At 42.5% G+C, this 288,358-nt stretch overlaps 7 protein-coding genes across 15 annotated transcripts; 5 read left to right on the forward strand and 2 right to left on the reverse strand.

Annotated features, from left to right (window-relative positions):
* The first annotated feature begins 59,810 nt into the window (after nt 1-59,810).
* Nucleotides 59,811-65,150, forward strand: CUNH20orf85 (chromosome unknown C20orf85 homolog). The gene is made up of 4 exons (XM_041417823.1): nt 59,811-60,115; nt 60,674-60,755; nt 61,476-61,574; nt 63,374-65,150. The coding sequence occupies exons 1-4, from the start codon at nt 60,078-60,080 to the stop codon at nt 63,503-63,505; spliced, it is 351 nt and encodes a 116-aa protein (XP_041273757.1). The 5' UTR covers nt 59,811-60,077; the 3' UTR covers nt 63,506-65,150.
* Nucleotides 65,151-75,588: 10,438 nt separating this feature from the next.
* On the reverse strand, nt 75,589-97,184 carry LOC121343074 (serine/threonine-protein phosphatase 4 regulatory subunit 1-like). Of its 3 annotated transcripts, none has more exons than XM_041417908.1 (20): nt 97,101-97,184; nt 96,961-97,005; nt 92,343-92,475; nt 91,906-92,012; nt 91,183-91,325; nt 90,480-90,626; nt 88,782-88,889; nt 87,575-87,640; nt 86,817-86,975; nt 86,178-86,371; nt 85,413-85,846; nt 84,478-84,710; nt 83,825-83,917; nt 83,145-83,330; nt 82,703-82,864; nt 82,021-82,121; nt 80,783-80,903; nt 80,197-80,331; nt 79,374-79,515; nt 75,589-78,688 (listed from the first exon to the last, which is right to left on the reverse strand). In XM_041417908.1, exons 1-20 carry the CDS (start codon nt 97,105-97,107, stop codon nt 78,534-78,536), a joined length of 2,871 nt encoding a protein of 956 aa, XP_041273842.1. In that variant the 5' UTR covers nt 97,108-97,184; the 3' UTR covers nt 75,589-78,533. The 3 variants fall into 3 exon arrangements, with proteins under 3 accessions (XP_041273842.1, XP_041273843.1, XP_041273844.1); XM_041417909.1 differs by lacking the exon at nt 97,101-97,184 and adding an exon at nt 93,137-93,180 and having other exon boundaries at nt 96,961-97,006; XM_041417910.1 differs by lacking the exon at nt 80,197-80,331.
* Nucleotides 97,185-97,341: 157 nt separating this feature from the next.
* RAB22A (RAB22A, member RAS oncogene family) lies at nt 97,342-115,897 on the forward strand. Its single transcript, XM_041417911.1, has 7 exons — nt 97,342-97,478; nt 99,308-99,387; nt 102,140-102,221; nt 106,158-106,229; nt 106,358-106,464; nt 108,269-108,378; nt 109,712-115,897. The coding sequence occupies exons 1-7, from the start codon at nt 97,443-97,445 to the stop codon at nt 109,807-109,809; spliced, it is 585 nt and encodes a 194-aa protein (XP_041273845.1). The 5' UTR covers nt 97,342-97,442; the 3' UTR covers nt 109,810-115,897.
* A 3,804-nt stretch (nt 115,898-119,701) lies between these two features.
* VAPB (VAMP associated protein B and C) lies at nt 119,702-152,415 on the forward strand. 3 transcript variants are annotated; one of them, XM_041417757.1, is made up of 7 exons: nt 119,702-119,830; nt 135,265-135,417; nt 142,761-142,864; nt 145,062-145,142; nt 146,201-146,254; nt 146,515-146,553; nt 148,601-152,415. In XM_041417757.1, the coding sequence occupies exons 1-7, from the start codon at nt 119,773-119,775 to the stop codon at nt 148,757-148,759; spliced, it is 648 nt and encodes a 215-aa protein (XP_041273691.1). In that variant the 5' UTR covers nt 119,702-119,772; the 3' UTR covers nt 148,760-152,415. The 3 variants fall into 3 exon arrangements, with proteins under 3 accessions (XP_041273691.1, XP_041273690.1, XP_041273692.1); XM_041417756.1 differs by lacking the exons at nt 146,201-146,254; nt 146,515-146,553 and adding an exon at nt 146,310-146,486; XM_041417758.1 differs by lacking the exon at nt 146,201-146,254.
* A 5,972-nt stretch (nt 152,416-158,387) lies between these two features.
* On the reverse strand, nt 158,388-175,783 carry APCDD1L (APC down-regulated 1 like). Its single transcript, XM_041417896.1, has 4 exons — nt 175,555-175,783; nt 164,059-164,170; nt 162,809-163,367; nt 158,388-160,483 (listed from the first exon to the last, which is right to left on the reverse strand). Exons 1-4 carry the CDS (start codon nt 175,589-175,591, stop codon nt 159,719-159,721), a joined length of 1,473 nt encoding a protein of 490 aa, XP_041273830.1. The 5' UTR covers nt 175,592-175,783; the 3' UTR covers nt 158,388-159,718.
* A 75,982-nt stretch (nt 175,784-251,765) lies between these two features.
* STX16 (syntaxin 16) lies at nt 251,766-262,337 on the forward strand. 5 transcript variants are annotated; one of them, XR_005953629.1, is made up of 10 exons: nt 251,789-252,147; nt 254,480-254,491; nt 255,536-255,643; nt 256,555-256,695; nt 257,230-257,392; nt 258,310-258,401; nt 258,555-258,698; nt 259,207-259,287; nt 260,337-261,594; nt 261,717-262,337. XR_005953629.1 is itself a non-coding variant. In XM_041417812.1 (9 exons), exons 1-9 carry the CDS (start codon nt 252,013-252,015, stop codon nt 260,439-260,441), a joined length of 960 nt encoding a protein of 319 aa, XP_041273746.1. In that variant the 5' UTR covers nt 251,788-252,012; the 3' UTR covers nt 260,442-262,337. The 5 variants fall into 5 exon arrangements, 4 of the variants coding, with proteins under 4 accessions (XP_041273748.1, XP_041273746.1, XP_041273744.1 ...); XM_041417812.1 differs by having other exon boundaries at nt 251,788-252,093; nt 254,447-254,491; nt 260,337-262,337; XM_041417810.1 differs by having other exon boundaries at nt 260,337-262,337.
* A 2,409-nt stretch (nt 262,338-264,746) lies between these two features.
* On the forward strand, nt 264,747-278,248 carry NPEPL1 (aminopeptidase like 1). Its single transcript, XM_041417883.1, has 12 exons — nt 264,747-264,938; nt 265,757-265,942; nt 267,077-267,247; nt 269,774-269,863; nt 270,522-270,603; nt 270,781-270,923; nt 271,475-271,552; nt 274,050-274,150; nt 274,749-274,872; nt 275,220-275,396; nt 276,033-276,143; nt 277,333-278,248. Exons 1-12 carry the CDS (start codon nt 264,789-264,791, stop codon nt 277,489-277,491), a joined length of 1,572 nt encoding a protein of 523 aa, XP_041273817.1. The 5' UTR covers nt 264,747-264,788; the 3' UTR covers nt 277,492-278,248.
* The last annotated feature ends 10,110 nt before the right edge of the window (nt 278,249-288,358 follow it).

Consider the following 288,358-nt stretch of genomic DNA (forward strand, 5'->3'; position numbering starts at 1 on the left):
TTTTAAAAAGGGTGTGCTCCCTTCACAGAAATGTTTTGGCACATGGATTCGGGCCAGAATCAACACAGATGAGTCTCCTGAGTTTTCTGCCTTAAGAATTGTCACACACATGGCAAATGCTGTCAGTCTGTTCATGAACATCACTCCCTGCTCTCCCCTTCGATGCCATGGTTATACCAGCACATAAATATAGAGCACAGTGTCTCAAGTAGGAAAGGACCCATAAAGATCACTGTGTTCAACTCCCTGCTCCTCACAGAACCACCTACAACTAAACCAGAGAGCAACCACCTGCCCAGTGAAGAACCTTTTCCTAATGCCCAACCTGAACTTTCCTGATGTAGTTTCAATCCATTTTCATGTGCCCATGATTTAGATTTCCGCATTGAGCCTTGCTCTAGGTTTGCCCAAAGTTTGAGGGAAAGGATTTTGTTTCATCACTGAATACTGCATCATCAAAGAAAGCAGAAAATGAACAAAGGGCAGAAAATGAAAGTCTATTTGGAACTATTTGGAAGCTACAGGAAGCTTTTTGGAAAACAGCATTTTCCCCTTTAGTTTCTTTGGGCCTGGATTAAGATTAGCATTCCCAGAGCAGCAGCTCCGTTTCAGTGGCTAGAGAGAGATTTCCCCACATCACAAGTGGGCACACAAAGTTACACACACAGCAGTAGCTGGATGGGAAAAATCAGAAATGTGAGAAGCAAATCAGGATAACAAAGAACACTTTCCCAGAAGATTGGTCCTGGCCTGGTGACCATGTCTGTCTGCCAAAATACAAGCTCTTCTCATTAACAACTCATTTTCTAGCTGGACCAGTCCAGAGTAAAGCTGCTGACAGCTCAGCTCTTTGTTCCTTTTGGGAGCAAAAGGTGCTTTGCATCTTCACCAAATGAAGACAGTGGATCCTGCAAGCAGTAAGATCTATTGTGAATTGTAGCCTGTAAAAATTTCTCCCTCAGGATAATGTCAGGTGCCAGTACAGCTCCATGACAGTAATTCTGCAGATAGTGTGGCTCTTGCAGCCATGATGAATAAACAGTGGCAGCCCAAGAGCTCATGGTATTGATTTTTGTGATAAATCTGCCTTTGTGCTCTGTGCTTCACCCTGACAAAGATGTCTGCCAGCTTTTGCCAAGTCTGGATAGTGATTTTTCTGGAAGCAGCCACCTCAGATGAACATCACTGCCAAACCACAATTAGCCAGAGGCATGTCAGATTCTCAGCAGCTTTCTCTTAAAAGGGAGCATGTCGAAAGGAAACTGGCCAAAGAGGTAATCTCTACAACAATGGAAAAACACACCCAGGAAGAGAAGTTCCCTGGCTTCTCCTACAAGCACACTGCTGAAGTAGCACCATGATCTTATTTCCAGTCACAATCAGCCCCTGCAGGCCTTTCTCCCGATGAGGTGATACCTTATCCTGCTTTGCTTCCATCCTCAGTGATGGCTGTCATGCCCAAGGAAACCAGAGGGGAGGATGCTGCTTTCAAACAACTTTCCCAGAGCTGCAGTCTCTGCCCAGAACTGTGTCATGGAGCTCCTGGGATAGAGCACAAGCCCTGCATTTATACACATCTTGGTGATTCAAAGCGTTCCACACCTGCACAGTGAAAATGAACTTTGCTTGTTATATCAACTTCTGTGGGCTTGTGGATGTCTATTCCCATTTCCTGATCTTGGGTTCCACTGATCAACATTAGGGACTGTGGAGGGCAGAAGGAAAAGCAAATGCAAATAAAGGAAGAGTTTTGTATACATCCCCAAAAGAGCAGACAGAAAAGGTCAGATAACACATATTAAAAACAAATAGCTGGGAAAATAAACAGGATGCCTTGAAAACGAAACAGATGAGTCAAAAGGGACAGGAGGAATCTTAAAAACAAAACAAAAAAAAGGTAATGAAAGGGAATGTAGGAGAACATGGTTAAGCAAGATTGTTCCAACAGGAAACTCAGCTCCAGCAAAAAGCAGTAACACACCTCTACAGAGGAAAAAACAGCTGCACAGAAATAATATAGGGAAAACAAATAAGGCTATAAATTCATTCAGAGGTCCAAGATTTCTTAGAGGAGTGGTGAAGAAACATTCTATAAACCAAAGATGCTGTCTTCACAAATCCTAATCCAGGGCTGGGGAACTTGGGGATTTCTGTTTCTCACCATTTCTGGTTGTCTCCTCCATGTCCCAAGCCATCTGCATTGCCATATTTGTTTGACAAGGTGTGTACACACAGCAACTCTCTGGGTCACTGAATACAAGGCAGAGCTGGTTTCCCATGAAACCTTTTACAAGAACTAGAAGATTTTGAGGAAATATGACAGCTTGAACAAAAATGTTGCTTTGTGTCAGATATGGAGATAACTGAAGAAGCTGCAATCCCAAAGCTGAAATAACACTCCATGGGACTAAATCTCCCATTGTCCTGGCCCTGGCAAAACACACAGCCTGCTCTCTGCTCTGGGGCCTGTATCCATCGACCTGTCTCAGGGAATTTTAAAAGGCCTTGCTGTCTTTTCCTATCGGAAAATAAATACACTTCAAGACCTCAGAATCTTTTGCTAAACAGAATGGTTGTTTTCCCAGTCCAAGAGCAATACTCTCCTCGCTGCTAAATTCTGTCCTGCTTTGGAACCCCACGGCTTGTTCTCTGGATGTTGATTTTAAACCAGCTTTCATGGGCAGCTGCAGTAAATAAAGCCCTCAGCTGGTTTTCCATTGCACAGGGGGTGGGAGGGCCAGGTCAGGTCCCACGCTGCAGAGATCCTGCTCCAGCAGAGCCAGGCACTCGGAGCTGCCTGTGAACCCCTCAGATCTCAGCTGAGCTGCACGCTGCCACACCAGGGCCTGAAAACTTCCATATGCCTGAGCTGGATTCTTGCCCTAAATTCATGACACACGTTAGCCAGGGCAGCTGATGAGAGTGTGATGAGGTGAAGAGGCACTGGGACAGGAGCAAGACATCTCCAACGCTGCTGTAACCAAAAGTGAGTGGTAGGTACTGCAGTAAAGTCAAAGAGAAGGGAGTCTCTATTATCAACAGAAAGCTGGAGTTTAATAAGTTAAACCTGTCAGAGCCCAACCAGTATAGGGCCATGCTGGTAGTCATCCTGAAGTGTATTTTAATGTTAACATCTGTATTGTTTGCACGTCTTTAACATAAAACTATAGTTCAGCTAGGGATTTATGGCAGAATTGTTACTTTCTGATTGTTTTACTTAGTTTATTTGCAGGCTGCAAAACAGTAAACTCTTCCAAGAAAAAAATGTTACGACATTATGAAAAATCTCCATGCCTTTAAAAATGTATTTTATAAATAAGTAAAAGGCAGAAATGTAATATACCCAACTAAAAGTAAAAGGTTAATGCTGGATGAAAGGCAGTAATTTTGCTCCATGTTGCACAAAGACTCACACAGTTTGGAACATCCCAGACATGAAGTTACTGGGCTCACCCTTTTCTGCCAAAACCTGTTTTGTGGGGCAGTACCCAACAGGAAGGTTCAGTTGTAAGAACTCCTGAGCTAACAATCTAACAAGAGTCTGAGCAGAAGGGTTTAAGCATTTAATATGAAGAAATATCCATGATAAAGCTGAGATAATAATTTTAAGTGATCTAAACTAAATATTGCCCATATTTGATACATGGTGAAGTGACACATAACCAAAATAAAAATATATGAATCCCAAAAATCTAATCAAAATTATATATTGCTTTTCATGGGAAGTGGATTTAAAGGTTCACAATGACCAGGAAAATGGAACAACAAAAATACACTGCTCTTTTCCTTTCCTATAAATCTACATGGAGCAAATTGAAAAACAGAACAGCCATAGCACACCAGGTCTGAATCAGGCTCTGAAACAATTCTGGAAAATGCCCCAGTCCACACCAGTTAGCCTAAAAGGAGAAAATCTCTAGTGACTTCAAGTAGTTCTCAAACAAGTTATTTGAATTAACTGAGATACCATTTATAAAGTGTCTGTCTTCATGCTATAAAAGCATCACCATTTCAAAATTCAGACAAGAGTTGGAGATGTGAGCTCCACAACTTTCTTTTCAAGCTGCTTTGCTTGTGGTCTTGGGGACTAACCCACATAAATATGAATATAATTATATATTTAGAAATAGCAAAGAGTTCATTTGTTACAGAAATCTACAAAGAACAAGAAAGAGTTTTATAATCTAGTTTTGGATTTTAAATTGGATTCTTCATTGTCTGAAGTCTGTTAGTCATTATTCCCTGGGTGCAGTGCTTGAATTGACGTCTGCAAGGGTTTGTGTATGTATATGCCTCTAAGAAAACATTCTGAATTGTGAGATTCCCCAGGGAGTGCTGACACAAATAAAGGACACAACATATTTTATCTATTAGAAACACTTCAAGCTTTTAAGTAGTGCCAAAACCCACAATTAAATCAATATTAGACCCATAAGAAGAGATGATTCAGAAAAGTTCTTCCCAGTAATGCACAGGTGGGTATTTGCATTGTGGGAACAAGCCAAATGGAAATGGTTTTAACTCTGAACATGCAGAATGTTTCCTGGGACTGACAATGATCCAAAGCTATCTTATTCCAAAAATACAGCCCAGTTCCAGAAACTCTTAGGTGAAAGTAACTCTTTCCCAAAATAAAGATTTATAATAGAAAAAAATGCAGCGAAATAATGTTCTGATCATGTGTGTTCTAGGTGTTATTTAGAAGATAGATGTACAAGCATCTTAGCTCCAGAGAAATCAGGAATCTTCAAAAAGTGTAGATGTAGTATGTTGAGAAATCCACTTTTCTTTTAACAGAAGGAATTATTTTCTAAAGAATTTTCCTTTTTTGTCTAATTTCCACATTTCACCTTTCAGCTTTTCACTTTGACTTGAGTTCTGATAACTTTTGCAACAATTTTCTTCTTCATTTTGGCCACGAAGGTGTCCAGAAGATGGGATTTAGTATTGTAGGAAAAGCACCTGAGTTCTCTCTGTGCCCATGGTAATTCACCTTTGGGACAGCATTTGGCATTCTATGGAAAAATTATGCAATCTCAGTGATTTCTGAGAAAGGGAAAATGAAGAAATTATCTGGTCATTATTATCTAAATGTAGCACCTACTACATCAGTCAACACTGTCCCAACTCCCCTTCCCAGCTTGAGCTGTTGTAAATGTTATTCTGCAGCTCTCTGCAGCCAGGCTTGTCACTGCTAAAAGGCAACTGTGCTCATTCTTTTGTTCAAAGAACAACAGATGCCACCAATAATCTCACATCTCCGCAGCAGTTCCTGAAAGCAGGTGCATTCATTTTTTCCTGCACTTGCAATGATACATGCAAGCATGCAGGGACTGGAAAAAAATAATTTTGCAAATTTTACCAGTTTAGACAAACCCTGCTCCTTGCAAATTCCTGTCTCTAACCAGGACAAGGCACAGATGAGTCTTGGCTTTGTTCTGAGAACAATTTTGATCATTACTTGCCCTGAAATCGCATGTGTCCCTTGGTCTGCACGGTCCCTTATCTGTAACTTGTTCTTCCACTCATTTGACACAGAAATTTCCAACATGCCTGAAAACTTCTGCAGTGCCAAGGAGCCTCGCTTCTGATCCACATTTTCCCATCTGCCTAGCTGCAATTTTGGCTTATCCATTTTCTCCCACTCATGGAAAAAACACCCAATTGTTTGCTTGTTTTGCTGTGGGAGTGCAGAGTCCCAGGTATGACCTGCTGCTATACAAGCACAGCCAGCAGAGACCACACCAGGCAGGGGAGAGCAGCTGATGTGAGCACAGATCTCACTGTGGGCCTTGATCCTTCCCCTTCCACGGAACAAAAGAGACACACCAATATTAAACAAGCCTTGTTTTGACCTCCACAATGGTATTTAATGTGCCTGTTCACTAAAACTGTTTGTGTTTGGTCCTCAAACTGTTTTTAATCAGTATTTAGTTTGGAAATGTTTGCACAGAGACATCTGTAAGAAGAAGGGCCAGTCCAGGGTCTGTGCATGTCACGGCACTTGTCTATGGATTAGTCTATCAAATAAAGTTGTGAAATGGTAGTTTATGTTCCATTAAAAAGAGGGGGGGATAATTAAAAGCAAAGCAACAGAAGAACAAACAGTGGAGACAGATGTTTTCCAGATTTCCTGGACAAATTAATGAAATATTTAAAGCCCTATAGTCTCCTTCACATCACTGGATATTTGCAAATATTTCACAAAGGCCAAGTTTCCCAGCATCCTGAGCAAACCAGGGTCTGTAAATATGAAAGCACTATTAGAGAAGGTGAAATATCTACAGCCAACTCACAGGCAGTCCCAAGGAGACTCAGAGAAGGCAAAAACACCTACCAGAAACCCCATCTTTACTTTTACATTTACTTTTCATCTTGTCCCAGCATTCCTTATGCACCAAACTCCAAAATTAAATGGATATTATGGGCACACAAATATTTTACCAACTTAAAAATAAATTTGAAAGCAATCCTTTCATTTCTGTATCCTTCAAATGTAAAACAGCTTCTTGTTTCTGTGCATCTGAATTATTAATAAGATTAGGGGTTAGACTCCATGGGTTTCATTCATTAAATCAACTTTAAATATACATATACAAATAATAACATTCTTGTCATCAGTTTGGCATCCTCAAAAGAGAGACAGACAAGATTGCCTTGGAAAATTTACCTTCTCCCTTGCTTTAATTGAAAGTATTTCTTTGTATAGCAAATGGAGATTACAGTGGAAGAGAGGTTTGGAGGCTGCAGGTAGAAGTCTAAATTGCCAGATTTAGCTGAACAAGTTTATTTTAACATTCCTCTTCCTGTTCTGTATTTTCAGCTGGGCATGCTGGAAAATCTGGTGCTCAGATTCCACTGGCATCTGGATCTCACCTTGACTCAGTTGTGATCTTTACAATTCCTTCCTGTCTTGCTACAAATATTTCTGAATGGTAATAAAAATACAGACAGATTGAAGGACAAGAGAACTGCAAAGGGTACATGCACAGAAGAGAGAAAAGTTCAGAGGGAAAGAGATGTCACCATATTCTAAAATACCTCAGAATACAGAAGTATGTAAAGGAATTTTGCCATCAGTCTCTATAACATTTTCCCATTGATTCCAATGGAGATGCAAAAGTGTGCCATGAAAAAAAAAGCTTTGGGAATCATTCCCAGCCTTGGAACACAATACACAGCACAAAGCAGTTTCAAATTAAGGCATCAAATTAGGAAAATGTTCTTAATAAAAAAAAGAGAGAGAGAAAGACAGCAAAATTCCCCAAGGGAAAAGGCATCATCACTGCACAAACCAGAGAAGGGGCACACACAGGAATGATGTCAATAATCCACCAGTACAGGGTTCCAGACCAGTCCAGGGTCCAGATCTACCAGCTGCCTTTCACTCTTGGGTATTAAATTCTAATATATAGGTACATACATGAACCACAGCAAACAACCCATCCAAAATAGTTCTTGGGGATTTGTGTTAAGATGACAGAAATCTTTGAGAACAAAATGGAATCACATGGATGTGCAAGGCCAAGCAGCAGTAAAGGCAAGCTGGGTGCCTCAAAAGAATCAGTGGTGTGGGACATGTGAAGAGTTGATGAAAGGCAGGATGAACAATTAAGGCTGATTTATAACATGTGACAACCATAAATGGCTCTGCATTGGAGCTAATCTAAAGCAGCAATGAAAAGATGACACAGAAGACAGACAGGAATGTGAGCAGTGCATGAAAAGCCATGGATCACATGGAGTCTGGCCTGTGCTGGGATGAGGACTCATTTGAAATGCAGGGAAATAGGATACATAAACTAGAAATGCAGTTGTGTTTTCTTTGGGGGTCTTGTTTATTTGTTTATTTGTTTTGCATTTGAGAACAAATTGGGCTGCAAAAAGAGATTATGTGACTGTGGTTTGGACCTCATTCCAAATACAAATCAGCCACAAAATGAGAATAAACAAAACCTGCAGGTCCATGGATCAGATTCCAGGATGCTTCTTTGCCAACAGCAGGAGGAGCTTTTATTTCATTGACCTTCTCCTTCTCAGCATCTCCTTCTCTTTCTCAGCATCTTGGGGCACCTTTTCTCTCCAACACTGGCAAAAAGCAGGGAAGCCAGTATCACCAGACACAGGGAATCCTGGAGTCCTTCTAGGGAACCTTGCAGTGTGATTTTTCATTTGCAGGGCTTGCTGCCTCACAGTCCCTACAAGATTTGCCAGGTCAAGTTCATTCACCATTCTGTCACGTGAAAATCCAAACCACCTCATCAATGTACCACACAGGTAATGCTTTAGGAATGTGCTGCCACAAGGGCACTGTGAGTATCAAGGTACTGCATACATCATTTCCCATAAGTACTAATTTTGGAGTGTGAAACAGCCTCTAAATATCCCTGTACTGCAGGAGCACGTGTGCACGTACAGGTAGATGAGATGTTTAATAGCAAGGAGATTTCTGCACAAAGCCAGTGTATTTTCCCTACATGTCATCCATGCCTGGCACTGCCAGCAGTGTCACTAGAAATTCTAGACAAAGACCAGACTCTGGCCTACTGTTTATAGGCACTAGAAAAGAAGGATTAATCTTCTGATTGTGACTGGCAGAGAAATTTTGCTTCATTCTTTGTTAGGCTTCTTTTCCACTTGGAAATGATCTGGAAAAGTGCAGTGGATATAGCCAAGGGAGTGCCTGTGTTTACATTTGTAGCTGTTCTTGGGCACATACAGCAATAAATTACTCTAATTTAAAGAGCGGCCTTCTGACAACTTCAGAATTATGATTTAGCTCTACAAAGGAAACATATGAACATGATGCTTCCCATGGTAAATCAGCCAAAACTTCATCTCTTTTTGCATGAGGATCCTGCCTGACATAGCTATGCACAGATCCTTATATGGCTTGAGAATGAAGAGGAATTTCAGTCTCTATTTTTAGCTGTGCCATAGTTATACCTTTTAGCCTTTTATTTTAATTTTGAAGTCATGTCACCAGAGCTCAGCTCCTTGCTGAGCAAGGACCTTTCCTCAAGGATCTCAAACATCATCTGACTAAACCTTCCAAGGAAGCATTTTTCTGGGAGAGAAGAGAAATATTAGACAAGGTCTACAGAAGAATAAAGGAAGGTCATAGAGAACCAGTGCTCATGGACACACACAGGCTTTAGGTTTGTTTGGAGCCAGGGAGCATTTGTTCTAAACCCAGCATTAGTATAGGCTGAAACCCAGGACCTTACATGTTCCCAAAAGACACACAACTCATTTGCTAATACAAATAATTTTATAACTCTTCCTCATACTATTTTGAATTTACACTAAATACACAGATGAGGGCAAAATTATCCAAGGAAAGGTGAAGAAGCAGCAGAATATGCAGAGGAAAGAGGCATTTCTCTACTGTCCTGTTTCCTTTTTTCCATTTAGTAGTTTTAAAAATAACCCCAAACAGGCCACAAGCTATTGCAGCACCTTATCATACCACCTTAGAAACCAACATTAGAAACACATTTCCAGAACAAAATCTACCTTGCAATTAATTTAGCATTTTGGCATTAAGAGAAGGAAAAGATCTGTTAAATATTAAACCTCCAGGCATGGAATCATTCAAGAGGAAACAGAGAACCCTGTATTCCACCTCAACATAGATGCTTAATTCTTACTGGTGAATAGTCTCCCTTGGATGCTTTCTCACAGCTTTCTCACTACAATGAAAAACAGACGCTCATGAATTTACAGTGAGACCCAAGATGTCTCTATACTAATCAGTGAGAAATACTTCCAAATACACATTTGGTATAAGTTTAATAATACAAATATTGTTAGATTTTTTAAAAAAGCCTCCTATAAAAATACTGAATTACATTTTTAAGTGAGTCACAGTTTATATCTGAGTACACAGTCTGGGGTGACTCGAGGGTCCCTTCTTTTCACAAATGCTCAGCTTTGATTTTCTGAAAACCAGGCCTGGATGTGCTGTGGGAAAATGAGCATTCACAAATGGAGGCATCCCAAAGCAACAGAAACTTCTGAACATGCTGGGTACTGCACAGTCCATACAGTGACCTGAGCAGACTGATTGCTGGAACATGGCTCCCAGAAGTTAAAGGAAAAACTAATGCTGCCCTTCAGCACAAGGTGGGGCACTGAGAGTTCACAAGCAGAAGTTTTGTGTGCAAAGTAGTCCCTGGCCAAGCCATTTTGTTCCTTTTTCTACACTCTCTGCTCACAGGCATAGAATGTCTCAGTGGAAGTGATGGAGAATCCCATCTGGGTGTCTCATTCTGATATGAAGATCTCTGGCAGAAGACAGGGCTTAACAGTCACCCTCTCCTTTGTTCTTCTCTGGGATAACTTCGGGAATGTCTGAGCAGTCAGGATACAAACAGGTCTCCATCAACACCCTCTAAACCAGTGGTGCATTAGTGCACAATTCTACCAGGTGTCTAAATGTGTAACTACAATGAGCTCTTAGATATTATTCAATTCCATTGATCATCCTGCTTCAGTTTCTCAGGATGCCTGGACAGCCTGTGTCTGGATCCAGCCCTTAGTAAGACACCACTTCTAATTCTGAGCTCCATTTCCCAAACAAGACCTTTCTGTGTCCCAGTCTTGGCCTTGTTTTCTTCAATTCTTGCCTGACCCAGTGTCTCAGACCACCACTGAAACACACCCACCACTTGAAATCTGGTGTTCCATCAGACTAAGTGGAAGTTATCCAGCAAATAACAGCAGCCTCTGTTAACCACAGCAAAAGTGTGGCTTTCTGCACTATTCCTCCTTATTCCTGTTTCTCCTAATGTGGGATTGGTGGCTTATTCAGCCTTTTATGTAATCCAGCATTCAGTTTCTGTATAGCCTCAGTTTTGTCTGCATTCAGCACAGCTCATTTTTCATCATTTCCTCACTGGAGATTAGGATGCTGAAGAATACATGTCAATCAAATGACCTACTTTTTTTTTAAGATAGAAACTCCTAAGGGTGAAGTGCAAAACTGCAGTTTAATTAGCAGGCTTGCATAGCTCTGTGATGAGGCTTCAAGGGGATGAGGGGAAAGGGAGCCCTTGTTTCTTGCCTCTGTCTAGACAGTGGCATTGAATCTTTTCCAAAAGCCTGATCCTCAGCAGCCTCTTCACCAACACTTAGTTGAATGAGCAGTTTGCCATGGCCCTGTCAGTGTTTCTCCTGAGATATAAGAATTATAAAAAAAAGGTGTTTGCTCAACATGCTGCACAAGGCATATGGCTGAGATACAGTTAAAGCTGCAACAAACATAGAAAGCTGCTCCACAGATCAGAACTCCCTGTTTTTACAGTTCTACCTGCACATTTACTGCACCTAGACACACACACAGAGCCCCAAAACATGGAAGTAAACACCAGGTAACTTTAGCAAGATGTTCTTTCACCTTTAAATATTCCTAAGGCCATTGGGAAATGCCAATTTCTTTCATATGCTTGTCTGAAAGACTCAGGCATTGCCAGTGCTTGTGTGAGATGCAGACAGCCACGGGACATCCAAGCACAGTCCCAGTGTGGAGCTAGGCTGAAGAATGCACTGCTGTTCTCTGCCATAATTAGCACAGCTGCAGCTCCTGTCACCCACATAGGTGTACTTTCAGCTAATATGAAGCTAAAAAAACCTTACTGAATAATAGAAGCAGCCAAGGACAGAAGACCCAAAGCTGTTCTTGCTGATAGCAGTGAGTTTAGAATCCCAGATTCAAACTCCTCAGGTCTGTGTCAGGTTTTAATTTGTATAACACAGTCTCTCTTTGATTTGAAACTCTCCTCATCTTTAAAGTCTTCATTCTTATAACTCATGCAGGCAAAATACTTATCAATACTAGCTGAAGCTTCATTTGCATACAAAGAATGAGCTGGAGTTTGAAATACATGATGCCTCTAGCAGTAGTGTCAGTGAATGGGTTAATTTAATTCAATCACATCACTTTATATGTTTATGAGTTCGTGTTACCTCCTGGCTGTTGCTGGGTAGTGGACAGGATCAAACAGAGATGCTGAGCTAGGATTTAAGATTTCTTCATGTTGCATTTATATGAACTTCCCTCATGTCAGCTGAGGGTTTTAGCAGACTTCAGAGCCATACTCAAAATATGCCCCAAAGACTATAAATTAGGTAAAGAAAAATTGTAATGTTATTGTTATCTTTGTATTACAGTGATATCCAGGGATGTAGACCTCACTTTAGGCACACAGCCCTAGAATACTTGGGGAGATTTACTACATGAAATATAATCAAGATGCTACATGAAAGAAATTTGACAGAGTTTTTCATTGATACAAGCATGCAACATTTAAATTGTGTAATTCAGTGGTTATTGTATCTCCCAGGGTGGGCACCAGGTCTGACACTCCAGTGACAAAATTAGTCTTTTGTAAGTCTCTACAGGCCTGACCTTTGAGAGAAAACATTTATAAGCCAAATCAGCTATTGCAGCGGCATTAGAAAATAGTTTTCCATCTTACTAATTACAAAAAGTATTGTATCCACACCAGAGCAAACAAAAACCTCATCTGAACAGGCTGAGAATACTTATGTTGGTGCCTGTTCAGTTCCAGTGCTCTCAGCAGATGTAAAGCAGCTGTGCTTTTCTGCTTGTGTGCCAGGAACGTGACTGGAATGGTTTAACCAGAGAAACCCTGCTTCCCTCCTCCATATTTTCTCTTCCTCTTGGCACCGCCTTCTCATTCTTCTGTTCAATTGTTCCTTTAATCCATGAAAGCAGTGCAATGATGAGGCTCTTTCATGTAGATCTCATTCACATTGGCAATGCCCTTCATCTCCTCACTCCCTTCCTGAGGCACATCAGAGTTTGTGGCTTTTGCTCTTTCACTATTGATCTTCAGTGGTGCAGGCTGGTGGGCAGGGGTTTGTGGCCTGTGGTGTGGTACACACAGAAAAGGCAGCCTGAGGACTTTTCCAGGCTCATTGAGACTGAGAGAACCAAAGGGATGTACCCAGACTGCTGCCTTTCTGTAACCACAGCTGCAGGAAATCTGCTTGGGGGTGTTTATTGAGTAGAGCCTGAAGCTGCAAAGACTTTAACACAACCATGAATCTGTGACTGTGCTCCCTTATCACTCTGATGTACACCTGGCCTGTTCCTTGTAGAATAATTCACAGAAGCATGGAATGATTTGGGTTGCAAAGGACCTTAAATCTCATCTCATCTCACCCCCTCCCATGGGCAGGGACACCTCCCACTATCCCAGGTTGCTTCAAGCCCCATCCAACCTGGCCTTGGACACCTCCAGGGATGGGGCAGGCACAGCTTCTCTGGGCAATCTGTGCCAATGTCTCACCATCCTCTGAGTAAAGAATTTCATCTTAACATCTAATCTAAATCTCCCCTATTTTAGTTTAAAACTGTCCCCCCCTGTCCTACCATCATCTGCCCATGTAAATTCAAGTTGAACTGCCCAGAGAGCAGCACACTCAAGATCCTCTCAGAGCCTAGTGCTGTGTTCCACATGAATTTCCCTCCACAATTCTGCTCTCTGGAACAGCCTTCCTCTCCAGGTCATCAGAGCAGGGAAAGGGGGAAGCAAGCAGGGGCGTTTGTTCTAACCCTCTAAGAGGTAAAAGAAGATCCTGACCTGCAATACTTCTAAATGGAAAGACATATGGAGCTCAGCTTTTCATTTTGGTCATTTAGGCATATCTGGGTTCTCCCTAGTTTTTCTGCCCTGAGAGTCCATTTCCTATCATCTGTCTCTAATGTCTCACATCTTGTGCTTCCACTGTCTCCTAAAACACAGCAAACAGGTCATGTTCATTCAACAGATCAAAGCTTCCTTCACAAAGACATTCCATGCACAGTCTGTACACTGCTAAGAGAGCTTGAGGGAGCAGTCCCTGTGGTGTGGGGTAGCCAATATCAGTGCTGATATCCACTGGTCCTACTATCCTCTACTTTCCTCTTTCCTGTTCTCATTAATGCCATAACTTGCTTTGATTTCAGCAAATGTAAAATAATTAATTCTTTGAATCAGCATAATCAGCAGGGCTTTTGTACAGCACTTTGATGCTCAGCCAGGCCATCAGTTCAGTGTCAGTTCTCTCCTCTCCCAGACAAAATTGTGAGGGATGGACTGGGTCCCATGGAACGGCAGATGAGGATTTTATGACTGACCCCACTGAAAGCAGATATTTGAAATAATGTTCTTGCTTCTGTCAGAGTATTTGCACATTTGCCATAATTATCCTGCCATTCTTCTCTTCACCAGCTACCAGTTTGATTCTATGTGTTTGTTCTTTAGACCACTGTGGGTATTGTACCTTCTATACTGTTTTCAAAGCACAAGACACTCTAATGCACTATTTGCATATGCAAATGTTATGTTTCCATGTGCAAATGACAACAAATCCAAGAACTATGAGCATAAATGATAGTGCAAGTAAAGTGATTCTCCTGTTAATCAGAGGCTAGATTTGTTTCTTCATTGAAAACAAAGCTCTGTGATGTTTGCCAGAAATTTGCCATTTAATCTCCAGCACCACATTTGAAGAGTTTTGGCAGCTTGAAGAAGAAAGTAACATGAGAATCAGAGGCAAATATAAATACAATTTGAAATGGGGGGAAGGAAAAAAGAGGATAAAAAAGTAAAAAAGACCAAGCATAATCACTTCTCTGCACTTTGAAGTTTTCCCTATGTTATGCTATAAGCAGTTGTAAAAAATCCGCTATTTGCTTCCTTTTCTTGGTAGGGGCATTGGTAAAGGAAACTGAGAAATAAAAAATATTTTGAAGACAAAGTCAAGATGTCAGCTATAAATCCATGAGATCCTTCTGTGAAAGATTAAGTTGATCACAAAGGATCTTGACAAGTTCTGAATTTCAGAATTGTTGAAATCAAACCCACACTGAGGAAATAACTGTGAATATAGCTCATCTATCTGTAGTGAACTGAAGCAACAGTCAAGCCACTGTTTTGGTAAATCTGAAATCACGAGAAATCTTGATTCTGTTATGAGTCAAAGTCAGTTTTGTTACTGTTTTGTTATTATGTGGGAATTGTTGAACAGAAGAGGCCAAAACAAAGTCAGTTCTACTGTCGTTCACCAGAGGAACAGCACTAAAGAATCTTGGCCACTGTATTTAGAATAAACCTCTCTGCACAGAAACCTCCAAATACCATTTATTCTTCTTAATTCTTCTTAATTAATTTTCATATAATTGTAATGAATGCTCTGATGTTACCTCATTTTTCCATCTTTAGGTACTTTTTCCTTATAGGTCAAAGTAACAATAATCCTGGTATTTGGATGCTGTGAAACACCTTATAAAAGCAGAGAGGTATTAAAAACAAATCTGTGCAGACTATGAAGTCTTTTTCCCAGGGTATTTTACCCAGTTATGGTGTAGAACCATCTATCTGCAACAAAAACATGCAAGTGTTTTGAATATTGACAATTTCACTTTAAACTCTGCACCTGCAGAAGTCAAGCATGATTAGGCTCTTCATAGTATAAACCAGCACCAGCTTTCCTTCAAAATGAACTTTTGTGCCTGAGTTTGTTTCTATCTGCTTAGAAGTGGCTCCATGGAAACACATAGAGCCTCTAAGCTTTAAAGGAAAGTAGGGGGAGTTTAAAAAGTAAAGCTGTTTGAGACTATTGATTTTACAAGTAAGTACTGTGAAAAAGAAGGTGGAAAATGTACTGGGAAAAATGTGGAATTTAAATGAATCCTATAAATAACTTTTACAGCATACACATCTGTACAAAGGCAGAAGGAACAGGGAGAAGTAGGTCTTTCAAATTCACTCCAGTTATGGCATTAGTAAGTACAGTCCTCATTCAAGTGCAGTGTAAAGGCTTAGATTTCTCTATTCTCATTTCCACATTATTATAGATTTTCTAGAAAACACAGAAGACCAGTGCAACCAAGTCCCTGCAAATTTAAATGAAACTTAAACCTTTGTAAGTGCATTCTTCTCAGCCCTGTATTTCATGTAGTTCAGAAACCCTGAAGAAATATCATTCAAGATCCCTGTAGCAAAGGTATACATAGCCAAAAAACTTCTTTACAGCCAGATGAAAAGGATGACAAAACAAGCACTGCTGAGTGAAGACCACACATATGAGAAAAGCAACTGGAAAAAAACATCCTAAAGAGGAAATAAACTGTAACAGACTAATCCATAACATCAAACCCCAACCCACGGCTCCTGTCCCTGGATCAGATTCCTCCTTTTTTTGCATATTCGTTTTGTTGCCATCGCTTTTCATCTTCTCCCCTCTTTCACTGTGACACAAAGGCAGAGCCCAAGCACCCCTGCACACAAACAGAGCCCACATGGGTGCAGTTGTTTACAAAAGGGATGGCAAGCTCCAGACTTACCAGTGGAGTTTCTCATCAGCAAATCTGCCTTTTGCTCCAGGATTTGATTTTTCCGCACTCATTTGTTGTCATGTTGATGACAACAGTTTCAGAAGTACAGTATGTTTATCAGAAAGATGCATATTCAATTAATATTGCTTTAGGCAATCTTCACTAAAAATCAAGGCTTACAAATCTCTCCACAATTCTCACAGATCAGCCCCCTCCAGAAGGATGTTTCAGCAGGATTCCCAAGATAATGCTACCCTACCCTGTAAGACCCTGCCTTGCTCATTTGGAACTTGACTAGAACTTTATTTACAGTCAATCTAAACTAGATACACCAGGAATGGAAACCTAAAATGCTGATCCTTTGATCTGTCATCACAGTTTCCCAGACATTCATTATCAAGCAGTTTGGTACCAATAACTGTTTGAGCCACCTTAAAATAGTCTGTCACTGCAAAAGCAGATATATATTTATAATTGATACATACACACAAGAGCAACACACAGCTCCTGCAACAGAAATATAAACCCAAAGCATTTACAAGTTCAGCTTCCCTCCATTATGTCTCTCTACATTTTCAATTAGGAGAAGAGATGAGGATTTGGGTTTTATTTTTTCATTAAAATCTTCCATTCTCTACATTTTTAATTTTAGTCCTAAAGAGCAACCTGATGGGTCATGCCAGGAAAGCAAATACAAGCAGATGTGTACTCATCTCTTCCCAGACCTTCACTAATATCTCATTTTTCTTGTCATTGTGTAGCAGAATGGCTTTGCAGGAACCAAATGCCATTGGGTTAATTATGTGAAAACAAATGTCTTTATGGGGAGCCCTTTTTTTGGAGGCATCCTATCTGTGGCTGGTAGTGTATCCAACTCACCATGTATCCAACAATTACCCTTTCAGAGGGGTGAACATTTCCAAATATTTATGTTGCACTGCAGAAGAATTCAAACACACCAAAATTATTTTCATTGGTATTTCAAAAAAGTATAAATTTCTACCTAAATAATTTGGAGAAGAACCTCACCACAGACTTACAGTCATCATTAAATACACATGGGGGAAATTAAATTTTATTTCATGTTTTATGAGTTTATTTTCAAGGTATTAGACTGGAATTCTGCCATTTGTTCAATTCAGAATTGTTTCATCTCTCTCTTTTCCTTCTGATTTTAAGAGAACATGCCAGCACTCACACATCAGACTGGATCAGTCTAAAACTACACCTGCCCTTACCACAACAGAAACACCTTAAAACAAATTTTCCCTTCACCTGTTCTAAGTCATGCATTTTGCTATAGCCCTATGTCTTAATCTTTAAAATGGAGAATATGTAAAAGCTACTATAAAGACTGATCTTGTACTATTGCTTAAATGTCAGTTTTGAACTAATGATCCTTGGGTTTGCCAAGGACACGATTAAAATCCAGGACCCTGAGGTGTCAGGTAGGGAACCAATCCCTCAAGGCAAACAGCAGAACTGGTTTCATCAGTGCAGACATAGCCTGATAAGCATTCTTAATTTAATGGAGCTCCTGCAAATAAACAAGCTTAATGAAGATTACTCGCTTCCTGGAATTCATTGTGCTGCTCCAATTTAATGCTATCACTTCCATAAGAGGCTGTGACAAAGTCTCTGGAAAAAAATAAAATATGCAAATTCAGACACTTCAAAGGCTTTTATTTTAATTGTGCAGAAGGCAGAACAGAACAAGAGCAACTCCACTAAAAATGGAAAAAGCGTAAGAGAGGAAACTGATACATTTCCATCATTGCTTTCAGCTCTTTAAGAACTACTCTCAAGCACACAAGTTCTCTGAACTACCAGTTCCCCTGAACCAGTGCAGTTCTCAGGATGGGTTTGCTGAGCTGCAAGAAATGTCCACAAAAAGAAATTGAGACCTCACAATACTCTCTCAATTTTGGTTTTCTTGCAACCACTGAGTTCTGCCTCAGTTTGCTGAAGTTTCTAAATACTATGATTCAATTTTGGATCATGTTCAACAGAATCTGTGACCACTTTTTAGTCATTTTCAAACAAACCTGGGCTGAACTGTGGCTTGGCACTCTGACCAGGGGAGTTTAGTGGTTTTGATAGAATTTTGCCCAGAATTTGGGGGTTCTTTTGAATCAGAAATGAACTCAACATGAATAATTCAGATCTGGGCCAGGATTTGTGGGTATTTGGATCCACAGCTGTGGTTCTGGCCCAGTTCTAAAAAGAGTCAAAACCACAACTCAAATCAAAACTGAAAAAAGTACATGTGAAGCCAGCCAAATACAACAACCAAATTTTACACAATTCCCTTAGTTTAACAGTTTTACAGTGGATGTTTTAGGCCATTTTGCATGTACTCATTTCTCTCAGTCTGCCACAGGACTGTGCAATGATTTTGTATCAAACGAAAATCCTTTAATGAGTGCAAAATAAGTTTTTAGAACTTCACTTTATTTTTTCTGCACTACACTTGAATTGGGTGGGGATAGGAACACTTTTGAATTTGCTTTATTTAGCAAGTCATTTTATCTCTGCAAACAAGTTTAGTTTCAGGAACAGGACTAGGAATAAGTTCCTCAATAATGCTGAAATAGCCAGGTGAGGAACTGTAATGTTCGATTTAGGGGGTTGATAAAATCGAGTACAACAGCATTAAAGCCAAATAAATTATTCCCTAGTTTCTAGCCTCAGTTTCTTTTATCATTTTGGACAAGTTATCTTGTCCAAAAGTGATATTGAAAATACCAGTTTGCTGTGGAATCCACTCCAGTTTCAGCAGGAGGCATAACTTGTTCTGACTTTTGAAACTACCCCTCTTTGTCCTGAAGTATCTGGCCCCTGCACCCAACATAATAAATGCTTGTAAAAGCAGGTTCTGAAGGCATGTGGGTTGTTTGGGAAAATGTAGATTGGAATATAGCAGCATTTGTCACTGGACTATGAATTGGTCTCTTAATGGAGTCCCATCATTAAAAAGATATAAAACCAAACCAGACACAGTGATTTCTTCCTGACACAGGAAAGTTTCTAGGACAGCAGAGTTCCCACCTCATCTTCAGATCTATTCCTTGATTTCTAAAGAGTACTTAAAAATTTAAGGGGGTGTGGAGAAGGTATGTTTTCCTAAAAGTAAGATTTTTCTGGCAGCCAATTTTAAAGCAGAATTTTTCTAATATCCTTTTAGCACCAGGGCACCAGAAACTTCTGAGACACCTGAAGGGAGTCCAGGGGTGAGACTTTCCTTGCCTACAACATCTCAGAAATGCAGCTGTTCTGCAGTGAATTTCTCAATGCACACTTTGTTTTTACTTAAGGCTACAGTTTGCACTGAGTAACATCATGTCTAGGGAAGGGAAACTGATCTCCTTCCAGTATTCAAAAATATTTTCTTTTTAGGTTCTTAACTCCCTCAGTGGTTAATACTTATAAAACAGCTCAAGAAAAAAAAAATCATCACAGAAAATGAGAGATTCTTTGCTGAAGGGCCACAGACCCTGGGCTTTCTTGGTTTATAGTGCATGCTTGTATAAATATTTATCTAAAAGAAATGAAGTGCTGGTATTATTGAGGACCAAAAAATTAATTCTGAAACACATGTTTTCCCCAAACATTAGTTTGTAAGATGATGACACAGTTTTGTTCAGTGTGTAAATTCAGCCATTGGATGTAAGATAATGAAAAGCAGCTCAAACTCCTTTGCTTTTAATTTATAGGTGCATTCATGAGGAAGAGCCCCCAGTTCTTCAAGCTATCCTGCACAGCTTGTCAGGCTGAATTAGAAACAAGCAGATGAAAGGCAATATCAGGATTCCTTAATTTTGTATAGTTAGTTCCTATATAGCATTTTTAAAACTCATTTTAAGAGAATCATTACGAAGTAGAAGAAATTTCAAGAAAAAAAAATAAGAGCAGGTATGAAAAGGATTCAGGAGAATCTATAATTAAAGCCACATGCAGAACTAGAGCACAGTGTTCTTGTGCTTCCTTTCAATAATACTTCATAACCCTAAGGATATTATCCCAGTCAGGGGTCTGCTGAGCAGGACAAAAGAACATCCATATCCCAAACCTCTTTAAAGTTTGTATTTGGCAGGATAAGACAAGGGAGTGATCTTCAACATGGGTTTTCTTGGTTTATAGTGCATGCTTGTATAAATATTTATCTAAAAGAAATGAAGTGCTGGTATTATTGAGGACCAAAAAATTAATTCTGAAACACATGTTTTCCCCAAACATTAGTTTGTAAGATGATGAGTTCAGTGTGCAAATTCAGCCATTGGATGTAAGATAATGAAAAGCAGCTCAAACTCCTTTGCTTTTAATTTATAGGTGCATTCATGAGGAAGAGCCCCCAGTTCTTCAAGCTATCCTGCACAGCTTGTCAGGCTGAATTAGAAACAAGCAGATGAAAGGCAATATCAGGATTCCTTAATTTTGTATAGTTAGTTCCTATATAGCATTTTTAAAACTCATTTTAAGAGAATCATTACGAAGTAGAAGAAATTTCAAGAAAAAAAAAATAAGAGCAGGTATGAAAAGGATTCAGGAGAATCTATAATTAAAGCCACATGCAGAACTAGAGCACAGTGTTCTTGTGCTTCCTTTCAATAATACTTCATAACCCTAAGGATATTATCCCAGTCAGGGGTCTGCTGAGCAGGACAAAAGAACATCCATATCCCAAACCTCTTTAAAGTTTGTATTTGGCAGGATAAGACAAGGGAGTGATCTTCAACACTGTTTTGTGTTCAGGGTGTGGGCTTATACAGGCATATGGAACTAAGAGCCAAGCCTTGTGCTTTTATGAAGGGAGAATTAAGATCTGAAAAGAAGGACCCTGGGAAAAAAAAATGAAAACCCAACAGCCTACATCATAACATGAAAAATTTGGAGCACTTTTTAACCAATATAAAGTTCTGGGAAGATTGGCTGTATTTATGGTTTGTGGATTTGCCTGAGCAATACACCTGCAATCCATATAAGATCCAGCTAATACCCATCAGCTATTGCTGTCCCTGCCCTGTTCTTTAAACTTCATGTGAAATACTTTGATAAATTCTGTGGCACTACCTGTACCTCCACTGACATCAGCAAAACAAAGGGATACTCTCCCCAGAGAGGATGGAAACTACATATAGGAAGAAGGATGGGAGAGAGGAAGCTTTCTGGATACGAGTTTCTGAGTGCAGATAGGAGTTTCTGAGTGCAAAACAGGTTCAAACACTGTGATTCTGCTGAAAGATGTTTGGTGAGCCAAAAGAGATGCAAAAAGGGGAAGAAAAGCATCCTACAACTAGCAAATATGAGAAGACATAATAAAGAGACACAGGGTTGAAAAATAGATGAGGATTCAGGCTGCTTAGATATCAAAGATGAATGTATCTTGGGAAAGATTCGATATTTACAAAGCCTTTTTTAAACTGCCAGTTCACAGAGACAGTTAAAGACCTCAAAATGCTGATGCAGCCACAGCAGCTCTGACAGGGTAAGGGAGCTGCCATCAGCCCAATGTCCCTGCTCCAGGGACCCTCACACACTGTGGAGCTCCTTCCTGAGCTGGGATTTTGGGAACAGCGGTGTGCGGAGCTCGGCGCCCCGGCGTGGGCAGCAAGGTGTGGAGGGAGCAGATCCCTTCTTGAGGCTTCAAACAAAAAACAAACCTTGGTGTTAGTATGTATTTGATCAGTCACGTGTGCCAAAGGCTTTTCCCAAGGAATGTCTGTGTACACATCTTTCAATAGGGATCAGTTCCCTTTCAGAGACCTGTGGGAGAGGCAAATTTCCAAAAACGCTTCATGTTAGCTGATAAAGCCAGCATTTACTGGCATGTACTCTACGAAAAATCTGGACATTTGAGTGGGTTCCTAAATGGAACACAAGCTCCTTATCTGAATTTTGGCCCTGGAAATCCCATATTTCCATGATTCAGATACAGTGGGAGCAGCACAGCTACTCACTTCTGCATTCTAATCCTTGCCTACAAGCAGTGTATGACTGATATCTCAGATATGTATTAAAATCGATGGAATGTGACTGTCTTGAATTTCCTTTTGGAAGAGGATCATGTCACTGGAACTCCTAACACCATGTGTTTGTGTTAGCCCAGCCCTGCTTCTGTTATCAGCAGAGGGACATGTGAACATGGAGCTGCATTAGCTTTCTATGCCTGCTCTTTCTACATCTTATCAAGAGATTTACTGGACAAGGACAAAAGATTCACTAATCTGGCAAGCTCGAGGGTGAACTACAAACAAAGAGAAATACAGATCTGTACAACTGGAAAACTTCCCTGGCTTTCATTCCATTTCTGAAACTCCTTTTGTCTCCTTATCTCTGCACTTTTAGTGTCGGAAGTTGATGACCTATCAATCAATGAAGTATTAAGAGTAACTATTAAGGACATATTTATGTGAGAACCATGTGTAGCTCTTGGCATCGTGCATGGCCTCAGCCTCCCTTTGAGCCCACTCATTTTTCTGGGAGCATTTTACTCTTGGAAGAATGTCCTACTGTCAAATTAGTCATTTAACCATTGACAGAATGCCTGCTTCTCCCATTTTCCATTTGTGATCTGTGTAGGAATAACTGTTTGATCCAGGCATTTCTGTGGGCAGACAGCTTTATCAAATGAATCATTAATGGAGAATGAAATTTAAGCACAAAAATCAGCAGAGACATACCAGAATTTGGTCTGGTATTTCTTCCTAAAATGAGGGATAGACCCTTGGGTTCTACAGCTGGTCCTGTCCATAGGATGAGGGGATCTTGCAGCTCATGCCTTCATTCAGTAATATTTTTCTCCTAACCAAATTCTGAGATTACTGCTCTTCCCATAAAAGAAAAAAAAAAAAAAAAAGCAGATTTAATTCCTGGAGTTAATGCAAGTGTGGCCATAAATTTCAAGGAGAATAAATTCTCAAGACTGTCATCGGATTATTTGATTCTTCAGCTCAGAAGAGAGCAGAAGTAGAGAAATTTGATACAAAATCTCAGATGTAAATAGGAGAGAAAAAAGTGATACTAGATTGAGATTCAAAAGATGTCGTTTCGGATTTCCTAGCTGATCTAAAGATTTAGTCATTATTATCTTCATAATCTCCAATCTCCCCATTTTACCTATTTTGCCTGTTTTACTTCTGAAGGTTGATTAAATCTGAAAGGTTTAAACTGGTTTTACTCCACAGGAGCACAGCACACCCACAGGCACTTCTTGCTGTACTACTAACAAAATAACAAAGATATAAAATCAGCTCACACTGTCCTCACATGTTTGAATATTCTGAACTTTAGCATGTTTTAATTTTGTATTTACATTTCAGAATTCCAACACTGATTTTAAATACTGAACGTCTGGGGACAACTTCAGGGTTACAAAATTTTCTGAGAAGAGCAGACAAGAAATGCAATACTGACTGAAACAAATTATGCCAATCACAATGTAAGCAATTAATATTTAACTTTGATTTCTTAGTCTTTTCTCCCTGTGTTTTACCTCCATAACATCCCTCCTATCTCATACTCTGCAATAAGCTCAGGCTGGAACAATCTGTTTAAAGGGCCTGAAGAGAGACAGGAGAGGAGGATATGAGGAACATGAAAGCAGCAACAAAGCCACATCTCCTCCTGTGATTACAAGAGACAGAAGATCAAATATGAACTTTAATAGTAGCAAACTCAGGACTAGGCTTAATAGTTGCAAATTGTTCCAAGTGCTCAGCACACCAATGTGCAGCAACATGCAGAAATGAATCTAAGGAAAAGCTCGTAAAGGTGGGGGAACCCACCAGAGTGATAATGCATCATGGAGAGCTGTCACAAGAAATGAAAGTACAGCAGCAATTAGCAGACACAGTACTAAGCACTGTGCTGCTTTCCCCATTTTAATTGCACTTCATCTTAGTCAGAAGCTAAACTCAACCTGAACTCTGTTGGAGATGGCAGAATTGACTCGTTTTGAAGAACACAATGGCCTAACAGTTAACTTCTACTTTTCTAACAAAATTAAGAGTAGGAGTTGGAAGAAAGAAATGCAGGAAGAACTGGGAGTAGCAATGGCTCAGAATGATTTGCTCAGAACAGTGTTCATGTTCTAATGGAAGTCCTCACAAAACTCCAATATACCTCCTATTGCTCTCTATTAAATTTTGTTTACATTTCTACCTTAAACACTGTTGAGAACTCAGCTGTTCCTGAGGATCAGGTACTTTTTACTGGGATCCTTTCCTTGTTGGCTGGAGAGCCTCCATCCTCTTGTCCCTCCTGCAGAGTCAGGCACAGACCCTATGGCAACATCCCTGGGGCCAGACTAGCAAGTTCCTGAGTGCAAAGGGCACTTTGGGAAGGCAGCAGCACAAATAAATCCACTGGAGCTCGATGGACAAAGCACTGGAGCCCTACCCCTCCCCTAAAGCAGAGGTGAGACTCAGTCCTCCCCCATTTTCACCCTCACTGTACTTGGCCTAACTTCATAACTCACAAGGGCTTATTTTTGGTGGTGAAACACACAGTTCTCTCTTCCCAGCCTGTTTTTCTCCTTGTTTTTGAGGTTGCAAATGCTGGGAGACAAAGCTGCTTCCTGCATGGTACCTACCACTGGGCATCCCAGCATTTTGTTCTGCCTGTGGGTTTCTTTGGATGAGTGGATGTGAAATGGAAACTATGGGACAGCTCTGAGGAGTAAGATTCAATTCCATATATTTACAGGAGTTCCTCTGCAAAGTGTTCTTCACAACAGATATCATTTTGATGAAGAGATAGCTTTTCCTTTTGCAACGTGACACTGATCTGCTGAAGTTTTTAAATCCAAGATTAACAATCATTCTTCTTGACACGACATTCTACTTTTTTTAGCTTTCAACGAGCTTTAATAACAGAGAAGAAAAGAGAAGAGAAAGAATTTTTGGCACACTAAGATTTCTCACACAAAACAATAACTGTTTTGGCATCCAGAGATGTCGGCTCCATACTGAAATATAATTTCGCTTATTTTTACACATTGCTGGAGGAATTACCATTAGCTCTAACAAGCTCAATAAAAAATAGTGCCAATATGAGACCTCCTACTGAATAGAGAGAAGGTATGTAAATGATGTTCAGTGTTCACATACACATCACCACATTGCTCAGGAACACCTCAAATGAGTGACCAAGAATGACGAGCCAGACCCTGGCATGTCTGCTGTGACAATAAGCCTACATCTTCTACATATTAAACCCTCCTTGCTATCTTTTTCTTCTTATTGTCATTAACAGACCTTAGGGTCTCCACATATTCTCTAGCAGAAGCACTAACAGTATGTAGCTTCTAAACCAAACCTGTTTTAATGTAGTGATGTACTCCCAGGATTTATATACCTGAACAGTTTGATCAAAGAGCCATCTCTATGTGAAGTCCTGTGGATTTTAAATCTAACGCCTAAAAAAAACTAAACAACACACAATGTAAGTTCACAAATTCCTAAATACAAACAGTAAGCACACAAGCAAGAGAATTCATTATTGATGCCAACACCTATTTAAAACAAGTCTTGAAATTTGAATAATTTCTTCATTATGATTTCTGCTACCCAGAGAATGCAGAATAAGACAACACAGATCAGCCATCCAAAGTCCATCATTCTCTCAGTATTTAATTGCGCAGGACAGCACCACAAAAAAGTACTAATTATTCCTGTTAACTATTCAAAATCTAATTTGTCTGACACAATGTTTCAGCCCTTAATTGTATGATTTTTATCACCATTATTTTCATACGAGAACAAAATACCAGGTATCAATGAAGCAAAGAGGGAACATTTCCAATAACAGAATAAAGAGTGATTCAGAGTAGAAAGGGGTTTGAGACTGGCCCTGTTCAGAGCCTTGTGAGCAACCATTTAATGGCAATAACATGAAGAACCAGTAAAGGTCAGACTGACCGGCAAATGTCAGTCCCAGTCATTCCACTGGACCAGCTCCCAAGGCTCCCAAGGCTCCTGACTCATTTTTTTATTGAGGCAAAACCAAAGTCCTGTGAGGGGAGGAACTGTGTTTCCAGCATAAATATCAGACTGAGACTGAAGAACTGGTTTCAACTCACTCCTCCACAAAGAAAATTCCTTTTTTGTTTCAGCAGAATCACATGAGACCACAACTAGAATCAGTCCTAACGATTATGAATGAAAAAACCCATTTGACTTGTACCTGTACTGCCTTTAACTGAGGTCCATAAGCAACCTAAAGTGGAAAAAACCCCACAATACTTGGAGCTTTTTTGATTAATTCTTCAATCAAGACTTAAGTCTGGACAGATTAAGAAATGTACACCAAAATCTGAGACATCACTACCTGCAGAAGAAAAGCACCCACTGTACAGTTAAGTAAACCCAAAATAGTCCCATCATTACTAACTGCTAGACAGCCTCTTTCAGTGAAATTATTGCTATTGTGTTTCCCATGGAGAATTCAAAGTAAGAACCAGATGTCTCTTACTTTTCTGTAAATTCAAACCTAAGTGAAGTGACAGCTGAATAACAGTAAAGGAGCTATTCTGAGATTTCCCATACAGAGTATGGAAACCACTTCCTTTGCCTGCAGGTGCTTTCATTGATTTCTCACATGTACTATGACCAGTAATTATGCCACTGTGAAAAGAAAGAACAAAAGCACACAACCCTCAGCCACCTCAAAGTACAATATTAAAGCTAAGAGAAACTCTTATTACAGATTTCTCCAATGAAATCCCTGGAATTTTGTCACTGTCACACCAATGAAGTCAGCACAGAACTACCACCAATCCCTCCAGAACAGTAAATTTTTAGCAGGTGTCAACCATAAGTAAGAAGATTAAATGTGACCATGGTATGCTGCAGTAGCAAGTCTCCAAATTTCATCCAATTCAGCTTCTTTTTTTGTTTTTTGGGTTTTTTTTTCTTATATTTGAGATTTAACCATAAAGTGTAAACATGTTCCATGTCAGGCAGCAGGAACACTGATCATAGATATCAGGGAGAAGTTGCTGAGCCCAAAGTGAATTAGTCAGCCAAGGAAAAGATGGGTGGGGCTGGCCACCTTATCAAACTCGTTAAGAAAATTAGCAAGAGAAATAAGAACCAAGGAAGTAAAAAATTCCATTTCCTTTTAGAACTTTCTCCCTCATCAGAGTGGGGCTTTTGAAGAGAAATATGCAAGCAGAGGATCAAACACCATGGTGGTTTTGTAGACATAAATGCATACGATTAAGAGTTTGTTGTCCCAAAATCCTTGTTTATGTAGCAGATAAAAAGCATCCAGATGTCACCAAAAATAAATGCCCTGTTCCGTACGCTGCACTGTACGTCACTCTCACATGCTGCCGAGTTTGACATGGATTCAACAACCAGCAACAGATGGTTCAGTTCTCTGCTTCCAGGGTGTGAGCTTAATGCTTTTTTTAGGAGGTATTGGGGCAATTCTTCACTGCCTTTTATTTAGGCTAGAAATTAAATTAATTCACTGCAGAAATACTTAAACACAGAGGATATCAGAGATTGGTATGAGATTTTTTTAAATTTATTTTTTAATTCTGAGAATTTATTAGAGTTTTTCTTCTTTTAATTTAAACCTAGCAGCCAGAATTCATTGTGGCACTACCCTTCCAGGGACTAGAATTTATTTCTGGAGTGTAAAACAACCTGTAAATTTATGGGTTCTATATAAATAAATAATCCAGTATTATTTTTGTAACTCTAAAGCATGTTGGCTTTTTCAAGTTCACATGATGAATCTGGAGTTGGGCCCAGGATTTTTGGAACAACAACTTACATATTGTTACATTAGTGCAAGATAATTCTGTGGATGCAAAGATATTGAAAACTTTAAGAATCCTTGAGAATGCTGGTGACTGAGACATTTAGTATGGAAGGAAATACCTTTCCCTGAACATTGTGTTCTGGGGTTTAGACTTTAGGAGGGTTTTTCCCTTTGTTTGAGATTCCTTTTATTTAATTACAATTGGTAAAGGGTTTTAGGACATCATAAGGTCACTGTTTATGGCAAATCATCCCTCTCTGCATAAGAGGTATAACTTAGACATCTGGATTTAATTTTTTGGTTGTTGTTTATTTGTTCTTTTCTGGTTGGTTCATTTCTTTGGGGTTCTTTTTGTTGGGTTTTTTTTTTGTTTGTTTGTATTTTTATGCAGTTTCTTTGGGGTTCTTTTTGTTGGGTTCTTTTGTTTGTTTGTTTTTTTATGCAGAGATAAGAATTTAGATTGTATCCTTCATTAATTTCCACAAGAAAATGGCAAACCTTTCTCCACAGATATCATGGGGCTACATGAATTGATACCAGTGCCAAATTCCCCTAGCAAATCCTGAGAACTTGATTCTTTCATAATCCATAACAGTATAAAACAGATGAAGACAATAGTTTTAGTGATGTAAAAGTAATCTTGGTACATTTATAAAAACTATTACCTGTGCAATGAGATGTGAAAAAATAAATCTGAGAATTACCAGCACTGTAAGAGACTCCCGAGTCCCTTTTTCCTTTTGTTGTAAATACAAAATGCTGAGTTTATTTTATTTATTTGAATATTTCCCTTCCAGAATGCACAGCTGAGGGACCAAGAGTGCTTTCTGCTGAGCTATGAATATCTCAAATAAATATTCCCCTTAGCAACATGCACTGACCAAATTAGAAGACTTGCCAAGTTTTCTCTGGCAGGTGATGTTGTAAGTGCTCATATTTCTTTACAAGGTTACTATCATATCATGCTCTTCTAAAGTGTTTGTCAGTACCTTGCTACAACTATCCAGTATCTTTAAGGAAAAACACATATCAACATTTTTGTAAGAGTAAGAATTCAGACTCAACAGAAATTCAGGACTTAATCCTGGAGATTCTACTCACATTAATATTCTTACTGGCTTATTGGATTTTCTCTGTGACTGAAATACAGCTACACAAAGTACTGTGGTCTTTTGACAGGGAGTAAGGGAATTTCTCTTAACTAGTCCCATCTAAACGTCAGCACCCACTGTGCAGATTCCTTCTGCAGTCAACAGAAATAAGAACATCTGGAGAAAGTCAGCACAGATAAGGTATCTCTGACAGTAATCCCAGGATACTTTAAAATATCCCTCTACCCAGGTCTCTGTCCTTGACCTTAAGAAACCACTCTGAAAGAAAGGACACCACCTCATCCTCCCCCTTTCAGTGTCAGCTCCCAGGTCTGAGATTCCTCATTTATTATGTCAAGATATTATAAGGCCCATAAATCAAAGAGCAATTCTGAACTGGTTGACATTACAAGCAAAATAATTTTCTACCTCTTTATCACACAAGGTGGATCTAAAACATTTTAAGGAAGCCAAGAGAACACATCACCTGGAGACCTGTAGGCAAACCACTGTTTCTAAATAATTTCACTTTCCAGACAATGCATTTCACTACCTACAGTAACTCTTGGGCTGCATTCATCTCTTTCAGAAATTCTTTCACTCACTTTAAATTTAAAGCTGAAACACCATTTTTTTTCTGTAGTCATTGTTGCCTCTGGCTCCATGTCACACTGTCTTACTCAAAAGCCAAATCAGATGTGAAAAACAACTCGGTAATTAACCAGCAATTTGTATACAAGATAAAATATCTCCCTAGTAGGGGTATAATGGAATCATTATTGAAAGCTGTCTAAAAGCACTATGTGAAAATAGAGAGAAAGATGTTTGACCTCAGCTATACCAATTTCACAAATAAAGCCTTAATAATAGGCTGCAATCACACTTGGCTGGGCATTATTTCCCAGACACGCAAGGTCTGCATTACAGGGCCAGAAGCAATGACTCACTGCCAGCTGCCGTGATGGCACAGGGCAGCTTGCTATTCTGTCATAAGTTGTTTTGTGCATGTTGTGAAAGCTTCTAGACATCTGATCCCTCAAGAAAACAGTCCCTGTCTATAAGCAAGAAGGTAGGGAGTTTTCTCCATTTCTAAGGCTTCATTTAAAGTTAATTTTTTGAAGGTGAGCAAGAGAATCAAATTATCCTTTACTCAAAGATGCCTCAAAAGGTACCTTTTTTAAGACACAACTAATAAAGGAGGGTTGAATGCTTTCCACCCAGAGGCCACACAAACACATGTGTTTGATGTTATGTGGCCATTCACATCCCTGAGCACCTCAGGCTACGATCACCAGGCAGTGCTGCACTGCAAAACAAACCCACAATGCTAAAAGGCTGCACAGCTTTTCTGCCCCAGTCCCTGTCTAGATCCTCAGCTGTCCAAATTCCCACCAGCTGCAAGGAAGAACTGGAAAGCCAGCCGAGTCTAGCAGTTCTAAGACAGCTGATGATCTGTGTGAGTAAAAGCCCTCATGATCACTGCCGTGCTTTAGAGACTGTCTTGTGTTTATGCCTTTTTGCCCACAGAGTATCTGCTATTTCCTCTTGTCTTACAGACAGGACAGTGGTCACACCTTTAGCCAAAGGCACAGGTTTATGTGTCTCTCCAAAAGTTTGGAAATGAATAATCAGAATTCAGCAACTGACTGAAAGCTTACACAACTTGTCTGAATGTCTTCATTTTTGCCAGTGTATCTGAGGTTCTTAGAGATTGGCTTACCTCATGAGATTTCTAGGATTCCTCATTTCTAAACTTCCTGGAGATAATCCTGTCTCTTACCATGCTGACACTGCTGAGTCTGCTCCTGGAGAGTGCCCAGACTTTTAGAGGCGCAGCCAGTGTTGGACATATTTTGCAATAGCTTCTTAAACATTCAGAGGGAAATCGGCAATATTTCTTGTTGTAAAGTGATGAGGGTCTTAGTTTTTCTGACACATATCATCTGGTTCTCCAGTCTGCTCTCTGCAATAAGCAAGTAAGACAGGAGTCAAACTTCAAACACACACTGCTGTTTTCAGTAGTTTTTACCATTTCTCATTTCCCACTGACACTCTCTGCAGATCACATACGGTGTTCACACCTCTTCAATACCTTAGAAAAACCGAGGGAGTGAGATCAAGTTGAAAAGCTTGTACATAAATTTTTCTACAGAGGGAAAAAGCACAGACAAAAATTTCCTGCTTGAGGGTATAAGGTAGCCTCTACATGCCTGAGGTTAGGACAGATGGGCCCTTTTGAGCATATAACAATTCCAGGATTGTCTGCTGTAGGGCATCCTTGCAACTTTTTCATGTGGGACTGGCCACTGCCAGAGGTATGGACTGGACTGGATGGCCACAGCCATGACAATATAGTGGTACATTTCCTGCCTTAGCATTATAATCAATTGTTAGTTTTATCTGACATGCTGTCCCCTTACATTATAATAAACTTCAAACTTTTAACTGCTACAACAGAAGTTTTTCTCTTCAGTCAGCAACAGTATTTGTCCAGTAACTAAAGTTGGGCATCATCTAACATCAGTTTCTCTACTACCCCAGAAAATTACACAATGGCTGAGTCATATCTGGGGTTTGAAGATTGAATTTCTGCTTAAATTCTTCAGAACTAGGGAACCTGAAGCAATAGTTTTGCAGATTTCTGGAAAAGTACTATGAATGTTCCAGCCTGAAATTCTAGCTACATAAAGGAATCCTGCTTTACTTTTAAGTTCATCTTTCATAGTGTTCAGATTGAAGTTGCAGAGGAAGTAAGTTGAGGAGGAATGGTTCTCACAAGAAAGGACAATTGTATCACTGCAAAACTGCGTGTGACCCAATTCAGAGCACAAAGCACCAGGAAAGGCAAAGACAGCTGAGACAGCAAATTCTCAATCCAAACACTTCTGAGATTTTCCTGTAGGTAAAAGAAAGAATAAGACACAATGAAGGAGAAAAAGATACTGAATGAAATTACATAAATTGTTTGTTTAAATCCTAATAATGAAGGACTGAGACAGATCTTCACTTAAACAAGGAACTCACGCTGGAGAATCCCATGTTAGCTGTTCACAGAAGCTGAATACCCCAAACTGCAAGTACAACCCAGTTTATGTAATAACATTTATCACACATTATTTAGTCAGTCAGATATCCCAGTCTCGTTCTGGGATGATACAGAATAGTACAAATCACATTTCATCACAAACACTGCTAGAATATGGAAATCCAGTTACAACTATTTCAGTATAAATAAATATTTTGAATGGAACAATTAGAAGAGCAACAATCCCTAAGCTTCTCCACATCAAAAATACAGTCAGCATCTGTTTGTATTTGAACAAACACTGAAAGCAGCTCCTTAAATCCACAGATTTCACAAGTATCTGCATTCATAGCTCTATAAACTTTCAGACTGTGATGTTTGCTGTGTTTAAACCTGGTACTGATGCACCTAGAAACAATAATGAGAACACGGAGGCACATACTGACAGCTCACCTGCTTCTGACCTCAGGGGGAGCTTGGCTGGAGTAAGGTGAAGCATTTCAAGGTACGAGCCAGTTTGAGTCTGAAGGTGCCTTCATGTCACATAGGCACTCAGATAAGGTTCTCAAAGATTGTTACAGAATTTTAAAAGGCTTTGTAGAGTGAATCCATTGCCTACATGATAGATATGACAGATGATTGCACACCATCTTAACATTTACTGTCTTTGAAGTGATGTGCAGAGCCTAAGATAATAAGATCTCCAATAATGCTCTAGAATCAGAACACAAAAGAGTCTGCCAGAGGCTCAGTTCCCCTGCAATGCAGGGAGACACAGTCCAAGCAACATCAAACAGGAGAACAAGTGAGAAATTATTCCTTGCTTCCTTTGGTTTCTTAAAAACCAAATCAGTGTTGGCCAAAAAGCATCAGTAGAAAACATTTAGAACTGATGATAACTTTTTGTTACAGTTGTGCTAATTCTTCAATGAATATGTTAAAAGAATGATCATGTTTTAATCTACCTTTAAAAAAAAACTTTCAGCCAACCATTGCAGTTATACATCTCTTATAGCTGGAAAAACACTGAAATGCAAAACATATTGATCAGTAACATTTTAGTTTTCAGAAACATTAACAGTAGTTTCAGCTTTAGAAGAAAGAGCTGTAGCCCACAGTGAATGTAAAATCCTCTAGTATACATGAGCTAGCAATGGCAAAGACGTGCTATGTTTACCATTAGATGAATTTTTCTTTTCATCCCTATGTCCCATTAAGCTGCTCTCCCTGTGGAATGCTGTTGGCTTACACCAAAAAGGATATCTTCACCCATAAGGCCAGAGCTGTGTTTGTTTCTCCAAACTGCCCCATGTATAAAGTATGTCTTAGGCAAGAGTACAAACTCATCAGAATTTTGTGTTCAGACAGCTGACAGCTCTTATTTCAGACTGGGGTAGCACCTCACTGCTAGAATTCACATTCTGATTCCTGATAAAACCCTTCTGTGGTTGCTTTGCTGCTTCCAGCACTGTCAGCCTTTTTCTTCTTTTATTTTGTCTCATAAATGTGCTGTCCTTTGCCACAGTCATCATTGTTTCGTAATTTTAAGATTAATTCATGAAACTTGAAGTGATTCATAAGATCCCCTCAAGGTCAGAGCTAAAAGTAATCATGAGCAGAGTATGATCCCTTATGACTGACATGGCAGTGAGTGTGTCAGTGCTGTGAAAGGCAGAGAGTAATGGGAATTTTTATACTTCACAACAATACTGAAGGTTACTTTACAAGCTCCTAATTCAGATTTTCCAGCAAAAAGACTGCCAAGCATAAAAGAAGTATTTCTGCTTAGGTATCTGGTGTGGTAAGGCAGTGTGAATGGTCCATTAGCCCCCAGGAAGTCCAGTGGAACGCGGTGGAACAAATCCCGAAGGCAGTGCACAGATGAGTAATGGTGCTACACTGGATCAGGGTTACACGAGGAGAGGTGAACAATGGCAACTGCGTTTCCCAAAGCCTGGAATTTCCCTCCATGATTTTTTCTCTTCTAGCAACAGGACTTTCTCACTTTCCACTTTTCTTTGGAAAAACATGCCAGTGACCAGACTGATCACAAGCCAGATAACCACATTAAATCAGTACAGATTTTACCATGACAAAGATGTATCCAAATTACCTTCTGCATGTTTATCTATTTTGAATAAAGCAAAAACAAACTAGGTAGCTCAAAATTAGGAAGATGTGGCGGTTTCAGTTTGAAAACTGAAAAACCAAACAAAACTGAAAACTGAAAAAACCAGACTGCAAAACCATGACATTAAACATTATGATGAACGGATTTTCTGCATCACTTATGTAACGAATAAGTAATAAATATTATTCTCTACTACTTTGAGAGGAAATAACAGTGGAAAGTAGAGGAGAAAAAAGGATTTTAAAACTCCAAAATAAAAATAAATTCTAATTCAATACACACTACAGCTAAATCTGATCAAGTGCTGAGGACTTCATAACAGAAGCAGCATCTTTATCCTGAAGATTATCCTCCTCCTCTTACACAGAGTTCTCTTTAAGGCACCTTTTTTTTCCACATAAAAATGCCTTGATTGATAATGAAATTCAGTGACAAACCTGTGGGTTCTCCAAAGACAGATTGCAACTTTTGGAGAATTATTGTGTCTCCTAAAATGTGAACACAGACTGTTTTGCTCAACAATTCCAAGAGATGTCAGGAACATGGGAGGTTATGCATACTGTTTGCTTTTGCATAACACAGACTTCTGTAACATGCAGGAGATCTCTCATCTTAAAATTAATTTTTTAATTTTTTCCACAATTCAGCACCATATTCCAAGTAATATAAAAGACACAAGGCACTGAAATCCCACAAGGAACTCCAATAACATACTATGATACCTTGTAATTTATGAGATTCATATGAGACTGTGCACTGTGGAAACAATTTTACCAAGGCTGCATACGAAGTGTGATCCTTCAGTATGACAGTGTTCTAGTGTTCTCTGTCAGAAAGCAATGTTTGTTTGGGGATTTTTCCTCAGCACTAAAATAAAATTGACAGAATACAGTGATGCAAAGAATCAAAAAATCATCCTTTTACCTTCAAAGAATCTTCAATCTAACGCCTAAGTCTAAACTTCTGACAAGGAAAGGAAAAAGGTAGAACATATCCTGGTGGTGACAATGAAAGGAAATGGATTTTTAATACAAAATAGGTCACCTTTATGACCAGGTGTCAGCTGTGAGTGAATGATGGATGCCTCAGAGAGATGTTTCAACCTACAGATGTATGAGTGACACATGAAAATTTTCAAGCAGAAGCTGCTTGCATAAAAGACAGAGAACATAATGAAGAAGTGGTATCTGACCTTTAGAGTGAAGAAAAATGGAGAGGGATTGTACAGGTGACTGATACTTCTGCAAAAACAAAAGTTAAAGTTCAAGCTGTACTACACTCATACTGGGCCTTGTTCTTTCTCCTGTACAAATTACTACTCTCCCCATGACCAGCAAGATAACATTACCTGAAGTAAGAGGTACAGAAAGAGATACAGTATTTCCCTGGGACTCTGCAAGTATAAACATTTAATTATTCTTCCTTTTCTCATGGGTGGGTTCATCAAATGTTGTTTGTCTAAGCAATAGACAAAGGTAAATCTGGCTCCTTCTTACACATTGCTTACCCTGCCTAATTACACCCCGTGCTTTTTCTGACATGGATTTCTCCCTAAATTTCCATACACAGTGCATTCACAACAGTTCTCTCCCACAGGGTGCTGAAGAGTGGTGGATTGTGTCCCTGAAACTGGGAGATGCTCAAGGAAGGAAAGGCAGGAAGCACTTAGGGCAAGTTCCTCTCGACCAGCCTCTCTACTGCCCTCAGATTTAAGGACGGTCCCTTCTCCCCAGAACTTAATTTATACAATTTGTCAAGAACAAAGAATGTACAGATTAGTAGCTCAGTATTAATCAGCTGAAATCAGCCCCTGTCATTCTACTCCCACAAAACTGAAAGCCCTTTCAAAGAATCAGTGCCTCAGAGCTCTGGATAATCATCATTTAATATTTGAAACCACCACTCAGGAGGTACCTATCTATCAACATGTCACTTCACACACTAACAAAACAATTCTTCTTCCATTGTACCTGAGCTTAATAATCTCAAGGTGTTTTGGAAGCAGTAAGCCTGAAAATTCTTATGGGATTCTTGTGATTCCCAATGAAAAGGTTGAGTTGAGACCTCAGTGGTTGCTGGATTTTGGGAAGAACTCAATACAGACCAATGAAAATTAAATCTCTTTAAAAGCATGTTTAGCTTAATGCTTAAAACTTGAAACATCAGAGGTGGTCATTCACCTTTCATTTAAGCCATAGTCTGGTCAGCAGTTACTAATGCTGCTGGATCCCCTATTAGATCAGAGCCATCATAGAACACAAAGTCTATCACATGCAAACAGAATTTGTAAAATGTTTTATGCCACTTGATCATAACCTCAGAAAAGTATTGATTACATTTAAGTTATAAAGAAAAAAATGCTAATGAGAGATAGCAAGGCTGCTGACACATCAACATTTAAAAGCACTTGGCTGAGTTGTTTCTTTTTATCTATCAAGAATTACTTTTGCATATTTTTATATTCTAAAAATACAGGATTAACTGCATCTGTTAGATCAATAGCATAAAGTATCAATGCTGTCATCCATAAACACCCAGTCAGTTTTATGAACCAGATTATTAGTAGTTAAATATTTAAAGCTGCTTGCCCTTTGGATCTCACTTTGATGCTTGTAGCCAGAACACACTATCTTCCAACACCACATCCAGGCTCCACAGTGTGGGAGGAAGATTTTGAACCAGACCAAGAGCAAAATTAATTTTCCATCCTTCCAGACATGAAAAGAAAACCAAGAATGGGTTCAAAACAATACTGTACACTTCGGCTCATTAGTGACTGTCTTCAAGGAATGATACAGAATGAGCCATATGAGAAAAGGCACAACAAATTTCAAGGGACAGAGTTAGGAATAAAGGTTTGGTTATTGCAGTGAGTCCTGCCACACACAAAGCAATAGCCCAGCAAAGAGTGAATCACCCAGCCACGCTTGCTTTGTCTCCTTTAGTTCCATGACCTTCTCTTTCCCCTGCAGTGTTTGTCACCCTCAGTCCTTTTCTGTTCAAGTCCATATCAGTCCCCATGATTTGTTTCCTCATCCCGTCCTGTTTGGTTTGAATGCTTAATATATGTGAGAGACCATCTATTACAAGTAACTCATTGAAACAATATTTAAATTAAATCAAAATGACTGGATGTCCAAAAACTAGGAGAGCACAGGCAGCAGCAGAATTGGAGCTGTTTTTATCAAGAGTATTCCAGGAGCTGATTCAACAATCCCTGGCAGTCTATGGGAGAGAGGCAGCGAGGGGTGGGCAGGGAAATGGCAATGCTGTGACATGGTCCTTTCATCCAAAATAGGGTCAAGGCAGCAGCAAGCACAGCACAACACATTTAACCTGGGAACACGATTGTCTCCCTGGAATTGTGCCCATTTCCCCAGGGTACTCGTCAGGCTGTGCACTGAAATATAACAGTTGGTTTCAAACAAACCCACAGTTATATGACACTGAAATTTTAAGACTGAATCCTGCCTGGTTTCCTTTCATGGTAACCAAGGAACAAACTTAGAGCTACAGAGTAAAAATCAAAGGAATACAACAAAAAAATATAGTATTTTGCTAATTCTTGGTGTTCAGTTGCATCTAAAATGACTCTGTTTTGTCTTTTTCAGTTCCTCCAATTGCTTATTCTCTTTGTGGGCTGACCAAGATGGTCTGAGCTGTCTGTGGCAGGTGGGACAAGACCCACATTCTGTGGACACAAACAGGGTTAAACTTCAAAGGAGCACTTCAGCATCCAAGGCAAGGAGAGTAGGCACTGAGGTGTGGAAAGGATGCTCACAGAAATAAGTTTACAATGAAATGTGGGACACCTCTGCTAGACAGCATCTGTGTACAAGCAACAAGAAAGTGTAAAGTGTGAGTAGTCCAGATGTGGGCTAATCTGGGCTCTGTAGGAGATGCTCTGTTGGGACCTGACAGAGATGGGACTGATGGAATTCAGAGAGTGAGAAAAGCACAAATATTAATTACAACCACATCAAGGCTGACTCCCAGAGTCACCAAGCACAGGCCTAATTTCCAAAAATAAGGGATATATTTATCTAGCACACTGTCCCCATGATTGCTACTTAGCTGCATCACACAGGAAGCAATCCAATGTGTTCATAAATTTGTATGAACTGTACTGGTAAATGAAATAATAATTATCTTCCCAATGGATTCCCATTGATTTAGAAAATGCACTGAATTATTTTAAATAAAAAGTGGATGTTTACAGATTTCACAGTCAAAGAGGTAGTGTGGCACAACCACTTTGCTCGCTACTGCTAATAAGTCTGTCATCATAACAAATTAGCATATCTGTGCAAAAATATACATGTATTTGCATATATTCATGTGCAGACATTTCCGTTCCTGTTTTAAAAGTACTTCACAATGTCATCTCAAACCCTGTAGTCAGTATTAGTATTTATATGAAGTCAGTTAAAGTTAAGATGCCAAAATAGTGCTTTTGTTTCCAGGAGACCTCTCTGTCAATTTATTTCAATTTAAATACAGCATATTAGTTTTCTCTAAAAAAGAGGAAAGAAACAGAACTGAGCTTTTTGTCACTTGGAATCACATTATCTCCTAAGTATAATTCACATAAAACAAATTATGAGGCTGATCAAATGCTCTGTTAACATAATCCTTTAATAATAATATCACTTAGATCTTAAACTGCTTAATTAGATTTCAGTCATTGCAATCAACAGCCTCATTGAAACTGTTCATCTATAATTTATACTCTTTGCATTTTACTGTTCATTTTAAAAACAGCATTAACAATAAGAGCCAATAGTAAGTAGGAAAAAATAGTAAATATTAAAACCCTCTAGGTTTTGGGGTGAACTTAATTCCTGATTCACTGAACATCAATGAAGATATTTCAACTGCTTTGAATGGAATAATGATTTCCCTTTAGGAAAAATACATTTGGACTTCAGCCACACATCTAGATACAGCTTTTGCATCTGACCACAAATCTGGACTGAATAAAATAAATTGTGCTTTTATTGGAAAGTTGATAAATTAAATAGAACTTTCAGACACTTGAAGCCTAAACACATTCAATTTAACTTCCAATCATTAATTAGATTTTGCTAGATAATAAAGGTATAAAGACCAGGCCTAGACAATGCAACATTTCCTGTTCTTTACTTTAAAGACATGTTTACTGAGAACAATGCAGAAGTGTTCTGTAAGGAAGTATTTGTGCATTTTTTCACATTAGAAAACAGCCATATCCAAAATAACTTTTTTTTGAGTGCAGATGGAAATAGGTCATCCAGGAGCAGATGACTTACTGTCTTGGAATAAATTACAATTATATCTTCAATGGTAAAGTACAACCTTTGGGTCTGGCCTGCAGGAAACAGAACTCCCCATCTGATACCAGCTCCCTGCACAGCACAGGTGGGATATTACAGCTCCAGGACTTTAGATAAGATTTGAGGATTGTGGTTCCTCTTTGAACAGAGATTATCTTCATGTGAACAAGTCAGGAGTTTTGCTTTTATTCCTATTATTTTAATAGTCAGATGTTTATCTGTTGTTATTGCAAGATGGTATATTTATATACTTCTAGATGTATAAATATATTCCCTTTAAACACACAGTGATTGGTTAACACCTTGGTGTTTCTTCAATAACTATTTTAGCTGCTTAAACTGAACACATTTCAGTAGCTCCTTCCTAGCAGTGCCCACAACAGACCCCAGCAGGATTTTAACACCCATCCCTCTAGAGCATTCTGCTGATATGCTCAAAATATAAGTGTAAACTAGCAGGCATCTGCTAAGCTACTAGGGAAGTATCCAGTAAGTAAATAAATGCATCTGGGTTGCAGCCACTGAGATTTATAGCACTTTTCCCCGATTTCCTTTTTCACACTACAGTAAATACAGTAATGGTGCTGGCTAATAAACAGCCATAAATCTGCCTTCCTGTGTTTATGATGTTTGCTGATTGAAAAGTAATGCTGTGAAACTGATGAAGTCAGGGACTATGAATGCAGGAAGGCTTTGGGTGCTGGGGGGAACATGTTTTTAGTGCATTTGAAACAGTCCATTTTGCAAGAGGTCTCCACTCCCACATCAATAAGTTGGGGTTTTCTCATAACCTTCACCCCCACTATTTTCCACATGTTGTAAACTAGATTTTTATTCCTAATAAATTCAACAGATCCAGTGCAGATGTAGAAGAGAAGAGGAGGTCTGGAGTTTTGTGAACATGGCTTCTCACCAACAACTTAATTCAGTTCCCATGAAGTCGTCGGAAAAATTCCTGTAGACTTCCATGAGAGTTGAATTGGGCTTCTGTTACTTCCTTCCTTCCACACTGTTTCTTTTATCCCCCTCTTCCATCCTTGAGGGCAGTTTGGGAGCAGTGGTATAGAACACACAGCTGTTCTTCCAACTCAGTTAATAGAGCCCTGCACCAAACTTCTAAAAGTGCAGCAAACGTTGGCTGCAGGATCTCTGCAGGCAGAGAGCACCCTCCCAGGAATATCCAGACTGATTCTGTCAGCATCTCACATTCTGCTGACCCTGACAGGGCTGTCCATAAAAGTCAGACATTTCTTTTCAAGTAATGACACTGATGAGAAAAGTGACAGTGGGGGGTTTTTCTCAGACATTTGGAGGTGTTAGTCTGAGAATTAAATCAGTAGCAAACAGAAAAGGTGACTTAATTAGACAACTTTAGAAACTCTGGAAACAACTTATTTTATCAACTAAAGGCTTGGCACTGCTGTACGTTGGAAGTGCTATACACTTGTGAAAGGTAGCTCAAATAGTAATTAAATCAGTTTGCAGATGTCAAATCTGTGGATGTCAAGTGATAGCTAGAGGGAATTAGCTGTGTTTATATTTAAAAAGAGAGGAAATATTTTCCTTTCTACCAATGAGAAAATAGACACTGTTGGCATCAGGCAACAGAAGTTCTTTGCAACTTCTTTGCAATCCATCTCCTCTTGTCTATGTATCCCCTTCCCTCCTGGCAGATGTGCTAATTTCAGCAAAGTTTAAAGTGAATTCCTTCAAAGAAAACAGTTAAGACAGGCCTTGCTATGCTGACCTGTAAAAGGTCTCTCAAGAGGAAGCATAATTTCATTTTAACAACCTTTATCCCCTGCAGCAGTTACAGCTACCAAGGCTGCAGACTGATATAAAATCCCCAGGGCTACAGGAACCTCAATACAAAAGAGGAGGTGAGACTTTATGACTGACTGAACAAGAAATCCCATTATTTTCCTTCCACAAGAGCCCATGTAAGAGTCTTCCTCATCTCTTCAGAGTGAAACCTGCACTAATGCTAAAGGGGGAAACTCTCAAGTCCAGCAGGTTGCTACACAGGGAGAATTCCTTCAGGAATTGCAGTGGACACTCTCCTTCCCTGCTATTATTGACCCATCAGAACTGCACAAACCAGGACAGGCGAACTGTCAGGAACTCTTCAAAGTTCACAGATTGGGGGTAACATCCATTTTTATTCCTGGTTTTGATACACAAAAAATGCACAGAGCTAGCACTTTTAGGACTGATGCAGCGCAGGTGGGAAAAAAAAACCTTTTTGAACAGGAGAATGTTTTACTCTCTGTAACCAAACTATATTTTGCTCAATAATATTTGAAATGGGAGTTAAACTGTACACCAGGACTAGCATCATTTTAATAGATATTTTGCAGTAGGAGAATTTAAAACTCTAAATTTCAAATGAAAAAGAGAAAAAGAAACCCAGTGCAGCTCTAACACTGAAAGGTCACTGCTTATCTTGCTTTATCCCTGCTATGCCCAGTTTATAATTTTTTGCCATATATGAATCTCCAGACCCATTTTTATTAGTGCTAAAATAGACTGTTCTCCCACTGTCACACCATCTGTCTTTTCCTCCTGCCTGCCAGTATACAGAACATCTAGGAGTTGTTCTGAAAGGAGAAAAATGGGAAAGAAAGAAAACTGTATTGTTTTGGTCACACACTCTGCTGGTGACAGCCTGTTTCCAGCAGCGACTGTCTCCACAGAGGGACACATTCAGCCTTCGCCAGCCCGTGACACACACTGAGTTTAAAAAAAACCCAACAAAAACGCAAAACAAAACCCTCACTGGTCTGAAATGAGGAGAAATGAGATTTGCTTTCTGCTCTCCCACTGTGTGATTCCAGAGAAGGGCAACTCCTCCCAGTATCAGCACTGCCCTGTCGACATTTCAGGTTCTGTCTCGGAAATTTGTCCTGACAAATTCCTGATTCAGACTGAGCCTGAATCAGCACCAGCAAGACCTGTTCACAGCACACACCAGGAATGGGATTTTCAGAAAGTGACAGCAAACACAATATGGGCTGTTGGTGCCTTTTTAGAATTGACTTTAAATGTAAAAGCTTTTGGGGGGACTTTTTGATACAGGTATCAAATTCCTTTTTTCCCCACATAAGAGCTCTTTGTATGACTGGCAATCCAGGAGACTGCAAGCTCCACTTATACTCAAGACAAGCCAGAAATGAAAAAGTCCTGAGTGGCACAAATGGGGCAACAGGCTGTTATTACAAGAGTGTCCTCACAGATAATTTTATACCTGCCTGATACAGCAGTCACATCTCACGAAACAAGCTGGCTCACTTCGTGTTATGTGTTAGAAACAGCTGCAGACATTTTTCTAAGAGGAGCACATGGAATCAATGGTCTGTCAGCAGAAAAAGGTAGAGTGAGAATGCATCATTCAGAACAGATTATGAGACTGACCATCACCCAAGTCCTGGGAGGTTGTACAGGAGAGTGAGAAGGACTGAGAAGCACAAGATTCCTGTCAGTGTTCAGTCTCTGTCTACTGCATTTAATACATTAAACTCGTACCTCAAGAGAACAGTCAGACTTGTTTAGTTCCTGGGATGTGGAATGAACAGTCACCTCCTTGTTTTGACCATAGGATATTTCAAAAGCAATAAAAGAGTGGGTCATGACAAAGAATGAGGGATGAAATAGATTCAGAAATCCAAAAACCCAGAAAGTTCTGGAAGCCATATTTTCCACTTGTTTGCATGCATGAGCACTTAATAACAAAACCTGGTTTCACAGAAATAAATCCCAGCACTGTATGAGCCTATTCCAGTAGGTGACAGCACTTCAGAGCTCAGATTGAGAGGCTGCTTGGACAAAATAAAGAGGGACAGTTTTGGAATTGGGGAGCTTCCATCTCCTTTCCATCCACTACCAGAGCAACACAGCCTCATAGTCTAACAGTCCTTGCAACATCCTGGCTTTTTCCTTCGGGCTAAAAATGAATTGGCATTGAAGCCATTTGATTTTTCAAACTTTTAAGATTTTTTATGGGAAAATAGCACCATCTGTAGGAAAAAATTGGACCAAATTTGATTAAAACACGCATCTGATGTTCAAGCCATTAAGAAAAGTTAGGACTTTCTAAGAATAAATACATTCTTCAACAAAATTTTATCACATTTTACCCTCAGAGGAAGCCAAATGGACTTCTGCTGGTCTTGTGAAGGAAGGTCAATGCCATTCCCATCCCATGATAAGAAAAAAGGTGCTATGACAAAACATTTTCTACTTTACTCCCCTCTAACATTGTTCAGAAGGACAATCATCGATAGCCTACAAACCCCAAGTTCTTCCCCAAATACCACCATGACAGCAAAGTTATATCAGGCTATTGTTAGAACTATCCTTTATTTATTGACAGGGAAAAAGAATCAGCCTTTTCAGTAAAGTTCCCTGACTGTTTTAATCCCCTCTAACATTGTTCAGGACAATCATCGATATCCTACAAACCCCAAGTTCTTCCCCAAATACCACCATGACAGCAAAGTTATATCAGGCTATTGTTAGAACCATCTTTTAGTTATTGACAGGGAAAAAGAATCAGCCTTTTCAGTAAAGTTCCCTGACTGCTGGCCAAGTCTCTTTCTAACATATGCATCTTTTATCCTAAAGCACACATATGTACTAGAGAATTTGGCTGCCTGGTGTGAATGAGTAAAACATTCAACAAGAGAAGGAGCTCCATAAAGACACAACAGACTTTTAGTTGCATGTTCTTATTTAATGAGAAGATGAACATTATCTCAATTGACACGACACTAATAGTGGTAAGGAACAATTCTGTGAGCCATTTCCTCTCTAAAGAGAACAAAAAAACTCCCATTGCTAAATACTCCCTAGAAAAAAAATCATTTATCTGGGACTGAGTCCTACTTCTACCCTCACCTTGCTGGAAAACACTGCAAAATCATTTAAAAACTCAGTTTAAAATACAAGGAAAGTCTACTGGCTTTGGAAACATTCATAGTTTATCTCACAGTGCTTGAAATGTTTATATAGACTGTACCTTATTTCCTAGCATGAATGCCATTTGATTCTTTGGAAGCCTTTAAGATGTATCATGACATTTATTGCTTTTAAAGGTAGCATTTCAATTAGCCTAATGATGGTTTCCTAGGAGAACTGAAGATCCACTTAAAAACACTGCACAGATCAGAAAAGCAAATGTGTGCATGTAGACATGCTTATGTCTGTCTTCATCAGATAGTCAGAACAGTGTTGTTACTTGCCTGTGGACCTCTCTCTTCTTAATTTAGCCTTCACATTTCACTCCAGTTTCTATAGTGACCTTTATTTCTTAGTGACAGTTGAACTATGCCTGAATGCAAAATTTAAGAGCCATCCTTTTCCACACTGCCTACGAAAATCCTTAGGGATCTTTCATAATAGCTGCACCACAGCTGCACAAACTGATAATTCAAGAGATATTCCACTTGGCATGGACCTGATAGTTGCATCAGATAACATTACTAATGCCATTTTATTTGTCCAGCCTTGAGGTGAGATGTGGAAGAGCAGAGTGTTAACAAACCCCAGCAGCAGCTTATTTCATTAGTACAGCTGTTCCACAGGATAACAGAAAAGCGTGGCCCTGCTGAACCCAGCCCAGCCCAGGATGGGCAAAGGGCTCACAGGAACAAAGCACAGTTCTTTCCAGAACTACTTCAACATCTCCCTGGGAAGTCTCAGGGGCATTTAAAATCAATCTCTCACCACTGCTGGTTTTGAAGCTACAGAAGAAGATGTGAGGGGTCAAAGAGAAACCTCTTAGTTCAGCTCCTCCCAAGAGCCAGCTGAGGGCTCATCACACATGAAATGCCATCCTATTCCTTTTGGAAGCATTGCTTTCTGCAGTTCATAAGGAAAGTTTATACAATCAGTTGAGGAGGGGACACTAAAAAAGCATCAGCAGCTGCAAAATCAGGTCTTGAATGAACTGAAGAAAAGCTTCAAGACAGCACTGATGCCAGGTGGCATTAGCCTGCAGTGAGATCTGGGCATAAAAATAAGATACATGCTGTTCTCATCAATGAAGCACACCGAGCCTGTATTTAGTAAAGATTGCAAATTTGTTTGAACAGCCCAGGAGAGATTAATCAAAGACTGATTTGTTGCAATCTGCCATTCCCTCACTTGTCTTACATATCTGGCTTTGAAGCTGGAGAGTGACTTTGAGCCTCTGAAGTTATTTTCCATTTTCTGACATAACACCACCAGCTGTTGCTGCCTTCTGGGATGAGACAGCCCAGGTAAATTCACCCATATGTAGAGGACTGGCTAAAGGGAGCCTCCACTGCAGTTACACACTCATTCAAGTGCACACAGACACATTCTGCAGGCTATTCTACTCCAGGCTAAATTTCATTTAAGCTCTTTCTGAATCTGTAAACCTTAAACAAAACAGTGAGATTTTCTTATGGTCTTCCATGTATGCAGAAGTCATGATGCTTAGGATGCCCAGGTTAAAATGTTTCAATAAAGCAACATTTGTTTATTTTACTCAATATGGTTTTAGGACCTGATTTGAATTTGCAAATTTAATTTGCTCCATCACCACAAAGCAAATTTCATAAAAGTGAGAAGTTTGTTCTCATTGTTTTCCATTCTTCTCATGCTTATTATTTGCAGCACCCTGAGATCTGAACAAATTGTGCTTCATCTGAAAATTTCCACTTTGCAGAGCAGATTTTCTGCCCCCCTCAAGGAAAACTAATGTGAAAATGTGTTTTCCTCCAACTTTTTCCTGTGCAGAAAAGTTAGATTTGAGCCTCCACACCAAAATGTGATGAGTAGGAATGGAATAAATGGGTCAGGTTTCAAGAGATGTCTAGCTGCAATGATATTTGAGGCTCAGGAATGTAACCTGGCAGACAAGCTGTCATGGGAAAAACGTAGAAGATCTCAGCATATTAAGTAAAAGTCTTACCACAACTCTTTCTGCAGCCTTCCCTTGCCTCACCTGCAGCTAACGAAACACAGTGAATTATAATAACCTCAGCAATTTCATGAGTGTAATTAAAGCTCCAAATCATGTGACAAACCCAGAGTAAAAAGACTTCTAAATTCTGCAGAGCTTTGTGCAGGTATGTGACATAATCAAATTTCAAGGCCTTATGGGTTTGTGCTGAGTCTGAAATTCATGCACACAAGCCTTTCGTGCAGAATCAGATGAAAACTTCACTTCTCCACTTGCACTTTACTCTGAGCCTGGGTCCACCAGAAGCTACAAATGATAGCAAAATTTGGGGGTGGGAATTGATACAAAAGGAATGAATTTACATAATACAGGAACTGAAGGCAACATTTGCACGAGCCCCTGCAAAGCCCAAATGCCAAAAGTCACAGAGCAACAGTCAGCACGTGCTGAGAAACACCAAATATTAACGACACTATGACAAAGCTCATACACTACAGCTCAGGAACAGGACTCCTACTGCTCGTGTTTATATTTGATTTTTAAAAAGTAAGAGCACACACCACAGATGTTGGGATTTCTGCAGCTCTGATTCGACTTGGAAAGCCATGATACAAACTGGTAAGTGAATTCCCCTAGAGTGACTGTCCCACAGAGACTTTTTCATCCTTTAAGACCTATCACACTTCATGGTATTACACAGTGCAATGTAACAACGGGATGTGTCTGAATACGAATCACTGTCTTCCTGCTGAACACGTACAGAAATAAAAAACAGACCTTGCCTTCCTTTTTCTTTGGTACATATTCTGAGAGAAAACTGTAAGACAGTGTCTGAAGTCAAAGGAGTGACAAAACTTCTCTGCCAGCATCCAAATCACCAAGGATACAAATGCTTCATTTGTCCCTCTGTTCAAACAAGGTGGGCTGTTTTCATTTATTAACGCCAGCATAGATCTCTTTCCCTGCAACACTCTCACATGGCTCGTCAGATGCCTCCTCTACTTTAAAAACTCTCTTCTAATGTTTAATACTGATGTCTCTGCAGACAGCTCTCATTGCATCAGTTAGGAAAGGAACAACAAAGCATCTCTCAAATTACAGTGTAAGGAGTCTTAATGTATATTAAAGGTAGTCTTGTGTAATGAGCCAGTGTAAATGTAAACTGAGTCCCTGGAACAGCAGAAAACAGCAGACCAAAAGGAGAGTGTATAGACCTGGAGACAATCACAGGAATTAGCAGCATGGTCCCATGCCATGTGCCCAGGGGAAGCAGAGCTGGAAGGCTGTGCAACCAACCTGCTCCCAGCACTACAACCCCCAGTACTTCCAGCTGCACAAAAAAAGAGATCAGCCATCTCTGAAAACTGAATGCCATCTTACCTCAGATCTGTTATCTTGAATACTTAACTTGTGATTTATATCTTGCCCTTGATTACCATCTTCTTGACAACACTGGACAACTCTGCTCTTCTATTTAAAAAAAGAACTGAAAACCAATCACGTTTCAGCTGAATAAACCTTCCTCCAACGTCTCTCTCTTTGAAAGGTCATCAGCCTAAAATTTATTATATGGCTTCATCCCAGCCTCTTATGAAAGCTTAATCTCTTAACTGAGCTGCTTGGCTTTTCCCCCTCTACTCAGTTTCCCTGTTTCAAACAAGGACAAGAAAGTAACTTGATTTATGCCCACAGAAAGTCACCCAAGAGGCTTCTTATTGTCATTATAGGGAAAAGCAACCTGTGTGTAGGGTCTAGATGTAACTGGACTGCAGTTCCTGACTGCTTCACAAAAAATACAAAAACAACTACATTTCAAAAAGCAATGTACAGTCAAACTGACTTTGTTTTCTCTGGCCCAGTTTCTAAAGGCCACAACCAGCCTTTAGGAACACCAGTAATTATGCCAGTGATTTATTTTACACAGTGGGAACAGGATTAAAGGCATTCAAACAAAATTACAAAAACAACTGCCACAGAGAAAGTCTTTAAATTCTGATTTTTTACACGAACCACTGCTTTAAAAAACCACCACTCTTCACCATCTGATACCACATAGAACATTAAGATTCTGTTACTATTACTGTGCTGAAGTATTTTCTTCCAAGGGAAAAGATACTGGTTGCAGAGACAATTTTTGGAAAAACCCCAAATCAGGAGGAGCAGAACATGCCACTTTCCCAGTCATCTATGATATTTTTCCAGCCCTATGATCTTCATTAAAAAATTTCCTACCCAGTCAAGTGATTAAAGTGATGAAAGGTCATTTAGCACTTTCTAGTCCTTAAAGGCATTCAGTCACACTTTGTGCTGCAGAGAGTGTTTGTCTTCTCTCAGTGTTTACCACCACGGAGATGGCAACCAGCAGTGTCATGATGGAAGAGTTGTTCATTTCTCTTACATCAGTTGCACTTTAGTACTAAAAGCTTCTATAGCCTGACTCTCTTCTTTTGCTGCATGATCACAGTGAAAGAGAAATCTCAATCAAACAACTCAGGAAAGACTTCACGGACTGGGTCAGTCTGACACTCTTATCTTCCACTTGGCACCATGTCTGAGCTGCCTTAGGGCATTTCCAGTTACAGTACCGGTGCTTTGATATATTTTTTACAAATATTGATGCAAAACTAAGTTTATCTTGCATTGGTGTTAATTGTCAAAGTTATTCCCAACAACAGTTTATTACTATAACTACCATGCTATTTAAAAGAAAAGCTCATTTCTTATCACAAAAAAATCACAAGTGTTTTCCAAATCACCTGGTTCACTCTGCCAAATTGGACAGCAAAACTATAAATAATTAATCTTAGAACCAGAGTGAGCAGCTGAGCTTACCTGGCTGCTGGAATAGGGAACTGCCAACATTGTGAGGGCTGGGAAATTGAAGGCCTAATTTATTTTGTTATTGATTATTATGATCATACATAAACACCCAAATGTGCCCTCTGTCCCCTCACAATTCCTCAAGTCTTAGATTTTACAAAACAGAGATCAACACAGAATTCCCCTCCTGAATACCTAAGAAGGTACCAGGTAAATGACAGAAGTAAGGAAATATTGCTACACCCTCTCTCTAGAACAGAAATGAAACCTTAAATAATTTAACCAGAATAACACAGCAATTATTCTAAGCTCCAAGGAGATCTCAGGTTCCCTGAGGTTGATCCATAGGATCCAGACCCATAATCTAGGTGCAAGACAACTCTTCCACTCAAAACACAAATTAGTCATTATTTCCAGGTAAGCTTAGATGGCAAACAGAGCACTCTTCTCTCTGGACATGTCCTTCCCAGGTTACAGAGAAGAACTGCAGTTTTAGACACCAAATGAAGCCCAATTCTATCATGAATTTGAAACTGGGAACAGGAAGAAAATTTATCTAGAACACTTTTTTTCTTGATCTTTCTTCTTTTAGGAATTGTATTACTTTTTATATTTGAATTGTTGAATCACAGATTACTTTAAAGCTGATGTAACTAATTTTTTTTAAATCCTGTCACTGTAGACTATATGTGGGGCATAAACTTATTCACTTTAAACTTGGCTTGGTCAAGCCATCATTCTAATTGGTTTGTGGAAAAAATAAAAAAATAAAAAAAAAAAAGAGGTTTATAAGATCATGGAAGCTGGTAGTTACATGTGCATACTGACTAACCTTTTCTTTTTCCTCACAAATTGTTCTATTCCTTGGGAAAAAAAAATTAATCAACAGATTACTGAGAAAAAAATTCTAAATCCATGCTTGAGTACAAACAGTTTCCTAACAACAACCGACATATGCACACATGCTCTGATACCAAATTGTGATCTCCCAAAAGTTTATTAAAACTGGCAACACTGCCTCTCCTTCTCCAGGACATGCGTATAAATTCCAAACCAGGTAACTTAAGGCTCAAAGGCAGCACCTGTGTTCTAAGCAATTTTTAATTTCATCTTTCTTAGACCAGACACTAAATTTATCTGATCTATACTCAGCTTGCATGATGTGTTCAATGCTTTTATATAAGAACAGCCTTCAGTAATGGAGAAATTCTTTTCTCTGAAAGATGGAATTCATCTCAGTTACACAGTAAAAAGCTACAGTTGAATGAATAAAGTACCCTACCTATCAGTGTCCAAAATAAAATGAGGAATTAAAAGCTAATAAAAATTCCTTAACTGGCAACAGCTTTGCAATTTGGTATTTGTTGGAGAGGCAAAATGTACATGACATTCCAAAGATTCCTAAAATAATCACCCATAATTAGCAGTGCTGTGACAAGCACACAGGAAGAAACAGTCAGTAGGACACAAACAGCACCATGTTCATTCATAACAGGGTTCAGTGTGTTCAGAGAAGGTTTGGGCTTGAAATGAAGGCTCAGAGTGGATGTATTCTCACACACAGCAAAGCATGCAGAAAAAAACTCTGGAATCATCCCATCTCTTAACTGGCTTGAATCCTGAAGAAGGCAAGTCATTTCCATTGCTCCATTTCAAGGCAATTTCCCTTAACACAGACTTCATCTTATAGTTTTCTCAAAGATTATCTTAAAATAAAATGCAGATTTTTTTTAAAAGAATAATAGCCACCAGAAAACTTGAAAAGAAGTAAAGAACTCATGCAGAGTAAGGCATTTTCATGTTTTCAGGTATTTCCATCCTTTTCTATTTGTTGGCTGATTTGGGCTGCAACATTAAGCACTTTGGCAGAAGCAAACAGAGAAAACAGCACCTCCCTCATTATTGCTGCCACCCTATGGACCTCACCTCACAAGCATGAAGAATCTCACCCAGATGAAGTTCTGTCACCATAGCCAATGACAAAGAAGCCACATCACTCTCAGAAATTAAATTTGGCTGGAAGAGTAGCAAAGAAGAACAGAGTGCCAAGCATATTTTTGTTTTGCTAAATGAAAGGACGTTCTATCATTTCAGCTAGAACCCATATGTCACTCATACCAAGGGATATCAGTAACATATTTCCTTCTGAAGAAAGAACACAATGAACCAATTAATCAAACCTTAAAACGAGGAAGAAAATTATTACAGCCATTTGTTAAAATACAAAAGGGCATTAAGAAAATAAACAGCAATATCTGCTATGGTTAATGCATTGATATTTTCAGTATCCCAGGCTTGCAGAAAATTGGCACTTCCTTTCTGGGACTTCAGTGCTTCTGAATGCAGGAGTTTCTTAGCACTCTCTCTAAATCACTAAAAATCAAGAGATAAATTCTGCCTCTACCTCACATGAATCAGGGATAAGACTATTGAAATAAATGTGTCTGATTCTGCACTGGCTCAAGTCTTTTTCTAGAACTTCATGATGGCATTTTAAAACCCTCCTATTCATGCACTTGGATGACAGGCAGCAGAAGAAGTGTTGAGCCCACCTAACTACAATCTGAAGCTATGAATTTATTTGAAGCTGGCAGCCTAAACTGTCATCAAGTGAAAGAGGTTGTGAATCCTATGATGATTGATAGCCCAGAGCAAGTGTCTCATTATTACACACATAAAACAAGCAAGGTAATCTATACAAAATGCCAGGAAATGGAGAAGCAGCCTCAAATAGTAAGTTTATGTAATGTGTTTCAACAATTTAAGAGTCTCAAAGAGGTCCATGACACCAAAACTGGAGTACAACAGAGGTGGAAGGAGATGAAAGAGAGAAGAAAACACAGCTGCAGAACCACAGCCTCCACTTCCTTCCCCATTTCACCAGGAATTGCAGGTGGGGCATCTGTGTGGACTTTCACAACAATAGATTTTTCTGAAAACCCATAATGTGATAACATTGGCCAAGCAAATTTCAGGGACAGAGATACCATCCCTCATTTGACCAGTGAGTAAATCCTAGTATGTGATGTGTGGAATCAAAGACAGATACACAGATAAGTGAAGCACATCACTGCAATCATTTCTGATGTACAGCTCTATCACTAGAGCTTTTCCTCCAGCAAAAAACAAAAGTGAAACTCTGGAGCATTTACAAAATTTTTCTGCCCTTTTCACTGTCATTTTATTTTTTCAATAACAGACTGAAAACTGCGCTAATTTCATTAACAGTGAAATGTGTCCCAGTTTTTTTCAGTAGCAGACTGAAAACTGCGCTAATTTCATTAACAGTGAAATGTGTCCCCCTTGAAATCTTTCTTCTCAGGAGCAGTAAAACTGAAGAGAACCACGAAGCATGGCGCTGTTCAAGCAAGTCCTGGACAGTTCACAGGCCAGAGCAGATAATTTCATTTTATCACAACACTTTTGTTGACAAATAGAATGAGGGACCCTGCCACAAGCAAGAGCACTTATCCCTAGTGTTAGTGCCAGCAGCTGGGCAGCTCACAGGGGCACTGGACAAGGCTTTCCTCAGAAGGGAGACTTTCTCACACAGACACCATTGAGTTCACTCCTGTGAGCTGGTGAGGCATTTCAGACTCACTGAATGGGTCGGGGTAGAAAGGAACACGCTGGGTCATCTGGTCCTGCCTCTGCAGTGTCATCCCAGAGCTCAGTGCAAATAACCAAGAGACTTCAGGATTTTAGCAGAGAAAGGTGTTCCATTGGTTTCAGCAGGAAATCCAGGTGAGTGCTAAGGATTCCAGTCCAAAAGAAATTCAAATTAAAGCCTTCCTTCCAAACAGTTAAGCATCTGCATTGCCTGCTTGAATGAACAGTACAAGTGACTAAATGAGATTGCTAAATCTAAAGTTATATGTGAGCAGAACCTTTGCAAGAACTAACCCCCAAAAAACTAAAATTATCAAATTGGAAAAGCAACACAATTTCAATTACACAAGACAAAGCACTGGTGGCTATTGGTCTCCTTATTTAAATGGTGTTTATTTAAAGCCATTAATTAATAAAACCCTGAGATCACACATAATGTTGCCTGGGTAGAATTTCTGTTTCCACACCATATACACATGAAATTCAAAGTGAAAGGCTTAAAAGCTTAATGCAGTAAAGACAGAAAATATGAAACTTTTCAAATCCTCATTTCTCTGGCCTTTTGCTCACCCCAGTCTCCTATCACTTTTTTTTTTTTTTTCCTTAAAAGACATTATGTGTTAGGAGAGCAAAGCAGCCTGGGGAGGTGATATTTTACCATTGTCTGTGCCATTAATGCAGTTAAAAAATCCTCAGACTGGAAAAATCAGACAGATGCATCTTCCAGGTTCACATGTGCCAACTCCATCTGTTAAATCATTAAAACACAGGCTTGGCAGATTCTGGAGAAAAACACATTTGTTTTCACTATAAAGAGGAAGAGTAAACTTTCTTTCTGTTCTTATCACTCCCCCCTCCCCCATAATTACTTTAATGTGAAAGTCTGCATGAGTGGGTACTATTTAAGATGCCACTGAAAGAGGTTTTGATTGAATTGGGATGTGTATGTGTCAAATTATATGTCATAAACCAGGTTAGTCAAAGCACTATTAAACCAAGGTCTATAGATACATTAGGGTGCTTAATCATTTACCATTTATTGCATATATCATGTTACATCACCTATTTAAACACTGATTTTCCTTACAGCAATGAATCTTTCAGGTTAGTTTTAACGGCACAGATTATATAAGGAGCAGAAAATCTGATCAAAAAAAACAAAAACTACCAAACCTTGAAAGAAGAAATGAATAACAATAAACCTTTTTTCCAAATCTTCTCCTCTTTTCCAAAAAAATATTTTCTACCTTCAGGATAAAGAAAAGCAACAAAATCCTAATCTAAATGTAATACTAACAGCCTATATTTTCCCAATATCAATACCACTGATACTGGGAAAACAGATTTACGCTGTTCCCTACTACAGCACTGTACAACCATTTTCACTATGGCAACATTACCTATAGTGCATACATCAAAAACTGAGCATTTTGAGTGCAACTAAGTATAAAATAAGATGAACCTAGACACGAGTATGACAGTGTGAACAATTTAAACCCCAAGACTTCCCATAGCTGCTATTAAAACAACAGATTGCTGCTGAATGCATTTCTTTCTCTTTGTATTCTACAACAGAATGGAATTTCATTCTCCAGGCTTGTTACTTTAAGTAAAATGTATCCTATTTAAAGCAAATGTTTGGAAATTTTGTCCTTTTTGTGTTTGTTTACAGTTTTGCAGCTATTTTCTACCATCATCTAAACAGAGATTTTCTCTGGACTGTTCTTAATGGCAGAGTACAAACATTAGAAGCTATTGGGGGTCAAGATATCTACCTTTGCAAAATAAATACATTTTCATAAAGGATATTCCAGTGCAGCACCCTGAAATTTTACCAGGTCATCATCCCTGCCATTCTGTGCAGCAGGGCTCATAAAACAGACTGGAAAGTGAGATCCCACTTTGTGTTATGCAACTGCAACCTTTCCTTCTGTCAAGTACCCACTAAGGGCTGTAGGAGCTGCTTCTTTCCCAAGAAGAGGTTGAAACATTTGACTGGAACTGGAAACAAACATTTCTTTGACTGGAAATTCTCCTGGTTTTGGTCACGGGTGGACTGCACCCTCATGTTTCACCCTCCTCCTCCTTCCAAACAAGTTCTGCAAAACCTGATGGGACTTACTCCAACCAGCTCTCTCTGCACAGAGCTGATGGTGCACTCTGTACTCCACTCCCAACGATGCTTCTTTTACTTATGCAGTCCTAGAAGTGTTCTTAGAACCTGGGAACATTGCAGAACCATTGCTTTGAGTCATCCAACACTTTCCCAAATGTCCCCTTTCACATTACCTACGCACCACTCCCATCTGGCTGGGGTCTCTCCAGGGAACTGGCTACAGCTTCTCCACTGGAGATCAGATTCAGTTCAGATTCAGTGGAACAGAAATGTTTTGCTCCAATATTGAGCAACATAATATTTACAATCTTCTCATTTTTGTAGTACCAGCATTATTTCAGAGCTGTTCTCAGGCAAGACCAAGCAAGCAGAGTACAACATGAGTGCACCAGAGAGAAGAAAGAAAACACAGGCATATCACAGAACACAAAACAGAAAGGGTACTGAAACCGTTTTCCAACAAAAAAACCTGTTATTCCAAGTATGTACTTTCTTTCTAGCAAGTATTTTAATTTATATGCTCAGAGAATGCAGAGGAAAATGTATCCAAAAGAGACAATAACTTCATCATGTGATGGCTACAAATAGAGAAATTTGAACTTATAACAAATCCACTCTTAAATTAGAATAAAATTAGATGCTGATATCCCATCACTGCCTGCAATCACCCTCAAGGGAAGCAAAATTGCATGAGACTAACAGAACATTCACTTGTTTTAAAATTTACAGGAGGCTCAAGAAAGTTTCACATGCATTTTGCCTCAGAAACAATGCGCTACTTATTCTTCCTAGCAATGATTTTTTACATAGCATTCTGGGATCAAAATGTAATCTCCAACAATAACATGTTTTCTGACATTCTCTAAGGAAAAATTACTGGTTTCTTCCCTCTAAAAGGATTTCGATGGAATAACATCTGTGTTGAGATTATTGTGAATATGTTAAACTGACAGCAAGTCTCTAAGGGGCACTGCTCATTAACGTTCTGTGCATAAAATTAAAACTTGAAATATATTTTCCAATCCTTTTTGAATCATTTAAGCAATTCTCATGCAAAGAAACTATTGTGCAGCAATAATATATTTGCAGAGTAGGCCATGAAAGCTGTTAAAATGTCCCAGACCCCCTGCCTTTCAGGCAAAAGGAAAAAAGGAGACGCTTTCTGATTTCAAACATGAGCTGTACTGAAACAAAAAAATACTTTCAAAGACCACAAAGAGTTTGATTTCAGTTTATACAATGCAACAAAATTTAAAATTGTGTCTTTCTCATTCATCTTTAATTCATATGGTGCCTAGGTAGTTCTCATACCAGCAGGAGAGTTTTGTTAAGTGTTGCACATTGGCATTTACAAGAAATTCCTGCAGTGGCTACAAGTGGTGGCTGTATCTTTGAAACTGCACCAGGGCAGCATTCTGCAAGATCTCTGCAACCACACCTGGGGAGCTGTGCTGAGACAATGCTGGGACACGGGGATTTTAATGCAAACACCTCCTCCCGTTTGAAAGTGACAAAGGTCTCCATGTCCATAGAACAAATAATTTTGTTTGGAGGGCATGTGTACTTCTTCCACCCAGTACAACAGAAGTATAAGTGTATCCATCAGGTTTACTGTAAAGCAGTCTCTCATGTAAATCTTTAGTCTGAATAAAAAGAAATTAATCTGCTCAAAACCAAATAAAATCCCAGGAATTACTGAATTTTTCAAGCACAGAAATCTGCATAAAGCTGTAGCTGTAAGTGCCATTTTATGGATTAAAAAAAAGGAACATATCATTGGGAAAACAAACATGCCCTCACTGTTTCAAAAGCCACTTGATAATTATAGCCACAATAAGATGAGAGTTCTAAATTTTGCCACAACATAAAATGATTCTAACCAGGCTGTTGGATTACGTTCATAAATGGAAATCAGGAACTCCAATTAACATGTTCTTGATGTGATAGACTTTAGCAGGGCTTTTTTAAATGAAACCAGTCTGTGTCAATGGGACTGCATTACTTAAATCACAGTAATCATAACACGGCAGTCTCGGGCTGCCTACATCTGAAATATTATGTAAAAACATTACAAAAAGACACCGAAATTATGCTCAAATATTCCCCTTTTAGACTTCCACACCTGACATTGCAAACCGTGGAGCAGCAAACACAAAACTGCCAGTACTAACTAATATTTTTGGCAGACATTTTTAACGCAAAAGCCTAAGCACAGATACACATGGATCTATAAATGGATCTATAAATGGATCTACAAATGGATCTACAAACACCTCAGCAGAGAGCATCACTTGCAGAGGTTCTGATGTGGAGCGAAGACACCAGATCAGTGCAGCTGAAAGAAAATAACAAAGCTGCTCTTCGAATTTTAGACATGAAGATGGCACTTCTGGGTGAGAGGTGCACTTGAGAAACACAGAGAGCACGGCCTGGTGCACCCCACGGGGGCTTTCCTCAGGGACATCTTCATTCCCCTCCCTCCGGGCTGTGATGTGCCATCAGTGGAGGGCTCTTGCTGCCTTTTCCAGCCCAAGAGCCCAGGCAGAGCAGTGCCAGCTGCCCCACAGAGCTGCCAGCCACCCAGCCAGAGCCAAGGCACCGCGGCAGTGCTTGGGACCTGCTGCTCACACGCTGAACTTGAGCGCGACAAAGTTCTATTTCCACAGTGCCACCCTAAGAGGTTTCACCTCTCCTTTCTGTTATGAATAAACAGTTATCTATTTTTGTTTAAGGTTACAGAGCTAAAACCGGTTGGACAGGTGGCTGTTAAATTAGCTTCATTGTTAAGAGTTCTTCTTTAATTGCCCGTCAATGGCTGGTGATTTAGCCATTGTCCTCCCTGGAGCTACACCTGGACACGCAGCCCAGGAGAACAGGAGTGGCCTGAGACCACGTATGCAGATGAGGAATGCACCGCTCCAAAATTTTCCCGTTTTCTAGGAAAACCCCTAAAAACAACGAGCCAATATAGAATTAGGGGACCCTAGGTGATGTCTAAGGATGGGCACAGAGTCCAGTGCCTGCTTGGATCCTTTTTGCTCCTCACCCTGACCTCAAAGGATGTTCACTAAGGAGGGCACCCGAAATGTTGGACCCAAAATTAGGAATCTGCGACTCTCCCGTGAGGACGCAGTCCCCAGCTCTGCCTGCAGACCAGCGGACAGAGCTGCATCCCCCTCCTCCTCCTCCGTGCCACTCTTGGGGCCAGCGGCGGCGTGAGCGCGACCCGCCGATTTCTCCCCACCTGAGCTGAATCTCTTTAATAAAGACATTAAAAAGGAGAAGGATCTCCTGCCCATTTATTTCACTTTCTTCTTGACAAATGCACTTTAAGCCCTGACGCAGTAAGCTACAGATTTGATTGTTTCGTTAACAAATTATCTTTTTTCGAGGAAAGCATCAAAGCAATAAGAAAACTCCTGAGATAAATGTGACAAAGCAGCAGGAGTTAATTAAGTAGGACAATGAGTAAGCATTTATGGGTGTGATAGGAGACCCAGCTGATTTAATTGCGAGCCTAATTATCAATTAGAGAATCAAGAAATGGCGTGCAAGTGAAATATTCCATTTGTTGATACTTTAATGATTTTCAGAGACCCAGAAGAGCAGTATTAATTGCTATTTTAGAACTACAGAAGGCATTTTTATTCTTGTCTTATACAAACAGACATTCTTAGTACTTCTAAAATAACTAAGAAATGCATATAGTCTTCTTGCACTCAAATGTTTAAATGCTTTAGGTACTTCAGATTTTTTTTAAGAAGTCTAATAATTAAACATTCAAACACACTGCCTCTAAACCACTCAGCTGAAGTCAAAACCAGTCTGCATTTATTTTCTAATAAGGATAATAAGTGCCCAGTAGTGTGAAAGTCCCATTACCTATTTTCAGGGTGTTTACACAAGTCAATTTCCAGACAACAAGAGGTCGAGGAACCATTTAAACCCATGAGGGCAAAGAGCCAGCTGGCTCCACTCATTGTTGAAATACTTTATCCAGCAAATGCAAGAAAATAAAATTACCAAAAAAATTAATATATTGGGACACAATTAACTATTTGTAAGCTGTGTATATATTCTGGGTTCTCACACAGAAACCATAAAGTATGCTGAGATCTTTCTCAGAATTTCTGTCATAGGCATGTAGCTTGTAAAGGACATTTAGCAGAAAAAGAGACCAGACAGACACTGTATCACAGGACTGGTGTTTCCCCATGAAATTACCAAAAAACAATTTTGATGTGTAGCAAGAGGACCCAGAACAGCATGTTAAAAAGAAGCTTTCCACAACCTTAACCCAAATGTGTTTTCCTTCATTTAAAGGCATACAAAAAAAAAATTACCGAGCACTGCTCCCAGCCTCCTGAGGGGCCTCAAGAAAGCTGGGAGTGGGAATTTTTTGCTTGTTTTTCCCCTGAGAAATGGCTGTGGTGCCACCTAAGAGCTTCCAAAAGACAAGAGAAGGCAATCCTGCCCCTCTAACACTACATAAGCACATCCCGACATTAATTTATTATATGCACGCCCCCTCATTACCTGGGGCCCGCCCCTCCGCCATCTTGTGCCGCCCACACGAGTTCCCGCCCTTTCCGTCCGCCTTGTGCCCGCCCACCGGGGCTCCCCCCGCCGCCATCTTGTGCCCGCCTGAGGGGCCTCGACAAAGCAGCGAGCGGGAATCATTTTGCTTTTTCCCCCTGAGACATGGCTGTGGTGCCACCGGAGAGCTCCCAAAGGACGAGAGAAGGGGATCCTTCCCCTCGGGGAGTGTGAGGGCACTTCCCAACATTCCATTGAAGACGTTCCCGCCCCTCCCGCCATCTTGTGCCCGCCCACACGAGTTCCCGCCCCTGCCGCCGCCGTTGCCCCGCAACGCCCGAGGGGCCGCGGCGGATCGCGGGTCCCTGAGGCGGGGCTGAGGCGGCGCGGCCCCGATGGAGCCCACCAACTTCATAGCGAAGGACAACAACTGGTAACAGCCCGCCCGGCCCCGGCAGTACCGCTGCTCTGCTGCTGCTGCCGTCCACCTTGCCCTCCCGGCCCGCAGCTCCGCGCTGGGAGAGTTCTCGTGTGTTTAAAGAGCTGTGCGCTGGGTGAAGCGTGCCTTGGAGTCAAAGTCAAAATCAAAAAGGGATTTAGGGCTGGCTCCAGTGCAGCCCTCCTGCCCCGCCGGCTGTGGGGTCGGGGCATCTCGTCAGTCAATGCAGTAAATGAGAAAGTATATTGAAAGCATCATTGGCGCTTATTTTTCAACCTCCTCTGCTTCTTAACATAATTTAAAGGCAGTGCAGTGTTCACGTGCGGTGTTCACTGCTTCACATGCAGTGTTTCCAACCTCTGAAGGTATTTTCCCATTAGCTCTGAGTCAAGACAATGATAATTTGTATATGAACGCGCTGCTTTGAGATGGAAGTTTAAAGATTCCAGCTAAAGTGCTGTGCTTTGTGACATCAGTAGTTGGCTTGGTGTGTTGTGGATTTTTTTTATTCAAGTTTCCAAAGTAATCTTAAATATTTTGTGTTGGTTGCAGGAAAAATCGTATTGAAAACGAAAGAGATGCTGCAAAAAGATGGGCTGAGAAATGGGGATTTTTGAAAACGCCTCTTGAAGAGGTAAAATTGAATGGCATGTAATATGGCTTATAAGATAAGCAACACATGAAATCTACTTGGGCACAAATTTATCTGGACACAAAATCGTGAGAGCACAGAAGAAGTGTACTGGGTATGCTTTACTATGCTGGCATCCAAGGTAGCAACTGCACTACTTTTGAAATGGTTCAAATATTCAGTTTTTCTTTTGAATAAAATACATCAAGTGGTAATTTATATGCTGTGCATATTCTGATATATTTCTCTTGAGAAGCATGACTCCTAATAGTGCTAACAAGTACTAGATGCACACTGACAGGAAAATATTTCCCCTTTGTCTCTCCATATGGTATTTTAAAAATCTAGGGGAAAAGGTTCCAGCTAATTAAATTGTCAGTGGGGGAATCTACAACAAATGAAAATATTTGGAGTGATGTCTCTTCTCAGTGATGTTTAGATACTAGAATACAGTAGCACATGATGTTACATTTGGAATCACAGCATTTCATTGCTAAAGAACAGGATTGATGCAGCCCTTACATATTTATAAATGTAGTTTGTGTGTGTTCTGAAACAAAAAAAAGTCCAGTAATTTCCAAAGCACTGAAATAAGTAATCCTGCTTGAGCTGGAAAGAACAGGAATTTCATATGCAACAATGAGGGGAATGGTGTGGATTTCACATATTATAGTGTATTTCCAAAAATAAAGGCTGCAGTTTTTAAATATGTTTTGTTTTTAGCTGCTTGGAGATGAAAAGAAAGAAGCTGCAAAGCCCAAGCTACAGCTTCCAGATCACCTGCAGGTTCGACCTGTGACACCTGTGGAAAAATACATTAAGGTTAGAAAATTAGATTTTAAAATTGCAATACAGCAACATCTGTTTTAAGAAACCACACAAGCTCTGAAAACCAGTGTTCTTATAGAGGGGGGTCTTTAACTAAAGGTCAAAGTAAACTGCATTTGCAAGCCAGACTATGCTTTAAAAGCATTTGTTTAAGACAAGGAATTGCCCTTTGGGTATGGTTGCAATTTTTCTACCTTTATTTAAGAGTCTGCTTTTTGTCAGAGGCAATACCACTGTCCTCTTCTGTACCACAAATTAATAAGAAGCCAGTTCTAATAAGCCAAGTCATAATTATTTTGTTTTCTGTGATTTATATGTATATTCAGAGTCTTAAAGCTGTCAAACAGCTGGAGAGTAGAATGTGACCTGGTGGTTTAATTTATAAATACAGTGTGCCAGGATCACCAATGAACAGGGTGAGTCCACAGGCAGCTAAAGCAGTGACATTGGGAGAGGAACTTACAAAAGGGGAAGCAGAATATGCTAATGAAAAGGAAGGTTAGTCCACTTAGAGAAGATTAGGGAAATAAAGGAGATTGGAAGTTCTTACTTGCTGAACTAGCTTTCTTTCAAAGGATTCCAAGGGTGGGGAGATAAGGTATGGAAGTAGTAAAAGCTTTTACTGAGATTAAATTCAAATAAAAATTAAGAGCTAGTGCTGAGTGTGGGAAAGCAATGAAATGGCACCATTTCTGCCATCACTGCTACTTGTTCTTCAGTTTTGTCCCAAGGCTCCAGTCTCAGCCCAGCTGCAGTTTCAGTGGAGTCCCAGCCCCGTGAGGGTGCATTAACAAATCCTGCAGTTATCAGCGCCTGGTGCACGTTGGAACAGAGTTTCCATTTCACCTCAGAGCAGGGAGGAAGAGAAGGCTTGGCTGTGATTTAGGTCACCCTTTACATATTCAGAGTGAAGTTTCATACATCCTTTTCAGAGCTGCCTTTCTGCACATTTACCTTGTGGTAACAGTCAAATCTGTTCTCTCTAGGTTGGACTAATAAAAGCTCCTGCACAGTCCCCTCCCCCAGACCGAAAGTGGGACATGATTTCCTTCATTATCCTGCTCAGTGGGTGGCACTTTTGGCCATAAAAATTATCTTTTCTGAGGAACTGCTCCACCTAAATATCATAAACATTTTCTAATCTTGGCCAAAGAACAAAGTGAAGCAACTCTGGCAAGAGAACTGAAACATTGTTCTCTTGCTGTGTATTTCTCTGCTAAGTCCCCAGATGCTGAAATGATAGAACGTGCCCAATTGAGATGATTCAGCCAAAGTAAGCACAGCAGTCACTGAACAGAGTCTGTTGGCTTTTGTTTTGTTTCCTTTTTGGCTACATTAGTTGCAGATTAACTTGGTAACCCATCTTTTAAAGTAGAAGGAAGGTAGAATGAATAAGTAGTTCTTGATATAAAAGCCATCTTGGTCAGTAACATCTTTGGCATTTGGATTTAAAATTATTATTCCATAGCTGCATTGTTACCAAATATATTACATCAAGGAGGAAACACTATTTCTCCTGTTTACAGAAGTTAATTAGTTTTAAAGATGATGATGATTATCTTCTGCTTGAGCTTTTTCCATACGTAATAATAATAATAAAAATTCTAATAATGTTAAGCAATCAAAGCCCTTAGTATTGAACCCAACTTGGAAAAAAAATAATTCCAACATACACTACTAAACAATGACTGTTGGTTTTAGAACACTACAGCACAAAAAACAATATCTGTGTGACAGAAACTTCAACCAAAAACCTTTTCATCATTCAGCTTTGCATGTTACTTTGATTTTAGGTGCTTCCATCTCCTCCAGTACCGAAAACGACCCAGGGATTTATTGGCTGGAGATCAGGTGTTCCAGCCCTGGCACTTGAACATGATTATCAAATCCAAAGCTGCAAAGGATCTGTCTGTAGCATGAAGTGACCATGTGAGCCCTCTGAGTGACATTATGAAATAAAGAGGCACAAAGATGCATCTGCATTCCTAAGGAAATATCCTGGATTGGACTGTTGAGAATTTCTGTCATTATGTAAAAATCCACAATCATTTTGGTCAAGTGTGAATATTTTCATTTTACTTCATTGAATCTATGACATCCAGGCTGCTAACTCTGCTTCAGAGCTTCTGCTTGTAACTTAGAAATAACAGTGAATAAAAATTTTTAACTTTTAAAATTTTTTAAAAATTTTTATTATCACTAATAAGTCTATAATTTAAAAATATTCATTGGAAATTGGAATGACAGTACAATATTTTATAATTGTTTCTCCATGAGAACCTATACTCATAAAATACTCATAAAATTGGGTTTGTGTTGGGTGTGCTTTGCAGATATTTTGTGCAGTTACACACAAAAGGAAGTGAGTAGTTCCTAGTAAAGAAATAAAGTACACAATGGCCACAGTGACCCAGAGTCACTTTGGAAAATCAGTTTTGGTATCAAAACAGAGCTTTTCCATGAGTTGATCAGTATGCAGATGGGTTACAAGGGATTTCTATTGCTTCAGTTTTGCAGCAGGCAGGGAAAGATGCTCAGAGCCAGCAGTGATTGCTCTGGGAGTTACTGGGGTGGCTCCCTCAGTGCCCTGAGTTCAGTCTTGCTCTTCATTGTCACCTGAAGGTTTGCCAGCATTCCTGGAAACCCAGGAGGAGACTCACTGAGCTGCAGCAACTGCTTGCATGATACAATTCAAACCAGCCAAGGTGTTCAGAGCAGGAGGTTGTTTAAGCAAAAAAGAGCCTCCAGGAAATCAACACAGGCAGCTCCCTCTAACTCCTTATCACTTAGGGGGGAAAGGTTTTCCCTTTAACCCTGCTGCAAGATCTCCTTTGTGTCCTGCAGCCATCAATATCTACTGCTTGAGTCAGCACCAAGTCCTTGGCTTCCACAGCAGTAAGGCAGCAGCCAGTGTTTGTTCTTCCCTTCTTCCCAAGAAATGATTCACAATGATCAACATCCCACCTTTTTTTTTTTTTAACATCCATTTCCAAATGCCCACAAAATAATAATATTTTACTTTTTTCCATACTCTTTACAAATAATGGAGAAATGAGTCATATCCTTTGGAAAGATTGCCCAAGAAGGAGAACGCAGAGCAGAAGTAACTTCAGACACTTTACTTAAAAACCAGAATAAAGAATAACTTGGAATCAGACTCTGGAAATTGAATTTAAATTGTAGTTTAGCTACTAACCATAACCTGTGTACACTGTTCTTTGGACAACCAAGATAATTGTAAGAACAACATTTAAATCCAGTGTGCTTTCTTGTCATTGCCAGGTTTGTATCTCTTGCTTATTTTAATCATGTGGTATGTGGTTCTTCAGTTTATTTTAAGGTCACAAGATCTTATTCTTGTCTGATTTATACAAACAGGTATAATAATGATTGATATGTCATTTTAGTAGCAATTAAATTACATTCATTTAGGCCAAATAAAAGGGGAATTCCACTGGCTTTTAAAGAGTTATATTAAAGAATCAAAGCACCAAATACTCAGTGGATGTTTGTATGAAGTGAAATCCAAATCCAGATGAGCCATGGTTTAATTTTGAAAACCAAAATAAATTCTTTGTCCGGCACCTACAGTTGGACATTCCTGACTCTTATTCCAATGTTTGAAATTAACTCTGTCCTGACATTAATGTTTTATATTGTACATTCTATCATTTAAGGTACCTTTACTTCAGGAGATACTTTGATAGAGACCAAGTTGGGATGTGCAAAGAATATAATCTAAAATTTCATGTAATTTATCATAAATCTGTCAGTTGTTATTTGTCCCATGTATTCAGGGTTTTGGTGTTATGTGAAATTATACATCTGTTTTTTTCCAACACTTCTAACATTTTACATGAAAAAAATTTTGTAGAAGTTGTGGATTTGCAGTTGACAAAGGACTGCCCAGTCGTCTGCCCCAGTTGTGAATCTATAGATCGTTACAGAATTACTGTATCACCTTGTTATGTTGGAAACCTGGCCTTTAATTAGTGGAAATTAACCTATTTATTGGAGCCAGGTTGGGTACAGAAATGCCGCTGCACACTGTAAAATATCACACATCTCCAAGGTCAGGAGTGCCAGTAAACTCTGCATACACCAGAAAATGCTTCAAAACAAAATTAAATCACTTCAAAAGTGCAACAAAAGCATAAGCAATTTTAATTCTGTGCAAAAGTGTTAGACCTGTGTTTCTGTGGAAGTCAGAGCAGAACCAAAATATGAGAACAAGATGTAAGTGTATTTAGATGTCTTTGATGCTCCAACCAAAATTTCACTTGGTCTTTTGCAAACGCTCTGGTGAGCACTGGGAGCTGCAGAGCAACTCCTTGGTTGACAAAAATTTCTCAGAAAGCTGAAGCCATCTGGCCTTTGGTGTTGTTTCCAGGTAAACTTCGGTAACAGAAGAGTTTACAGAAGAGCTGTGATGGCCTTTCAGAACTGCACACACAGAAATGTTACTGGATCTGATACCCAGGCACCAGAGGCAGAGGTGGAAACAGGTCACCCCACATCTGCCACCAAGGATGTGTCCCTGCAGGTGCTCTCCTGGCTGTGTGATGAAATAACAGCGAAGGCTTCAATGGCAGCTGTATTTAAGTTGAAGAACAATGAAATAAAAATTATCTTTTTTCACAAGCAGTCAACAAGCAACAAAATTGGGGCACAAAAACCTGGTGTTTGGCTTCACAATGTGTTCTTTTCTGTGCTGTCAGAACTGGCACAGAACTGGCACTTGCTATTTATAATTTCATTAATATAAGATACTTTACCAGGAGCTCAGAGTCAAAAGATTGGTATTTATTTAAAATGCATTTTACAGAGAATAAACATATTTATTATTAGATCATAGTTGCTGGTGATTCTAAGTAGCACTGCTGAGGTTGCAATCACCATAGAAGAGCTGCTGTACATTTGGAAAGAACCAAAGTGAGAAGCAGCCACAGCCTGTGCACAGACAAGTGATCCAGTGCCTGAAAGGGTGCTTGGAGAATAAACCTGAGTGCTCTGCAGGAGACATCTCTGCAGTGACATCTGTGACATCCCAATGACACCCACTGCAGTCCTGAGCCCGAGCAACAAACTCCTGTTTCCAGCTCATCCTGTTGGCTGCTCTGTCAGCCCGAGGTAACTTCAGTTCTGAGATTGTTTCCTTGCAAACCACAGGATGTAGGTTATATTGTTGTAGTTATCAGAGACAAAAGGCTCCCCATTCACACACGTAATTTTCCTCCTTTAGTGAAGGATTCTTTTTGGTTCCTTCCACACTGTGTAAGGTAGCAAAGTGACAAAGGTTGATCTAACAGTCACTGGCAACCAGACCAGCAACCTCTGCTTCCCTGTGAAGCCCAGCCCAGCCCCTCCTTGCTTTAGGTTCCTCAGTGTTGTGTTTTGTTCCCCTTGAAGCCAAGCTCTTGTAGCAAGACAGATAAAGCCTGCTCACAGACTATTACCTTCTTCCTGACTCCTGTGGTTTTCACATCCCATCAAATTGTCATTTAGCTGAAAGCATGTCAGACCATTTCACAGGACCATACTGGAATAAATGTAACTGTACTGGAAATTGATGCTGTTGTGCTGTGAAACTGATTGGGTTGGAAGTGAACAAAACATCGTTCCTCAATCATACATAGGAAAGACTAATGGTATTGAGAAATAATTTTAAAACATAACAATTCTGTTAACCTCATGTGTCCTGCTTTAGGTGAGCTGCACTCTGAAGTTCCATATGAGATCCAGCTGAAATTTAGAAGTGATGGGTCAATATTATGTGCTTTAATTAATGGAAATTACACCTTTACACCTTATGGTATGAGATCTAGCTGAAATTTGGAAGTGATGGGTCAATATAATGTGCTTTAATTAATGGAAATTACACCTTTACACCTTATGGTTACAGGTTGTGTATGTGGCCCAAGTGACTCTGAATTTAGCCCCTTTCCTCATATTTCCCCCTTCACTGCTTTATCTGCCTCACTAAAGAAGTGAAATAAACTTTAAATTCACTAAATATTGGGAAAAAACCCTGCAGACTTCAAAGCACAAAAACAGATGAAACCATGAAGAAATAAACAGAACAAAGAATCTTCACTCCCCATCAGCACCACACTTGCAGTTTGGTGGCTCCACTGACAGCAGCTTCCCTGGTGCAAAATCAGATTTGCAGGTACCAGACTGGGCTTAAATGTGGATACAACTCTTATTAATTTAAGTTTTTAACAGCTCTAATAACAGCATCATTTAGAGTTCCAACACAGGGCTGTAGAAGTGGCCATTTTCTCTGCTTCCTTGAAAAAGGGCTCTTTATTCAATCAATTTTCCTGACTGCTTTCCCCAAAGATCACAAATGTGGAGAGCAGCCCTGCACCCAAACGAGCCACGGCAGCCCTCGCCCCGCAGCCCCTGCACGCACATTTCTGTCTGCGGCTTCCCCAGCGATGCCTCCGGGCTGAGCCGCGGTGCTCCAGCCCGACCCCAGCCCGACGAAGCCTTCTCACTCCCCGCAGCCCCTCCTCCTCCTCCTCCCGAAGTGAGAGACGGGCAATGCTTTTATTCCTCACCGGGGAGCAAGACGAGCCCAGCTCTGCTCGTGAATCTCTGCTCGCTGACACGCGTCAGACACAACATTCTCATCCTTAAAAGCTGCAGCAAAACAAAAACAGAGCAAGAGCCCAAAAAACCCCAGTGAGCTCCAGTCCCTGTCTGGAAAAAATAAACAGCCGTTATGCTGCTCTTGCCAGAGCCCAGCCATGTCCTTTGTTTCACGAAAGCTGTGTGATTTCTCTGCTCCCATCACGTGCATCACAGCCTCCACCTCGGCGCTGCACTGGTTAATGAACAAACCCCACATATTTACAGTCTCTCAGGGGAAGCCGAGATCCAGCTGACCAGCATGTGAGGAAGGGACAAGGTTTATGGGTTCACTTGGACATGGAGATCTTCTCCCCCACCTCATTTCCTCCCTGGCTGTAGCCACAGGCCAAGTTGGGAGCTCTCTGTGGCAACAAACCAGCCCTTGCTGCTTAATGCCAAGGCCTGAGAAGTCAGGCTGGCTCTGCTGCTTCTGCACAGGACTGCAGGGTGCAGGGGCAGTGGTGCTGCTGGGTCAGAGAACTCTGCTCCAGGAGATGGGCCCTGAATATTTACAGGACAATTCACTTTAACCCACAATTTTCGGGAGTCTTGAGCCAGGTGCCAGGTAAAGGGAACACACTGCAGTGCAAACTGGACAATAATCTGGTTCCCAAAGAGCACTGCTGATGCTTTTGTTCTCCCAGAAGCTGTGTCCATAATAATTCCAATTACTTATGTGCAAAGGAGAAAAGCTCTTGCTATAGATTTCACCAAACCAGGCTTCTCACTACGTTTGTTTGCCCTTCTGCTTGTTTAAAGTAGGAGTGCTGAGCAAATCAGTATTTTACTGGGATAGCCACAAGCAATGGACAGCTTGAGCCTTACTCCTTCCCCTTGGGCCAGAGCTGTTTAACTTGAGAGGGAACCACCTTCTTCATACTCAAAAAATCTCAATTAAAATGCCCTGCATGCATAGACACAGAATTCTACACTTAAATGACTCACAAAGGAGAAAGAATTGCCTAAATCTGCTTTCCATTTCCCTTTAATTTGCACTGTTGGAGTCACTGCTAATCCACCCTTACCTGGCAGCAGGACCTGGCTGGCTCTGCTGGGCAGCCAGACCCTGGCACTCCCTGTGCCCCTCTCAGCTCACTGGTCCTGCTGGGGTTAACCAGCTGTTGAGGGTTTCTGGAACACACAAAACACCAAATTACATAAATACTGCAATTATTTGGAATGTATTTTACATTCATCTCATGTGTGTGTTTGGCAGTGTTGGTGGACTTGTTCTGAAGCTGAATAAAGCACATGCAGAGTGGTCATGGATGTGTAAAAGCATCCAAATATGAGAATGGCTCTTCAAACCTAGTGAGCCAAATCTTTCCCTTTTGAAGAAGGGCTCTATAATGATGATTTATACATTTTTACTGTGGAAAAGTAGATAAATACACAGCATTGTCTTGTAAGCCTCCTGAACAGTCCCCATAAGGGCAGATTGCAGTTTATCCCACACCTCAGGTTCCAAAATGTTGGTCTGTTCACCTGGTCTTGCCCAAACCCCAAGAGACATAAAAATACAAAGTCTTACAAGACTCTAGCCCCAGTTCAGGTCTCTCACAACAGTAACAAAACAAACAAGCTTCACTTTCTCTTCTGATGACTACAGCCTTCCCTGAAAAATTACAGCTTTATTATGCATAATTCAATTTCATCAACTGCTTTTCTTTATTGTCCCTCCTAATTATGCACACATATACTTGTTATTTATTGCAATACATAAATTATGCCCCAAGCATAGCACAGAAGTACACACAGACTTCTTATGCAAGAAGAATGGAAAAATCAGTTAGGCCAATCAGGGATTTATTTACTCCCCTGTCCCATTCTGGATTTGCAGGTGCTTGTGCAGATTCAGAAACCACATCTGAATTCTGTCTGAATTCCCCCTTTGGTCGTTGCAAGGGCATTAATTACCTGCATTCCATAATGTATCACACCAACTTTAAATGATTTTTATTTCTGAAAAACAAGGCCTGATGCACAGGAGTTTTTATGCTTTTGACAGCCTAATGATGACAACACAGTAACTCAATTTGTTGCCTGATTTTGGCTGAGAGGCTCAGGTCAGTGGTGTTTGATGTGCCACATGCATTACTTTTAAACTCTGGTCATCTTTCACAACTGCAGTCCAAATTCAGACTTGAAATGATCCACCACAGGATCCTTGTTCTCCACAAAGCTACAGAGGGAGCTTGGGCAATGAGAGCTTATCTTTAGACTTCAAAGATATTGTCTGAAATGAGTCCCTGTGGATAAACCCCTCCAGGGCAGGACTTGCTCCTCCTGAGCCCACTTTGACTGTGCTGACCACTCACCTTCCCTGCAAGAACATACAACAAAAGCAAGCCCAAAATGTCAGGGATTTTTCCAGCACATATTGAGCCACCTATGGAATAGAATTAATCTCAAGGGTACATTCCCTCTGCAAGGTGTCAGGATAACACAGAGTCCAGAGGCATTTGTGTCTAGTGAAGAATGTAATGCCTGCAGGTCTCCCTTCTCCCCCAGAGGAGAGAGATTTGAGAGCCCCCTGTAATGGATGCTTATTTGTTTGTGGTATTGATTTATTAATTTGTTACACACTAATCATTAATCAGCATCTGGTGCTCAGGCAGTACAAGGGGTCACACAATCAGCCATGCAGCATCACCCACTGCCCTGCCAGGCCTCTCCAGAACCCACAGATGCTAAAACACCAAACCTTCATAAATGCCAACACTGCTTTGCAATCCTTGGATGAGCCCAGCCATGGAAGCTCTCCTAACCACACCAGGGAGCACTCCTCTCATGTCCCTGAGGTCACAATTTGGCTAAACACATGCAGAACATGCCTGGCTCATTACACATGTGCATATCAAATCCACATTCAGCAGCAAGGGAACAGAAGACATTATATGGTAAAATACTGGAACTGCACTTCAAAGATCAGGATGCAATTCCACGGGCTCCCAGGGTGACTTTGGCCACAACAGTCACCTCCCCTGCTTCAGCTCCCATCTGTAAAAAGCAAAATAACCATCCCTCATTTTTACTTCATCCATCTTTGCAATTTAAACTCAGAGTTCTTTGTAGTGGTGTCTCTTTCTCAAAATATATCCAGCTCCCAGTACACAGTGTCCTCCTCAGAACAGCCTTATGAAAATGCATCCAAAAAATAAAATAAAAAAACCCCATATAAAACATCCACTGATGAGATAAGACCACCAGCATAACAATGCAGTGAACAGCTGTAATCTGTGGGAGGATTATTTCTCTTTGCCATAAATGCCATCTATTTTTCAAGACAAGCTCTTCTCTTTCATAGATCAGGGAACTCAGGATCTGCAGACAACTTCCCTTCTCACCAGTATGGTTTTTAAAGGCTCACAGTAATTTGTGACATTAATTAGAAGATGTCACATCTTAATGACAAATATTAGTACTAGTCTGCTTGATTAACATAATTTATTTCTTCATTGGACATTTTATTCCAGATGAGCTGCTTTTTCATCCATCCATATTTGCTGGGGGAAAAATGCATCCTGACATGCAATGTTAATGTGCCCTCTGAGCTGACCTCTTATCTCTTTAACTTTTCATTCTCACCCCCCCATTCTCTGCAGTGCCTGAAATGAGCTTTAGCAGCAGCTCTTGGTCAAGGCTCTCATACATTGGACCCCTGCCAAAGCTTTTGGGGTGTTTAGCACTGACTAAAGGTCTATTCCTGTGACATACACATTTAAATTTAGCACTAAACTGGTGGGGAAGAAAAGAGAAAAATATGTAAAATGCCACTTTCTGACAAGCAGAAAATTAGAATTCATTCCCCTGAGAATTAAATGGACTTTTCTGCTTCCAGTCACTAACTATGACAAGGTTAACATTTTTCAGTCTAATGACTAAGGACATTAAGTGTGCATGTGAATAAGAAATAAAATTACTGGAGGGTATTAGCTAAGTGTGTGACAACAGCCCAAGCTGACAACAGAACTGAGGCTGCAGATTGTAGCCAACAGATCCTTTGCTGTGGAGAACCAATGGATACCACAACATGGAGGGCATCCTTCTGTCCTTATTACTGCAACATCAAAATCACAGCAAGATCTGGGCAAGGGAGAGCTCATCCAGCACATTCCCAGTATCCCAGGCAAGGGCACCATGTCAATCAGAGGCCACAAACCCCTGAAGATACTCCAAAAAGAAAAAATCCCAAGTGCATCTCTTACTTCCCCAAGGATTCTTTCACCACTCCTGATTTAATTCTGATATGACACGAGGGTTAGGGTAGGAGATTAAGTTATTATTTGTGACTTGCCTTAGCTTCTGTTCTTCCCAGTTCAGTTTCCCCTGTAGCTCCTCACTGTCTTACTCAGCTGTGGCAAATTGAAACTGTGGCTTCCACACAATAAAGGATTTCATGGGATGAAATGCAGCAAGGAGAGCACAAAGGAAAAGAAAAGTCTCTGTTATTGATATGCCCTTAATGATAAACATTAAGATACTGGAAATTATGGACTATTGGGAATCTTTCAGGATATATGTAAAACTGGGGCACTAAAAGGTAAGACAGGAAAATTTTATTTTCAAATATCTAATTTCTTCAGTGAAAAATAAGTGTAAAAATGACATTTAGAGATATAGGTAAAGTTAGAGAAATCCCTTTTAAACAGGGACAATTAATATGGATTCTATCAGAACAATAAAAGCTGTGAGGACATTGACAGAATTCAACACAGAGCTCTCCTTTTATTGTTTCTGCCTTTGATTTGGTTTCAAAAGCTGCTTGGCCACAACTGAGAAAAATCCAAAGCTTACAATTTAGGGGATAAATGAAACATTTAAAAAAAAATTAAAATAGACATTAGGACTAAAAAGAAGGAAAGAAAACCAGAAGAAAACAAGTACTTTCAAAACCACAGAATCCACCTCTAGATTAGCCAGCTGGAAGGATTCACCAATTTCTCTTTGCTTTCCTGTGGCTGTCAGGGCACTCATCAGTCCAAAACAATGCATTTTTAATTTTTTTAGTCTGAAATCAGTGTGATGAACTATTAGGCAGCTCAGTTCATGTTTGCTGGAACATCAAAAGCTGGATTCTCCCCTCTTCATGTACAAACCACCAGACACATCTCAGCCTCTGAAAGGTTTGTGCTTTGCCAGAGCAGTGTCAGAGGATTCCTGCATGTTTCACACCAGTGACAAGTTCTGCACCTGCCCTCCCACAAGCTCTGATCCACATTCCACATCATTCTCACTCTGCTTTTGGTCCCTGGTCTCATTAACTCACACATTCCCTACAATGAACTGCTTGAGCCACTTACCTGCCTGCAATCCTGATAAATCCAAATCATTTTGAATGAGTTTGTTTTGTTCCTCTCCCTCCAACTTCCCCAGCCTTATTTTATGTCATCAGCATATTTCAGGCACTTTTGAAATTACATCCTGCTCGAGGTCACTGCACTCATTTTAATTCCAACCCCCCAGCACATCAGTGCTTTAACTCCCTTCTGATTTATTTACACTGTTTATTATCAGAGGCCAATTCAATCAATAAAAGCTGGAATTCAAACACATGCACACGTTTGAATTATGCATACAAACACTCATCAGGGGACAGAAGACAACTGCTATGGTCTAGATCATTCCTCTAACATATGGCAGCTCATAGGTAAGGGGGCTCAGAGCCATGAATTTTTATACCTTGACTTCTGCTTGACCCCAGTGGTTCTTTGGCTACTGTTTGGAAACCAAATGAATTGAAATAGCATCAGAAATTCCATGGAAGAGGCTTGGCCAAGGGATCTCTGCATTTCTTACCCCAAGCCACTAGAACTGTATTTATGGCTTTCTGAGCTGACAGTTCCTTTATTAGCTCCTGTACACACAGGAATTCCAGAAAAAACACCAGCAACCCACACCAGACAGTCATGTCAAGCAAGTGCTGCAAACAGAAGAGTGTACAGAGAACTGGAACCTGAAGGGAAACCAAAGCACAAACCTCAATTGCAGCCTGGCTTAGGCATCAAACCAACCTAAACAGGCTGCTGGAAGCAGAGTAGGAAATTAATAACTTTTGGCTCCCCTCTGCAAACCACCTCCCTCCCTAAACCTTACTGGTCAGCAGATCCTCAGGCACAGCTCACTGCTGGCTTCTGCTTGCCTTTGAACACAGTTGGTGGTTACAACCCAACAACACTGCAAATTCAGAAAATGAAGGCAGAGAATGTGTGGGCATGCTACAGACAGACTGCCTTTGGAATTGTGTGCCCCAGTTCATCTGCAGTTGCATTTCTCTCAGTCCTTTGCCACCTCCTCTCCCTACCATGGATCCCAGCAGCCAACCCTCATAAGCAATCATCCTCCCTGCTAATCACTCTTCTGAAAAAGCTGTTTCTATTTTTCCTTACTGCTCCAAGCTCTCGTGCCACAGCAGAGCAGCACATGGAGGCATGGCCTGAGTGCTGGGGACTAAATCACAGCCCCTCTGCCCCTCCTCATGAATTTGACAGTGACAAAATTCCCTCCTGAATCTTCTCTGGCCTAGAGTTATGTGAATGCCAGGAGTCTCTTTGAAATCCTCTTTTAATACCTCACAATTTATGCACAGGGTATTTCTGCTTTTCTATCAATACAATTCTGCTTGGTAACTCCCAGTTTGAATGCTGATTGTGTTTTGCATAAATTAACTAAATTGCAGCCCTTCTGTTTCATTGGTACTTTTTGTCTGCTTCCATCAGGAACAATGTCAGGGAGATTGCAAGCTGACTACAATTCTCTTCCCTAAGCAAGAGGAAAACATGCAAGAGCCCAATCAGCACCAGTTTCCTGATGGCTGTTGGGCTTTATAAGCTGTATTGTACTCTGGCATTTAACAATTTCTGTTCATTTGGTTCACTTTAAGAAGGGAATGTAACAATTGCCAAAGTGTTCTGAGCCTCTGGTGTCTATTGATAAATATGGAACAGGTGTAACAACAGCTTCTCTTTCTTTCTCCTTAAAAACTCCCTGAGCTAAAAAGTTGTTTGTGCAATGCCAAAGCAAGAACAGGTCTCTGTTCCCAAGTTCCAACACTCAGCTTCCACAGGGAGATGTGCAGCAGACTGGAGTTCACAGGTAAGACAAGACCAACCATGGTGTAAAGCTGCCAAAAACACAAAACTCTGCTCAGGTGCTCCTGAAAGGAGCTTCCCTGTAAGTTCCATATCCCCACAGGCAGGGGAAGTTCCAGCAATTGATGGCACATTTTAAAGATTCTTTTACTACACAGCACAAAGAACTCCCATTCAGCCCTGGTCTGACAGCCAACAGTGCTCACATCTGGGACAGGTTTCATTAACCAAGAAATGCACTCACGTCTCACCCACGACAAAAATGAGTTACCACAAGTTGGTTTATAAAACAGTCACAGGATTTATTGAGATAAATACAAAGTTACATAGATTCTTTAGTCTGACAAATGAATGACACTTCCAGAGTGTCCCCACTTAACTGGGCTCTAAACACCACACTGTAGTGACACAGCTGCCACGTGCTCATCCCACCAGGGCCACAAGTGAGGCTCAAACCTAAGCAACATGACCAACATGCTTTGGATCACAAGTGCTGGACCATTCCCTACAGCATCCCAGCAATATTGCACCAGCTACTGTTACTGTCATGTTCCTTAGCTAGAAATGCTGAAAAGTGATATCCCTACTGCTGCTGTGAAAGTGGATGGACTACTTAACTTTGCTCCACCTGGCTTTTTAAATACATATTTTTGCATAATTTAAACAACCCAGAGAACTGCACGTGAACACACTCATTGCATACATTTGTCTAGGACAAGACGTAAAGTGCAGCCTTTTAGTCATGCTGAAATCATTTCTAGTTTAAAACTAAACCAAAAGGACAAACTTGCAGAGGGTAAATCTGGGTAACAGACCTGCACATTGTCTACAGAAAACCCAGCCCAGAACCCTGCTGGCCCCCATGAGGACATGCAACTGTGGACTGTAACAGGAGGTTTTAAATGCTGGACTGAAATAACCTTGTTCAAAACCAACCTGAATTTGGGAGCCAGTGAGGTACCAAAATATTGTTAAAAAACAAAGAACTTGGTTCAGCCTTTTAGTGAACTTTTATAGCTGGTGGCTTACCCTTTACACACATCCTAGTTAAAAACTCCTGCTGAACACTACCCAAACATGCTGAACCCTATGGAAGCTTGTGTTTTCCAGTGGATTATTGCAAGTCAAGGTAATTATTGAAGGTGATCTGACAAACAGCAACCTGGGTTGGGTTAACCTTCAAGGTATTTAATTTATATACAGTATATTTCAAACATACTTACATATACACACAATTAAAAAAATCTGTTCAGTGCTGAGAAATTTAAAGAACTGATAATAAAAAACAGAAGTGAAACCTTGTCAGAAAGGCCTTAGAAAATCTGAACTGTTAGAAAATATCAGTATAATGCCAGCATTAGAAAAAGATATTAGAACTAGAAAAAATTAACTTGAGAGGTCTTTTTGTTAAGAAATTGCAATCATAAAAAGTCTGTACTGAAGAAGCATTTGTTTTAAATTATAAAAAAACTGTAAAAAATTAAATGCAGAATATTGCAAAGTTTACACTGTTTGCTGCAATAGCAGTGGTGTATTTCTGCCTGCAACTTCCAAAGAGCATTTTGTGATCTTACAGGAAAACAATTTGCTACAAATACTGTACATATTATAATACATGACTGGTTAACTCATACAAAAGTGAGCCCTCCCAAAATACAGAACCCAGCTGAGGAACCTACTCACTGTATTGCCACATTCCAACAGAACCAAAAAAGGTATTTCTGTGAAAACCTTCCCCCATGTGAATTACTTACTATGAACATGAAATAAGAGTGAGTATTTACACAGGTCAGCTGAGGAGAAAGGACTCTGCTCTCAGAAAGAAATTAACTGTTATCACATGAAACCATTTCTTTAGTATTTAAGCATTAGTTTTTAAGCAGGACAAAGTTTCAAACCACAGTAAAGACTGTTTTTCCAGGACCCATGTTATTGCAGATTTGGGATCCAAAAGAAGACAGGGTCCAGCAGAAGTATAAGCTTTATAATTTTTCTGAGGCTACTCAATTTGGCTAACACAATTCTGCTCTTTCTTCCAAGCCCCTGTTCCAACAGACAAGGGACATCCCACTTCACCTTCCATGTCTGACTTGGTGTTTGCCCCAGACCTGGCCCTACAACCCACAGAGGCTGCAGAGCAAACTGTGGCACCACCTTTCCCCAGAACATTTCTGCACTGGGGTTTTGCAGAATTTAGAGCTCCTTTGTTTCTCAGGAAAAGCTGTTTGGGGTTTAACCACCGGGCAGGTTAAAAGGTGTTTGTTAAATGAGGTGTGCATGTAGAACAAACAGACTCAAGCCTGTATCTCTCTGTAATACCCTTGTACAGCTCCAGCTCCTGCTGCAGAACTGAATCTCAACTCAAGTGACCTTTGCTGGGGCAGAAGGAGGAATTTTCCTCTTAGGAACTCTCCAGTCTGCCTGCTCCTGGGAGAGGCAGCAGCAACAAAACCTGACCTGTGAACACCTGTAAGGGCAGTCAGAAGTGTGAAATGTTGCTAATATGATCTGTTAACACTGTAAGGGTATTGCTCAGAAGGAACAAATTAATGGAAACCTCATAATATACAAAGAATCTTGAGCTCTCTGTGCTTTGAAAAATATCACACATAAAAATGACCAACCAATGCTTAATTATAGCAGTGTAACTACTTTAAAAAATGAAATTATTTTTGAGCTATTCCCACTGATACAGAATTAAGTTCTTCATAATTTTTTGTTACAATTCAAAACTATTCACATATATACAGTTTTTTTCAAATAAATGCAATAGGTGGAACATTACAAAGATTATAATAAAAGTGAGGAAAGAACAGTTTCAGGAAAGTTTGCTATAATCAGGCTTTAAGATTTACCAATCTTTTTAAGCTTACAGCAAACTTGTACTAATGGAAATGTTCTGTTAAAAAAATGAAATGTAAATTCCAATTATGCTTAAACACAGAACGTGGTGTAAGACTTTACAGACAATAGTGAAGTGCAGGTGAGGTCAGAGTTATCACCTCGATTTATAAAGGGAAAACCAAAAGGAAGGAATTACTCACAGGAATCAAACACACTGCTGTAGATGAAACAAGGTCATGAAATGAAGACTGCAACATTTCTCAACACCCTTTTCCTGCTCAAATAGGTAACAAAACCCACCTTATCTGTCCTCATTACTCACACTAACAGAAACAAGGTGAAAAACCATCCTGCTGTTCAGCCTTCACTGCACAACAACTCCTTAGTTTTGTTTTTCAATGATGATATTGTCCATGTTACCCTGTTTCAGTTTTATGGTGGCAAAGAAAGACACATCTTGATCTCTGTCAGACTGCAGGGCTAGAATGGTCTCTTCTGCAGCTTCTAGATGAGGATTGCCAACACTTTTAAAATAAGCTGGAATAAGGAGAGAAAAAAGACCATTTTAATCAAATCCAAAGGAATAAACCCTAGAGCATAAATAGTGCAGAAATACAGAGAATGCCAAAACCATCTGGGGCAGCTTATCCAGCTTAAAGTTTCCTTACAGAAACTACAGGAAACTAAGGAAGCTGACAGAAAAAGAGAAATATGCTGCTTCTGATTCATCTTATTAGGTACTTAAATACCTCTAAGATAAACCTTTTTGCTGAGCCCTAAATAGAAATGCATCAATGAGCAACATGACGCTGCTACTGTACAACACATTCCAAACCCTTCTCCATACTTTATTCTGAAAAGAAGTGAGGAGATTTCTGTTCTTCTTCCCCGGAACGACCAGAGGGCAGCACACAAACGCGTTTTGGGAGCAGCAGCCGGCGCTGAGGAGGAAGGCGGGCTCGCCGAGGCGGAGCAGCCCCGGGGCGGCTGGCGGGGCCGCAGCGCCGCCGTGCGGGGCCGCTCGGCACCTGCAGGACCGGCCGGGCAGCTCCGGCCCTCTCGGCATCAGCAAAGCCACTCGAGCACTCTCAAATCTGAATTTAAATGCTAAATTACAATGCGTAATTCTGTCTTACAGCCTTGCACCGACTGAGCTACAAGAGCTGTGCTGGCAGAGGAGAGCCCGAGGTGTTGATCTGTCCGAGGAAATGAAGGACTGCACCTTTCTCCAGCAATGTCTGCCTGAGAGCCTTGGCGAGCAGGACCCTGACGTTTGGCACAGGATCTGATGCAAGGCTGAGAAGGCTGGGGAGTAAGTGTTCAACAAACTGGTCCACAGGCATGCACTCCTCTTCTACTACAGCCTATGAGACAAACACACAACAGAAAAAGCAAGATTTACGTTAAAAATACACTATTTGCCATTCCTTTCATTTCTTTCCACCTTGCCCTTAATTTGGCCTGTTAAGAAAGCTCTGAACGAGAACACCCCACTCTGTGTCTCACCATTTTGAATTTCAGCCAAAGATGGGCCAGAAAGAGCAGATGAATTTCTTTCAAGAATGTTTTAAGAAATGCTGCTCTCTTGCCTGTCATCACCCTTTTCCCTTTTAATGTTCAACCCTTGCTCCTCACTGCTACCTGAGTAAGCATTTTTGGTTTGGAGGGGGTGAGTGGTGGCAATAAAGAGGGAAATAGTTCCTGGCATCCAGCACCCGTTGGTGGTGTGAAGAGCTCTTGTGATCCTTTAGCCTAACATTTGTTTAATCCTTGGCTGTGCATCTCTGTTTGGGACTTGACTCTTGGCTTTGCCACTGGGATACCAGACAGCCCAAGGATCAGCTGTGGCAGCTGGAAGCACAGACCCAGACAGGGATCCAGCTTGGGGTGGGACAGCCAGAAGCCAGCACCGAGACCACACTGACTCTGACCAAACCAAAAATAACAAAAAAAAAAAAACTGTGAGTCAAATTTCAGTTTTGCCCACATTGCTGCAAAACCCCAAATTCAATGTACACATAGAAACAGAGAGAGAACATTCCAACCTGACAAATGAAGGCAAAGGCTTGTCTCCCAACCCACTTGGAGCAGTGGCGAAACCGCACTACGAGCTCATTGATGAAATTTAATCCCAGGGCATTGGCACTGTTTGCATAGAACTTCTGTAGTATTGCTACTACCTGTGAGCCAAAGGAATGGGAAAAGGAGGGGAACAAAAAGAAGAAATGGAACTTCAGCTTCAGCCCTTAGACTTCAAAAGACATCATTTCATTTGAATTCTACAAGGGACACTGTATTCCTGCTTGTAGACTTCATAACAAATTAAAAGATCAGTAGTTGGTTGTTCTCTGTTTTATTGTGGGGTTTTTTTTTCCCCCCAGAATGAAGGTTTCCCAAATCACATATACTGGCTTTCATTCGCATACAACCACAGAGAAAAATTTCAGTATCTGTGGCAGTCTGACAACTCAAAATATTTTATAAACTTTCCACTTCACTTTTTTCCATATTCATTCCTGTGTTTATCAAAACATCCCTATTCACCCTACTGTCTGAAAAACCAGTGATTTCAGGTACCCTGTCCAGGACCACTTTGCTGCTCTCCTGCAGGAAGTGAACTAAATCCCCTACCAGTTTGAAGGAGATCCATCGAACTTCTGAAACTTTATCGGAGCACAGAGTAAGTGCAATGTGCCTTAGGTAGTCATAGACATCATTGGGATTGTAGAGCTCCAGGATCAGGATCAGCTGCCTGGAACACAAAGGAAACCATTACTGTACCAAGGGCAGCACCAGCCTGCTGCCATTCACCAGAGCTCTTACAGGTGGGGAAGGAGCACCAAAGCAGCAGGGTTACTACAGAGCCCTTGAGCAGTTTGTTCTTCTCTTCACTTGTTACAGGTACAGGCTTTAATCCATCAGGGAGGCTCAGAAACACTGTGATCCAAACTACATGTACCAGTGTACCAACATTATCCAACAGAATAACCAAAAGCTACAAACAGAAGCATGAGAAGCCTTTTTCAGCTTCAAACCAATACCCCTGTACATTCTTGCAAAGCAAACACTGAATATTTACCTCAGTGTAGAAATCTACATTTCAGAAAATAATTCCTATCACAGAACCACACAGAACTCACTCCAGCCACAGAACCAGCACAGAACCAGTACCCACACAGAACTGGGGCAGTGGCAGCTCCCCACCAGAGCTCAGGGAGCTGCTGTGTAACTTCTGTACCACTGTGAGTTTTTTGTGCCAAGCTGGAAAGGGAGAGCAAGTGCTCAACAACCCTAACACAGCAACAAAATAATCACAAAGGTCAGACTTTATCTGCAAACCGTGGCTACAATGGTGCTGCAAATATCAACAGGGCTTGTAGAAGAACTGTGGGATGATAATCTACTTCTGTTACATACCCAGTCTTATAGAAGTACCAAAAAAAATCCCAACTTATTTTTCAAGAACTGTTTTTTCTTTCCTACACATTAAAAACATTACTTTTTACATGCATTTCACTAACTTTTGCAAGAGTCTTGAACTAATAAATTCTCACTGAATAGTATCTACCAGATTGTCATGTTTCATCAGGTGCAAGTGAATCAGGTCTCCATTTTAGTAAATCACAGGCATTTAAGTTTTAGTCACATATTACAACAGAACTTGTGGGAAAAAAAACCCCAAACCAAAACAAAAAACCCAAACACCCTCAACTTCCCCCAAACAACCCTAACAGCCAGTGGCTTTTTCCTTCCTAAAGAAAGGTTGTAAACTTTTACCTTCTAATAAGATGTGCTAACTTCTAAATGTAATAACTTATTTCCAAGTTAGTAATACAGGTTAAAAATCAGAAGTTAACAAAATTACATACTCTGCCAGCTCGTAACGAAACCTCCAGTTCCTGCTGTTATCAGTCACCACAAATTCTTGCAGCTGGTAAAGATACTCTCGCCTTTTGTCTGCATGAAGTAGCTAAAGGAAAAACATTACTGGCATAAAACTGATAAAACTTCAGACTTGCAGTTCTCTGGTGTGTCACTATTCACACCTATGTGCATTTTCCTACATGAAAGCAAGTGACCAATCACAAGGTGCTTCCTAAAAAGTGCAGAGTCAGCTGAGTGCCTGGACACACACAAGTGACATCCAAAGTGCTAGAAGTCATCCTTTTAGCAACACCCAAAGCACCACCTCAGGGCATGACAGTGAGTAACCAAAAGCTGAGGATCTGTGTGTGTTCCACAGCAGCCCACCAGGATCTGCCCTCTTCTCTCCCAGCCCCAAACATAAATTGCTACTGGGCCAATTTTCCATTTACAACAGCCAGCAGCATTTACAACCACATTTACAAACGGTTTTCAGATTGGTATTTTGTTGGGATATGAGAGAAAAGAGAAGTAAGGCACATTAAAAGAAGGAAGAGAGGCACACACACAAAATGCTAAAAACTAAACATTGATTAGATACTGAGACATTCACAGCTTATTCAAAAACTCTTTATATAATGGAGTCAGAAAAAAAATTATGTTGAGAAATGTATTACATTTTCCTACCTTCAGAAAGTCATAGAGATGTTTGAGGACACCGATACGCACTTCATCCAGGTCTTTCAAGAAGCCATTGAAAATTGGCACCAGATCAGCAGCTGTTAACTGATCCCCCAGGATCACAGCCAGCTCGTGGATGGAGAAAGCCAGAGTGCGCCGCACCTTCCACTGCAAACGGGCCAGCAAGGGAACTACATGAGGCACCGTGACTACAATAAACAAGCTTTTGAACTACCCCTGTGTGAGGATTGAGAGAGCAGGACAAAGAGGGCTAGTAGAAAGTGCTAATCATATTTATGAAGTCTGATTTAAATCTGGGATTTTATATTTTTAGTGCACGTTTATTCCGTTATATGAAATTATGTGATCTTCTAACTACAGTACAGACTGATGAAAAAACCTCCTCCACAAAATTCTGGTTTTTTGCAACAAAACTCTCTTTTCTTACCTGTACATCTGAAGCCAGTGTCTCATAGGTGTCCTTGAGGCAGTGCCAGTTCTGCCTGCCCAGTGTCAGGGCCACCCCAGGCAGGCTGTAGGCACAGTGCTTGGCAATCTCAGTGTCAACAGTCTGGGCCCGAGCAGGGTCAGTCATGGACAGGTACTGGTCCAGTAAAGGCTGAGGGATGATGTCCTACAGACAGACACACTTCCATTTAACAGCAGAAAGAAAACACAGCTGCTGTGCTGCAGTTCTACCCATCAGCCAGCACCTAAACACAAGAGACAAGACACCCCTCGTGTGTGTTACCCTCACCAAGGGTACATGACTCCAGTGGTTATTTATCCTCTCATTAGGATAGAGCAGTCAGCAAGGAACAGTCATTACAGCTTTATCAACACCTTGCATCAACCAAGCTGAAAATTCCTTCTTTGCTGGCACCAAACAGTAAATCAGTGACAGAGCAGGGCAGTCAGTGCCTACCTTGGATGCACAGGTTACCCCTAAGGCACCAAAAAGGCAACAGAATGTTCCTAATTTTCTCGTCTAAAACAGGGTTCTCCTTGAATTCTGGAGCATTCCTGCACATTCTGCAACTGATCCATTGCAGAAGGTATCACTGCACTAAGGGGAAGATGAACTGTTCACAGTACTCCACTAAATCCATTAGATGCCATTTTCATCACCTGTAATTTTGACTTGTCATCTTCAAACGGTGGATTATTTTCTTGCTCTTTCCTCAAAAAGACACTGGTTCCTCTGTGTTGTTCTTCTGAGTCCTATAAAAGAAGGTACCAGGTAGTGAAATGAAGGAGACTTGGTGCTTTTTGGGCTATTTCAAAGCATCAGGGTGCAGAACAACAGAGCTCAGATTCAGAACAGCCCTGCACAGGCTGAGCCTTGTTCAGTGTGTTTATGCAAGTACAAAAAGACAACAGTTGCACACTGAGGCAAACAGACTGTGGCAGCAACAAGGGCAGCAGTAGTTAAGATTTACTTCTAAAGAAAGGAATCTAACATCACAAACCCAACATTCATACACATTTTGGATGGTTACTTTTAAAGAGGTTTTATTCTTGAAATTAAATTATGTCAACAGAATTTTATCATAAAATAAAAAAACCCAAAACCTGTACAAGACTACTGCAAAACGTTACCTCCTGGATTATTTGTGTGCAAACAGAAATGATAACCTTTAATGGCTTTTCTTTTGTTAATTAGAGTAAGTAGAATATGATAGCCTTGGTCTAGTAATGTTAAAAGGATCAAAAGTGGGTCAGTTTTGCCAGGGACTACATAACCCCACACAGCTCAGAGATGGAGCACAACATGTACTTACTGTGCTTTTCAGCACACTGCTGCTTGACTGGTCACTGATGTCACCCTGGGAGGCAGAGGATGAAAGAGTGTCACCCTGCACCTGGTGGCAGGCAGCACCTGAAACTGCTGTTTCATCCAAAATCATTTTGTTCTGAAGATTGTCACCACTTACTTCCATTTTTTTGGCTTCACAGTCACCAACAGAATCAAACTGGGCAGCTCTGAGAGCAGCAGACAACACTTGGACCTGAGCTGTATAAAGCAGAAGATGGTTATTTAGTCTCATTTCTGCATTTAAAGACATTAATAATAGCCTTGTGCCAATAGGCTCTTGTGATTAACTCATCTGAAAAGATAAAAGGTAGCCCAGTAGGAGCTGCACACAAATGCTGTATTAGCAAACATTTGCTCTTGGAAAGAGAAGGCATTTTACTGCAGAGCACTCAAGAGATTTGGTGAAACATGAAACTGAGCTGACTGTGGATGGCAAGAAGGATTTGGTCCATGAAGCACAGATCCCACTGTCAGGCCCATATCCTTCTAATGCTTTTGACAAAGGGCCTGTTTCAGGTGGGTAAGGACAAAGAGCTTGAAATTAGGGCCATTCTCAGTCAGCCAACATTAGATGAATTCAGCTTTTAACACTGTCACTAAACCCACAGGACCTACAATACTCAAAACCTGTTAAAACTGTCTTTAACAAGCTGGTTTCCCTTTTGTAGTTAGATCAATTTATTTTTCAAGCAAACAGAAGCCAGGAACATTTCCCCAGCTGCTCTAGAAATAACTTAGGTCTTAGGAAAAAGCTGTTGCATAGCCTTCTACATTAATTTATTACTCAAGATACGTTCATCACCCTATGAAGATCAAGCTAATTAAAATGCAGTCAAGCGTTTTGTAAAGGTCAGAAAACCTGCTCAGAGAAAACAGAATTTTACTGTCACAGAGTCTCACCTTGAACATCTGGATCATCTATGTGCTCCTGTAAGCTTTGTAGAACCTTTTTTATTTCACTGCTAGCAACACAGTTATTACATGGCACAGAGCAGGCATCGTTGTGCTTCTCAGCCTTGAACTGCAGCAACTCCAGGTCCTGACTTATGTCGGGCAGAGGAGGGCGCCAGTACAGGAACGTGTTAAACACGTCCTCTGCAGACGGCAGCGCCGAGCTCAGCCCCGGAAAGCTGCTCTCCTTCGTGCCTTCAGTGGCACCGGCAGCAGTTTTGTCACCCTGACACAAGGCAGACGCATCTTCTGCAGGGCTGGCACAACAATCTGAACTTTTTTCCCATGTATTTTTATTTAGGTCCGCAGAGAGCTTTGTATGAACTTCTGCTGAAGTCTCCTCAGTGGATGATTCTGGTTTGATTTCCATTGGTTGTTCTGAGCTGGAAACAAAGTTATTGAAAGTAAACTTTAAGTATTCTGTAACAAGAGGTTTTCAGTGAAATACTTCGTAAAAGACAGCAGCAACAACAGAAACTTTTCTCTAAAGGTAGAATTTGTTACCACTATGCTTTACTTCACCAGTTTTCCCTTGCCCTCCTGCGAAGCCAAAGTGAGTTTTTCAATAATGTGGTTACTCAAATGTGTGATCTCACTTTTCAGACCTTTTCTGGAACTGCATTCTCAACTTGAAAATTTTTAGTCTTGACAAGCAACAAAACCCCTTTTTTTTTTTAACCCCTTTCACCACATCACACCTTTCCCAGGATTTACCTGGGCAATGCAGCATTTGCACTGGAAGACACCACAGTGATATTGTTGCTTGGCTGACAGGAATTGGAATTCACATCTTGTACTGGTGGTCGGATACTCAGTGTCCCATCCTCTCGAATGTAAAGACCAGCACTTGAAGGGTTTGCAAAGGTAGAAATAAATGGGCCAAGAGACTGAAAAGCAGCCTGACGAACCTGTGGTGGTGTGAGAGCAACAGTCAGGCTTCATGCAACTCTCACAGAATGGAAAAATCTTAATTTGGTGCAATTTTCAGTAAGAACCAATTGGTTCTTAATATAACAGCTTCATTTAATACCAAATATAACCAATTACCAAATAAGTGACACCTAAGCAAAGGGTGATACACCTAAGCATATAACTACAATAATTGTACAGAAATCTTTTGGAAGTTATAAATTTGAAGAACATCTCTTTACTTCTACTCATCTATTTAACACAAGCAACCTTTTCTCAGAAGAGTATTTACACTTATAAGCTGCTGAGAGAGAGAAAACATAAGAAACTGTCTCATTAGAGATTAGTTTTTAGCACATTAAGCTCTGGTCTCAGAAAATGCACTTCAAAGCACTACTAAACATGATTTGTTTAGGATCTGCCATTCCAGAGGGAGCTACTCACCCATCTGCAGGTGTCACTGATCAGGCTGATGAACAGTGGGGACAGTTTGCTCCTGCGAACTTCCGGGGACGTGGTGTAAGACACTGCCATGAAGCATTCAGCACAAGCCTTCCTCATTCCCCACACACTATCAGAACACAGCTCAAAGAACTTGGGAATCTGCCAAAAACAAGCCAATCCAAAACTAATTCAAGACTAAACAAAGACTGAAGCGATATCAAAGTATTTGTTTGAAAACTGGAGACAATAAGTAAAGAACAGAAGAAACAGGGACAGGTTAAAGGCATACACTAATTAAAGGAATTGGAAAAAACCCATCTGTCTCTAACTCCATTAGGAATGTGTGTACAACTATTTGCAGAAACAAAGAATAGAAAGAACTATTAATGGCCTATTTTCCCTGAAATCATAATTGAATTGATGATCATCTAGTTCAGGGAAAAATAAAAGTGGCAATTCTACAATGTGTGTGCATACATAAACATATGTGTGTATATATACATACATACATATATATATATATATATATATATATCTCTACTGTCAATTACATTGTTAAACACGCTTTGCAAAGCAAGAACTTTGCATTTCTCTTAATTCCCAGTTTTGTTGTGTAATTGTAACCAAGGCCTTAGCCAAACCAATTAAAAAATGCATGCACACTGATTAATTTATAGAGAAGACAATAAAGGAACTCATTATTAAACTTTCTGAACTGAGAAATACAGGCCTTGCAAATTGATTTGGTTTTCACATACCAGCAGTCTTTCAGTGGCTTCTTGCCCAACAGCATTACAAATGTCACCAAAATTAGCTGCACAAATCTAAGAAATAAAAAGTCATTAATAACACTGTGTCTCTTTCAAGGGCATTAGCTTGATTATCAACTCCACCATGCATTATTTATCCCATCAAACAACTGCACATGTTTTGACTCTTCCAATTTCAGGCCTGTAATCCTGAAATCAGGCTCATGTAATATTAACTCATGTAATATTAACTCATCCAAACAAAGAGTCATTGGAGCAAGTGTCCATACACCACATGCCTCTGGGATCAATAGTAATAAAGGTTTCTGCACAAGGAGCATCATCTGCTCCAGTAACCACCAGAAGGGACAATAAGCCCACATGAAAGTTGAAATCACTTTGAGCAGCAGCTGTCAAACCCAAAGCAGGCCAGAACATGATACCAGGGTCAGGACTTAGGTGTACTGACAGCACTACCCTGGCTCAAGGTGGCTTAAGTGCTTTGCTGAAGCAAAGTTTAATCAAGGTCTCAAGTTCGTGCCATTTACAGGCCATTACAGAAGCTCTAATTAAGGCAGAAGGGACATCCCCTCAGACTGGAAAAAGATGTTGGCAAAATCTGAAATCATTTAAGATAGAGCTGTGTTCATACACGTTTTAGTCACTCTCTGTGCACAGCTCAAATTCCAGCAAGTGCAGCTTATGTTGCAGACCAAGCTGAAGCTTGGTGTGACCCTTAAGTCTACACAAGTATTTTAATGCTTCTTATGCTACAAGTTTCCTTTTGTACTCAAACATGAGTTAAAGTAAGCCTTACACTTTGGGGATTTCTCCTTTCAATAATAACAGATTTTTTTAAAGAAAGGATGTCTCAAATGTCTGTTATTTTTTAATTTTGAAATAAGATGCTAGAAATTATAAAAGTTGTTGCTATCCTATAACCAAGCACAGCAGCTTAGGAAAAAAAAAAACACATTGTGCAAAACTATTAAATGTACAAGAGCAGTTTAATTACTGAACCTAACCTACTGGCCAAAGTCTACTATCTGTTTCTTTACTGAACCACAGAAACTAGAACCATGTCAATAAATCAAAACTTCTCTTCCAGATGCTTTGAAAGCCCATCAGCTAGAGTTATGACTAAATTATGCAGGAAAGCATTTGGACAGCAGTACAAACTCATTTTCAGGTGGTTTAGGGCTGGACACACACCAACCTTTCGGACTTGAAACAATTTCCCATCACTGCACAGTTCACAGAAACGAGGAAGCAGCATGTGCTCAACTGTTGTTCTGCTCAACATAGAAGCCATTTTACAGATTATCTGAAAATCAGAAAAGGAATATGTGTAAGGAGAAGAAAATTATAAAGCTTTTAAGCACAGCTAAATATTCCTCCTAAAAATTACCTCAGAGAGCGAGACAGTGATTACAATCAAACAGATGAAACTGCTACACATTATTTGTATTTCCATACACCTGTTTTATGTAAAGCACAACCACAGCTTTACTTTAAATCATTCTATGCCAGAACATAACATTTCTGCATTTAATTCTTTGTCTTTTTTATCTGGTTAGACTTTTACTAATAGATTTGCTTTCAAGGTGTTTGCAATGTGGCAAACACTGGCATTTTTTATGGAGAAGACAAAAGTTCCATTGCACTAAGGATCTTACAAAAACCACACTCTCTAAGCATACTAGAAATATCCCAAGGTTCAGCATGCAAGTACAACATTGGTCTTTAACAGCTCAGATACTTAAACACATGCACAGACCCAGCTCTGTAGGCTCAGATACCACAGTAAAATACAAGTTTGCCATACAGCAGGAGAAAAAAAAAAGGAAGTGCAAGAAAAATGAGTTATTTAGGTGAGCCAATGCACACTTTACAGGAATGATGCCCAGGAATTTTAGGAGTTAACAGTGTATAAATAAAGGAAGTTAGCAATGTGCTTATTAATTCAGCTTTCTCTGAGGAACCACCAGTTTCCTCTACCAACACAAACCATGTTTCTGCTGTGAGAATCATGTGCTTTGGGTTGGGTGTTTCCTTTCAGCTCCCACTTTCTGGGAGAAGTTGTAAGTCTTATATTTGCAAGAGGAGAAAGCAAGGGGCTCTGATGCACCAGGGGTTTAATGCTTACACAAACATCATCAGATTACAGTCCTCATCTTTCTGGTTTTATTTTTCAAAAAATATTGAAGCTTTCTACCTTCACAAAAAATAAGCTTTATTCCTTTCTAGGAATAAGTGCTTGCCTTTGTAATGGAATGCTAAATAACAACTAAGGAAGAGACCATTCAAGGACTTTCCTACAAATTTTCAAACTCCTAAAAGGCATCTGGTGCTCAGATGTCATCCTGGAAAACTGCCTAAGCAATTCCCAACTCCCAAACAAGGAAGAGGAAAATCTAGCTGGTAAAATATTTTACAGGTCAAGTGTCAGATATCCATGCTGAAATGTAATTACACACCAGCACTTTTCTGTGGAGTCAACTGATTTCTTGAAAGTCACCAGGCAATGTTTTTTTCAAAACACTTCAGAACAGAGATCAGGTCACATTTCTACAACATTACTGTGAAACCTGGTAAAGCAAATGTAAAGAACACTCTGGGGAATGTAACAATCCTAACAAGGATTTTAAAAAAGGCTGCCAAGGACCAATTGTATTTTAAAACTATTCAGCTACTATTTTGACATCATTTAGCATCCTGAAGCATCAAGATGGTCTCTTCAAATCTGATATTTTCAAAAATGCAGAATAAAAATTAAAGACTTGTTTTGTTAAAGTAAAAATCCAAATATCTTCCTGCATAAACACAAAAAGTTTGATGGCTTACTTCATTTAGTGTCAGCACTATTCCTGGACCTCATCTTAATCACCACTATGAATTAATGTTATCAACTTACATTGACAGCTTCCACCTTGTACTCATCATCACTGTCAGGAGCAGAGAGGTCCAGCAGAATTGGACACACCTTATTTTCAATGTCACTCTGAGCCACAAGATCTTGTTCCAGCAGTATCAGCAGTGCTTCCTGGCCTGCCTTTCTGACCTATAAACAAACACACAAAACCAGTCTGTCACTAGAAAAAGAACATTTACAGATACAAGAACCACAAAACCCTCTATCCTTTGAATGGACACACAGGTACAAGCTAAAAAAACAAACCCAGTAAAAAAGTCTTAGCTTTATTATCAAAAGGAATTAGTAACAAATACTAAAGTTTAATATAATCATTAGATGACATTTCATCACATTCTGAAAATGAGACAAAAGATGAAGTAGAAGACAGGGTTTTCAAGTCATGACTCCTGTAACAGATCTGTCCACGTGCTGTCAGGCAGATCCTGAAGTCTCCCATTATCTGCTAAGGGAAGTATTAAAAACAACAAAAATAAGAAAAAAAAAAAAAAAAAAAAAAAAAAAAAAAAAAAAAAAAAACAGACCTCCCTAGAGGAACGTGCTGAAACCAATAAACACAGAGCACTACATAAAAGCCAGATATCAACCAACATGGAATTTCTTCTTATCTCTTTCTCATGCCTTAAATTCACTGAACTACACAGAATTTTCCAAGGATTCAACTCCTGTTGTCTGCTTTTCCTACCTGATTGTTAACATCTGTGAGGTACCTCACCACTATGGGCATAAGGTATTCAAAAAATGCTGTTGGGAATTTTGGTCGACTTTCTTGTAGAAAGATGGCAATAGGAGGAATCTGTTCCATCAGCTCTGTGCGAACAGTTGGCTCTGGAAATAAAAGTCAGATTACATTAGTAAGCATGAAATGAAGATCAGGTACCTTAAGAATAAAAGTGGCATTTTTCTTTGTTTTCACAACAGAGGAACATTAATATAACCAAAACATAGAAATAGCATCACTGAGATTGCCTGTTCTTAAAGGAAAGCTGAATAAAACAGAATAGCCTTAAATACATCATCACAGTTCAGAGACTTGGGATCAGTTCCCAAATCAATCCTATAAAATGAGATCACAATCCAGTCACCATGAATGTATGCACAACAACTACTAAAACACAACTGCTCTGTGCCACTTACACCAGATATAACAAAGTAAATGTACCAAATTTCTTTGAAAATGTTGCTTCAGGCCCTATACTAAGAATAGGCCTTTAACATTTACCACACAAAATATTTCAAAAACGAGATAAAAATGAATCTGTTTTCATTGACAGATCTTCCTGCTGGATGATTCAACTTCCTTAGTTCATTCATTGCCTTCTCAAAATCGGAAGTCAGCATTTCCTATGTTGCAATTTACGTAAAATAACTTACACAAATTAAAAAACAAACAAAAGCACTTTCAAACCTGCATCTTCAGAGAGCCTGACCACTATTTCCATTACAGTCAGAAAGTCTTCTTCGTTGTTACTGAAATCTCGAAAGACATCCAGAAGACCCCTGGCAATAATTTGCCTGTGGAGTGAACACAACATTTGCCTTAATGCCCAGCCAGTGACACGAAGATGGGAGGCAAGGGGAACTTCTCAAATGTAAATCGCACCAGAAAACAGATCAAGCTGTTCTCTGAATAGTCCACATACCAACAGAATAAAGATGGAATACAGAGATCTTATTTGATAACCAAGACTGCAAATCTCTTTCCGTGGATGTGTTTTACAAGTTATTCAAATAGAAATAACATCAGGCATGTATTTGGGAGAATAATGAAAGACACAACAACATCTTAACATGCACAGTGCACTCAGACTCAGGTACCACCAAGTGTGCCTGCTGTGCCCTTACCTGTTAAATACATTATCACTGAAGGCATATTTCTCTAGACGAGCCAGTGGAGTTAAGTTATCCTGTCCAGGAATATCCAAGAATGCTGTTATCCTCATGCTATCACAGTCTGGTCCATAATCTTCAAAGCCAACTTGAAGGACATGAAAAGTAACCCCAAAATAAAAAAAAAATTCAAGAGTCAGCAAGAGATGTTACATTGTAAAATGCAAGAAATCAGTAGCTATTTCTTTAAAGGAAAAGCAATTGCACATCACTGGAAACAGCTTACAAAATATCTTAAATTGTGTCTTGCATACAGACTTGTAAATTCAAGCTTTAAAATTTAACTCAACTCTCAAGATCCTTGGCTTTAAACACACTTTACTTTGCCCTTTCCATGGAGGATCCACATGCATTGAGTTAAGAGGGCTCAGCTGACACAATTGCACATCACAAACTGACCAACACATTCAAAAGAGAAGTAAGTCCCATTAGAAGAAAACTGGAATTTTAACAATCATAGTAAATTTCAAACTGTATTGCTTTAAACCAGCAAATTCTTATGTCTGTTTCAAAGTTTTGAGGTACGTTTTTCTCACAGTAGTTACCAGGCCCCACATACCTAAATCAAACAGACTTTGGGAAAAAACTTCAATTTCACAGTACATGTGAACAGCTGGGAGCTCCCTGCTGCACTTATCACCTATGGACTTTTTTCTGTGTGAACCCACTCTTCTCTGAATCCTTTTTGTATTTGCAGCCTCAGATTTTTACCCAAACATTACTACATCAACTGTTACAATTTGCCTTACCAAGTCTAAGAGTCACCATCACAGACCACAGGCAGGAGGTATGACTGTGAAAAGGAAAGGGAATGGGAGAACTTTGTGGCAAACTTATTTTAATCCTTCACTCCTATAACCAAGTGAAATAATGTGCCTGCAATGCAAATCTTTCACACAAATGCTCTTATTTAAGCACTGGATACAGGAACTCCACAGAAAGAGTTGCACTGGAGTAGTCAATATTGCTGCTGTGGGTTTACAATTGTCCCAAGCACTCCTAGAGCCAGACATTTCTTTCACACAAACAGAGAAATGGGATCACACTTAAGCAAATGCAAATTCTGCCAACACAGCTTCTCACATGCATGAAGTATCTCACAAACCAGCACATGTGCTGACAGTGACAACCACTGAAGACAAAAAGCTGCTTCTTTGGTCTAAACTCCATTAATACCCATTACAAATCACTTTATATGTTAAAAAACCCTCTGGTCCAAGCCTCAGGTTTTTTCCAACATTTCCTATGCAAAACTCTGCTTTCCAATTGTTCAGCAAAAGTCAAAACACCCTCAGAAATACAGCTCAGTAAAAGAGGAAGTCATCTGAATATACTTGGAGAGAAATGCTATATCTGGGTCTTCAGGGGAAAAAAAGCAGATTGGTTCAAGGTCTCCAAGGAACCTCAGTGAGTTAAAATACTACAGAAGTTCCAAATTCTGCTTTTCTCTCAGACAACGTGCTCAACAAATTCAACAGATTTCAAACAAACAGAACTGTGGGATTAGATTAAACATTGACATTTCAAATGTGCACACAGATACTACAAGTGAACCCACAGCCACACAATAGGAAACAGATGCTAATTATTCCCAGCTTTTTAGAATGATGACATATTGCACTGACACCCTTATTTCCCCTCCACTGGTCATTATTATTTCTCATGCCTGCCCTTTACAGAAGGGTCTGTCGGGTTCAAAACATTTTTCTGCACAAGTGTAAACAATTGACAGAGCCCAGGTCTGTCTGGGATAAATCTGCTCCAGGACTTTCCCCCAGTCAAAGCATCTGAAGAGGGAACATCCAGATTTGCTGCTTCAGAAGAAACTTGCTGTGTCCCTGACAGCTCAGGGGAAGTTACACAGTGTCTGTGGCATTGCAGATTTCCCTTCTCAAGTTGCCATCCTTAAATCTATGCAATTACAGTATATATATTTGAAATTCCACACAGACCAGACACTCAGCAGCTGATTTTTGAGGTTAGTCACCTGTTACACAATCTAAGACTGATTAGAATCAATATACTTGCCATTAGCTTTACCTAGTTCCCACCTGTCCCTAATTAGAAACACTTTAACAATTAAAGCTATTAGTTCACTTCAAATAGTTCAGAATTCCTACCAATCAAATGACAGTGAAATAAATCCCAGTTCTAACTTTTGACTACAATACCACACCTGGGACTAATTTTGTAAACATGATGTACATGTTTAATTTTACTGCATGGAGCAGCTCCATTATTCATTTAAAGTACTTAAGCCCACATCAGTGCTTCCAAGAGCAGAGAGAAAACAGAGCACCACTACTTATGCTCAGGACTGAGAGTTAAATACCTGAAATTTTTTCCACACACTCTCACTACACATAAGTAAGGAATAATCATAGCAGAATCTATTTTGCCTTCTCTCAAGAATTTCAGTTTTCTTTTCCATAAAATAGGACACCACGGATACTCACATCAAGTACTATAAAGCAAATTCCAAATACTGAACTAGTATTTCTTATCTAATGTTCCTTCACAGATACATCTATTATTCAGTATTTTTCCCTCTATCTAGATCAAATAAGTGAGCTATAAACAGAAATAAATGTGACAGTATTCACAGCTGAACTTGAGTTCACTGTGCTTAAAAGCTGCTCACAGGTGTGAGAAACTCAGGGTCACAGTACCTAGTGGAGCAATTCAATGTCATCACCCAGGGTCACCATTCAGATTTCACAGCACAAACCAGGAAATGTCAGCACCCAGCACAACAGTTTAATCAGCTCAAGAAGGTAATGTTCCCTCCTGGTGTTTGTAGAAGGAAAACCAAATTATTTAAATACTTTCTTATTAATTACACAAAGGGCATAAATAAGCTAATTCTTTCTTCCAGATGACCCATTATTTTATGAAAAACAAGTTTTAAGCTGCACTTGATATAGCTAGATTTTACTACAGCTTTTTCCCACATTCAGAATAAGTCCCTAGACTTCCTGTTTCAACACAATTGATCTTCCACTGCATGACACTATTTCACCAATTTACTTAAGCAAGTAAGAATGCAGTTCCAGTAATTTATTTCACTGAGGTTTTCCTAAAACATATCCTGACCTCTTTGCTAGCCTAATCTCTGGAAAACAATATCTTAGTCATGGGACACCTGAACTCTGCTACAACAGAGAGCTTTTGATTCCATAAATCTAAAGGTACTGTCAAATTAATTAACATAATCAAAGAATATCTTTAAATAATGAAATTAGATTTTCATAAAGCTCTAAAAGGTACATTTATTTACATGCTCATCCCGGAATGGATAAGTTCTTTTATGAATTATCATTTATGGCAAAACTGTCTTTATCTGGACATTTTCACTCACTCGAGTTTTGCCTTACAAGCATCAAGCTTCTTAATCAACTTAGCAAACAAATCTGTTACAGTCTAAACAGAACAGCCAAGGCGTGAACACTAACGGACAACAAACACTTCCAGGGAAGGTCCAAGGCCAAAACCCTTAAGAAAACAACTTTGAAGTTTGCATTTATTTCTGCTCCTCACACTTTACACACTGCTACCTACTAGGGAAAAGCAGAAACCTCAAACTGAGAGCAACAACCAACAGAATTCCACAGAACCAGCTCCTCCCACAGAGGCAACGTCCCTGCACATCTTCCAAACGAAAGGCTTTAGATCCCAGCTGTATTCCAACATTTCCCCTGGTGTTCCTGAAGACCACCTTTCTCCTAAATCAGCTTTTGCATACTCAGGTGGGAAGGTGGGTGGGATGGGTCCACCTGTTTCACATTTCCAAGCAGTATAAAACAATAAAAGTCTTGTGAGAAACAAATAAAGTTTCTCAAAAGAAACGAATACAACATCTTTCTGTTTTAATAGAAAAGTCAGTCCAGCATCCAGCGTGTCAAGGAAGCCAGCCCACAGAGAGAGCTGCTTTCTAAGGCAACAGAAGTTCACACCACTGTTAGTCAAAGCTTTATCTCCTGAAGTCACAGCGCTTACAGGCTGCTTCACGTCTGACAGGTGTGCAGCTCTTCTGGAACACAGCCCTGGACTGCACGGGCGTGTGATGGAGCCGTTCCCTGCTCTGGGACCGGGGCACGGAACTCAACCCAAAGCCACCGGTTTGTGCCATCCAACCGGGGCACGCACGGAGTGTGTTCTTCCCTTCATCCCGAGGTGCGCTCGCAGCACCTCCCTGGGATGCGGGAGCAGCGGACAACGCGTCCTCACAGCCTCTACAGCTTTGCAAAGTCTCACCGCAGCTCAGCAATCCCTGGGCTATTTATCCTAATTCCCACTGACAACGGGAGCGGGGCTGATCCCCTCGCTCCCCCGTGAGCCTTTCCCAGGCTCGGGCGCTGCTGGAGCTGCTGTTTACACCGAGCCCAGCGGCCACTGGAAGCAGCGGGGATGGTCCCAGCGCCCCGGGACCCTTCACCTGCCAGAACTGCCTCAAAATCCTCCCCTCGCCCTCACCGGGGTGAAAATGCGGAGAAGGAAAGAGGGCGACAGGAGGACCCCGGGGTGGGAGCGCGGGCCTGAACAGGGAGCGGAAAAATAAAAAACAGTTACTCACAATCATCTAAGTCATCCTGCAAATCCACAAAATACAAAGGGATCCCTACAAACAAAAAACAGAAGAGAGATACCAGGGGGTTGGTTTCGGAGGGACGGCGGCAGCCCCGGCTGAGCCGCCCGCCCGCCGGCCCCACTTACCGGCCATCTTGGAATGGACATGGGCGAGGAGGAGGAGCGGGAGGGCACAGGGAGGAGCCGCGGGTGCTTCCTGTCGCCGGGTCAGCCCCGAAACGCCACCGGGTGAAGGAGCAGCGGCTGCCGGGGGTCCAGCGGCCCCTCAGCACCCGAGGGGACAACAGCGAGCGGGGGGCGCGGGCGGGGACTCCGGCGGCCGCCCAAGATGGCGGCGCGTCCGCGCAGCCTGAGGAGGAGCGCGGTGTGCGGGTAACTGGGGCGGGCGGGGGGCGGCCGCCGCGGGGACGGCGATGATCGTGCTGGGCCGCGTCTCAGGCGCTCGCTGAAGGCGCTGCCTGCCCGGCCATGGCTCTGAGGGAGCTGAAAGTTTGCCTTCTGGGGGTAAGTGCTGGGCGGCGGGAGAGAGGGTGGGAGCGGAATGAGGGGCTGGCTGGAGAAGCTCTGTGGTGGCGGGGAGCCTCTTGTCAGAGCTCTGGGAAGCCTCTGGTGATGGCGGAGAGCCTCTGTCGGAAGCTGGAGAGGCTCTGTGGTGATGGTGGAAAGCTTCTCTCAGAACCTGGAGAGCCTCTGCCAGAGCCCGGAGAGGTGCCGAGTGTGGGGAGCTCTCCCCGGGCGCTGCCCGGCCCTCGCCCCGTCTCTCTGAGGGGACCGGGCGGAGGCGCCTTCCCCGCCGCGAGGGAGGCGTCTGCCAGGGGTCAATATCGCTCCTTTTCTGCCCTGTTCTCCTTTTTAAAAAATAACAGAGGAAGCATGAATATCCAGTGTACGCTTCCCTTTTCCTCCCAGGCCCTTTCAGGCTTGGAGTCCACAAAATAAATAGAAGCACCTGAAATCAAATTGGTGGGAGAGAGGGAGGGGCCTGAACTTATATTGTAAGAACAGATGCAGGAAAGTCTTGCAGGTGGTGGAAGGAGGAGACGTGGAGCAAAGTGAAGTAGAAGTTTAAAAATTGAAGGGAATGAAGCTGCTTGTTGGCTTGGTTTGGTCAGAGAGACCCACGTTGAACAGGTGGAGGTGTCCCCACCTGCACTGAAGCCCTCTGTTCAGAGTTGTTTTCTGCTTCTAAATGGCCACCTTGCCCTTCAGAGGGGAAGATTATGTGTTTGTGTGCCCTTCATCTTATGAAGGTATTTGGGATAACTACTGTTTGTGTTCACCTGGCCTGAGAAACCTTTTGTCGTGGAAGAAAAGGGGAATAAGCACCCAGGAAAATTTGTCCTTGAATTCCCTGAGCCAGGAACCACATCTGTGTTTCTCTTTTTTAAGATTTGCTCTGATTAATGAGACTGCAGTGTAAAATACAGAGCTGTGATAATGTGCTTTTTCTGAAGAGGAAAATAGCTTGGCAAGATGAACACAATCGTACATAGTGTACCCAAATTACTGCAATATTCAGGAGTTTTGGGGGAAAAAAAAGCATGAATGATGTCAAACTTCACTTTCAGTAAAGCAATTCTTCTGGGGTTTATTTCTTAAAGTTTTAATGACTCAGGAAATGTAAAGCAAAAAGTTTGTCTTCACATGTCTTAAATAAAATACAATTTCAAATGTCCAGCTTCTACTGAGAAGCATTTTACTACTAAGAGTTTAATTTCACTTCTAAATGTGACCTTTTGCTTTTTAACCATGGAGTCGATGGTGCAAACATACACAATGCAGAATTTTCATGGTTTGTTTCTTCTTTCACCATTTTTAGCACTGTAGAGTTGCATTAGTAACATGTTTCAGGTGTGTCACAGAAGAAATTTCAAGTCTTTCATTAAGCAGGGTGGGACAGCATTAGTCAGAGGTTGAATGCATGTGTCACACTTGTATAACTTCATGTACTCCACTGGTCCTCCATCCTGGTAAGCTGTACTCAGCTGCTGTATGTTTTACCAAAAGTGGGCTTTTCCCACTGCTGTTCCATTGGGAGGTGTGCATGGCTTTGTAAAAAAGCCCAAAGTTTGAGTACTAATAAGTGTGAATACAGATTTTTTTTGGTCCTTCAAAAAAAGAAAATCAACGATTTTGTTTAGAAAACTGTAGCTTGTTACAGACCTTTCATTTTCTACTAAATTAATGTAATACCTGAAGTATTCCACAACTTCTCTGAGATTCTCTGCAGGAATGTGTTACTCACTGCAGTGTACTGCAGGATTTGAGGACAAAAAGAATCATCTGTCTGTAGTAATTAATACTACTTTCAATTGTTTCTGTTCTTTCCTTAGGACACTGGTGTGGGCAAATCAAGTATTGTGTGGAGATTTGTTGAAGATAGCTTTGATCCCAACATCAACCCAACAATAGGGTAAGAAACTAAATGAAGTAAATGTGATTTGTGCAAGAATAAAATGAAATTACCTGAATAGATCACTTGGGAGTTCTTCGTGTGTGGCAGTTAAGTGTGGTAATAAACATAACAGCAGCCTTAATTAAGCTTGGGAGCTACCTCAGGACACGTAGGAGTGTTCTCAGCACTCCTGCAGCTTCCATTTTCCTCTGAAAGGTCTGGATCCATTTTTGTGTTGTTAATCTAAGCTAACAGTGAATAAATTACACTACAGATGCTGCTGCTAAAGGGGCAGCATGCTTTTCTCGTGCACAACCCTTAGATTTCAAATTCTAATTGTTGTGCAGCTCCACAGTTTCTAATTCATTTTTTTTAAGGCTCAAGTACTATAAGTCTTCTGGGTTTTTGAGGGTGGTTAACATACTAATTCAGGTAGGTCTCACCACTAATTAGTTAAAATGTTACACATCTGTATGCAATGCACACACAAATCTAACTGATTAAACTGGTTTTGCAGTTGGTCTCATAGGTAAGGGGGATATTTGAAATTTGAGCCTCAGAGTAGCAACATTATTGATTTCAAATCTTTGAATGGATAGAAGGAAGGGCAAGCATCAGGAATTCTTGGAGTGGTTGGATCTTTTTATTTCTTTTGCTGTCTTTTTTTTTCCTTAGTAAGTGTCTTTTGGGATGCTTTGATCAGAACCAATTTTTGGCCTATGGGAGGACAGCCTTTGCTTGATGCCAAGAGGTGTGTGGGGGTGTCAGTACAGCTTCCTGTCTCAGGTGTCTCACAGGCTCTGCTACAGCTTTGACCAAAAAAGATCCTGCTGATAAAGATCAGCTGTGTCTCATCCTGTCCTTCTGAAAAATTGGGGTTTCAGAGATCTCTCTCTTTTCCTTTACACCCCCCCCTCTTTTTTTGAGTACTGACATTGAACTGCAAAATGTTCTGTAGAAGTTTTGTTTAAATTTTTCTGTTAACAGAGGTTTATTAACAGTACTGAGATCATTATAGTTGCTTGAAGTGACAGACTGAAAATCTACCTCTTACCAACCTTAAGGAAATCATTCATGGTCTGAGGACTGGTTATTTTGGTAATTTTCTATATAAATGAATCAAAATTTGTCCAAATACAGGGATTGTGTGAAGTTCCAACAAGATTCACAGTCCAAAAACTTAAATTAATTTTTACTTTTTTTTTATACCTTGCTTTTAGTTCCTAATTGAGACTAGTAGGTGGAAAGGACAAAGTAAGGATTAGAAGGGCTTTGAGCATCTTGCAAAAGTAAAGCTGAGAATGTTTCAACTTTATTCCCTGGGTCTTTGAGTTCATGAGATATGATCTTGTTTCCTGTCCTGTTTTCATTCCTCTTAGAGTCAGCTGAGCAATCACACTTTGTTGTTGTCAATGTTCATTGCTCAATTTCTGATATGGGCAGCTGCAGGAGCCCTGTCAGAATTCTGCAACTTTTCTCCCCTCAGGATGCTGAGGGGCTTAAGGAATGGGGAGAAGATTAACAGCTGAAACATTGTGTAACTGCTTCCTTTCCTTTTCTTTCATGTATGTAGCTAATTGTCCTCTTATAGCATTGAAACAAGTCCAAAGCCTGCAGTTACATTTGCTACAAAAGTGTCAAGGACATCATTAAGTGGTTCTTAAGCCCCAAGATAAACTCAAGTTCAGAGTCCTGGGCTCAGGTATTCAAGGCTGATTGTGCTGAAATACTCTTGCTCTCTGAGTCTGACTGTACAGCAAGTTTGGGGTACTGTAAGAAGCTCCAGTGACTTCACAATCCTGTCAAAACTGGCAGAAGAACAAGTTTGGAAGTCTGTAGTATTTTCAAGTGGCAGGAATTAATCACACAAGAAGTGTTCAAGTTCACAGTGTGGGATCTCATGTGCTTAAAGCGGTTATGTCACTTATAGTTCCAGCTGTACAAGGATTTGAATTCAGTGTGTGGTTTTTCCAGTGAAAAATGTGCCTAGAGGTGAGAGATAGAGCAAAGGACTCCCTCTTGTAAAAGAGTAAGGTCACTGAATCCATGTTCTTATGGGTAATACACTCATTCAGCTAAAGCAGATCAAATAAGCCACAAAAGTACTTTGCAACTGTAAAACATCTAGAATTTGGGCAAGGGGAGAAGAACCTGGAGAGTAGGAGATATCTTTTTTTTGTCTTCTGGAAGTCCAAGAGCCTCTGCAAACTAAAATATGTAACTGGGGAGCTGTACAGGGTGCAGACAACAAGCAATTTACTCTATTGATTTCTGTGTCCTGTTAACGCCTACCAATACTGATATCCATCTCCTATGTTATTCCCAAGTATGGATTTACTAGCACTTATCTGAATGTTAGTACAGAGATAGGAAAAGAAATAAAGGGAAGAATTTGACCTCTTTCCCCCTGGAAGTTTCCAGTGTGCAATGAAGTGATTGCTGTGATGCTGTGAGGAAGGATGTTGTTAAAAGGCTGACCTTTCTGGCTGTTTTGGTCATACATCCTATATATTTTTATCCAAAGCTTGTAAACAAAACCTATAATATGTTGTGTTTTGGTAGTTGAATGCCAGTCTCTGAAAGGACATTTCATTCTCTCTTAATTTCAGCCTTTATATCTGAAATGATTCATCAATTGGCGTGTTTATGTGTAGGGAAAGCACTTTTATTGGAATGTGAACCTTCTTGAAAGCTCATGGTGGTAATGAATGTTCTGAGGATGAATTTATATTCTCAAAAAGCATGAACTGTGTCTTTTTTTTTTTTTCAGAGCCTCATTTATGACCAAGACTGTACAGTATCAAAATGAGCTGCATAAATTCCTGATTTGGGATACAGCTGGACAGGAGCGGGTAAGTAAAATCAATATCTGTGGAGAAAGTTTGGGCCAGAGCTTGGGTTACTTTCAACTCTGTCCCTGAAAGACACAGAGTAATGTGGTTTTACAAACATGTATTAGAACACTTGTTTCTATGCAGGTTCCTGTCAAGATGTGGCTGCTGTACATATGTTTTTATTTTTCATTGTTGTCATTATTTAAGTGTAAAGGTAAGGAAGATTACCTAAGAGGAGTTTATGAAACAATAGTCTGGGTTTAGATTCACTGGAAGGGAATGGTCCTTCCACAGAAAACAAGGCTGGTGTAGGGGGAAGCCAGCAGCTCTCTCTAGTACCATTTCTAGCTGAGCTTTAAACCTTCAACTGCAATGTTCACAGCCAGTGCAGCAACACAAGAATCAAAGTGAGATGAATTACCATGTTTCATAGTACAAGTAAGGCCTTGATTCTGGAAAAATGCACAACTGCTAACACATTCTGTTAGCTTCACTGTTAGGTTGTAAATGTGAGTAGGATGTAGATTTAGGCTTTCCAAAGAAGAGTTTCAAGCAATGTTACAGGTGATAACTGCTCTTTTATTCTTTTGTAAAGTTTTACTAATCAAATCTGATGGTGTTAGAAGCTATGTTGAGGAATCTCTTTTGAAATTTAAATTTTAATTTGATAGTTTGGGATTTTGATCTCTGCAGCATGCATAGTTCTGAGGGGAGGCAACAAAAGCTTTGAAGAAAATGACTAATCAGATGAAATCCCAGCTAATTAATTTGCATGATTTTGAAAAGGAAGACTTTGCTAGGGTACTTGCTTGCTTATGGATTACTAGTAAGAGTGGTAGAAATTACAGTAGCTGTATTAACAGTGCTTATTGTTGCTGTTTCTTGACTGCAAGTGAACTACTGGCAGCTGCCACTTACTCTAGATGAGTTTATTTAGAATGTGAGGTAACTGTGACAAAGGTTGGGTTATAACTTTAGGATAACAACTGGCAAATACAGCTGTACTGCTTTTCAGGATTGGCTTGAGAAACAGCCCAAACAAAAAAACAAACCAACAAAACAACCCTCCTAATAAAAACAAACAGAACAAACACTTTATAAAGCCTCAGTCATCCCTATCCACAGGCACTTGACCTTTAGGATTCCTGGTGGAACTGAGTTGCCAGGTTTTTGGCTTGATAATAGCTTTGATAGCTAGGAAGTAACTCAAGTGTATTTGTATTGTGATTTAGTGCTGTCAGTTTTGAATGACAATTTATTTCCTTCCAACAGCATCATATAAAGCAAACTGAAGTTGTCAGGGATGTTTCCCAGGAATATGTCCAACAGCATTTTGTGTTATCAAAAATATCCTGAGCCCTTCAATTCCCAGCAGTCAGTCAGCATTTGCTGTAAATAGTTTGTCTTAAGTGAACATCATAGCCCATTCTGGAATGTTATTGCTGCAAAGTGATATTCTGAGAGGTAGAGTATGAATTTTTAGAGGTTGGTACTCTTAAATGAAAAGCTTTATAAACATGCCTGCCACTATTTGGCAGGAAACATCCATTACATTTTAGCATTCCATCCTGTTCACTTTAACTGTGCAAGCAATGGGAGGATCCTGTAATTTGGCTTCACATCTAATCTGAGGAAGGATCTCTGTACATGACCAGCATGTTCCTGATCTATTTTTGGATTCTCTGTGATACCTCTTTAATTTTCTTCCATACAAGTTGCTTGATATCTTTATTGAAATCAAAAAAGGAAAGGTGTCTTACCAGGACTGTGACACCTGTGAAGTTTATATTCCATGTTTGAGAGAACTCACTGGAGACCCCAGTATAACCAAGGAAATCAGTGAAATGTGAGCAGGGGTGTTTACTTTGAAATGATTCAGGATCTTCAAAAAGGTTTCTTTCTCCAGAGCAGGACAGCACTGTCAGTGCTGTCACAAATGGGCTGTACACCTGCCTGGCCCTGAAATCTGTAGCACAGTTTTGTGGTCATGCAATGTATCTGCCAATGAATTATGGAAGGGATTCCCTCTGTGGAATAGATCTGGAATACTAAAAATGTCCACACCATTCTTGGAGCTGAAATGTCTCTGCTGAGCTATGATGTGGAATGCATGGAATTCACAGTCCTGGCTTCTTGAGGAGTGTGTGCTGTTTCCCATTTCAAAAGCCCAGCTGCAAATAGTGCTGTACTGCCCTGGGCACCCCCTTGCTCTCAGTGGCTTTGGGGTGGCTGGATAGCCTTGTTCCAGAGCTGGAAATGTGCACCAAGTCATTCACACACCTCATCTGCACACAGACCTTATTTCTTCTCTCATTTCTTTTACACTGAGCTCAGTTGATAGGAGGTCACTTGCAGTAATTAGAATTTTTGCTTTCTTACCTAATAGTTTTGAGTTTCTCTGCATAGTTACATTATGCATAATTACATGAATAATTCTGTGAAAACACAAATTGGAGACTGGAGGCAAGCTGAGGTCTTTGGAAAAATTGCAAAAGGAAAATCCAGTGTTTCTGGTAACATCTGTTTTGTTAATACATTTTATCTGCCGACTGCTCTTAGGTGGAAAAAACTATCTAAGTGTTAGCAGACAGGAAATGAGAGTAATACAAAATCAGCAAGTGAAAGTTGGTTTATTCCCAATGTAAATAGTGGAATAATCAAAAAGCCAGGTTGCAACCAGTCCAAGTGGTGGTTTACCAAATATGTTTCCCTTTATATTTTAGTACTTACAAGGAAGAGAGGGATTATGTCCCAATGTGAACTGAATGCCTGCCCATGTTTCCCTTTCCCACTATTAAATATTTTTATATTCTGAACTTTGCATTCAAAATCCTATTTTCAAAACAGAATTTGAGAGCCAAATGTAAATGGTCTGGAATTCTGCTTTATAGCAAGATTTTTATGATTTATTATATTACTCTCAGTTGAACTGTACTAAGCAAAAGGAAATTGGTATTTTATTAGAAATGAATAAGCCTTTATGAAAAACTGTATCCAATTCATTATTTTTTCCTTGAGTAATAAGATGCACAAAAGCTCTAAATCATAATGCTTACATGAAACCAATGCATGCAGTTTACTCTGCACTTTGAAGGAAAGTTCTGGTTGCTAGATTAGTTGTCTTGGCTTTTTTAAAGTTGGCAGAATATCCCACTGTTCTTAAGAATGCTTCATTGATATTTTTGATGCAATGTGATTGTGTACTTTATTGCTCTTTTTTAGCACTGGATTCATAAGGTTCTGTCCACTCAAAGGTACAGCCCTACAAAGCAAACAGACCTGCTGTAGATTTAATTCTGAAAATTGCAAGAAAGCAGCCTTTTATCTAGAGTGTTCCTTAAAGCTCTGCTTCCAACAGGGCACATAGTTGTGGGCTTTTGCAGTTTTTTGGTTTAAATGTGCTTCTAAATTTGAGGGAAAAACTGAAGCAAAATCCTTAAAGCCATAAGTTACATTCTGAAGAAATCAACATTTCTAGCATTTAAGTCTGATGACTGATCCACAGGGCTAGAAGCTGATAGTAGCTTCTGATCTGAACATTTCAGATCAAAATTAATATATGCTAGTTTTCTTAACATTTTTGTCTTAGTCAAAGTTGACCTTGCTTCTCCCTGCATTTCTGCCCTTGTTTGGTGTTTCAAGCTGAGCACATGCATGTTTGTGCAGACAGTCTGTTAAGGGAGAGGTTCTAATCTAGCCAAAATAAGATCAAGTTTGCTTTGCTGCTGTTTGCAGTAGGTGCTGCTGAGCCCCACACGATTTATTGCCTGGCCTTAGCAGAACAATGCCTTCCTGGGAGATTATGTGCTCTACTGCACAGACTAGTTGTGACTGTAAAGGAAAGTTTTTCACTGCTGTGATCTTGGTTTTCACTTTATCAATAGTAATACCAGTGATAGTGAGGTTCTGGAGGTCAGAGGAAGATCAGGTTTATGTTTGCTGTCTTTCTTCCAGTTTCGTGCTTTAGCCCCGATGTATTACCGAGGGTCAGCAGCAGCCATTATAGTGTATGACATCACAAAAGAGGTAAGAAACTTGATCTTGACCCAGCATTACAATTTCTGCGTTTTTTTCTCTGTGTCATGGGCCAGTTCTGACTCTTAATTTCTTAATTCCTTCCTTCTTCTTTCTTTTTTTTTTTTTTTCCACATTAGGAAACTTTCTCAACGTTAAAGAACTGGGTTAAAGAGCTTCGCCAGCATGGACCTCCCAACATTGTTGTAGCTATTGCAGGAAATAAGTGTGATCTTAATGATGTCAGGTAAATAACTGCTGTCAGTTTTGAGGGTTTTCCTTAAGCCCTAGCATTACATATTTTAAGATTTTAGAGCAGCTGAAAGGTATAGAACAATTTAAGCTGTTCTGCTCTAGTGTTGTAGTTTCACAAGGGATTTGAGCTATTTCTGCTGTCAGAGGACATGGGGTTTGAGCTGTTTCTGCTGTCAGAAGATGTGGTTAGTCTGCCCTTGGATGGTCTCACCCACTTCCTCTCCTGTGCTGGTGTGAGTACACGTGTGATTGGGCAGTAAATTGGGCTGTAAAATGGATCCAGATTAAAACTAACCCTTAAAAAAAAAAAAAAACCTGATCCAAGTATATTTATGTTTCTCACACCATGAACACTTGCTGGCATAACGGTGTGGGGATAGCAGAGTAAGGAATGAGCAGTTTACAAGGAGACAGGATTACCTTTTCAGGTGGCAGTGCCAAGTTACACAAACCTAAACTGCCTGTGAAACTATAGTGTAATAGAAGCTGTTTACCTCACTTTACAAGAAGTGCCCCTGTCAGTCTGTAGCACCTCATTTTGTTAGGAAAAACACCAAGCCTGTTGGAAAGCATTGTGTAGCTTTTTCTGACTTGCTTGTTCAGGTGCCTTCCTTCCCTGCTTAAATATTGGGGTGGAATTGGCAGTGGCCAAAATAGTTGCAGGGAGCGGGAAAAGCTCTTGAGAAACTTTATGAACAGCCAAACTTTCAGGAAGGCATGTACTAAAAACAAAAGAAGGCCTTTTTTATTGATGTCCTGGTTAAATAAGGCAAAATTCAGAAAGAAGGTGTGTGTAAACTTCTTGGGTTTAGGTTTTGCTGGGAAAGGCACCACAGCTGGTGTCTCAAAGGAGACAGCTAGTTATATCTTTAAAGAACTACTGCAAAGGTTGCTCTGAGTATGGTTTTACAAATTGTTAATACCTAGAAGTCATCTAGTGAGCTCTAATAACTTTGATTAGAAGTAGCATGTCTTTTGAAGGAAATAGAGTGTAAAATTATTTGGAACAGAATTCACATCTCACATGCTCAGCTGGCATCATAAGTGTAAACATTGCTCTTCAAGCTAATGAGGAAGATTCCTTGCACTTTAGTCAGAGGCAGTATTGGACTCACTGCTCAAAGTCTGTGCTCTTGATATCCTAAAGTCCTTCATTACTGAAAGTAGCCTGTGTGTTGTAGAAATTGTATGTGAAGTGATACAACATAAAGTCCAGACCTCCCTACAGTTACTGGGGTTTGTATTTTTCATTTTGTTTAAGGAAAGATACAAAATCATCAGCTTGCCTACTTTGGGGTGCAGAATAACTTGTACAATTCTGTGTGCTCAATATAAAAATACTTATTTTGTATAGCTACATATTCATGCAAAGTAAATGCTGTGCTGGTGATTTTGGGAGATTCTTTGGTTTTGTAAAGAGTCATAAAAAATTCCCAGGATGACTGGAAATAATGCTTTAGGCTTTTCTTAGGACATATAAAGCTGGTGGGGTGAATAACACACCAGCAGGATTGATTGCAGACCCAAGCTTAGAGCACTCCAGACAAAATCACTGCAGTGTTGTCAGATGGATTAAGGCCTTGGGTAGTTCATGATTGTGCTCGTGCCTCAAGGCAGGGAGACAGCACAGAGTAAAGAATGAGCATCAGCTTCAGCATGAGGGAGCACTGTGATGCTAAACAGGTAAAATATTCATTATAGGAGACACTTAAAAACTTAATCTGTCCCTTAAGGTTTTGTGTAATGGGGTTCTTTTGCATTCATGAATTTTTCTTTGTTTTCTTTTTTTTTCCCAGAGAAGTCATGGAAAAAGATGCTAAAGACTATGCAGATTCCATTCATGCAATATTTGTAGAGACAAGTGCGAAAAATGCAATAAACATTAATGAACTCTTTATAGAAATTAGTAAGTATTTAAACAGTTAATGCACTTCTGAAAAAAAAATGAGCAGAAATTTGATTTGTATATTACTTCTTGTGCTGTTTGGGTGAAAATTTACGGCCTTAATACTAAATTCATTACAGTCTGACGTGACTACAAACTGCAAAATGAGCTGCATGGATTTCTGGTCACCTAATGACCTCTAGATATTCCTTCTAGAGGTTTTCAGCCTACTGTGATGCTGCTGGATAAATAGCAGGCGAGGTACTCATGTCAGAAGTCAGTGTCATCTTACCATGTCTGTTATTGAATGTTCCAATTAGTACTTCCAAGGTTATGGAGGAGGAAGGAAATGGCATCAGGATGATCCAGACTTCATACATCTGAGAAAAGGAATTAAGTTCTCACTCTTAGTGCTTAGGCTAAAATAAGTGTATTTTTAAAAATACAAAAATTCATAAATGCCAGATTACTGCATGGGGAATAGCAACTACTGCATGTAGATTTTCCTCAACTATGTTTGTAGTACCTTGGGGTTTTTTTATATTAAATTGCAAATCTTTTCTGTCCTGTTTGTGGTGAGGATAACAATGATACTTTTTATATATGTGAATAAAAAGCAGACAGTATTCCAAAGTGAATTCTATGCAATATTATTTGGAGGATATGTGTCAAGTAGCAGCACCAATGTGTAGGTGTGTCAGCCTGTTTGTGAAAAGAGGACTAACTACAGAAACATCTGATTTAAGAAAAAAAATAGGGTCTATAGAAGCAGCTGAATATATTGAAGCTGATGTAAAAACTATATGCTGTAGATTAGCTTCCTGATTTATTGACTTAATAGTTGCTCTCTAAAATTGATCTTGAATAAATTATGGGGGAAAAAAAATCATAAATCTTCCTCAGAAGAGAATGCTCAACCAGGAACAGTCCATTTTAAAGACTGATGAGATGAGTAAAGCAGCTCTCTCTACAAGCACCCTTTTGTTAAGCCCAGTGCAGGTAATCTGTGGAAATCCAGGTCAAGATGGTTGTTCTCAAGCTATTCCAGATGGTATTGCATCCTGCAAAGTATTCTCCAAGTGCTTTTACAGCTTAGCTGTCCAGGTCTAGATGAATCTGAAGTGTAGCTGCTGCTAAATTGACTTCAAACTGCCTCCGCTGTCCTTTTGTGCAGCCGTCCCTCTTACAGACATAACACAGACTGCTGCTGCCATCCTGCTGGGCAGGAATGTCATCCCTAGTGACCTGTGGCTAACTGAAGGCACATTTTTATATACAGAGCATACACCGGATGCTTAGAATTAGTTTCAAGTATAACATTTCCTATATATTTCTTTTTCCTGCCTCCCTGTAGGTCGCAGAATTCCATCCACTGACACCAACCCCGCATCCAGTGGGAAGGGCTTCAAACTTCGACGACAGCCATCGGTGACAAAACGCAGCTGCTGTTGACTGACCCCTCAGAAAGTCAAACTTTATACAGTAGGTGGTCTTGGAAGTTAATGGTTCACGTTGGGTTTATATTATCAGTCTTAGATCTTTATCTGCTGGTGTTCATACACCCGGGGTCCCCCAAAAAGGGACCGGCTCATCTGACACGTGTGCGCGCGCAGAAAAGACTGCAGCGGTCAGGGCAGCCTGCCGGCTGCCGCAGCGTGCGGTGTCTCTTGCATTGCATTCAAAGGGAATCCATCATCACTTCTTTGGCCTTGCTTGATTGGAAGGTGACTGCGTGGATGGTAGAACTGAAATGTTTTCGTAGTTTTGTAATCAAGGTTTTGGGAGGTTTTTTTGTAAAAAGGGAAATGAGCACTTTCGTGGGAGATTGGGTTAGGAGGAGTCTGGAAGTTAGATGTCATTTCTTCCTTTACTTCAGTGAGCCTTATTTTAAATTTTGGTGTAGCTACTCCAAAGTATGATGGGACAGTTGATGTGAGATGGCTACAGAATAAGCAGCTGAAGACAAATAGTAGGCAAATCAGTCCATCCAGTCCCCAAATCCCATTTGCACTTTTTATTTAAGGATGATCTGCACTGGGGGTGGGGACACAAGCAACAGATCTTAAACCACAGACAATCTTCTTTTTCATGCTGACTGTAATCACTTTAAGGCAGACTGCTATGCTTATAGGCATCTTTTTGTTGTTACAAGTTTTTTAATGTTAAGATGTTGGTTGAAGAAAATTACTTGTAGATCTGACTAAATGAAGTGGTTGCTGACTAAAAAGAGATGCTGTAAACATGTGCTGCCAGTGGTTCTGATAAGACCTACAAGGTTTTGGGGAAAGCTTTTAATTGCTTGGCATGTGTAAAGTGTTCATATTATATTTATGAGACCAATGTTTAAAGTGTTATAAATTATGTAAAAACGGTAAAAAATAATACAATCTACACTCCTTCCATTCCACACCTAGGGATAAACTCTTGGGGAATCTCCATCAGGGGTTTTTTCCTGCATTTTAGGTATTGTCACTGTGAGTTCATCCAGAGGCAGATGAAATTCTTTCTCTTTCAATGACATTTGAAAGGGCAAACAGAACATCCTGTTGGGGCAGCACAAGGCCTGTCTGTTGAACAAGCTTTCATCTGGGGTGCACCCAGTCTTTCCTATTTCAGGCACAAAAATACACATAGGAAGTAACCTTAAGACGTGGTAATGTAGATCGTTACCTCTTGGTTCCTGGGGTTTTTCATCTGTGAGGGTTTTTAGCAAATCAGTGTTTAGCTTATTCTGTATGGATTTTAGTAGGCTTTCAATTAAACTATAGGTTGACCATACCTGTTTGTGCTATTTTATTTATTTTTACTTTTTGTTTCTTACCAGCACTAGTGAGAAACTTTTATACTTTTGAAGAAAAAGAGCTTGATAGACTTGAGTATGTACTAAAATATGCTGGTTAGCTTTAGTATCCAACTGAACTCATGATGATGCTTATTCTTTTTTTTAATCTGGTTTTCTATCATCTCAAGTATTTTCTCTGAAGGAAATGTAGGAAAATTTGTAAGAAATGAAAGGACTTGTACTTCAGATTCACTTGTGTTACTGAAAATTCTTGGAGAGCTGAGCAGAACAGGCAAACTGGTACATTGAGGTTTTTGGACATGTCAGTGAGTTTAATGATATTTGGTGACTACATTTTTGTCATGCCTTTTCCTTACCGTGCCTGCATTGCCAATTCTGCCTTCTTTGCCACAGTCCCACAGGCTCCATGCTTCTAGAGAGCCCAAGAAATCCAACTCCATGGGTATGCACCCTACTCTTCCTGCAGATCTGATCTTGAATTGCTGCAGGAAAAGTGTAACAGCCAGTGTTCCAGATTGTCCAAACTGCCAGCCCTGGAGTGAGGCTGCTTCTTAATATTTGCCTATTTAAAAAGACAGACAGTTGGTGTAAGTTCTTCTGAGTCCAGAGAAGTGTTTATTGATCAGTGGCCCTGCTGAACGCTGGAATGCAATCGTCCCTGCATGAGATGCACATGCTCATTGTTTCATTTTTGATGGAGAAAAGTGGTTTCTTTTGTATTAATAATTTGTTAGGTCAGCTGCTTTGATCTTGCACTAGGCTTGCTGGAATTGATTATATTTTGTCCTAACATAGCTTCTCTATTTGGAGATAGATGGGTATTGGAGTGTTTGGAGTACAGATTATCAACCATTCCAGCTACATTTTTAATAACTTTCTTCCTGGTAAGAAGTTGCTAAAAAAGCTCAGGATTAAAGTTTTATTCCACCATGTCTTTCTGTCTAATGAGTGGAGCTCATCAGAGAGACTCAACTTTCAGATACTGTCAAAGGGGATTACACAATCTCAGAATGGTTCAGGTTGAAAGGGACCACAGTGAGTAATCTGGTTCAACCTCCCTGCTCAAGCAGGGTCATCCCAGAGCATATTGCACAGATTAATTTCTGCAGAACATGTTTGAAAGGGAAAAATGTCATGTATGTAAAAATGTAACAAGTTGTATGTTATATCATTGATCCAGAGCATTTTTAGCTGAAAAAAATGACTTCTAAACACCACCAGTTCTTTCTCATGAAAGTCATAGAATTGAACAAAAATAAAATTTGATAAATATTTCATTCTTAAGCTTTGGAGTAACCTGAATGTGCTCTCCAGGTTTTGGAAGGTGTCTTCATCTGATCCTCTAGTGAAACAGTCACTTAGCTGACTCGCCAGGTTCTCAATCTGTGCTGCAGTTAGTTTTCTAGGATATTTTATATACATGCTGAAAACTGGTATATCAAGTGCCCAAGTAGGTGAAATTTAGAAACTGACATTTAGTAGCATTTAGTAATCATACTACTGAAAATGGTTATAGGTGCTTTGAAAAGTTCTAAGACAATTCTAACAACTTTTGCTGTTACTGTGAAGGTAAAGACTTTATTTTAGGTCCAACAGATCTCTGCACTCCAGATCCTGCTGACATCAGTGAGACCCTTCCTTTAAGTGCTGCAGGATCAGACAGTTAATGGTTTAGAGGGATGTTTTATGCAGACTGGAGTCTTTGATGTGTTGCTTTACATTTAATGCCACCAGCCTGCTCAAGAAGGATTATTTACTTGCTTGGGAAGAGAGTAAGAGGAGAGGAGCCAGGACCTACTTATTGATTTGGAAGTCTAATCCTTTAACCTGGTTGAGGGAGAACTACAGCCTTGGTTAAAGCTTCATTTTAATTATCAAAAAGTAATTCATGGCGAAAATCTTGAATTATTTACAAGTTGGCCTCAGCAAGGTTTTTTCTGTTACACTGTTGCGGTTAAATTACTCCTTCACATTAGTGTTTAGTTCCAGTATGACACATCACTAGTTGGAAAAGGAAGCTTTAGCAGTGATGTTTGAATTTCTTGCTTGTGAAACAGTCTTTAGTGTGTGTTAAGGATGGCGTAGGCTATTTGTGGTGAGCTGTGTCAGCAATCTGCACAGGAATGGATGATTTACAGGACAGAAGCTGTCAGAACAGTGGAGCTGCTCACCCTGGAGTGAACCTCACTCAGCAGCAATAGCCACAGACAAGCAGGGCAAAATCATCTCCAACACGAGGAGAACCTGCATAATTCACTGGCTTCAACTTCTACACTCCCTGCTCATTTTGTAAAAAGGCTTCATGTGTCTCTCCTGAATCCTTACAGCCTCTAAAAATGGCTTTTTGGTTCATAGTTGAGAGAAGAGGACAAACTTTCTTAACTTTTCTAGCAGGAAGTCATTGTACAGCCACCTGATGAGATGGTTTGTACATCACAAGTCAGTTACTCAAAGCAGAAGAATTGTGTACTTTGAATTAAGTCTCTAAAAATCTGCAAAACATTCCCTATAGAAAACTGATGATGTTTCATGTGCAGGTCCCATCTTTGGTAATAGATCACAGCCTAGTGATGGTAGGTGGCAGAAGATTTACAGAAATATGATGATAGTGTGAATTACCAATGTAAGATGGAAATACAAGTTCTAGTATTAAAGTAGTCATGTTAGTTTTCCTTTGAGTCATATGGTTCCAGCTTGTCAAAAGGAATATGCTTGAAAATACATATTTGTATATCTTACAAAAATTCCGGTGCCAAAATATAATTCCCTAAAATTATTTTAGGCCTTCTGACGCTAATGTTGTTTCTGAAAAATCCCTTCTGATATTCTGGAGGTCTCAATGCAAACCACTTCTTGCTCAGCTACATCAGAAATGCACAACTTGGAAAAAATTGAACAAGCATTACCAGACTTTATCCCTAAAGTGTCACAGATAAAAAAATCTTTCAAGGATATAAAACTATCCTGAAATCCAAGAATACTGATGAGCTTCTGACATGTCAAAATGTTCCTAGGGTCAGCTTTCTCCTCCTTCCCCCCTCCATTTCCTCCCACCCCACCCAGCCCTGAATTTTTATCATAGTGTTGTCAGAGTGCACATGCTATGAAGAGCTATTCAGAAATACTTAGAGAAGTTCTAATGGCTGAGAGTTACATGGTGCTCCCTATTTTACCTGAAGAATCGAGGCAGTAGGATGAGTTTTCTCAGTGTAGAATAAAGACTTCTTAGAAGAAACAATTTTGCTGTTCCTGTTACATCAACCTGCAAATTGATGTTCCTAAATTTTTGCTTAAACACTAAGTATAAATTTTATTTAAGGAGCTAATTACCTTTGTAAAGATTTTCTTTTAAGAAGGTTGGCGTTTGCTTTGCTTGGCTTCTGTTGATGTTTTCACATACGTATTGTTGAACAAACCAACTTTTTCCAATGTTGAAGGACACAGACCACTCTTCTGTCATGCTCTTCATCACTGTGGGTGTGATACTCCATCCAGTTGTTGCACTTGAATATTCTGTAACTCTGACACCTTGAGAGATTCACTGCTACTATCTTGCCTCACTTTTACTCATGTTACAGTATGTATTTCCTATTAAATCCATTATGTTTTCTTGGCAATTTGTTCTTTGTTTCCTTATGGGATTTAGACAAGGATAGGTGGTAGTGTCTATTTTGCCACAAAGTTCTAGAAGTATCTGTCACAGCAGCAAATATTTGTAAGCTACAGGGTAATTCATTAGCACAGCCTTATGAAACTGTTACAGCAGCTGAGACCTGTGCCACGACTGTATTTTACCACATAACAAAGGCTAAAAGAACATTCACCTGGAGGAGCAAGTTATTGTAAGCCTCTAGTCCACTCTTCTGTATTTTAACTTCCTTTCTTGTCCTTCTTTCTGAAATTGTGTATCCAACACTGACACTGTGATGGTGAGTTAATTGATTTAAGGCACAGAAATGGATTGCATTTCTGTAGCTAAGATGCTTAAGACTTCCTGGCAATCTTCCCACTTGTACCCCCCACAGTGAGGACTATGAAGAAAAAAAAGGTTTTTTTCTGATTGAGAAACTGCATTTGTGTGTTCAGGACACAAAAATAACCTGATATGCATAGAGCTCTTGCAGTGTAGTAAATGTTTGCCTGTAAAATGTGTAAAGGTTAACCTTTGTATCAGCAATTCTTGTCACTCATAACAGCATTCTGCCTTTTCATTGTAGGATGGGTTAACCTGTTACAAGGGTTGAAAGGTCTGTGCCTTCTATTATCTCTTACTAAAACAAACTTAAGCCGCTCAAAGTTATAGAGCATTTGCAGCACTGTAAACTGCACAAATTTCCACCCATTGCTTCACTGCATGAAGTGTAGTCAGATTACTAGTGATGAAATATTGTAGTGATGAATTCCCAAGCTTCTGAATGTTTTGAGACTTTTTTTAGTCTTCTCTTGGGCTGGTCCTGAGAGCGTGTACAGGTTTGTCTGTATTGTTGGTTTGTAGATGCTAATGAGGAAAACCAGGCTTTTGTTCTCTCCTTTTTGTTTGAGTCGTTACACTCCCATATAGTGCATAGAATGCAAACAAAGAAATGTTGATTTGACATAATGTAAACAGCCTTTTCAGCCTAAGCATTCATAATAAACTTTTATAGTGTAATAACATGCTAAATCACTACCAGTCTGATGTATTGTGCAAAAAAAAAAGGTGTAAACATTTTATTAATAAAAAGCTTTGTTTATAAATATGCTGGCTTGTTCATAAATGCTTCCAAAATTCTCCACATCTTAAAAAACAGTCTCTATAGCAATACAATTATAGAAGAGGAATGTAAGCAATCGTTTACATGTACAAATGACTGGAATAGCTGTTTTCCAGAAGTCCTGACTACTGGTGTTCAGAAACTGGAGCTTTTCCCTGGTCTGTGTACACACAGACAAAGGCAGAAGATCCTGTGCAAAGAAGGGATGGGGGCAAACAGCAGAGAGAATGCAGCTTTTGTGTAACACTTCCTTTCTTTGCAGCACCATGCCTGAGAAACTGCAGGCCACACACAGGCTTGTCAAGCAGGGCAAGGCCTGACAAATTCTATCAGGGCCAAGTTATTTAATACATTGCTTTTACCTTCGACTGCATGAAATGCACAGTGCTCAACTGCTTAGGCCAGGTTTCTGTCAATCAAAACTGTAAAGTGCTTTTAATATCTGCATAGTGTCATGGGCCTGTTGTGCTAGGAAGGGATCTTCTCTTGTTTGTTAATACAGCCAGCTGGTTGGTGGCTTGCTTTTTTTAAACCACTGCTCTGGTGCTTATGTAGTCCTCAAAAATATGGATTTGGCTGCAGTTAACTCGCTTGTCTTACATGATGCTTAAAAGACGTGGTTTGGTTGCTTTAATCTGGGATGCACATCTAACCTGTTGAGTTAATAGCAACCTTCAAAAGCTAAATAAACATAAAGTCCTGTTTCTGAGCTGTTGTTTCACATGAAAAGGTTGGGTACAAGTTTTTACTAAGCAAGTGGCTGCAGTTCCTATGCAGGAAACACATACCATGTCATCTTTTGTTTAACAGAGACCTGGAATAATTTAAATTTCTTGTTACCTGCAATTTTGAAGTTATGCTCTTAGATGTGAACAAACTGTTTTTGAATAGTGTCAGATGGGTTTGTCTAAGATGGCATGAATGTGCATCAGGGAGAGAGAGCATAAGAAGGGTAGACACAAGGAATATGCTGGAATAGAGAGAAAAAGACACTTGTATGTGTTTACATAGGGAATCTGAGAATTAAATGCAAACCACTGGATTTTCACACACACAATGAGAATGTTTCACTTGGATCAAGTCTTTCATAGCTTCTAAGGCAGAAGTTTTGCAAAAAATAAACTTGTTCTTTCAAAATTGTTTCAGTACAAAGCTTTCAGGTGCTGTCCAGCATTTCCCTGCAGTGTTCATCCCAATTTTCTCCTGTTAATCAAAAACCCTCGTGGGCAAGAAGTTACCTTTTAGTCTTGTGGCTGAATTGTCCCCAGTGAGAGCTGTCTGTGGAGCAGGGATGGGGTATTGCAGGTGGCCTCCATGCACACCCAGTTCAGTGAATCTGACCTGCACAACATTAAATGTACACACATTATTTACATGCAACGAAAACCTGACAACCTACATTCAGTAGACTTCATAAATTTCCAACTTAAACAATGCTGTGCTTTGTAAAACCTTCAGCCTGGATGAAAACGTGGGCGAGTCCTTCAAATACAAACAGGTAAGTTCAGAGCTGCCAATTAGGGCAAGGTGATACATCTTGGCAAATCCTTTAAGAGGCGGATCATAACGCTTCAGGGGCTTCTTTGTACTTCTTTCAGGAAAAGTAGAACTCGGAAAGGTCTGGGCAGCAACCCTTAATGGTTGTTTACTTTAGGGCTTTTATTATGCATGACTGTATGCTGTGTAAAGCTTTCTCTCTTACTCCTCGCCGTTAGTTTACAAATAACTTACTGATATGTATAAAGCTTGTTTTTCCTACTAATTACTGCTCCAAGACTGCCTGGCTTACAGAGAGAATCTGTTTATAAAATAAAACTTAAGAGATTAGGTAAAAGAAGGTAACCTTCCCACAGTACCAGCCAAGAAACTGCAAATTATGAACTCAATTCTCTCCTGACTTGAGATTTAAAATGTTATGACATAACCTGTAGTTGAGGCTAAAAATTACCTACTCACACCAAGGAGCAAAAATAATAAGACCATCCAAATCTAGTTTCCTGGAAAAGAAAATGCATCCCGTTATGATGTTATGTGACCATTCTTTCCCCAAAAGAGAAGGAATTTAAGGAACAAGAGCAGTATTTGAGTGTATTGCCCTGTGGTGCTGGAGCTTTAAAAAATCAGTCCCATTGTCCTGGCTGGAAGGAGTTGGCAGGTTTCACTTGTATCATGCAAAACTAAGAGTTTTGTACTAAATACAGGTATGGGTTTGGTTTGTTTTGGCATGGAATGAAAGACAACAGAGAACAAAAAAGATTAAAGTAAAGCACATGAGCAGAACAGGGATTGTGGTGGACAGGAGCAGCTGAAGGTGTGGCATAAACACTGCAGATGTGCTCCGAGCAGTGAATGCCCACTGTCCTGCTCAGGGGTGTTAATTTTATCATACACATCACTCACTTGACATTGCTCTTATTGCCAGAAAGGAGAACAACACTCTTGTTGTAATTCTAGATCTTTTTAGCTACCTTATGCATTTTTAGCATTTATTAAGTCAAATAACATGATACAAAGAATTTGCATCAGGGAAAGGTGCACTGCATCATGTAGATTATAGTGATGATGTGAGAAATGAATTTTCTTTGGAAGCTTTTTATTTCTGCAAATGGCATCTCCTCCTGAAGTCATGTATGTATAAAGTCCAGTATGTATAAAGTCCAATGAATATCTTTTAGTGTATGTAAATTACCAGTTTTTAAGACCAGCATATTTCTGCTGTTAAGAGGGGCATCTCAAACTCCTGCCCCTGACAGGTTACAGGAATGCTTTATAAATTCTTAGGAACTTTTCAAATGTTTTAAGACAACCCGAGGAGAGAGGGGAGCAAAAAGTGAAGTGTGCTGTAATTATACTGGCCTAGGGCTATCAATAAAGCTGCACTCTATATTAAACCATGCTGTAAATTTCAAAGAAATGTTTTAAAACATTGGAGTAAAAACCAACCAACCAAAACTAAACACAAACAAATTCCCAAAACACAACCGCCACAAACCACTCCAAAACAAACATAAAAACCCCAACAAAAAAACTTTAAGAAAGGGGAGGGTGGATGTCTTAAAAATCTGAGGTGACCTGAAGTTCTGGTTTTATTAATTAAAAAGCGAGTATTGCCTGCAGCTCGCTGCCGGTTCCCAGGGTTGTCCTGGCGCTGTAGCGCTGAGCCCTGCGGCCCCGGGAGCTCCTCCTTTTCCCGGGAGCGCTTCCCTGCCCTTCCCCGAGCCCGGCCGGAGCTCCCGGCGGCTCCCGAGGGCCCCCCCTGCAGCCCTGAGGCCACACGGAGTAGAGGCCTAAAAAACCACGCTGCTTCTGGATAACAAGGCGTTTATTACAAACCACGCTTTCCATGACGAATAAACGTTGTTTATTTGCCCTCTTTGTTCCCGAAACGCTCCGGGAAGGCACCTCCGGTCACAGCAGCGCCCGAGGAGCGGCGGCGCGGAGCCTCCCCCCGCGGCCCCTCACGGCGGGGCCGGGCTCACGTCAGCCGCCGCCGCAGCCTCTCCGCGGGCCCGTCCGTGCTGCATCATCCCGCCTCCCGCCCGCCCTGCCCGGCAGCGTGTGCGCCGCCAGCCGCCGCCCGACCGCCGGCCGCGCCTGTCCCCGCTCCGCGGCCGCCGGGACAGTGGCAACAACCACCCGGGCGAGGGTGAAACAGCACCCGAGCAACGAGCGAACGAGCAGCCGGGAGAGGGTGAACCAGCACCCGGGCGACGAGTGAACCCGCCACCGGGCGCGCCCCCCGCCCGCCTTCCCTCCTCCCTCCCTTCCTTCCCCTCCCTCCCCTCTTCCTTCCCCTCCCTCCCCGTCCCTTCCTCTCTCCGCCTGGTGCCGCCACCGCCGAGGAGGAGGAGGAGGAACATGGCGAAAGCGGAGCAGGTCCTCAGCCTCGAACCGCAGCACGAGCTCAAATTCAAAGGTACGAGGCGGCCGCCGCCATCCCTCGCCGCCGCTCTCCGCGCCGGGCGAGCGGCGCGGCCGCGCTCGGGGCCCGCTCCCTGGCAGCCATTTTCCGGGGGCCGGGCACCGCCGGCAGCTAAAATGTCCTTCAGCGCCGCGCCCGCCGCCCCGCCGGGGCCCCCTGCCGGCCGCCGCCTTCCCCGGCCGGCAGCGGCAACACCGGGCTGTGCCCGGCTGACCTTCCCGGGGGCGGCGGCCGGGGAGCGGGGGGGACCCCGCGGAGCAGGGGTGCGTTCCCCAGGCCCCGCCGGGGGTGTGTGCGCGGCCCCGGCCGAAAGATCTGGTGCTGTAATGTAGGACAGCGATGTCCGTGAGGTAGGACTGGGAACCCAGGTGCCACAAACCCTAGGAACGGATAAAGGGCTTAATCAAAAGACAAAATCAGGAAATTGCTAGCAGTGGAGCTGTTGAAGTGTTCTGCGTGGGTCTTCTGTATAGAATCTAGACGGAGGAAGGATGTTGGGAATAAGATAACGAATAAGGGTTTCTTCTGTGATGTGTCCCAGGCACTGTGGGGTTGCAATCGTGTCTCTGGCCAAAAACGCGAGGCCTCTGGCCAGGTGCTGGGCAGCACTTCCTGGCTTTTCTTGCTTATTATTATTATAATTTAGCAAGCTGTTTGGCTAAGTAAGTCACGAATAGGCTGGCTGTGCAAAAATTCATCCTTTAAATAAAAGTCTTGAATGGGTTTGGGCTTCCACTGGCACTGAAATTCCTGCCTTGCAGCCTGACAGCACAGCTGTAATACAATATTCTGGGATTACAAATAAGCAATCAGCAAGTTTATTTATGCGACCAGAGTCAGAGGTGTTTTATAGCTTCACTTGATTATCTGGCAAATAAGATTTTTTTTTAAAAAATGGAGATCTGTTTATTGGCCTCTGGCAAAAATAATACTCCTTTAAAAAAGCTTTCATGTACATTTTTAAATATAGAGGAGATATTTACCTGTTTTTATTAGTAAATATATTTGAACTGTTAATACAAAGTGGGTTTTATCAAGCAGCCTGTTAATAAACACTGGGAGGAATGAATATATCTTTGTTGTAAGCTGAAGTTGTTATAGCAGCAGTATCAAACATGTTTAAGAAGGAAACTATTGTTGTTTTGACGTTCTTTGTGTTAAGTATGATTAGATTAAAATCACCTCTTGTTCTGGGTAAAATTGCTTTCAGCAAACAAGCAGATCCAAGCTCAGGTGGGCAAAAAGTGGGGCCTTAATTGGCGCTGACATGCTAATGAGACGAAATTGTGGTTCAGGGTTTGTTTTTCTTTCTTTTCTTCATCACAGGTAGATATAAACCTTGCCAGACTCTTGTTTTTTCTTGAAGTAATGATAATTTGTCAGGCTGTCTTTCTTTCAGATGAGGTTTTGGGCTAAATAACCAGTAGCCATTGAAGTTAAATCAACTAACCATAGCGCTTTTGGTTGCCAGATCTTTAGCCAGCAACGTGTACTCCTTATAACATAAAATGCTACTTGACTAACTGCAGCTATTAAGTGGCTTAGTTTCAAAGTACACTTAAATATTAATGTTCAAACAGACTTAATGCTGCGGGCAGCATTCATATGCTTTGGCAATACCTCTGCCTTACAGTCCTTTCTAGCAAGCAGTGCTGACCGCTGTCCTTCATTCAGGAAACACCAGGTTGGAGTATTCATGAAGTAAATTCTGCTCTGAGCATTTCTTGCCCTGCTGATCTTGTGATGACATACTGCCTGGTGATAGGGCTGAAATGATATTGTTACCTTTGTAAATAGTTGCATTTATTTCCAGAGTGTTCCTTGGCCCCCTATAAGTAGATCCAGGCTGACAGAGGTCATGGAGCTGCTGACTGGTACAGGCATCCTTATGGTGTGTGCTGAAAGACATGGTACTCAATGTAGGAAACAGAGAGTGGGCTGTAAACTTAATACTGGAAATGGTGACGGGCTGAATCCAAATGCAGACAGGTAGAAAAAGCAGAAAATTGTTCGCTCTGATGCTGTTGAAAGGCTCTGTGTAGCTCTTCAGTATAAAATTTAGAGGGAGGTGGGATCTCAGGAATAATATAGTGAATAAGGATGTCTTCTATAATATGTCCCAGTCACTTTGGGGTTGCAGCCATGGCCTGCACTTTCACTTCTTAAGGGTTGAAAACCATTTTATAGAAGCTTTTGTAGCCCCTTGGTTTTGCAGTGAATCTCATAAAATCATTTGGTGCTCTGTTTCAAAATACTGTGCTTGTGTCTCGTTTGAAAAAAAAAATATCAAAGGAGTTTTTCATGCTGGAATTTTTTTTTCACAGCATGTGAACATGAGCAGGGGTTGTCTTTCCTCCCGCCTCGCATCTCCTACAGCAGAGCACACATGCTCCAAAATAGCATCAGCGTGTGCTGTGCTGAAATGCAGCTGTGAGTCGTGGGAGGCAGGACACCATTAGGTGCCTGAAGGTGCCCACTTCTTGCCCTGGTCTCTGATGCCGTGTGAAACAGGAGCTTCACTGGCTTGCCAGTGACTTCCTCCACTTCTTGGTCATTGTAGGCTTGCAAAAAAATTATCCAGCTAAAGGTTTACAGCTCAGCATTTACTGGTAATAAATGGTGGAAAAGAACGTGTTGTATACGTGACATTTACATTTATGTTTCCCTTTCTTCTTTTTTTCAGTCTAAGAGATGACATTAATCTGCCAGTAATTTATTACATTTGGGGCTCTGACTTTAAGAATTGCTAGATTTAAACCTGAACAAGGATGTGGAATTGTGCTGCAGGATGCCTCCTGCACCTCACACGAAGGCTGCCCACCGAGGCTGATCTGTCTTTTCACCATATGTGCCCACCAGGACTAGAGATCGGCTGTTTAATGTCAGCAAGTAAAATTTTGTTAAAATACAGCATATTTTAGGACTCCCCTGGGTTTGTGGTGTGTGAGATGCTGCTGCATGTTTGCAGACATGGGGTGCTGGGGCAGTGTTGCTCAGGAGGGGTGGCACAGATGGGAGGTGGCAGAGGCTGAGGGACATTTTGGTGGCGTTTCTGGAGGTTTGCTCCAGGTTAGGCTGGACTTGTGACTCAGCACTCTGTCCGTGCTCCCCAAGTGGCTCCCGGCAGTACTGCCAAGCAGGGATTACTGCCTTGCTAAACTCTGCAGGTCGTGCCAGTTGGAAATGCAGGTTCCTGTCCCCAGTGTGTGATCCTGGCCCTATGCAATATGTCACTGTGTAGCTTTGCTTTCTGCTAAGGGCACAACAATGAACCAGAGCAGCCGACCCTCTCCGCTGCTAACAGAGCAAATTCATCCCTGACCTGGGGCTGTCACCTCTCACTGGCTCAGGGACAAGCCCTGGCTACCTCAGAGCTGCAGCCCAAAGGTGTGGCCTCGGCCTGTGTCAGTGTACTCAGTCCAGCAGTGCATCTGCAGCATTGAAATGTTCAGAATTTATTGTTTAGCCCCAGTCCTGTGCAGTTTGTGTTTCCATGGTGGGGTGGCTGCTGCTCCCTACTGACACTCTGAGCTCCTCCAGGTCAGCCTGAGTAAACTCCAGCCAGATCTGCTCATTGCAGTGGGGTGTGCAAAGCCTCCTGTGTCTGACAGGAATATCCCGTTCCTACCAGATACCAGGCTAAGGATCTTCAGACCAACAGGCCAGTAACATTTGGGATGTGAGATTAGTGTTTGCTGAAGCTGCAGTTGCCAAGTCTCAGAAGAGAGGTGAAGGGCATGTGGACTATTCACTTCTATCTCAGTCCCTGTCCAGATCCATTGGGATTGGTTAAATCACTCCTGCACTGAAGGTATTGGGAGGAATTTGACTTTGTGCTCATTCTCTCCTGTATTGGATAAATAGGAATTTCTAGTCACAGTTTAAGAATGTAAAATAGTGACATTATTGTGAGTACTTGGCTGTTTAGGACAATTTAACATGCATCTTTTAAGCTGAACATTTATATGCTCTTTTCTTTAAACTCTTAGAGCCCTCCTGGTATTCACAGCAGAATGGCAGCCAGTACTAGGATTTCTTTACTCTTTGAAGGCTGCTGTGCCAATGGCTGTCTGCTTTCCTGCTGAAAAATGTACCAGCCCTTGCTTCCCTTTGTCTGGCCTGATTCCAAGTCAAGTTATTGTTACCGCATTAAATATGGGTAAACCTTTACATCTCTCTACATATTTGAATTTAATTATCAAATCATAGTCTTGAAAAGAGGACATTGTATTTAAATAACAGGCAGGCTTCCTAAATCGACACAAATTTATCCTAAAATATATCCCAGTTATCAAAGAAAATCAGTCTTTTTCTTGTGCAGTTAATATTGCACTCACTTTTCTTGCAGCTTAGCTAAAATCAATAACTATTCTATTAAACATTTGTTTAGTTGCACAGACCTGCTGCATCTCACCAAATTACTCTGATTTCACATGCTCCATTGGTTTTATAATTAATTCATCACTTTGCATAGTCTCTTCACTTTAGAAGAGAGGTGTTAGGAGGGAAAAAAAATGGAGGTAAGAGAGGGTAGTGATGCATTGTGAATTTCTTATAACACATCTCTTTTTTGAAAGGTGGAATAAGTTGAAGATTGTGCTTCTCTTGAGCTTCCTTAATCTGATGTCCTGTACACCAGAGACACAACACTCAACAGCTCCACTGGGAAAGGAGAAAGGAATTGTACATGTGGGACTAACGAAAATTTGAAACTTTGAATAGGGTGGTTGGAGCACCAAAGAACAATTGAGATGTGTGAAGCTGTCAAGGAGGTTTTAACTGCATTTTCTGTTAAATTTAATTAATGTATTTAGGTGTCCCAAGACTATTTCCAAAAATACCACAATCTCCTTGAAGGCTTTGGTCAATGTGATTTACGGGTTAAGGACTTTTGAATCATTTTGTACTGCACAGATTTTAAGAATTCCAGTTGAAGTTATGAGCATTAATAGGATCAAAGTATTACTATTTCAGGGAAAGACCTAATGCAGTGATAAAATTTGTCACTTGGCCATTGCTTCTCTTAGTTTTGTGGGATTTTGTGTTTTGAATGTGGTCAACTCCTCGCCTTTACTGGACAAAATGGGCCACGTGCATTCACAACTTCCTGTTCCTTGGGAATCCTGTGTTTGTCCATGGATTTTCAGCTCACTTTGAGCTGTGGAACTATTGTAATGATACGTGAAAAAGTTTTTCAAGTTTGTTATTTAAAGCTCATCAGGATGGCAGCCTGCCAGGCTGATTTGGTCGCTGTGATGTGACCTCTATTCATCACTTCAGAAGATATATCTGATAACAGATTATATTGAAAATACAGATGGAAGGGGTGGCTCTCTCAAGTCCTGGGAGCATGGCTATCATGGCAAAATGAAGACACAGTTAATGTGTCAGAGTGGATGCAGGTTCACACTGGTACTTAGCAGTAAATTGTATTTACCAGCTGCTGCCCCGCATGCCATGTGCAGAGTCCTGTCACCCGTGAAAGGAATATAGAGTAGAAATTTATACAGCAGTTCCTGATAGTGCCTCCTCATTGGAAAATAAATTATTACCTGTTTTTCCTCACGGTGCAAGATTCATAAATTAAAAACTTACCAGTAATTGTGTAATGCCTTATTTCTTTTACAATAGGTTAGCTGCCATTAAATACAAGAGTGAATTCTGTTTAATTGCTCTTTATTCCGAATTAGGATTGTAAAAATTCAAGTACAAGCCTTTAAATAGATTGTCAGATCTGTTTTGAAACTCAGCTGGAAAAAAGGCATCATCACCATAGCAAATGATCCAACTTCATGAGCTCAGGTCAGCTTACATCTATGAACAAATACCCAATTTTAAAAGCACCTTAATTTGTTCTATGCAGGCAGCTCTGGAAGGTATTGATTGCATCAAATGAGTTTTGGATCAGATGAGCAACTTCTACATATGTTATAATGCAATTTTTGTAGGAAACTGGGCGAGGGAGGGTTTGTCTTTTTTCTGAGTGCCTCTGAGCACAGCTTTCTGCCCAGCTGAGGCAGTGCAGGAATCAAATGACCCTTGCTAATTCTGCCCACATCTTGCAGTCACACTCATTTTCTACTATCTTGTTACCATATTGGTCTTATGTTTGCTGCCTGCTGGGAACAGCTAATAACTACTGAATGCATTTCATAGTTGGTACAATAACAGCCTCTTTACTTTCTCTGTCAGTGTGGCTGCTTGGCTTTGAAAGCCTTATTGATGGTGTTTGCAACAGTTCTGTTTGTGGTGACAGCTGTTGTTTCAGACTTAAATTTCATCTTTGTATTTGTAAGAAACGTGACACTTTTTAAGTTTTAACATTATCATCTTGCTGCTGCAATTGTTTTGTTGGGGTTTTTCTGCAAGTAAATCTCACTGATTAGGTCAGGAGCTCTTCCCACTTAGAGCTCTCTCCCCTCTGGATGAGGAACTGGTGTGACAGTTCCTACCACAACATTGAAGGTCCTTTGTCTTCCTGTGTGATCACCAGAGGCAGAAAGAAAGCTTATTTTACATACATATATGAATATTTAACTGCCAGTTTTTCCAAGCTAGGGGTTAGATTCATGCTAAGTCTCTTCCTCTGGCATTTGACCCAGTATTTTTTCAATATATAAACCCTTGCAGTGCTTTGTAGACCAAGATGTCTGTAGAGCCATATAAGATACTTTCTGAGATGCCTGGGATGTTGTTGAGTTTAAAATTTGGCCTGCTGGGCAACCTTTTGTAAAGAGGGATTTGTGCTGTGGGTCTGGAGCAGCTGTCACAGTCCTTGCTGTCACTGGCAGTGTGTGCAGAGCAAATCCCCATTGCCCTGTGTGATTCAGGGCAGGGTAGGGGTGCACAGCTACCCTGGTTGTGGTTGTGTGTTCACACCAGCAGCACAGCCCACACTGAGCTCTGTTAGAGCTGTTCTGAAAAGTGCTCAGTTCAGCTGGAATTCTCCTGGCCCCAAACACATTTGTACAGATTGGGTACTGCTGCTGCCTGCAGTACTTACCCCACGTTATTATAAACACTTCATGAAAATAATCTCTTTACTAAACTACTTCAGTGTCTAGTTCTCTGAGCTGTAAACGAAGTCCCTCATACCATGGTGCATGGATTAAAGATTTTATCATTCTAAATTTAATCCTGTTTTCTTGGTTGGTTTCCACGAGGGGTGGAAAAATAGAGAAGGAGGAGGTTTGCCTGGTGATCCAGTTATTTAGGATGCAGATTATAAAATCATGTAGGTGTGGGGATCACTATGGAGCCAAATCTTATGTTTTTGCAAGCAATTTAAGAGACAAATTAGTTGTGCTTGTAGAAGGCATGTCAAATGACTATATAATTCTTCTAAGAAAAAAAAATTGCACTTTCTTGTTTTTCCCAAGACTGCTACTTTTTTTCATCACACTAGTTAGCTTCATCCTTGCTGGTGCTTCTGATGTTTTTCCCAGCAGTTCACCCTCTCCCTTGTGCAGTTTCATGTTTGCTGTCTGTTGATGTTTGCAGTTAGTGCTTCTTGTGATACGTGAATTAACAATATATTGTGTTTTCTCAAAACGTTTGCATTTCCTCTGGATTGTGATTTCTCATCTTCTGGCTTTTTTATATTTTTACCAGACTAGGAGCAAAGATCTAAGAGCAGTAACATTTTTTTCCCCCCTTAATTTTTGTGTAGCTGGTTTTACACTATGCTTAGTGATGTCATACATTGGTGCAGATGATCACAGAATCATGGAATTGTTTAGGTTGGAAAAGACAGAAGTTTAGGCTTGAAGAACACAACTTGACATTTGTTTCTTGTTCTGTGCCACACATATAAACTGTCAGATTTTTTTTATTTCTGATTAAGTTTTCTCGCTGCTTCTGGCTCAATTTCTGATTTTGTTTTGGTTTTTTTCCTTTTGGTCTTGAAAGTACAGTTAATAGGCTATTTTCAAGAGCTCCCCTGAAATATATTTTGTAAAGTCAGTATTCCTTCCTTTTTTTGTAGCCATAAATAGTGTTCCACTGCCTATTTTATGTGGCTTGGGTTTTTTTTTAACTTATTAGAAAAGCAGCTATTCTTTGTGCATCCCCAGAATATCTAATTGTGTTTGTTTCTTCTGGTATTTTCGACTTATGCACAGTTTTGCACTTTAAAATATTTGCTCATTTGCTATTTAAGTTGCACATCAAATTTCTCTATTTGAGGAGTGAACGTAAAATTAGAGTAGTTAAGTTGCTCCTTCCCTAACATTTTGGTGTGCATTTGAATTGGAGATTAGTGATGAAATTAGACCAGGAAAAAATCACTTAAGAGGGAAAAGTGTAGCTTGGATTGGTGATTAAAATCAGGATGGTTCTTCCAGGGAAACATTTTACATTGACTTCAGTCTTCAGCAGTGTTTTTGTCGGGGAGGTTTGCACATCAAGGCTTCATTGCTCTGTTGCTGCATCCCCACTTCTCCTGGGAGCCTGGGCTTTGTTTTTGTCCTTTCCATAGCCCATGGATGGAGCTCCAGGCTATGTGCAAAAAGGATATGTCTTATCTAAGTGAATCTGGCTACATCATGGTTATTGAAAGAGATGCAGCTGCTGTCCCAGTGTTTCCTGAGCTGTTTTCATACCTGGACAGAGTTGGTTCATGTGATATTTGTGTGCAGAATGAGCAAGGTAATGCAATCTGTTTGGCACTCTGAAAGGATCTGAAAGTGCAGCTGAAACAGGGATACACCTCTGAAAGCTCACCAGGGCTGCTCTCAGTCTCTTCTTCGTGCAAGTGTGTGCAGAAATCTGGTTTAACTTTGTGATGCAGAGAAGAGATTTCATGTTGTGTGATTTTGTCAGTGAAGTTTGCTGTAGGTAATGTTTGGGTGTAGAAAAAAATCTGAAGAGATCACTTGGGAAAAAACAAGTGACTCTGGTACCAAAATTATATGAAGGACATATTCTTCTATTTCTCTTGGCAAGCTTATGTGTGGCCTCTCAGTTCTTACAGCTGTGAAGTCAGACTGTTAATGATCCTCTGAGGGATAAAAGGTGACAAAAATTACATACTAACAGATACCCTGAAAATAGTCTTCAGTCTCATATTTGTTTGGGGTTTGGGCTTTTTTCCCAATTAAGCATAAGGCATGCTCTGAGAAAAATAGTTTATGCTAGAGTAGGCCAGGGAAGGACACTGATTAATCCATCTAAATGGAGTAACTTACTGCCAACCTTGCTCCAACTTTGGCATCTGAATCATGTAATTTTGTTGGGTTTCTGCACTCTTTTTTTTTTTTCCCTCTTAGGTCACTTTATTGATTGCATACTTCTTTAAAAAATTGCTCCACTGCATCAGCTATTGCATAGGGAGTGATGTGGATGTTGCTTCTATTTTTGCAATACTTTGTCATCCAGGCATCCGCTGTTTGACACAGCAGAAGTGGAAGGGACCACTCCCCTCCTGTCACTTTGTTTCAAGGGCTCTTTTGGGTGAGGAGGTGGGTGCTGGGAGTAAAGATGTTGATTCTGCAGGGCTGGGGGTTTGTAGCTAATTCCTTTTAAAATCTGAGCTGAGGTCAAAAGGTTGGCATGTGGTTTACACAAGGATTTTTTTTTAAAAATAATTACCAAATTTGGGGGATTTGGGTTGTCTCAGTGAGTTACTTGTGAAATCAGATATTTATGCAACACAGGCTCTTCTTGCTTCTGATTTTTTGGCTTCTTTGATTTCAAAAGTTGCGGATGCTCACTTAATTATGAGAGTCTCCAGAGCCAGATGATGATGATGATTAAACCTTGGCACACGGTACTTTTTAAAACACTAATCTTCACAAGATTCTGTGTGATTAGGTAAGTATTCTCCTTACTTGACAGAGAGGGGAACTGTAAGGGTCCAAACCTGCTTCTGTTTTGGAGTTGCTGTCAACTCTTAAGGTTCTTAATAGCAGAAGATCAAGCCCTTAAGTGATTTGTCTAAAGACAAGTAAGGTGGTGGGAGAGTTTGATTGGATCTTGGGTGTTCTTGATTCTCAGGCACCTGGCTGATAGCTCAAGATGTCTTGCTTGACATTTCAGCTCTTTTCATTTTAGTGTTTATCTTCAAAGGTCATCAGCTTTATATATGACTTTAAAAGAAGCGTGTGCAGTAAGTCAGGGTCTTCACCTGTTATTGAGCCCTCTTGCACATCACTACTGATTTTATTTTGCCTGTCTCTCTAATGCTGTCAGACATCCACGAAAAGAAAATGGGAGAGCCCATGGAAATAAAATGAAATCACTTGGTGTTGTCAGAGGCAGTAAAGGAACTGAGAAACCTCTTGGATGTGAAGATGAGAAAAGTTGCAGGTAGAAGTATTGAACTGATCAGATGGAGAGATGGATATGGTGGCTGTTTGATGGTGCTGACACCTCTCTCTAGAGCAGGGCAAGGGGCATCCCAGTTTGAGGGGCTGACAGAGCTGGGGGAGGCACTTAATGCTGTGGGAGAGGGGCCAGTGTGGGGTGGGAAAGGGATGAGTATCATGTTCAGCCCCCATCCTTTCCCCTCACACAGGGCCAGTGTGGCTCTTTCACTGGATTAATTACTGCTCCGTGTGGAAATCTACCAGTCACATATAGGATTTGGGCTCTTGAGAACAGTCACAAAACAATTCAGGTTTCCCCTCTATTGCTTTCCACCATCTCCCTTATTAAAGATTCTTCAGTTACCTTTCTATGGCTGATTAATGTGTCAGGTGATTAATGACTTTCATCTGACACATCAGTGGGATTAAACCATGGTGAAATACATCCTTCTCCTCCTATTATTGCATTCCACTGCTTTCCACAAAGGAAGTACAAGAGAGGTTATCTCATGAGAAGCTCTGCCTGTATTTCTGGCTGTTTCCAATTACCTTGCTGTTGGATACATGTCTGTGGTGAGCTGGAGTTGCAAAAGTTGTTTAGGGGAAGATGCTGAAAGTGCATCTAAAACACTCTGGGAATAACATGGGCAACTTGATAAGCGTTTATTCTTAGTCTTGTGGATCAATGGTTGCCAGTTGTGTCAAGTATTTGTGCAGTGCTTTTCTTTGAAGAGTTCACTACATTTTTTAGGAATGCCTAGCTTTTAGCAGATGAGAATTTGCATTAAATTCAGAAAAAATGATGAATGTGCCTTAATTACTTTCAGCATCTATGCCAGCATTACAAGTGTGACTGCAGCACGTATGCCCAGATGTGCTTGCAAGCTTTAACCTGCAACTGTGAGACCTTAAATTGGCAGGATGCTGTGCAGGAAGATGCAGTTTCCCTGATGCCAGGTCTGAGTGCTGCTCATTCTGGCTGAAAACTGATTCTCCTTTTTCTTTTCCCCACTGCCCCCTCCCTCTCTCTGGTAAATGGATTAATTTCCAGCCCCAGCAGCTCCCTGGCTCTGCTCTTGGCCCATGCAGAGGAAACACAGTGCAACTTGCAAAGGCAGCTGGTGGAGATGAGAGGCCAGACCACCTCCCCTTTCAGCAGTGAGATGGACTCATGCAGGAATTAAGCAGCCCTGTGGCCCATCTGATGTGTGTAGTTAATTATAAAGATGTAGTGATAATTGCAGGTACAGATCTGCAGAGGACTGTCCCTGCTGGGTTTGAACGTTCCTGCCCAAGCCTGTGCCATCAAAGCTTTCCCTCTGCTGGCACTTATGCTAAATTCCTTCATGTGCCAAACAGCATGAGGACTGATTATTTGCCATGCCAAAGCATGGAATTTTGGTTAAGGTGAGGATGGTTGTATTTAGATATAGTACAAATGATGTGGCTGTGTAACGTGGTTTCTTTGAGGAGCAAGTAGCAAGGAACTCACAGTGAGTACTGTGCTCATCAAAAAGTTATCAGCCTGGATTTGCTGAAACAATTATGGGCAATTTCTATTGCAGTGAGGGTTATTTAAAATTTAAATAGAGTTGACATCATGTTCTTTTGACCTAATTCCCAGACTTTTTTATCATTACTAAAATGGTGTAGGATATTACAATGCTATACTCTGCAGAATGGCTCTCGAAGGAAAGGTTGATACAGCACTGGTGTTTGAATAGGAAATGGGCTGTGGAAAATTCTGAGGTAACATTGTGATCTTCAAAGGTGAAGGGTTGGATTTGTGGGTGAAAAGCCACAGTTCAGAAATAACCCTGCTGAAAAGTAGTCCTATGAAAAACCAGGATGCCTCCTACTATTTGTTGTTCTATGAGTATAGGAGGTAATGTTTCTTTTCCTTTCAATAATACTGCTAGTTTGTGTATCACTAGTTGCCCACTTTGCATTAACATGAGTTGACTTTATTTTGGCAGGAGAAAGTCACCGAGCCCTTGTGGAGTATTTCAGACTTTCAGCACCAAATTCAATTTATTGCATTCTTCCATGCTCCCATGACAACCCTGTGTCAGATGATACATGTTCAGACCCTGTTTCCCGTAACTTTGTCCTTGGGATGACACCAGTGGCATTCTTCTCATGATCTTTAAAAAACACGTAAGAAAATCAGTTAGGATGATTTTAAAGAGCAAATTGTCATTTGGAAAGCGCCCTGCCTTAGTAAGAGTTCCACTTATCTAGAAATGTTATTATGAGCAATTGAAAAAACATTCAAAACAAAATAATGTGATTAAGTAAGGGTTGTGGGTTTTAAGAGTCAGTCTTCACTTGATGCTTTCACCCAAGGACCATCCAGATGCACCAGCCTGGCTCAACTGTGCTCTCAGCCCACCTTGGGAGTACAAGCATTGTCCAGGTGTTGCATAAACTTGTATAAATAGTCCATCCACTTGTAATGAGGTCAAAGTTACCAGAAATATTGTAGAGTATTTTCTCTCACTGTAGTTGGGTATGATTCCCAATGTCCCAATGCCTTGCACTGGAAAACGAAGCTGCAGGGTTGATGTGCATCTCCTATGACTGTTAATGCCCACACCAGCTTTATCTGCAGTAATCAAATCCAGATGTTGAAAGCAAAGGTGTATCTCCAGTGCAGAATTAGCTTGTGTCTCTCCTGGGATGAGTTCTCCCACATACACCAACCTCCCCAAAAACCTGTGACTTTGGCTGTAGTAATCCAACAACAGGCAACCAAGATTTCATTTCAGCCCGAGCTGGCAGTCCATGGGCCTTGCTCTTAGAAGGCAGGCCAGCCAAGTGATAATATTTCACTGCCATGCCCCAGTTACCCCGAGTAATACCCTGTGGTCTGTTTATTTTTTTACTTCAGGAGACCTTAATTGGCACGTTAATCCTGCATTTGCCTGCTGTGTTTTGTTTTGCTGCAGAGTTTGAACAGCAGTGCCATAAGAATGAGTGTGCTTGCCCACAGGTTTGCTGGAAGCAGATGTCAACCTTCTAGTGCAGTTGTGGTGGTTGTAAAACCTGTAACTGGGGGGAAATGTAGCTAAAGAAACTGTTTAGGGTTTAGTGGACAGAACAGAAGAGGAAACACAAAGCAGACAAGAAGAAATTAGTTCCGTCTGCTGAAAGGTTTTGCTGCCAAATATTTTGGTGTGATCTATGTTAGCAATAAGTAACTCCATTTGGAATTATTTTCCACACAGAATTGTTGTCGTATTGCTATTTCAAACAGCAGCTCTGTGCTGGGGCACACAAATCCCGTACACATTCATGGATCAGCCAAGTAAAAACATGGCATTTCCCCCAGGAAATCTATCCCAGCATGCAGACCAGTAAAGTACTACTGAGGATGCAGCTGCAGATGAAGGGCTTTGTACAGCCAACCCTCCCCCTGTGCTGGAACAGCTCACGCTGTAATTTTTTAGTAGAAACACATCCTTATTGCATAGGCATCCTATAATTTCTTCTGAAATGTTAGATACCTCTCTGTTAGGGCTGTTTTGAAGATCTGTTACTGTCCTTACACACCTAAATGTTTGCTGGATTTTTCTGATGGTTTGGCTTGTTTAATTTCTTTACCAACTCGTGGCTGCTTCTGGCCAGTTATTTTCCATTAGCCTAAAGTCTCTCCCTGCGTGCAGAATACAGAGAAAATTTTACAGCTGTGTTTCATTCTCTTTCACATCTCAGTGACCTGTGCCTGGTGAAACCTTTGCCATGGGATCCGAAATTTTACTGCTTCAGATTTTTTAGCTCCTGTTGCATTGCAGAGCTGGTTTGCTCAGGGTGCAAACAGAAGTGATGCTGCCTTGTTGTCTGGTTAGGGTTATTATGTGTGTGATTGTTATGAGGCTTTCCCCCTTCTGATTACTTTAAACAAATTAGATTGAGGATAGAGGTTGCAGGACTGTAGTACTGTTTCAGCTGGATTAAATACTGTCTTAGGAGTCAAATTTGTGTAGAATAAGAAGCAGACTTAAACTGCATCAAGGCATCCATGTGGGAGAGGAGGGTGGTGGAATGCTGCCTGCATTTTTAATTTTTTTATCATCGTCATTCACCCTTTTTCAATTTTAGGTTGCCATTTCTGCAAGGAAAAGTTGGGTGCTTTTTTACTAATTTGCTTTTACTCCTGAGGACAAATGAAGGTATTTTATTCAGGCAGTAAATTAATCACTTCTGTGGAGAAGACAGTTGATCAAAGTGTGGTTATATTTCTTTTAATTTTACTTCTTTACCGTCTGTGAAGCACTATGGTTGTGTGCTACCTGTCTGATTTATCAGTGTCTTGTAGGAAATCAGCCTTTCTTCTGCCTGAGGGATTTGGGAGTTTCAATTAGGTAGGGAGCCTGAGAGAAAAGGATTTGCCTGCACTTGGTTTTGCAGAACTTGACAATGGTCTGATTTTGGCTTTGCTAATATGGAAATCTTTGCCAGTGCTCTCAGTGTCTAAAAATTTTCCTATTTCCACATGGTTATTTCCTGTCCTGGGTGAGGTAGGCTACATTATTTCTTCTGGTTTATAATTTCTAGTTGCCAAGACAGTTTATAAAAAAAAATAAAAAAACTTGGTAGGCAAAAGGAGATGCACCCTGCATGCTTGTCTTGCTGTTTTTGATGTGGCATTCCTGAATACCTGGTGGAATCCTGATTCTCTGGAGGTCCAGCTTGTGGATCTGTGCAGATGGATCTGTGGTAGTCCTTGGTTCCCATTCCTTGGTTAACAAACTGTACTGTACTCACTGCTTATCATCTACAGCATGGGTATATGAGGTATCTCTGCTAGCCTGGGCTTCTGTGACTAGAATGGAGCAACTGTGACACAGCAGGGAATTTGGCATCCTTTGAATGCCATGTTGTGGTGTTGGCACAATGTGTGAATGATTTCCCCTTTTGTTTTGCTGTTAATGATGAGTTCTTGGGCTGGGGCCTGGATGCAGCCTCAGCTTTGCGTGCACGATTATCTGTACATGCTGCAGATGGAAATTGAACATCTAATTACTTTATAAGATTTGTGAACAGAGATTTAGAGCCTGCTTAGGCTCTGCTTGAAAAGCGCTTTCTGTGTGATTTCAAGTCTGCTTTTGCTCTCCTCCTCAGGTCCTTTCACAGATGTGGTCACTACAAACCTGAAGCTCGGCAACCCCACGGACAGAAATGTGTGCTTCAAAGTTAAGACCACAGCACCACGTAGATACTGTGTAAGGCCCAACAGTGGAATTATCGATGCAGGAACATCAATTAATGTTTCTGGTAAGCCATTCAAGCAGTTCTTTGCTGATTGAAAATAGCTTCTTATAATCAGTTATTTCTTGGAATGCCTTGCAGCCTGAAAGTATTTTGGTGAATCCAAGAAGTTGTGTTTTCATGGAGAAGCAGCCATTTCATGTATCCTTACTTCCCTTACTCTTGGTCTAACAGGAACAGGTTTGTTCTTCTTGTTTTGGAGAGGAAAAAGGCGGAAATACATAAATGATTGATATGGTTCATTAACAGCTTCAGCCAGCTATCCAAACCAGTCCTGCTGCAGCCCTGCCCTCCCTGTGGGATTATTTTTGTACAGTTAGTTTTTTGCCAGCTTAACTTCCTGAACCAGCTCACCACGGGGTCAAACAAGTGCTTGGATGAGCACATTGAGGGAAGAATAAAACTGGGTGGACTGTAGCACTGGTTTAGACCAGTGTGAGCTGATGCCAAACTGCCTTGGATTTAACCAACAATGAAAACATTTACTTTCAAACCATGCTTGTTTTGTGTGCCTTGAAGATTCAGTATCCTTTGGTGTTAAAAATGTCAAATGACTAAATCTTTGCTGTTGCATAGGAAAAATTAATGATTTTTTCTAATGAGTCAGTAGCTCTTGACTTGCCTAAGTTTGGTAATGGAAAAGCAAAGGAGTGGCTTACTTTGAAAGCATAAAGAGCTGAGTATTCTCACAAACAGTATCTGTGTATTATTAACTTCCTGATAATATATTCTCTTCAATAACTGCTCTGATCCATGTTCTTAATAAAGAATTCTATCAAAGGATGTAGTTGTGGCATATTAGATGAATGATGTCAGACTTTAGTTAAGAAAATTATTCCTCTAAACATGCATATTCAGATTTGATTTGCTATTCCTAAAAAAAATTAATATTGGCATGATAAGCAATACTATTGAGAGGTTATACAGTTTGCTCCTACCAGCCTCTTTTTGCCTGGGATAAAATTTTGAGATGCCAAAACCACTGCTTCTTACTTGAAAAAAATCAACATGTAAAAATTGAGTTCAGTTTCTTATTTAATAAAATGTAAAATATTTAAACACCTCACCTTTGGAGAGAACTTGCTGCAACAAAATAAAAATTGATCCCAAAATCACTTTCCACTGTAAATTTAAGCATCTCTAATCCTATGAGTCTTCTTATACATGCCCGTATTTGCACACTCATTGATCTGTTGTCTTTGGGATTTCTGTGGTGTCAAATTGAGTGTGCAAAGGGCTGCAGGATTGTGCCTCCCTTGCAGTTAATCCCAGGGGAATGTCAGTGAGGAGGTAACCAGGGAGTGGTGGGAGCTCCAGGTGGGGCAGGCAAAGCACTTCTGCTCCAGGAGGGGGCCAGCACATACCCAGTGAGCTCTGAAATGACTAATATGTAAATGAAAAAGCTCTCTGGAGAGAAATGGAGATTTTTAAAACTCGGAACAATTCCCAAGTAAAGCTGTCTGTCATCTATACTAGCTGCAGGCAAGCATATCAAATGCACTGAAATCAATGAAATGATAATGAAAATTAGCATGGTTTCTAGCTACAAATTATCTTCGTGCTATAAAGATGTGGATGCTTTTCATCTTGTAGATGAACTTTGAAAATTAAAAGCCTACTTCCTTTGCAGGCTCTTACCAGGCTTTTTGAAACGTTGTCTTGCTCTCAGTGTTGAGTTTTGCTCACAAGTGCCCCTTAGCTCCACCTTGAGCAAATACAGTGCAGGCAGGTGTTAGGAGCCATCTCCTGTGATGCTACCAGGCTTGCTTTTCCAGCCTGAGCCTTCCCAGTGGCACACCAGCTAGAGTGTGGATCTTATGAGTAAAGTATCCCCTTATGAGACTGCTGTGCTAACCCTGAGCTGTGCTTTGCTCTTGCTTACACTGCTTTAAGAATTTCCCTTTTCTGATAACCTTATTTGTAGTGATTTATGGTTTGGTTAGTGTGGAAAATGGCTGTGATGTATTTAATCACAAGCTCACATGTCTGTTCTAATATTTCCATGCTGATTTTAACAGTAGTAATAAATAACAATCTTAAATTGCCAGTCCTTTCATTGACATTGTATTTTAAAATGCAAGTAGCACACTCTCATTGTTCCTTAGGTAATAGATTAAGCTCCTTCAAACCATGCATGGAACCTGATTTTGGACCTGAGGATGGCAGTGTCTTTGGTTTTGATCAGCAGATGGGATCCTTTGGATGGGAGGGATCAAAGAGGGAACTGTTATTAACTTGTAAAAAACAATTGTTTTCAGATTCACAGAAAGGGGGGAAGATGTATTTAACCTTTACTTTGGAGTAATACTGCTTGAGAACAAAAGACTGATTTTGGAGTTAATGAAGTGAAAAATAAATAGAATTTCTTTCTTTGCCTCTAAATCAGTTACCTTTTCAGTCATTTAATTCAAGTCTTGCACAGGGCATAAAAATAGGACTTAAATAAATGGGACTTGAATTCCTTCAAACCTAGTGAAAATACTACTGATGAGAAATTATTTAAAATATAGTTAATACAGTAACTTCTGGACACTTCAGCTAATTGGGTTGTGTTTACTATATGCAATCTCCTCCCTTCACAATTGCTGACTGGCTTTACCACAGCCACTGATAGCACTGCATTGGTGCTGCACCTTGTCTCCAAAAATCAGTGCCTCAGCATTTGTTAGTCTCAGGGAATGTTATTGCCTGGAGCTGAATTTGGGACAGCCTCTTCCTTCGTGCTCTGTAGTAACCAGCTGCCTTTGTTATACTCCTGTGAAACTGTGTCTGTACTATTTTGCTGTAAGTGTATGAGAAGATATTTTGCTCTAAGAGGCAGCAGTTGCACTTCATTTCACATTAATATGATGGCTCATTTAAAGACTTACAAAATGCTAGGAAAATAAAGCTCACTTTAATCTAGTGGAGTCTCAAATGGTGCCTTCTTATGCCATATCACAGCTTTTGCTAAATACCAGCATTTGAGGCCCTGTCAGCATGTGCTGCCTGCTGGGATGTCAGGTTTGGAGCCCGTGTTTTCACCTGTTATGTAATGGCATGTAATTTTAACAGCTGAGTTTATGTAACTGTCGGGAAGCGTGTGTGAGCGCTGTCATCTGATTCCATTGCACTGGGGCTGCAGTGCTTGGGCAAGGAGTGTTTGCACACATCCCACTGCTGCCAAGCACCTCTGATTTCAGCAAAGATAGCTGATTTTGTGGCTTTGAAACCTAAATAAAAGCCATGAATGGATTACAAAGGAAAAGTGAAGGAACACCAGCAGATGCTGGTGAGTCTGCAGTAGATGTGTAAGGAGGAGAGAGGAATTGCAGATGGTACCATCTGTGCAGTGTCCCACAGTCTGAGCAGCCTCCTAAGGCAGGAGGAGCTGAGTTATCCTTGGGCTGCTGTCGAATATCCAGGGAGGATTTTCAGTCTTTTCTGAGCTTTCCTGACTTTGGAAATGCAGGAATGGAGCTGCAGCCCTGTGCTCTGCAGTCACAGTGGGTCTGTCCCATTCCCTCAGGCGCTGACTGTGTCCCATCCACCGCTGCATTCCCAAACTTTCCTTGGCAGTGTCACTCCTCTGCCCTGTTCCCACAGATCTCCCAAGCAGAAACTACCAAGTTTTGTAGGTTGTTCTTGCCTGCCTGCTTTAAAATTCTATCTTGATCTTCACAAAGTCAACACTTCTTAATATTATTGAAATATTTACAGAAATTTTATGTAAATAGAAAACAAAGGTGGGATGATGCAATGGATTCTGCACATTTCTGTAGATGTGAGTGTCCTTTGCTCACCTCTGCCAGAGCTGATGGAATTCCACCAGGATCTTGAGCCTTGCCCCTGTTTCTGGTTGGGGTATTTTATATGACATAAGTGTGGTAGATTTGATCCATCCAGACCATGAAGAATTCAATGCAGTTCCATTTGGGAAAATGATTGATAAAGGTAGAAAAGAACAAATAAATTGACAGAGTGTTGAATGAGCTGCTTTAAGAATGAACAGTGATGTGGATGGAAATGTGAGAGCAGGGAGCTACCAGTGATGTTTCTTGAGAGTGATTCTTGGTCCTAATCTTGTTTAATGCTTTTACAAGCAATTCTGGAACAAAGAGTACACTAAAAACTCTGATGATGTTGTAAAGTTGAGAGATTGAAGATATACAGCAGAATTAGGTGCCCTTGAAGGCTACAGTAAGAGAAATGGGATGAGTTTCATTAGAAAAACTGCAAAATCACATATTTGAAGAATAAAATACTTTGGCTACAATTGCAGGCTTGTTGAATAAAAGGGCCTGATTGGGGTGAGCAGATAATAGGCCTAATAATAAGACATAATGTTCTGTAAGGCAGATGTAGCATCATACATCTGGGTAAGGGAAGAGGTGAGAGGGCATAAATGCTGTGATTCATGGCACTAGTAAAGTTTCCTGCATGTGTAATCAGAGGAGCTCAAACCAAAACAGGTGCAGAGGATGAATGGGGAGCCTGGCCTAGAGAGAACCCACCAAGTCTGGCTTAAGTTTACCCGTAGGCCAGGAGTTACTGTGATTGATGGCTTGGAGGGCCCCATAAATGACTCTTCCCCTTCTCTGGTATTTCAGTATTAGGGCAGTGTTGGTCCAGGACCAAGTAAACAGGCCATTAATAAATTTAGATGGAAACTAGAGGAAGGTTGCTGCCTATCTGAGCTGGGAGACTTTTCTGTTCCTTGTGCTCTTGGAAAGGACAGCTATAACCCAGCAGGTGTTAAAGGTGTTCCCTGCTTCAGATTTCCTCTGTTCCTTGAAAAAGCTGGTTTATTCTAGGAAAACCACAGGAGTTTGACGCTTCTGTCATTGTAACTAACTTTGTAACTAACTTTGCTGGTAAACTGTTCTGTGGAAGAGAAGGAGCACATTGGGTGGTCAGGGCCTCTCCTTAGCTCTCTACTGAGCATAAAATGCTGGGGATATTGCAGGAATGTGTGAGAAAACCCATGGCCATTGATCTCTCAGTGACTCTGCAGTTTTTGCTTGTGGTGAAGCAGGGCTGGTGCTCGAGCTCTGGGGTGAGCAGCTTGGGAGGTGGTTGAGATATATCTCTGCCTGATGGATGCTGCTGACTGCAAACTTGAAGATCACATTAATAATTTTGTTTCTTAAAACTCTGATTACTGATAAAAGCTGAAGCTTCTGACCAGATGGGACCTCTGATGTGATAAGGCATTCTGTAGGAACATACTTCTCACATAATTTTTGCATAAGGTTTGTGATTTCCATTCAGAACAAAGGAGCCACATTCCCACTAGCAATTTCTCCAGCAATTAGGGCAATTTTATGGAACTAATCTTTCACAGAAACCCCAATAGTATGTGGATAAATATTAAAATGGTTTGGTTTCCTCTTGAAAAAAGTACATGTTTTTGAGCTTCCCATCTGGCTTACAAGACATTTGCTGAATAATTTGTGTCAATGTGGCTTTCATGTATTGATCTAAAAATACAAGTGCTAACAACGTCTGTGCTGTCAAGCCCTCTCTGGCTCTTGTGGTTCAGTGAATGGAGCTGGGGGCAGTGATCATTTGGCATTCCAGGATGGATTCAGCACTGTCCCTTGGGCAATGAGGATTTTCAAATGAGCTGAGAGTTGCACTCAGCAAAGTGAGCTGAAAAAGCCACAATCATAGAAGTTCCATAAATGCTGAATAGTTCTGGCTATCCAGTTGGATCTTACACATTGAAATTCTTTAAGTGTTTGCTACAGAGGAGAAAAAACGATGCTGCTGCTTTTCAGTTCAGTGTTGAAATAGTTGTGCTTTCACAGTGCAGTCACTCCTGTTTGCAAAATAGTTTTAAAGGGAAACCTTTAAAGCCAATTAATTTGCAGACTTTTTTTGGAATAATATCCAACTACTGCAAGGTGAGTTTAAAATGTATAATAATTTTTAAAGCACCTCATCTGAGAGAATTTATTGCTTGCCTTCTCTTTGGGCTTTAGAAGGCATGTGCTTGTTGATGGCCACAGATTGTGTGCACAGTAAAGATGGCTCAGCCATAACATACCCTGCTCATTAAGGGAGCAAATTGGTTTGACTTGCCTTCATTTGTAACAAATGGGATCTTTGGATATTGCTTTTATATGACAAACCCCTGCAATTAGTGCGTGTGAATTTGGGCACATAATGTTAATAGCACCAGTGCTTGAAAATCCTCCTAATTCTTGACCTGCTTCTCTTCTTAGTGATTGAATTGAGGGGCTGAAGTAAGACAGGTCATAAAATGTGAATTTTTAAACTTTACACCATTTTTCTGTTAGCAGTAATGGCAGTATTTGCAAGCTTTGAGGGGGTGGTGGCTTTTTGCAGTGTCTAATAACATGTTTGTGTAAACTGTGTTGCTTATTTCCACGTGTTCTGTCTCATGGTGAAGCCAAGCTCATGTTTTTTAATGCCCCAATAGCTGAATATCCAGGTGTCATTTGCAAATGTTCCAAGTGACCATTATGATTAAAGATTATTCTGTGTAATGGAATTCCCAACTGTCCCTCTTCAGGTTGCTTTAACTCAAAAGCAAACACATGGAAATTCCCAGTATTGCTCAAAAAATTAAATTAAAGCACACATATTCCCTAAACCTGCTGTTCCTTCCTCTCTGCCCCCTAAACAGAGTAATTTTCTGTATAAGTAAATTTTGGAATGCTTTTTATTTTTTGAGTGAAGAGAAATTCCTTGCATACCCTTCATAGGCAAAGTTTGCATCACATTTTACTATAAACTTCCATCTGTAAATTGGTAACAAACTTTCAGTGACTTATTTGTGGAGGCAAAATACGTGTACTTGATAAATCAAATGCCATGAGACTCTTAAACTTTGTAGAGGAAATTTCCATCCCAAGGCTTGAACCTCAAGGTTTACAATGTTTGACTTTGCCTCTGTAGGTTTTCTTGGGCACCATCAGCAATATTGTGTGTACAGCTCATCAAAATGCTTCTTACTTCTGCCCTAAGGATGGAGCAAGACAAAAAGATGCTGTCTTGGAAAATTTTTCCCTCTGTCCCAGAAGATATGTAAATGATCCTCTTTCCTATAAATGACTATTGTTATCTTGCCATAGCTGTGTACTGAATATTGTAGAGTGATCAGCATTTCCAGAATTCTCAGACCAAAGTCTAGACAGACTGAGGAAATCTGTTTCTCTTGCCTCCTTTCAAAATTCCAGTTTGAAGTGAGGATCCTGATCTCAGCTGCTGCTTTGGTCTTAAAAACAGACAACTTGAAACCATTTTAATGTTTGTTTTTGTGAAATCTGGTAACTGTCTCATCAGTGCATGACTCTGCAGCAGAGCAGTGTTAATGCAATGTGTTCTGGGTTTTTTTCTTCCAGTGATGCTACAGCCTTTTGACTATGACCCTAATGAGAAAAGTAAACACAAGTTTATGGTTCAGTCTATGTTTGCTCCAGCTGATACTTCAGATATGGAAGCAGTAGTAAGTATTGAAATTAATTAAAATGGATTTCTTTCTGATTGTAGAATTTTGTAAGTCCTTTGACTGTGTTGTTTAAGGGATGTTATCAAACCACGCTGGAATGGTCCTTGAAAGCTTTTCCAGATTTCCATCTCTGCATGGCAAGGAGTTTCTGTTATTTTGAGCCTCAGGAATCTTGCTCTGAGAGTTGTTGTCTGTGGCTGCTTCTTTAGGAAGCTGCTGTCAGTAATGGCACACCAAGCCATGAAACAAGTAGTTGTAGTTTTTTGCAATATATCCTTCTTTAGAAAGGCCAGCTTGAACCATATATTCTAAGGATATACAGAATATATTCTGAGTCCGTGGCATCATTTTTATGCATCTACTCTCAGTCTTCTCTTGAGCAGCTCCTTTTGCAAGATGCAACAGGATGATTTACAAGTATTGTATTTTCTTTATCCCTACCTGTGTCTGCTGTGGCTTTGTAAATGAAAGGCTCTCACGGATTCTGTCCTGTGGATTACAAATGAGAGCAGTAGAAATATGTAGGTGCTGGAGCAGAGAAGAACAAAAGACATAAAAATAAGATGTCAGGCTACTGTAAGACAACCTGCAGAGGAGTAAACCATCATGTCAGCTGCTGGGTTTCCTTTATCAGCAAGATTTGCCCCCAGAAGAAGGCACAAGGAAGCTCTCTGTAGCCCAGCTTTTGTTAGCTTGAGAGAACATTCAGTGGCTATTGAGGACACAATGTAAAAAGGAAAAAGAGCATTACTGTAAAAGTGTGTGGCTAAAAACAAAAAAGCCAGCCCAAAAATACTCTACAGTGGTCTTTACAATATGTGTCTTCTTCTGAATAGCTTCTTAAAGCTGGGGCACTCTGCAGGTTAATAATTTTCCTTCTGAAACTGATTTATGGAACTATATTTGTTTAATGGGCTCAAAATAAGATCCAGTGGGAGAAACAGCAATAGTAATAAAATGTCTGCATCACTAGAAAGATAAGTCAGTCTGCCTTTCTTTTGAGCTCTTTAATTTTTATGAGTTACTTTATACCATGACAAATGTTATTCTGCTGGCAAAGAACGTTTATTAGTACCTAGATGGGCCTTTCAGTTTTCCAGAGCTCTCCAGACTGATAAAATTCCCTTTCCTGTAACACTTTGATCAGTTCTCAGTTTGTTACCACTCTCCAGATCTCTTCCTATTCTGGATGAACAGGTGAGACCAGTTATGGGAGTACTATAAAGCTTTCAACACTTCACAGGCAGCCAAGGAGCTGGAAATAGATCTGACTTCAGCCCCAGAAGAGCTGAACTACGATTCAGCTGTTTGGGATGAGTTAAATATTACTCCAGGTTGCATGGGCTTAGCCATAATTTGTCACCTACTTGAGATATGCTGAGGAATACCAAGCTACCAGGAGGATGGTCAAAGTGAAGAGGAGCATGTGAGAGCTCCAGGATAGAAGTGTGGGCACTCCTTGCTGTTTATTATCACTGAGAATAAATCTTTCCACTTCAGGGTTACAGCTGATACTGAGCAAAGATTTGTTACTGCTGATCCCTATTAGAAAGGTTGCAAGGAATCTTGTTTATGGCAGGCTCCCCAGCTGAAGGGGAGAGAAGGTGTGAGGGGAAGTTACCCCTCTGTGTGTAGCACAGCTGGTGCTGTTCAGACATGGATGCTGAAAAATAAGGATGTGGAAAACAAGGAGGGGGAAGAACAGTCCTGCATTCATTCCAGTCAGGAAGAAAAGCTCATGTGAAATTTGAAAAGTTTGAATAGGAACTCCATTAGCCAGAGAGTTGAGAACTCACTCTGTGATTTATTTGGAGGCTTGTTATCTTTCCCTCCCCTTCAATTCACCCCTCCTTTTACTTTTTTTTTTCCTTCTTTTTTTTTAGGCAGGCTCATTACTCCCTCCATCTCTGCTAATTACTCTGATACAGCTCCCAGTTCTCTCGTAAATTACCTGTGGAAGTTTCAGACTATTTAGAATGATTTGCTTCATAGTACCTGGTCTGTCTTTATGATACCACTCAGTTTTGGTTTTGATCTCATTTTTCATCCTGTGCGTGGTTAATGGTAGTGTGATAAACACCTGTGGGTTCTTTCTGAGTGAAATAATGTGATTTGTTTACATAATGCACTGCATTTCCAATCTGCCTGATTGTACTAATATGTTTAATGTGAAATTAATATTTACTTATTCCAGTGGAAAGAAGCAAAACCGGAAGAACTCATGGATTCGAAACTTAGGTGTGTGTTTGAGCTACCAGCAGAGAATGATAAGCCTGTGAGTATTTTCAGATGCATATTGAGTGATTTAACTTAATACCACAGTAAATCCTGTAAAATGGCATGTTTCTACAGACAGCTGTATAAGCACAAGACAGAATCCTCTGTTTCACTGCCTGGATGGCATCACTCTTTAAAAGCACAATGTAAACTATTTAAAATCTTGGTAATCCTTGGTGTAACTAACAGCCAGTTTGAACTTCACAAGTGCAACAGTAGCACAAAGCATTTTTTGAGTTGATCTGTTTTCATTTAGTAAAAGGTCACAGGATAAAGAATACTTAATAAGAAATTAAAGGTGCTGGTTGTGAAGCTCAGAGTTTATACTGAAGCAATTATAATCATCAGCAATATAAATTTGCCTGTCCAACACTTCCTTAATACAGCTCTGGTTTTGTCAGGTAAATTGATACAAAACTGATGAGGATGACACAAATGCAGTTAGGAATTATATTGAAATCATCTGGTATAATATTGTAGGATCCTTTCTTGTTAGGGTAATGGACATGTTAATTTGTAATGCAAATATGTATTGTCCAGTATAAAACTGATAATGGATTGAATAAACTGAAAAATGCTTCCTAGTGTGCAGGTACTAAAGGCACAGTTGTTCCACCTTGCACTGAGCAGTCTGTAATTAGGATTATGTAATTGGCTGGGGAGAGCTTTGATTTTATGAGACCCTTTCTAAAGTACAGAGCATGGAGGAGATCCAAAGGCAGGACAGGGAGCAGGGCTGGGAGATCTGAATTTTGTTTCCCAGCTTGGATTGCAAATTCCTGCATCCCCACAAAAACAGAAATAGGAGAGGGGACAGCCAGGGGTGGGGAGGGAGCTGCACACTGTCCTGGTCCTGCACTGGCTGCTTGTGCTGGGCCTGGGGAGGGAGGGGGGAGGACACCATTGGTTGTGGCCCTGGTTTAGGGACATTTCTGTACATGCAGGGTCTGACAAGTCAAGGTCATTCTCTGTTCACTTACTGCTGTTGGTCTGATGTTTTCTGGGATAGCAGTAAAGTTACAGAAAGCAAAATGTTGTTTATTTCTTTTGCTACAGGCACGTGTCAGGTGTGCACAGACAATTTTACCTGATTCTCCTCCTATGTATCAGGTGTGTGGTGTGGTGTTAATAACTAACCAAAAATCACTCTATCCTTTTTTAACAGCATGACATAGAAATAAATAAAATTGTATCCACAACTGCAACAAAGACAGATTCCTCTGTAATGTCTAAATCAATAAGTTCTTCTTTGGATGACACTGAAGTTAAGAAAGTAATGGAAGACTATAAGAGGCTTCAAGTAGAAGTTCAGAGGTTACGGGAGGAGAATAAACAGTTTAAGGTAAAGATTGCTGTTGTTTTCTTTTCAGATTTACCCCTTTCCTGAAAAAGAAGCTTCCATCTTAAAGGTTTGATTACCTGACCTTAGCACAATATTTTACTACTGTGTGTAAAGTAAAAGATAATTCAGGTTTCTCTGTAAACTGCCAGAAGGTGCTGAAATCAATGGTTCCTTTGAAAGGAGGCACAAGTCATGCAGTCACAGAAGGAGATTGGGTAGCAACCCAGAGGAGTGAATTCCCCCTCTTTTTTCTTTTCCCACCTAATTTCTCAGTCTGAATTAAGCATTCAGTGTTGGACTTGGCCCCTTCTCCCAAACCATGGGAGCTTGAGGGCAGTGTTGTGCAAATACTGAGTGTTTCAGTAATTGCACCTGTAATGTGCTGCTGAAATGGCCAAATTAAGACAGATGAATGGGAAATGGGCTTCCTGTCATATCCAGCACATGGCTGGGAAATTCAGTAATTGAGAAACCTTTATCACTCTGCTAAAAAAATTCTTTTTACAGTAGCTTGACTTGCTCTAAGTGTCTGCTTCCATAGATATCAGCACCAAGGAAAGTGTGGATGCTGTGACTCTTGCAGCCCAGTGAAAAGAGCTCTGTTCTCTCAGCTCTGATGCTGCTTGGCTGGCTGATGCATGAAGGAATTCTTGAAAACAGTTTTGTTTTGCACAGAAATAATATGTGTACATAACAGATGTGGCCCTAACTTCTCCTTGTGTTCTTGTTTTGCCAGCAACTCAGTACTCTTAAGTTCTATATTATTTTATTTAATTTTTTTGTAAATTGGTCTTCACTCTACAGGAGCTATCTAGAATTGAGCTGATGTCTTACAGTAACGTCCCAGATAGGTGAGATCTTTGTCCCTTTGTGGAGTGTTAAAAACACCTGTAAAACATCAGAGAGCAATGCTAAATCACTGCCTGCTACCAGGTGCTGTCAGTGTCAGGCTGGAGTCACTGTCAGAAGGAAATTAAAATATTTTAAATGAAAATCTGTTGTTTATATATAAAGTGTGTTGTATGTAAACCAGCATTTTATTGTTTATGAAAGTCAGTTGAGCTCATTCAGAATTAGAGCAGCAGTGAGGTACTGGGTAACCTGTGGCTTTCAGTTAGTAAATAAATTAATTAATAGAAAAATAAGTTCACCTTCAGATCATGTAGGTGCCCCTTCAAATTCAAAAGTGAGAAACACTGACATACCCCAATCCCTTTGAACTTCACTTATCTGACAATTTTCACGACTGCAGTAACTTTCATTACAATTTTATTTCTTGAGTATTTTTTTAAGTAGAGACTGGAGACTTTTGCTTTGGTACCTTGTCCTTTTGCACTATAATACTGTGTCACATTAAAAAGCCTAACACTGTTGCTTCAGCTGGACACAAATTAAGTCACAAAAGACTCATTTCCCCTCTCCTGAAATGCTCTGAGTGTGTGTGACTGGAGTGTGCTAACACACAGCTGTGCAGCACAACAGCTCAGGGAGAGCTGAGGGGAGCATCATTCCCACCTGAAATGGGAATATCTGCTGGTGTTACTTTGTTTTATCTGTTGTCTCATCTTTAAATCAGGTGAGCTACCAAATTCCTATCAAGAAAATATCCTAATTATTGCCATTAGGTTCATGTCCAAAATGTCAGCATTAATATGATGGGAAAACTGATTTCCCTTCAAGGGCTGGAAGATCTGACATGGGGAATGAGGAGTGTAATTGCCTTGGCTTGTGAAAAACATGCAACTTCATCTTAGTTATACTGAGAAACAATTTCCCCTGCAGCACCTTTCTTGTTACAGAGCAAGAAAAGCACCTTCATGGCATTTCCTCCATCATTTTTCTGAAGTTCTGGAGCCATCTCTAGGCTTTGGATAGGAGTTCCTGCAGGTTCCTCAGTGCTTCCCCACTCCCTTAGCAGGACAAAACTTCCAAGAGTTTGTGGCTTTCCCCTCCTGCCTCACTGCCCTTCCCTCTCAGGATTATCCAGGACACAGAGCTCTAACTTAGCTGTAAATTCGCTTTCACCTGTTCTGTAACACCCACCTAAATAAATATGAGAAGGGTGAATATTTAAAGCTTTTTTTTGTAGGAATAATCAATATCTCTTCCTTTAGGAAGAAGATGGACTGCGGATGAGGAAGGTACCCCAGACAAACAACCCAATATCTCCTTCTGCAGCTGCTGTCAAGGACGAAGGGCTCAGCTCCAGACTACTTGCTTTGGTGGTTTTGTTCTTTGTCTTTGGTGTAATTATAGGAAAAATAGCCTTGTAGAGGCAGCATGCTGGAAATTGTAAATTGGTTTGATGGTTCTGCCATATCATTGGATTAAATTTATTCATAACAATGTTTAAAAAAAAAATTAATGTATGACATCTCACAGGTCTTGCCTTTAAATTACCCCTGCACAAATACTATGTAACATAATCTAGAAAGTTCAAAATGTACGGTGAGGGAATGAATGAAAGAGAATATGCTTCAATGATGAAGGGGGGAGAAAATCCTGATTTAACACTACAATGGAATATTGTATATGTCATTTTAAACATTCTTAGACCCTGGTACATGTTGCTGGATTACCTCTTTTTAAAAAAAAAAAAGAAAAAAAAAAGGAAAACTAGAAAAAACCTCTTCCTCCACTGCTGGAGATGGCCCTAGGGATGTTTGGAGCTGGGTTAGGCAGGAGGTGTTGATAACTTCTGTAAAATACGTTAATCCACCATTCTGCTCATGAATTTAACAGTTTCTGTCAGTGTCTTCAACTCTGTGCAAGTTACCAATTTCTTGGCACTTAAATGAGTAGTGAGAAGCTGCAAAGATTTGTCTGTGGCAGCACTGAGGGAGCTGGGCAGCACCGAGGGGCTCGTTCAGAATAAAGGTCAATGCCTTGTTCTCACCAAGGGACCAAGCTACATTGCTGTTGGTTCATTTAGTTGAATTAAAATGTTATTCAGAGATGTTTAATGCATATTTGACTTATTTAATGGATTTCATCTCATGTTTCCTTATTATCACAAAATTGACTAATTCTTTGTGGTATGAAAAGGCACCTGTTCAAAGCCAGTGACAAGAACTAAAAATTTGCTGCTGTAGTGGTGCAAGATTCTTCTGCCTCCTGGTGTTTCGGGCACTACACCATTGTTGGGAGTTTTGATCATCTGAGCATTGGCGAAACAGTGGTCAGAAACTGTTTTTGTATGTAAATAAGTCTATTTAGGGGAGAAACAAAAATATCAGTAGTAAACTTAGTCCTATGCCGTAAAAAGACCAATCTTGTTTGACTATGTAGCATCTTAAAAAAGAAAAAAGAAAAAAAAGAAAGAAAAGAGAAATTAAATAAAGCCCCCAAATTAATGTTTCCTTTGTTACTTTTGTCCTGTTCTCGCAGTTTTAGAGGTGGGGAGGAAACAGTGTTTTCTTGTCAGCTTTGTTCATGGCATAAGGAAACTTGCAGTCTGATTTCAGGGTGAATTTCTTTTTTTTCCAGACTAATTTTAATATCAAAGCAAACCATCCCATCGTGAGCCTGACACACAAAAGTTGTTCAGAGTCACCATGCTGAGGTACAAGGTAACATCCCAGGTTAGTTGGGTTCAGGAGTTCAGACACTTGACAGCACCTTTAGAATAAGGAGATTTTGTTTCTAAGCTTCCTTTTACCACAAGGTGTATAAACAAACTCAGTGTGTTTTAACAGGATGGGTTCAGTTAAATTAAACAGTTTTTGAGCAGGTAAATTCACATCTATTCTCAAATGGTAGACCCAAAAACATTCAGTGGCAAAATTTGTTGTAGCATGTTATAAGATGAAGCTGAGTCTTTTACAGATGACTTCTGTCATTCCTTCCCTATTGCTGGGATTCTGTGAGAGCTGTGGGGGCTGCAGCCTGTCTGCTGCACTCCTTGACCTTTATGTTTGTCCCACTTCTGTCTCAAGGGCTTCCTCCTCTGCAAGTGCAAATAAGTGAAATTTTATGTAAGGCTTAATAAGAAAAATAGCTGCGAAAAAAACCTTGTGATTGGTGTGTTCAGCTTATGAACGGGAGTCTGGAAGTATTTCTAGGAGGTTCAATAGAAAGGAGAGGTGTATTTTTAGCATTTTAAAGTGCTGGTGCCTTGTCTGCTCAGAGGGAAGGGACAGAGCCACTGCAGCCTGGCTGCAAGGGGCAGGGCAGGTAGGAGATGAGCTGGAAAGGACAAAGCAGGGAGTTTGTGGGACAAATTGGGCAGAATTTATAAAGAAGATACTGCCTGGGCAGTAGAAGCTGAAGAAAACTTTCTAATGAAGCATTCTTTTCAGAAAGACAAGGTTGTGGGTGATACTGCAAAATTAATTTTCATGGCTTTGAAGAATATAGTTGAGAAAACCTTTGCTGAAGGGAGACTGAGATATGAAATAGATTTTTTTAAGAGGCTGTAAATATCTTGTTCTCTTATCAGAATTTCTGATTCACTTTGAAAAAAAAAAAAAAGGTTTTTTTGAGAGTCCATTGTTCTGCTCTAAAATAGCCTAAAAAAGGTTGGTTTAGAAAAAACAAATCACTTTCTGCAGGATAAAGGGAGAGGATTGAAGGTTTAAACTGGTCTCCTGTGAGGATATCTGGAGTAAAGTTCCAGGCAGGTTTTACACCCAGTGTAAGCTACCACAGCTCTGTGCTCCCCCAGTGCTCAGCAGTGACTTCTTGGTGGTCTGTGCCAGCCTGGAACTGGAGATCATTCATGGGCAAAGTTGTTCCTGGGGTTTGCACTCCAGGATCATAAAGGTCCCAGAAAACCTTCTCATGCTTTTCCAGACCCTTCAGACACTGAGCCAGGAGACCAGGAGAGGATTTCAGTGTTGGTAGCATCTGTAACCTGCAGCTGGGCTGACCCACACCATCAGTCCTAACAGTCAAATTAACTGCTTGTGTTTTGGAATTTAACAAAATCCTGAGGTTTTCCCTCACCATTTTTCACAAGAGCCTGAACACAGTAGCCCTGAATTGTCTGGGTAATGCTTTGCTTTGCTGAGCTTGAAATAAAGTCACTGATCAGGGGAATTCTCAGTCCCTGTTTGACCAAACCCTTTCATAGGCAGTAGGGAGAAATCTTAAGGATTTTTTTTCTTCCAAGGTTCCTAAAAGGCCAGTTTGTAGATAGAGTGCAAATATAGATTGGATGGATATTCCTAAGCCACCTGGCTCTTTTTGTAAGTTGTTCCTTTCATGGCAACACAAGAGGAAATGTTCTCATGAAGTATTCACAGAAAGTGAATTATTCTGAAGGACATTGTATATCTTAGGAAGTTGTGCACAAAATGTAGAGTTTCTAAATAAGATAATTGTCTGGGGTCCTCACACAACATCAGTTATTAGAAACCTGTGATTGATTCATGGTAGTAGAAATCAAGTTATTACTAATCTAATTATTGTCCTTGCTGTTACTTTAAGATGACCACTTGCACATTTATTGTTGATTTTTGTAACACCCAGTAGAGGCTGCTTGGTGCACTCTTTGGGCGAATTTGGGATAAACAGATACCTGAAATATCTTGAAGCCTAGTGCTGGGAAACAAATGGAAAATGGTTTCTTCTATTTTTATGTTGTTCTCCACATCTTAAAGCAAATACTCCGTGCATGGATGATCATAACTATTGCTGTGCATTGGCAGTTGTCAGCTGGGGGTGCACAGCTGGAACAGCTGCATCTGCAAGCCAGGAGCAGCTCAGGTTACTGGGGAGTAGCCTGGGGGCTGGAGAGCAAGATCATGTCATGTTGTTATGTTGAGGGGGATTGATGTACCATAATGTCATTTTCTAAAAATACAGGATTGTAAAGCTCAATGGTGGTGTTACTTTTTCCTCCTGAAATGCTGTTAGTGGGCTAAAGTTGAAACTTCACTTTGCAATTCACTAGAATTTCTTTTCATCAATAAACTCTGAAGGGTTTGTATCTGCTGCACATGTGAACTTGCAATTCTTGCCAGCGATTTTGCATTGTGGGGTGCACAAGGAATGGATCATTTATGTCTTGTCATACTTGATGTTGCATTGCCCAGTGGAAGAAAACTGTCATCCCTTTTCTTCAGAAAATGGCACTTCTGTCTCTTCGGTGGAATGTCATTAATTTTCAGGCACAATAGTGCCTTCACTGTAGTGCTCTTAATTTGAAACTGTACTTCTCTTGCCCTATGTGATGTCCTGAAATTCCACATCCTGAGTTCTGTTTTCTGTATAAAGTAAGTGAGGGAAAAAAGCACCACCAAAAATCCCTCTGTTTGAAATTTAAGCCCCTGTAAAATAACACTCTGAGACTCCTGTTTGTTGTGGCTGGGTCACAGCTGCACTGGTGCTGCACTGGTGCTGCACAGAGCCTGGAGCCACTGTGCCATGGTTTGGGAATGGGGAAGCATCCCTGGCCCAAGCCCTCGAGTGAGCAAGTTGAGGAGTGACAGGTGGTGAGTGACATTCAGTTTATGTGCTCAGGATTTTGAGAAGATCAGCTTCATAGAACAAAGTAATTGTGTTTCCACTGCTCAAATCTGCTTAGCTATAAAAGTTGGTTGATTAATGGGTTGGGGTTTTTTACTGGATGAATGAAGATTATTTTTCAAATTACACAAGTGAGAGCCAGCTAGGAATCTTGCACGTGGTACTGCAGTGAGCACGCACCTGCACACTTGTGAGTGACTGTGTGCCTGTCACTCACTCTGCCATTTCCTGTGGCTTCTGTTCCTGTTCAAGAACTAATTTCACATTTGTACTTGAGGAGTAAAACCTTAAAACCTTTACTGATCTTCCACATAGATCTCTTTGCCTCCCAGTCCGGGCCTGAGTTTGTCCTGAAGTCTCTGAGAGAGTGAAAAGTACAAAAGGGACGTGGGGCTGTGAGCACAGAAATGAGGCTGCTTTTCCTTGGAGTAAACTTGAACTTTGGATCTTTCCTCCTGTGATCTGTCATTAGAAAATGGCCTTTTCCAGAGAGCAAAACAAAAGAAGCTAAGAAAACAAATGAATTAAGAAGAAATAATTGAAGCTGTGTATTACAAGTTGACATTATACATCTGGCGTTTCTGTTTATGTTTCTGCATTGGTACATTTCATTCTGATTTAATAAGTTCCTAATTTCGTGGGGTTTTTTTTCAAGATTCTGAAGTGCCTATGAAGAACAGCCCGTAGTAAAGTATTGTTCCCAGTTTAGCTGTACTTCATTTTTTTAATCAAATCTTTTTCTTTAGTGGATAAACTCACAAGATTAGAAAAGCCTCTTGAACTCCCTCATGTTTAGTTTGGCAAATGTCCCACACACAATTACCCACAGAGAGCTACTTTTAAAAGACTGTTATTAAGGCTGTACAAAGTCAAGCACTCAGGAGGTAGGAAATGGCAGAACCAGGTTTGTGCTCTGTGAGTTTGGGGAGCACATTGCAGTGTCTGATCATTTCCGTGATCAAAAACTGAGCTGGCACTGCTCAGAAATTGTCCAGAACTGCCCAGCTTCGTGTGCCTGGACTTGGAGAACCCTAATTTCTCTTAAGTTACATATAAATAGGTTTTTAAAAGTTGAACTTCCAGTGTGGCACTGTGGTGTTGGGTGTAACCCACGTGTGTGCTGGGGGAATTCTTTGTGTTCTGTGTGTGGATCCCCGTTCTTGACCTGAGCTCCTGGCGGGGAGGAACTCGGAGCTGAAGCAGCAATTTCTGTTTCCACATTTCACTGGGAGGCCACACACAAGTGTGACTGGAGCCAGGAATCTCTGCCTCAGTGCTGAGCCCAAAGGAGCGTTGCTGTGGGGGCTGGAGGCTCTGCTGCCCAATCTGCCTCCTGCTCTGTTCTGCCTGAGCTGTCAAATCTCACTCCATTCCCTCCCTGGGTGCTTTGGTCCAGGCCAAGTCAATCCTTGTTCCTTCCCTGCTCCTTGGCAGAGAAACCCACGTTCAGCCAAGCATCTTTAATGGCTTTTCTTCCCTGCTGCCTGTTTCCATCTGGGTCTCTCTCTTCCCATCACCCTTCCAGGCTTGCTCTTCCCTGCCTGTCCCAGCCCCTGGCCCAGGGAGCCCCGGGCAGCCTGGCAGGGCTGTCCTGGCAGGGAGACCTGACTGCCCCTGGGTGCCCTTCCCTGCCTTGGAGACCTGACTGCTCCTGGTGCCCTTCCCTATCTTGGAGACCTGACTGCTCCTGGTGCCCTTCCCTGCCACAGAGACCTGACTGCTCCTGGTGCCCTTCCCTGCCTTGGAGACCTGACTGCTCCTGGTGCCCTTCCCCACCCCACGCAGCCACTCACCTCCTGCTTCCTCTTTATTTTCTCTTCCTCTTCACTCTCTGGGGAGTTTGGATCAACAAGCCTTGTCACCCGTCTCCTTTCTGTCTCCAGCTCCCTCCTGCTGTTCCAGTGCAGTGGATTTATTTATAGTGTGGGACAGACTTTTCTGTTCCTCGTGGATTGTTTCTCAAACAAAGCAGTAGCACAATGCTGTTAACGTATCCAAAAGCGCTTCAGATTTTTTTATTTCATTTTATCTGGGAAATCTAGAATGCAAAAATGCATTCTAAGGTATTTTAAACAGGGAGGCATGAAGGTGGTTAATTGGAAAAATAAGTTACTGTTAATTGAGCTGTGTGTCAGACCCAGGTCTGTTTGTCTGGCAGACTTGGCTCACACTTTAAACTTCTGCACCTGCTAAAGAAGCAGAAAATTGGAAAGGCAGCTTGTCTGAGGAGATTGTGATATTAAAGAAGGTACTGAAGGCTCAGTCTCAGTGCAGGAAGCCAGAAAATTGTTTGAGACTTGGGAAATTAATTTATTTTTGCTTTTTGGAGTGGTTAAAAAAATAATCTTTAAAAAAATTATTCTAAGAGAAGTGAATGTGGAAGAGTTTACTAAGACACATGTGCCTGTTACCATCAACTTCGAGCACACACTGGCTTGGGTTTTCTTCACAGGGACAGTAAAAATGTATTTATTTGTTTTGTGGTAGAAAGGAATCCAGTAGTCAAGATTAAAGCTCCTGGTCTGTATCCTAGACCTGTTTTTCTGCAGCAGTGTTAGACATGAAGAGTGAAATTATTTAGTTTGTCTTGTTTATGCCAGATAAAGATAAATGAATGTCAGAAATGAGGTTGGGATCCTGATTGCAGTGGAGCTCAGCAAACAGCCGTGTGAGCTGCTAATAAATTTAATTGGTGCTTCAAAAGGGCATAGCTGAGCAAATTTCATATCAGATCTGGGAGTGGGGAGGAAATTAGATGAAAAACTGAAGTAGAATTGACAGTTTTCTAAGTGAAAGGTATTAAATGGCCAAAAAACCAATAATTTTGCAATTGAGAAGGGGGACAACATTGGCTAACTGCCCATCCTACTTCAGTGATGAAATGAGGGGAAAAATTAGATGGAAAGTAATACAAAACAAATAAGAAAAAGGAAAGCAGACAGCAATCAATTCAAAATGGGAGTTAGGAAATGTAGAAAATCAGGAGAGCACAACCCAAAGGAAAAGAAAAATGTGGGTTGGAGTGCTTGGAGAGGATGATGAGGAGCTGAAGTTCAGAGGGAATCTGCAATAGGATAAGAACTGTTAAAAAATAGATGCAGGAGATAAAACCTAGGGATGATGTAAGAGAACTGGAAAGGTGATGTCATTCCTTAGCAATGCTCGGGATTAACAATTAACAGTTTTTAATTCAGGAGGCCCAAAAACCTTGATCAGTGTTTGCAAAGGAGGAGCCTGGGGCAGTGTCTGAGCTGCTGCTGGGGGTGGTCAGTGGCTCAGGACAGCGGGACACCCTGGAAAGGGATGGAAAAGGAGATGGATGTTCCTGATGGAGCTTGGTGTAAGTGCTCTCATTCTGTCTTTTGGGTTCCTGCTCTCTTTGGGATCAGAGCGAGCTGGGTCTGTCAGGGCCCTGCAGAGCTGCGTGGTCCCTGGCAATCACACCCTGCTGCAGTTCAGAGAGAGCCACCACGAAAGGGGGATGCCCAGAGAGGGGTTCTGCAGGGACCTGGCAGGTTCTCGGAGGGTTCTGCAGGGACCGGGCAGGTTCTCTCAGGGTTCTGCAGGGACCGGGCAGGTTCTCTCAGGGTTCTGCAGGGACCGGGCAGGTTCTCTCAGGGTTCTGCAGGGACCGGGCAGGTTCTCTCAGGGTTCTGCAGGGACCGGGCAGGTTCTCTCAGGGTTCTGCAGGGACCGGGCAGGTTCTCTCAGGGTTCTGCAGGGACCGGGCAGGTTCTCTCAGGGTTCTGCAGGGACCGGGCAGGTTCTCTCAGGGTTCTGCAGGGACCGGGCAGGTTCTCTCAGGGTTCTGCAGGGACCGGGCAGGTTCTCTCAGGGTTCTGCAGGGACCGGGCAGGTTCTCTCAGGGTTCTGCAGGGACCTGGCAGGTTCTCTGAGGGTTCTGCAGGGACCTGGCACATTCTCTGAGGGTTCTGCAGGGACCTGGCAGGTTCTCTCAGGGTTCTGCAGGGACCTGGCAGGTTCTGTGGTTCCAGATCACTGAGGAACACAGGCACAAAATCACTTCTGATAAAACATTGCAGAAATATCCACAGGACCAGAATGAACAACAGCTCCATGCACACTCCCAGTGCAGTCCCAGGGTAAAAGCCTAATGAATACGAATGTGTTCTTGTTTTTAATTACTGTTAGCTGTAAGTGATTATCCTTCTGTATGTCTCAGCTGGGAGAGTTGGGAATTTTGGATGCAATTTGGATATTTACATTCTACAAGAGAAGCTGAGTAATTGGAATGGATGCAAAAAATATGATTCAGAAATTACTGGTGGAGTGTGAAAATGCCTTAGAGAGGGTGAGAGAAAACTCAGTTGGCTGAGTTTTTCTACCAGAATTGAGACTGTCTTGATTACAGTGCACTAGTACCTTCACAGGCAGAAAATACTGCACACTGCAGCTCTCTGATCTTAAAAAGCAACACAAGAATCACCAACTGGCAGTCAAAGCCAGGCAAATTCAAATTGGAAAAAGGCACAAATTCTTAAGAGAGAATAACTGTGTAATTTAGGAATGTGTCTTCAAAAACTGTGAACAGAACAATAAAATTTATGATATTTATGCAAATAGCTCTTCTGTGGGTTTTTTTTTTTTTTCCTCTCAGAGGTGTCCTTAGAGGGAGGAAGAGGACAAGGAGGCTCCTGATGAGGTTTCACAGGGCAGTGGAGCAGTGGTGCCTGAGCTGCTGCAGGGCAGAGCCTTCCAAGGGCTCGTTGCTGACATTGCATAAGTGTTTGTGATGGTGTTTCACATCACCTTGATCCCATCCCCACCTGGATGGGATCTCTGGCCTTGTAAGAGCTTTTACACCGTGCAGGACCTGGACACTTGTTAAGTTTAACCCATTTTGGTGCCACGTAAATGAAAAAAAGTATCTGCACACAACTGTGATTCATGGGGGTAAACATAGAGCAGGAATTACCTTGTCCCTCTTCCACACACACTCCAAAGGCAGCACAAGGCTGTTCCCTGGTGCCATGGGCATCTGTGTCCTGCAGAACAGGTACCTGTGCTGATGGGAGCCACGGGAGCCTTTCCCTGGGCTGTGGTGAGCACAGTGATGGGAAACTCCTGATGGAAAAGTTCTGCCAGTGGGTGGCTTACAGGAGGTGCAGCTGAGCTGCCCAGGACTTGCCATTCACAGCATCCCAATGGGAACATCCCCAAGGAGACACCACCTCCTCTGGGATCACTTCAGTTGCCCGTGGATCTCCATGCAGCAGCAAGGAACAAAGCACAACCAACAAGACTGGAAATAAGATTTGCCTGCTGAAGTCTCCAGGGATTAGGGAGGGAACCCAAGGCAAGGCAGCCAAGCCTGGCCCTTTTGTGTATCTCCTTCAAGTAGAACTGTTTATGTGCATGACTAATATTGGGTCATGCCTGGAACATGTGAACATGCTGACAACATTTATGTCACAACTGTAATGCATTTAATAAGCATCTCATTTGAATTATTAATGTACAGATCCCCCCAAAGTATTTTTGTGTTATAAACCCCATAATTTATCTAAGTACAAGCTGCAAGTTTGTAAATACAGCATTAAGAAGGTGGCTATTGCATAGCTGCTTTAACAAAATATCTTTTGTGGGTAAGATATATAGGCTTATTTGGAGAGGATTTAGCTGCTGGAGAAGGGCTTCTCGAGGAAGTTATATGATGCTTAGCTGCAGCAGACAGGGAATATAATTTCATAGTTTGTCCTGCTTGTCAGTAGGAATCAGTTTGACCTGACTGTGCTGTCTGATCTGAGCATCTCTTCAGCTCGTTGTTCACCAGAGGCAGATTTATAAAACATCTGTACAGGAAAGAGGCTGGAAGTGACACTTTGAGAGGAGAGCTGGATTAACAACTGCAGTGCCAGGAACTGCAAAGGAGGCAGTGGAAATACATGGCCTGGTGAGGGATCTTTCCCTTCCCACGGGGCATGGCACCGTGCCTGTGCCAGGCATGGCTGCAGTGACACGGGGACACTGCTGGTGGCTCACAGCCAGGCCAGCACAGCACTGGAGAGCTGGGGTAACACAGCAGGGATGCAGTGCTGCAGCCAGGGAATGCTGAGCCTTGGAGCTGTGCACAGAAGTGTTTTCCATCTACTGTAATCTATGCCCAGGGTCAGGTGGAAAAGTTGAGCCCTCTGTGAGAGCTGTTCTGGGCATCTCCAAGTACAAAGACTGTTTGTGGGTCCCTGTGTGTGACATACACAGGCAAAGTGCAGAAAATATCTGTAAACTGCAAGAGGCATGTGAACCGTGCCCTTCTCAAGAACACTTGCTGACTGTTTATTGCTGACTGACTCTGCAGATTAAATTTGCATGAACAGCAAAAAGGAGTGTGATGGGAGGGAACTTAACCTCAAAGAAACTCAGCAGCCAACACTTTGGATGTTTGAATTACATCTGAATCAAGCTCTTGATTAAATCTTAGCAATGTCAAAAGCTCAAAGCAGCAATTTTAATTGATGTCACTTTTTTCCCCCCTCACGATGCTAAATTATCTGTTGCAATGTGCAGTGCATCCGTGTCAGTACATTAAATTTGCACGCAAAGAAGGGAGATTAGGCAATAAAGCCACAGGACAAACAGTGTGGAGTCAGGCATATCTCCTTGGCTTCATTCACTATTGGGTGTTTTTAAAAAGTGTTTCCAAATCTGAGTAAAACTGATTCCAGATGTGCTCATTTGAAGGATATAAAAATCACACTAGCACCAAGATTTATCTGAATTCTGCATTGTACCTGAAGAGATAACTAGTCCCATCTTAAAAACAGAAGTGCTATAAACAACAAAAAGGCCACAGGCAAAGGTTTTAGTGCTTCGATCCCGTTAGCATCCTTTCTTCCCACGTATTTCAGACTAATGTAGTTGGAGAATTCCTCTGAGGCTGCAGCACACCGCATCAGAGGGGCCTGGTAGGACGTGGGTCGCTTGTCGGGGCTGTCGGGGCTGGAGCCGTCCGTGGGCCGCTCCCCGATGTAGAGGAGGCTGCGCTCCTGCGTGTCCTGCTCCGTTTTGAACAGCTCGTACTCGGTGTGGGGCAGCTTGATGCCCAGAGCCAAACATCCGTTCGTGGGTGTTATATCCTGCTCCACCCCGGCGCTCCAGGAGCCCGCCAGCCCACAGCTCCCCGCTTCCGAGGAGTTGAGCATCAGCACCGTCACCTGGTCCATCGGCGTCACCCGAGCCTGGGTGACTTTAAAAGCCAGCTCGGTGCCGCCCCGCACCTTGGAGGAGGGGATGCCCTGGCTGTAGTGCCCGGAGGCGTAGATGGTGAACGTGGGCTGCCTGCAGAGCGGGTCGGAGTAGTGATAGTAATGCCCTTCCCAGGTGTGGTTGTTGCCGTGGAATGTGAAGTACCTGGTGAGGAAGAGCACGGCCGGGCGGACCTCGCAGTGGGTGCTGACCCAGCTGCCGCTGAGCTGCATGGGCAGCGCGGCCCGGGCGGGCAGGATCGGGGGGTGATGCTCATCGGCCCTGGAGATAATCCCACACGCCGGGCAAGGGTGCACGTGGTGCTGCAGGAGACAGAAAATAACAGCTCTGCCAACTGGGAAGCAAAAAAAAAAAAAAAACAAAAAACCCTTCCAGAATATTTCAAAAGCTGCGACTCCCCTCGCCCACAGCAGGGTGCGGAACTGCGGGGAGCTTGGCAGAGGCTGCCGAGCAGATTAAGGGGATAACGCGCTGCCCTGCTCCTTGCTATTCTGGTAGCCGAAGGACACCGGCTGTGCCCTGCGGCCGCCCCGTGCCGGGGCTGCTGAGGACAGCCCGGGGAGGAGCCCAGGGCAAGGGCAGAGCCGCGGCCAGGAGGGGAACGCTCCCTCGGGACATCAGGGTGCTCCCCGCACTTTTCCGTGGCGAGCCGGGTGAGGATGAGGGCGCTGGGCGGTGCCAGAACAGAACGGCGCCGCAGCTTTTGGGAAGGAAGGAGGCTGTGACACCGGGCCGTGGGCGGCTCCTGCGGCTGCAGCATCTCCAGGACAGCCCAAGGTGTTCTGCCTCCCCCTCGCCCCGTTCCTGCCCCTGTTCCCGCATCCAGCGATGCGGGGGAGGAGCGGGATAAGCCGGGAGGGGAACGTGGGGTTTTCCCAGCAGCCAGAACGGGGGAAGAACAGGACCCTGTGCAGAAGGAGGCCCTGACCTTCGCTTCCCCGCCGGTGCAGAGCTCCGAGTCAAACCAGCCCTGCCCTGATCCGCTGCCAAAGAGGTTTTGTGTAGCTTGGAAATTTTTCTTGTACTTCATATATCACAACTGATTTATTTTTAAATAAGCAGGGTTGGAACATTATATAATTTTCTAGAACACGAGCTAATCTTTACTGAACTGTCATAGGCAAGAAGGTTAAATAACTCAGTAGTTAACTGTAGGGTGGGTAATTTACATGCAAGTTGATTGGAGTCTACTGTAATTTAGTCATTTTCAGCTTGCTTTACTGCTACTGTCACAGTAATGAGTGCTGACAGTACACAGTACATTATGGCTAAATAATCCCAGAAGTTGGCAAATATATATGCTCTCCTTAGGCAGGAAATTCTTTGATAATGAAAGGTAATTTGGGGAGAATGGGTTTCTTTAAAACAGATATAAATTTAAGGGGAAAAGAGTGATATTTTCAAAAGGAGAGTTAAAAATAATTCCTGACATAGCTGTATAACTCACCAGCACAGGCAAATGGATGTCAGTTCACAGAAAATAAAAAAAATTTTTTAAAAAAATCCTGTGCCCAATAAAATTATCACTATGGACATGGAGCCAAAACCCTTACTTGCTTAAACCAGTCGTGTGAAGTTATTTCTAATGTATGGCAGCTTCTAATTATGGCCAAGTGGTGACATCATGTGCGGGTCCATTGGAGAGCTGTTGGCTGATTAATTACAGGGCTGCATTCAGAGAGTGAATTTCAGTATCTTTAGGTTTGGTTTTAAATTAACTTTTAAAAGTGTTTATGTTTACCATCTGGTTTTGCTCATATATATGGTTTTGGCCCAAGATAATACAAGTTTAACCAATTTGAGAATGTTACTTTTGAGAGAGAGAGGGGTGTTGCTCTGTGTTTTTCAAAGTTCAGTTGGTGTGGTTGGAAGTGTGGGGAAATGCTGCCCCAAAATATTTTTTTAAAATTTTATTTCCCTTCTATCTGGCAAAGTTCAGAGAGGTTTTTTCACCCCATCTCACTGCTCCACCATTTCTGATTTGATCAGCTTCAATTCAGATGGAAAGCTGCTTTCCTGGGAATAAACTAAGTTGCTATAAAACAAAATAAAATAGAATAAAAGGCAACCAAAGTCTGCTCAGTTTTATGTATATCAAAATGGAAGTCTGATTTCTGTGTAATAACATTATTGTACTGGGGGCAAGTCCCTGTGCTCCTAGCATTGCAGCAAGGGCTGAAGAGTTAATGGCAGATCCCTTGTTCCCCTCAGCCTGGAGCACACCCCAAGGAGCAAGGAGAGGGCAGAGCAGATGAAGAGCAGGGCAGATGAAGGGCAGAGCAGACAGGCTCTAGCAATGTGCAGCCTGAAGCCTTCACTGACTTTGGTGAGGGAAACAAGGAAACTGCATTTCCTCGGAAAACACGGCCAAACAAAAGCTGGTAGCTCCAGGCCCATGTCAGTGCAGGCTTGTTTCCCGTGTTGGTTTTGCTGAGCTTTCACCCCCCCGGTCCCGTCCTCTCAGGAAGGCAGAGGGTGAACCCCACACACCCCAGGTTTCCACACCATCACCCACGTGTCTTTAGGACTGCAGGGGCCAAGAGCTGCAAGGTGTGACTGGAGCAGCCAGGGAATTGCTGGCAAAGCCCGGACGCAGCGAGGGGACCGTGCAAAGGCCTCATCCTTACCAGGGCGCTCTGCAAGGGGCGCTGGTAGCCGGTGGGGCGGTAGTGCAGCCTCTCCCCCCAGTCCGTGTGGATGTCCCCCAGGTAGAGCTCCTCCACCAGCCGGCTCCCGCTCTGCTGCGGCTGCAGCAGCGGCTGGAAGTGCCTCTCCACTCTCACCAGGCTCAGCTCGTGCATGGCGAAGCCCAAGGCCGCGGTGCAGTCGCGCTCCGTCTTGGCGCTCAGCACCTCGTACAGGGCTCCGGGCGCCCAGGAGCGCCCCGGGGGCAGGAACCCACGGCAGCCCTCGCCAGAGGTCTGGTTGATCCAGGAGGCCACCTCCCGCATGGCCTTCTGGCTGTGGAACACGATGCCCACTTTGTGGAGGTGGTAGTCGGCCTCGGTGGCCCCGCGGGTGATCCAGGAGGCCTGGCGCAGGCGGAGCTTGCCCTTGATGACCAGCGAGTAGGAGGGGTCGCGGCAGGACGGGTCCCAGTAGTAGAACTGGAGAGCCTTGAAGAGCCGGTTGGTGTAGAAGAGGTAGGATCGGGTCAGGAACTCGGGTCCCGGCCGCACCTCACACCTGCGGGAAGGCAGCGCTGAGCCACGGCGGAACAGGGAGAAATCCCTCCCGGGGCAGCCGGGGTGCGAACAGAGCTGGGAGCAGCTTCCTGGGCAAGAGCCTCCCACACATGGTGGCCACCCTTGGGTGGCTTTACGGTCTGGGCATCTGCTACTAAAATCTGAAAGCGATGGACAGAGGCCTTACACTTCAGGTATGTCCACCAGAGAAGTGTGGAGGACAGCAGGAATTAAAGCTGCCCTGCCCGTTTGAGCTGCATCCTGATGGGGAAATAGCAGGCGGCTCTAGGGACACCGGGGGGTCCCAGCCCTCCTCCAGATGGGAATGAGGGCTTGGGAAGGGGAGAAGGTAATTCTCTTCTTGCTGGACAGTTTGCTGTACGGGGATGGACAGGAGCTGCGGTGAGGGGCTGGGGCCTCTGGGGGTCCGTTCTGAGATCCTCTGGGGTCTGGGGATGAGTTCCCAGTGGAAGGAGGTGCCTTCCCAGGAGAACCAGGTGGCTTAGCCAGGGTGTTAAGGGCGCGTTCCCGGGGATCTGGGGCGCTTTGAGATGGATGTTCCCTCCCAGGGTATAGGGTGTCTCCCCCGTGGTTTTAGGGGGCGCATTGTCAGGGAGAGGAGCGGGTTCCCAGGCCCTGGGGGTGCCTTCCCGGGGTTTGGGGCTCGTTCCCGGGGTGTGGGGGTGCCTTACCCGGTGGAGACCCAGCGCCCCTCCAGGCGGGGCGGCAGCCGCGCGGCGATCCCGGCGCTGTCCTGCAGGTGGCGCAGCTGCTGGCGGCAGCGCGGCTCCGCGGCCGCGCAGGCTGCGGGACACGGGGGAGCGGGGTCAGCGCCGGGGGCAGCGCGGAGCGGAGCCCCCGCGCAGGAACGGACCCCGGGCAAACCCTTAGCAACGGACACACGGGGTTTTATTTCACTCAAGTTTTCCGACTTGGGTTTCATCTGAATCTAACTGGTTTTTAGATGAAATCTACAAATAGAACGGAGCGCTCTTTGTTCGTGCTTTTCCCCTCTCATGCTATTGTTGAGGCAGTGGCTGGAACGGGGAATTACAGCATGGGAACGCTGGCCTCGCCTGTCGCCCGCCATAAGGACAGTAATTCTGTCACTTACCTCATTTCCCATAACAACGGATGTTATTGGCTTAGGGAATGTGTGAACACTCAGCTAAATCCTGAAGACCTTTGCATGCACACACACATATGTATATATATTCCTATACATTATTCACTCTTTGCTTAAGCACTCTGTGACACTCATTGCAGGACTGCTTCTCTAAGAAACTTGGGATTTCCCTCTTCATGGCACCACGGAATGAGCTCTCGGTGAAGCTCCTCCCAAAACCCCACTGATTCTCTGTGGTACAACTGACCCTGGTTGCGGTGGAGCTCAGCCCAGCCAGGGCTTTACAAGCCCAGATGGGGTTCGTTTGCTCCAGCTGCACTTTGTATTTTGCCCAGGAGCCTGCTGGACATTTTGAAGCCAACTTTTATTCACTCCATGCCAGTGTTAGGACACAGGTTGCTTTCCAGCCTGCCTATCAGCTGGAACAAAAGATCCAACATCTATGTGTTGCCTTCCCACAGAATGAGGATGTGAAAGGTTTGCACACCCCGTGCCTCAGTCAAGGAGATGAACACACAGAGTCACAATATACAAGCTCTGGGCCAAGTCAGGTGGGAATTCAGTAATTAAATGTCTGCTGTGCAAGTCAGAGGCTCCTGGAGAGGGAGCTCCACTAAATCCCCTCTAAAAGGAGAGGGAATCCCACTCAATAACTTCAGACTTTTATCTGATGGATAAATTCAGCCACTTCACTATGGTGCTGCCATTTGTGATGGTTTTACAGGTCACTTGAAATGCATTTGTGTACACAAATACATTTGTGTATTTATGTATGTGAGCACACAAAGCCTGAACTACCACAAAGGAATAAACACTTGGAAAGTGTGCTGCCATTTGTGAAGGTTTTACAGGTCACTTGAAATGTATTTGTGTAGACTTGAGCACACAAAGCCTGAACTACCACAAAGGAATAAACACTTGGAAAGGGAAGCCCCCAGTGAAGGGGGAGAGCAGTACCCAAAGGCCAGGGAAACCAGCCTTGCATGTTCTGCTACCTCACCCTTCTCTGGAGTGCATGAAACAGCTGGAAAGACACATTATTAGAGTTCAGGGCTCTTTTGGGAGCAGACTCACAACTGCACTGCTCTTACCATCCTTAAGGGCTGGACGAGGTGAGCAGGCACAGCCAACTCCTTCACAATTGCTTGCGCTTGTGCTTCCTAAAATGCAGTTCCTGTGATTCTCCATGTGAAAATGGAAAATATGGGATGACAAAACCCACTGCTATTAGTTAAACCTTTAATTTGGCAGCTGCAGCATGTGTGAGGCTGCCCCACGGGTGCCTATTTAGGAGAGCCATTAGGAGCTGGGGAGCTGTATCCTCAGCCCAGCTCTGCCATGACTTTGCTCTGTGGTCCTCTGTGCTCCCTACTCCTGGGGCTTTTTTTTAAACTCACACTCAGAATATGCCAAGATTCATAGGACTGCCCTAAGAGACCTAAGTACTGAAGAGTCATCAGAACAAGGGCAGTCCAAACTGAACCACACTTCAAACAAACACAAAATTATTATCCTAGAGAATAAAGTAAACTAAAAAATAACCACATTTGTATTAGAGGTAACAATGGACATAAGGGTCAAATTTGCTCTTGCCCATAACCACAGAAAGACTCTAGAGGTATCAGTGCAGTCTATAGATACACAGAATGCAGCTATAAAATATACACAATATAACCCAGTCAACTCCCAAACTGAGCTCTGCGTGTGTTTATTGCAGCAGAAGCTTCAATATCTCGCTGAACCCTTCGTGCTACTCTTGGCAGAGACACTAATAGTCTGCATTGTTTGGGAGCAAAGACACTTTGGCAGTGCAAGCACTGCATTTTGACACATTCAATACAAAAGGGAATTTTTATAATCGGGATCAGACTTCATGGGAAAAGAAAAAAAAAAAAAAAGAAATTAAAAAAAAAGCCTCCAGAATGTAAATAATTGACATGATGGGAATTCCTAAGGATTTTGTCTTACTTAATTGTGCACAAGACTCCAAGCTGGATGCATCCTCAAACCAAAAGCTATTGGCCTGTGTCCAAAATTTGTGACTGCTTTTTTCTCCCTCAAATAATCCAGCCCCACCAGATCCAAACATCCTTTCAAGCTGGAAAAGTTTAGTCCCAGACCTCAAATCTGTAGTTAGTGCACCTCTCTATTCCAAGAGCAGCATAAAGTGGCTGTCACTCATATGTCACTCTGTTACTCAGCCCCTGGTAAAGTGCATCAGAGCAGCTCCTCTTTCTTAAGAGTGACACAAATTAATTGCTTTACAGAGTTCTCAGGCAGGAGGAAGGAATTATTCACAATTCATCTTCAAGACAAAAATCCTCATTCATAGGAAAATCTAAAAAAATTCCTAACTGTGATCTCTCCCCCTCGCTCACTCTGCCGTCCGTCTGTATCGATTAACCACAAGGGTTTCCAGAGAGCTGCCCAGCACAGCACTTAGACAAAACAGGGGTTTTTCCCAGCTTTTCCCAGCCCCAGCTTTTCCCAGCTTCCCAGTGCATCCCAAAGAGCAGCCCAAAGCCTCGGAGCAAGGCGCTGCACGAGCACTCAGGCAGGGAGTGGCAGAGCCGTCACTGCCATCAGCACAAACCGGACCGAGCCCTGAGCAAACAGCACCAGCAGCAGCTGCTGACCAACCATTCCAACCCTCACTTGTACAAACCAGGTCCAGGAAAATCAGATCCACGGCATCAAATTGACAAGAAGGGCAGAACTGGAAATTCTCAAATTCTCCTCACAGTAAATTGTTGGTAAAATTAAGGTGGAAGATTTCGAGGCAACGGCCAAGCCTGGAAATGAGAGCCTTGTGCTGCACAAGAGCTGTGTGCTCCAGATGCAGAGCCACTTCTCACTTCTAAAGGAAAAAAACATCAACCAAGAGAGAAATGCTGTCATATTCCTCCTTGGAAACAAATCTTGTTTGTGCTCCCCCAAGCAGATTGACTCTGGAAAAAAGCAAACTTGAGTCACACATCTGTTTCTTCATAAATGGAGGAGAAAATGCATATATTACAGTTTGCAACAAATTAGTTACTGTGGATCAGCTCTTCTCCAGAGCTGGATTGTTTAATCTGTTACATGTTATTGCCTCCTATGGCCAGAATTTATCATTCCCATTTATAATTCTAATGTTTCAGTTAGTCACCCATTCACAGGGATAAGATCAGGGCCTGAAATCACGGAGCATTACACATTTCTTCATTTAGAGATGACATAAAACCTTTGATATTTTCTGAGGAATGTTCAGACTGGAAAGAAATAGGCGATAAGAAATGTATCAATGTATTTTGCATAAGTGAGTTACACTTTTCCACACAGACTTCATTAACACAGCAAAACATTGTTTCTTTAGCATTTTTCTCTCCTGAGTGCACACAGAATGGATTTTGGTTTAGCCACTAAAGGAATAAGCATTCTTTTAGAAGCAAACAAAATAGTTGTATTTAGCAAATCAATTTTTCTTGCATTTGTGTGGAGATTAAGTTAGTGGTGCCTTTAATTCACTCAGAAAAAGGCATTCCCAAGAGAACAGCTCTGTGGGAAGAGATAAATTTTATATTATAATATTATGAAGTTATAAAATTTAAAAATAACCCACTGGGGATGGAAAAATGTATCACAGCAGAGCCTTGCAAACTGAACACAGTTCAGGACAGGACTTAAGCACACGCTTAAGTCTAATTGGTTGCAGTGAAACTTAAGCATGTGCTTGAAATTAAGCCAGTGCATGAGCATTTTTCCTGATTAGTAATGCCTCCCTGAACTGAAGCCAGAATGTGGTCAAGTGGTTGAGGGAGGATGCCAGTGCTTTCACTGGAACACTGTTTGGTTTCTGGAAAAGTATTTCTATTATTCATCCCTTCTCTTATTTGTCTGTAAAATTGGTATATTCACATTTAGCTGTTTCACCAGTCTGCTGCTCAGTTCATGATATTCATAAAATGCTTTGAATTCACTAAATGTTTCTCAGTTATGCCCTCAGGGCTGGCACAGTAACTGTATTACCCACAAACTATCATTGCAGAGCATCACCCCGAGTTTCCTCTGCACAGCTGAGCATAATCACACATGAAATCCTGCAGATCCTAAGAGGAAACTCAGCCGACTCAAAAGTCACAAGTAGTTTGGGGTTTTAGAGAAGTTTTCAAAACATACTTTCACCACATACATTTAGCACAATGGCATATGAGTTCAGACATCCCATTCTATGGTTTTAGCCTGGCTTTGTTCTAAGACTGTGAGCACTGCCTGATCTGTCTCATATTCAAAATTAAAATAGTGAAGAGCTTGTGGTGAGTTGTCTGAGGGTTTTAGAGGCACTAGAGAAGTAAATATTTTGCTCTTGGAATAATGGAATAATATATTTTTCTTGTTAAGTGTCATGTCCAGCAACAGATGACAAGACAGATGGGATTTGTGGTAGGGAAGGGGAGGAAGGAGTACCCCAAAGATCTTCTTCAGTATAAACTACATTTAAATAAAATGGCTTCTTAAAACTGCCTCTCTGGCTGTTTACCCCAAAGACAATCAAGCCTAACACTGTAAATGGGATTCAAGGGCTTGATCCCAGTTTTACTGGAGTCTGTAAGTAGGAAATGTCTCATCAGCACCTTATTCAGAAGACACCCATCCCCATAAAGTGACAGCAAACACTCTGAGGAAAGGAGGAGAAATGAGATAGGGAGAATCACAGAATGGTTTGGGTTGGAAGGAACCTTACAGATCACGATATTCTCAAATGGGGTGAACTAAGCAGGACATGCAAGAGCTGGGACAGAGGACTTGTCGTGACAAAATAAAGCCCAAGAGCCAGATCTGAGTCCACCCTCCCATGAGCTCACCAAAACACCACTCTAAGGTTACACAGCAGAGCTCTACTCACAAAATCCTTGCTGTCCTTACAGAGACAGGAGCCATTTCACTTCATGTTCCTCTTTCTCAACCCCAGATGCTGCACAGACTCAGACCAGCCTATGCTTTTTCTACAGCTAAACTGGCCAGTGTCAAAAGATTGACTGGAGAACAGAGCAGAATTCCAGGCAGCCCAATGGCCCCAGCTGGCCCAGCCACTGTGGTCAGCCCAGGGGTAACTGGCCCTTAGCTCAGAGCCTTCCTGCTGCCAGCCCTGCGCTGGGCAGCCCAGCCAGGCACAGGAGGGAGGGCAAGAGGGTTGAGAAGGGGGCTCTGCTGTGAGCCAAAGTCTGAGAACTCACAGCATTAACATACCATGACTTGTGCTAAACTCTGATCAGTATTGCCATGTAAGTTTGGCACAGGTAAATATGTAACCAAAACCCAAAAGAAAATAAAGGAAAGAAAAAGATGTTAGAGCTTTTTTCACTTGAGAACTGCTGCAAGATTTAATTTCAGTTTGGTGAGATAGGTGAGACCACAGTGAGATCTCTAACCCCCTGGGTGCCTAAACAGTGAGAGGCTGGAGAGAGCAAATGGAGGGAAGCATTTGTTTTCCAAGGCAAAAACAAGGCTGAACAATACCCCAGGGTACCATCACGACTCAGTTAAATTCTAACCAGAATTCACATTCTTACCAAATTGCAAATATTACATCTATATTCTTTAATTCAGAAGAGTTGGAAACCCAACAGAAAAAACAGCACATGAATGTGAAATTAATGCCACACTGTTGATATGAATGTATAGAGCACCCATGCAGGTTTTGGCAGTGCCCCTGAACCCCTGCACAGACACTTGATTAGTGGCTATCATGGCCATTTTTAATAGTGATGGCTAAGCATATTTTTTCCTGGAGTGCTTTGAAGAGCAGAACCAGTAATCAGCCATGGCTTGGCTATAAAATGTCAACCTCATTTCAAATGTCTAAATCACTCACATGGACCAAGAGTGCAGAGAGGACCACCCACCACATAATATTAACATAAATACAGCATTTACCCAAAGCAAAATGAGCAACTGGAACTGGCGGGAGTTGAGAGTAGAACAACAGAAAATGATGAGGGGGTGGGAGGGATTGAGTTACAAAGAAGATTAAAAGAGCAGAGTACATATAGCCTGGCTGAGCAAGATGGATATGATAACAGCCTATAAATATTCACAAAGCACAAACACCAAGGAAAGGAAGGAATTCCTTGCAGTGAATAAAAGGATTCTGTTGGGAGTGAATGAAGAGAGGAAAAACATGTGGCTTGTATGGCAGAGTGAACTTCTCGAGGCACAATGGAGTAGGCAACCTAAGTCCACTTGCTTGGCAGGATTTGAGGGATTGAGCAAAGCATTAGTTCAGCAGGGAACAGCCTGCTCTTGGCAGGGAGTTGGTGGGATAATCTGAGTGGCCTTTCAGTCTCCCACTGCTATGGAGCCGTCCCAGTTCCCTGCTCCCACGGGGGACAGCTGCTCTCCTGTGTAAGCACATTGTTCACTGTCCTGCTCTTCAGAATCCCTCCCTGGCCTCCATGGCACTAGAAATGAGGGCTGGATGCACAAAGGCATTTAGGGATGTAGAGACCTAAGCAACTGCAATAGGTACTAAACTGCTGGACACAGCTGGGAATCCCAGCAGGTCCCTGCCATGTCAAGTACTCACTGCTGAAAATCTAAGTCCAGGAAATTAGGTTATAAACCCACTAAAGCAAGAACAATCCTTTTGTTCTCCCTTTATTTAGCACCTAACACAACAGGACTCTTGGCGCTGCTGCAAGGATACTGTTTATAGTAATAAAATTAGGATCTAATAGGATCTAATATTCTGAGGCTACTTGGCTCCTGTGAAGCCAAGGATGAGAAGGCCATTCAAAAGCAGTCATAGCAGAAGGCATCCTCAGGAAAAAAGCTCTGCAGAAAGGAGGGAAACTGATCCAGAGCCCACACCAGCAATACACACACATTTAACTTAGAGCCACAAGTGACCACAGAAAAAGGTTACTTGTTCAGCTGCAGCACAGAATTAAAGTTACTTCTAACATGTGTTTTGGGGTCTGGGTGTGGTTTCTAGATAGCCTGAAATTTCAGTCTACTGTTTAGCCTGTCCACATTAGCCAAGTTTTGATGCGTTCCAGTTCTCCTAAACTCTGCCGACATGCTAAAATCAAAGCTGACATTCAACCTACGTGCTGCGTAATCTAATAACAGGACTTGTGCTACTCAAAACTAACAAACTCTGGGAGCTTTTCTGCTGCAAAACCTTGCTGTCATTTATGTTCTCGTTTGTCTTTTCCAGGCAGGCTAACTGGGAAATATGACTTTTTTTTTTCTCTGAAAAGCTTTAAAAATAACATGTCATTGTGTTTTTGTATCAACAGGGGAGAGCCAAGCCGTAACTTGCCGTGTCCAGCACTTGTGGATTTAGTGAGAGTGTGAACAAGGTGAATCCAATTGTCTCAGTGGGGAGCTTGGTGTATACATTGATCCCAGAGTGCCAGGAGAAAGCTGCTTCCAAAGACCACAGGCTTGGAGTTAGACAAGGCCAAAATGTCACACATTTGTCAATGTTTCTCATTAACCCGGGAGAAACCATGGGTGACTTTTTCAGTGCTTGACATGCACTCAAGTTTAAAGCATGATTTTAAAATCTAAACTCAAGCAAATCTCTTCAAGCACTCTGTGGTGAGACTTCTGTTGATTTATGTCCCCTCACATCAGCTGTAAGTAGAGGTCACACCAATCCAAATATCTGTCTAACAGTGCCACAGGAGCTGAGCTTCTTTGCAGCATTGAATTCAAACCGTAATGATTCAATAAGCTATTCACTGAAAATGAGAAAACACCACTATGAAAGCCACACCATCACCCTGCTAAAACTCAAAAATAATGATGGATTTCAACCCTCTTATCACTTAACACCCTGAAGCCCTGGCATTTCAAATAAATATCAGAGCTTCTTTTCTAAGACACAGAAACAGAACTGCCCTAATTTTGCATTTTAAACCATGAGACCTTTTAACTCCTTAAAGAAAAAAACCCCACAGATTGCAGCTTACTAACCCCTCAGACATTACACAAATTAAAATAGGAAGAGAAGGAGCTGTTCTATGAATCATATTTTCAGTTTCTGGCAGCACTCTTAGCCTACAGAAGGGTTACACATTGAAATTCTCACGTTCTCACTGTCAGTTTCTTGAGATTATTATATCTGAGATACACCATCTTAAAATCAGGAAGTTTCTCTTCTTTCACACCTTTATCTTCCTCAGCAAATGAGTAAGAAAACCAAAGCACTTGTGTAAGAGCATTGTATAGGTGCTTCCTAATTTTGAGGTTGATTTTAGCAGTGATTGTATCTCACCCATGAAAGCGTTGTCTTTATAGATGACATATGCTCTGTTGTGGAGAAACACAGGATCCCACTGAAAGCAAAACCTCTTTCCAAACTTTGTTCTGCCAGATGCAGCCTCCCCTAGCATTGGATTCCAGCTTTGGTTTTCTTCACAGCAATTTCTGGCTTTTGAAAATCTCCTTACTCAACAATTTGTGCTTGTGGGGAAAATATAGAAACCACACAATATTTTTTTCACTTGTGCTTTTTTTACATCTCAGCCTTGTTTTTATCTATATCCATATACTTTGAAACGTGGCTAACCCTATAATTATTGAAAGAACAAATAGAGTTCTATCACACAATCCAGCATAGCACATTAGTTGTTGATTTTTTTTGGCCTGAGAAATGAAGAATAAAAACCACCAACCTGGTAAAAAAAAAATTAGCTAAGTAAATATTAACCAAACAAATATTTGAACCAAAGACAGTGATGTTGGTTTAGTAGTAGGAACAGATATATTGTTGTGTAAATAGACACACATCTCTATGCTGAGTGTTGTTCTATCACTTATGGGATTATCTTGCTAATCTCTTAACTGAGTGCAACTGGTGATCTTATTTTACCTCAACACTGTCACTTTCAAACTTAAAAATCAACATTGAAAGCAAGAGTAGATCTTTTATGTTAAAACCATGTAGGAGAAGTACACATGAAAAATATCAGTGCCGTGTTATTGGAATGTACAGACTTTAATGAAAGCTTAGGTAAAACTCAGCAGGTCTCTGGGGACATTTCCAGGAATGAGTGATTCTTTTCTGGAGGAGACTCCAAAGTCAGATCCAGTTACCTAACTAAAGTGGTTTTTCAACTAATTATGCACTGGTGTCATGCTCATGCTAATGTTCATCCTTATGCAAAATGCAGAATGCCAGTCTTGCTCACAGTGAGCAAAGCTTGCTTTGATTTTAATGAGTTTTGGATCTGACTTAGGTATTTAAATAGTTACTTTGAGGTTCAGTTTCTGTTCTTACTGAAATCAATAGAAATTCTCTCACTGACATCAGATGCAAGAAGCAGAGAGTTTAGGTTAGACTGGACTAAGAGAAACTTCATGAGAATTTAAGAAAGAATTATTCTAATTAGACTTCAGTGAGTAAACTTACATAATGCAGTATAACACATCCCTGAGCAGAGCAACTTGACCTAGTAAGATACTTAGAGAATTCATATTTCTCAGCTTTATTTTTCAAACACATGACAAAGATCCAGCATAAGGAGAGCAGGAAAGTAACTCCACAAAAGTGCCCTGCTCAGAGATTTCTTTCTATAGTCTGGTCCTTTACACTTAATGCAAGTAATGTCCAATAGCTGTCACTACACAGATCTTTTGCCTTGATCACTATGCCCTGAGCTGGAGAGGTGAGCCAGTGTGGTATTTGCTGCCCAAAACCTCAGCTGAGTGAACTAAGTGGTAGAAAGAGCAGTAGAAACCAGGTGCCTGGATTTTCAGTGTCCAGACTGCACAGGACCCTCAGGGACATCCTCCCACCCTTCCTTTCACCTGTCCCTTCTGTTCAGGAGTCTCAGCCAAGGGTCTCCTCTGCATTTCCTAGGAAAATACTTTCTGAAGATGGAGGAGTCTCTCTCAGACTCTGCTGTTTGTCATAAACAGAAATAATTTTGCGTATTTTTCACAGCACAGTTGCCTTTGTTTTCCCATATGGTCTCTTAAGCCAGAACCTTTTCTTCTGAAACTGCTCCAAGAACTGTGGGGTTGAAAGATGCCTTTCTGAAAGGGAGCTGCAAAGATGCAGCTTGTGCTGCTCTGCGAGTGTGTCTGCACAGCTGGGGCTCAGAATCACGTCCCTGGAGCAGGAGGCTACTTGTGAAGTTGTCCCTTGCCCGGGCAGGTGCTGGATTCTCCTAGGGAGAATTCCCAAGTCCAGTGAAAATCACCTCTAAGCCCTTCCTGCAGCGAAACTCTGCTCCATGCTCTCCGTGCACCAAACTCGGGACAGGAACGAGTTGCGGTGACAAAGGGGATGCCCGACTGCCTCTGCCAGCACCTCCCTGGGCAGCTCAGCACCGGACCGCCAGCCCTTTTGGCATCCCTGCACGGCGCTCACTGGGAAAAGGCTTCAGGGGTTCAGTCCCCGCTCCCAAATCCCACAGCTCGGGGGCAGCAACCCGGGGCTCCGGGGCGCTCCCCGCCCGTCCGTGCCCCGGCGAGCGGCGGTGGGGCTGCGGAGCTCCCGGCACTCCGCGGACGCACGGCGGGAAAACCCTGCCCGGGCCGGGCGGGCACCGAGGCTGAGGGAAACCCTGCCCGGGCCGGGCGGGCACCGAGGCTGAGGGAAACCCTGCCCGGGCCGGGCGGGCACCGAGGCTGACCCGGGCAGGGAGCGGAGAGCTCCGGGCGCCAGGTGCCTGTGCCCGGGCGGCGGCATCCCGGGAGCCCCGTCCCGGCTCCGGCCTCACCGAGACCCGCCGTGCGACTTCCTCTTGGTCCTCTCGCCCCCTCCTCGCCGCTTCTTTGCACCCTCTTCGCACACCCCTTGCATTTTCCTGCATCCTCCTCCCCAGTCCGCTGCGCTCTCCTCGCACACTTCTTGCACACTCCTCGCTGTCCCTCTGCACTCCCCATAAAGTCAATCTCGTTGCATTCCAGCCCCTTGCACCCTCCTGCCCGCTCCTTCCCCTTCACTGTGCCCGGATGGGTGAGGGAGGTGACGGGGAACCTCATGAGGGCACGACCCCCACTCCGCCACCCGCCCGCCCTCCCGTCCTCTCGCCGCGGGACGGCACCGGCCGCCGGTGGCACCTACCTACGAGCAGCCCTGCGAGCCACCAGCACCGGACCATGGTGCCCGCTGTGTGTCCCGGCCAGAGGCGCGATCGCCGCCGGTGCCCGCGGAGCTCAGCGGGGCGCGGCGCCCGGCGGTGCAGCCATGGGCCGCCTCCGGCGCTCCGGTGCCCGCGGCGGCGGCACCCCGGCTTCAGCCCTCAGGCGTCCTGCTCAGCCCGAGCCTTGCGAAGGGATAAAGGGGGGGGGGGGGGGGGGGGGCGAAAAAAGAAAAGTATATCTTTTAAAATAAAGCAGCGCAGCCCACCCCGCCTTCGCCGCGGAGCGCGTCCCCCCGGCTGCTGATGGCTTTAATGGAGCTTGGCAGACACAGGTTCCCGCTGCCAGAAGAGGTGGAGACTCCGCCGCCTGCGCCCCACATGCGGCCGCGCACCGCACACGCGGGGGAGGAGGAGGAGGAGAAGGAGGAGGAGAAGAAGGGCAGCCCCGGCCCGGCACCACAGATCGTGGTGGGCGCCCGCCTCGGGACTGACGTTTCTCCCTCAGGGACCGGCCCCCCCTTACCCGACCTGAGGCCGAGGGGCTGTCCTGGGCCTCGAGGTCTTGGAGGTGGTTGGGGGCCGCGGGCCAGGTCTGCGCTGTGGGACGCCATGAGGGAATCTTCCCTCTATCCCCACACCACGAGGGAATCTATCCTCACGCCATGAGGGGACCGTCCCCATTCCATGAGGGGATCATCCCTCTATCCCCAGGGTCTTGGAGGTGGTTGGGGGCCGCGGGCCAGGTCTGCGCTGTGGGACGCCATGAGGGAATCTTCCCTCTATCCCCACGCCACGAGGGAATCTATCCTCACGCCGTGAGGGGATTGTCTCATCATCCCCACACCGTGAGGGGACCGTCCCCATTCCATAAGGGGATCATCCCTCTATCCCCAGGACATGAAAGGATCATCCCCATTCCATGAGGGGATCATCCCTCTATCCCCAGGACATGTCCCCACATCCCCACAGCCTGGTCCTCCTGCCCTCTGTGCCCCTGGCACCCTCATACCCTTCATTGTCACCAGGGCCATCAGAAGAATGCGGTAAATCCCTTAAAAATCCTCTCAACACTCTACACAGAAAAAATATGGGACCCTTTGGGCAAGTCAGAATGCCCACGTCAGGTGATGCTTGCCCATGCCAGCCATTCCCTCTCCATTCCTCAAACCAGGCCTGTGGGACAAAGCTGTGACCAACAAAGGACTCGGAATCAGCCCTTGGCATGAAGCAAAGCACAAATCTTAGATGTGTTTGGGACAGAACAACACTTTTCTTTGTTTCGGTGAATATCCATGAAGCATCTTGTTCTCTCTCTTTGAGCACATAAAACAATGCGTGTGTCCCGTAGTGTGAGGGCCAGCTTGCCTTTGGAAGCAGTGAGGGAAGAGGCTGAGCTGCCATGGCTCTGCCAGGTCAACGCTTATGGTGCTGGCACTAAAGGCTGAAGTTTAATGCACTTTTCCAGACTGAAAAGCTAGTTTCAGTTTTTGCAAATGAGGCAAAGAAATCAAAACACATGTATGCCCCCGGCAGAACCCCGGGACCCTGCACACTCACTTTTCCTGGTGAAACTGGCTGTTTCACCAAATAAAAGGAAACTTTAGGGGAAAATAAGGAAGCTCGTTTCCAAGTTCACAGCAGTATTCCTGCTGATTGCAGTGGGGAGAAGTTGAAGCCTGATTCCACAGTCCCATATTTGCTGAGCAGGACCTTCAGCGTGCTGGGGTGAGGTCTCACTGCAATGGGTTTAATGACTTTGTCAAAAATAATGCATAACATCTTTAATGTGAAGTGGGACAAACTTATCTGTCATGGGTGCATAAAGAATTAAAGTTTAATGATACTTGCCAAGATAAAAAATAACAAAGTCCATTTGTACTGCAGGCACTCCTTTTTCTAGCTGATGTTTTTATCTCTTTTTGTTTCTCAAATTCCCCAAACCAGTCATTCTCGGTAAATGTCCAAACCACTGTGGTTTTATTATATTTACAAATACATAAATTCTCAAATTCATAGGCAAAAAAAGTTGTCCTTTATGATAATAGAGAGAAATAAATAGAAGTTTTGTTTATAAAACAGCACTTACTCTTTTCAGGCATAGCCAACTTAGATGAGAAAAATAATGGAGCAGGTAGTCTTTTACCACTAACAAACTTTTATTTTGGCTATACAGCTCTCATATGACACTTCCAGCCTCTAACACTAATCTCCTTGATTTCTTTCAGAGTATTTTAAAAGCATTTTTTGGGGGGAAGGAATAAAACCAAAGCAGAGCAATTTTCACGCAGGTGTCTGAAAATTTTAATAATCATATGTAAACCATCGCGAGCTTTTATCACATATCAGCCCCACGGGGCAAAGTGATAGATTTCATTCATCTGGCCTCTTTCATCCCTGAGCCTCCCAAGGGACCTTATCAAAGTAACTGAGCCATGATCCCTACTCTTTTTTTTTGGGGAAGAATTCCTCCTGCCACCCTGGTGCTGCGGAGCTGCCCCAGCGCAGCGATGCAGCTGTTCGGCCACGCACTGCCCCGGGAGGATGAGAAGAGTGCCACAGCCTGTTAGAAATACCAGGAGGATTTAGACAGGCAATGGAGTCTTCCAACCTGGAAATCTGCCAGGACATCAGGCTTGCATTCTCAGCTCGTGTAAAAATGGCTGGGTAATCTTCGGCTCCTGCAGAGGACCAGCAATGTAAAAATGCCTATAATTTTTATTATCAAATAATTACAGGCTACCTGCTGGGCAAAGCACGTGGAGGGAGACAAATGAGTGCAAATAGCCTGTAATTCCAGCAGAACTATGTGGCCTGATTTATGCATTCAAAGAGAATAAAAGCTGTTCCTATTCTGATTCAGGGGCACTTTACTTGCAGTGCTGTAAATACTAACACAGCTGCAGGGTAACTGGGAACCAGACCAAGGTGTTTTTACATTAGCTATGCTTCACTTGCCTGGCACCTTGTGTAATATTCATTCCTGTGCAAAACAGGTACAGAATATTTGAACTCGGGATCATGCACTCTTGTTAGCTATACAGGGCATTGAGTTGTCCAGTTCCCAAAGGCCAAATATTTTCTCTTCCCCTTGCCAGAACAGCAAGGGTAGGCAACCACACGTGAAGGCAGCAGGCCAGGAAACCAAAGATTGATCAGCTCTGAAAATACTGGTGTCTGAAAAGAGGGATCCTCTGAGTAGAGACTCGGGTCCCCAAAAAGCCCTATCCATAAGTCATAGCAATGCTGCTTCTGGAGTCCTGTCTCTAAGAGGGAATACCAAGGGATGTACTGGGTGACCTGAAAGTGCTGAGTATGTGCATTTACAATTAATGTATACCCTCTAGAACCACTTGTGTTCTATTTCAGTTTCAGGGGTGTATATTTGAGGGGGTGGAAATTGAATAATGGATCCCTCTTTTGGGGCACTTGTGGGGAAGAGCTACGTGTCCCTCATGGAACTTCATTGAATCTCACTGGGAAACTCTGGAGGGAGCTATATGCATTTAACACTCTTGGGTTCACCAACAGATGGACCATGATGCACAGTTGGAAGATGGGGACTGAAACAAACCGTTATAAAAAAATGTATAAAAATAAACAAACCTGGAAAAAATTCTTTAATTTCTAAGGGGAAAAAAATAAGGTGGGAATGCTATTCCTTTCACTTCTAAGTAAAAACAGTTAATATTTGCAGAGGATTCTTCTGGAGAAATACAATGTGCAGAGTCTTTATTAACTAACTCAAAACATTTAGAGGAAGCAGCATCTTCCCCACAGGGACACTGGAGCCATGGAGGATATGTCCTGCTCAGACATGTGAAAGGTGCCATCAGGACCTGTCTCAGGGCATTTCCCAGCTGGAATGGGCAGTAACAGGTAGAAATGAGTACCTTGCTTCTCTCAGCTCAGCACAGAGCAATACTTCCATGCTGTATTATTGCCACACTCCTCACCATTAGTCAAGAAAGCATAATATTGTCCTCCTTTACCCATCATTTCTTACATCAGCCTGATCTTGAGCAGGCTTTTTATGATTGGCAGCAACCTTTTCACTTTTCCATGATTGGCAGCAACCCGTTTGGACTTGGCCATTTGAGGTTTGGTGGATAAAGACAGAGTTTTGGTTGTCTTTACCAGCCACCTGAGACGAACAGTGGAGGAACTAGCACCTTCCTTTAGCCTGTTACTTTGCACTATTCACTAAGAATTAGTATTTTTAAAAAATATTGCAGAGTCATGCAATGTATACCCAGTGCATTTTACAGAGCAACAATAGGAAAATGTGAATAAACCTTGCAGAGCACCCGGCTCAGTGTATGTATTTATATATTAAAAAGCACTGGAGTATTATTTACATGCTTAGCTGGAGTTTGTCCTTTCTAGAGAAGTCTGGGCTGCTACCTGTTATACTTGGCTCACGATGATTTAAATAAGAATTTATAGACCCTAAACCATCTGCAAAATGTCCCAGCTCTTCAAGGCCAATGTAAATGCAATGAGGGGGGAAAACCGCAGAAAGAAAAGGTTAACAAGGTTTCTCCTTGCCTCCCCCTTGGCACATTTTATAATTAACTTTATAATGTCTGAGAGCAAAAGGTTGAAACAGATAAAGTTCCCACATCCTTGGAGATAATTGCAACAGTTTGTGTAGCACATGAAGCAGCAGCAGCAGCTCTGTTTGGTGTCACTGCACTACACGTTGCTGAGAGTGTGTGCACTGCAGGGCACTCTGGAGCCTGGCTTCACATCTCCACATGAAAGCAGCTTGCTGTGATTTATACCATCATGCTAATCAGGAAAACGCATTAATTCAAGGTCCCTTTTGGGGCCTTGGGAAGGAGGAAGAATCAAAAATGAGCCAGGTTTCTATTTTGTGCAAGGTGCCACTGTTTTCCAAGGTGTGAAGGAATTAAATGTGTCATTAGTGTTTGCAGACTCGTTAAAAGGCAGCTAGAGGAGAGAGCTCACTGCGTGCTGCAGTGAGAGCTATGGGCAGGGAACCTTCTTCTGCCCCCTGACTCTACCAGCACTGAGGAAATTTAAAATTTAAATAAATCTTGAAATTCTAGCCCACATTTTCTTATGAATGACAGATCCTTCCTGCCCTCAGTCCACCACATTTCTCCAACCCTGAAAACTGACTCTTCCTTCTTAACAGCAAAAAGTAGGAAAGACGTTTGTGGTCTGGTGGTTACACCATGGGGTTGGAAAGCAGAAGAAGTGGTGTTTCAAATCTGGGCCAAGATTCTTGTTCACCATGGGCTTGATCCTGCCAGATACCGAGCACCCACTGATTATCCAAGGCCAGGCCCTCACACAATTCATGTGAGTCCAAGTTCTTGTTCCAAAATAAAAACTGGGCCTGTATTCAAAAAAATTGGTGCTGATTCTGTGGTTATGCTGCTTCCTTCGCAACCCCAGCAGTCCAGCATTAATTTCCATTTTCCCTTCTAGTGGCATGAGGGCTGGGACAGTCATATTCCAACACTTGACACCTCCAAAGCCCTGATTCCTTATGAAAATCTCATTTTACTTCCCTCTAGCATTAAGTTTTTTCAGATTAGTGGGAGGTCCTGTTCTTTTATGTTTCTGCCCATAGCCAGGAAGGGAGAAGAATAACAAACCTGGAAAGAAATTGCTCTTATTCTGATGAATTGCAAAATCACCACTACTCTCTCTTTGGCTAGAGGAGAATCTACTATAGATACAGACATAGTCTGTGCTGAAACTGGTTTTTTAGGGCAACATGTGGCTTACAAACAACAAGGAAGCATAATCATATGCTTCCTACTACTCTGATAGTTGGGCAAGTAATAAAATCTCCTCAAGGTTTTTTAATGCTCTCCCATTAGGAGGAATTTAGATGCTAGTGTCTTATAAATACCTTAGACGTGTGATTTTATGTATGTTTTCCATGGACCTTGTGGCGACTCTGAACTTATTCTAAGGTTCTGCAAAATGTATAACCAAGAAAAGCAGGTCTATTGTCAGAGACTCCATGGGGGTCCATGAAACCAAAAAGGCTGGAAACCACCACCAAGGCCAATGGATGGATTATTTACGTTGGATATGGCCCCTTTTTTCACATCCTTTTATGTAATACAATTTTCAGGGTGAGATTTCAGCGTGCCAGTAGCACCACTACAGGCAGAAAACTGCACAGACCTCTCTGACTCCAGCAGCTGCAAGCATGGCCTCTGCCATTCTGCAAAGACAGAGAAAATAAGAGGGAACTTGGGCCATCAGTGAGGAAAGGTAAATTAACCACATCTTTGTTCAGTGACTATAGTAACCATAAGCATTTGTTAAAACAGGTTTTGGAGCATGTTAAAAACCCAAGCCTTTCTGTGGTCCCTAGTCCAGGGCTGTTATAATAAGTCTTGTTTTCTCCTTGTTAAAACAATCATTTACTCCTTACTTTGCAGAAGATAAATGTTCTCAAGGCACATAATGATATCAGCAGAGATAAATCACAAGGGCCACCAGCCAACCTCAAACTGCTGTGAGGACTGCACCATAAATTGTCTGCACCATTGCAGCAGACATGCACCTGCTCACGCCTCAGGCCAGCCCCTTGCATATTCCTGCAGGGCATGAGGAAAGCACACAATCACTTATTAAATTCTTGCTCTATCTAAAAATTATTTAAGGAAATGAACTTCAGTTCAAGCCTTGCATGTGTAATACCCTTATATGCCCAAAACATCATTCCATCGTGTGCATTTTTTCTGGTTTATGTACGTGCATTTTCCCTGACACTGTACAAACCTATCAAAAAATGTTTTCAAAGCTTTTTTTAAATATATAAGGAAGCTGTGGAATGAGGGTGTCTTTTGAGTCTTTGGATTATATGGCACATGTTCATGTGAGGGTGCCCCATGGGTACCTGGGGCTTCAGCATTCTTGCCAGGATGTCTTATTGCACGAACCCTCCTTGCTGCCCCATAACAACCACCAACTGTCCCAAACTGCTGACCTATTAACCAAACAAACTCTGCTAAATATTGCCATCTGTAAGTGTACTATTATTTTTCTAATTGCTAAAAACATGTCCTTCCTGCGTTCAATAGCCTCTAGAAGAGATTGTTAACAGCTGGGCATTTAGCACAACAGAGACTTTAGACTTAAAGGAACATTGTCCAGGTTAGCCAGTGAATTTGGCCATCTGTATTTTTTTATAGATGATTCTTTTCATGTTATCCATGTTCTGTTTGAAACTGTGAATCAATGGCTCTCGTGAGGATTAAGTCAGCAGAGAGCAGAGCTCATTATTAAAAGAAAAGACATGAGAGAAGATGGATGTAACCTTGGATAGCTGATGATGGATTGGGACTGCTTTTTGACTGGATGTACAACCTTTTGCTGTGGGAATGAGGATTGGTGGGCGGCGAGGGGGAGCACGTGGAGAAAATACTTTCTGGCATTTTCTGATGTGGTTGTATAGGATAGCTTGGACCCAAAACATCCCAATCACTCCCAGCTATTTAGGGATCATGGATAAAGACAGCTCCAAACTGTGCTTTGCCCGTGGTTTCAGTGGTGAGGGAGTCCATCTTACATATGGCTGCAATAATTTTGAAAACCTAATTTTATTTTCCACTACTAATAGCAAGAGGTTTTTTTTACTCTGGCTTTTTGCTTGCTGTGGAGGACCAGTCGTTTTTATTCTCATTTCTAGACAGCTTCAATCCCTTTAGTTGTGAGCTGGTTTTCTGTTAGGGCATTTGTATTTTAGGCATGAAAAACAGATGTCTAGACCCATTAGTGTTGGGAAGAGAGACCTCTTTGGTATTTGAACTATAAATATGGCAAATTTCCCCTCATCTTATATTTTGTAGAGCTTTCTTTTTGCAAAAATATCTAATCCTAAATCAAACTGTGTCTGTTTGATTATACCAGTCCTTTGGAGGCAATACAGTCTATCACATCAGCAGCAGTTTAGGTATTCCAAAAATAAGATGGTTATAAATCTGTGCTCTGTACCCCTGTGTCCCAAAATCTTAGGGACAAAGCAGAGATACCATGCATTTACAGAAGCAAGATTTAAACCTCAGAATCTCAGTGAGTTGCATATGTGCTACAGCAACAATGACAATCTTGAGTTGGGCTCAAGGGTCAAGGGTTCACAGGAAGAGATGACTTCTGTGGCTTTCAGACCAGCCTCTCCCTTTTTCTGCATCACCACTGCAGCATCACAGAGCACAGCTGCCTGGTTTCAGGGATGCTGAAGGGCCACAGCTCCAGGGCTGGAACTACCTCAGGATGCCCTGAATGTGCTGCAGGATGGAGGGGAGACAGGGACCTGCACCCAGCCCCCGAGTGACTGCCCAGCCTGAAAGCAGAGCTGCCAGGGGACCTTTGATCCTCTGCAAACAGAAAGTGCAATTGATTCTCTTCGCTTAGAAGCATGACTGGTGTTACATTTCCTGAGCTGGACAAGGGTGGTCCAGATGTCCATGACAGATTTTTGCATAAGCACTTTACATTTTTTGTTTTTCTAGCTGTTTGCTCTTCTTCTCTGGTTTAAAAAAAGCTCTTCATGCACTCTTGTTGAAATCATTGCCCTAAAAAAGGACTTACATCAGCCTTTAGCCTTCAATAGTTTATTGGATCTCTGGTTGCTAGTGGGGAAAATAGACAAAATTAGGCAGACAGGAAAAACTATGGGGCAGTTATTTATGTGAATTTTGGGTCATTTTTTCTTTCAAACAAGTTAGTACAACCATATGGTGGAAAAATTATGCCAAGTTTTACCCAATCTACTCACAAGTCAAATAATTGGACATATAAACTGATTATTCAACCACATATGCATTTTGAACAATCTGGGATATTATTTTTTATGGACCAGATTCCAGATTATTCAGACATTCTGCAAAGAGTCAAAATGCCATAAAAATGTCATGATTCTGTCTCCATTTTTATGTGTCCACTCCACAATCACTGTGTACACAGAGGTCCCAGCCCTCCATGCAGGAAGCTGGACAAGGTCCCTACAAAGGAGAAACAGAGTAATTGCACACCTCTGGGTCTCTATAGAGATGGGCAGGTCTAAATCATAGATCCACTCACTCTCCAGTGAGATAATCACAGTAATAAATAATATATTAATACAGATCATTGTAAGTTGTCACAGATTATCACTTTTGAATTCCTTCTGTCCTTTAACATCTAAGGAAATAGAAAATTCTGGCTGTGCAAATATTAGCCCATCTTTCTGAGTGTGCCAAATCACTGGGTTCAGTGAAAAACCTGCTCTTCTGCTTCACTGTGGTCACCCCTGTGAGCCTGCAAGGTACTTATTTCCCTGACAATAAAAATAAACTTAGCCAGTTTCCAAGCCACTTCCAGATTTGCTTCTGGAATATCAAACATAAGTCTTCATTCTCTTATTTCTTGATTAATGCATTGAACATCAACTTTTCTCAGTCACTTCTAAACTTTAATCAAGGATAAATCACCCCCAATGGGCATTTTAATCTTGTTTCCATATTTTTAAAGGAAATTAAATGTTAATTGCTGCTAGGTAAATTTATCTAAAATACTGATTTTCAATTCATCCCACAAACAGTAAGAAAATAAAGATAATTGTGAGGCATTTCCTGCTGAATAAAGGGAGCAAGAACTTTTTTCCCCAAATAATATTTCTAAAATAAAGTATTTTTAAAGATTACTGTTATTGTATATTTTTAAATGTCTGTTACTTTCAAATGCCCAGCTAAGCTGACTGCAGTAATTGTTAGGAAAATATTTCTCTCTCTGTCTCCGAGGTGACTGTGGAAGAACTATGACTTTGTTTAAGGAGAGATTAAAAAGTAGAGAGAAATTGCCATTGCATATTCAACAGCAATCAGAAAATATAAAGCCCAGCTGCTTTAGTGGGCTCGTGTGTGACATCCCTGCTGCTGCTGTGTGTGTAGCTTGAATCCTTTGGGGGAAATCATCACTGCTTAGAGCCCAGCCTGTGTTCACCTTCCAAGTCCAGGCCATTGATTTGGGGCTCTCACCACTTGTACTTGCCCTTTCATTATCTCTTGGGGCTGCTCTTCAAATGTCCTGACTACACCATCCCAGGAAGTTGAGAGTTTCAAAAGATGTTACAGCCTGGCTACCCTGAAATCAAGACATCCCCAAACACACACAAATGGGGACCCACACGGCTGCCTTTCCAACAGAATTACCCACAATCATCTAAATTTTAGGATTGAGCTCTTGCATTGCCAAAGACTTAAACCTAAAAAATGGCTGTGGACTAAAGTTTTTATAAGACTTACCACTAAAATCATCTCTGTAAACAGCAAGCAAAATCCTTATGGTTTCAAATCCTACTTTTTGATCTTTTTCACAAAAGCATAGCCATTATTCTATGAAGCAAAGAAGAAGCTGTGAAGGTCGAATCTTCTACGTCATTGCAATCATAAGAAGAAAAATATAACTTGAAAAAATGCCTCTATTATATAATCTGTGCATTAACAGGTGGAAAAACAGCAACATAATTTACCTTTCGACACAGAAATGTCTTCCTTGGAGCCAAGCAAATTCACTCTGGTGTTTAATCTGAATAGTTGCCAATTTTCTGTCTGTAATGAGAATCCAGTGGAAACTCAAGAAGGAGAAAAAATTAAAGACAAATGCCACTTTCAAGGCAGGATCTTTGTCTAAGGATATTTGGTCAGGCTGGCAGAGCATAGACATAGGGACTGGTCTCTGGTCTAGAGCAGAGTATGCTGGTTTGCTTTTGGGAGCCTGTGCCAGAGTACCAGGGTGATTTTCTAGAGTGCAAAATTATCATTACCAGTTAAGACTTTAGTGAAAATACAGGTCAGGCCCTCCAGGCTCACTCACTCTCACTCATGCATGCACAGACACCACCTTGGCCACATTTTGGACCAGGGATGCTCTGCAGCCACTCCCTCATCTAGTCCACAACCAGAGCTGATGCTCTTTGCCTCAGGAAAAGCTTAGAGAATCCACTCATTATGGTCCTGAAGGTTCCCTACTTTGAAGAAACATCATATTCTTATAAAAAGATGCTGAGACTCAAAACTGCTCCCAGGAAAGGCTTGTAGGAGGAGAGGATCACCTGCATTAGGTTAATAGACCCATTAAAAATCCAGAGGGGGTCAAAATTAATATTGTTTTCTAAATTTCACAGATGTTGCTTTATTAAAAGGAAACCCCAAGATGTTCAAAGGAGGCAGGGAGCTAAACTGCCAGTGTCATTGAATTTTAATGATGAGTGTGTTCCTTAGGCTCTTTTAAAATCTCAGCTTTTATGTGTTGCTTCATGCAAGGCTAGAAGGCTTGATTGCAAGCAATAATTAAAAGTCTTCTAATCCCAAGAAAACTAAATTAAACCAGAGCTCCCCTTTATAGTGATTAAACTAAAATTACTAAAATGTCTCTGAAGCTTCTTCAGAGACATTACTTTCCATTTTTTATTCTTAGTGTCTCACTCTGAATCAAGAGCTGCTAAAAGGTGTAAATATAATGTTAAACAGGCTAACAATAAAGTTTTCAGTCTAATCAATCTCTCTGGTACTACAGCAAGTGCAATTATTTTAATGGAGTGCCAAGATAAGTAAGAAACTGAAAGTAATCTGAAAATTTCTCTAACTGCCTGTTAATAGTAGACTTTCCTTCCTTTTCTCCTTTGAAAACATTCCAGGAGTGTTCCGAACTTGAGTGAAATATCTCCCTAAATATTGCCTAAGAATGGCTTCTGTGCTGTCTGGTTCAAATGCAAAAACATCTCAAAAATCCAGCAAAAAAACCTTTCTGTAAGTTACTGCAGTCTTGCCTTTTGCAAGAATGGTGAAAAAAAGTCTGGAACTTCTCCTTTGTTTGCAGTGATAGGTATTTTATTCTGGTACTGGAGATTAAACAGACATTCGGCTTTTCACCTTCAGTATAAAACCAGAAGAAAAAAAATAGGAAAATGAACAAAAATGCAGGAGAGAAAACTGATAAGACAAAGTAGTTGCTCAGAGATAATAATAAAATAAAATAAAATGCTTCTGATACCAAAGACATATGGCCATAGCAAGGCCTCAACAGTACCATAGCTGTGTTGGAAGGGTTGACACAAATTACCCATAAATATTGTTAAAGCTTCTTGCATGAAGGGTAAGAGATGAGCATATATAAAGATGCATACGTAAGAGTTCTGTCCCAGCTGCCAACTGGTATCCCACTTTTCTTTTGAGCTGGCTGCAACTGGGGCAGGCTGTTCCTTGCTCAGGTATCACAGGACCCATCCTCTGGGGACAGGGACTCGGGGATCGTGTGACAGGCGTGGTTTGATGGGCGCATTGTGCTTCAGCCCTTCCACACTCACCTGCCTCGGCAGGCACAGAGCCCACACACACAGTGGGAGCTGGGAAATTCTCACCAGGTGCCACCCGCGTCTCCCGGCCCCACCCAGAGCCCACCTTGGAGCGTGGTCCTGCAGGAGATGCCCCGTCCTGGAGCACCTGGGGGACGGGCACCCAGCACGGGCAGTTTTGGCAGAGCCTGCAAAACGTTTCATTTTTTTTTCTCCTCACTCCAGTGCTCCCCTCCGGTTGTGGTTTGCTGCCTGTATACCCTCAGAGAGGCATTTGCAGCAGGAGAGTCAGGGCGGAGATGTTTTTCACTAGATTTAAATAGCTTGGAAATGCTCCATCCTGTTTGGAAAAGGACTTCGGGGTTTGTGCCATGTCATGGGGGCGAACAGCAAGGAATCCTCTGGTACCATTTGTGCTTCTAAATACCAGCCACGCTGCACTGCTGCCGAAAGATCCCGGTGCCAGGCTCCGCTGGAAAAGCCCTCGGCAATTCCCAGGGGAATCACTGAAATCCATCAGCGACCAAGAGTTACTGAGCCATGGGCATCGCTGCCAGGGCCGCTGTGCCGGGGCTCGCTCCGGGCAGGAGGCTCGCAGCCATCCTCCCTTCTGTCCCTGCTCCGCCTGCCCTCGGGGCTCGCTGTTACCGCAGCCTGCTGTTCGATTTTGAGGTTGCTCCTGCCATCAGCTCTCCGAAGCAGGCTCCCTCCTGAGCCCCTCGCTCCCGTGCCTTAAATCATCGTCTGCCATCATTCCAGGGCTGTCCCGGCTTCTAAGACATATTGGTAGTGACAATAATGGCTCTCAGAGCAAAGCTTACACAACGTGCCCGTTTGTGTAGGTTTCCAATACACAGCACTCTAAAACACGGCCATTTCTGTGGTTTCCTCCTAGCGAGCAACTGAGTTTCAGCAATCAGAGGAAAATTGGCCAGGGTAATTCTCCTCTATCCTGATTGCTCTTACCTGTCATGTCACTCACAGATATTTCAACACACCAGCCCTAGGACAGTTGTAGCATGTGAATAGTTCCCAGAGCTTCATTTGACAAAGCTTCTTCCTTTCAGCTTGTTTTATAGAGAGGAAGAATTTCTCTGTGGAGAGGAATTTCATTGCATTTCTTCGTACTTTTCAGTAAATTGAGAGGCCAGGAAAAAAAAAAATACAATACACCTGGTGTCAGGATATTCAGTGCAGCCTAAGTGGGAAAACAACTGAGGCAGTGGAGGGGGGTTCAGCTGTGTGCTCTCTTACATGGAAAAAGTGAAGTACAATCAAGTTGTACAACATCATCTGAAGAAGAAAACAGACAGGAGTACCTAACTGTGGTGCAAGAGGAGTCCCACCTGTGCTTTGGTGTTGGGAAAAGCCAGGCTCAAATCTCCTGTTGCTTTAGTGCGCATAGCTGCAATATAGACACCAGCAGCTATGCTCACATGGGAGCAGACACTCAGATATTGTCCTAATTTACTTGCTCACTCTGTTTCTCAGTGCTTTTCTTTCTTAAACTTATGCAAAATCCAGTGTCAGTTCAGGCAGAACTCCTCTGCCTAAAGAGCACTTCATTCTGTGTGGAAACAGAAGCAATGCCTTCTGTACAATATCTCAGACACTAATGCAGGACTTTTAATCTTAAAACAGCAAACCTGTTTTTCTCTAAAGATAGCTTAGTATATCAAGTGGCCCTGCTTACTGGAAACCTCCACTGACTTTTTAATAAGGTTTCTGTTCCAATATATATGCACAGAACAAAGTGCACTTTTTGCTGCACTAGAAGAATTTGAAGAATCAGTCAATAGTTTTAAATAAAATTCAGATAACTCAATTTGAATTGAGTTGAAATAATCTTTCTTTCAGTTGAAGTAGTCTTTCTTTTCCTGCAAAACTATTTTCTGTAAAAACCTTTTGACCTCTTGTCTGTTTATTGAAGTGTATTGATGAACTCAGGTTTATGGAGAGGCAGGGTGTATCAGACAAGATTTGGACTTGGGAGAGTTTCCATGTCCAGCACTCACTGAGCATTTAGACAGGTCACTGTTCCACACCTTTACAATCTGAACATCAGTAAGTGATGCTGTGTCCTGCACTGCTTTAATATAGAATGTAAAAGAGTAAAAGCACTAAAATCTGTTCAATCTGCTGGCCCGAGCAGGAGGCAGAGCCCCGAAGGACTGCAAAGAAATTCCTGTAGGCTGTTGCAAATAGTACAAAGGATTTGGATGCAGCTCTCTGGCTCTTTGCAAAGCCTCTCTTTTTATCTGCCACTTACGGAGATGCAGTTTTCAAGAATAAGATTTTAAGCCCTCCCTGAAGAGCCAATGCCATTAAAGGGCACTGGGAATCCCTGCCTCTGTCAAGTTCAGACCAGTCTTGATAACAAAATTCTGCTGCTGCTTTGCATCCCTGACTGCCTGTGCCTCCCTCCCTGCCTTTGCTGCCTTGTCCATAGACATATAAGGGTCCCTGGCACAGGAATTGTTATGGCCCATATTTGGGGTTTTTTGTAAGGTGAGAATTATGAACAGAACGAATTCTAACGTTGCTGCTGACCTGGCTGACTTTGGTCAGGTCTGTACCTGGTTTCCCAGGGGCACACTCAGACTCCCTGTCTGGTTCCATCTCTGATACACACATATATATCTCAAAGATTCAGAAAACCAGTGTGAACCTAATAAAACATTTTTACAGGCCTTTGAATTGAAATTGAAAAGGAAGCCATTCCAGTCACCATAAGTACTTACTTTTCCTTTCTGGCATATTTAAGTAGGTGAGAATTTGAGGCAGGTGCCCTCCAGTGTCTGCTACTATTATTTGCTGAATTTTGTAATGTAAAAGTCATTCTTTTGGATTAGTGTAGTGTGTGTTTGTGTACACATCTATGAAAGCTGAAAATAAAAATGGATTCCAATAATGAAATCTTAACCCAAATTGCTGCAGTACTCTCACATTATCCAATTATTTTAAAAAAAAAAAAAAAAGCACTGTTTAATTTGGAAGGAGATGGTTCCAGTTATAGAATGAGTTATGTGGATTTGATTACAGAGCAACGTTCTTGTTAAATTGGTATTACATAATGTGTGTGTGAGAGTTCTTTGGGTTTAATAACCTGGTCTTCCTGCATTTTTCAGTTTTCCTATTTATTGTGAAAAGTGATCTCTTTCCTTCACGGACATGAGACCAGTGTCAAAAATTTAGAAACTGAAAGTAAAAAGGAGAAGACAATCAAATGAAATGACAGGGGAGCTGCTGTCCTCCTAAATAAACCACAGCCAAGAAAAATGCAATGCACTCCCTTTGCTCTATTTTAAAGAATGCACTTTGTTCCTAGAAACTTTCCATTTCTGTAGAAGTTAATCTACTGAGAAAATCACTTGACAACAAAGAATATAGATTTTGTGGCAAGAATATTTGGGACAAAATTTCTGTTAGAACAGGCTGGCCTGTTCTGCTGCTGCTGGCCTGGGTGATGGAGCCAGAAAAGGACAGCACTTCACTGCCAGTCCCCTGTCCTCAGCTGTGCCAGCACCACCAGGATCAGCATAGGCTGTACATTTGTCATTTTCTTTTCATGCACAAGCATGAAAGGCTCTGACTTGAAATGTGTCCCCTGGTATTTCTGTAGTTTGGAAAAATTCAGCTCAAAATCTGGGCTTTGGAGTGGTTCCCTCCCGCCCGGGGTGGTTTGTTCCCACATGTCAGATGCAGGGACCCCGTGGCACATGCTGGTGCAGGCAGAGATTTGGGGAGCACACAGAGAGCCTGCACACAGGATGGGCCACAGGCAGGGTGAACAGAGAACTCCCACTGCTGGGAAGAATCAAATCCTCTTTTTCAAGTGCTGCCCTGGCTGCTCTGTGTGATGGAGAGTGGAGAAGACAGTGCAGTGCAGTTTGTGTCAGCTATCACAGGAGGGTGATAAATGTGCTGTCAGAGTCCTACAGCTCTATCTGTTTGCTGTCTGGTGGTTGCATGATTCAGGATCAGTTTATGAGTTTCTTCTGGAACCAGATGGTTGCAAGGCAACAAAATGAATGCCAGCCACATATAAATGTCAAATGTTCAAACCATTACATGTCAACATAGCCAGGGTGTGCAGCCAGCACTGCTGCAGAGCACAGAGCCACAGACAGGCAGTGGGGCTTGTTTAGCCAAAGAAATAGAGAATTCAGGAAAACTCTGATTCTAAAAGAGATAGTTGGTGAAAATAAATCAACTCCTTATAACAAAAATATGACCAGGTCTGTGTGTCATGAGATAGCCTGCAATATATGTCATGAAAGCAAGTCCTGTCAGATTTAATTACTTTTTTCTTGCAGCTTTAAACAGAGCTGGCTTCAGCATGAAGGCAGCTCCTTATTAAAAATGAAATATAAAAGATGAGATTACTAACCACAAGGAATTTACCAACAGAGACAGTATCTAATCCTGTGCAATATCCTGTGCAATCGTGAAATATCTGGGATATCTGCAGCATTCCAGAGAATTATATTTGGGCATTAATTATTCTTCTTAATTAGCGTAGTCAGACAGAACCTAACTGCAAGGCCTTCTCAGGTTGGTGAGCACACTTCAGTGGGTTCCATTAGCACATAAGATGTACTGCTTTAATCCAGAACAAAGTATTCTGCCCAGTAGTTCTGCCAGTTTATGCCAAATCCCATGGACTTGAGTGGGGCCAGATTTTGTACTTTGGCTGCTTCTCTATATTCTGGTAGAGATTAATGCATTTTTATAATGAACTATTCAAAATCTTTCCAAACAAACTCAGTTATAAAAGGATTTCCCCGCTGTCAGAAATGAGGTATTTAGCTGATTCGTGATGAGTACAACCTTTTCTAATAAGGCCTGCATATATTTCCTTTTGAGCTGCACTTGGTTCATTTGCTGGAAATCCAGGAAACATTTGAATCAAGTTAGGACCAAACAGCACAGAGGCTGCAATGTGGTTATCATCATGTCAGGCACAAGGAAAAGACTCGGGCAGAATCCACTCCCTCCAGAATGTTCCCATCAATATTATGGGTGTGAGAAGGAGCCTGCAGCCATCTGGCCTTCATTAGCTCTGTTTCAAGCTTGCTATACATAAGGAAGGAGTCTGAGAGACAGTCTGTTACAGCCAAAGAACTGCATCAAATGCCCAGTCTCTGTGTGAGTGATCCCAGGAACTACCTGCTAATGAATAGAACATGGCATTTGGCACTAAGGATGATGTTGAAGTGATAAGTTTAAAAATGTAGTTTGTTATTGTCTTCCTTTATAAAATTAAACACAATGCACCATCCATTTCAGAGCCTTTATAACCACTCATTTAGCTCTGCATTAATTAACAAGAATGAGCCTTTTGGTAAAATCTGTGTCATTCTAAAACTGATTTTTCATGGCCTATTGCAAAATTGTTTGTCCTCCCCATAGATCAAGTTTTATTGCCATCAGTTGCAGCTGTACTACAGGGTAATGTGATTATATTCCATAAAAGAATCAGCAGCAAATCACTGTGGGTGCATCTATAAACCTTTTGGGGTAAAGTGTTATCTCATACCTGTGTGTTCAACAGTCCAGATAGTGAATTAGTGCTGGACTCCTCCATCCTCAAAATTGGGACCAGGATGGATCAAATCCATATAAAGTTTGACCTTAAAAGACCTCTGCATTCTAAATTCCTACTGACTCCAGAGGCAGCTGAGTGTGGGAGGTTGGCAAAACAGAACTGGGTTTTGCTGCAGGAACCATTAAGGGACATCCCACTGTACACCCCAAGAAGGTTTCCAAGGCCTAAATTAGATCTGGGCACCATCTGGGTCAGTGGTTACCGGGGCTGCAGAGATTTATATGGAGTCCTCAAAGGACAGGCAGTCACTCCATCACAGTTGGTCCCTGGGTTTGTTTTCTGCAGTGGTTTGCACAAAATGTGGGGAAATGTCTCCCAAATCTATCAGCACATTCTACAAAACCCCACTCCAGCCCCAGCCAGGACAGTCTTGGGGCTGTAATTACCAATGTGGTCCTGGCTCCTCCCTGGACAAAGCAGGATCTTGCAAAGTCCTGGGTCAAAAATGGCGCTTTTCTCATCACATTGAAAACTGCAATTCTTCCTAAAATAAAACCAACAAACCACCTATTTTAAGATTAATGTGCAACATAAATCAGAAGTAATCCAACTGAGACTGTTAAAACAAAGCTGCTTTTTCTTACCAAACTGAAATATTTGGATGTGACAAAAAATAAATGGTAAAGGCAGAACTGCTGCTTTTGACAATTTTAAATGAAATTTCACTTTAATCAGTGAGATTCTGCAAAGTGTTTCTGACTTGTTTTCCCTGGCTATTTTCAGAGCCTTGCTCTATTAATATTTATTACCCATATTTTCACACCTGGAGGACTAAGTTGTTCCCTACTGTTAGCGAGCTACTATAACTTTGAATTTCCTATCATAGTTAGCACAGGGAGGGAAATAGCCAGGCTTTAGTCTTCCACATGGTTTGGGCTCATCATCTTCAGCTTCAGATTCTTGTCTGTGAAGTGGGAGCCAGTGTGTGCAATTTTACTTATCCACAAGGGAAATTTCCTTTGAGATGCTCAGATGAAAAGTCAAGAAATTAGGATGGCTGGTACAATTGCCCTGGTACAACAAGGGGTTTGTCTGCAAAGGATACAGTCTGCTTGGCTGTGCCTCCTGCTGGTGTGGCATTGACATCTGGGTGCACTTAATTGTCTTTACCATGGTTCTCCAGCTGTTCCTGAGCAGCAGGGTGAGAGCCAGCATGAAAACACAGCATCTTCTACAGACAGAACAGTTGGGACACTGAAAGCAAATAGAACCTCCCTGCTCTTCTGAAGGGAAGCTCTTTTTCTGGTAGTTGTCCTTCTGCTCCTTCTTCCACCAAGGACAAGCTGATGAAAGCAGACAAAGTCACAAAAAACAGTAATTTCCACGGAATATTTTTGCAGAGAATTTTCATACTCAAAAATGAAGAAGCACAACTCAAGATCTTTCAGCTCTCGAAATGGTGGGAGTCTGTTGAGAAAGCACTTTTCTCCTCAAGATTATTCTAGTAACTGAAAATTTCTCCACTGGAAACCAATGCCAACAGGATCCCTTCCAAACCCCCCACATCCTGGGTCAGTACCTTCTTTTTTCTGGCTTGAGGAGCCCCTGGAGTGAAGAAGGCACAGTGGTGGCGAGACCAGGCTGTGCCGGGGAGATGGAGCTCCTCCTCATGCCCTCCTCTTGTCCCAAAAACTCAGAGGCTGTTCTGGGGCACAAGGAGATGCTGTGTCACTCTGCTGTCTCTCTTGACTTGCTGCCTTCCATTTGATACACCCTCACTTTGTACTAGTGCTCAGCAAAAGGCTTTTCAGGTTGCCTGCACAGGTAATTTTACCTCCTCACTTCTCTTGCCACACCAAACGAGCAGCCTGGCAGCAGCAGCTCATCGGGAGCAGCGGTGCGTGCAAACAGCACGGCCTGAACTGGGTCACAACACCTCCACTCACTGCAGGGCACATCTTTTGATGCCCCAGACAGATACCTGAGACAAGACAGCACTTATACACTCCATTATCTGTCAGACAGAGATGGAAAAGGGGTGATAAGGAAAAGAGGTGGGGTGGGAAGCGCTCTGTTGACATTGGTAGGGAAGAAGTGAGTGTGGAGGCTCCTGGGTGGCCTTGGGGAAGCTGTGGAGGCAGATCCAGGCTCTCTGAGAGGGGCAAGGCTTGTGCCTCCTCAGCCCAGCAGCACGTACAGAAGTGACCCGGAGCACTGCTGAGCACAAGCTGTCGTGCAGCCAGGGCAGAAGGTTTGCTTTGTTTGCCAAAGTGAAAGAAGTCATTTAATACAGAGACCCTGCCCAGTTCAGTCTGCCAGGAAAAAAGAGAAAAGAGCTGGGATTGGGCCGGGAACTGTTGCTCTGGCTTACAGGCTATGGACAGGGTGTCTGCTCCTTGCTGTGATGATGCAAAAGGCTTGTCCATTAGTTTTGTCTCCTCAGGCCTTAGCCACTGTTCTTACTGAAGAAGAAGGGGTCAAACTGTCTTTTCATCGTGGGACCAGGTCAACCCATGGAGGAGCCTGGGAAGTGCTGCTGTATCCCATTCTCCTGCAGTTGGTAGTTGCCCATCAGCACTCCAGGTTTGATGGAGTCAGTATTGCAAGGCAGACACTGCCATGAGTCACGGACTGCCTGATGCACTGCCAGCCCAGTGCCGTGCCCAGCTGTCTCCAGCACAGATTCCCATGGGAGAAACCCCTGGATGCAATCCCTGAGCAGGACCTTGCTTAGCAGACTCTTGCTGACAGAAATTGCATTCCCCAGAGGGGACTGGGCTGACTCACACTCAGAATTTTCATACAGCATTTGGGATGGGCAGTGTTTCTGCTCTGAGTCACACTGAGCCATTCTGTACGCTGGGAGGATGCTACTGCGGGGTCCCAGCCCAGAGCTGCGGTGCAGAGGATTTCATGCAGTTGTCACGGGGCCTTTATGGAGGTCACATTGTTCTCAGGAGTATCAAAGTCCCTTGCCTGCCACAGCCGTTCCTGCAGCATGCTCCAGGGGCTCAGCTTTGCACAGGAAATGCTCAAAGCAGTCACTTAGCAATTGCAAGTAAATATGTAATTGGAGCTCAACACTCTGAAGTGTCAGGAGCCAACATCACCACCCTCCCAAGTCATGCCTGAGTTTAAAGATCCCAGGGAGGCCCTTGCTGTCCCTATTGTAGTCCCAGATGAAGAATGAGCCTCTATTCCTCTCTCTGAAGACAGCAGCTGCTCTATGGATGCTCAGCCATTCTGGAGGACCCCAGCAGGCTGCCTCAAACTCCAGCCAAGAATAACATCAGAGCACAATGTAGTGAGTTTGTTTTTCACAAGGTTCTCCCAACTTCCATGGGCTGGGTGCATGACTCAAAATTAATGGAATGCAATAATGAATTTCACTTGTCAGGCCAGCATTACCCTATCTGCTGTGCTGAAACTGCTGTTGCATCACACCGAGTCCTGGGATAGGTTGAATCCTGGAGGAAATTGTACATGGAGAAGTCCTGAGCAGGCCTAACCTTGGACTGGATGCAGCATATCTAAGAGGGACCTTTATGCCTGATAGTTTCCTTTTAATTAAATGCAAGCCTGCCTAAGAAAATAGAACTTGAGGTCAGGGTTTTTGGATGGAAAATGAAATGACTGGGGCACACGTTGTGTTTCACAGAGGGAGGCAGTGTAAGGATTTTTTATTCAGGGTGTAGATATTAGCTGTTTTCCATGGCATTTCCAAAAAATCCTTCAAGTGCAAATATACCCAAAGGGCAAAAGCAAATAGTGTCCCTTCTTCAACAACACCTTATCTGAACCACTGCTGTCCTGCAGGGAGTCCTCAGAGCTGCAGGGAGTGTTGCTTGGTGAATAAATGGGCAAAGCATGGGGTCAAGCCCCTGCACTTCCATTTCCTTCCTCTCTCTCTTGCAGACCCCAGTCAGCTCTCCCTGGAGAGAACCTGGGCTCAGACGTGAGCTGAACACCTGAGCTCACAAAAAAGCCCCAAAGACTTAATTTAATACCCATGTCTCAGTGACTGTGCTGCAGGTTTCTCAGCCAGGTGAAGAGGAGCACCTGTAACACTGTGGAGAGCCACTGCCTTCAGAAAAATATCACTTCCCTCTGTGTAGCAGCAGGGCTGGAAGGACTGGAGTTGTATGAGCCACTATTGCAATTTACTGGTGTTGCTGGATGGATGTTTTCCTTCATGCTGTGCAAAGTTGTATTCTTTGGGAAAAGGAAAACAACTCAAACCTCCTCAGAAACCACTTAAGACATCAGATGTAGAGAAAGATTAATGAGAGGAATGGACAGAGTGCAGTTTCTCAGACTGAGGACATGGCTTGGTTCAGCTGCACTGAAGCACAGGCTCAGAGGTGTCCTGGGGGGCTCTGGGAGCCACCGTGCACAGGGTGGGCTCTCAGCATGTCTGCAGTTTCTCTCTCCACAGCAAATGCACACGCTGCCAGAGAGCAGGTGAGGCACTGGCTTGTGTCATTTGCACACTTTCCTCCCACCTTCAGGACAGATTTAGTCCTTTTTCTTTTGGCCAAAACCATCCTTCACTCCTAGGAATAAAAATTATATTCCAGACCCACTGGGTTTCCCCTTCCTTTATTGCTGAATATTGTTTGCTCCAGGAGTGAAGAATCATGAAACCCAGACCCAGAAAAGTTATTTTCTTTGAAGGAAACAATCTTACACCAGTGAATTTTCTGCATGAATATTTGTTTGCATCCCACATTTGTTGCTCTCTGAGTCAAGCCAGGCAATCTGGAGAGAAGGAGCCCAGGGTGATCTCTGGTGTCCTGGGAATCACGGGCAACACCACCTTAGTGCAAGGATCCTACTTTGTACTTGATCATTTTTTAATTATTTCTTTTTTTCAAGAAAAGATTTATACTTGGGAAGATCTGTTCCAAATCACCTCAGCAAAGAGCAATTCCATTATGAGAAAACGATCCCACTATTCTCAATCCCTCTGGGACAATTACGTTCTTTGGTAGATTTAGTCTGGCACAAATGGAAGTTACTAAACTGATCATATAAAGTTTTGTGATCACTAAGTTTCTGCTTGGCTTTATGAATTTCCTGTTGTTTAACCACCTATGCCTTAGTGTGGCATGCAATTCATTGCAGGGAAATGCAGTGATCCACTTCATTAAAATTTCTGCATACCTAGAGAATTCATCTTCTTTTAGATAATTTATCAAGCAAATGTGGAATTTTTTTTATCCTCCTTTTAAATTTTGTGCTAATTTTGATCCTGATTTAAGATTATTAACATTGAGATTTACCCTCTACGGACCTTAAAATTCCAGGCTCATGAAAAGTATTTGATCTCTAGGAACTGATTTCAGTCCTTGAAAGGCAAGCACACGCCATGGGGTCATATTTATTTTATGAGATGATTTTTTCCTAGTGAGATCAGTTGATGGAGCAGCCAGTGTTGCAAAATGTGGAATAAATTTCCAATACTATACCACAATACCCAGAAAAGATCTCACCTGCAATTTAGCAGTCAGTAATAGGTGCATTTGAATAGCTTGCATTTTATGTACCTCTGGCTTCATAACTTCCCTTCCCTTCTATATCTTATACATATATTTATTTATACGTATGAGATAGAAAATATATATATATATATATATATTTATATATATATATTTATAAATGGTTTCCTGCTTTCTTACTGAACACTGGGGAATTAAAAGTCAACTCTGCTTCCTTGAGCTGCTGAAAGATTGCTTTCAGGTGCTGTAGGAGTTCTTCCCAAGGTTTACTATAAATCAAGACAGCATCCACACAGGCCACTGCATACCCCAAATGTTTGCATAGCAGCAAGCTGGTTACTTGAAAGACACTAAGGAGCAACCCACACAAACCACAGCTTTATGCTGAAAAAATCCAGTAAGCACTGAAAATTTTGTTGTGGTCTTGGAAGATTCTGCTCCAAGGTGTTGCCGATACCTGTTCCAGAAATCCAGAAAGCTGTTTTGTTCCCTCAGCCCTCACATCAGCTGGTACCCAAGGGTGGAATTGTAATTTAGCCTCAGTGCTGCAGCACTAAATGATTTGGTCCAACTCCCCCTCCATGGCCACCAGATCAAGATCTTCTGAAATGCTGCCTTCTGCCGCCAGCACTCTCCTGATTCCAGCTGAGTTATCCAGCCTCACCGAATTTCAGGAAAAAGAGGATGACGATTTAAGGGCTGGGGTTAGATGTAGGCTGCAGGAAAACTGTTCAAAACTGTGCACTGGCTGCATATCCCACTGGAAATGTTCAGTGTGTTCACCAGCAGCACCAGTTACCCTTTCCCCACTCCATCCCAGCAGGAGACCCTGGTTCCTACTGGGCCAGGAAAGCTCTCTGCATCCCGGATGCAGGCAGGGCCAAACGCTGCTCTTGTTCACGCATTTCTCACTAACTTGGTGTTCCAAAAGTGATATTTTTTCCTGCAATAAAGTTTGAAAAATGCCAGGACACTCCCAGGCAAGTGATTCATGTGCATGTTGAGGGGTTGGGGAGGGGATGGGAGAGTGTGGATGTTCACACTGTCTAATTTTAGATGTCTAATTCAATTAAGGTCTGGCCTGGTTACACAGTCAAAAACACTCGCCTTCCAACGGGGGTTACTCAGAATTCCTAAATTAGGAGCCTGCTGCTGGCCATGAGCTGGGCAGCAGCATGAGGCTGGAGTCAGACAGGGTTTGTTCCTCCTGTACACATTACTTTGTTCAGCTCTCCCCTTGGTGGCATATTGAAATACATCCTTCTTATTTTGTCTCAGAAAAGGCTTTATTGGCTTAGCCTTATGCCCCATTTTAACCTCTCCTTCCCATTTGTTATTTGTGAAGTCTCAGCCCTGATTAAAACCAGCCACATCTTTTATACTGTGTGATGGCTGTTGCTTCCTCTCCATGGATTTCTTCCCCAGGATTCAGAGTTTCCTCAGCCCAGCACGTAGGAAGCCAGCACGCAGAGCAGGCCAGAGAAGCTCCTTTGTAGCTTTACTTTACTTTACTTTTCCTTCTGTTTGATTTCCAGGAGAGGGGCTTTTTGTTGCCTGATTTAAAAAAATTGCTCAAGGGTGCCCGACAGCCCTGCAAGACACTTCTTAACCCTTAGAGCCTTTGCACCACTGTCAGAGAGTTCAGCAAAAGTTTCTTTGTCCTTCACCTTTCCTCATCTTCCCTATTAATATAAAGTGACCATGGATTAATTGATGCTCATTTTGTCTATTATTCAAATCAGAAGAGCTACATTCTCAGTACGTTTATCATATTCTGAGCTCTGTGATGCCAGAGAATAAAATGACCAAACCCAAAGTGCATTTCTGGCCCCTTAGCTCTTCACCAGTAACTACAAAGCCCCTTACATTCTTGTGGAGCTGAGATTAGACTGGAGGTGTCCCAGACACCAGTTCAGTGCTGTCCTCATGGCCAGCAGATGATGGGAACACACTGTGACCCCAAAAGAGGAACCAGATTAAACCCTATTGACCAAATCTATTTTCGACTGGCTCTACATTCTTAAACCAGCATGTATAGGGGTGTGGGCTTGTCAGATAAAGAAATAAACATCTGCCTCTTGACTCTACTGTTCATTCCAGTGAAAAAGTCCTCTCTGGCTGTGGCAATCTTCCATGAGTCTGAAGAGGTAGGAATTGTACACTGGGCATAGTTTCCTGATGCTTTGAGCAATTCCTTTTAAAATTATGCATAGGAAACCCAGGCTGTAACCCTAAGTCATGCCAAAACAGTCTCCCCCTTCTAGATTTATAAAGTTTGCCCAGCTTTCTACCACTGCCACCCAGGTGGTACTTCACCTTACTACAGAAAAACACCTATAATTTTATTTCTTTGAAAAACATGTGAAACTTTTGGCTCAAAGGCTGGGTGGGAAAAAAGTACATTTCTTAGTGGTTTATTGCCCTTAGGAAAACATACTTCAGTTATGAAGTATTCCCCCCTGAAAACTTACTTGACATTTTGTCGAGAAAATAGCAACATTTCTACAAAGTTAGCCAAACTACTTAATATCAGAGCTGTAAAGCAAAGACCTATGGAAATGTCAGAGTGTGGATGAGACTGGTGACCTGGCTTCATTCCACTGTTATGAGCCTGCACTTCTGCTGAGGGACCATCCTGGGAAGCTTTGCCCACAGTAGCATGAGTTGCTCCTGTGGGAGAAGCTGGAGGTGTTTCCCTGCAGCAGCACCATTGCTGCCTTGCCAAGGGGCTGCTCTGCATGAGGCTGGAGGGTGGGAGGTGGAGGCAAGAGAGGTTTGGGCATCATAGTGAAGCTCCTGAGGGGCTGGACCAGGTCTCTGGAGATTCAGGTGGGCTCTGGATCCTTTTTGTCAGGGAGCCCTGAGTGCAGAACAGCTTTTCTCTACATCCTGGGAGCTCCAAGCCACTCCCAATCCTCTGTCCTTCCCCATGCTGGACTCCCAGACGTGTGCCATAAGGAGCTCAGGAGGGGACACTGACACACTTCTGGCAGAGAAATAAAGAAATAAGCCTAGCTCAGCTCAAATGAGTTAATTAATTAGTATCTCTCTCTCTGTCTGTCACCCGTCTCTTCAGCTGGAGTGAAATTCTGGCTCTGCTGAAATCAATGGGTGTTTTGCTACTCACACATATGGGAGCACAGTTTCACTCCTCATCTCTCTGCTTTTCAGCCTGACACAACAGAAGGTAAAACCCTGTCTCAGCTGCCACCACTCCAGACACCCCTCAGGTGTCCCAACATACATTCGTGGCCATGGTTCTGCTCTTCCAAACTCTGCAGTTGCTCCCATCTTTCAGGAGCAAGAGAGTTAAATGCTGTGTCTGAACAAATATGAACTGCAAGAAAGTTCAGGCCCATGCTGGGATGTGAACTTTCTGTCTCGAGCCCTTTTCTAGCTTTGCTGTAAACAATTTCAGAATGTGATTAGATTTTAAGGGAAACTTGTAATAGAGCTGTAATAAGATATGATGTAATAGGTAATAATAATAATATATAGCAGCTGTTAAGGAAAGCTTTTTCTGCATTTATCCCAGAAGGATACAAGGAGTCAGCTGCAACTTCATATTTTGAAAGAGGGAATATTAAACACTAGGACTGTGATGCAATGATGTTATTGTAAACGCTAACAGGAAAGCCCAACGTGTGAGGGTTAAGACCAGCAGAAGATGCATGCAAACAGCTGCCCTGACACAAATTCCCTCAAGTTTGGGTCATTTTCTTTTATTTAACTCAGAGTTAATACACTGGACTTCCAAATATTGCTTTCAATAGGTTTTGGGCTGCTGAGAACAGTGGGATTTTTGCTCTTGCTTCCCACCATGGCTCTAATGAACCCTCAGAGTGCACCTAGAGAGTTTAATGTGAGGTGTGTCTCCAAACACCCGTCTGCAGCAGTGTCACTCAGCTTCCAGCAACACCCTATCCTCAGTTCCTGCCTCTGGGAGAAAAGAAATATAAAATCAACAGAAGTTCAGGCTGGAACGTCAACTCCAAAATGGAATTTCCTGGTGTTTTTCGCAGCATGGCATTACTTAAGTGTTAACTAATATTGCTCTGTGTGTTTAATCTCCATGTGTTGAAGGAAAAAGATCTTTCATGGAAAGACTAGAACAGATAAACCTATATTTAGCCTTCTATAAACACCTCACAGGGTCACATTTCTGAAATGCAGAAGCCAAGGATTGCATGGAGAAAGTGGATGAACACGGGCAGAGTTATATTTGACTAAAAAAATGGGCATTTCTGTGTATGATGGACAGGACCCATTATAAATTAGGCAATGTATTAAAATAAAACTTTTAATTGTTGACTGTAACAAGAAACGATCCAATAGGGGAGAAAAGGAAACACTTTTTTTGGATCGTTAACCTGTCAGAATGTTTCCAGGGTGAAGTTATGTGCAGAAACATCAAACAGGCAGAGGGGCTGACTCTGCTGTACACAGCTCTTCTTCTCCACCTGCCTTTGGCAGACAGCGATGCCAAAAACCTGCCCTGGGCTCTGCCAACCCATTTCTGACATCAGCTCTGCTCTCCACATAACTCACTTGACTTGTGCAGCCCAGGGGAGAGCTCTGGGTCCTGTCCTTCCTGCCAGGAAGGGGCAGTCGGGACTTCTTGGTAAGATGAGGACCCCAGTTCAGCATCTGCAGACGCAGTGAAATGGAGAAGTTTTTTCCTTTCAAACCTAAGGACATGCCGGGATACTTGTGGTGTCAGTGTTAGGGAAGAGAAACAGAACTGAGTGTCCCATTACACCGGCTTTCAGCTGTATTTGGGAACAACCATTACGTGAGAGGCACTGCCTACTGCCTGTTCTAAGTAATCCAGGCCTGATCCAAAGCCCCAAACCATCCGCCCTGCCAACAAAAGCATGTTAAATAACTTACCAGAAAGTACATTAAAACAGTCTCCTGTCCTTGGTGTTATTTTGGTATTTTGCTGCCTGTGCAATGTTACCACATTGTGCTTGCTGCTCAACAGTGTTTTTAGCATAATAAAGCAAGGACAAAAGTCATACTTTCACCTAAATTGCAGAAATTAGTTCATTTTTAATATTTAAAGCTGTCCTGCATTCAGACTGGCATTTGAGTTTTCTGTAGATTTGTCTCTTAAGTTGAGGGGGATTTTCAATAAGATTTGCCATATTTTTTACTGTCTTTTAAGAAATGAAGGCCTTTGTGTCCAGTTGCATTTCCAGCTACAGAGAGAAAAAACACATATTGGTAATCATGCTGATGAATCCAGAAGAATCTGAGAGTGATTAACTTGAAACAAAGAAGTTAGGTTGGTCTAATGATGAGATCCTTATCTGAGTTGAATGCATTTAAATGTGTATTTTACAGTCCACCAGTCAAGTCATAAAATTACAGTTAAATGTTAAAGGACAGACTGAAGGTTATTAGGTCAGAAATCAGACACAGGATTTTACAGGTCAGGGAACAGCAGGTTTTATTCTTTTCAAGGTGCCCTGCAAGACAAGGTGGACAGAGATCAGAGAGTTTCACATTCTGAAACAGGGGGATGGCCCTTGGGCAGTCACCATGCAGGAAAGGGAGGAAGATCACATCCCAAAATCTGGGATGAAGAGAACAATGATGCCAGCAGCAGCTGCCTGCTGTGCTTTCACAGGCACACAGCTCCTGGTTGGTGCTGGCTCAATGGCACTTCATCCTTGGAAATCCCTGCCCAATGCCAGCGTGGTCATGGAGAAGAGGCCACAGCACAGCCTCTGCTTGCTCCTGATGAAGATCTAACCAAGCACATTTCCCATCTGCAGCAGAGCAGCTACGTTTTCTCTTTTGAAACGGGAATGTTGTTCTCCTGCAATTGTATTTATTTTATGAGTTGCACTAGGAATGCTGTGTGGCACTCTCTTGGCCCCTCTCGCCTGTGATTTACAGTAGTTATAAACATTCCAAAGTATACATGTAAGTTAAATGATACATTAATATCATAAAGTTACAATTCTGGTATAAATGTGTCATCGGTTTGAAAATTCAGTTTTTCCTTTGCCCAGCTTTGTGATTAGGCTGACTGGAATCACCTCAGTGCAAAAGCACCACAGACATGAATTCAGTGTGCCTGCATGTCCCCAAAGTAAAATGGTGTGAAAACAAGAAGAGAAGGGTATTCTGCCAAGCTGAAACACTTCTGAATATTTGACCGCTTACATACATTTTCATCATATTCTTCAATAAATAGAACGAGAGGGGAAAAGGTAATTGAACCTCATGCCCATGACAGGAAGACAAATTAGACTCCCTGCAATACTCTCCAAGGTCCAGCCCTTGCCGTGGGGTCGTGCCACTGAAGTCAGGGCTGCAGTGCCAGAAACCGCAGGGCTGGACTCTGCCCGGCAGAGCCGGCCAGCGCTGCTGCGGCTCCCAGCGCTCGGATCCCAGCCAAGCACACGGCAGTGCCTGCCCGGAGCTGGCCCGAGTGGGAAGTGCCCCTGGGACACTCGCTGGGACACGATCCTTCCTTCTCTCGTGGCTGTCAGGGCATCTCAGCCCCGCCGCTCGCTGCGGCACCGCTGGACTGTCTCCCACTTGTCACTTGATGAAAGGAAGCATTTACATCTGCTGGGAGGAGTGACCCGGCCTAGCATTTTCACAGGAGGATTTTCACGAAATTCAGAGACAGCTGTGTCTCCTGCATTTGCAGATTAACTGCAGCAGCAGCGGTGAAACAGCGAAATCAGATGATTCATTCAAGAGCACGCAGGAAACCAACATCACTGAGAGGAATAAAATGCAGCACCTGAGACCTCTACAGCTAAACTTTAACACTAACATACAGAAACAATATACAGCTGGCAGGTATTCTGTAAAATATCACCCAGCTTTGCAAATAAGGCTAAGAATAATCACACAATCAATGCAATGTAATAAATTAAGACGAAAGAAGCTATCAAAAGAAAAGGAAATTTGTGTCATTAAGATTTTAGGGGATTGGTCTCCAAGTTTTCTGCAGACTGCTTATTTGTAAAAAGATTAAATTACTGTATTTATGTCCATCCAGCTATCTACCACTAGCCTGAAAAACCCTTAAGAATGCTAATTTTCAGATAAAATACATTAATGAACTATTTAATAAAACGAGGCAAGCTAATTTCTAACATTTCATTACAACCCAGGTGATTAGTTTAGCTGATTCATGGGAAGGTTGGAAAGTCCTTAAGTCCCCGAAAATGTTACCTGCATTGTATTAATAGTCAGCTCCTCATCAGTCATTCAACAAGAATTTTTTTTTTCTTTGTAAAAACCTCTGAGAGAACAGCTTGGCATTCAGAAGTTCAGCTCTTGGGAAACATTTCTGCCTCCTCCTAGACCCCGGTGAGGGGAGCTAGGTGAACTATCAGATGAAACAAGCCTACCACAGAGCAGCTTCAGCTTTCATTGTTGCAATATGAAAGTATTTTATGATGCCTCATAAGTCATGTGTGAGGCTCTGATAATGGTCACGTCAGCCCCCACATTTCACACTGCGTTTAAAAATACAGCTTGTTTATCTACCCCACGGGCTGCAGCCTGCCATCAGATTTACATTTGAAAACACTCAGCACCCTCACACAGCCTCAGACTGCCTTATGAAAAGCACTCTGACACAAAACAAAGCTGCCACCCTCTCTTCATAATTAGTGTTTTAGAATTTCACTTTTTTTTTATCTCTGGGTTTGGAGTCAAACCGAGTCAAACCCATACTCGGTGCCCTTTCAGGAAATGCATTGAAGGTATTTTGCTCATCCTTTTCTCCCTGTATCCCTGCACCCTGTGGGTGAGCAGGGTAGGTGGGTGGCCAGATGGCACAGAACCACCACGTCTGTGCTAAGGCTTCCCGTGTCCTTTTAGTTTTATTGTGTTTTGGTGCATTTAGTATTTCACTTACAGTCCAAATCTTGCAGACAATTGTGAGAGGATCTCTGCTCTCAGCCATAAAAAAAAAAGCCTCATAACCCATACAATTACACTGAAAATCCTCAATATGTAACTGAGATGAACCTTTGGGTCATAATGAACCTCAAGCATGCATTTAAACATACAAACAGATAAAAATAAAACAACGTGATGAGCTCTAAGCCAATTTCACAATTATGCTGCCTGAGTCACAAAATTAAATTGCTTGGAGTTGGCAGTAACATATGAACTTTTATTTGGGCCTGTGCTCTCTTCCATTCCTGTATTAGCTCCTTAAATAGCAAAATGAAGTATGACTTAGCATTCAGCAGTAAATCCTCTCCTTTTTTTGTGCCCTGTGCTGCAGTAGCATGGTTTAAGGGAAAGCATTTTTTGACAGTGACAATAAGCGCAAGATATTGCCTGACTGCAAAAGTGAGTTGGTGTTTCAGTTAACTATTTCTTCCTCAATGCAGAGCATTAAATGTCAAGCAGAGGCATTAAAGGAGCCTGTTGATGATTTTAAATATTCAGCTGGTGTTTTTCTGCCGTGTTTGTACAGTGCTGGGCAGCTGACAAGGAGTCCTGCAGAGCATAACGGCCTCACTGTATCACCCCAGAGCCGAGAGGGAGCCAGGCCCTGCGATAGGAGGGACAGGGGCTTCCAGCAGGCCAGCACTTCTTGCTCCAAGTGTGGAGGCTGAGTATTTATCACTAATCCATGTGTATTCTGGATGGGGAGCCTCCCCCCATGTCCCTGGCTGGCCCATTCCCCCAGCGCCCCCGTGCACACCGTGCCATTCCGCCTCCAATGCCGCCTTTATCTGCCGGCTTGCCGAGGCTCGCTGCCCACCACACAGCGTCTCTTTAATCTCTGTAAACCCAATTCCCGGCCAGAACAAACTCTGCCTGCCAGAACACATTTGGGAGGGATGGCAGGGATGAGAGGCTGCCTGGCAGAGCAACGGGCAAAGGGGATTCATGGGTTAATTTCTGCTCAGGCACCTTCTTTTACCAGGCAGACCAGGTGGCAGAGAATTGTTAAAACCCCTTGGAGGTTTTTCCATTGATTCCAGCACTGCTCCAACCTGTATTCTCAGGCTTAAATCACACACAAACCACCTCGATATGACCTGAATGTCAGCCCTGAAATGCCTTTTTGTGCAGAGTTCCCAGCCAAGGGCTGGGTTTGGGTGTTATTTCAGGCAGGAGGGCAGGTTGCTCTCCAAAAGCTCTGCCTGGATGCAGGGAAAAACAGGCTTTCATGAAAAGCTTATTCTGAAAAAAACACTGTATATTGTATTTGGAAGAACATAGGGGGTTATCCACACAAGCAAAGTGTTATGTTTTCCAATTGTCCAATAAAATAGATTTACATAGAAGCAAGGAAGAAATAAGGCGTTTTATAGGACTGTTCCTAACCTCCATGAACTAAGACTTCTTGATTTAAAACTGCTCTGTGCCCAGCAAGAGGAAATAGTTTAGACTATATGTGAGAAGAGAATAATGGCTCCATCAGGTAGTCTGTCAGCTCATGTAAATAGGGCCAGACTGGAGATCAGGGAGAATGATCTACTCTCCCAGGAAAGGGCATCAGTGAGGCATTTAATGAAACTGGAACAGATGGATTTTCTATGGGACTTGTACAGCAATTCCACTGGGTTCCTTTGAAAACTACAGGAAACACAACAGGAAAAATAGAGACTGTATTTCCAGGGGGAAAGTTGAGTGCCAAAGCATTTACAAACTCAGTCTAAAGTCTTTCAGAAGTACAGGCTGAATCTCTATTCCTTAAATCCTATCACCTTCTCTGCAGGAACTTCTCTTCATTCAGTAGAAGCAGCACAAAATGTACCATTTGACAGTAATGCTGCTCCCTGTGCAAAACTGGACTGAATTTATGTTTCAGGATGTCTCTTTCCTGCTTTATTTCAAGCAAAACTTCACATTGCCAAAAGACTTCAATGCAGAACAAAGTTTTATGAACCTAAAGACCAAGGTCGATTGAAAATCAGGAATCATTCATGGAAAATTAGCAAATGTGACACACGCAGAGTGAAATCTGCATTAAGAACTGCCTCCAACTGGCAAGGCCCTAACCTGTGGGACAGTTTTATTGGATCTCCCAGGATTACAGCATAATTTTCTTTGACAACTCGTTCACAATCCAAACCGAGCAGAAACCCTTTCTGGGGGCAGCTCTGAGGTTGCCTGCTGTGTCGGGATCTGTGAAAAAGATCAAACCAGAACAAGCAGGAGGGATTTTTCTGCTTTGTAGTGCATGAGGAAGAACCAGGTGTGAGATGGTGAGAGCACCGTGGCTCTGCTTCAGGCTCTGCAGCTCTTCTGTCCAGATACACATGGGACCCCTCTCAACACCAGCTGGAGCTGCACATGCCAGGCAGGAGAAGCAGATGCTAACCCAGGACCAGGCCCATGTATTTCCAGACTCCGTCATGCCTCAGGTACGTCCGAGGCACGGCGTCAAGGCTGAGCTCTTCCCACACCTCCACCCACTCTCCAGCACTCCTCACTTAGTTTGACTGTTTAACTAAAATCCTGGCCAGGATAGATCATCAGAGCTGGCTTAGGGCCAATGAAAAGCCTGGGAGAGTTCATTCACACTGTGGAAAATGCTGGGGCTCTTGGGCATCGCATTTAGCCCTTTGTGATCTCCTTCCCACAGCTGATGAGTGGAGAAGCTGATGAAGAGCACCAACCCCACAGTATAACAAAATCTCTGTGGATTTTGGTGGGGGTTGGAACCATTCCCCAGTGACTGAACATCCCCAGGGTGCTTCATCCCCACTGTGGGTGCCAATCACATTTTGGGTTACTGGGCAGGAGTGGTCACCAGGTAAATGAGAGGTATTTTCTGGGAGGAAAGCACAGACTGGCTCATTACAGTGCTGTGGCAGCAGGAGGGTGGAGGGGAGGGTCTGGGGCAGCTGCATGGTGTGCAGGACACAGCCTGGAGAGGATGCTGAAGTTGTGAAACATGGGATGGGGATGGGATGTGACCTGGAACGTGGGCAGCGATGCATGGAAGGTGTGGCATGGGAAGCAGCCGCAGCCTGCACGCCCCGCTGAGATCGACATATGGATTCAATGTCAAGAGATGAAAGGCCGCACGTCTGGGGACGACCAATAAAAATGCAAAATATATTTTGGATGGAAATGTTCAGGAGGAAACCAAAGGGGAAACAGTCCTGCTGGCAGCAGTAGCTGCAGAGCAGTCGGCCAGGGCTGGGGATGGTGAGGGCTGGGGTTCCAAAGTGAAGGAGATAACTGCTCTCCTTCTCTGGCCACATCAGGAATTCTGTAATCAATGTCATACAGTTTGGTTTAAAAATTACGTGGGGAAAGATATTCCACAGGAAAAAACAGTGGTATTTTCAGGGGCTGCAGTCTCAGCAAGGACCATCTTCTGCCTTTTTTCCTTCACATAAGCAGCAAATGGGTCATGGGATGGAAGTGCCAAAAGTAATCTTTCAATCTCTTGTTTTGTTAATATGAAAAATGAATTGCATTTTTCTAAAAGGAAAAAAAAAAAAAAAAAAGAAAAAAGAAAAAAAAGACAAAGAGAAAATACTTTGTCTGGAACCAAAAAGTAAAACCCCCAAATCCTTCCTTGCAAAGTGAGCTAGGAGTGACTTGGATAAACACATCTATTGACTTTAAAATGTAATACTTTTCTTCAGAAGGAATGAAGGACATGGAGGGTGTGTGTATATCAGAAAGCTATTTACATTGCCTTAACCTGGATTCACCTTTCTTTTTCCCTATGGTATTTACTTTCTTTGAATAATGGTCTTCTTCATGTTAGCCATAATTGCAGAAAAGGGTTTGCAAGAACTCACATTTTATTGAGTGCAGTTCTGCTTTAACCTTAATGCAACTTTTTTTTCTAGCAGACTCTTTCTAATTTTCCACATTATTTCTCATTTCATCTTCTTTTCTTGATTATTCCTCTGCCCTTGTTCCTCCTTTTTCCTGTTATTTTTCTACAGATAAAATCACTAGGCCTGATTAGCAAAGTAATGTTGGCTTTTGCTTAGTATGAGCTGAAGCTCATACTCCAGAAGACTAAATTTGTGTCTTTTCTGTTTGTAAAACTTTGCTAATACAGCTTCTCACCATATGAACAAAGATCCACTTTAAAGAACCACATGGTGTTAATGTTCATGCATTTGATTTATTGGTACACCCATTGGAGGAGGCTGTGCTGTTACCAGGAGGCTGCCAATACTCAGTAATAACTGCAGGGCTGTTCCTCTCCCTCCACCCTCAGCACGAAGAGGGATTATTACTCCTTTACAGTGTTTTCCTTCACTTCCCCAGTGTAAGGAGATGTGTGGGATGTGGGAAATGGCCTCATCACTCTGCAGAATAACTTGCTGAAATACATGATGGAGAGGAGCTCAAAGTGTATGGGCTTAGTTTGTAACCCCAAGGATGGCTGCAAAGAGACTTGAGCACAGCTCTGCAACCCAGGGGAAGCCTGAAAAGGATTGTAGGGACACAGGCAGGCTCAGAACCAGTGCTTTTAAACCAACATGAGCCACTGAGCTGAGGAGCTCTGTGCCTGATGTCTCATATTGGGAAAACGAAGTCCCACTGCATCCAGCCACAGCAAAAAGGGAACGCGGTCACAACTGATCCAAGGATGGTTTTTTCCCATGTGAAACCTGATTAAAAGTACCAGAGGAAGCCTTTGTGGTTGAGAATTAAGCTTGTTCAGCAACCATATAGGATAATAAACTTGTCCAGAGCTATAATGGTTACTGTTAAACCCTAGAAGTATTTTTAAGCCTAATGCTTCTGGGCTGAAACCAACTTTCACTCGTTACAGATTAAGAAGTGTCTAAAGCAGGCGAACCTCCCACACCAGCATCGTAGGCATTTCATACCAGCACAGACTGGAGACTGCTCAGGGACCAGGATAGGTTTTATCAGTAATGAGCATCTTGAAATGAAGATGCTTACATGAGTGCTAAACTCCTTTAAAGAGCTTGGCCCAGCCCAAAGAGAAAAAGGAAGGGTTCTCCAAGGTACGGTTATTTCTTCGGGCTGTGTTGGGCAGCTGCCAGCTTTATTCACAAAACTGCTGTTTTCCTCCTTCCATAATTGCAGTGGGCACAGAGCCACCTCACAGAAAAGAACTGGCACATTCATAAGGTCCTTCCTCCCGCCTCAGCAGAGTTCTTAGGATGAGCTGGCAGGTGCAGCCACTGTCTTCCCACAAAAAAATACATGTGACCTCTCTTTGCTCCTTCAAGCTCAGTGCCCACTCTCAGAGTCGAATTTTCCAGAGCTATGAATGTCAGCATTTGATTGTTCAGGTACTTTTTCACATCAAAAGCTTTCAGTTTTGCTCCTCCAGCATGTGAAAATTGATTATTTATCCTTCCAGTGCTGAAGCTGATCCTGTCTTGTGTCAGGAGCACCATCAAACCAGTGGGAGCTGTATCCAAGTCACCAAGAAGTTTTCAGTGAATTGGGGTTTGTGTTGTTGGAAAATGGCAGTTAATTAGAACCAAGGTTTTCTGTGCAAATGTATTTGTTCTGCTAAATTTAACTCCAGACAAGGTGTGAAACTGCCGAGAGAGGAGGCAGAGCAGGAGTGTACCCTTTTCTGTCTCTCCTGCCCTCATCATCCAGGAGAGTATCTGGTGTCCAGGCCCCTCACCTGCACTGTGGAAAGTTATTTTCAAGTCTTTTTAATGGAATGGTGCAAAATCTTTCACCTGGTATGCCAAACAATGGGTGAGGGAGCAGAGAAATCACTGGTTTCTGCACCGTGAGAGATGGATGCTCTACCCTGGTGCCTCACGCATCCATCCGGAATAAAACAATTACCTTATTTTTTTCTGGGGGGAAAAAAAAATCAACCCAACACCAGAAGTTTTCAATTTCATTCCTTTGCAAAACAAAGCAAATGTTGACACCTGCCTGTTTCACAAAAGACAACTATTGGTGTTTCTGTTATCCCTGGCATTTGAAAGGTGTGGTGACCCTATGGTGACCACATTCGTACCCATCGTGTTCTCCAGACCCCTGACACCAGCACTCCACCAGTCCTGGCACGTCTGAAACTCCCAAGGTCATTTGCAAAGACAAGGCAAAATTTTCCTTTTAATAAACAGTTTCTCATAGTAAATTAATAACAGCTCAGGTAATTGGGAGACTTGGGTGAGGAGTGAGGAGGTGAGGAGAGCCCTGTATGTCTGAGGATCAGCCCTATATGTCTTATCCTGACTTCCCTGAGCTTTTACTCCTTCAAGGCCAAGTGTGGACCACAGAGGAAAAAGCAGAACAGTGAGTTGCAAAATCACATTCTTTTCCCTAAAACACGAAGGGACTTGTTTGCTGCAGCACGTTGGGTTTGGTAATGATGGAGTGTAAGCAGGTTAGGGAAATGAACCTGTGTGCCCATGGTAATCAGCTGTCTTTGTCCCTGTATTACTGTAACTGTACCAGAGAGCTGCTGCCTGCCTGTGAGCTGCCAGCAAAGAGCCTTCAGGAGGCCAAAGCCTTTGCTCCGGGCAGTGTGGCTCATTTGGACGTGTGGAAGAAAGTCTGACACCTTTTTGTTTCTCGAGGAGTGAATGTGGGAGCAAAGGGAGAGGAAAGGTGATGCAGGAAATCTGGCTCCTTTTAAAGGTGCTTTGATAATCTCCTGCACAAAAAGCAAAAGCCCTCAGGTTTCTCACATTGTAACATGGAACACGGGCTGCTTGAGACCTGCAGTTATAGCTCAGTTACCAGGAGTGAAATGCTTTACTTGCCTCAGGAGACACGTGAAAGGAGAGCTGCCCCCAGTGCACTGCTAGAAGCCATGCCAGCAGTTCAAATAATTTTTTTCCAAAATTTTATGATCTGATGCTTGGATTACATTTGTTTAGCTGTAGAGGTGTGAGGTCTGAAAAATTTGTCAGAGGAAAGAATAGCCCCAGCTCCAGACATGTGTGCATTTGGAGTTCAGCTGCAACCAGGACACTGTGGAAACGCTTGAGGAGGGATGAAGTCACAGGATGCCTTGTCTGAGACTCAAAGTGCAGGAGAGGAGAGACACATCTGGTGGCAGAGAGCTGGAGAAGTGGCTGTGAGCCAGCTGGGGTGAATCCAGAACCAGGTGAAGCCACCTAAGGCTCACCTGGACATGTCCCACTGTGCAGTGGATGTGTTCCACCCCAGCCAGACATCCTGAGGAGCAGGAGGGGCTGGACATGAACCATCAGTGCCTCAACCACCTGCACTGCTATGAAAAGAAAGACCTCCATTTCCAAATATAATTTCTTTAAGGTATTTTATTCCCACAACTTTCCCCTCAAATTTAAGGCTTCAGGCATTTATTCTGTTGTTGGAAGGTGACTGTGGCGCTCACCCTGCCATGTAGGAGGGGCACTGAAGCAGGGAAGTTTGTGACATTTCCAAGGCCACAAGTAGAGCCACCCTCTCCCCCAGCCCAGGCAGGCACTGGCAGCACAAAAGGGCAGAGAAGCTCACATGACAGCTTGGACAAGACTGTGAGAATCCACCCTCAAAGTCCCAATTAAACATTAAATGACAAGGCAGTGTCCCCAGGACCCCCATCCTATATCCTTCTTTGCCTCCTATTCCAAAGAAATCTTTTCTCACTTATCCTTCCCTGACTGCCTTTTTCCTTCCTCATTTCCTCACTCCAAAATCCCCTTTTTTCCCCATCATCAGCCTTCCCAGCACAGGTCCTTCTGCCAGCCCAGGATACCCTGACCCTCCATCATCTCCCCATTCATCCACTGACATCCAACATCTGCCCACTGTGACAAACCAAATCCACACCTACACACACACACGTGAACTTCAGGGTTTGGAGCCACCTGGGTATGAGCTGCACCTTTCAGAAACCCAGTGGAAAAGATCTTTTCAGAAAAAGAAGAAAAATGTAAGAAAAAAAGTGGACATATGGTAGCCCTAATAAAGAGTGATAAAGTCCTCTGATAGGGCTGGAATGACTCCCTCCTAATTACCAGAGCTTTGGACCAGACTCCAAAGCAGCTCCCTCTCCAAAGCTGAGATAAATCCCTGGCTCCTATTTCCTGCTCTTGTGCTCAGACTGCTCAGCAGGGCCCATCCTCCTGCTTTTATTTATATTAGGGAGTCACTCATTCGTAATTCATCTGGGACTGGAGCTCACTTCCCGTGTCAGGATGCAGATCGTTTATAAAGCGATAAGGGACTGTATTAACATTGGAACCCCGTGTTTGGAGATGCTCACATTCTCTCTCGAGACGTTTATCACCAATAAACACAACAGAAAATCTGACTTCATTGACCTTTGCTTCACAGATAATTGTCTTTCACACTGTACATAAAATGTGACATTTATTTAACTTAGTGCTGTGCTGGGTCCAAAGGGGTTCAGCACATAACACTGCAAATAGAAGCTGTAGGCTCATAATATTTGAAAATATTCCTCTTACAAACCTAATTAGGGGTTTTAATTGTCACGTGTGCCATTAGTATGTTTTTACTTGATCATCAGGAATTTTGCCTACCACCCCAAACTCAAATTCATTTGTTTTCATTTGAAGAACAACAAAATATATAATTAGCAGGCACATGACAAGACTTCCTGATGGATTAACAGCATTTCACAGTTGAAAAGAGACCTGTAGACAAAAGGCCAGTATTAACAGATATTCACTCAGTGAGCTCAGAATTTCCACCCCATCTCTAATTGTGCGTTTTTGCACACTGCATTTATGGAAATGAGTAAGGAGCATTCCTCCTTTATCTTTGAAATATATTTAAATGCCTTGTCCTCTACATGACCTGGGAAAAAAAAGCACCTTTATATACTGGGCAGGTAAATATCAAAACAGTTTTTCGTGTAAGATCAAAAGAACTAGTACAGGTGCCAGCAGCAAAAACTGGGCAAGGATAGGAAGTGCCTTGGGGACACCCTTTGGTTCCTATTTTTAGGAGTCTCATTTGCAGGTGACAGGTTTGACTCTACCAGCTGACAGTGAAGGGTGGAGAGGAAACTCAGATGGCATTGGGTGCATTCAGAGTGGACAGCCCTGGAGGGTCAGGGGCTCAGTGGGTCAGGGGCTCAGTGGGTCAGCCCTGAGCACAGCAACACTGGGGGGCTTCTCCTGTGCTGGGATAACAGAACAAGGCACAGGGGGGTGACTCCATCCCAGCCCTGATGCTGATGAGTATTTCCTGTTACTTTGGAAATAACAGAGCAAGACTTGGGTGCCCAGCTCTGCAAGCTTGAAGGAATGTGATTTCCAGTAAGTGGTCAGCACTCACCTCTAAAAATAGAGGCACTGAAAATCACTGATGACTTTTGATAGTCTTGGCCAAAATCAACTATTTTTAGCCCATCTGTTCCCTCTGAGCTCAGTGCTCTCAGGAAGAATGTATATTTTGGGGGAAGGGGAGGAGGCAGAGGTTCTTGTCACTTTCACAAGAGTGAAAGTTGAAACACTTTCATATCAAGAGTACTAAAAAATGACAGAACCACTTAATTTCTTTAAATGGATTTGAGAATGTTGCCAAGTTTTGTGAGCAATTAAATTTAATGCAGGATAAGATGGCAGGGATGAAGGATAATTATATGCTCTCAAAAGCTTGGTCTTTTTGTAAATGAAATGGCCTTAGGGAGTTTTCCAGAAAAGTTTGGGCTCAGCCTTTTAGTTCCAGCAAAGCCAATTGCCAGTAGTGGCTCTGCACTAGGTGTATGTGACATGATTTTTAATGAATTCCTACTCAGATTCCCATTCAGCTGCCCAGCAAACTTGACAATATTTTTTTTCTTTGGCAGTTTTGTGCAATCAAACCTTGCCTGATGTGTTCACTTCCCCACAACCCTGGCACTCTCAGCAAGCCAATAATTCAATATACTGGACACTGGGACATTTATCTGGCAGGTAAACACTGGAAGCTTTTGAGGTGATAGTGTAACAAATGCATCAATAGCAGCACTAATTACAGGCCCTGCTAATGAGCCCAGACCTGTGAGGGGTTTGATATCTCCTAAGAGGTGTTTAGTGCCACCATTCCCTTTGCGGAAATTCAAGAGAATTAATTAGTTCTGAAGAGACAGGAACTGATCTGTTGGGCACATCAGTGAGAGTGTGTCCAGACAGCATCTGGTGGCAGTCTGAGAAAGGAATCTTTAGGAAGATTAGAGGCTCTGCCACAAGGCTCTATCCTTCAGAATTTGAGCACTGACTCATGTTCTTTTGAAGCTATTTGTGGGTGTTACATGAAATTATTAATTTATCACTCTTCAGACAATGTTAGATGATCTATTCATGAAAACTTTTTCACTTTTCAGAAATGCTGTAAACTCATTAGTACTGATTCTCCAAGATCAGTTGTTTAAGAAACTGGGGGAGGTGATACAATATTCTCTGTGTCATGCTCATTACTGTCCTGATTGGAAAGCCTCACTTAGCCAGACACATAACAGAGACAAGACAACATGATTTAGGCAGTTTATTCGATACATCTGATAGTTAATCTGAACAAATTCCCAACAATGGAAATTTTAGGAGGGGATGGATTATTATAAAGGTCATGAATGATTAAAACATCATAAGAATGAAGGATTAGCCATTAAAAATGAGTAAATCCCTTGGATCACTCATCTGATGTTTGCTATTCACTCTTGCAGGTTGCAGTCAGACAGGTTATAAAACACAACCTTAGGCCAGAAACCAACTCGTTGATTCTAAGAGAAGGAAAGAATATTTATGAGCAACTTGTCCAAACATGTGAAAATATTTTTTCCATTTTTCTATTTTATCTTTTTTCCATTTACATCTTTTATTTAATAAATCTGTTTTGTGTTATTTTGGCAACACTGTCTCCATGTAAAACATATTTGATTTGCAACTAGCTACAAAAATATTTCCCAAGCACATTCCAACCAGCTGCAAGGATGATAATCTTACAGACATTTTTCTTTTTATGGGTTAATTATATTTATTTTTAGTTGAATTGCTAGGCTTATCCTTGGGAGCCTGTTGGATCCTGAAGATGCTTGCATTTGCTGTTGGGAATATGGCACAAACAGCAGCACTGGATAACATTTATCAAGGCTCTAATAGCTTTGTTGTTGGGGAAGAGCTGGGAATGCCATTTTCCCAACCCCACCTACAGATTTCAGGACCTAACAAGCTCTGAAACAAATTTTGCATTTCAGTTTTGTGAAAATGATTTTATCTATTGCTGGAAACCCCTCCAGCACTTTAGAATAAAAAGAAGGGGAAAAAAAGAGATAAATATGGTTTTATCTGATACATGCATTTGCTTCTCCAAACACGGCTGAGCATAAATCATCCTGACTGGTCCATGGCATTGCCCAACTCTGTGCCTGTGCCCCTGCAGTGCCACAGAGATGCTGTGGCCATGCCACCCTCAGCCAGGACAGAACCAGCTCGCATAAATCAGGGAGATGCTCTGGTGGCTCAGTCCAGCTGGAGAATCCTCTCCTCAAGGATATGGATGGTGCCAATGGATCCTGATCAATGCAGCTGGAAGTGTCTCCTGTGATGGCAGCTGTGGATGGGACCTTTGGGAAGGCAGGTGCCCTTTGTGGCACCCTAATGTGGGTGACAGAAAACAGTTAATGGCAATTTCATCTCTCATGATTAAAGGCACCACGTTCTTTTCCGTAGGAAACACTTAACTTCAGATTGTGTAATTGCAATTTCCTCTCTAGTTTTCTGCTCTCTTTGATCATTTCCTATCCTCCTTTCTTGAGAGGAGATTCTGAACGTTGTTAAGCAGCTTTTGTTTCAGATATTTACATTCAGTAACTGATGCCCAATGCAGAGTCTGCTAATGGCTCATTCAGGAAGGAATGTGCTAAGTGTGAGGTACAGTGAGGCTTATATTAATCGTATGTGTTCACAGCTAAAATTGATTTGATATTTTCAAAGATTTTGATGAATAGTGCCACATTTGAGAAAACAGAAAAACTAAATAAAGCTTGAGTAAAGATTTCCTGATTAAACATTTTTCACAGGAAATAAACCTGAAATCAAAGCTGGCTCCAGAGCTGTGCTCAACATGCCAGTAGCGTGTTGCAGGTGGGTGGTTTCCTGTTTTCCCATTGTTTATGATTATGGTGCTTTGAAAATCTAGTAACAGTAACAACTTGATGTTTTAATATTTCATAGATTTCCTAGATTCCCATCCCTGAGTCAGTCTCTGTGGCTTGAGAGCTCCAGAGGCAGATGTGGTTCTCATCCCTGTGGTTCTCATCCCTGTGCCTCGAGTGCAGCAAAGTGTGTGAGTCAAAAGTGTTTGTACTCATTGCCTGGAGGGGTCTGTGCGTTTATATTGGCCTAAGTCACACCAGAATCCTGTTCACTAAACCTTGAAAACAAATACTTTGGCTTCAGGAAAGAAAATGGATCCACAACAAATGGTGTAGCATTGCTTAATGGTTTCCTCACAAATCCCTGTCTCTGCTTTGGAGCTGTGAAAACAGACGTGGAGACTGCTCTCGTTTCAGTCTCAGGAGGAACCTGACAGGTGCAGAGAGAGAGCTGGTCTGGATAATAAACCCAGAGGTTCAGGCACTGCTGAAAAGGCTTTCTGCACACTGAGCTCAGCTGAGGGCTGCCTGAGTGTCTCACTGCCATGAGAGGAGAGTCCTGCACTGCTGGAGTGTGCAGGGCTCAGCTCCCTGCAAAGGCTGGAGAACAGGGAAGGAAGGCAGGTTCTCCACCACCTGGGACTCCCCAGGATCACAGGGACACAGAACAGGGGCAAGTGAGATCAGAAAATTATATTATCGGTTCATTGAAAAGTCTGACAGAACTAAACAGACTGGATCCAGCAATCTTAAAAATCCATGCCTCCCCTCTTGCTCCAGCAGAGTGGCAGAGCTGAAAGGGAGTGTATAAAGTAATAACCCTTCTTTTCCTCTTCAACAAGACCACCTAGGTCCCTCTCCACAATTTGTCTAGCCTGCTCCTGGAGACAGCAGCCTGCACAGACTGCAGCTGTGCTTCCCAACCCTCACCCCTGGGAAGCCTTTTCTGATGTTTTGCCTAAAACTCTCCAGCTTTAGGTTAAGCCTCTTGCTTTTTGCCCAATGCACTTGGGTGCAGAGGAAGGCTTTATTTGTAAAATACTTCATAAATCGATAGGAGGTAAGATGGAGTTTTTGTGCTTCCATTGTTACTTATTTACTTTTAACCAGAAATTTGGAGGATTTATTAACTTCCTCAGAGTGATTCAAATAAACCACACAGAAGAGCAATAGGCTTCTATAGAATGCTTCAGGGAAAAGTAGTTTCATGCACTACTTAAACCTGGTGTGCTGAAGTCATGGGAAGTTTTGCCATGGAGTAAAACAGAGCCTGGATTTCAGCCAGTGAGTGGCAGATTTCATATTCATGTATTTGTGAGGCTCCACTGGCTCATCCATCCTGAGAGAGACTCAGTGTCTTCAGGGTAAATACACATAAAAACTCTGGAGCCTCCAATAGGTCTCACTGAGCTGTGGCCCATTCACCTCCCTCCAGGGGAGAGACAAGAGATCTCCTCAAAGCAGGCTTATTTGGAGCTGGATTGATTTGTCTGATCTTGACTTTAAACAGAGAAGAAAGAGCTGAGAGTGTAACTCTCTTACAAGGAGAGCACAGGCTTGGAGGAAGAAATGAAGAAATAGAGATTGTAGAAGAGGTGAAGACTCGTGGCAGAGCACCAAAAGCCTCAGCCCCATCCATCCTTCACCCCAGGCACAGACCAAAAGCCCATCAGTCACAGCAGTTTATTCCTGTCAAATGATTCCTGCTCCCAGCAGGAACCACGGGCCCAGCACCAAGCAGAGGAGGTTTGAATCATCTGAGCTTATCACACAGAGGTTCCACAAAGTTCACATTACAGAGCCCCAATGCATTTTACAGCTTACTTGAAGGAAAAGGACTGAAACATCCAATATATCTCCCACAGCCTGACAACCCAGTAAACACTCCAGCAGGATAACCATGATCCTTAGAACAATGGAAACATTTTAGTTCGAAACTGTAGAAGTTACAAGGCAACGATTTATGTGCTGTGGGGCAAATAAATATTCAGTTCCCATTAATGTTAATGGGAGTTAAGTGGCTAATTCCCCACACATTATGCTGAAGATTTACTTCTTTGTGTTTTATGGAATAAATGAATTTATAGTCTTCCTGGAGGTTAGACCTGAGAAAAACAAAGAGCTCAGAGTTTACTCCATTTTTATGAGGTCATTTTTTTAAAAGCAGGTTTATTCCCTGAACAGAAGGAAAGGTTAGAAGAGCACCAAGTTAAAGCAATCCCCTCCACGGGATGCCAGGGAGATTTGTGGCAGGCATTTAATCCAAACTCACAGACGGAGAGCCACGCAAAGATCCATATAAAATGTCTTAATAACAGAAGCCGGAAATTTGTAACAATAATAAAGGCTGACATTTATACAGAGCCTTTCATCCACACATCTCCAGCCCGGATTCTGCATTCAAAGTTACTCACAAAATTCTGCTGCAAACCACATGTGATTTCACACTAAGAGGGCAAAATTCATCAAATAGGCTGACTTTGACACTGGTGACACAGATGACATTGGGTGGCTGTTTAATGCCCCAGGAAGGTACTTCAGGATGTTTCCATTTTGAAGCTTAGAGTATTCTCATTAAATTAAATTGATTTTTTCATGTGGTATAGACAGAAATGAGCACCCGTACCTTGATGAACTCACACCTACGCCAGCACTTAACAGTCACTCCCTGCATCTCCATGAAAAAATCCCACAGCATTTGTTCTCTTTTTCTAATGCTCCAGTCTCTAAGATGACCCCATACATTTTCATTTCTGGCTAAAACCCATTTAAAGCCAGTTCTGTGAACAAGTTAAAAGTCACAAGGATCCATTGCCCAAGATGTGAACAGTATGTCACAGTGTCTGTGCTCAGAGACAGCCAAACATTCATTCCAAACAAGCACATTTTTCTCTTCCTCTGTTAAGGGCTGCTACACATTTGTGCCGAAACTGAGATTAGAGATTATGTATGAGACAATTACACATTTGTTTCCCTTTTGCCTGATCTGAAAAAGAACAGCTTCAAAAAGAGGGAGAGAAAAATTCAGGGCAGTGTTTTCAGTAGGGCACAGTAATCTGCCACAGATAAGCAGCAGTCTTTTTTCCTTATTCAAATGTTAAGCTTTCCCAGGAAAATAATATTTTCCCCTGACTGGTCATTCACTCTTCTATAACTCCATACAAACAATTTCTTTTCATTAGCAGGGTCACTTTCACAGCTTCATTTTGGTCAGACATTGCTTTTGTATTGCGTGTATTGGTGTGGGTTTTTCCCTTTTGGCAGCCTCTCTCAAGACCTTTGACAGGGAGTCCACACTCTCATCTTTCATTAGGACCAAGCTCTCTCAGATCCCTTGGTATTTAGCAGGCCAAGAGCTGAGGAGGCAGAGCAGGATCACATGGGCTGGGCACCAGGCTCTCTGTCCCATTTTCTGTGAGAGCACAGAGGACAGCAGCAAGCACGAGGAACTGGATTGTCCCTGTCTTACCCAGGACACTGCTGCTCTTTGGGGGCTTTTCAGTGCTCAGTGACAGCCTCCTGATGAGGCTGATGGGAAGCCCAAGTCAGTCTCTCTCTTCCCATCTCCTCTGAAAGCTCTGCAGGGAGGCTAAATTCCATCTCACATGGAGAGGACTCCCCACAGCAAGAACAGATCCTGGAGGGAAAGAAGGCAGCAGAGACAAAGCAGGGCTGGAATGTGATTTCCTTGCATATTTGAAATGTTACTTACTATCTAGTAAAGCTTTTTTATAGCACCCTGCATTTTATTTTCAAGCACTTCTATCGGCACTCACTGTATATCAGTCACTATCTGATTAGAGAAGTTTTCACAATGGTTTCCGGGCAGTTTTAAAAAGCTGCCAAAGAATTTAGTGCAGCAGAGATTTGAACTTATTTTCTGTTTTCCACCAAAAAAAAAAAAAAAAAGGCTGAAGAACAAACAACAAAGATGGAAAAAATGGGCTTCAATGACCTTTGTGAATGCAGTAAGGCCCAAATAATGAAAAAAAATATGACCTTTTCAGGGTTGTAGAGTTCAGACAACCTGCTCACAACTCCCTGCCAGGGAATCATGAGATCTGTAGCCCCTCTGGCTTCTTTATTAATTCTTGATGAAGAGCAATAAATAAATGTCCTGTCATTACCAAAAAAGCACGTTTGAGACACAGAACAAATATTAATTGTACTCAAAGTAGTCCAGTCAGATGGTGCATGTGCATCCTAGAGAGATGATGGACAGGTAAAGAACAAAATATCTTCATTTAAAGGAGACAACTGACTCAGCCCATTTGTTTTTGCTGGCCACACGAGAATAGCATTCTGCCTGTACAGATTACTTTTACATTCTCTGCTTCTCCGTGGGGACAATACCTTGTCTTTTAAAGCCATTTAGTTATGTTGATAATTTTTATTCTTTACACTAGGCTGTTAGCCAAGGCAAATGTTTGTGTTGTTTTAAAAACTTGAAGTGTATCACTGTGGGAAACTTAAAATATACAGATAACTTCAGAAAGCATTTTTGAAAAAAATTGTGATAATATCCCATGTTATTTCACTTTCCTTCTGTTAGCTTTACTTGTAGCAGTGTTCAGTGCCTTCACTGCCTGTTTTTCTGTCCTCCTCCCTTCCCATTCCAAATATATGAAAATACTGATATGGTGATAATTGAACCAAACCATCAACATTTCTGTAGTGAAAAAAGTTACAGAAAAAATCAAAACCATGAAAACAAATGTTATTTTTGTCTTTGAAAGAATGTGTGAGATATGCAGCTGAAATAAATAAAACACTTAGAAATGCATGTTTATTCAACATTAGGGCTAAACAGTGCTCAAAACAGCAATGGAAGGACGGGCAAAACTTAATTGAAAAATACAAAATTAAATAAGACTCTGAGTTCATATAGAGAACATTGGTCTTAGTCAAATGCTACCAGTGCTCTGCTGGGGGCTGCTGAGCACACAGGGGCTGAAGTTGGAAAGATTACAATTTTATCTTGTGAAGGCTGCTCAGACTGAGTAAAACAAAATCAGATGGATGAAAAGATTCAAGGAGTGCTCAGCACCCACTGAGAAACCTGGGGGGAAAAGCAGAGTGAGGAGGACGGTATCAGGGATGAAAGCAGAGGAGGATCTTCTACCCTGGGGTTAATTTCTGCTGCCTGCTCTGCCCTGGAAGTGGATCCTGGAAGGATCCTCCAGCAGCAGGACACAGCTCACTGTGAAGGCAGATATTGATTAAGGGTGAACCTGACAGCAGAGCCTGGGAGGCAAATCTGAACCAGCTTCACTCTGAGCTCCAGCATGAGGAACCACTCTGGCACCCCCTGCCAGCCCTGCAGGACTGGAGCAGAGCACGTGGCCCCAGGCTGAGCAAGGGCAGGTTTAGATAAGTTATTAGGAAAAATATCTTCACTGGAAGGGTGGTCAGGCATTGGGACAGCTGCCCAGGGAAGTGGTGCTGTCACCATCCCTGGAAGTGTTGGATGTGGCACTTGGGACTATGGTTTAGTGGTGACCATGATGCTGCTGGCTTGGCAGTTGGACTCAGTGCTCTTAGAGGTATTTTCCAAGCTTATTGATTGCCTGTGTGCTTCTGCTTCAGTTTTCATGGTGAGGGCATTGCTGTGTGTTCAGACAAGCCAGGGGCTGTCCTGTCACGTGAAAGAACTACTCATGTGTCTGTTAATCAGGTGGTGATCAAGCCCCCAGGGTCCTCCAGCTAATAGTGGTCCTGTGTGGACCCAAATCTCTCCACCAGCTTGTCCTCACAAGTCACCACAACCTCAGCCCTACCTCCCTTTTCCAAGACACACACAGAGGCACAAGTCCCCACAGGTTTGTTGTTTTAGGGATGGATGACATTGAAGTGGGATGGAGTTGTGTAATGCAGCTTTACTAAGCATGTGCTTTCTATTTGTCACTGCTTAAGCTGTGCTTTCATACACCCAGCCCAGGAGTCCTGCTGAAATCTGCAAAACATTTCCAGCAGTGCAGATGAAGGTCCCGAACCCTCTGCAGTCCAGGAGAGCATCTGGCTGGGGAGGCTGTGCTGGGAAGAAGTCATTTTGATGGAATTAAAGGAAATAGTAATCAGGGTTGTAGTGAGAGCTCTCTTCCTCCCGTTAATGGATTTGGTGGAACAAAGCACAGGAAGCTCTAACAGAAAGCTCCTCTGTGCTCCAGAGGCTCACGGCGCCCGGCATCCTTCGGCTTAGCACAAATCCCCTTTGATTGGGGGCAAAGCAGAGATCCTCCCTCAGCAGCACACAATCCTGGCCATGCCCCGTTCCATCCCCCCTTTGCCCACTCCAGGGATGCTTTTCCTCTTCCGTACACCTCCTTGAACAGATGATCTGTTGGTGGAATAAAAAGAGAAAAGTCAGCTTTACTTCTTTTTCACTGAATTCCATTGCTCCAGCTCTCCTGCTGTCTGTAGGGTGCTTGGAGTGTCTGTGTTTCAGCAACAAGCATTCCCTAGCCAAGGTCACACACAGTCTAAGTGCCAGCAACCAGAAACTTTAAATTTCTTGCTGAAATAACTGTACAAATATCTTTTTCACAATCATCTGCTTGTTGTCTTTCATGTGTTTGCTAATGAGCTTTACCTCCTGTGGAAACTCAATGGGCTCAAGCTGCACAATTTTCCAGGATTTGAAAAATGTATCAGTTTTGCTGGAAGGGGAGCTGGTGTTTGTTTTTCTGTGGTGAATTTTGTTTTTATTGCTCTAACTGCAGCTTCACAAAATGAAATGTCTGTCAAAACAAATCAGGAGTAGGAATGCTCCAGACTTACATTTTTGGCACCGTTCTGCAACATCAAGTGTTCATTGTCTCAACTCTTAACTGCTGAACATGGTTAAAATGAACTTCAAGATCAAGACTAAGTAGATGTCCCATTAATTATATTTCAATGTGTAGCAAGCTTCCAAAGTGGAACCCGAGGCCATACGGAGCTTTTCTGATGCCAAAGCCTGAGGGCTTCTCCAGCTCCGCTCTTGCTGCTTTAGTCACTCTCCACACATTCCATCCCCACAAATGACTAAGAGCAGAGGGGGCTGGAGGAATCCCAGTTTTGCAAACATGTGCCACATTAATCATATTCTCAGTGCCAGTGGTCGCAGCACTTACACTGGAAGGAAAACACTCATTACCTTGGGGTTTTAGGTGTGCAGAGCAAGCATGAGGAATATTTGCAGGTCCCAGCAAATGCTCTCGAAGCACCACAGTGCAGTGAACTGAGGTATCTTGGACTATGAACTGATAATAAAAGCAAGGAAGTGAAAACAGAACGTGTTTTGTCTTTGAAAATGAAATTGTGTCAATTTTTAATCTGCAATTTAATTTGCACGAGCAATTGGTGTGCATAAGAGCTGGTCTGGCACGTGTGTCCTTGAGTGCATCCTCCTCAGCACAGCTCGTGACCTGGGGCTAGAGCCTGCATTGGACATGGTCTCTGTGCTAATGCCAAATATCCTGAGTGTAGAAAGTCTTCAGGTAATTAGTAAAGAAATGCTGAAACGAGTGAAAGCATTTAAGATGAATAGCATTGTAATGATATTAGGCTTTAAAGCTGATAATGCTGAAAGCTGGTCATATTTATGATGTCACTTATTAATAATCAATTTTCTAGTGCATAATAATAACAATAATAATATAAATCAAATATCAACCATGAGCTACTAGTTGTGCAAAGCCATGTGAGCCTAGTCTTGTGTGCCTCAGGACAGCCCATACAAATTTTAATGTGCAATTTCTGTGTCCACAGCTGAACAGGTGCCTTCGGAGAAATGTTGGTAAATATTTTCCTAAACAAAAATAAATAAAAGAAAGCACAGGTGGGCTGCCTTGTTTAATGTCTTCCACATGCAGAATCCCAAAGTCCAGAGACTAATTAGGGGGAAATTATTCTATGTCAACAATACTGCAACTTTTAAAAGCCAAAATCCTCTTGAGTCTGAGCTCAGCCAGGACAATATTCCCTCCACGGAGAGCCACAGCTCTCTGGTACTGAAATAATGGGGAGGATAATGCCCAGGGCTGCATGGGGAGTGGCAAACGAGGACAGTGCTTGCATCTACAGAAAAACAAACTCCAGGCTGGGCTTCAAGCCAGCTCTGCTGCTCACCTGCATCTGAAAGCAAGCACAAGCATTTTCTAAGAAACATTTTATTGCAGCATGAAGAATTGAAATGGGAAGATTCCAGAATATTTTTTTCTTTTTTTGTAATTTAAATTCATCCCCCCTGTGCACCTTCATTCTGATGCATTTATACCAGTACATCTTGCTTTTTCTCCCTGCATTGCACGTGTCAGTGTGGTGGTAGCTTATCCTTTTTACCCTGGTGCATTGCTGGCTGACACCCTGAGCCAGCTCTGGGAGCAGCCCCCCAGCAGCTCCAGGGGGACACTTTGAACCACAGCTGCAGTGAATTTGGGGGCCACAGCTCCACCCCAGCTCCACAGCTTCCCTGGGCCCACTCTGCTGGGTGCTGGGGTCACGTCATCAGCACCGTGCTGGATTTAGGGGATATCCCAGACCACACAGGCAAATTTTGAGGTGGCCACAGGCACCACCTCTGTCTAGACCCGCAGGATGGATCGTGGGGGCCACTCTGGCCAGGTCCTGCCCCCTCGTGCAGCAGCACAAGGAGGAGGGTGTTAACACAAAGGTTTGCACATCACCATTCCCAAACATCCAGGCAGCTTGGCTGGGACACGTGGAAGGAGAAGGGTGTCCAAGAGAGGCTCTGCTGGCCATGCTTCACCTCTGGCCACCACCCCTGAGAGTGCTCAGTCCCACAAACAGTCATCCTGAAAAATCAAGAATAGCTATTTACTGCTGCCTCCCCTCTCTGCACTGTGCCGAGCAAGGGTTTGGGCTGATAAAATATGCTTAACCTTAGGAAGAGAAATATCTTTATTACTTTGTGGCAACATTTTTCTTTCAACTTCCATTCACCAGGTTTTGTGTGCCTTTAGATGGTGTTTTATTATGACTTTAAGATGTTAATATAAATCCTGTTGATTAGCATTATAGCTTCACTGATCTTATTTCATTAATTCTTATCTTTGCTCCTGTGGATTTTATTAATTTCTATCAGTACATAATTAGATTTTTAAGAGCCATCATAAAATTTCTAGCATTTGAAATAGTCCTCAGAGAGTTGCCCTGTAAATGTGACCATTTTCAAGCACTTTTTCCCCTTAATAAGGAGTGCTGTAAGATCTTTTGTTTTATTCATGAAATGTCACATTGTCTAATATCACAGCACTACATCACATAACACATCCAGCTCTGTAGTAGTAAATCCCTTTATGTTTCTACATCGGATTGCAATTTGCAATATTAATGCTGCAAGTAACGGATAGTGACAACTGAAACTTTCAAAAGAACATACAATTTCCATTCCAGACACCCACTATCATTCCCAGTAATGGGAATCCAGTCTGAATGTATGTCTCCAGCAGATTTAACAGCACGACTGTCAAAGCACCAGTGGTACTTGTGAAACCACAGCTATGCAGGTAATCTGTGAACAGTGAAACATTTCCAGGAACTTTGAATTTTCCATTCCAAATCTTAATATCTTGTTATTCCTCCAAAGTACATAATAATAACAACAATCATAATTATAATGACAGTAATGGTCAGAGGCAGAGTAACTGTGAAGTGTCTTGCAGTAATGCAAGTGCCCAACTACATTTCTGTATGTGGCACAGCAACTCATCCTGTCTAAAAATACCAGAGATTTAATGACTAAACCATGATGCTATCAAAAGGCAATTTTGATTGTAGCTCTTGAATGTCCCAGAGGTTTTCCCACTTCTTTCTGTGCCACCACTTGCTGCCTTCCCACCAAGTGACCCATCCACAGTACCCTTGGTAGAAATCCCTGTCTTCAGGATTTCAAATCAGGTTTATCAGTCTCCTTTTACCTCACCAGAAGTAGCTCAGGCATCTGCATATAAGCTGCCTCAGCAGAGAAACAAACCTACTACCTGGCCCAAAGTCCAAGGATTTAGCCCATAAATCTCAAGGCTTTGATTAATTCCTTTCCTTTGATTCTTTTTTTCCTTCGCAGATGTTAACATTTTCCAAGCAGTTACATGTTACCTTGGTGAAGTGCTAAGAAAATAGAAACCATGTCTGCAATGACACACAGGATAAAGTAGAATAGCAGACATTGGTTTAATGCAGCAGTCAAGATTAGATAAGGAGCATATGCCCAAGGCTGGATCTGAGAAATTAGCAGGAATGCAAAAGACATCTTTAGCACGTGTTTCTGATATAAAGTCACTTTCACTCAGAGGGGAAATCTGTTGTGTGCTAATACCGATATTTTCTCCTCTGATCCATCAGGTGAAAACATATTGGAAGAGGCAGGATAATGGCATTTCACCAGCAGCACAGTTCTCTTCTTGCTAGAAATAGATTTATTGTGCCTTCTCAGTCAAAACTGATAGCATCCAGCATCCTCCCATTTACCTCTCGCTGCTCCTGTCATCTGGCATTCTTCTATAAACAGACAATGATTTAAGATTTCAGCAGAAATTAAATCATTTTGCCTGGTAGAGGATGGTAAGCTCTGAGGCTGTGCAATCTTGATTATACAGATTTAACATGAAAAAACAGATACAGCTAAAACTTGCTTCCTTAGTTTCCCAAGATTTAGTAATTCAGGAACACAGTTGTATTCATCATCCATTATCACAATAATGGTGATCAGGAAAAGACATATTAGCCTTGCTTAAATTATTTATTTGGAAAAGCATGTTTGAATATAAAAGTCCTATAATCAAATTTGGGAACAGAGAAATAAAGGTTTTCATGTTACACTCTGTAGCTGACTTGTGGCAGTACAGATGTACCCAAGAGTTCAGAGAAACCTGGGATTCTTATTGAGACCAGCAATCCCAGTCCCAGCTACACTCCAATATACAGTTTTCACTGGGAATCTTATGGTTTGGCCAGTGGAAATGAGATAAGGTGTGTTTCCATTTTTGAGGGCTGTACAGAAGGGATGGGGGCTGTTCACAGCACGCTGTGGGTGCTGCGGATCCACCAGGCAGGCACCGCTCTGTCCTCCTGACTCAGCCTGTGCAGCAGCCCCAGCTCCCTCCGTGGGAGTCTGGCAGGATGAGCTGTCTATTTTAGGGACTCAAATTAAAGCTAAACAGGAGAGAATACTCCTACAGACACAGAAATCTCTTGCAAAAGAGCGGCTGAACAACTGGACCATTTCTGCAATTATTTCTGCGTATTTTTCAGCCAGATCTTGAAGAGCCTCAGTGGTTTTGCAGTGTGGTTAAAGAAATACATGAGGCATCCATCCCACCTGGTCAGCCCTGAGCACTGCTCTCAGACCACTCCTATCTCCAAATTCCCAGTTTTATGTCTATATTATTCTTTTATGCAAGAATCAAATTCCATAGCACACTGATTTCCACAAAGCAGTCATTAACCTCAAACATCTGCTGCTCACCTGATGCTGCTTCCAACATTACCAAAATCCCAGGGTTGGAATTCTCCCTTCTCCCTTCTCCCTTCCCACTGAAGGGCACCACAATCCATTTTTTAGAAGTTTGTGTGCTCCCACACAGCCAGGGCAAGCGTGGTGCTGCTGCGGTGTGTGTGTGTATCTCATAAAATAAATTCTTTTGCCAAAGAAGCCCCACAAATTATAGCCTGAGGCATAAAAAAGAGAAATCTAGATCCCAACTCAGATTTAGATGTGAACACACTGTGATCAAAGATCTTGGAACTAAAGATAATTACAGCCTACTGCAAACATCATTGCTGCTTTAAAAATAAATCGGGTTGGTTAGAATCTTTTCACTGAAAGCATTTCCAAATCCAAAATGGGAGTTGGATCCAATACAATTTTGGGAAAAATACTGGCTTTCTAATATTTAAAAAAATATTAGAAATCTGCAGATTTTTGTATTAATTGCATTTTCACTTGAAGCAGAGATAATGTTGACATTTGGTTACCTTTAGAAATCACCCACCCAACATTTCAAGCGAAAAGAAATGTAAGCAGAAAAGATTCAGTTAAAAATTTTAGAAGGAAAATAACACAGCCTAAAGAAAAATGGGAAAAAAAGAGAGCATGATTGGAGAAAAATAAGCTTCTAAATTAATAATTATAGGATCACCTTTTATTTATAAAAGCACAGGTTTTAAATAGGCATCAGCCCTTCCTGTTGTCACCTGAACCACTGTAGCTCCATCCTTGGTGACACTGTCTGGTGACACACTGGAGTTCTCAAGTGAGAATGTCTCACCACATGGGTTAAGGAAATTACTCCTGCCATGCACAATACCTGCATTTTATAAATTACATGAATGAAAATTGAAATTCCTGATTGCTCTAAGCACAAAATTACTGGGATAAATTTAGCAACTCTTCAGATTTTCAGGGTTCCTACGCCATCAATCCCTCTCTTTCCTCCTGTTATTACCACATTAAGTTAATAAGACCATAGCCAGGAGAACTATCACAAACAGAGTCAGCTGGTAACTAATACAAATAATTTATTTCAGTTCTGAGATTAATCAATATATGACCTAATTTTTCTAGCTGTATTTTCCTTTATGTGCAGAAACTGCAGAGAATCTCAATGGCCACTTCAAAATCCTATTTAAAAATTGAACACTAGAGATCATATTTTCCAAACCTGCCCAGTCTGTCTCTCCTAATTAATGATGTGGTGCACTAAAATAGAGTATTCTGTGTATTCTGCAGAGTGTTGCTTGAAGTTTGACTTGTATGAGTGCCATTGGCTTTCACAGCTGTTGCCATGAAAACCCCAAATCGTTGTTAAAAAAAAAAAAAACACAGATGCCTGTGCAGCAGAATAAAGGCAGAAGTAGCACGTAGCACAGTGAGAAATGAATCTGCCTAAGCAAGTGTGCCATCACTGCTGTGCACCAAAGGCTGCTCCTCCAAACTGGGCTCCAGCCAGCAAGAGAAGTGACAGTGATGAGGCTTCTGTGCCGGTTAATCCACAGCCCCGAGCTCGGCAGCAGAATTAGCACCAGCACCTTTCAACTCAGTTCAGCAGAAAGGACAGTGATGAGTCATTTTGCAGGAGAAGTCAAAAACCGATCAGCTGGGAACACTTGTGATCACAGCCCCCTCTGTGGCCCTTCCGTGGCCACCTCGGTGTCCCCACGAGGGGGCCAGTGGCCCACAGGAGCTGGCAGCTTCCCCAGGAGCAACTTGTGACCACAGACTCTTTTTCTGGTGGATCTTTTCATAACTGAGTTCTGTTTAAAACCGTCCAGCTGCAGAATCTTGGCAAGGGGGCTGCTCCAGAGCACAGGCACTAACTCAGCTGTCACTCTGGACCCAGGGCTTTTGCACAGTGTGACATTTGCACTGATGGATGATGTACCCAAACACCGTGTCCATGTAATAAATGCATATCAATGAGTAAGCACATTTCATTCCCAAACAAAAATCATGCCTAGGAGGCGGAGAAATCAACAAGAGCATTGCGGGAGAGAGGTCAGGGGAGGAAGCTTTTCTCATTAACCCTTTAACTTCTGAGAAGCTGAAAAGAGTAGTCACTTAGTCAATGCACAGAGAGCTAAAGATCTGCATTGCCTCTTTCCTTCCCATTCATACCAGCACCTAACAATGCTGATACTGCAAAACATGTTGTGACTTGGTGTAGGCAAAAATCCCTGTGCTCAGTGCCCACAGATTCTGGCATATTGTGGCCTGTTGGTCACAGTTTTGGCTTCTGCCCCTGAGCGGAGCTGTGGCAGCACTGCACCTCTATCAGTCCATGCATGTTGGAACACCATTTAATTCAGCTGATGCCTTAAGTAGTGACCCACACAGATGAGTGGGTGGTGAAACCTTGCCCACACACCACACAGGCAGCAGATCCTCCAGATCCCACTGGTCCCTCCAGATCCCTTGGGGTTTGTTCCACCAACACATCTCATCCGCCTGTGTGCCACAGCTTAGCCACTACTGTTCCATTTCAATGGCTTCTTAGGGAGAGGAAAATTCTCTCCCTTCTCTCCATCAGCACATTGTCTTCCTCTTCTCCATCCCACTGGCTGAGGCAAGAAGGGAGCAAGAGCCAAGTGAGCCCTGAGGCATGTCTGGCACAGGAGCAGCCCTTTCTGCTGTGTGCTGTGCCCAGAAAGCTCTCTCTGGCCATCGGGTGGTCCAGGATCCATAACTTGAGAACCACTGACAGGGAGAAACAGGCTTTCTCTGTTCTACTCCAACACCATTTGGTGTTTTCTCTTACAGGCTGTTCTCTCCACCTCACTGCACAGAGAAAACACCCCAGAGTATCCTGTTCAGAGCCACTTCCTCACCCTACATCCCAGTGGATGCAGCTTCTGAAAGGAAGCAGAGTCGGCAAGGATGGAGTACTTTTGGGAATCATTCCCAGCATATGGAGACTGCATTCTGCAGCAAGCAAGGGCAGCTCCCTCAGCAAGTGGAAAATGGGCTTCACCTCCCTGTGGTCTCCCTGTGGTTTGCTTCCCTTGCGATATTATTTTTGAACAGCAGGCAGGAGCTCTGTGCTTCTTGTTCTGTTTAGTAAATCCAATAACCAAACCTGGCCCACTTCTGGGTGGTCCTCCCGAAATACCCAAAATCCATGCCAAGGCCATGTGATATAATAATCATAAGAAATACAGGGATTGCTTTGACAGATACCTCAAAATCAGTTTTTCAGGAAATGGGATGTTTCAACCAGTGCGTCCATTCCATATGGATTCCACACACACACCCCCCCTGCTTTTCTTTTACTTATTCAGTGCCTTTGTCCTTCATTCCAGTAAAGCCAGAATTACAAGCCTGGAAAATGAAGATCACTAGTGCATGATTCTTAACTTGGTCTTATGCTGGTAGACATTAGACTGCACAAAATGCCTCCCAGGCTAAGGAATTCAGATCTGGATTTGCTGGGCAGCCCGACTGCTTTCATGACCAAGAAAAAGAAAGATGTAGAAACCCATCCATAAAAAACCAGCCATGAAAACCCAAACGTAAGCATGGTTTCCTTTTATTTTCCTGAATTCTTTGTGGGTACGGTCGGCGCTGGCGGGATGCGGAGCGCGGAGCGGTGCCCGGCCCCGGGGCTGTGCCCGGCTCCGTCCGCCCCCGCGGGGCCCCTGCTCCGAGCCCGCTCACACTCCTCTGCCCCAGCAGCATCGCTGCCTCCTGCCCTGCTTCCGACATTATCAAAATCCCAGGGCTGGAATTCTCCCTTCTCACTGAAGGGCACCACAATCCATTTTTTAGAAGTTTGTGTGCTCCCACACAGCCAGGGCAAGCGTGGTGCTGCTGCGGTGTGTGTGTATAGCTCATAAAATAAATTCTTTTGCCAAAGAAGCCCCACAAATTATAGCCTGAGGCATAAAAAAAGAGAAATCTAGATCCCAACACAGATGTAGATGCTCCTGGAACCGAGCATCCTCCGCGCGGCGTGAGATCGCTTAGGGGAAAGCAAAATAATCCGAGTGCCTGGCGAGCTGAGCGGGACCAGGAGCAGAGGCTGCTCACAGACTCTCTGTGCTGCCTGGTCCCTCGTAGAGCTGGGTCAGATCACCAGCCAGCTCCTCTCCCTGCGCGTCGGGGATGTCCCTAAAAGTGCTCAACTCTGAAGAAAAATAAACATTAAATTGCATCACTTACAAACTCCTTCCCAGCTACCAACTGGGAACGTTGTAGCAGTTTTTCATTCACAGCTTTTTGCTAGTTGTATATACACAGTCTTTTCTAGGAGGACAGGAACCCAAGCCTCTTCAGATGGAGAGGACAGGCTGGGCAGAGACACTGCAGTAAATTCCTGTTCTGATAGCAATCAAATTAATAATTATTTGGAGCAGAAAGTGTAGTCCTTCTTAAGGGCCTGATCCAAATCACATTTCATCAGAAAAATTTCTTTATTTTCTCCATATGCCTGTACAACAGCCCCTAATTGGATGTCTATGCTCTTATTTGTCACTGCCCTGATTTAATTAATTGCCATAGAATTAAAAATACTGGTTTAATTCATGCTCATATAAATATCAATCATTCTTGTCTCTTTTCATAAACACAGGCCCTAATTCACGTACCATAATTTTGCACCGCAAACATAGCCAAAAAGGTGATAAAGGAGAATTTCACGATCTGCTGGCTGCTACAGAAACAGCAGAGCACAGGATCAAAGCAGAGCAGTGTGATTGATTTACTCCCAGCTGCTGCAATTTTTGTGAAATGTGTCTCAAGACATGGGGTGCCATGAAGGGAGCAATTGGTGCCAGGAAGAAACAGCCAGCATTGCAGGAGCTACACGTCCTTCCACTGCTCCTGGCATAGATATCCCTGTGGATAGACAATCACTGGATGCCCTGTCACCTCCTCCTGACCTGGGAACTCAGCTTTAAACGGTGCTTGCTGAGGAGCTTGGGGTTCACCAAGTTCACCCTGACCCACAGAACCTTCCTCCCACTGTCAGCTGGCACCTCACAATCCTGCTGCCATTTCTTTGCCACATTACATCCTCACAGAGCTGCCCCTGCTCTCCCAGCAAGTAAATAATGTAAAAGACACTCTTGTTGTACTCAGTCACTGAGGGAAATGGTTCATGGTTAATGGAGCAGGTGGGACTCAGGAGATGTGACTTCAGTTCCCAGCGCTGGCACACACTTCCTGCACAACCACAGCTTCCTTCACAGCCTCGTCACATTCCCCAAGCCCAAAGGAGAGGATCAGAGCAGCAAGTGTGATTTCAGACAAGCCCAGGGTGCCAAAGGCCCTGGCACAGGGGACACCAACACAACACTGCCCATGCACGGCCCCGTGCCAGCCGGGACGCTGCGGTCCCTCCCTGTGCTCAGCAAGGAAACCGCTCCCAGAGCTGTGGCTGCGGTGATTTGGTGATTTTGCTGTGGTGATGATTTGGTGATTTTGTGATGATTTTGCTCCCTCCCAGCCCCTCGGAGCCGGCTGTGGTGATTTGGTGATTTTGCTGCTGTGATTTGGTGATTTTGCTGTGGTGATTTGGTGATTTTGTGATGATTTTGCTCCCTCCCAGCCCCTCGGAGCGCAGGGAAGCCAAGGACAAAGTGCGATGGAGGGAGCGCGGGTGTGAGCACAGGGAAGGGCTTGTGCAACTGCACAGGCAAAAGGTCAGAGCCTTTATTAAAAAAAACCTGTAAACAATTAAAGTAGCCACGAATATGGGAGGTATGAGTGCAGCATTAATATTTAGGGGAGTGGAGGAAGGAAGACAGAGAGATGAAAGCTGAACACCTTTTTGAACCTCAGCCAAAGCTTTATCAACCATATAAATAAGAGAACATATCCTGCTCAGTGAGACACGTATTCACCCTGTTTCATTACATTCTGTTCTGTCCTCAGTCATGATGGATCCTGCTGAGACTCGTGTTTAACAGTTCCTTCCTGGAGTGGCTCGAGCAACAACAAGAAAAAAAATATTGTGAAAGTCACACCCCATTGAAATTGCATCCTAAAGGGACCTGGTGAGCACGGTAATTACCAGGATGACTGTGAGCACCAGGGCCACGCTCGGCTCAGCGGCTGCTGTACGTGTTAAAATTAAAAAGGACTTTAAACAGATGCAAGGAAAGTGGAAATTAGGGACCAAAGTGTAGGCTCAAGAGCGATTCATCATCTCTGATAAGGAGCCATTAGGCTGGACTATGATGGGAGCAGAACCCAGGAAAGCTGGCAATTTTAAGCTTACAAATGCAGAGTAATCCCCCTGTTTTCAGATAATGGAAAACTGCATTAACCTTGTGATGTTTCCCTGGTGACTCTAGCACATTCCCCCTCTTACCTCTCTGCTACTTTTTTTTGCACCCTCTGATTTGTACAGGTTCTGATTTCCACCCTCCATGGCCAATCCCAGAAGGTTTGGTAGGCGAGATCAGAATCCAGCCCCGTGTTATTTCAGCCGGAACAAGATTTCTGGCTTGTTTTAGCCATCAGGATAGCCTTGACATGCTTTGACTTGCTTGCACCAAAAATGTAAACAGCAGCCCTAGGCAGAACAATTAACATTGTGTCTCTGCAGATGTTTGTTTCCCTTGAAGGAGCTTGGAATTTGAGTGGGGAAAAGCAGGGTAGGCAGCGAACAGAGGCTAATGCAGTCTGGGGCAAACTTCCCAACTGGAGTTTTATAAACAGCTCAAGCTGCTTCCCTTTCTATCAGTGATGTCACTGCTAACCTTAGTTTGGGCTGCAGCCTTGCTATCCATCATCTGCCAGCTGCTATTCCTTCCCCACTGTATAGCAGCAGGAATATGTGAGGGCAGATGGAGACCCAAAGAGTTTCAGTTTCATGTGAATGGAAGCCAATAAGCCCCAGATTCCCTGGATTTTTCATACAAATTATCTCACCCAAGTCTGCAGATAATGCTGTCTAACAGTTGTAGGTTATAATTTCCAAACAGGGAGATAACCTTCATCATGAAGCAAAAGCAAAAATGCCATTAGCAGATAGAGAGGTGATTTAACTCAACCTAGCCATTTGCTCACAAGTCTGAATTTATGTCACCAGTTGTGATGAAATGAGTGTTTTCTTAGATAGATACGGACGACTAACACAGCACAGAACTCAGCAATCTTCAAAGCACTCTGAGTTTTAAATTCCCTGGCTAAAGTCAAACATTTGTCTTTCTTATCACTTTCACTCAAAGGATGTGTTTTTGCAATATTACATCAGGTTCATTTGCCAACAGAAGAGGCCAAAAGGTGATGTCCAGGAGATGAATGCTGCCTTCACTTACACGACAGTAACCCATCAGCTGCACCAGAGTTACTCTGGGATTCCAGGGAAGGCCTTGACAGCAGGACCATAACACCCTGAGAGAACATTTCTTATATCACCATTGCAAGAGGTCCATAAATCCAGCATTTTCCAGCTGAGACATTTCAGAGGAGAGCTCAAAGTTGAGGTGATCAAACAGCCAGCAAAGAGGTAACCGAACAATGAACAACAGTAGGACACTTGCCTTCCTTCCCCTGCCAAAAAAAACCTGTTAGGTCAGAGTAATACTAAATGCCAAGTTATTCTGTTTCTAAACCCATTCTGTCTGCAATTATACCCCTTTGCAGCATGAGACCTGGATGCTTTGTGAGTAGGACATATTCTTTAACAGGTCACTTGCATTTTCTCTTTCTCCTCTCAAATGCCAGCACCTGGGCTGCTCTTGTATCCCACTTTAAACTGTTTCTGAGCCAATCCTGTATGCTTCCTTGCAGTGCTGCTCTCATCCCTCGACAGGCCATGAAAATCAAAGCAGATTTCATTTGCTTTGGGAGCAGATGTCTTGTGAAAAAGCTTCTGTCTGTTTAGCAGCATGGCAGATTCATTCCTCCAGTAGTCAAAAGGCTTTAATTTAGTGAGGTCACACAGTCAGAAATTGGCCAATTGAACACGCACCAGAGAACCTCTGCATAAGCCTGGTGTGATTCTGCAGGACAGAGAAGTACCTGTGGCATCAGGTAGAATACTAGAGCATCTCTCATTACTCAGACACAGCGAGGTGGTCTCACTGCTGAACACTGTTATTATTACATACAGCAAATGCTGCTGCATCAGTTTGACTTCCCTGCAGCCTCCCGTGGGGCTCTCAGCAAAGGCAAATGAAGAGAGCAAAGAGGGATCGTGGGTCCGGACTGCCCCAGGCACAGGAAGGGCTGAAGGTGAGTGACTGCCTTATGCAACACACACTGCAAATCCTGCTCTGGTCGTTTGCCACTTTCCTACCAAGATAAACAAAACATGTCCCTACTCAGTTCGTGCAATTTTCCACAATGCCCTGAACTCTGCAGGTGACAGCCTGGGCGAGGGCACAGAGACAGCTCTGCACACACGCTGATGGGATTGCAATACACGGCTGTGACAGGTGGGGATAGTTTTCAAAAACTATCTCTGTACCAGAGGATTTGAAATGTTTCTTACCTGAGGCTACCTGCCAATAACTACTGCTATTCTTTGCAGCTGCAAACACCTTCAAAATAAAGGCAAAGTTCCAGCTGAGTGTGATGTTCAGACTCCAGCTCCAGCGTTAAGGTATTTGAAGAATTCATTCAACCTACTCCTGCATCTTGTTGAACAAAGATGAGTTGTTTCCATGCCCATAGTTTCTGGACAGTTGTGTCAAACCTTTGGCTATATGTAACCAAAGACCTGCCTAAACCCAGGTGCATCACTGGATAAGTTTAAGTCATGCCAGTGTCTCCACAGTGTCATTAACGAAGGCAACACTTTGCATCACAAGCAGCCAGCTTTGAGCTTGAGACAGATGGATCAACTGAGAATACCTAGGCAAGGATGACCAGAAGGCTTCTGCACAGAAGAAGCTAAAGGAAGGCACTCTAACATAGTGAATTTAGCCATCACTAACACTTATCGAGTCCATCACTAGGAAAAAAAAAACCCCAAAGGTAGCTGTAATTCCAGTCCCTGCACTCCCTGTCTTCAAAGAGCTTCCAAAGGCAGCTTGAATTCTTCACCCTGATGCTGGCATCAGAGTGACACTGGAAGGCACTGCTGGCAGTCGCTGCTGTGACAGCCCCAGCTCTGTGGCAGCAGCAGGAGCGGCTGTAACTGGATCCGTCCCAGCCCGGAGAGCCCGGCAGCCCCGCGCCCCTGCACAGCGGATATCTGCCCTGCACACTAACCATAGACCTGATGAAACATTATCATACATGAAGGACTAATTAGGTGTGCTGGGCCATTAGCCATCTCTGAACATTGACTGATGAAAAACGTAATTAATGGCAGCTTTCATAAACAGACTGCAGAATGGAGAATTGAATTAAAAGGAAAACAGCTGTTGCTAATGGAAATAAGGGCCATTTCTTGATTAAAATATCTGCCTGTCTTTCCGTGGGAGTTTTTCCAGAGTGGTGGGATGGAAGAGTGTAACGAGATCTGGGAGCAGAGAATCTGCAAAGCTTCCTGCTGAAGAAAGTACAACTTCTCTGGCTGGTGAGTCACAATGTTTTTCTTTTGCAGATTGGAGCAGGGGAAAGAACCATACAATTGCCTTGTTCATCTTGCTGCCAGTCTGAACAGCTTTATAAACCTCGGGGATCAACCCTGACATGTAGGAATCCAGCTCAGCTTTAACATAATGTGATATTTCATTTTACATGAACCCACAGATATAGGAGGGTCTGGGATTCAAAAGCTACTTGCTCAGGCCCTACACAGTAGCACTGAGCTCTGAATCCAGGAGGCATCTCCACAAATCCCACTTAAGCACATCTATTGATTCTGACACCAAAGTACAGCAGGAATACACAGCTGAGAACATCTATCACAGAGACACTTCCACCCAGAGACAGCCACTAGGGACTCAATAGGAGTTTGGTGACATGAGTGAAAGGGTCTGAATGATGGAAAATGTCAGAATCAAGATTTTTTTTTCAGGTCATGAGGCCTTTCCTTCATGCTGTGCAGACTCTGATTCCCACTGACAAGAAACACTGCAGAATAAACCTACAGTGTGGAAGAGCTAAAATCCAGATTTTCATAGCGACTGAGCAACAAAGCTTCATCTGCCTCCTGTGACAGAAATCACACAGCAGTGGGATGAAAGGCTGCTTTCTGAGTTTCTGAAGCCATTTACTTCCACATTTACTTCATTTAGCATAAAAATTTTCATGGTGCTTCCAAGTGCCACTGGGACCTGCGTGTCAGTGGACGTGGCCTTCTCAGTTTTACCCTGTGTGTTTGAGTGTGTCCCCTCCAAGGCTCAAGGATGCTTTAGTGTCTCTTTATATAAAGTCCTGGATGGCAGGGTTGATTCCCTGGGAGGACACGTGCTGCAGATGAATTCTGGTGCTTCACTGTCAAGCTGCTCTCTGTAGATCTGCACTCCACTGTGTACCTGGGGCGGGAGAGCTCTGCTCTGCTGCTCCCACTCCATCAGTCTCCTCTGCCTTGTTCAAAATGATAGATCTTTCCCATCAGTGATGCCTGAGAGCTAAACCCTGCAAACCCCAAGCCCCACAGAGCTTGCTGACAAGGAAATCCACGCTCCATCCCACCCGTGCCCCGAGGAACGGAGGCTCATGAAAGGCAGCGCTCAGGCTGCATTTTCAGATCCAAAGTGGAAACCAAAGGGAGAGAAAGGTCTGAAAGATGAGCCAGATGGGAATGCCTGTTGCTTTCACCTTTGATCCACGTGGTGCTTTGATGTGGTATTTCAGTCCTGCAGACGAGGTAACTTATCCCAGCCTGCAGCTCATGGCACCTCTGATGGATATAAATGAGGCAGCAAGCCGAGCTCCTGGGCTCTGGCTGAGGCACTGCCAGTCAGAGGCATAATTCAGTCCCAGCTCCCTTCCAGTGCCCATTTTTTTTCTCTGCCTGCAGAGTCTAAAAGGAAATTCCCTCAAATAAATACAAAAGCACTTGGTGTTCATCTAATGGCATTTCAGGGAAAGGAAGCATGAAACCACACAAGTTATTCATCTCCATAAAATGGTTTTATCAGGACCCAGAACACAATTCCTTAGCCTGAGGTGGTCTGATCTTCTTTGTGAGACGTAAATGCATGACATTATGTGCAGAATGGGTGCTGCTTAAGAACCCAGATAGATACAGAGCAGGCATGTGGGAATGATCAGCATAAAATATTTCCTTTTAATGATGTGCACACTTCTGTTCCTTTGAGGGAGAACAGTATGTGCAGTGAATACTTCAGCACATTTTTCTAGTGATATGGAGGTCTTGATCTGCTGGTGAGGGCTCAGACTCAAGTGTTATTTGTGTCACTGTCAGCCAAAGGTTTGCTTCTCCATTGCTCTGTGCATGGAAAACCCTGTGCCCAGGTTTGCCAACAGCAAAATAGAAACAAAGTCCACATCCATGTTCTCACCATTTGGGCAATAACCCAGCCTGGAAAAACAGGCTCCAAAAATCCTTGGGTTTGCTCCTCTCTGCAGTCAACACCAGAAATCTGTCCCAAAGAACAGAAAGAGTGGTATTAGTTTAAACAAGAACTCCTCAATGTGCACATGAAACAAATCCTGGGAAGGGAGAAAAGCTGGAGCTGTTCTTACTTGCTACCTCCTGTACAGGCTTTAATTGCACATTATTCATTAATCCTTTGCTGTTCTGAGCAAACAGATCTGTTTCAAGACACTTGTATTACATAAAAAGCCAGAAACCTTTCTGGATGAGTGTGTATGTACACATTCACCCAAGGGAGCACTGCTGGTCCTCATTTCCCTGTGCAAGTGCTGTTCTAGAGCTGACAGAAATTAGCATCTGTTGTGTGGCTTTGTTGGGCTGGTTTTGACATTAGTTTTACAAAATCCACATGGGAACCCCAAGATAATTGCCTGGAATACTCTCAGGGGTGGCACTTGGAGGGAGATGGATCTGCAGGACTGCTTGGAGCTACAGGTATCAGGCAATTATCAGGGGTGGCACTTGGAGGGAGATGGATCTGCAGGACTGCTTGGAGCTACAGGAGCCATCTCACTGAGGAGATTCCTCCTGTCATTCCCCAGCATTTTGTGCCTGCTCCCTGTGTTTGCTCTGCTGTCAGACCTCATGAAGATTAGATATGCAGTTCTGGTTCTACAACTGCACTGACCACAGTGATATGGTTTTGTGACCATTAATGGACAGTATCAGTCTATCCCTGGGCCATGGAAACAGGAAGAGACTAACAACTGTGCTGCAGGAGAGGGCAAGTTCTCCTTGTCCAGGGGTTTGATCTCTGTAAAACAGCTGCCATCATGCTTAAAATGGGAGAAAAGTTACCCAGAAACAGAAGTGAGGGAGAGAAAGGTGAAGAAGCAAATGCAGGGAGCACAGGAATGTGTTCACAGGTCCTTGTCACTCTGCAGGATCAGGAGAATCAAATGCAACTGTTGCTTTGTTGTTCTTTAGCAGCTCTGTTGTTTTCAATCCAACAGGAATGAATCCTGGTCCCACAGGGAGGAGAACAGGGTAACTGGTGCAGCAGGGAGACCTTTTGAGCTGGATCTGGAGCCAGACTAACAACTGGCCAAAGTCGTCTCTGATAGAACAGTGCCAAGACCAGCTCAGGGTTCTTCAGCTCCCTTGAGCTTCAGCAGGGACAAACCTGGCTGGGCTGTGCTCAGCCTGGATAACCCAGCTGTGGCAGGGCCCAAGCCCAGCAAACCCACCAGCCTGGTGGGCACTTGGCAGCCTGACACGTTCGTGAACTGCAGCTGGTGCTGGCCCCGGGTCCCGTTTTCCCTCGACATCCCCAGCAAATCCAACCAGGCCTCACCACAGAGCCTGGGAGACCGTGGGCAGGAAGGGATCAAATTTTCCAGTTTTGCCTCAAGTGTGTCACCACATCAGCACACAACTGCTTCGCCTCGTGCCAGCGTGCTGTGTCACACCTCATATTTCACACGATAAAACACAGCCCAGTGATGTGAGTCCCTTCTCCTGCAGGACCGCTGGTATTTATGGAGATAGCCATTACCAGGAAGCCAGGATTTAGGGCACGCAAGGGCTGGTGGTGGCACAGAGCCCTTGCTACTGGTGGGTGGGATTGCTTTACCTCTCCCTGAACTCCAGCCAGGCCACTCAGCACATCTCCAGCCACAAGAAGTTTCCAGCTGTTTTGGTTTGAAGCACCAGAGGAGGGGGAGAAGCGGGGGAGGCTCTATCAGCTCTTCCCAGGGAATGTGGTTCAGTTCCTCGCACCTCATCTTTGGTCAGGAAACTGAGATGGGGATAGGCAAAGCTGCTGAGCCTACTTAGACAGAATACCTCAAAAAAACATGCAGAGCCAAATTATGTCTCGCTAACTTCTCCCAGCCCAACACCTTCCACAGCTCTGCTGCAGGGAAGTGAGGGCAGCAGTGGGACCTTTTCCTTGGCCCCTGCTATGGAACAGCTCCTGGGCTCTCACATGCTCTCAGTGGTGGGGAAAGCCACTGCTGGGAGCTGGGACACTGAAGGACCAAGAACAGCAGATTCGGGCAGATCCCAGATTCCATGGTCCTTGTGCCCGGTGTTTCCTGCTGCTCATTCTGACAGCCTCTTCTGTGGATTTTAAGAGGGACACAGTGGAGAGAAGCCAGGGTGAACATTCCCATGCAAGGAAAATGAGGTGGCTGTGTCAGAGTAACTGGCACAGACTGGATCCAGCCCTCCCTTGGGAGCAACAATTCAGCCATGGGTGTCTGGTTTTTTCCTGCAACTCAGCTCAGGAGTTTCCTGAGTCCTCTGTGGTCAATGTTGGATGTATTCCAAGCATGGGGGGACGTGGCCACCCCTGAAAAACACAGCCAACAGGCCCTGGACTACCGTTCCCAGCAGGGATACAACAAGGGCAGCACAGCACAGCGATGGGGGCACACACACTGGAGAGCACAGAGCCTCCCAGATCAGCCTACACACAGCAGCAAGGAGGTGTGGGGTCAAAATAACCCTCTGCCCACTCTGCCCACCACTGACATCACCCACATCCTGACATCATTCACATCCTGATCCTCCCCCAGCAGTGGGGATGAGTGGGGAGCTCAGGGTCACTGAAGGAGGCATTCACTGTCACTGCAGAGCAGCTGGAGCCACAGACAACAGCTGAGGGGTCCTGACCCAAAGCCAGGCATGGGGACATCAGGGGGAGGTGAGCTAGAGGAGTCTGGGCTGTGTGAGCCATCCAAGATCAGGTATCCATGACATCCAGAGGGATGAAATGAGGGTAGCTTGGAGAAAAAACAATTGTTGTGTTTCAGTCCAGCAGGCAGCAAAACAGCACCCAGCCCTCACTCAATTCCCCATGGTGGGATGGGGAAGATGACTGGAAAAAAGGCAAAACCCGTGGGTTGAGACAAAGACAGTTTACTAGGACAGAAAAGGAAGGAAAATAGTAATAATAATGATAAAAGAATGAACAAAACAAGTGATGCACAGAGCAATTCCTTACCACTCACTGAGCAATGTCCAGTCAGTCCCCAGGCAGCACTCACCACCCCTGGCTAACTCCTCCCATTTTTTTTGTCCAGCATGCTGCCACATGGTCTGGAATATCCCTTTGGTCTGTGGGATCAGCTGTCCTGGCTGTGTCCTCTCCCAGTTTCTTCTGCCCCCCTCCAGCCTCCTTGCTGGCAGGGCAGCATGAGAGGATGAAAACTCCTTGGCCACTGCTCAGCAACAACTAAAACATCAACATCATTCTCATCCCAAATCCAAAACACAGCACTGTACCAGCTACTAGGCAGAAAAAAATAACCTTCCTCCAGCTGAAACTGGGACACTGTCAAATCAGCATCAAAATCCCTTGCCTCAGTTTCTTCAAACTGGGGACAAGAGGATGCGTTCCCATGAGGCTCTGGGGAGTGGAAGTTCTCAGATAGTGGAGACACTGTAATTCTTTTATCTGGGCAACAGGAAGAAAAGAGAAAGAAACAAAACCAGTTCATTTCTTGGAGCTGCTGTTCTGATGTTCCTTGCAATCCCTCTGATTTCAGATGTATGGTCTGCTCTGGGTTTTTTGGTCTTTTTCCCCACTGTGATGCTATTTATGGAGAAAGGGGATTTCATCATCTCCCCATGGCCATTCTCAGCAGCTGCTCTTGCCCCCCTCCCTGCCCTGCTCCCCTTGGTCTAATAAACTTTTTTTGCTTGGTCCAGTTTCCTTCCTTGCACATCATCTCTTACATCACCTCTGTACTTATCTCAGGTTCTATCATTTCCTATTTCCAAGCACCTCTGAGAATAGCAATAAACACCACAAACAGCAGAGTCTTGGCATGACCCAGCGGCTGCAGGCAGCGGTTCTAAGTGACAGAAAACCATCCTGGAAATCTAACATTTCTTCAACACAGGACACCCACTTGATAATAACTGGGCACCAGTTCATTAAGAAAATCAGTATGTGCAGTTCCTCACCCTACTGGAAGATCTAGGCCAAAAAAAGTGAAAATTTGTTCAGCAGGACCCCACTCTTACGTGCCCTCTGCTGCTCCCAACTGGCACTGAAATTCCCTCTTTTTAGAATGATTTATGGCTAAATGCTGTCATCATACAGCAGAACCAGACTACTTCTGTGCAAGATAACACTCATTAGGCAGACTTTCTGACTTGATTTTTTTCGCTGTTTCATTGATTATTTTTACATTGTAATGTGCAAAGACCTATTCATGTCTTTATTAGCCTGACTTGTTTCCTACGTTTATGGAAAAGATCTTTCTTTGATAACAGTTGTTATTGCTGGAATGAATGTCAGACCATGATCTGCTGTAATACATCTTTCTGAATTGCCTTCTCTAATTTTATTAGTTGGAAAAAAAAAAAAAAACCCACGTAATTTAAAGAGATAAAACCTTCGGGAAGTGGAACATTGCCACTAATTAGGATAACAAGAACATAGGTATGAGTTGCTGGGGATACTGGAGTCTAAGCTTCTTTTTCTAACACAAGAAGAGGCATATTTTTCTGGAACAGTCTTTCTTCTCTTACTAAAATTCTGCTGCTTTGAGGGAAATTATTGACATTAATCTCTTTATCCATGATTCCCTTAGGAAAAATGCTGACCAGGATTCAGCAGCTCCAGATTCAGGTTCTGGGTTTGCTACAAATACCTTGTACGACCTTGAGCAAGCCACTGCTGTCCTGTGACTTAGTTTTTCCATCTGTAAAATGGCAGGAACGATGAATCCTGTGTTTTATTGCCAGCTCTTACATTACACATATCTGCAGAGAACTGCTCACTGAATCTCCTCATGCCTTAGCATCTCATCCCTAAAAGGGAAATAATAATATTTCTCTTGTCTACTTATTTTGACTACATTTTGTTCATGTTTGGATGTACTGGAAGTGCTGTGGGAGTCTGCCCCAGGATGCAAACAGCACATTTCTCTCCTCTCTTACTGCAGGCAGGGTACTGTTTGACCCTTGAATGTCTGCTGTGTTGTCTGTGGTGGTTTGACCTCCCAGGGAAAGCTGCTCTGTCAGTGACTGAGCTGACTGACTTGCACTGAAGCACGAGGGAGGCACTCACAGAGTGAGATAAATTACAGGGTAACATCCTCACTATGGTCAGCAGCAAACATTTAGGGGACAGAACATCTTGATTTCACACTATCTCTGCACATCAACATCTAATTACTGCCAAAGCTCCAGCCCCACAACTTTTGCTCTGCTAAAAACCACATCCATGATGCTAGGAGTCCCACCTGGATCTAAAATGATATACACCTTACAAGGAAGAGACCACTAACACATTTTTATATTTGATAGCTCCGTTTAAAACCAGAATATCCTCACATGACTACTGGAGAGAGAATTAGGGTAAGCAGAGATATAAATGTCTACAATGAGCAACCTTTTATCTTTGCTGCAGAGGTGACCTACACCATGGTGACACAGAAGATTTAATATAGTGCCCAGCTGAGGGAAGGAATTTTGCACAATATTAGATGACAGAGTTGTTCCATTGTTTAAGTACCACAGGCATTATTAGTCTGTCATGAGACTGGGGTACAAACTCACAGACTGTGCCTCTCACATCTGCCTTTGAACAAGGTTGCCTGTGTAATTATGTATGTGAAGTATGTCTGCCTGTAAACACCAAATTCATGCAGCTGAATGTTGATTAAAAAATTCCTCCCAACCCTCCAAGCAGACACATCAGTCTTCACTGCCTACCCAGCTTAGAGTAAGACCTGATTCCACCTGGATTGATTGCATTTCAGTAGCAGGGGAGGAGTACAGACATATTTGCAGGATCCATTCTACCATTTTTCAGTGTGCAGAAGAGCAGCTGAACTCAAGGCAACACTTGACATTGAGCAAAAAAGGACTGAGCGCCTTTAGAGACATGAATTTATTTCTCTATATTATTTTGACATCCATTATTTAGTGTCTCTGCATGACCAAATGATTACCCTTTTTCAGATGTTTTTCTGGATTCGTTGGATTCCACAATCTGCTGTTGAAATGCTGGTACAGTTAGATCAATATGAAAAGCCAGTTTGTTCAACAGCAGTTTTGCAGGCAGAGTTACAGAATGTCAGCTGTTTGAACCCAGAGAAAATAACAGCTCTCCTCTGTTTATGCTTCCAATGGGTGCATTCAGATTATAGCTCATCAAAATGAAGATATTATGGGCAACTATGTCTCATTTTCTTGTAAGGAAGCTGGAATACCAAGAGCTGGTTGAGAAACCAAGGGACTGAATTTTAAAAGCAGCACAGGCAGTTCTTGTTCCCCTCTCTCTGCCTTGCAGCACCATCTACAGAGATGCTGGCAGAATCACACCCACTGCAAACCTCGGGAAGCTCCAGATCCCTGGACAAACAAACCTGGCTCAGTGATTAACCTGCTCAGGAAACTGAGAGTTTGACAGCCCTAAAACCTGAAATCCTTCTGCAGCAAAATAAAGGCAAGAACATAATCAATTTTCCCAGGAGCCCCTCAATTCCTGTGCAGAGAATGCACCTCTAGCAATGACAGAGGTAACTCAGACACTTTGCTGGTTTTTTCTCCAGAAACTTTCCTGCAGAAAAACTTTTCCGGCAGAGAAATGTTCCATCTGCAAAAGGATGGTGGGATTCTTCACGGCAAAATGTACTTCATGGTCCGTTAATCCCAAATTTGGCACAAGCTGACTGCTCAGGCTTCAAAAGAGTGCAATATTTCACCTCCTCTGTGCATCTGCTCAACCACACAAGATAAAACATGGTGGGGATTGACCTTCATCTGATCACTGGAGCATAAGGTCTGCTTGCCCTTCACATGGCCTGGGCACCCAAACAGTGATACAAGGACAGGAGCGCAGTCAAGGAGCTTCTAAGCACAAGCAAAGGAGTTTTCAGTTTAAAAGCTGGAGTATGAAATGTGTCTCTGATTACCTTGCCATTAAAAAAAAAAAAAAAAAAAAAAAAAAGTATGCTTATCTATTCACCTCAAAATAGAATGTTCTCCTGAATATGGAGTGGCTTTTTCCACCAGAAGCCAGATCCAAATGCCACAGTAGTAACTGGAAAGTTCCCCACCAGGCCCTGGCTGTGGGAGGAGGTGGGTGCAGGAATGTGCCAGTGCAGGCAGCGTCGCTATCTCCTGCCTCCCTGGGAGCAGCAGCAGAGAACAGGCATGAAAAAAGAGATAAAAGGGCAAAGGAAGACACAGGCTCCAAAGCCAGGGCAGTGGGCTTAGGCACAGGCATGAAACAGCCCTGAGCATTGCCAGGACACACTGAGGAGATGTATTTAGGGATGTGTGCTGTGTCAGGAGGAGAAACTATGATCTGGGGTTTTTATGATCAGATCAAGTCCAACATTCTGATGTGGTTGTTTGCCCTTGCCATGCCTGTAGGGAGGACACACCAGGACCCAATTCCTCTGATGGCTGAACATGTTCTTCTCATTTCCAGCCTATATTTATTCATTACCAGGCAGAACAGAACTACGAGCTCTTATCTGTTATGAAAACCTTCCAAAGTCAGCAGGTTAGTCCAGCACTGTCCACCTTCAGAAAATAAATCCATGTTGCCTTTTAGCCCAGTTCTCTCTGCCATCATGTCTGCTATTATTCCTTCTTGCTCAATTTATCCCAAAGTCTTGTATTTTATTTGGATCAGACTTCAATCATTTTTCTCTTTTTAAAAGCTGGAAGAATTTTTCCTGTTCTCAAATTGTGTTGTGTTGCTCATGCAGGGATGCTGTTACACAGCCAGATACAAAGTGCTCGTGGATGTCTGAGTCAGAAATTAGAATATCCCAGCTGAAAGGTGCCTGTAATGATCATTTAGCCCAAATCATTGCTGCATTATGATCTCGATGATTTGTTCCACTTGCATGAGGTAATTTCTGTCTCCATGCATTCATTTCCTCTGTGTACATTTCCACTACATATTATACATTCATTTGTGTCCTGCCTCCCCCCTTTCACCACCTCTCCCCCTCCTCTCCTTCCTCCCCTGCTATGTATGCCTGAAGAACATTTTGCTATTTGTTTTAATTTCCTTTGCTAGATCTACCTTCGCTTTACTTCTGGCACGTTTCCCTTTATGCCTACACTTCCTAAGATGTAGTTTTCTTTGATTAATCCTTTTTTCCATTCCTTCCACTCCCTTTGCTTATTCCTAATATCCACTTTGAAGTGGTTATTCACCAAGTCTGGACCCATTCCTTGAAGAGTTTTATCCCTCTGTGTACAAGTCCCAAATACTTTTTTATAGCCCCTGCATAAATTCCAAGCCTGCCCAACATCCAAAACTTTTTTTAAGCTGGCAAAAATCAGAAAGCAAAATATGTTAATTGCTGCTGTGTACCAACTTCCAGCACACTGGGGTTCCTACTGGGTCCATGTTCTCCATCCAAATGAGATATTCCAAAAGGTTTTTTCTGGAAGATCACGGCGAGACCACTGATGGCAGGAGAAATTCCCCTCGACCTCCAGACACAGCAGCAGTGCCAAGAGAAGGCAGGAAGGTCATTAGCTGCTCCCATAGTACAAAAATTGTTACAGTAGATTAAAAATTAGCATGAAGAAATGAAGCACACACAGAGATTTTTGAAGGCTCTGTCAGGCAGCCAAAGTGAAAGCAGATTTCACCAGACCACGAAGAATGAAATGCGTGCGTTCGGCCTCGCGTGGCTCCAGCTTATTTCCTTGCTAAATTCCAAGTTTCAGGTCCCTCCTGAGGCAGAAGGGCTGCTCAAGAAAACTCCCCAAATATCTTAAATTAGCAGAGGGAATTTTTTTTCCTCCCTATTTTTCACGGTACAAGTTTGCCCAGGCAGTTCAATGAAATGAGGTAACATTTCCAGAACACGTGGTTGTGATTACGGTCCCTGTTCTGCCCCGTGTGTAAATATGCCTGATTTGGGGGGTTTGGAGGCTTCAGCAGCAGCTCCCCTGGCTTTGCCATGGGCACTGCTGTTCCCATGGGAATTTGTCAGCTGTCCCCTGGAATAAAGGCACGGGATGCACTGCAGGGAGCCTCGTGTCACATCTGCCCCACACCGGGACTCCCAGAGCAGCTGGGAAAAGCCATTTCAGTCACCCTGTTGAAAAGTCTCTTTTGAAAAGTCAAGCACTGTATCGTCGTTTTAAATGGCTTGTTCACTTTTAGGGAACGTCCTGGATTGTTGGGAATCAGGGGGGAAAAAAGGCCGCTTGTCATTGTTTGGAAAAGAGAAAATTGACTGGAAGAAAAGGGAATGGCAAGGAAGGGGTGGGAGGGACTCAGAAGGAAAAAACGAAATGGGGTGTGGACATGGATGTGGGGATGGATGAAGGGTTGGACTGGGGATAGATGGGACATGGACAGGGGGACAGACGTGAAGATGGGGATGGGACATGGACAGGGGGACAGACATGAAGATGGACATGGGAATGAAGATGGGAATGAAGATGGGGTTGATGTGGGGCTGGACATGGAGATGGACATGGGGTTGGACAGAGGATGGATGTGGGGATGGAGTGGAGAAGAATGTAAAAATGGTTGTGGGGATGGCCGTGGGGATGGACATGAACAAGGACATGGACACAGGGATGGACACGGACACAGACACGGAGATGGACATGGTGATGGACAGGGACACGGACACGGACACAGGGATGGACACAGGGATGGACAGGGACATGGCACAGGGATGGACACGGACACGGACACAGGGATGGACATGGTGATGGACAGGGACACGGACACAGGGATGGACATGGTGATGGACAGGGACACGGACACAGGGATGGACACGGTGATGGACACGGACACGGACACAGGGATGGACAGGGACACGGACACGGACACCGGCGTTGCTGCCCCGGCCCCCGCAGCACCGGAACTCTGTTGTCGCGGCCGCGGTCCCGGGCGGAGCGGCGCGGGCGGGCGGCCGGAAGGCGGCGGGCGCTGCACAACGCGGAAGTGCCGGTGCGGGCCGGGGCGATGGCGGCGCCCGGCGGCCGCGGGGGCCCGGGCTGGGGGGTCCCGGTCCCGCCCAGGGGCGTCCCGGCCCCGGCCCTCTGAGCGCTCCCGCTCACGGCCCTCTGGCGGGTCTCCGCCCCGACCCTCTGAGGGGCGGCCGCCGCGTGTGCCGCGGGCCCCGGGCTGGGCTCGGGCCCGGCGGGGCGGGGGGCCATGGCCACCCGGCGTCTCACGGACGCGTTCTTGTTGTTGCGGAACAACGCGGTGCAGAGCCGGCAGCTGCTGGCCGAGCAAGTGAGTAGTTTCGGCTCCTCCAGCCCTCTGAATTCACGTAGCATGGCTGCTGCGGTGAGTCTCCTCCCTTCATCCTTCTGTACTCGCCGCGCCCCGGGCTCCGGGCCGGGCCCGCCCTGCCCCGTCCCCTTCCCCCGAGCCCTCTCCTCAAACCCCCGACCTTCCTCCCTCTGCCCGTCCCTCCCCACCCTGGTGGTTCCTGTTTTCCCACTCCTCCTTCACGTAAAAGGAATAGAAGAGATCTGCGTGTGCTGCTCGCTCCGTGCATAATAAATCAGCGATAACAGCTTCGTGTGGGCATTGACAGGAGGGGTTTGATGCCTCCTTACCGCCAAAAAGAAGTAAATTCATACAGCAGAACTCTTCTATTCACCTCACTGTGGGCACTGTTAAATACACTGCTGTAGTTTAGTCCATTGCTTAAATTTCTCCATAAGTTGCTCTGGTGTTCATTGCCCTTTTTATTTATCCCTAAATGCAAATAATACTCAAGCACATCTGTGAAAAAGGGCGTTCTAGATTCTAGTGTAACTCCTCTTTACAGAAACTACCAAAAGTTACTGGTTCAGAGGAGTTTCTGTACCTTTTTCCAGGTTCTGAGCTGGTCAGGCTGTGATGGGCTGCTTGGCAGCTCAGGTTTTCACACTTTCTGTTTAAACTCATCATTTATTTGTCACAGCCACCAGTAAATATCTGCTGGCGGTCTCATCACTCTAAATAGCTTTACATTAATGCATTTTTGTTGGGAAAAGCAATGCTTCCTGTTGCTGGCAAGGGTCTTTGTTCATTGCTAACTTCATTACCTGTGTCTAAGAAACTGTGTGTTAAATTGCATTGGCAGAACAGGAAATGTCAGCAGTAATTTATATTTTACCTGTGTGCTTTGCCTCTGCATTTAGTCCTTGTCCATTTTTTTAACGTCACTCCTGTAGATCCTTGGGCTTTTTAAAATATCACCTGAAAAAATATTCCAAAATATTTTGAACTCACAACTCCTGAGCAATGAAACTGCACTTTACTCAGCAGCCAGTGCAATAGCATTTAGCACGTTATACACTTGTATCAAATATTTATTGCAGTGTTTGTTGGCATTAATTGAAGGTTTTTGCTGGCTGCTCACTCGAGGGCAGTGGAGGCTCTCAGTGCCTGGGAGCTGTCCGTGTGTGCAGGGGGTGAAAGGGGTAATTCCTGGCATTCCAGGGTCCCACAGGTGATCTGTTCCAGCCAGAAGTGGGAGGTGTCTGTGAGCTGCTGGTCTCTCATGGGTTGGGTGCCTGCTGCTGTCAGGGCTGCAGCTTTCCCTGGGCTGGTGTCCCCAGGCAGAGCTGCCAGCAGGCCTGGGTGGCAAATTCCAGCCCACAGCACTTCAGCTTCCCTGAGTTCATCTCCAGCTTTCCCCTTGAGAAATCCTTTGCTGTGAGAACTCTGCCAAGAACTGCACTCCTAAACTCAGACAACCAAAGCAGCATCTTTAACAGTGCAGTCCTGTTAAAGCCTCCACTGCTGAGTGGAGTCACCAGAAGCTTGGGGAATCTCCTAAGGGATCATCAGCTGATGCTGCTTTGTTAAACCACGAGGATTCTGTCCAGTTTCAGGTCTGACTTTGTTAATCTTGGAGTGAAATACCCTTTTGCTCACACATCCCCTCCCCAGTGCAAGGGCTGATGAACAGAAGGAGCAGATTCGTGTCCTGGTGTATTTTTCCAGATCCCTGCAGGGTTGATGTTCCCTGAAAGCAGAGCACAGCCCAAGTGTGTACAGAAGTGACTGAACATTGCATTTTGTCCTTTGCTGTCTTTGATCCTGTGAGAACTGGGGTGCTTGTCAATAAATGTCCTTCAGAAGCTTCTCTGTGCCCCCTCAATGATAACCAAGCCCAGTAGATGCTGAGTGCTGCAGTCAGACTGCCCTTGCTGTCATTCCTCACTGGATTCTTTTGCAGCTTTTCTACCTGACATTTCAGTATTTAGAAACTTCACTGTGCAATTAGTTTGTAAAACAAACCAAGCTCTTCACTTGATCTCTTATGTTCTTGCTGTTTACCAAGGAACTGAAATGTTTTATAAAAGTTGGTGTATTAAGCAAAATGCTGACTTAAAATGCAATATCATGATGTATTTATTGATTAAGCATGTATTAAAAGCCAGTTTAAAAGTTGTTTTATTAAGCAAAATGCTGACGTAAAATGCAATATCATGATGTATTTATTGATTAAGCATGTATTAAAAGCCAGTTTGTTTGTTCTTGGTAAACCATCATGCTTTAAAAATAAATCAGTATTTTCTCAACTGACCATGCCCTATATCTGTCCTATGTCTCTTTTTTCCCTTTTATCTTTTGCTGTCTCTAACTGGATGGGGCTGATGGGATCCACAAATCACTTCAGGAGCTGGATGAGGTATTGTTTTTCACATTTTATTCTGCCATGGTGCATCAAGCCTACATCCCTGAGCTAAAATAATCTTTCTTTATTCTGCTAGTTTATAGAATTTCATTGTATAGGATGAAGTGTAGAAGGACAGGCTGCATAGAGAAATCAAACGTTTATAACATTTATGTTATATTATAAAGAGATAAATGTATGAACCAGTCTGACTTATTGTGGGCATGTGGGGTAGAGTGACTTTGCACAGTGAAGCCATTAACTATTCTTCATGCCGTGCATAAATTATGCAAACTTTATTGATCAGGAAATAAGGTCAGGGATAAAGAAATTGCTTTCAAGAAAGAGTTGCTCAGGAAGGAAGGGGGATTGTTTTTTAAAAAGGGATGGGGTAGGGAACCACAAAACTTTCCAGGCCTGATAAAGGAAAATTACAAATTTGGGAGAAAATAGGAAGTGTATGTCTGAAGGCTTTCCCAAGTAATCAGTTAATGTGAGAGGTATCATTGATGATCATCTGCACTACTGCCTTGGCTGTTTGTGTTTAGCACAATTTAATTATCACTAAGTAAGTAATTTAACCATTAATTTAACCATGAGATGCATGTCAGTTTGTATGAGGGTTTGTTCTTCAGAATAACATTGTTTGAGAACAAGCAGTTACAATAAATGTTTTTTCTGAGATTTTCCCAAAGGCAGTTTTCAAACTTGCCAGGCCCCATATGAACCATGCTGCAACACTGGCTGTGAATTGTTGTCTGATGGCAGTGCACCAACATGAGAATGACTTAAACTCTCACTGCAATACCACCTTTCCTTCTGGAAAATTTGCTAAGAATTTATTCTTAGAGTAACTCTAAGCTTTCAGGTGCTGCAGGAAGAGGGAGGGTGTGGCTCATTAGCACAGAGCACCAAACCGTGAGGCGAGATGTTTGACCACGAGCAAACACATCTCTGAGGTTAATTTCTGTGGGAAGGCATAGCTGCTCTTTTTCTGGTGCTCAGGGGTTTGGATCTAATTAGCACCAAGCTAATTGGCTGTCTCTTTTCCCTGTGCAGCTGGCTGATGACCGCATGGCCCTGGTGTCGGGGATCAGCCTGGATCCCGAGGCTGCCATCGGCGTCACCAAGCGCCTGCCCCCCAAGTGGGTGGATGGGGCAGACGAGGTGAGTGCTGTGCCCTGCCACATCCAGTGCACTTCCCACCGAGGGATTTGTCACTCCTGTCACTCCCATTCTGTCAGTTTCGGAGCAGGAATAGTATTGGAAGAAAGATTCAAAGAAGAATTTTAGTTTGGATTTTTGTTTGAAGCTGGTGATGGGTCCAGTTGAGTAGACCCTAAAATGGTGGAGATGAGTTCAGTGTTTGAAAAGAGGAAGTGTTAGTATTTTCTAGCAGGAGAATTTTTTGTCTCTTCAGTTCAGATACCTTGCAAGTTTTGGAAATACTTGGACAAATGCAAGGGAATGATGCTGGAAACATCTAATTAGAAACCTTTTATCCAGTATTTGGAGTGTGAAGCTATTCTTGACTTTCAGAAAACCCTTTTTTTAAATGTACACTCAGAATGCATATTGGCTCATCAGTTTGTGTGGACAGAACCCATTGTGCAGAAAGATGCTTAATCTCCTTTTTATAGCTATCATAATCATCCTTACAGATTTATTTTTAATTACTTGGTTGAAAGCATGGCATTTAATTTCTACTGTTGAGTTGAGGCTATTCAATTTCTGACAGAGTTGAAGGCGTGACCTAAATTTTAATTTATTTTTTTGGAAGTTGACTAAATCTTGTAGTGATGCTGTATATTATAAAAATATTATTCCAACTTGATGAAGCATATTTGAAATCAGCAGTCTTGTCTAAGATTAATGAGTAGGTTTTAAAAAGTAGCAAACTCGAAGTCTTTTAAAAATATTCAGTTTCTTAGTCAACTTTTTATGTGGCCTTTAATAATATTTGGTCTGCCTTTTATGTTACAGATTTCTCTCAATGATTTTTGTCTAACATTTGTCAGAACCTTTTCCCCTGAAGCATGAACTAATTCCCTTTCTTCCTGTTGGGCTTTCTGTTTTAGATTCAGTATGATATTGCCAGGGTTAAACAGAAGATGAAAGAATTAGCCAGTCTTCATGATAAACATCTAAACAGACCCACACTGGATGACAGCAGTGAAGAGGAACGGGCAATAGAAATAACAACCCAGGAGATCACACAGGTACAACGTGCTTCGGGTCCTAAATCTTCAGTTTGACACATCTTTAATGCATTAGGATGAGGCAGTGGTTTGCTCTGATGAAAGGATTTATTTTGTGATCAGTGTTGGAGTGAGCCTGAAGTCCTGGGCTCTGCTCTGAACTTCCCAACAAGTCACTTAAACCTCCCTGTTCTTTCCCTTACCTGTTTGATTTTCTACTGGGAACAGGATTGGGAGATTACCAAATCAAATCTACAGTTATCTCAGAGAAATCTGTATCTGCACATGTCTATTCTGAGACTTGCAGTCCAGCTAATTATAATGAAGCAAATGGTCAGAGGGAGTTGTGTTACTCTGCTGCCTTGTTAGCTCAAAGTTATTTGTTCATTTATGTTCTGTTTCCATCTATTTTTAAACATTGCACGGGGCAAATTTAAAAATTACTTTAAAAAATTCAGAAATCAAAATACTAGCGTTCAATGTGGCATTTTTGCAATGTGCTGTTTCCAGTGTGTGCTGCTGTGTGTTTCTGCACTAATGCAGTTGTTCTCTCAGTTATTCCACAGGTGTCAGAGGGCAGTGCAGGTGTTGCAGAGCAGGTCCCGTACTTGTACCGAGCAAGAAGCACGTGTTCTCAGGAATGTAGTGTCTTCCTTAGCACAGGCCCTTCAGGACCTCTCCACCAACTTTAGGCATGCACAGTCTGACTATCTCAAACGTAAGCATAAGAGATGGAACAGTAAAGCGCGGGTTCCTTCTGTGGAAAGCACCCACTGAGCTGTGCTTGTTTTCTTGGCTGGGAAAACTGAAGCACAGCAGGGTTAAGTGATGCACACAGGACTAACTCGAGGTTAGAACTGGAGAGTTTGTGGTTCACAGCCCATGTTCAAACTGCTTTGTTCTACTTTTTCTTGTTGCTAAATAAGAAATGTCACAGTTGAGCGTATCAACAAAAGTGTATTTCATCCATCCACAATTTTAATGCATTTTGCTTCTCAGATTGTGGTTTGCAGAGCTGCATCTGGTACACTGGTGAAGCAGCCACTGGTCTTCAGCCATCATACCTGCTGCAGATGGCAGGCTGTGACAGATAAAGCTTAAGAGCTAGTCTGTGATAAATTAAAATTTTGCATCCATAAACAGATGGGAAGTGGAGTAATTTCAGTTTAAAAGTAAAATTTTGTTTGATTCTGTTTTAAGCTGAGTCAGATTTTTTTAGTCTTGAAAGAAACCCACAAAATCTCTATTTTTAAATTTAACATTGATATTTCTTCCTTCTGTGATATAAATGGCACAGGTGGGACTGAAGATCACAGTTCAGACAAGGAGTGTTCTAAGAGAATTTGTTACCAAATAGCCTGGAGTGATCACACTTTAAGGCTCTTAAATTTCCTAAATTTTTTTCCTTCGTGGAACATAACAACTTAAAAATCACTGATTTAATCAGTCTTGCAAGTCTGGTTGAATTTGTTATGCTTTTATTAAATAGTAAGCCTGACAGTTAAAATTTAAATATTGTGATTTATAGAATTTACTACCCAGGTTTTCTTTTTTGTGCTTTTCTGTCTGGTGCTTCAGACCTTACCTTTATAGTGTGCTTAAATATCATGCTTAAACATAGTTTGTCTTTTACAGGTATGAAGAATAGAGAAGAAAGATCCAAACACTTCTTTGACACCTCAGTCCCACTGATGGATGATGGGGAGGATGATACACTTTATGATAGAGTAAGTTAAGATGTTATTACACAAATTCAATATGAATTGCATTTTCTCTTCTCAGATTGTAAATATCTGTCTGAGTTATGAAATCTTTTTATGCTTTTAATTATTTCCATGTTGTTAATATTAGTTCAACATGTAAATCTTGTATTTCAACAGGGTTTTACAGATGACCAACTGGCATTGGTGGAGCAAAACACGCTGATGGTGGAAGAGAGGGAACGAGAAATCCGTCAGATTGTGCAGTCAATCTCTGATCTCAACGAAATATTTAGGGACCTGGGAGCAATGATAGTAGAACAGGTACATGGACAGCACAGTGTTAGTGAGAAATGGGACATTCCATGTAGTGTGAAGGCTTCCAGACTCACTTTTCCTAATTTATTTCTTCATGCTCAGGTTTCCTGTGCTTGAAATCTGCCACAAGTTGAGTTAATGAAAATAAAATGAATAAAAATTCAACTTGTAATGTGGGTTAGGCTTAAAAACCAAAAAACATAGAAAGCCAATGTTCACTTGGTTATTTCTCCCAGAGATCAGTTTATGTTAAGTTTGTCAGGCAAAAGGAGCTGGTCTGGAATTAAGGTGATTATAAGGGATGTGATGTGAGATGGTGACAGAGCTGCTGTTAGGAACTGAGCAAGGAATTTACCTAAAGAAGGCCTAAGTAGTTCTGTAAAAGTTCATTGTTTACATAGCTCATGAGCTGTTTGCTGTGAGTATTGTTAATTACTCTGCTGCTTATGATAACATTTGCTTTATGAAGTTCATTTAGGTTCAATTTGGTGCTTGTTTTCTCCATTTTATTTAGGGAACAGTTCTAGATAGAATTGACTATAATATTGAACAGTCATGTATGAAAACTGAAGAGGGTCTAAAACAACTGCATAAGGTAAGCTGATGGAATACTTAAGCCATTTTTCATATCTAACAAGCTTTTCTAATTAAATAGCTATTAAGTTATTCAGTCAATTTTCAGTTGGACTTTGTCCCTTTTAGAAATTCCTTCTGTCCAGTATGAAATGTCCAGCTGTACTGTAGGAGGAGCTTCCCATGTAACTTCTCTTAATGTCATGCTTGATGCCTCGAGTTGATTTCTTAAAAGACCTTCTGGGCATCCAAGCAATGTGCTTTGATATTTACATTGCTGACCTGGTGGGACCTGTCTGCAATTCCTTCTATTTTGAAAAGCCAGGCACTTGGGAATAGGGCTGGCTATTGGGTATCTCACTGCAGATTTCAGTTTGAAAACATTATCTCAATCATGTGAGCAGAAAGAATAATTATTAATGTTTTCTCTTACCATCTGACACTTGTTAGATGTCAGGTCCAAACTCTTGCTTTAATGTGAAGTTTTCTATGAACACCTGAAAAGTTTCCAAAACATTGATCAGAGTTCTGTGGTCATTTTGTTTTAGTTTTATTTTGAAGGCTTATTAATTAAAGACAAAATACAAGCTTTGTTTTGTTTAGCTTCTATTAATAGACTTTCATTTGGCTTTTGGAGAGTTTCCTCTATGTTGTATTTTATTAATTCCCCTGCAAAAAGGAGGAGAGGTATGAGAAAATATGGTTAGAAGAAAGAAGGAATGAAGCAGAAAACTTGAGAACCAACTCAAAAATAAAGCTTTCAGTTCTAATTGGAATTGAATGAAAAGGCACAGCTGACTAGGTACAACAAACGTGCCTATTAAAAAAGGAATTTTGCTGTGAATTTTAATGTCCTTCAAACATGATACAGGAATCTTATCTCAGCACACTGAGTCTTTAACACGGGTGGGTGTGACTTCAGTGCACCTTTACCTTCCCTGGAGCTTCTGGTGCAGATCAGAGTTCTGTGTGGGAATTGCCTGCAATATACATTACACTTACACTAAACAAGAGTCTGTACTCCAGCCTTGCAGAAATCTAATTATTAACTCTTTCCTCTCTGTTTTACAGGCAGAGCAATATCAAAAGAAGAATCGGAAGATGCTCGTTATTTTAATTTTGTTTGTTATAGTAATTGTCCTTATTGTTGTTCTTATTGGTGTAAAGTCACATTAGGTTTCGCTTCATTTTCTCATTTTTGGAGTTTCTGTGAACTTTTTTCCCAATGTGAATGGATGGACCTGCACTCCAGAAAGCTGCCTTTGAATGTACGAGCCCTTGTGGTGCAACGTCTGTGCAATGTTTCTGTAGAATTCTTCAAAGTACAAGTTTGGTGGTCTGTGAGGTGTTTGTAAGGATTATATGGAAAATGTCAGGAAATTTGATGCTCCCAGACAAAAAAAAAAAAAATTGGTACTCTATGCAGAGGTATTTTGAAACACAGTACTTAAGAATAATTAAAAATTGAAGTTTACCAGTGACTACAGTAATTAGTGTGTTACTGTGAACAAAAATGTGTTGTCTTCTATATTCCTGTGTCATAATTGTTACAGGCTTCAAATTTAAACCATGTTACTGATTCAGTGAGACTGGATGTCAAAAATTGATGTAAAATTTGTTGAGACACAAAATTGTTTGATTGAATGCCCATTCTTCCAGACTCAAAAACTCCAAAGAACTGGATAGGCAGCTAAAAAGGAAAGCTTTTAGCAATCAGAACATAATCCAACCCCTGTGATCTTAATTTAGATACTGCACCATTACTAAGAATCAGTGGTACTTGATCTTGTAAATAACAAGATGTAATCACTGGCATAATTTAACATGTTTAGTTAATTAAAAAATTTTCTGAGCTTGAGTAATCATGGGAATGATTTTCCTTCATTGGGATGATCATATATTTTTTTTCATGCATTATTTTTTTAGTTAAAGTACAGACATTACATTAAAGCAGTAAAGTTAAGCTGAAAAAATGGAGTAGAAACCCAAAAAGAGAATCTCTCTGGCCTGCTGCAGTGGGTCTTGGATGTTTCAAACTGTAGCTGCTGTATAAATTGTTTCTTTTACAATGCATTTGTCCATATGGGTTATTTTTTTTTGTATAAGGAGTAGCTTCACTACAGTAGATATTACATCCATTTTCCCTGACAGAAAATCCTCTTTCAAATGTCTGCCTGGGAGAGGTGTTTGGGGTCTTTCACTGACCATGAGAGATGTCATGCAGATGACATCTTACAAGGCCTTCAGTGGAGAATTTGGGGTTTTCACTGCTTTTCTCAGTGGAAGACTTTGCTGCAGGCCATACAACAGAAATTAAGACAACATATAAGTAAGTAATAGAATACTCTTAATTTAATTCAGGCCTGAAGTGGTGTACAATTGTAGAGGCCTTGTCTTAATATTTTTAATATTGCTTTTTATATGTTCGGTTGTTTTTCTGTTTCCCCTAAGGGACTGTAACTTCCTTCATTTTCTGACTGATACAAGTGCTCCCCACAGACCTGCAGAGATGCTCTGCTCCAAGCCCCAGAAGTGCAGGTTCAAACACTATGATACTGAAGTTGCATCTGTTGCCTGCCCCGAGTTTCTTTACTCTGTGCTAAAGAGGACTTGAGACGTGGCTTTAAACTGACCATTTTCAGGGATGGACCTGAAAGCAAAGACTGCAAAACCATGAAAGCTTTGGCTTTTTGTGGGGCTTATGGAAAGCTTTGTACCACTCTTGTTACCTCTAGAGAAAGGGGATGTTGAACGACCAAAAAAACTGCCAGTTCAGACTCTCCATGGAATTCATGGAGTAAATTGGTGAAAGGAAGAATGAGGCTTGTGTTGGGTGTGCAGCTCCCCTGTTCTGGTGATAGATCTTTCAATGATCGTGAGTAAAACTACTGTCTCCCTCGTGCTGTCTGCATCACTTGGTGTGAAGCAGCAAATGGCTATAATTTAATATACTGTATTTGCAACTTTCTCTCTAACATGAGATTGTGTTATTTATTTCTGTCTTGACCGGTGCTTTTGACATTTTATCATGGCAGATGGTTTCAAAGAAGTAATAAAACACTTCCAACCTAATTGGGCAATTATTCTTTTTTTTTAAATTTAAATTATAAACTCAAACATACTTTTGTGATGTTAGCATGTTTCTGTTCTTCATAATAAATGAAAGTGGCAGTGATGTGGAATATCTTTTTTTAAAAAAGTAACTTTCTGTAGCACAATGGCATTTGCATTGTCAAGAATTATTTCCCATGAGTTATGCCCAGTGTCTACCTATTTTGTACCCAAATTCTATACAAGGAAATGCATTTTTAATGAGGTTAAACTCAGATGTCAAGTGTCCTATGTAACTTGAGCTGGAATTTATTGAAGCTTGATTCTGTTGAGGAAGAAAACTCGGGAGAGGCTGGACTCTAAATAATTGCTGTTGTGTGTCTTACTTTGAGTCAGTGTGAATAACTGGCAGCAGTTCAACCAAACCTGATGCTGTGCTTTGTGGGAGTATCCCCACAAAAGGGGATCTGTCTGTGCCTTTGGGCAATGAAAGCCCAGAAAAGCCACAGCAGCTGCTGCCTCCTCAGGTGTTCCAGGAGCTGCCTGAGCCTCCTGCCTTCGCTTCTGCCCAGCCCTGGGAATCTCTGTGTGCTGCTGCAGGCAGAGCTGGGACCCTCTCTCAGCCCGGGGCTTCTTCATGAGTGCTGGATTCTTCTCAGCCTGTATGGAAGCTCAGATTCCTTACAAAGAACAGGACAGCATTGCTAAAGCAACTCCCAAGCATCTGTGTCTCCTCACCTGGAGGGAATGGCCTGTAAAGCTGTTGCTAGTACACAGTTTCTCCATTAAAATGCATGTGAGCGTGCAAAAAATGAGCTGCAACTTGTTAACAGAAATTAATTATATCCCAAAAGGACAGTATCAAAAGCACTGTAATAGCAAATTTATTTTTACTGCAAGTTTTCTCTAGAAACTGAAAACTAATATGGAGGAATTGGGTTTTCTCTAGCTGATTTTTGGAATGTGCTAAAAATTGGAATATCTATCCTTAATGCTGTGTTCACTGCCTAGATTGCATTGATTTAAGGTTTGTTTTTATGAACCACAACACAGAGGAGTCTTAACTCTTTTGCTTAAGTGTTTGGAAACTGCTTTTGGTACAGCCTTGCAAAACTTACGTTCTTGGATAGGTTACAGTGAAACTGATTTTGTTGGAAAAAAATATGCTTACTGTTTAAAAAAACCCCAAACCAAACAGCTGCCTTAAACAAAACTCATTAAAACAGGGAATTCATTATAATTTTGCATATTAATTACCATGAATCAGGTAAGATTTTACTGTAAGATTTTACTGGCTTAATTCTATTAATACTTGTAGAGGATCACTAACTGGAAGACAGGTCCTTGCTGCAGCTTCTTCTGAAGCTCCGACAAATAGAAATGTTTGTAGCTGCTGGTGGTGGGATGCTCACAGGGACTTTCTGTAGACAAAATTGATTTCCTCAGTCCATTCCCTTCACGAGGACCCTCCTCTGCTGCCCTTAACTGCAACAAAAGGATCGTGGGTTAGGTGAATGTTTCCTACTGTTTTATTTGCATTTCAGATGCTGTGGCTTCAGGGAATGTGCTGGTTTTGGACCCTCAGAGCAGCGGGAACAACAGAGTTTGAACTCAATGATTGGGAGCTTACTGCCTGGAGGAATCTTTGGAATGTCTCGATCCTGAAGTAATTCCTGTGTGTCCTCTCACTCCCACGCAGATCTTAGGTGTTGGCATAACTGGACCCTGAGCAGTGTTATTTTCTGAGGCTTTGCAGAGAAACTCGTTAAAGCTGGAGCCTGTGTATTGAGTTACTCTCCCATCTGTGAGGATGCACGACCGACCTCTGCAACAGATGTTCCTACAACTTTTATTTTCAATAAAGTTTCTGTGATGTCACTTCAAAGACCTTACTCTAGGGAACTTTTTTATTTTTTTTTCTGGAATTCAGCCTGGGTTTGGGATTTTTTTGTTTTTCTTTTAGGTGTATTTCCATTATATGCATCAGAATTCACTTTTCCCGCCTAGGTGGAAGATTGCACAGACCTCCCCGGCTTTCCTGGCTGCAGATCAATGAGCATCAGCTTCCCCTTGGAATGGTCACAGCACCAAAGCTGTCTGAGCTCCGGGAGACAACGCTGCCCGGGACAGGCCGGGACTGTCGGGGCGTCTGTGCAGGGCAGCAGTTGGACTCGATGACCTCTGCGGGTTCCTTCCAAATCAGCACATTCTCATAATTGTCCGCTGACCAAACATTAATAGGAAGCGCTTGGCAACTACTAAAAGATCAGAATAAACACCTTACTCTACCCCAATCCACCATCTAAGTGCACTATGAAAAGGCACGTGGAAAGCCCTGCTCGCCCAGCCCTGTGCCCAGAGCCCGCCCGGGCCGTGCCCGGCGCTGCCGCGACACCGGCGCGTCCCCGCCCCGCGGAGCCGGGGCCGGGGCCGGGCCCGGGGCGGGGCGGCGCGGCCGGGCCGGGCAGGAAGATGGCGAACGTGCAGCTGGAGTTCCAGGCCAGCGCGGGCGAGGCGGACCCGCAGAGCCGCCCGCTGCTCGTGCTGGGGCAGCTGCACAACCTGCACCGCCTGCCCTGGGCGCAGCTGCGGGGGAAGCTGCAGCCGCGGGTCACCGAGGAGGTGAGGCCGCGCCGCGGGTCCGCGCCCCCTCAGAGCCCGGCAGCGCCCGCGGGGCTCCCGCGCCGCGTGTCCGCCCGGCCCAGGCCCGGCCCTGAGCGCCGCCGTGCCCCGGAGACCCCCCGGGCCGGGCCGAGCCGAGCCTGTTGCTGCGGCGGGGCCGCCCGGGCAGCCGCTCCCGCAGCCCTTGTGCCCACCCCCGCGGGGGAAAGGCGCTTTGCCCTCTCTGAGGGGACGGTGCGGCTGCAGTGAGCGCTGAGAGCCCCCTCCCCGCCCGCAGCCGCTGCGGTGGGAGCTGCGGACCTGTTTGTTTAGTGGTGGTGATGGCTTGTGGTAGGATGATAAACGTTTTGCATTGCGGCTTTTAGGTCGCTAGATGTTTGGCAGGGGTTTTTTATACAGGGCTCCCCAGTGTCTTAAGACAATATTTACCCTTCTTGGTTTTATTTGTTTTTAATTAAATTGCTATGTGAAATAATAATTCGGAGCTAGTAAATCATTCCTCGTATTTATCACTAGGAAAACTGTCTCAAGTTAAGAAAGCTCTGAAGCAGCCTGTGTGCTAAACAGTGTGGTTTTAGATTGTAATTCATATGACTTAAAGCAGATGCTTGTAATGGAAAGTACGTTTATATTTTCTGGTTAATGAACAGGTTTGTCAAATTTCCTGTTTCTTTTCACTCCAGACTTTGTTGTGTACAATTTCTTTGTCTCCAACACCTAAACCCCTGTCATTAAAAAGTGCCTAAATACATCAGGAGCGAGGTGGGAAGGAAAGCCTGGCACAGTTCTTTGTCTTTAAATCCTTCTTTTCTCCCCAGATCTGGCAGTCTGCTCTGAGCACGCTGAATCCCAACCCCACGGACAGCTGTCCCCTGTACCTGAACTATGCCACGGTGGCCGCGCTGCCGTCCAGGGTCAGCCGGCACAACAGCCCGTCCGCCGCGCAGTTCGTCACCCGCCTGGTCAGGAACTGCCTGCCTGGGGGGGTCCACAGATGCATTGTTGTAAGTGGCTCTTGAAAATGCTGCTAGTGAAATGTCTAGAGGGTGTTTTCTCGACTTTTCCGGGTTGTAGCTGTCTCCAAGGAGACTGGAGGTGGACAAGTTTGACTGATATAATTGCACTGACATGAGTGGTTTTGCACTGGCATGTAGGCAAGACCTGACTGTAATGGCTTTTGCATGCTCAAGCACATTAGCAGGAGGAAATTAAGGCTGGATTCATATGGAACATCTTCAACCAGGAATGCCCATGCAAAATGAACTATTTGTGGCTTTTTCCAGGCTAGGATTTGGGATGTCAGCACATGCTTCAGGAGGTTGGTGTAGCCTGAGTGGAGGGTGTTATGTCTGTATCACAGAACCCATGAGAGGTGCCTTGCTTGTGTTGTTCAGTGAGTTTTAAAAGTCTTGGTGCAAATAATGCTCCACTGTGAGCCCTTTGCAGCACTAGCTCTTGGACTTCTTTGGTCATCTTCTATATGAGCCTGATAAATTTGTTTCTGTGGATTCTCCAATTAATATCAGATTTGTGGGTTGTTGGAGAAGACTCATACAGTCAGTGTCAGTGACATTTAGTAGTATTCTTCACTTGGAAAACTTTTTTGCAAGAGCTCTACTTAATTTTTACCCTTTGAAAATGTTTAACTGAAACTGCTTTCCATTGGTAATTTCTATAATGAACTTCTGAGAAATAATCTACCTGCTAATGAACTTTTGGGTTAATACTAGCCACATTCTCATACAATTTCTGCTTTCACATTCTCATATAATTTCTGTCTTTGTTACTTTTGTTTTGAGCACATTTTGGTGATTCCTGTGCCTTTTTTGGTCCTGATCTGTAGGCTAACCTGCGTTAATTGCACTGGTATAATTACAGCAGTCCAGCTCCCTTGTAAGGATGAACTAATTGCAGCAGTGTAATTCATCTCCATACGGGAAATGAGCTGGACCAGTTCACTGGGCTGCTTCCACACTGCCTCTCTGTCCATGCAAACACCACCAATCTTGGGCAGTGTTATTTCCCACCCCGCTCCTTTTTCCCCCTTTTCCCCAGTGCTACCCCAGGTAACAGACCTTTAAGTGCAGCCTTGCACTCGGGTGTTGTGTGACGTGTTTTGGTGCTGGCTGCTCCTGCAGATGGTGTGTGAGCGCTCCGAAGTCTTCGCCTCCGCCTGTGCCCTGGCCAGGGCCTTCCCCCTGTTCACACACCGCTCCAGCGCCTCTAGACGCACAGAGAAGAAAACTGTGACCGTGGAATTCTTCCTGGTTGGCCAAAACAACGGGCCAATGGAAGTGGCAACGCTTAAAGTAAGATTTAGGGGTTTTTCTGTCACCTTTTCCTTCAGTTTGTTGCATGGGCGAATGCATCTGTCTCAAGCTGCCTCTGGAATAGGTGTTGTGTAATTATCTTAGCTCAGGGTTCCTTGATCAGTTCACAGCATCTGTGAGTGGAAATACTGAACAGATTATTGCAGCAGATGCTGAGATTTACTCAGAATTTACATTTCAGGGGTGTAAAACACCAAACAAACAGCACAGAGAAAATGTCTCCTCTCTCACGTGTATCACAGATGCAGACTCTGGTTTTAGCCTTTAATATTACACTGCTTTTGGTGCGTGGGCTCTCACTTTTTTCTACCCAGGCAAAAGCTGTGTGTGACTGTGCAGGTGACTATCACAGTAAAGTCACTTAACAGGGATCACTTATGGCCTCTGCTATTTCTGTCTGATGTACCTCTTTGGCTGAGTTTTTCTGGCAGAACTATGGCCAGAAACAAGACCCTAAGAAACAAAACAGCTTGGAGCTGTTCACGACAGTGAAATATGTCCAAGTCATCTTTTGGTGGCAGAAAATCAAAGACTGTTTGCCTTGTTTAACTGTTTCAGAGAGGAAATTCCACATCAGGTAACTGTGGGCATGCCAGGTCATTCCTCCTCAAGATCCATAAACTTAAAAGCTATTCCAAGATTTGCAGTTAATCTGTTAGGGAACTCCCTGTTCAGTGTTCCAGGTTCTGTGCTTTAGTACAGATGGATACTTCCTTAGCTGATCAGTCAGTGAGGTTACAGAAATCCCTTAAATCTTTTGGCAGTGCATTTGACAAAGGATATGCTATTGCTGCATTTGAAATTCACAGAATTACATCTTTAGGGGTTTGGTTTTTTAGTGTCTTTTCCTCTGTGCTTGGTCTTTACTCTGTGAACTGATTTGGCCCCAGAAGATGGTGCCAGCCCAGTTTTCAGCAAAGTGGCAAAGACAGGGGTGCTGAGAGTACAACTCTTGATCACTCCATTTTTCCATGCCCCAAATCAGAAAAAGCATAGCTGGTGTCAAAAATAGTTCCTTCTGATAGGTAGATTCCAAACCACTTGGGTTATTTTTAACTTAAAAACAAAGCTGCAATTATTTCTACCTCCCATTTTTCCCCTTGATGTCAATGCCAAAAATATTACTGGCTTCCTCTTAGCTGAGTTTGCACCCCTTAAATTCAACCAGTACCAGACAGCTAATGCAGAGCAAGGAAGAGGCATGTGGTAAGACATTTTTATCTCAACCTCTCCCTTGGCATGTTGTATTTTACACCTAGTGCATCGTAGAGGGTATTTTATGGTGAAGACTAGCAGGGATTGTCAGAGCTTTGCAAGGCACTTATTAAAGGCTGCCATTATCCAGGTTCTCTGGAGCACTCTGGAAACACAAACACAGGCATAGCTTATTTCTGGAAGTCATGCTGCTCCCCTGGGGCTTGGCCTTGGGGTTAGAGCACCTCCTTTTACCTGCCTGGCCCTAACAGGGAATCACTCCAGACAGAGCTTGGCTCCTGAGGAGGTCTTTACCCCTTCAGGGACAGTAAAGCAATCAGAAGTAATTGCAGGGAATTGGGCACCATTCCAAAGCAAGCCAAGGTTTAGGGGTGTGCTGGGATACAAATGTGTGGAGTCCTTAGGTTGGTCTGGCCAAGCCAAACTTCAGATAGCTCAGCATGAGTGAGTGAGTGTCCAACACCTCAGATTCCTGTGAAACCCATCTTGACTCACCCCCGTGCTGTGTGTGGTCCTCAGTGTAGTGTGGCTACTGGAAAGCTTGCACAAAGTTTCCTTCCCCCAGGTCTTACAGCTTCAAGTTGTTAGTTCGTGGGTGTTAAAAGTTGAAGCTTGGTGTCTGGTGTCTTCATGATCCTTCTTTTGCCAGCAGGATCCTTCTGTAAGGAAACAGCCTTGCCTGCTTGACCATTTTGATTCTGTCCACTCTTTTTTAGATTAGGTTTTGCTCAGTCCAGGTGAGGGTCAGTCCATTTTGCTGCAGAAATCAGGGAACAGTGCATGTTTACACAAACATGGAATATTCCAGTTTCCCCATGGGCCTGCCATATAGAATGTCTCACAGCAGTAATTTTATTTCCCTCAGCCACTCTGCCTGCCCTGTAAAACTGCAGTTTCCCATGTTGCAGATTACACAATCTCTGCAGGTTTCCAACCCCAGCAGCGCATTGCGACTTCCTGAATTAGCTGCCTCTTATCTTTCTCTCCTCCATTTCACTTTGCCTTCTTGGTCTCCCTTTGGTAATGGAGAAAGATACTAATTTTCAACACCAGTTTGCTCAGTAAAAGAATACAGTTGCTTAGAAATTAAAGCACATAGTAAAATAAGCTGGACACCTACAAAAAATAATGGTTAGCTTGGCTGACATTGTTTAACTGTGCCTGTGGTGGTGGCAGTTAAGCATTAACGTGCTCCAGAGGAGCCACACATCTGGTGCTGGCTGCAGAGGGGTGAATGCAGAGCTGTGCCAAAGCACAGCCCCTTTCAGGTGTCCTCCCTTGTGTTTGCAGTGCCTGACCAGTGCCACCGAAGGGGTCCGGCTGGCCGCGCGCATCGTGGACACCCCGTGCAACGAGATGAACACTGACAGCTTCCTGGAGGTTGGTGATGCACCTGATGAGTGACAGTTGCTAATTGGAACTCTGGACTGCAGTAATCAAGCCCTGGTGTTGCTGTCTCTCAGCTGTGTGTCAGCAGGGGGAAGGAAATCCAACCAGGGGTGCTCAGGCTCTTCCTTTGGCCTTTCATGTTTCATAGAACTGCTCAGGATTGCAAGGAGGCAGAGTTTACAGCTTGGAGTAGGGCACTGGGAAGGTGAAAAAATGAGCTGTTCCTTTGGTCATGGCACTGGATTCTTGTCTTAAACCTGATGGTGGCCAGAGTTACTGAAATCATGGGACAGCTGCCATGTTTCCAAATGAGTTTTATCATAAAGATCTGGAGAGCTGTTGAGAATGAAATTATTCCTGTCCTATTACATCATGATCCAGTAGAGTGAACAGTTGTCCTTTACCTCAGAAGATTTCTTTTACTGGCAGAGTCTAAAGGTCGAATGTATATTTCATGCCATAGTAAGTCAAGGATGTGTCAGTGGAATTAGGCCATTGGAAAATCAGCACCACTCCCAAAATTGTGAATGTTTGTATATGTATGCATGCAAAATCACAGAAACCCCTTAACTGGGTACCTATTTGTGTGGAAGGGCACAAATGTGTCTTGATGATTGACTGACAGTGGTCTTTTTTCTGAATTACTAAGGAAATCAAAAAAGTTGGCAAGGATCTTGGGATTACTCCTACCATTATCCGAGATGAGGAGCTGAAGGAGAGAGGCTTTGGAGGTACATCTTGTTGTGTATTACCCTTTTTTCTTAGCAGGTGACTGGAATGTTTTGCCATTGTGATGTTTTATTTGCACATTCTTTAAACTGTTTTATTGCCCACAGTATTCCAAGAAAATACCCACAGGGGCTCCCTGCAGTCTTTCTTCCCCACAGGTTTAATTTTCTGTTTTCCAGGTATCTATGGAGTTGGAAAGGCAGCTCTGCATCCTCCAGCCCTGGCAGTTCTCAGCCACACTCCAGATGGTGCCACACAGACCATTGCCTGGGTGGGCAAAGGTATTGTGTATGACACTGGAGGACTCAGCATCAAGGGAAAGGTACAGAAACTCTTGTTCTGCTGCTGCCTTTGCTTACACTGTTGTTTTCTGATGGAAGCAGTTCAGATAATCTCTGCAGGAAACAAAAGTACCTTTTTATTGAGTTAAATGCTTGCTCTGTTGTCATCCATATGGACACAAACTCTCAGGGGAGACGACCAAATGAGATTCAAGGACCACTGCAGAAAAATTCAATAGCAAGATGATATTTTGCCCTTTAAATTTTGCCTCCTGAAGGGCAGAAAGTAGGAACAAAGATGTTTAATTTCTGGTTTCAAAGATAGTAGCAAAACCCATTGGAGCTAGCCTCAGTGTGAAACTTGTAACAGCGTTTTCTTTTTACTTTGCTAACAGTTTAGCAGCCCAGGTTTAGTATCTTTCAGTTCCAAGACCACCAATAAGCAGAGGCACTTGTTCCTTGTTTGCATTGATGACAGCTGAGCACTGTCAAAACCAGAGTCTCAGAAGCATCAGAAACACTGGTTCTAGCAGGCATTACTGTGAAATTCTCTTTCAAAGACAAAAAAAATTCTGTGGTTCTGTTTAAACAGACTACTATGCCTGGAATGAAGCGAGACTGTGGTGGAGCAGCTGCTATTTTGGGTGCCTTCAAAGCCACTGTAAAGCAAGTAAGTAAAATGTGTTAATTGATATCATGTATCCCAGCACTGCCAAGGAGTTTGGATATATTCCCAGAGACAGAGGCCTGTCTAATCCTGAAGTTCTGACCTGCCCCTGCTCTTAGTGAGCTTGAGCCACTCTGCTCTTTCTGCTATTCCAGGAAAATATTTCACATCTTTACTGGGATCTTGAGAATTGTGAGAAATTCCTTGAGTGCTGACTTTTTTTTTTTAAGGGTCTTCCTTGAATTTCAGAGTTTGTTCTGTGGACTGGGTGGTTTCTAGTTCCTTGAATCAGGTCTATACTTGAGTTATCCAGTGCTGATTTTGTTTAAGCTGTGGGCTTTGGGGCAGCTGTTGTCACCTTAGCAAAGAAGGGGATGAGTGACTCTGGGATGTGAAGTCTTTCTATATTCCAAATCCTGTGCCAGGTCTAATATTAACCTAGTGGGTAAATAGCAGCTCTAGTGTCATCAGGAGCTGCTTGTTGGTTTGCTTCTGTGGTCAGAAAGTAGTGGGGGAGCTGAGAAGAAGCCAGGCATTGAAATATGAAGAATTACAAATATTCCTATTGCACTTTAACAATACAAACTGGGGAAAAGTGGCTGCTGCCAATAAAACTCTGCCCTCTCCACAAATCCAGTGACTGAGTCTTGCTGACAGAGCAGCTATTGCCTCCAAGGAGTATCCAAAGTTCAGAAAATATTTACTGCTGCAGATTAATGCATAGATCTGATGGATGCTTTGTCCAGGGGCTGATCAGTGCCAAATTCCCATTTCTCAATAGTCTAGCTCTGTGCCTTGGCCCTCACAGCATGTTTGATGTGGAAAGATTGTAAACTTCACAGCTATCTGCTGAGAATTGAAATTGAAAACAGATTTGTGAGCTGCATCTCAGGCAGAATAACTACCTTGCATAACTAAATCCTTCAAAAAGTTATGTCAGAGGTCTGCAAGGGACAAGAGCTGGAATGTAGATCTTTGGGAGACTTTGGGATAGCCATGGGGGGGATGTTGTTTCAGAGGTTCAGTCCTTGCTTCCAGAGTAGTTTTGTGTGTGATTGCCTGCTCTGAGAGAAGTTCCATTCCCAGTCCCAGTAGATGTGAGCACAAGAGGTCTGTCAGTTCATACACAATTACTGCAACAGTGAATAAACTGCCAGTGATGTGTTTGAACTAACTGAGCCTGGAGAAATCTTTATATGTAAAAACAAAAGAATGAACTCACTGCCTAATTTTACAGTCTCATGTGAGAAGACCTGTAAATGACATCCCTGAAGAAAATATGTTCAGAGAGGCAGTGGGAAGAATTTGTTGTTACTATTTCAAGTCTTTTTTTTTTAATGTTTTTAAGACTAAAAGAAGAAAGGGGGAAGAGGTTTCACTGAGCTATGATTTGTCACAGAGACTAAAGTGGGAAATGTGTGTTGGATAGAAAGCTCAGTGGGAAGAAGGGCAGAGGTTATTTTCCATCTTCATAAAATATCTGCCTGCATGCTGTTCAGCAGTTATACATCATGATTTTAAAAGGCTTTGGATGGCAAAATTAAACAAGTGATTTTTCCTAGAAAGATGCATTTCCTCTATTGTGAGCTTTCCAACACAAGGGAGAAGAGAAAAAGATTAACTTAAATTTTTGATTTCTTTATTGTTAACATGATCCTGCATGTTAGCATAGTGAATCCTGCCTTTGAAGAGCTGCAGGCAGAATGAGCTTCAGGAAAAGGCAGCTGATACTGGAAATATATTTTAACTTTTTGACAGTAGATTAACAACATGTCTCTTGAGAAAAGTGCAGTGCAGTGGGACTGTGAATAGTTGGGTCATGGAGGGAGGGTCCAACTCCAGCAATGCTGTTTGCCCACCAGCTGGGCTAGAAATTGGAATTACTTTCTGGCTTCTAAATGCTGCCTGTTATTTTGAAAGGTTTTGATTGATGCCTTTGCCCTTTAAACTTCAGAACATGAGCTGATTCAGCAAGCCCAGATTTCTTCAGCCACAGACTTTTATCAAGAGATTAAGAGCCAGGTTTTCCCCCAGAATTTGATGTTTTTAAGGTTAATTATCCCAGTTAAGGAGGAACAGTGTTTTCATTTGTGAAATGCTGCTGACTCCCTGTCTGTTCCTAGAATCCCTCCACACAATACAGCTGCTGTATAAATAACAGAATCATCATCCATTTTAAAATACCATCCATAACCACATAAGCACTTGACTTTAAACCAAAATTAAAACATTATGAGATAAACTAGAAGAGAGGAGGCTAAGAAAAAAAAAACAAAAAACACCACAACAAAACAGGTTAAAAATGCTCTGTGCCTCCCAGCAAGAACAACACATTCTAAAAAACCCAACTAACACCCACCCACCTGTCCAAAAACCCCACCAGATTTCATTTGAAAATTGTAGCATTGCTGTCAAGGAGTCTTAATCCCTCACTGATTTCAGTCCCAATAAATCAGCTTGATGTGAATCAAAAGCCATTTCTCCCCTCTGGTTGTTACAGGGCTTCAAGGACAATCTCCATGCTGTTTTTTGTCTGGCTGAGAACGCAGTGGGACCACGTGCAACGAGACCTGATGACATTCATGTTCTTTACTCTGGAAAGTAAGATTGTGTCTATCCCTTTCCCATAAACAGAACAAACATCATTTTTCTGTTAATCTGAGAGCCATGCAGATTGTGAAGCTGTACATAAATCAGCTTCCCTAAATATTGATAATTGCATTTCAGACATCCATAGTGGTGAGTTTTAAGTGTGCTTAGATTTTCCTGTGGGGAATACATCAAAATACATGGATATCATGTGCTGCACTTCACTTAAAGCACTCAGAATTTAGGGGGTTTTTGTAGTAGAACCAGTTTTCTGTGTCGTGTGACAAACCAGCAAAGACAGTCCACCAATGGATCAGAATCTCTTTTAAGAACAGATGTTACTTCTTTGGCAGTAATTTGTAGAATCCCAGCACCACACAGGCTCAACAAGTAGAGCCTGCCACGAGGGCAGCACTGTCCTTTCCCTTTTCCTTGTGTGCTCTGTCTGGATGCTTGGAGCTGGGGAATAGCAGCCCTAGAGACTTACAGAATCAAATAAGAGAAGCACATGAGGTCTGAGGTTGCTGTCTGAAGTATTCTAGTCCAGACAGGTGAGTCCTGACTTCCAGCCTGAAGCAGTCCAGTGTGACATGGTCTCTCTTCCTCCCAGAACTGTGGAAATCAATAACACTGATGCAGAAGGTCGCCTGATCCTGGCTGATGGAGTTGCTTATGCCTGCAAAGACCTTGGAGCTGATATCATTCTGGATATGGCCACTCTTACTGGAGCTCAGGTACAGCACTTCACATTCATAACTCAGCTTCTCTTCTGTTCTTCATGCAGCTTTTTTGCTTTTGCATACTTAAATTAAAAGTGGTGTTCTGATGACATCAGCAGCTGATGTAAGCAGGCCAGTAGTCTGTGTTTGCAGTTCAATTTATAATTACCAGAACTGATTTGTTAATGGTGATCAGGATTTTCTTGTCCATGAAATAGCTTCCATTTCAAGTCATACACATAGTCTACAAGGGTGCAAATTTAACACCATTATTTTCTAGCACCTGTTCCTGTTTTATACAAGGTTATATTGATGAGCAGTGGAAGGTGACTTCTTCCTGATTTTGTCCTTTACCTCACCAGGGAATTGCTACAGGAAAATACCACGCTGCTGTCCTTACCAATAATGAAGAGTGGGAAAAGGCTTGTGTTAAAGCTGGCAGGAACTGTGGGGACTTGGTCCATCCTCTGGTGTACTGCCCTGAGCTCCACTTCAGTGAATTTACCTCTGCTGTAGCTGATATGAAGAACTCTGTAGCAGTAAGATTTCTTTTTTCTTTTAAATTTCTCTGTTACATAAAAATACGTGTTTTGTAGACAACGAGCTGGCCTGCTGAAAGCTCTTCATGGGGACAGCTTTTAGAAATGGGACACATTGTCCTGGTTTTCAGGGTCCTCACCTGGGGCTCTGCAGGCTGTCTTTAGTGTCAGTTTTAAACAGGGTGACCTGCTGCAAAGATATCTTTGGGCTGCCTGCCTTTTAAACATGGCCCTAAATGAATGCTGAATTCCTGGATGGAGACCTTTTAGGAGATCAAGGTGGGCAATCCTCAGCTCATACATCACCAGCAGAGAAAGTAGCTGGGAGTGCAGAAACCAGAAACTGAGGATGGAGGCCTCAGAATTGCTGCAGCTGCTTTTGCTGCATTTGAGAGTTCCAGTGTGCAGTGAGGTTCCAAAAGCACTGCAGAAAGGAGTGTGGGCAGGAGGGGAATTGAGCAGGGCCACCCTGCTGCTAGGGACTAAGTCAAGGATTTACAGTCAGGTTGGTTTGTAAGACTCTTTTAAGGCCATTTGTTAAGCTTTGAATGAGATTTGTGTCTTTCCTCTAGGCAGAATGAGCCATTTACATTTTCTCTGCTGGTGAGGCCAACTCTATTTTTTTTGCTCCCACAGGACCGAGACAACACCCCCAGCTCCTGTGCTGGGCTCTTCATTGCCTCCCACATCGGCTTCGACTGGCCGGGGGTGTGGGTGCACATCGACATCGCTGCCCCCGTGCACGCCGTGAGTGCCCTGCCCCTCCTGGGAAACAGCTGGGGAACACAGCTGGGGAAAAACAGCTGGGGAACACAGCTGGGGAAAAACACAGCTGGGGAAAACACCTGGGGAAACAGCTGGGGAAAACACCTGGGGAACACAGCTGGGGAAAAACACACCTGGGGAAAAACACACCTGGGAAACACACCTGGGGAAAAACACAGACCTGGGGAATACACCTGGGGAAAAACACCTGGGGAAACACACCTGGGGAACACAGACCTGGGGAATACACCTGGGGAAAAACACATCTGGGGAACACACCTAGGAAACACAGCTGGGGAAAAACACACCTGGGGAACACACCTGGGGAAAAACACACCTGGGGAACACACCTGGGGAAAAACACCTGGGGAACACACACACACCTAGGAAGCACACCTGGGGAAAAACACCTGGGGAACACACCTGGGAAACACACACACCTGGGGAACACACCTGGGAAACACCTGGAGAACACACCTGGGAAACACACCTGCTGCTACCTGCAGGAGCTTTGGTTGGGTCCATCCAGCTCAGAGGGACAGAAATAGGTGGAGAAAGGCCCTTTAGAAAAGCACTGACTCGTCTCTGTTGCAAGTCTCTTGGTTTGGTAGTTTCATCTGTTCGTATTTTTCATTTTGGTTTTCAAATATTCTAACAGCCACTTTAATCAGTGACATCTTTATCACTGTGAGCATTGACAGCTTGCCTGGTCTCTATTCATGGCAATAATCCCAGCCTTCCATTTTCAACCACGTTGTTTTAAGATGATTGACCAGAACTGATCATCCTTCCAAAAATATGTTCCTTTTGGTGGAACTTCTGTATATTCTTTTTTTTTTTTTCCTAAAAACCAAGCCAATTCACTCCACTTGCTTCGTTTCTTTTTTAAACCCAGTTTATTCAGCTCATATTCCAAATCCAGGCTCAGGCTGGGTGGGAGATCCCCTGCCCTGAACAATGCTGGCCTCTCTCCACCCACAAGTCCATGGCAGCTCTGTTCTCGTGTGTTATTTTAATCCAGCTGGGACAGATTCCAGTGGTGGTGAGGATACAGCAGCACAGAGCAGGGGCTGGCAGTGGCTGCTGACCACCACAGCTCTCGTTGGATCAGCAGCCAAATTAAAACTAACCCAGCTCAAGTGTGAACGGTGTGGTTTTGGTTTTGTTCTAGGGTGAACGAGCTACTGGCTATGGCGTGGCTCTGTTGCTGTCCCTGTTTGGAGGGGCCTCTGAAGACCCTTTGCTGAAGCTGGTGTCCCCCCTGGGCTGCAGTGGGGACTCTCCCCCTGAAGGGATGGAGAGGGACTCCAAGAGACGGCGCCTGGTTTGACACAGCCCAGCCCTGCCGGGCTCTGGGGTTACCTCACTTTGCACTGATCTGTCCTCAAGCAATGAAATGTCACACGTCAGAAATTTCCCTTTTTTTTATTATTATTATTATTATCATGATTATTACTTGTTTCTGATAAAAACAGCCTGATGTATTGTTTAGTTTGTTGGGGTTTTTTAAATTATTGGTGCACACAGTTGCTGAACAATATCAGTGGTGCAGAGTCCAGGCTCAACTAACTGTATCAGGAAGAGGCCACATCCTCCTCTGAGCTCCTCACAAAACTTAACTAAGTGCATTAATGCATGAGAAGCTCTCTCTAGTCTGAAGAAGCAACTGCAGCTATTGCTTACAAAGCCTTCTGAATTACTTATTATATGTGAGGTTTTATCAGACGTTTCTGCAGGCCCCATTACATCTCAGAACACAGGACAAGGAAAAAGAACTCTGTAGACTTGGCTTATTCAGAGACAGTTTAGCTTAGCAGCAAAGGAGATGTAATGAGAAAAGGCCTATAGGTGCTGTTTCTGCATGTTTTAACGTTCTTCTGACCAGTAAAATCAGCAAGAAGGGTTCAGAACATATCTCTATGTAATTTTCACATACAAATTACAGAATGTATTCATGTTAAATGAGGAAAACAAATAGAGGGACTGTGATTGAGTAAAATCAGTTTACAAAGCAGAGTGGCTTCTTGCCACTTAATAAATTTATTATTATTAAAGAGGCTTACATATCCCATGTGGTGTTTTGTGGTGTTATTTACATTTCTGAGAACACTGAGTGCTCCAAAACCTTGTGTACAACATCATTACCCTGCTCACATTCCTTTTCCCAGCACTCAGAGCTGAGAGAGGAACAGCTTGCAGCAAGTGCTTTGGGGCAGTCCTGCAGAACTTTGTGATTCACTTCATTTGATTCAGCAGCACTCAGGGGTGCTCAGTGTGGGTTTCTGTACAAGCCAGGGAGCTTCCAGGCACTGCTTTGGCTGGGACACCCACGGGAAGTGACTGGTCCCAGCTGATGTCATGGCAGTGACAGGGCTGGGAACAGAGAGACCAAGTCCCTGTGCTGGGGCTCCACATCAGCCTTTGGAAGCATTTCCTGGCTCCAGCAGCGTCAGTGGTGAGAAATCCCCCCAAATCCCCCCCAGCACCCCTTGGCTGCTCTGCAGATGAAGCTGAGCTGTGAGGGATTGTCCCTTTCCCTGCTGAGGGGATCCCTGGAGAGCTGCTGTTGGTTTTAGCTGGAGCTCCAACACTGAGGGACACCAAGAGTCTTTTCATTGAAGACTTCTTGGAAAGCTTAGTGCAGAAGGGAGAAGGAACATGTTTCATTCTGATTGTGTGGCCCTGTTTGGTAGACAAAATGTAACTTAACAAAAAAGGACACCCCAGAACTTCCTTACTTCCTCTGTTTGTTTCTCCCTTGCTGTTCTGGCTCCCTGGTCCACCTGGGTTTTAAGAAATCTGTATCTGAATGAGTTCTGCCCGTGGTAATTCTTAACATTTGGTATAAAGCACTACCTGATACCAAAAACTGTCATGGGAAATGTGTTGAAGTTATTTTTATCACAGACTCAGCATTGAAGCAAATAGCAATGTGTTCTCATTTCAGTGCTCAGATCATCTTCAATCTCCATCTTGTAGAAGCATTCTTCAAATTAATCAATTCTAATTTTGAAATGTAGTGTTTTGCCAGATTTTTACATAAAAAGTGCCCTGTGGCTTTGTGGCACGAGGCTCAATTCTGATGTTATTCACTGAATAACAGAGAAGTTTGATTTTGATGGCTGATTATCATATTCTTCAATTTTGCTGTGTCTCAAGGCATATAATTCTGCTGGATTTAATTTGGAAGGCACTTAATAGAAGCCGTTTTTAAAACTAAGTACCTCATATTAAAGAAATTATTAAGAAAAACCTGAAAAGCAAATGAGATGTTTGGGAAATCAAAACCTGAAAACCAGCTGAAGTTTGCTAAAGGACAGTAAAATAAATTAATTCAACACCTAGTAATAAAAAAGTCTGACGCTTCCTCTGTATCAGAGCTACAAAATAAAAATCAAGGCTCTTTCAAATCTGTAATAAAGTCTCTTGCTGTTCCTCATGTACATTATTATTTCCTTCTGTTTTGATAAAAGGTCTATTCTCCAGAGCACAAGCTTTGGGTCTACACTAGACAGTGATTTGTATTTGCCAAATAAATTATTCTCTTTCCTCTGTGCTTGACAGAGCTTGCACTGGGATCATTCCCATGAAGCTCACAATGTTTCTTAACCCCCAATGAGTGGAATTTCAGTTCCTTTCGTTTACTCACCTGTTTCTGGGTGCTGGGCAATTTTAACTCCTGGTTTTGCCCTGAGGTGTCCTGGAGTTAGACCTGGAAGCAATCTTCAACAGGGGAGATGCCAGCACTGCCTTACAAATAGCAAATACATGCAGATTAATATGTGGGGTCATTACCAAAGTAAGAATAAGCCCATGCTGAGCAGCAGAGCTGGAATTTGTCCCTGCAGCTGCCACCAGCCCCAGGGTGAGCAGGTTCCAGAAGCCACCCTGGCCCTGTGTCAGCACCACTGGCACAGAAAGCTCCCGGGCCCTTCTGTGGCAGAGCAGCAATTGTTTACAGGAAACACTTCCAGGGCTTTGACCTCTGGGTTTAGGTCTGCACTTGAAGTGTCTTCTGGCACCACTTCAGCAACTTTAAACACCAACACTCCCACGCTGGGCAGGGAGCACCTGCAGAGCTTTGCAAGCCCTGGCTCCTCCTGGCTCTGGGGAGCCCTGGCCAACCCTTCACAGGTCACCTAGTGAGCCCCAAACCCCACGTTCCCAGGTGTCCTTCCCCTCCTCAGCTGCCTCCTGGGCGAGCACAGGGTCACAGAGCCAGGGAGGTGCCTCCTGGTGTTGCTTTGTAGGTCTTAGAGCTTAAATTTCTGCAGCTGGGAGCACAGCATTTTTAAGAGGAGGTTGGCAACCAGGAGCTCATGCAGCTCCTCAGGAGATCTCCTCCTTTCCAGCTGGGGCTGTGCTGCTCTTCCCAGGATGGCCCAGTGGGAGCTGACACAGGCAGCAGGTGAGTTTAGGATTGTCTCTGCCGTGGTCCAGCCCATCCCTCTGGGCTGCAGTTTGCTGTGAGGTGCTTGGCAGACTTGGGAGGACAAAGCTGATCTGCTGGTTTGCTTGTTAAAGTGAAGTTGGTGCTCAGTCAGGGAAAAACCTGTCTGTGATGTGTTCAGCTTGTAAACCTTACTGCAGGAAGGGCCTTCTCTGCCTTGGCTGTGTTTTGTCTGGAGGAAATTTTGCCAACAGTGTGTTTTATCCCATTTTGGCACTGTGCTGTCTGAACTGGGGACTGGCTACAGATACATCACCAGAGTTTTACTTGCTGCTCCAGAAAGATGGATTTGGGCAAAACAATATTTAGGAATTAACTTCTGCTGGGCAGTTCTGACCCTGGGAAGGTGCAGTAGGGATCTGGGTTCCCTTTGGGTGTGTTGGACCTTACCTGTAGCCTCTGGATTGGAGCTGGGTGTGGAGAGATCAGCTCCCCTGCTCTCCCTGGGGCCTGTGAGAGAGGGAGGCACAGAAATCCCTGTTTGCATCCTGTTTGTAATGTGGACAAACTTCTGGACAAAGTAGTTTTTTGGAAAATAGTCTTTGGGACATCAAGATAAGCATCTGTGTTCCAAGGCTGTTGCAGGTGAGTCAGGGCATGTTTTATTTTCTAACTGCCTGGGCACAAAGCTGCTACTGCCCACGTTTGCTGCAGCTGGAAAAGCATCCATCCAGGCAAAGGATGAACCCTTCTGTATCACACTGCACTCACCCTGAAGCTGCACAAAGGCACACCAGGCAATTAAATAGATTTTTCTCCATTTGAATGTGTAAGGGTTGGAATTAGTACATCTCCCTCCTCCATCCCCATTGTGGTTTGTGTCTTGGAAATTCTGTTGCCTTGGTATGTGATGTCTTCTGGGCTCTGGATGGGAAAGCAAGAGTTTTCCAAAAGTGCTGTGCAGGGATTTTTATTTTTCCCTTTCATGTTTTCTTTCAAACACTTCTCTTACACAAAACCCACAGAGAGAGTTCCAGGCAGCGTCCACCCATATGAAACCAGACATTTTTTTCCATAATCTTTTTATAGATTTGATAATATTTAACTCGGCATGTATTAAAAATGTATGGAGTACATAAAATTCATTATAAATGTCACCAAACGGGCCAATGGCTTTTTAATATCACTGCCACAAGACTGTATTTTAACCTATTTCCTGTCTGGATCCATTCCAGTGGCAATTCCAGGAGGGGAATATATTTAGTCTATATTTACTTAGTCTGTTTAACTTTCAGTTAGTGTCTTTGGCTGATCCCGTGGCCGTGCTATTTTGGGATGATTTATACAATATTTACATTAAATTCTGCTAATATTTCCTTGCCTCTTGAAGTTGGATTACACTATTTACATCTCAAAGGCCCAAGTTGGAGGAATAAGCAGCTGTTCCAGGCACCAGAGAGAATTTAGTGTAGGGGAGGCTGCCAGCAATGAGACCATGAGTCTGAAATACTCGTGGAGGAATTATTTAGGATTGGACCAGTCCTCCACGAAGGAATCATGGAATGGTTTGGGTTGGAAGGGACTTTAAAGACTGCCTAGTTCCAAACCTCCTGCCACGGGCAGGGACAGCTTCCACTGTCCCAGGCTGCTCCAGCCCTGTCCAGCCTGGCCTGGACACCCCAGGACATCCAGGGGCAGCCACAGCTTCATTGGAAACAACTCCAGGTGTGAGGTGCTTCCCCTCACAGGGAAGGATTTCTTCCCAATATCTAAACAAATCTGCCCTTTTTCAACTCGAAGCCATTTCCCCTTGTCCTGTGGCTGCACACTCTTGTCCCCAGTCCTTCTCCAGCTCTCTTGGAACCCTTTAGGCTCTGGAAGGGGCTCTGAGATCTTTCTGGAGCCTTTTCTTCTCCTGGCCCTGCTCTTTCAGCCTGTCCTCACAGGAGAGGAGCTCCAGCCCCCTGAGCATCTTCAGGGCCTCAGCTGAAGGGAATGAAGTGTCCATCTCTGCTCTGTGTGTGGTGAGCAGGAGAAGCAGGACAATGGTCCTGAGCTGTGTGATTGAGCCTTTTACAAAGCGGAGAGAAACCTTCAAATCAGAGTTTGCATGCTGAGGTCATACTCCTTAATAAAAACAATAATAATAATTTTAAAAAATGTAAATTTTGGATTTATAACAAAAATTAAGACAAAAAATAGATTCAGCATAACTTAACTGCAAACATGTTCCTTAATTAAAAAAAAAAAAATTTAAAAAAAAAGTAAATTTTGGATTTATAACAAAAATTAAGACAAAAAATAGATTCAGCATCACTTAACTGCAAACATGCATTACAGTTGGAGGGGAAAACATTCCTCTCTGCATAAATGGAAATTTACCTTCAGGATTGACCTGTGCAGTAATGAAGCAGCAACTGGATGAGATCAAAGTGCACAAAGCCAACCACCCTCAATCCCAACAATATTTGGCAGAACAAATGATTCTCCTGCACTGAAGGCACAATGTAATTTAGTGGCCCAGGGAAAAAATCCAAACTGTGAAAATATTTGACAGCTACTGTTCTCTAGAGGGGAGGAAGAAACCAAATTAGCTGGAATTTTGGCCTATAATTATTCTCAGAGGAATCTACAGATTTTTAAGTATAGGGGATGGTTCCAACAGACATTCTTAATGGCTTGAAACTCTGGAAGCAAACCTTGCTTTGAAAGCCAGTGAAACTTTAGGATGAATAAATATTTTTTTTCTTTTTACTCAATTTAGTTCTCATTTTCAAGTCCATGAATTGTCTGCAGTTCATGAACAAAATGTTTCAAGTCTTCTATCCTTGCTAATCCACTCTAACATTGGACTGAAGGACATTCATTGTACTTTAAAAATGTCTCATTTGTAAAGTCCCTCACTTCAATACTAAGAAAAACTTCACCAGTAGTAAGAAAAACCTACCTGTGGAGAAATAATCTGTCATCCAGAAGGATTTTGTTGGCCTTGGAACCGATAAAATGACATACAGAAAAAGAATAAAGGGCAGAGCCAAAGCAAGAATTGAAGCAGAAATTCCTGTGATTCAGAATGATCACGAAATAGAAATTCTTTCTGGCTTGGACACCACGAAGCAAAGCACAAGGCAGACAGAAAAAACACCTCTGACTCCTCTATTTCACTGTCATGAAATATCCAGAAACTTTGGGGTGGGAGGAAAAAAAAAAAGAGTTCAAATGAATCATTTGTGTTTTCTAGGAACAAGAGGGTGAGATTGCTAAAGAGCATTTTTAGCTCAGATGAATAAATAAATCAGGGCAGGGGATAATGGAACTTTTAACCACTGCAGGTGTGAGGTGGTAACAGAATATTACCAAGTCTTTCCTGAAAGCTTTTGCTGACTCAGTCAGTGATAATCCCAGTCTGGGATATGGGGCTGATTTATGGGCACTAAAGGATCATGTGAGTTAAATCACCTAAACTGCACCCCTTCCCTAAGCCCTCTGAATTTCCAGGGTGTGTTTGCACTTACCCATCACTCTGTTGCCAGATTACTTTGTCAGAAGCTGAATTTTCCCCAAAAGGCCACAGAGAGGATGCACAGTGTGAAATGAGCACCAGTCCCTGAGTATGACAGGGGGGCAGGCACAGTGAGACCAGCCCTCTGCCAGGGCAGCAGAGCCCCTTTAGGACAACAGACACCCCCTTTTCAGGCCACACAAGAGTCACATCCTTAAAAACCTAAAAACTATTAAGTGTTACAATATTTAAGTTTCTTTAGATTTTTTTTTTTTCACTCTGATCACGTGCACATTGTGACAGGTAGGTTGGCTTTTGGGTTTTTATTGCCTGTTCAGAAACAGATCCCTGGACAATGATAATAATGAGAACTTCATTTTGTATTCTGCCTGCTTCTTCACTGCTGGGATGATGGGGAAGGGATGAGATCTGCCTCTGATGAAAGGTTCTTCAGGCTGGGAGCAGAGCAGAGCAGCAGGTGAGGGATCCATCCCTGGCATCTCCCCCTTGGTGCTGCCTTTGGCTCCCACCTTTTCTGCTTCAGCTCTGCTGGATTCTTCAGCCCTGTGGTGCAAATGTGTGGGTTTGAACATCTCTGAGCCTATCAGAAAAGAAAAATTAACAGACAATGATCACTTTGGGCACAGGTAACAGAAGGTTCTTGCTCAGGGGTAATTATTTGCCTTGTGCTTTCCTGTGTGCCCAGGTCCTGCTCTTCATGCTCAGCCTCAAAGAGGGGCAACCACCAGCTCAAATCACTACAACAATCTAAAAATCAGTGGAGTCCAGAGTTTTGTGGATGATTTAGGAAGACCAAATCTGAGGGAACTGTGCCTGTAAATACTGAGTGTGCTGGTCTCAGTGCATGGTTAGATTTTTAGCACCAGTTAACCATAGCATAATGGAACACAAGTTCATGGTTTTAGTCCCTTTATTAGTGTTTTTAATGTGATACTCATATAGTTGAAGGCAGTTATTGAGCTCTAAGTAGGAACATCTGGAAGAAAATAATTTTCCATGTACATTGAAGTGTGCTGGGCAGCAGCAGTGCTTGGGAGGGACAGAGTGAAAAATGTCTGGCTAAAATACACTGAGTCCCTTTGGGTGAGGGCAGCTCTGGGTGCAGCTCCTGCGGGGCTGAGAGTTTCATTCCTGCAGGTCCTGGCTGCCTGTGGAGACTCATCCCCATCCTGCTGGGCTGTTTCCACCTCCCCACATCATCTTTCCTGCTGGAAATGGCTCCTTGGCTTTTCCCTGCCCCGAGGGGGGCTCAGCCAGGGCTCCCCCTCTCACTTTCTGCACAGGCACAAAGAGATGCTGCTGCTTCACCTGCAGCTTGGAGATGCTGCTCTTCCTCCAGTGGGCTCTTGGATTGCTTCAGATCCTCGCATTTCTTCTGTCTTGTTTTGATTAATTTCATCCAACTGGTTGAAAACAAAGTTAAGGCAATGGCTGCTCTAAATTAGGTGTGCACTTTGTCTGAGCTCAGTGTCTCACAAACGCTGTCCTCATGACATAAACCTGTAACTTCAGTGATACAGAAGTCACCAGAAAACTCAGATTTTATTCAGAAAGTACTTAAGAAATGAGACATGTTAATTTTTTTAGATCGAAACTTTTTTTCAACTAGTCACGTACTTTTATTTTATTCTATTTTTTTTTTTTAATTTCCTGTCAGACCAGCCCTAATGAATAAATCCAGATTGCAAATTGGGAAATATTTTTCCTGAAGACGTAAGGTTAAACCAAAGCCAAGGAGACACTGGCTGTAGGCCTGGTGTTTAAAACACCAGCCATTTGTTTGTCATGGGCATCCACACTCACACACAACTTTATTTTCCATCTGGCTGTCGCATTCTTTCTCCTGAGACTGGGTACCCCACCAACGTTCTTCTTCTTCAATCATCCTTCACAAGAAATTTCACAGCACTTCACCACTTTTCCCATCTGTCTGAAATGCTTCCATGATAGCAAAATAGCATTCCCTTTGTCTTCAGCAGACTTAGCCATGGGCAAGCCCACAAACCTAACCCCAAGCCCTTTGTATGAATGTCAGAAGCAGTGAGGGTGGTTCTCAACGTGAATTTTGTTGGATTTCACTTTGGCATGTGAGAGGAGGAGACTTTAATCTCTTTGGCCAGCAGGAATTGAGCCTTTGCCTTTTAAAACTGCCCCCTCCTAGAACACATGTAAGCTTGCAGGTCAGGAAATAATAGAGAGACAATTATTCATCCGAGTATTAATACTGCTTCTGATATGATTGTTTTTATTTTTGTGGAGCACAGCTTACTTTGGAGCTGGCCAGCTCTGGAAGCTCTCCATGCCCAGATCTGATCTCCAAAACAGGAAGCGGATCTGACAGGCACAGGCAGCACTGCAGGCAAACACAAAGCAGCACCGTAAAGGGCTGGCTCTGCACCAGCTTTGGATGTGATGTTGAAACATTTGGTGTTCTGCTTAAGGTTTCTGCCAGGAAACATCTGTGAGATTCTGCTGCTGATAACACAAAGTGTTTGATCAGTCCTACCTAGAGAGGCACAGGGAGAGTCTTCGCTGCAGAATCAAAACGTGCCCGTGGTGGGACAGCCTGGGTGAGCTGAGGCTTGCAGGGCTGTTTGTGCCACCTTGCTGGAGGTCCTCTCACCATTTCCTTCATCCATCTCCTCTCCACTGGCTGTCACAAATATCTAAACAGGATTTTTGTTTTAAAGAACCTTTTACACCCTGTTTATCCCATGCAGGCTAATGGATTATTTAGCCTACTGACTGAAGCAGAAGTCATTGAAATGATTTCTGGCTGACTGGAAAATACATTCCAGCTCTCTTTAATAGAGAAAGCCAAACAAAAATAGAAGGATGAAAGTTAGTGCAAAAGAAAAACCCCAAAACCACTCAGTGCAAACCCTGCTCACCCTGAAAGGCTTTCCTTCTCCTGGTGAGCACCAGGCCTGGTACACAGCAGAGCTTGGTGGTGCTTGGCCCTCCTGTGACATTGCTCCAGCAATGATTAAAATCTCTCAGTGATTAAAACAAGGCTCCAGCCTCGGGCCAGGGTCAAACAGCCCTGCTGCTCCTGGAGCCTCAGCACCAGCCTGGGGATCAGCAGAGTTCAGGCTGCCACAGTGGTATCAGTGAAACTGCAGCTCACAAAACCTTCAGTTTTTCTTTTCCCCAGCAAAATTCAGTAGAGAAGTTACAGCTTTTCCTCCCTCTGAAAATCAGTGCTAATGGACACTCTTGGCTTGGTTTCCCTGCTTCCCTGGTGCTGAGCCACACAGGACCACAAGAGCAGAGTGTATTTATTCCAAATGCCACCGTGCTGCCACAGAGAACTGACAATGTGGCAGCACAGAAATATCTCCAGTATTTAACTACTGTTCCCTCAAGCAGCAGGCCAAGGATTTCCAAAAGAAGATGATGTGTTTGTCCCCTCCTGTAACAAGAAGAAAACAAATCTGTTGGGTGTGATGCTCTCACATACTGATTTGACACCTTTCCTATAATTATCCCCATGTGTGGCTGCAAACGCCCCTGGAGCAGGTGACTTCTCTCTCCTCAAACATTGTCACTTAGCAACTGAGGTCAAAAATGCAAAGACTGCTGTCCTGAGCAGCAGCTGCTGCTCCTGAACTCGTGTAATGTGTTCTCTTCTACCTTCCATGGCATCATTTGTCTTTCTCAAATACTTGAAAGAGCAACCAGTGAAAGCTGAACTGGTAAAAACAAAGGAATGTTCTGGGCAGCAGAAACTTCTGCCTCGGGAGCCAGGCATGGGCCTGGCAATGCTCTGTGCTGCTCCCAGCTAGGCTGGAAGGTCTGTGAGCAGGAACCCTCTCCATCTCTGTCCCATGTGCTGTTTTGTGGTACCCAAAGCCTGTTCCCACTCCAGCACCAGAGCAAAGCACAGCTGGGGGGTTTGCAGGAGACACGTGGAGCTTCCCAGCCACGCTGGGTACCTGTGCCCTCACATCAAATGCTCATGTTGGCACAACTGGCATTTAGTAAAACTGTCCCAAGGACATTTTGGGAACAGGTTACAGCCTTTGCTTAGCACAATGTTTAACTGTGCTGCTGAAGAGAAGGTCAGAGCACCACACCAGGGGGAATTTGTGTTGTTCTTTTACTGTGTCCATTCCTTGTCACTTTTTGGAGAGATTCTTGTTTATCTTATGTCTCTCAATCACAAGTTGCCTTAGCAACAGTCAGACTGTGAATGCATAGAGGAGCTGCAATTAAACCACGCTTGCACCTTATTTTTCCCACAGAAATGTAGAGGCACACAAGCAACACCTTTCCTGGTGTGGT

Source organism: Onychostruthus taczanowskii, unplaced genomic scaffold (assembly GCF_017590055.1).
Source record: "Onychostruthus taczanowskii isolate IOZ18803 unplaced genomic scaffold, ASM1759005v1 scaffold57, whole genome shotgun sequence".
NCBI lineage: Eukaryota > Metazoa > Chordata > Aves > Passeriformes > Passeridae > Onychostruthus > Onychostruthus taczanowskii.

Coding starts and splice junctions, on each gene's coding strand:
- RAB22A (XM_041417911.1), top strand. CDS start 97,443: ATGGCTCTGAGGGAGCTGAAAGTTTGCCTTCTGGGG. Junction 106,230..106,357: donor TGTATGACATCACAAAAGAG/GTAAGAAACTTG, acceptor TTTCCACATTAG/GAAACTTTCTCAACGTTAAA. Junction 106,465..108,268: donor TGTGATCTTAATGATGTCAG/GTAAATAACTGC, acceptor TTTTTTTCCCAG/AGAAGTCATGGAAAAAGATG.
- STX16 (XM_041417810.1), top strand. CDS start 252,013: ATGGCCACCCGGCGTCTCACGGACGCGTTCTTGTTGTTGCGGAACAAC. Junction 258,402..258,554: donor ATGATACACTTTATGATAGA/GTAAGTTAAGAT, acceptor GTATTTCAACAG/GGTTTTACAGATGACCAACT. Junction 258,699..259,206: donor GAGCAATGATAGTAGAACAG/GTACATGGACAG, acceptor CATTTTATTTAG/GGAACAGTTCTAGATAGAAT.
- NPEPL1 (XM_041417883.1), top strand. CDS start 264,789: ATGGCGAACGTGCAGCTGGAGTTCCAGGCCAGCGCGGGCGAGGCGGAC. Junction 267,248..269,773: donor TGGAAGTGGCAACGCTTAAA/GTAAGATTTAGG, acceptor TTGTGTTTGCAG/TGCCTGACCAGTGCCACCGA. Junction 275,397..276,032: donor ATATGAAGAACTCTGTAGCA/GTAAGATTTCTT, acceptor TTGCTCCCACAG/GACCGAGACAACACCCCCAG.
- LOC121343074 (XM_041417908.1), bottom strand. Junction 91,326..91,905: donor CAGGCTCTCTGAAGATGCAG/GTTTGAAAGTGC, acceptor TTTTATTTCCAG/AGCCAACTGTTCGCACAGAG. Junction 85,847..86,177: donor GCAAATGCTGCATTGCCCAG/GTAAATCCTGGG, acceptor CTTTGTTTCCAG/CTCAGAACAACCAATGGAAA.
- VAPB (XM_041417756.1), top strand. CDS start 119,773: ATGGCGAAAGCGGAGCAGGTCCTCAGCCTCGAACCGCAGCACGAGCTC. Junction 119,831..135,264: donor GCACGAGCTCAAATTCAAAG/GTACGAGGCGGC, acceptor TCTCCTCCTCAG/GTCCTTTCACAGATGTGGTC. Junction 135,418..142,760: donor AACATCAATTAATGTTTCTG/GTAAGCCATTCA, acceptor TTTTTCTTCCAG/TGATGCTACAGCCTTTTGAC.
- CUNH20orf85 (XM_041417823.1), top strand. CDS start 60,078: ATGGAGCCCACCAACTTCATAGCGAAGGACAACAACTG. Junction 60,756..61,475: donor TGAAAACGCCTCTTGAAGAG/GTAAAATTGAAT, acceptor TTTTGTTTTTAG/CTGCTTGGAGATGAAAAGAA. Junction 61,575..63,373: donor CTGTGGAAAAATACATTAAG/GTTAGAAAATTA, acceptor CTTTGATTTTAG/GTGCTTCCATCTCCTCCAGT.
- APCDD1L (XM_041417896.1), bottom strand. CDS start 175,591: ATGGTCCGGTGCTGGTGGCTCGCAGGGCTGCTCGTAG. Junction 164,171..175,554: donor GCTCGCAGGGCTGCTCGTAG/GTAGGTGCCACC, acceptor CGTGTCCCGCAG/CCTGCGCGGCCGCGGAGCCG. Junction 160,484..162,808: donor GCCCCTTGCAGAGCGCCCTG/GTAAGGATGAGG, acceptor TGTCTCCTGCAG/CACCACGTGCACCCTTGCCC.